Source organism: Sebastes fasciatus, chromosome 19 (assembly GCF_043250625.1).
Source record: "Sebastes fasciatus isolate fSebFas1 chromosome 19, fSebFas1.pri, whole genome shotgun sequence".
Lineage (NCBI taxonomy): Eukaryota > Metazoa > Chordata > Actinopteri > Perciformes > Sebastidae > Sebastes > Sebastes fasciatus.
This window is the reverse complement of record NC_133813.1, coordinates 25,263,449-25,551,806: the sequence shown is the minus strand read 5'-3', so window position 1 is coordinate 25,551,806 and position 288,358 is coordinate 25,263,449. Positions and strand designations below refer to the sequence as shown.

General features: G+C 41.3%; 6 protein-coding genes across 24 annotated transcripts; 1 reads left to right on the top strand and 5 right to left on the bottom strand.

Moving 5' to 3' along the window:
• Nucleotides 1-38,723: 38,723 nt before the first annotated feature.
• On the bottom strand, nt 38,724-57,959 carry smad7 (SMAD family member 7). Its single transcript, XM_074617190.1, has 4 exons — nt 56,474-57,959; nt 55,430-55,483; nt 51,593-51,664; nt 38,724-39,640 (listed from the first exon to the last, which is right to left on the bottom strand). Exons 1-4 carry the CDS (start codon nt 56,937-56,939, stop codon nt 39,102-39,104), a joined length of 1,131 nt encoding a protein of 376 aa, XP_074473291.1. The 5' UTR covers nt 56,940-57,959; the 3' UTR covers nt 38,724-39,101.
• An 11,411-nt stretch (nt 57,960-69,370) lies between these two features.
• dym (dymeclin) lies at nt 69,371-148,039 on the bottom strand. Of its 2 annotated transcripts, none has more exons than XM_074618515.1 (17): nt 147,788-148,039; nt 144,342-144,572; nt 140,950-141,002; nt 140,130-140,223; nt 137,824-137,960; nt 135,145-135,217; nt 131,831-131,956; nt 130,214-130,353; nt 116,907-117,092; nt 116,271-116,449; nt 114,091-114,216; nt 113,833-113,946; nt 113,413-113,507; nt 107,919-108,018; nt 89,627-89,809; nt 84,122-84,235; nt 69,371-70,771 (listed from the first exon to the last, which is right to left on the bottom strand). In XM_074618515.1, the coding sequence occupies exons 2-17, from the start codon at nt 144,479-144,481 to the stop codon at nt 70,622-70,624; spliced, it is 2,010 nt and encodes a 669-aa protein (XP_074474616.1). In that variant the 5' UTR covers nt 144,482-144,572; nt 147,788-148,039; the 3' UTR covers nt 69,371-70,621. The 2 variants fall into 2 exon arrangements, with proteins under 2 accessions (XP_074474616.1, XP_074474617.1); XM_074618516.1 differs by having other exon boundaries at nt 135,145-135,211; nt 147,788-148,010.
• A 10,066-nt stretch (nt 148,040-158,105) lies between these two features.
• prrc2b (proline-rich coiled-coil 2B) lies at nt 158,106-189,973 on the bottom strand. 11 transcript variants are annotated; one of them, XM_074618497.1, is made up of 31 exons: nt 189,815-189,973; nt 185,306-185,483; nt 185,001-185,178; nt 184,679-184,781; nt 183,746-183,809; nt 183,411-183,554; nt 182,623-182,936; nt 182,341-182,468; nt 182,091-182,254; nt 181,010-181,094; nt 180,745-180,913; nt 178,814-179,153; nt 178,496-178,689; nt 176,785-176,986; nt 176,469-176,676; nt 173,091-175,136; nt 171,590-171,753; nt 170,593-170,708; nt 170,363-170,504; nt 169,326-169,402; nt 168,852-169,139; nt 168,264-168,365; nt 166,267-166,459; nt 166,082-166,179; nt 165,846-165,991; nt 163,612-163,852; nt 163,295-163,462; nt 163,044-163,120; nt 162,170-162,251; nt 160,150-160,350; nt 158,106-158,548 (listed from the first exon to the last, which is right to left on the bottom strand). In XM_074618497.1, exons 2-31 carry the CDS (start codon nt 185,418-185,420, stop codon nt 158,381-158,383), a joined length of 6,717 nt encoding a protein of 2,238 aa, XP_074474598.1. In that variant the 5' UTR covers nt 185,421-185,483; nt 189,815-189,973; the 3' UTR covers nt 158,106-158,380. The 11 variants fall into 11 exon arrangements, with proteins under 11 accessions (XP_074474598.1, XP_074474601.1, XP_074474602.1 ...); XM_074618500.1 differs by having other exon boundaries at nt 163,044-163,111; XM_074618501.1 differs by having other exon boundaries at nt 165,846-165,973.
• An 8,721-nt stretch (nt 189,974-198,694) lies between these two features.
• Nucleotides 198,695-209,844, bottom strand: LOC141757754 (inactive phospholipid phosphatase 7). The gene is made up of 3 exons (XM_074618526.1): nt 209,676-209,844; nt 208,656-209,483; nt 198,695-200,282 (listed from the first exon to the last, which is right to left on the bottom strand). The coding sequence occupies exons 2-3, from the start codon at nt 209,215-209,217 to the stop codon at nt 199,894-199,896; spliced, it is 951 nt and encodes a 316-aa protein (XP_074474627.1). The 5' UTR covers nt 209,218-209,483; nt 209,676-209,844; the 3' UTR covers nt 198,695-199,893.
• A 1,611-nt stretch (nt 209,845-211,455) lies between these two features.
• Nucleotides 211,456-226,840, top strand: fam78ab (family with sequence similarity 78 member Ab). Of its 3 annotated transcripts, none has more exons than XM_074618529.1 (3): nt 211,457-211,982; nt 212,714-213,017; nt 220,880-223,754. In XM_074618529.1, exons 2-3 carry the CDS (start codon nt 212,755-212,757, stop codon nt 221,403-221,405), a joined length of 789 nt encoding a protein of 262 aa, XP_074474630.1. In that variant the 5' UTR covers nt 211,457-211,982; nt 212,714-212,754; the 3' UTR covers nt 221,406-223,754. The 3 variants fall into 3 exon arrangements, with proteins under 3 accessions (XP_074474629.1, XP_074474630.1, XP_074474631.1); XM_074618530.1 differs by lacking the exon at nt 211,457-211,982 and adding an exon at nt 212,485-212,617; XM_074618528.1 differs by having other exon boundaries at nt 211,456-213,017; nt 220,880-226,840.
• Nucleotides 226,841-242,594: 15,754 nt separating this feature from the next.
• On the bottom strand, nt 242,595-282,120 carry nup214 (nucleoporin 214). 6 transcript variants are annotated; one of them, XM_074618509.1, is made up of 36 exons: nt 281,930-282,120; nt 280,339-280,534; nt 280,064-280,218; nt 278,115-278,313; nt 277,954-278,024; nt 277,778-277,841; nt 277,482-277,585; nt 276,818-276,924; nt 276,588-276,657; nt 275,947-276,070; nt 272,285-272,443; nt 270,040-270,481; nt 269,800-269,936; nt 269,577-269,665; nt 268,552-268,635; nt 265,836-265,985; nt 263,780-263,938; nt 263,581-263,684; nt 263,309-263,488; nt 262,775-262,863; nt 262,606-262,692; nt 260,953-261,261; nt 260,627-260,797; nt 260,143-260,254; nt 259,138-259,201; nt 257,611-257,680; nt 257,328-257,412; nt 256,385-256,437; nt 254,708-256,282; nt 252,425-252,492; nt 252,123-252,303; nt 251,782-251,934; nt 248,964-249,135; nt 246,980-247,200; nt 245,621-245,654; nt 242,595-243,403 (listed from the first exon to the last, which is right to left on the bottom strand). In XM_074618509.1, the coding sequence occupies exons 1-36, from the start codon at nt 281,969-281,971 to the stop codon at nt 243,367-243,369; spliced, it is 6,117 nt and encodes a 2,038-aa protein (XP_074474610.1). In that variant the 5' UTR covers nt 281,972-282,120; the 3' UTR covers nt 242,595-243,366. The 6 variants fall into 6 exon arrangements, with proteins under 6 accessions (XP_074474610.1, XP_074474611.1, XP_074474613.1 ...); XM_074618510.1 differs by having other exon boundaries at nt 252,123-252,300; XM_074618512.1 differs by having other exon boundaries at nt 254,714-256,282.
• Between the last annotated feature and the right edge of the window lie 6,238 nt (nt 282,121-288,358).

Below are 288,358 nucleotides of genomic sequence, written 5' to 3'. Positions count from 1 at the left end.
GGTGTTAACCTGAAGAAAATATCAGCATGTTTTCAACAAACAAGAATTTCATTATCAACCTTCTAAAGTGTTAAGCTTTGAAGCGTTGAATTTCCATTACAGCATCTTTACGAGTCCCAGAGGTAACGATGTATATTACTGCGCCTTTATGACAATAATAATATGCTTAATGAGATCAGATATGATACACTCTATATGGCCTGGTGCTCCTCTTCTAAGAGTCACGCTTTTCATTAAATATGTACCTTTTTTTTTTTTTTACATTGAGCCATGAGTGAAATGCCAATACAATATATATGATAATTACAATGTGTGGGCTGGAGCATCTCTCACCTCTTTAAAGTCATTCATTATCCGTCTCCCCAGGTCTCCTATCTGTGCATCTCTGTACGTGTGTGTGAGGAGATGTGTGTGTATATGCTGGTAAATGCTTCACTTAATGTAATCTGTATGAAACACAGACATAATATTTCAGTCTGGCCTCTACCCTACCAAGAGTATCCAGTAGATGAGTGGGTGTTACAATAGTGTGTGTGTGTGTGTGTGTGTGTGTCAGAGCCTCCATGGCTGCACTTCAGACACGAGGCCCGCAGACAAAGGGCCATTCATCAACCCATTCAGCCGATCGCGAGGCCTCTCTTGGAGACACTGTGGGGCTGACGCCGAGATTGGTGGCACCGGGCGCTACAATAGTGACATTATTTGGCGTCAGCACAACTACGCCACGCTTCTTGGAAGAATGACTCAAAGCTCCAAATGCTGGAGACATGCACACACACACAAAAAAAGACGTGCACGAGTGTAGGATGGGTTTGTGAATCGATGTTGTGTGTGTGTGGAACTAGTCGAAACAAAGTAGGACATTGCTATTCGGAAAGCAGTCGTGATGGTGATGCCTGCTTCGTCTTCCCAGGAGCAGTAGGTGTTTAGAGGCAAGTTGTCTTGGTAACGGCATATTTCCCGTCTCACTCAAGGTGATCGACTCAGTTCTCACCTCTTCGCACATTCTCACAAACACTCTGTTATTTTATGGCGCGTCAGTGAGGAGCACATGGTACGACTCCCCAGCCTTTCACAGCCTCTGTGTGATTGTCATTCCGGCTCGCAAATCTCTGCTGCCTCCCAAGTTTGTTTTCCGTCACAAAGTGATGATTTTAAAATAGCCGTGGTAGAAAAGGTAACCCCTTTACAATAAGGTGAACAAAATCCCAGGAAACTAATGAGAAAGGATCACAAGGGGGACAAAAACTCCAAACATTTGGTGGTTTGCTAACGATTAGACGATTAATCTGTTGATTATTTTCTCGATTTATCGATTAAAATGTCAGAAAATGGTTAATAAGTGTTTCCCAAAGCCCGAGATGACGTCCTCAAGTATCTTGTTTTATCCAAAACTCAAAGACAATCAGTTTACTGTCACAGGTGAGTAAAGAAACCAGAAAATATTTACATTTAAGAGGCTGGAATCAGAGAATTTTAACTTGTTTTTCTTAAAAACATTCCTCAAATCATTTAATACATTATTAAAATAGTTGGCGATTAATTTAATAGTTGACAACTGATGGATTAATCGTTGACGACATCCAAAAATACAACAACCTATGCACAAAATGGCCGTGTAGAAGTGTTGCAGACAGCACTGGAGGTGTAACGATTCATCTACTACATCAATATATCGATTTATATTCCTACGATCCAACTACATCGATAGATACTCCACAAGTTGTCCTTCACGGGGGACGTGTATATATCGATCTAAAATTGATTTGCAAGGTAAATAATCGATTGTATCATTAATAAGAATTTGCACCTTGTATTTAAGCACGACAAACGTTATATGGATGTATTTTTTTTAGCACTTTTAATAGTAAAGCAATGTTAAACATTACTCCGGTTCATTTTCCCTGTGTTTCACGTCATCAACATGCGCCAGCAGCGCCAATCTCAGAAAAACGACAACAGAAACGAAGTAGGCGGGGTTGAGCCAGACGAGAGAGACATTTTCAATCCATGTTTGTGGTCCAGCGTGTGGAAACATTTTGGCTTTTACAAAAAGGGAGATGTCTTTGACAAGTGGCTCGCTGTTTGCAGAATATGCAAAGGCCAGATAAAATACAACGGCAACACAACCAATCTTACCAAGCACCTACTGAGACGCCATGGGACTCCTAATACCGAATGCCCAGGTAACTATTTGCCATTAATCGTTGTTTACTTGTTTACATCCATAATTAATTTATCCCTGATTACCTTACAAGAAAAACTTGGAGGAATCCTGACCTGCTCTGTTCAGTATCCAGCTATTTATTTCAAAATCACACTGACTGAAGTTTTGGCAAAAAAAAGTTACTGTATCAATTTCAAGTCATTGAGTCGTATCATATCGTATCGCGCTAGATGAGCCAAACATCGTCCTTGAATCGTATCGGAACCATGGAAAGTGATACGTATTGTAGTAAAAACGTATCGTTACACCCCTAGACAGCACAACTAATTGGTTTGTAATTGCTTTGGAAAACTGTCAATTACTTTTGTTTTTTATCGACCAATCTGAAAACTCATATTTGGTCATTGACAAACCCTTTAGACAATCAGATAGTCCTGATTGATTTTTTTAAATCTGATTTGTGTATTATTGACACATTCGTGCTGCGCTAGTTAAGGTGACACATTATTGGCCTTGATTGCTCATCATCCATACCTCTCCCAGACAGATTGATTAAGTTATTGATTGGTCACTATAAGAACACACTATAAAATGTCCTCCGGCATGTGTTTTGTCTTCTTACAAAGGCCCGATGCTATTGATCTTAATTATTAATAAAGCACACATCTTACACATGTGCATTTTAACACCGAGATCTAGGCATGTGGCGAGATAGGGGGATGGTAAAGGAGGTTGAAAGATGAGGAATGAGGGGATATTGATGAATGGAGGGTGAAAGAAGAAATGGAAAACAAAGAAGATCAGACATAAATTATTTCCCTCCTGATCTCCTTGAGTCAGAGAAGGAGAGACAGTGTGGTACTTTAATCCACCTTTTCCTCCTGTGTGTATTTACAGTGCAGTCTAACGTGTGTGGGGAGTGACTGCCTGGCCTGTAATTAAACTCTAGTTTGTCTTAACACTCACCTCAGAGCCAAGGGAAACACCAACGTGTCAGAATTAACATACAGGTGCAAGAACTTGTTCTGCCCTTTGAGCCACATGGGGCTCGGCTGATATATCCATGTCAACACACATATCTTAAACTGCAGGCTCACTAACAGAGGCTGAGGTGTATTTGAGTTTGCATTTAGAAACCTTTTAAAAATAAGCTGACAGAGGTGACCTTAAATCAAAAGACGTGCACTTGAATACCAGATGCCGAAGCAAGTAAATCAAGTGCCACTATTTTTTTTTCTTGGTAAATAGGACCATACTGGTTCACTATAAAATGTGTTTACTTTACATCGCTGCCGACCATTTTTGAAAGAATCTCTTGATTTGTTCATTTGGGCTGTTAAAGTTAACGCGATAACGCAAATTCGTTTTAACGCCACTAATTTCTTTAACGCATTAACGCAACTTGCGTTATTTCAGAGGTTGTAGTGGGCTCAGTTTTAAAGCTAGAGTGAAGATACTGGCATCATATGAAACTGGGTAACCAAAGGAATCATGTCATACTAGCTTGTCGCGAAGGAGGCTAAATAACGCTCCAAACTTACGCTAAATTTTGGTGAGGAAAAACTGTCATGGCCATTTTCAGAGGGGTCCCTTGACCTCTGACCTCAAGATATGTGAATGAAAATTGATTCTCTGGGTACCCACGAGTGTCTCCTTTACAGACATGCCCACTTATGATAATCACATGCAGTTTGGGGCAAATCATAGTCAAGTCAGCACACTTGGGCTTGAGTTTGCCATGTTATGATTTGAGTACATTTTTTATGCTAAATGCAGTACCTGTGATAGTTTCTGGATATTCGTCATTGTTTTGTGTTGTTAATCGATTTAAAATAATAAATGTATACATACATTTTGCATGTCTGTATTAAATACTTGACAAATCTCCCTTTAAGGTCCATTTTTAAAGATCAAAAATGTGTGATTAATTTGCGATTAATCATGGACAATCATGCGATTAATCGCGATTCAATATTTCAATCAATTGACAGCCCTAGTTTTTACTGATTTTCTACCTTTCAGGCAGCCTCTGGTTTGCATTTTTAAATAATGTAATTTTCTATTTTCTACTTTCTTGAGATAAGAAACCAATCCTTTAGTTTTTTGTAAAAGTTACAATAACCATTTCACACAGGAAAATAATGGCCAATGGTAGACCTAGCTAATAGAGTGGATTTTCATTGTGTTTTGAACACAATAGTAACCTGTGGCTGTCTGGAAAGTAGGAAATTAACCTTAAAGTGGAACTGAAATGTTTCTACTTCTCCGCCGCAGGCCGCTGCAAAACGCACTACCCCATTCAAAATGACTTGCGTTTTTGCTGCACCGCCTGAGCCCGTGTGAATGCAGCCTTAAAGTGGAAATGAAACGTTCAACCAAGTTAAGCTGGTTTACTAAAGGGATTTCCACTCTAATGAACCAGTTTCTAACAAACATGACAAATGTCAGCATTGAAGAGAAAAAAGAAGATCTGTGTCATCTTTCGTGACAACAGCGTCGCCCTGTTGCAGTACTCTAGCCTGTGACGTCACTCGGTTGGTTAGCTCAGCTAAGTTACACAGATACAACGGTAGAGACCGTGAAAGACGGAGACTGAGGAGACACGGGACAGAAGAAAACAAAAGGGGGGAAACTTTAGTATTGCTCCTGGATGTAAAGATGAGTTTTACAATGTTAAAATCAAGGACAAAACAGCCCATTTCATAAACTGATGCTGAAACAGAGATCAGTAATGTTACTGCAGCAGTGCTGCCTATAGTGACACTGGGAGAGCCCATCGACAGGCACCGAGTCCAGCTGACTGTCTCCCCATCTGCAGTCCTCTGACCTCACTGATCACCCGTTCTCCTCCTCTGCTGTCTCATTCAGACCGTTCAAAGACAGGGTCGCTAAGAAAATAAACACCGAAAGCACTACTTTATTCTGAAGCCCACGTTGTAGCGCTTGTTTATGTAACTTGCCGGTAGCTTCTGCTAGCTAGCTACCGGCTCAACATTAGCATCCGAAAACTCCCGTCGCAAAGTAAAACTCATCACCAAAGCAAATACTAGAGACATTATCTGCCTAATATTACCCGTGTTCTCCTTCAACTAACCAACTAACTACCTAACACGGTTAATACTCCCAAGCCGACGAGCACACAGACCAACCGCCCCAGTCTTGGCTCCGTGTGCGCATCGGCTTGAGAGTATTAACCGAGTTAAATAGTTATTTAGTTGGCTAGTTGAAGGAGAACACGGGTAATATTAGGCAGATAATGTCTCTATTGTTTGCTTTGGTGATAAGTTTTCCTTTGTGATGGGAGTTTTGGTCAAACGCTATAACATGGGCTTCTGAATAAAGCAGTGCTTTCTGTGTTTATTTAGCAGAGGAGTAGAGACAGGTGATCAGTGAGGGGAGGGAACGGGAGATGAGGAGACAGTCAGCTGGACTCAGTGCCTGTCAATGGGCTCTTTCAGTGTCACTATAGGCAGCACTGCTGCAGTAACGTTACTGATCTCCGTTTCAGCGTCAGTTTATGAAATGGGCTGTTATGTACTTGATTTTAACGTTGTAAAACTCATCTTTACATCCAGGAGCAATACAATAGTGGCCCCCTTTTGTTTTCTTCTGTCCTGTGTCTCCTCAGTTCTCGTCTTTCATGGTCTCTACTGTTGTATCTGTGTAACTTAGCCGAGCTAACCAACCGAGTGACGTCACAGGGTGGAGTACTGCAACATGGCGGCACTCTTGTCACGAAAGATGCAGGAAAGATGACACAGATCTTCTTTTTTCTCTTAAATGCTGACATTTGTCATGTTTGATAGAAAATGGTTCATTAGAGTGGAAATCCATTAGGTAAAGCAGCTTAACTTGGTTGAACGTTTCATTTCCGCTTTAAGGCGGCATTCACACGGGCTCAGGAGGTGCAGCGAAAACGCAAGTCCTTTTGAATGGGGGTACGGGTGCGTTTGGGCTGCGGCTGCGGCTGCCACAGGGGATGACAAAAAAAAATGCAGCGTCCTGCGGCGGAGATGTAGAAACCAAATCAACTTTTGTAGAAACGCAACCCGACGTCACGCTGCGGTGGCCAATCACGTAGCCATCCATCCAGAGTTGTACAACCCAGCCACGAGGGAACAAAAGACGTTAATCGTTGCAGTTAATGTGCCATTAAAGTGACTCACCCAAACCTCTGCACAACCCTGCGGAGAATCACCGCAACGCCTGATCTTGTGTGAATGCAGCCTGAGACTTATAGTATGCTTTGTAAAAATGTTGGCAGAAATGCAAAGCCTGCTTGATTTGTGGTTAACAGGCTAAAACTGGTCCATTAAATAAATCAATAAGAATTTTAACTGAAAATTGAATTTCAGATTTTTTAATCTGACACACAAGTCTAATTCTTGAACATGATGCATACAGTCAAAGATTTTAAAGTTTTTTGCCAGGCATCAACTTTCCTATTAGATGTATCAGACTTCTAAACTTTTGGTAGGAGCTTGTATCAAATACACCCCAAATGTAATCATAGAGAGCAAAGCTGGAGCCCAGGCCTCACCCATCAGGTGAGAATTGGGGAGAAAGAAAGTCAGACTAATGGTGGGGAGGGGATCTGTTTACGACGTTGGTGATGAGTTTAGAAATGCTGCCTTTTGGAGGTTAGGTTTCAGGTAGTTATGAGGTTAAGAGGAGAACACATGAGGGGAGGAGCGGGGTGAGAGAGAAGATTGAATTTAAGAGAAGTAAAGTGTGCAACGTTAGATTGATATGAGGGAGAACTTTTTCCCTTAATGACAGAGACAGACATGATGGAGAAAGAAATATATACACCTCAGACACCTCTTCTTCACACTCTGTCTATCACCCTCACAAACACGCAAGACAGATTGCAGACCAAATCAAAACGCTAGCCCTACATATGCACAAAGTCACGGGCGCCTTCCCTGCAATATGAGCTTTCAAGCATATACTGTGAGTGTGTGTTGGTGTCTGTCTCCTTGCATTATCACCTCGCTTCTGCCCTGCGGCTTCCTGTTGACGAGCAATGCAAGAAAAGCAAAAAAAATAAATAAGTGTGAAGCAGAATGCGAGAGACACACTGGATGAACTGTTAACTTCCTCAACCCACCCCCATTCGTCTCACACACACACTCCTGCACTCTGCTCTTTGTCCCTGCTCTTTGTCCCAGCTCTTTTTCCCCTATCTTTTTCTCTACTCCCCCCCTCTATTCAGCCTCTTTCCTCTCAGTCACTGCCTGTGACCTCGGCAGCAGTATAAAAGCCAACCTTACACGTCAGAGGAAGGTCACTTGCACACAGGGAGGTCAAGGAGAGGTTGCGTTCGTGCCCCGGGGCACTGCTTCTGTCCCAAAGGACTGTGGGCAATGTGACGAGAACGAGGTGGGGGTTGGGGGTTCCCACTTGACCTCATGGGGGTGTTCAGCTAACACACATACAGCTGTATGCTTCCAAGAGTTTTATATAGTCACTATTAGGGCTGCACGATCAATCCAAATGTTATCAAAATCGCAATATGGCCGCAATTTTCAAATCGCAGGGAGCGCATTATTTGTTAAAGGCAAAATGGGTGTCGAAATACTATTTTAAATTAAATATTGTGGTGCTGCAGAAACGTCCTGGCCTGCACGTCATATTCTACCGACTTAAGGAAACATCTTTGTTTGGTACAGATCTCTGCAACAATCACACCACAATCATTTTAATATGGTTTTCAATGAAAATGAGAATAATTGTGTAAAAATGATCATTCCCTCTAATATCACAAATCATATTGTTATTGCAATATCAGACAAAATATTATTTAGAAATTATATTTAGATTGATTATTTAGATATTTATTTATAGGATATAACGCAAAGGCCGCACTACTGTACACACACACGCACCTCTACACACAACACAACAGCAATATCTGTTTGAGAATAACTAATAATAATTCATGTTTAATATGACTAATGAATAATGTTGTGAGATTATTCCTTATTTCATGGGCTATTTTGGGATTTATACATTATTATTACATACTTATACATTAGAAAATACAAAAAAACAAAGCATTTGAATACTGATTTGGAGGTCGATTTCCACGGCAATGGTCGAAGCATTTGGGTCAGCCCTACTATATATATATAATATATACACAGTATATATATACACATGTATAACTATGCTGAATATGGATCTACAAGTCACTTGATTTTTTTGTTCAGTTTGAAGGCATGAATGGCAAAAAATAAAGCTTCAGATTGACATTTAGAGAGGACATGTTCACTGTTTATTGTGATTCACAGCGTCTATATCCAAATAAAAACGCCAGCAGTCTTTCCTGCTCACAGGGAGGGGATATTTCCTCCTATATCTACATATTATACCGCAGCCTGTCATGAGCGTTTTATATTTTGCATAGAAAAATCGTCCTTACTTATACTTCATTTTATGAATTATTCTCATTGTCTTTTTCTTTCCTCCTGTCTCTAGGGTGTGTGTGTGTCCATTGATTGTCTGCCTCCTACAAACTGATCTGTCTTCCTCAGCAGTGTGACAGGTCCCTCTGTGTCTCACAATAGACAGACAACCCCCTCTCTCGCTCTCTCTCTCACACACACACGCGCACACACAGAGAGTCACACTTACCATACAGCCAGATGGGCTTGTGTCCCCCATCGCCAGACAAATTAAGTTTGGGCCCCCAGATTAATATTCAGGCAAAGCACTGGCTCTATATAATTGAATCACGGTGCCATGAGTGTACAACAGGGGCTACTTTAGATGCAGCCACCATGTGCACACACGCACACACACTAACACTTGGCTGCCAGCTGCGCTCGGTATCCTGTCTGCTGGTTGGGGGCAGGTCATGAATACAGAATCGCAGCTCTCTGTGCACCACACAATGTTTTGTGGTGGATTTTACCTTTAAGACTCCACTGATATTCCACCACTAATATTCTGAAGAAAAAGGGTACAAACATGCACAACGTTTCTTAAAATGAAAACAAACAAAAAGATCTAAATCAAGAACAAGCCAAGTTGGTGCATCTCATTATAGCTAGACTGATAAACCTTAATGCAGGTATATCTGTATATTTGTATCAACCCTGTTTCTTCACAAAATTACGTTTCCCTACAACTAAACTGCATTCTCAATAACATTTCGAGGGAAACATATTTTCTCCCAGATTACGTTCGCAGTTTTAAATGAATTAGATTGAAACAAAACAAAGCAAAACATGCTACAAAACTATTAGGTTTAAAAACATCATGGTTTGGCTTAAAATGAATATGTTTGTTAAGTTAATAAGCTACGGAAGTAAATTAAAATAAGTGAACGTTGACTTTTGCATACACGTGGGACACAAACGGCAGTCTCCTGGGTGAAAGCCCTGTGTTTGTTGGACCTATCCACCACCCAGACTTCCGTAGACTATCAATATAAGCATATTTGTGATACATCAAAAACAAATAAACATAATCAGCGACAAAAAAAAATTAATGAAACGTAAACTGTTTCGTAAACTGAAATTCACAATGCAGTTTTGTTGAATGGGAACCAGGCTGCTTTGTATAAGTCGGCTGATAAGTTACAATAAATTATTGTGCAGAAACGCCAAAGATGCATTATATTTTAGGTATATGTACAGGGTCGCTGTTACATCTTTTGTCCACCAAAAAACAGTGACAAGTCTATTTTTCAACTATTTTTCCCAATTCTTAAAATGAACAAATTTAACGGATCATTATCAAAAGTTAATGTTCTTAAAAAGCATTGAATAAAAAGTCTTGAATTTAATTTACAAAAGTCTTCAATAATTTCTCATGCCTGCCTTAGGCAGTAATGTTAATTATAAAAGGTGGGCCGTTAAGGTGGACCAGCTTTTCTCCTTAAACTGACGAGCCGCTACTGAGTTTTGCTCAGCTTTTTAATTAATTATTAATATTTCTTTTAACTGCTTAACCAATCAGTTAAAATGCTTGATGTCGGTTAACGGTTAAACGGTTAATTATTAACATTCCTAATAATAATATATAATTGTGGGCCATATCGTCTCTTCTGGCTTTCCATCATACTTTTTGCATACTAATTGCATTCTATGCGAGATTAAAAAAGTTGATTAAAGTTAATTAGGTTAATTAACTTGGTAAAGTCGCAGAAATCTTGGCTTATATTATGTGTTTATGTAAAAAAAAAAAAGGCTACCAGTTGATAACAGATTTTTTTTTAACTCATTTATCAATATCGGTGTCCCAAAAATCAAATATGGGTTGGGCTATACTGCTATTCTCTTCCGGCAGGTCACTGCTGGTATAGACATTTTAGCAGCAGACACCAGCATTATCTTATAGTCAATAATCTTGGCTCTACTGGAGAGGGAGGTCTCCTGTGGTGTATGGTTAAAACTTATTTCTTTGTTGTGGCTTAAAATGTTGAGCTCACTCAGCCCTGATTGCTGCAGTTCATCTTAATTAGACAAAGAACCAGTTGGCTGGGGGAACTCCAATTATAGGGCTTGCAGCTTCAGTTAATGTACCTGCATCAATACTGCAATTGTGCCACCTTAATGTAAAAAAAAATCCAAGCTTAAGAATTCCCTTGAACCTGCGATGCTGATCACGTATGCTGTGTATAGCGAGCATATGCTGTAGGTAAGAGGGATCAAATATTGAAGTTCCCTTTTGATAAGGATTTCTTTTTGATTAGGTATGCTTTTTGAATGAAAGTTCCATATTGGTTGTTTTTTGTCTTACACTTTTAACAAAAGTGATTTGCAGTAATATTCTTAGTGCTGTAAACAACCTTTATCTCCAGGACTTTACTTGAAATAATGCAGCTTTTTAATCAGTAGAAACAATAGTATGGAGGCTCAACAATGGTTCAGTGGTGCACTTTCTTCAAAGGCACATGTTTGGTTTTAATATTTAACTGGGAGGGTTAGTTTGGCCCCTCTGTGAAAAGCAATTTGGTCCCATAGGGAGCAACCAGGTGCTTCAGGGAATTATTATTGGATTTTTCAAATACAGCATGTACTGTACCTGTCACCCATCGATCTGGTCCGTCATGTTAGTCATGTTTTAAAGAAAAGACACTCGGAAAAAAAGATGAAAGAAAAATGGCATCTTTATGTAAACAATATACTCTTGATAATCCCACTTAAAATTATACTTTTACTACATAATTACTGTTAATTTTGAAGACAAATGCCTTAATGTAGTTTTTATTTCCCCAAAAGGTGACGTCTGGAGATACAAAATATTGGGCCTGTGCAAGAACATTTCTGTATTCTTACCCTAACTCTCTTACTTTTTTTCGTACCGTGGGCTCATATGAACATGCCACGTCAGATTCGGCAAACGCTCCTAACTTCAGGTAACGGTGTAAATGACCTGCGTAAACACGACGACCGCCACCTGTGCGTAAACGAGCATGTGTTCATGAGAATTGTAAATTAGCATAATTAATGCCCCAAAGATACTACATAAGGCTGTACGTCCTGCCCTATTCATCTGTCTCTGCCGACATATCAGCATGGTGACACGCTCCTGACACACACACCAACCCGACAGAGAACTAGCGGCCGCCTGCTGCGTCGTCTCACGTCGCCTTTGTTTTGGCCAACTAGTTACACCTGAACACACCGCAAAGACTACAGCCGACGCACATTTTGCGCCTGCATGAGAGGAAATAACTCCACACCAGCAGGCCGCGGTAGTCTATATTCCTCATTCAAAAAAGGGAAACGGGAAGACCGAGGACTGCGGATATACAAGCTGTTATGATACGTACATGAACCCAAGCGGCGTTTGCCGAACCATTTTCACACCACACTCACTCACCACTTAGCTTCATTCAAGATGGCCATGTTGTTGTGAAACTATCCGTGTGTTGGAATGATCAGATGAGATGAAGATGAAAACTGAGAAGAGTCTTTTGTGTTTTTCATCTTGACTTTACTCGTTGGCTTGCTTATCTCACTTCCGTTTCTCTTCTCGTGTACTGATTTGTTTAAGCGGAACCGCCAATCAGACTGATTTCTTTCACTGCTGGGCGCCGCCGGCGATTTAACATGTTGAATCTGCCGAAAAACCTCCAACACGAGCAGACTGGAGCCGACGGTGCGGGACACACCGACGGCCCTAAACTGTCCGACGGCCGACAGTCGGATGGGTGTGTCGGGGCCTTAAGGATTCCAAAAGAAGTAGGTCAGCCATGACGCGCCTGGTTACACTTCCTGTTGGCCTTATTATATACAGAGACAGATTAGTGCGTAATTGAAGTTGTTTTACAATTTGAGATGTTCATATTGATATTATAGTGTATATATACAGTGGCTATATGAATACATTTAGTATTATATTATTATTCGAATTGTGGAGTGAAACAGGATAATGTCAACATCAAACTCAAAATTCAAAGTAATGAAATGTTCAATTCATTAGTGAAAAACTTATACTTATGATAACAGCAGACTAATTTTGTGTATATACGACAGATCTGGACCGCTCGTAAATTGTGTTCGTACCTAAGAGAAAATTCAAAATACGAGAAAATTGGTGAATGCAACAAGTTCTCCTAAATCACTCAAGCCACTTAAGGACGAATCTGTTCGGACGAGTGGTTCTTGCAATGATCCTAATAATAGAACAGAGTGCTAGTCTGCTCAGCTAGCTGCTAGCCTGCACACTCATCTTTCACCCTCACACACACACTCACACCTCCACAGTCTCCTCTGCTTCCTGTTCTCTCACAGGCTGTCGCCCTCACAAGTTGTGGTGCAGAGAGGAGGAGGTGACATGGACACACCCGCACACACACACACACACACCACTTCATTTCTCACCAGGCTTTTTCTGTTGCTCCCCCCACCTCCTCCTCTCTTGTCTCTCACACTCTCAGTCTCACTCAGGGTTCAGTCGTGGGTTAGCTGGCACAGTCGCCACATATTGGATTTCATGTTGACTATTCGTCTACGTTTGTTTTTCATCAGTGTTGGCATATTTCGTTAGGGTTTCACACGACATAAGAGGCAAACACTTTCATTTTTAAATGCTCTTCATGTACAGATAAGATGGCAATAAATGCAATTCTTGTCTGAGTGAAAAGTCCTTGCATCAATGAAGTGGTAATGATTTCCCATCTGCACCTTTTTGGTAATTTATTGGCTCCTCTTGACATCACTTGTGCCAAAATGAGCAGGGAGGACACGAGACGAGTGAAGGTACCAATCAGTGTCTCCAGCTCTCCCACTATTCAAAGCCAGTCTCAGCACAGACAGTGCTAACCAAAGCTGTGAAAACAGCGTTACTTAGCAAAGACGCTCCCACATACAGCTCTCCAAAATCACATCAATGCTCCCCTTTGTCAGTTGGATATAAATTCTTCAACCACTAGACACGACTACGCACACATCAGTGGGTGATTAAGGCCATAATGCCAGCGAGGCTGAGGCTGTTCTATGGTAGAGGGGTATCTGTCGTCCACAGCTGTTTGTATGCTCGACTCATCACTTCCAGGTGATTAAATCCCCACAGTCATCTTATCTGAAGGCAGCAGGACAGGTAAGTGCACTCCACTGGCAACCGTTTATTTGAGGGATGTGCTGCACATTTTCAAAGAGCCGTCCCAATTATACACACCACTTCCTGTGTGGGTGTCTTGGTTAAGGCTTGCTACAATCAGAACCAGACTGAACTTCCCCTATACTAAATTGGTTGTGTCTGCACAGCTTAGTTTATAGAAGTTATAAGGGGTACATGAGCACAAAATATGATTTTTTTAGGGGGACACAAATTCACATGAAAGCCAAAAGGAGTATGGGTGTGTCCCAATACCCATACTTGCGATATTGAGCACTTAAACTTAATAACAATAACTGATTTTTTTATTGGGGGGAGGGACTCAGGGGGCTAGAAGAAACAACATTGACATATCACCTTTTAAAGGGATAGTTTGGGTGTTTTGAAGTGGTATAGTATGAGGTACTTATCCATAGTCAACATTACCGACAGTAGATGACGGTCAGCACGCCCACAGTTTGGGGAAGCAGACAGGAGTACCGACATGGGAGCAAAGCAATGTACTGCTGTAGACGGGGCCTGCAGCAAAACATATTTTAGACACCTAAAAGAAAGGTCCACCTAAAAAAATAATAAAAAACAATCGATATCCATTTAAGTGTACGCTATATTTAGAATATTTTCGTTGGTTTACCTTACCATGAGACAGCCCTTTCCTACAGGGAACTTATGCCATTGAATGCATCTATGCTCTCGCCAAAGCCACCAGACTCCACTGAAAAAGAAACCTGTAATTTTACCTCACAGAACACAGGTGGTTGCTAATCTACCGCCGCCTCGATCGGTTAGTTTGTTTGTGCCATTATGCGGCTTTGGTGAATCCTAACTTACCAAATTCACACAATAACTCAAATACATGAAATGATCGAGGCAACGGTAGACCAGCAGCTCCCGTGTTCAGCGAGGTAAAATTACCGTTTTTTGTCAATGGAGTCTGGTGGCTTTGGCGAGAGCATAGATAACGGCTCCAGCTCCCCATCAGACACAGACTGTATAGCTGATTCACAACAGGGTAAAACAGCAAAAATATTCTAAATATAGCGTACACTTGCATGGATATTGATTTTTTTCTTTTAGGTGGTTAAAATACGTTGTCCTGCCGTACCCGTCCACAGCAGTACATTGCTTTGGTTACGTGCAGTAAGTCCTGTCTGCTTCTCCAAACTGGGGGCGTGCCGACCGTCATCCACTGTAGGTAATACACTGACTATGGATAAGTACCACATAGAACCCTACTTCAAAACACCCAAACTATCCCATAAAGAAATTGTTAGGAAAGAAGTTGCTCATTTACACATTCAGCAGTTATGGAGCAACATTATCATTTGTTTGGAGTCTTATTTCTGGCCACCTGGCGAATTTGAGTCCAATATTCTCTCTCTTTTATCGCAGTTTTTGGTCTTTACCAACTCCTGAGGAAGATATCTACATTCACCAACTATCTGCTGTTTACCTTCTGGTGCTGAGCAGGTTGTGTTCAGTGGGTTTTTAGAGCTTTTTCACTGAAAACAGCTGCCTTCTGCGGCCTCAAAAAATGACATGAGAGCTGTGAACCATAACAGTCAAGTTGCGTCCGGACAGCTAACGTGACAAGTCTTCACAGGTATTTTGATGACATTTTGCCGCCATGAGTAATTGTCGCCATTGGAATCCATTGTAACCAACATATATTTATACTGGCCACCGTCGCCGTTTGCCTAAGGTGCGTCCAACAGACACAGACACTGAAAAAGAGCAAGCCCAAATCAACATTAACACACCACAAAAAACAAAAGAGCAGACTATGCTAGTTGCTCCATTTCCATTATTGATGCCACACACACACACCCATATACACAAACATATGATCACAACAGCAGAACCACTAATGACATGCTTTAGTTCACAATGGCACACCTTTATTAACTCACAACATAGCTAGCCTGAAAAGAGAAACAGAGGCCTTCGAGCTGGAGTGCACTGGTCAACTCAGACGCTCCCCAAGGCACAGAGCTTTGCCTCTGTAATCTACCAGATGAGGGTATTAGCAGCATGAATAATTAGGTCAGATGTCCTGTTCTGGGCCAGCAATACCCAGCTACTTCCCTAGAGTTCATCACAGAATGAGTCCTCATGAGAGGCAAGAACAGGACGCTCAAATGCAAAGCAAAGAGAGGTGCAGATGTGATGTCGTCATGGCCACACAAACCACAAATGGTTAAACATCATCAAAGAGAAGACCTAGATATCACTGCAAGCCCCTGCAGTCCTGTTTTTCAATGTCTGAACCACTTAGCGAATGAGAGAGAGACAGAGACAGAAAGAGGGAGAGAGAGCGACATCTTTCCAACGCTAATGCAGCAGGCACGGCGGGCCGTTCTGTTGAAAAGCACATGAAGCCCCAAGGCAGCTTTCTGGTCCTTAGTAATCTTCTTCAAATCTCATCCCTTAATGCTCACTCACACCCAAACACCCATCTGAAATGATCCAAAAAAGGCCAGACCAGCCGCCTGGATGACTGGATGACTGACTGGCCGGCTAATTGACTGGGTGAGTGAAATCAATGTTGTGAACTGGATGTGCTTTTCAGCTCCACTAACAGTACACTGGTTCAGTAAGAGTTCAGCATGCCACAGAAAAATGGTGGGGGATTTGTGTGTGGCTCAGCTGGTAGGACAGGAGGCAACACAAGCCCCAGATGAACAAAAAGGAAATTCCAGCCCTGTTTGCCCATTATCAATCAGATCAACGTACAAACAGTTAAAAAGCTAAACCAACCGGAGAGTCATGTGAGAAGCTGGTTTTAATGAAGGTGCAACAGCAAGTCTTCTGTTTTCCATTCACCTCCACGCCAACTGGAGAGTCGTATAGTGGTAACAAGGCCGCTAGTCTTTATACAGCTCACACACACAGACTCAAACACATGGCCTCACTGCGTTTGGCATCCTCTTCCTCACGTTTCAGGGCTGCAGTGAGACTTTCTGTCCCCTAAATGCAACCTACATGCACACACACACAATGACATTTCAGACGGGTTTCCGCTCTTACAGTACGTCCAGGGCAACTCCGAGATGGGCGCGACGTTGAAATCTGTCCCAAGGAAAATTGGATCCCTTCCACTGTTTAAATTCCACGGACTTTGAGGCATGCAGTTGCTTAGCAACAGCAGAGCTGTATCCCCCCTCTTTAGTGTCTGCATATTCAAGCTTTGACTTAGACCCAAGTTAAGGATCTGAAATAATTCTGGTTTATGTAAATACACTTTAGAAGCATCAGACAAGCAAATAAACAACTTCAAATTAAACAATATCTTGTTATGATTGGTCATGTTTTTATTTATGCTACGCTTGGGAGAACATTTACACCGACTAGGCTAGTTTGAATTGGAGATGGAAATGAAGGTTATAAACAACATCTTAGAATAAATGTCAAGTAGAGTTGTTCCAATACCGATGCCAGTATCGGAAATGCGTCCGATACTATCAACTTGTGTAACTGGAAATCAATTCTTCTTTGCCGCTCCAAAACAGTAGCCTTGGATGTATCATAGCTGCCACTGGCAACTATTGTTTTAGAGCAGAGAAGAAGAACTGATTGCAGGTATTTTTCACATGACGATAGCAAACAACAACAGTGCGGTGCTAGTGGAGAGTGTAAAGCTGGGGACACAACAAGCTGACATCAAAGAACTGGAGGCAACGAAGGCCACCAGTTGCGTCCCCTCTTTGTTTTGGCCGACAAGTTGCACTCGAACACACCGCAAAGACCACAGCCGACAGCCAGTTGGCACGTACGTTCTGCGCCTGCGTGACAGGAAATAACTCTACCTACCAGTAGGTGGCGGTAAATGGTAAAGGGACTTGCTTTTATACAGCGCTTTTCTAGTCTTCCGACCACTCAAAGCGTTTTACACTACATGTCAGCATTCCCCCATTCACACACACATTCATACACTGATGGCAGAGGCTGCTAAGGTGCCAACTTTGCCCATCAGAAATTCACACATGCCTTCGGAAGCAATTTGGGGTTAAGTGTCTTGCTCAAGGACACATCGACATGTGACCCGGAGCAGCCGGGGATCGAACCACCGATCTTCCGATTGGTGGACGACCTGTTCTACCCTCTGAGCCACAGCCGCCCACAGTAGTCTGTATTCGTCATTCAAAAAGGGAAACCGGAAGTCCGAGAACTGCAGATAAACAAGCCGTTGTTATGATTCGTACATTAAACCAAGCGGCTGTTTGACGAACATTTTCACACCACTCTCACCACTTAGCTTCATTCCAGATAGCCATGTTGTTGTGAAAATATCCGTGTATTGGAATGATCAGATGAGATGAAGATGAAAAATTAGAAGAGCCTTCTGTGTTTTTCCTATTGACTTTACTCATTGGCTTGCTTTCCTCCCGTCTGTTTCTCTTCCTAGATTGGTTTAAGAACCACCAATCAGAGTGATTTCTCTCACCAACATGCTGAATTGGATGAAAAACTAGAGCCGATTGTGCAGGACACACTGTAAAAACTAGGCCAACGGACGCTCACCGACGGCCCCATACTGTCCGCAGTCAGATGGCTGACGGTTTGATTTGTCAGGGCCTTTATGGTAAGAGCGAGCGAGGGGCGAGGAAGCGAGGAAAATGTCAGCCATCCGGCAATAGTAAAACGGCAATATGTACAGTATGTAGGCTTCCATTTCGAGGGGTGGCATTAGTGTTGTCAATTTCATCACCAGCAATCTTATAAAACATTTGAAGACGCATCACACAAAAGAGCACGACAACTTCACCAAGGCAACGGGGGGGGGGGGGAGAAAGGACAAACCGCAGCAGCAAACTTTGGAAATTCGCATTCCAACAACGAGATAAATTCCACAAAGATAGCCCAAAAGCCACAAAGATATCATATTTATCATGCTGGTATCAGATCGGTACCCGGTATCAGCCGAAACCGCAAGCTCAGTTGTCGTAATCGGTAAGGAAAAAATGGTATGGGAACATCGCTAATGTCAAGTGTTTACAGCACTTATATCTCTTTAACTCATTATAATTAATCAATATTTTAGTGCCTTTATTTCCTTCCATAGTCTAACTATACACAAGGGCACAGCTGATTAAAGTGTGTTTCTGCTCTGATGGAAGTCAGTGCATGTTTTGATTTAATGTCTGATGGAACTGTAAAGCTTAAAGAAACTGTGTGTGTGTGTGTGCGCTTTCTGTGTCTACTGCTCTAATCACTATAATAACTTCTGCTGAACATCACAGTCCCCAAGGGTGTTGTGTTTGTGCATGAGAGACTAGTGGGGGCTGAGAATGACGGGACTGCGAGTCTCCGTTTGTTTTTTTTGTTCTGGATTCTCTGTTTGGAGGTCCCTGCACGTCCCCCACGATTCATCCAACTGGTTTTTCTTTCCTTCATCTCTCCATCATGGCCACAGGAATCAAAGCAGCTCTGTTTGGTGTGTTGCCAAATATTTGATAAGGCTCCACATTGCCCAGATAGACCCTGGACCCGTGGACAAATTCCTCGGCTAACAAAGGGGATTTCATTACATGAGCAGGATTTGCTGGGTGTGTGTGCGCCGCGTGGAGCGAAGGACTGACTCAAGCCGAGTGGTCCAGTAAATTCACTATATTCTCATCAACGCATGCTCAATATTCTCACCATGTGTGCCTCTGCTGTTTAAATTTTCATGCTCTGTGTTTGAGATGTCATCGGTTTCAGAGGTTTGTTCACTACTAGCGTCGTAGTGTGCTCTTACTATCTCTGTGTTTGTTATAAATAGATTTCATCTACACAGGCCTTTCTGTTCCCGGTCTACAATCTTCTCCTTCTCCATTTTCCCTCTCCACCGGATTATAGATAGTTGTAATTATGAAGGCAGTCACATACTTTATTGGACTGCGTCTCTATGGCCAAGGCTTTAAGTGTCTGTCGTGGCTTTGGAACCTTTGAGAGAGGAACTCGTAACCCCAAACATACAGACTCAAACACCGGAGACACTACAGTATGTCATTCATTGTGGAGTGAACCACAAAAAACATGTTGGCGACACTCACCACTGCTCAAAGACTCAAAAATCGTCCGGTGTCACGATGTAGGGAAGTTAAGAAAGGTTCAACTTTATGCAACCTGGAGACAACCAATCATGCTCATTTCGGGAAACGGAAGCAAATTGTTGTTATCCAATCCAATCAACAATGTAAAAGTACTTCAAACTAAATAGAAGAAAACCTCGTCATCACCAAGTCAATGGCTTGCTGATTGTCTAAGATATAACTTTAATGAGCCACCGTGACTGAAATGCCAGCAAACCTACGAGTCTACAGCCATGCTTGTGGCTCTCTGATGCTGTACTTAGCATAGACTGTATGTAAGAAGTGGACGTAGTCACCGTGATGTCACCCGTTGGTTTGTGTACTGCAGTTTTGAAGCCTCGAGTTCGGAATTTTCGCCCTCGCCAACAAAGAATCGCCATCAGGTCAACAAGGAAACAACATTTTCAGAGAGAAAACCAATCTCTGAATATGTGATGTGGACACAAATGATGTAAAAATTACATTCCTCTATCACAAACGGCACAATGCAATTGAACTCATCATTTTTACCTATTTGTCAAGTGAGTAATTAAGCTATCGATTTACGTCAGTAAAACAACTTTTCTCTGCTCTGCTTGTTTGCCGTCGTGCTGGGACTCGGACCAGAACATCAAGATCAATTTCATATCTCAGTTTAGAAACGGGTCTTAGACATGTTTAGCTTAGCTCAAACAGTCAAAGCTTCCTTCCAAAGCTCTGTGGTTTTTCTACTCAATGAAAGGGATTTAAATGAAATATATTTAATTGGAAACTGTACCTAAATGGATCTTTTTATGATAGGAAGTTTCTAAAAACATCTTCAAAGATCCAGCCAGTCCGAGTCTTGATTCCTCTATACAACGCTCTTCTAGGATAGATATTTGATGAAATACAATTTTATTTCGTTAAGGTTTTGCTTTTTACAGTAGACCTATGTATTTATCTTATTTGGCTTTCCAATAAAATGTCTACTTTCCTGTAATGTGAGAGCTTTCAGTAAGTAACAGTGGCAGAAAGCTGGAATGAAAAACATTTTCTCAGGCTCTTTGCAGAAGGAGAGCTACACATCATCACGCATATAAAGCTTGTCAGCACACTTCTCTCTCCGTCTGTGATTGTTCTCAATAACCCCTGTTGCCCAGATGAATGATGGCAGCTACTGGATGGAAGCCAGCATCTGCTTCACTTCAGCTGAAAGTCTCTCCCCAACGTTTCATTCAGTACCATATCAGGCGTCAATATCAGGCGTCGCTACACAAAACCAAAGAGCAACGTGTAATAGAGAGAGAAAATGGTTTAAGATGAAAGAGCAGCCGGTTGCTCACGCACATTAGCCCCGTCAAGTGTGACCGAGGCAATCTAAAGGGAGGCGTTTGTCAATATGCTGTTCAAACCAGACAAAAAGACTTTGACAGGGAGGCAACTTTTTATGCAAGCTTACTTATCTTCAAAAAGAATAATGATTTTTAAATTTTAACTAAATCTATCAATGCAAAACTTATTCAAGGCCCTGACACATCAAGTCGACTATCGACTGTCGGACAGTTTGGGGCTGTCGGTGAGCGTCCGTCGGCTTAGTTTTTTTTCGATGTGTCCCGCACTGTCAGCTCTAGTCTGCCCGTGTCAGACGTTTTTCAGCCGATTCAGCATCGGCGGCCGCGTGAATCGGTGAGAGAAATCCCTCTGATTGGCGGTTCAGCTTAAACGAATCAGTGCACAAGAAGAGAAACAGGCGTGAGGAAAGCAAGTCAAGAGGAAAAACACAGAAGGCTCTTCTCATTTTTCATCTCATCTGATCATTCCAATACAGATATTTTCACAACGACATGGCCATCTGGAATGAAGCTAAGTGGTGAGTGAGATTGCTGTGAAAATGGTCAACAAACAGCAATTTGTTTCATGTACGTATCATAACAACGGCTTGTATATCCGCCATCCTCGGTCTTCCAGTTTCCCTTTTTGAATGACAAATATAGTCTACCGCAACCTGCTGCTGTAGAGATATTTTATCTCACGTAGGCGCAGAACATCCGTGCAAACTGGCCTGTAGTCTTTGCGGTGTGTTCGGGTGCAACTTGTCCGCCAAAACAAAGGCGACGTGGGACGACGCAACCCTCGGGTGTGTCCCCAGCTACAGTACAGTTTTGCAGTAGCACAACCTTTCTCAGGAATGAAAATCAGGTTATTCTCCTGTGATTTAATGTAAGAAACTTTGTGGGAACATATCTATTTATTCTGCTGATACCGTAGCTTAATATCCACCACAGTATCTCTCTCTACTGTCTGTGTATAGCACAGTGCATACAGCAGAACTAAATCAAACTGTCTTTTTCTTCCTCTGGTATCTCATTTTAACAAACAGTCTCTGCGTGGTGCTAATTTTTTTCCCTTCGCTATCTTGATCTTCTTTCTGCCAGTGTGTCTCCGTCGGCCAGTGTGTTTGGAGAGCACAGCTCGCCCAGGATGACGTGGAAGTACGTCAGCGTTGTTGGCTCGTGCTTAGAAAAAGGCAACAGGAAGAGACCACTCAGAGAGAAAGGAGACAGGAGAGGGGGTGAAGGAGGAGGAAGGGAGACTGAGAGTTGATGCACAGCAGGACATTGATAACTTATTACATCTTAAAGATTTTAGTTTTGAGTCTATTGAGTGCTCCTTTAGGCCTGTCTTGAACAGATTCATTTGCTCTGAACTCTCTTTATAAACAACCCAAACAGTGGATCTGTTTGACTGAATGTCTTAAAAGGGTCGGATCACACAAATATGTACAGTTCTGGCCCGAACAAAAGATGAAACTCCCTTTCCAAATAACTTTTGAAGATACAAAACATTTTCAGAGTTGGGAACGTTTCCCTGAGATACTATTAGTCCAAGGAAAGTGACACATGATATAGGCCTACTTCCATGCTGACTAAAGGCCTTTACACACTGGGGGCGTGATGAATAAACAACACAAAAATGTAAAATACTCGCCTGCAAATATTTCTCATCAAAAACAGGTAAATACTGGCAGCGATGCAAATTTGCGACAGTTGCAAGACTTTTTCAATAAAAGATTCAAATAGATTTGAGCAAGCAGAGGACCAACTACCGGGATTGTATTGACCCAAAAAGTCTGGCAGTCTGATGGCCTGGCCCATAATGCAACACTCTCTGTAGGAGCTGGGGTACATCGGTGCTCGCTCCGTTCAAGAATTATATCTGTTGTTGTGACTGCGTAAATATCTAGTCCTCTAATATGACACGACCCCGACTTTTTCAAAAGAAATTTCCTGAAAAACCTATCATCTCGGGGAAGATATGGCATTTAATCAGTAGTGTGTAGCCATGCAGATAGTTCTGGTTTTCAGAAATCTGTCTCGGAGATTTCTGTCATCACCCCCAATACAATGGCGCTGAATAGAAAGTCAGTGTGGCGCTCCAAGCATTGAAGAGTTTAAATACTTAATTTAAAAATCAAACCGCTTTTTCCATGAACTGTGTTCTGATCTACAGAAATCACTCATTTCCTAAGGAACTTTTTTTTTTTATGTTTTGTTCCAATGAAAACTGTTCACATCAAGGTCTGTGGGTTATCTTACGTATCAAGGACACCATCTCTGGAAAGAGATGTTTTCGAAATTTCTTAAATGTTAAGTGTCAAACAATGTGAGCGCCTCAAAAGAAAATCCATTCAACTCCACTGTATTGAGACGGGGGCATAAAGCTTAAAACCGAAACTGTCTTCATGCCTAGAAACCATAGAGGTAAGTCTGTATTGTACGTATAATGACAACTAAGTCAGCAGCACTGGAGTCAGTGAAACTGGATCTTTACCAAGCTCTCAGTCGAGTGTTACCGATGAATAGACAGCAGTTTCTGTGCTGCTCGTGTTCTCCTGGCACTGAGCGAGGAGATAATTAGAGTAAAAGCAGAAGTTATAGTCGTCTCTGCATTAATCCCAGGATGTTCATTCTCTCTCTCTCTCTCTCTCTCTCTCTCTCTCTGTATCTCCTTCTCTTTATCTCTCTCTCCTGCCTGGATCAGCACTCCTGCTTTGATCTTGCTCTTCACATAACAAGGCCCCAGGGTCTACTGTACAAGACAGTAGAAAAAGTCCAAACTACAGTGTGTGTGCGTCCGTGCGCGCACCCATGCACATATGTGTATTAGTACACATACTTAAAAGTATGTGTTGAATATCTTCTTGCTTGTGTCAGACACTCACCAAATTTTCCCTCAGGGATTAATTCTTCGAGGTTTTTTTCTTTTTCTTAAACGCTTACTCCACTTTTATCATCGCAGTCTATTAAGCTGAGCATGAACTGTACAATTTTAGAAGAGTTGTTGTGAAATTCCTTCTCCTATACTGTACGAGTATAGCCAAAGCTCGCGATTTATGTGCTCACACTGTCCGAACCGACTGTCCGCCACAACCTGAGTAATCACACTGTACATGTATAAAAAAAAAAAAATTTAAAAAAAACACGCCCCGGCCGTTCTGGCTGTTGACAGTTGTCAATAAAGATTTGTTTGAAAGCTCCGAGGCAGGTAAAGTTTGTTTGCTAGCAGAGGCAGGACTCCTAACTTTTTTCAACATCTAGAAATGAATGTGGACTGTCCCGAATTTAAATCTTTTTTTTCTGCATTATCATTAGTTAATCATTCAAAGTGACCTTTAATATAAATTGAACATCAAAAGTGGTTTATTTTTGTTCATAAATTCATAATTTTTCTTTCATTATTTTAAAAATAATTGAATTATAGTTTTTTTTATCTATAATTTGTTTTTGATGTTAAGACAGCCACGTTAAATCTAAGTTGGTTTTTTTATGTGTAAAAACTAGCATTTGGTCAAAAAATGCTCCGCTTTGCTAAGGGGCCCTTTGCTAAGGGGCCCTATGCTAAGGGACCTAAATGCTTTAATTTGCTAAGGGGCCCTATGTTAAGATTTTGCATAAGGCCCCCAAAAAGCTAGAACCGGCCCTGTTAGCTGGTGCATCTTAAAAGGTTGAGGAGCTGCAGGACAAGATGCTCATGTCATGGGGAGAGGAGCAGCATGTTGCCACGGACAACATGAGATGGACAGATCACATTGCAGCCTTATTACCCAGAGGGGATGAAGAGGAGTAAGTAAGTAAGTGGTTAACATTAGTAACATGATTTGAGCTGTTGTGGAGTTTTGACTCAACGTAACATCAACAGCTCACTCACTGTAAATGCAAACGTCGGCTGCTGACTCATTGGTGAGCAAAAAGGACAGGATGTCCTTAAGAGAGGTCTGTACGGGTCACAATGCTAACAAGGCAGAAACGTACTAACTTGATCATCTGTGCCATCCTGTCTGCTGAAACCTCAAAAATATATATTTCTATATCTATTGTACATTGTTATCTTGATAGTTACACTCTGATTACTGTAAAAAGAGGAGAAAAAAGGCACTGATGTTGGGGAACCGGCTCGTGGCTCTGCTTCAACTGTGTGAGAGCTTGTGGACGGCCGACCAAAATTTCTGACATGTCAGAAATTCATGCGACTGTCCGACGGCCGGTCGGGAGGAGTTAATCGGTCCCCCCATACACTGCACGGCAAACGACGCCCGACGAAGCTGAAATTCGGTCCGACTCTAAAATGAGTCCTGCAGCTCAAAATTCGGGCCACAACGGGCGAAAAATTGTACAGTGTATGCCCAGCTTTAGTGATGTTGCTTGGATGAATTTCTAAATCACCATTGCAGAAGGTGATAAATTTAGTGTCATTATGTTTCCTTACATTAACTGTAGAAAAGTAATCATAATATTGGGGCAGAATTGATCATAAAAAGTGTTCATTCTTTGTTTTTGCTAATTTTCACTCCTTTGTTGCCATAATCAGCATATTTTACACAACTGTGCAAAGACTATTATCTGCAAAATAAATGCCATTTCAGGATTTTGGGAGACTTTGGGGAATGTCAATTTAAGGCACAACAACAGTTTTTTTAATGAATAATGAGGAGATGCGTAGAAAAGTGGAAAGTTGCAAAACAAGGACAGTATGTTCTCCCGTAATTAGAGCCAGTACTATTTCTGGTCAGATGCGTTTCTATTTGCTCGTGTAAATAACATCATCTACCCCATCTTGTTTGTATCTCTCTCTCTTTCTGGTCAGACAGGATGTTTTGAGGAGGAAGACAGCAGGGTCACAGTCTGATTCAGAAAGTATGATAAAGATCAACCATTTCCTTTGCATCATGTGTGTGTGTGTGTGTGTGTGTGTGTGTTCCTGTGTGTATATCCTCCTCCATCATAACCCAAATGTTTTTCATGCAAAAGGCTGATTACTGATCTATAAAAGCATTCATATTTTATATATTAACTTATTAGTTACAAACCCCTTATGAGTGCCTTAATAGGAAGTGGTATTGTCTTATCTAAATGTGATTTTTCAATTTACAAACAAGTAAAAATGCCACATGCAGTTCATGCTCTTATCACATAAGGTAATTTGTGATTTAGGAAAGCAGTACAGATTGTTACAAACATTTTTCTGCCCAAGCCTGAGCATGTAATACATGAGTAGTAACGTGTAGGGCTGCGACTAACAGTTATTTTCATTATCAATTAATCTGCTGAATATTTCCTAGATTAACTGATTATCATGTCACCTAAAAAAAATGTTGTTGAAAACTACCGTCACAACTTCCTTAAGATGAAATCTTTAAATGTCTTGCTTTGTCTATCTGAGGCCCTGTTGAAACCTGGTATTAGAATGCGTCTCCACGTGAGTCTTGAATGACCACTTGTGATCCGATCTCACTTCCCCACTTTACATGCAAATAAACACGTAGTAAACACACGGCTAATACAGCAGATGTTGTGACGTAATATTACAAGAATGTCAGTAGTAATATCCTACATATTTGTGAACTCAGGTACATTTTATCAACATCCTAATAGAAGGTTATTGTACCGGCGGTCCCCGGGGACCTGGGGTACAGAGCCTCAGAGTCCCGTGGATGAGTGAGAGTGTGCGGGTGAGTGAGCGAGCGGGCAAGCAACCGGGCAGGCAGGCGGGTGTCAGCTCCATGCAAAGCATCGGAATAAAAAACACAGACACATCTCCGACAGTATGATAATAATGAACTTCGCATGCCTAGTCTGATAGTCTGTAGATATGTAGCCTATATTGTATATAAGATATATTTTAATATAATATAGTGTATGTGGCCCAGACCACCTCCGAATGTGATCTGAGCGATCGGATGTCAATGCGTCTTGAGTGCGTTGACACCTGTACTTAGAACTGTCCACTTGTGATCCGATCACTGAGGACGCATGTTAATACCAAGTCTGAACAGGGCCTGAAAATTGAGAAATTGAGAGGATGGAATTAGGGACTGTTAGTTATTTTTGCTTGAAAAATTAACTTAACAACGAACCGTTTTTTTAAAAAGTTGCAAATTGATTTTCTTTCAAGTTCCTAATCGATTAATTCACTAACTGTTTCAGCTTGAGAGTAATATAAATGCAACCATTTTACATGCTACATTTTAGGGCTTTCACAAGTCAACATTTAGTCCATTTTAAACAAACTCGGGTGCAGTTGTGTTTAGGCAGTTGTGAACGCAGTAATAATACTCCGATCCAAGAGTACGAGGACCAAGACCGCTTGTGAGAGGCGGTCTCGGACGGGTTGTTTCCAAGCTAACTCTAATGCAGTTCGATTGCAGTGAGGACATAATCTTAACCAATTTCCAGGAAGTGAACCAAAACGCAGGCTGCCTATGCAGGCATTTTTGTTGACATGGATACAGGTAAACGACAGGTTAACATGAGTAGGAGAGGACGGACCTAGACTTCTGCAGATGTCCCATGTTTGCTTGACATCTGGGCTGAAGAGAACATAAAGAATATGATAAATAAAGTCCACAAAAATAGTGACGCTTATAAAGTCTGGAGGTGAAGGGATTCATGGGCACAGCGGATCAGTGCCGAGTCAGAGTGAAAAAAACTTTGTACACGCCCTCAGCAAATCATTTTTTTTTTTTTCATTTTATTTGGTCCGCTTTAATTTGTGCACTGTGAAACTGAACCAGACTAAATACAAAAACAAACCAAAAGTATCAAATTCACTCTGATTTGGACTAGCCAAACGGCTTGGGAAAGCGCCCTTAGGGGCAGTAAACACACTACACAAACTAAAATGAGATTTTTGGAGAGAGGGCGGGAGGCTGGACACTAAGGGCCAGGTTTGGGTTAAAGGAGGGGGGGAGGTTTTAAGGTCCCAGCCAAAGTGTCTCCTGCAGGAGGTGGTGTGTCGGCATGGACGGATTCCCGCTCCTCTGAAGTCTGGCAGTCGGTATCTGGTTACTCCTGTAGGTCTGCCATGATTACCCTCCACTCACATTCCTCAGCCCTCATTTACTCCAATCCACACAGGAATCCTACAAAAGTCTGCACTACACACAGACGGACACATAAACACAGGGACCAACAAACCCAACAGATCTCCAGTCCAACGTTGAAACCGACTTTTAACTCAAAACATACATCTCAAATTACCACATTTGTCAACCCCACTTCTTCAAATTTCCTCTTCCTTTTCTCCCCGTCACAAACTCTCTGTCAATCGAAAAATGCAACACAACGACTTGGACTGTGGCTGAGGTTTGTGTTGCCGCTGTAGTGCTAACCTGGTTGTAAAATGCTAGAAATGCTGTAATCCACATGGAGGCGTTTGTCACCTCACACCAAATTGTGAGGGGAGCAGCGGTACCGTCGTGGTTTAGCCCTCGACCTCGTCTGTCACCCTCCTGCTGGAAGGAATGCCGTTAGAGACGGCCGACTAGGCGCCCAATCAGCTGCTCATATGGCCACGTGTTCCAAAGTTCTTCTGTGGTACTGCAAACAGGACGTTATGTGCTTTCCAATTTCATGACATCAGTGTTTGTACACATATCTGTGTGCTCAAATACTCGGTCGCATCCTGCCTGGTGTGCATAACCGTGCCCACAGCCTCGTATTGGAGAGTCTTGTTGTCTCCACACGCTGCTTCCTTCCTTTAAAAATGAATTTCCCATTCCTTTATTAAAGTCAGCTCTCTGTCAGAGAGTCTGACATCCACATTGTTCCTCTGTGGGGGGTTTTTGGGGGCCTCTGGGAGGAAGGCCCAATAAGACAGAGGACAGTGCAACTCATAATCAAGAGGAAGGAAAGGAAACGGCTCTTCTTGTGTAACTAAATTGAAAAAGAAAAGGATATTGTAGTCATCTCGAGCTTGTCTCGTACCGATATTGCGCCTATCAATCATATTTCATAGGGTGTGTTCACTGACATTTCTCTTGATTTATCATGGTAATAATACGCACATACTGTGTGTATAAATACACAGAAAGAGAAGAGGGAGATGTATGTGATGATTTAATGTGATGTGATGTGTGTGGGAGGCGGTGTCTATACACTAAGAATATGGACATCCAAACATCATCTTTTTATCAAAATGCATCTAAAGAAAACGTTCCTACAGAGGGACGTATTCCATATTTGGGTGGAGTATTCCTTAACAAAATATTCACTGAAATAAATTAAATTCTCTTTCATCCATAAAAGAAAAAGCCAGCTTCTGATAAAACTTAGATTAGTTAAATAAATCACTAATTTCTGAGCCAGATGGGGTTGTTTACATATGGAGTTCACATATTAGCAGCTCTACAGACTTCAAAGTCAATATTGTGAACGCTGCAGCTGCTTCAATTAACAATGAAATATAGATATTGTATGAGGTCTCATCCTCGGGGCGATATGTCTGATAAACATTCAACATTTGATGCAGACAGAGAGAGAACGTCTGGTTTCTTTCAGCAGAGACACATATATATATATATATATATATATATATATATATATGCTTTTCTTTGACTTTAGTGAGATATATATATATAAAAAGGTTTGTGAAAAGATTGAGATAATCAACATTACTGTCTGCTGTCCAGACCAAAACAAACTACTTTATGATGTAATCTAGCAGTTCTGTCAAATGTATGTCAGTTTTTTTAAACTGAAAACGATCTCTGTCCAGACGAGCGTTTTAGGGCCGTTTCAAAATTAATCTCCGTCCATACCACAACGCCTGAAAACCCATATCACATGACCATTCACATACACTGTGCATGCGCCTGCCGGTGTAAGCAGAAAGCAGTGCTGGGCTCAAGAATTGATGCTTGTATAATAGCTCGCCTCCTGCACATGTAGGCAGTAGTAGCATTTTAAAATGGTGAACTCAACTGCACAACAGCTGCTGCTGTAGACAACAAGGTCAGCAACGCTTGTATTCCGTTATCCATGTTGAAATCAACCACTGGTGGTTGATGCTGATGTCGTTAAAACCCAGAGTTTTAAAACTAAAACGGGGTCAGCGGTGTTTTCAGACGACTCCGTTTTAGAGGCTTGAAAGTGCCGGAGTAGTGTGGACGCTAGGCATAAACGTAGCAAAAGTTATGCTTTCTAAAACGAAAACATATTAGTGTGGATGTAGCCTAAGTAATTTTTTAAGCAGCACTCTCTAGTAGCAGCTTCTCAGTTTGGAAGATTTCCTGCTTTTCTTTGACTTCAGTGATAATAAACTAAATATTTGTGGCTGGGGTTTGGACTGGTGATCAGATAAAGGAAAAAAAATATGATCAGGAGATTAATCGATAGTGAAAGCAATCGTTAGTTGCAGCTCTATCTGAGCTATTGACCTGTTGACAATGATGTCAACAATGTTTGTGCTAATCTCAACGTTTTTTATGCCTCTGCGCCGGCGACAGCCGTGACCAGAGGCATTATGTTTTTGGGATGTCTATTCTCGTGAACGTGACAACTCAGGAACGCCTGGAGGGAATTTATTTGAATTTGGCACAAACGTACACTTGGACTCTAGAGCCCCGTTTCCACCACAGGAACTTTCCCCCGGAACTAAGAACCTTTTGAGGAACTCATTGCTCATTCAACTGCAGGGACTACAGTCTAAATTAAGTTTAGCTGCTTCAACTCCTGTACGGAAACGGATGGACACACTGAACTTGCAGGCAGCAGAGTGTGTTTACCCCTGCGACCAGCAGCAGCCCTCGTCCCGTGTCATGTCAGCCAACTAATTTGCCTAATCTTCGCAGGTCTTTAGACCACGGTGGAAACGCAGACAACAATGGGCTGTAGGAACCTTTAGTTACTTGACAAGTAGTCCCTGGGGCTAAAAGTCACGGGAACTTTCGGTGGAAACCCGGATAAGGATGAACTGATTCGATTTTGGTGGTCAAAAGACAACACATTTTTCGCCATAACTCAAGAATTCATATGCTAATTATGACAATTTTTAACAAATGACTAACAGCATAAAATGATGTGAAAGTGATGACATTTTGGACAGACATGGATGGAAACTGGAACTTGACTTGTTGGCGGAGGCAAGGCGGTATTTCTTAAGCGAACTATTGCACTAAGAGCACAGTGGTCACACAACGGTAAAGAAAGAACATCACCACTTCTTCCTGAACCCAACAATTCACGGAATTCTACTCACATCAGTCAAAATCAAAAGGTTTGGGTGCATCGACATCACCTCGGAATAGGGGTATCACATTTCTCCAAATCCCTGATTCAATTTGACTCTTGATTTTAAGATCACAATTCGATTTTCGATTTAAAGATCGTTACAACATTGTTAGACTATGTAGTCTTGATTCGTAAAGCTCAACAGATCATTGGTTTTATGAACTGACAACTGTTATTTACACTTTCAAATTCTTATTTAAAAAGAGAACTGAACTCCTTTTTTATTTAGAAAGTGTTTCAAAAATTAGACTACAACAGTCTACAATATGAAAAACTGCATCTTTTCAATATCAGTATCTGTGTGACCCACCTCAGTACATAATCATTACAAAAACATAAATCCTTCTACAGTGCATTATAGAGTGCTGTAATCTACAAAAATACAGTTTTGTAGTCATTTACTGTCGCGCTTGTTTCTCTCCTTTCTTTTTTTCCTCTCGCCTCTAAGTAAGCGGGGCCGGAGAGAGACAAAATGCTCGTCGATCCTGCTTTTGATTTCAATGGTCGAGATCGGAAACTAATTTCGATGTAGAATTGAAATCGTGACCCCCCTACCTCGGAAGTCTTCGCCATTGTAGTGATGTGATTTCTGTCGTTTCAATAATCTCATTCTGGCTCTAATAACTAACAACAAGATGGTGGAGTGCTGCAAAACAAACTTTGAGGCTTCAAAACATTCCTTCTGAAACATATCAAAGATGCTGCATCCATGTTTTTCTATGTGCAAACACGTATGGTGTGGTGGCACAGTAGCAGTTGGCACGGAGATGAATAAGTACTGGCATCTAAACTCACAAACTCTAATTACAACTGCAAACAGTGCACAGAGAAGCAGTCTTGTGCGTGACTGTTCCAAGCAACAGATCAATATTGGCTCAAAAATCATCACATGGAAAACGCAGGACTTGAAACATTTTTCTAATGACGACCGGCGAGCTGTTTTTCTTGCTGCTGTCAGCGAATTCTGATGACAGTGGACGATATAGCATCAGAATCTTTTCATCAACCGCAATGCAGTACTACTTCTAAAAACTTTGAAATAAGAGAGTATATTAGTTGTATTGGGAGATCAAAGACAGTCTAACATACCTACGTTGTGCATGCACATACGTTTCAGCCACTGTGTGTGTTGGGTTTGCTTTTTTTCTGGGGTTAGGGAGAACATGCCTGCAGGCCATGCTGGAGCTAAATAAGCATAAGAATGCCAGAAGTGACTGTCCTCTTCTTTAAACCCCCAACCGACACATCCAGCCAGTAAATCGGCTAGACTGTCCCCACCCCACCACCTCCATAACCTCCCATCCTGGGCCCCAGCCCCCCCTCCTGCTGGGAGCAGGCAGATAGACAGACTGTCTTATCTCCCCCCCTCCAGGGAAGAGGAAGAGGGGGATGTCTGGCTTTGTGTCTACCGCCACGGACGAGGACTTTGTGTTGCATCCCTACATGCATGCATGCATGTATGCATGCATGTATGCAGGCACGTGTGCAGGAATACATGCCCATAATATACACATGAGCACACACAAACAGGCGGGCAAAGAATATATGACACACAGCACGCAAATGCAAGGACAAAGCATTATATAGGATGTCTCAAACAATAATGTGGTTTAAGATGACTCACATTCCAGGCAAGACTACAGCACATTATTTAAACAATCACGAGGATGTTTATATCAGATTCAATGTCAGATGACATTGTAATTAGAAAAAAATATATAATAATTCCTGAAGTGAAAAGGTCAGGGCGCATTCACACACAAAGAGCAGGCCAGAGCAACCCCCCACTAACCCCACCTAGACGGGCTTCTAAGGCCCCACCTACACACCACAACGCTGTTCATCCTCCCCCCATCTGCACACACACACTTATATAAATATACATAAAAACACACACGCGTAGTGGCTAACCTGCTGCGTAGACTGCATGGGTGTGTTAACCACAGACAAACCGCATGTTGGTTTGATTCCAACATGCAGAGGCCGGTAGTATTTCATTACATTGTGGAATAAGATGGTGGTACAAACGTGGCATTTTTGTCAACGTGATATGGAGAAAGTGGAATGTAAAAGCATGCGTTAGAAAATATTCAGGTCTATTTTAATACAATAGTCATATGCCCATATGTGCATTGTCTGTTTTGTACAGAAAAAACACCGCACAGTACATCAGGGCAGGGCCAGCTTAGGCCATATATGGGAGTGGCTGTGGCTCAGAAGTAGAGCCATTGTGATATCTGATGGGGGGGCTCCAAATCCGAATTTCGCCTAGTGCACCAAAAGGGCTAGAGCCAGCCCTGCATCAGGGCCTTAACTTTGGTTTGTCTAACTCAGACTGCTGAAGCCTCCTATTAGCTTTTTCTGTTCTTTAAAATAAAATGAAATGTGGATTTTGTCCTCCATCTCCTAAAATCGAGTTATTTCATCGCATAGAAGGAATGATTACAGCATCCAATAACTCTATAAGTGTATATGTATGGTCTTGTGTAGGGCTGAAGCTATTTCTTTGTTCCATCGAAAAATAATCTCCAACAATTTGAATAATTATTTAATTGAGTCATTTGTAAGCAAAGCATGCCAAAAAAATCACTGGACCCAGCTTCTCAAATTTGATTATCTGTTGGTTTTCTTAGTCATTTCTGAATATCTTTGGAATTGTGGACTGTTTGTTGGACAAAACAAGCAGTTTGAATATATCAGCGAGGGCATTTCTCACTATTTTCTGACATTTAATAAAGCAAATCTCCAGTTAACTGCAGCCATGGCCATCATGTGAGTATTGTATTAAGATAGACCTGAATAAATCTAAACCCTTCAAGGATGATCAAACACTGTAGCTAGACATTCCACAAACATATCACAAAATGACTTATTCAAGCTACTTATGCAATATAAAAAGGACAAGGATGGGAAAAAATGTCACAAGCATCCACCAGCCACAGCCAATAAATGCAAACTAGAATGGTGTCTGTCTGTCTAGACAGCCCAGACAGTAGACAAACAAGGCCACATTAAACCAAGCAACCGCCATAACATCGACAGTCACACACCAGCAAGTAGTCACTTATTTAAGCATCAGTAAAACCAGCAGCAAGCAAAGACGGATGGAAATTAGCTAGTAGCTATATCTGGTACAAAGCATCTTTTAGCTACATGGTCCCACATATAAATACATTTTATAAACTAAGACAAACACAAACAGTCAGGGAGGGTGTATTTGACTTACCTTACTTGACGCCAAGGCCCATTCTGCTGTCTGTCATGAACGTGAAGTGGTCAATATCCAGGTGATAGTTGTTATGGCAATGTGTAGAGCTGAAACCATTTCTTTGTTCCCCCGAAAATTGATCTGTAACAATTTCAATAGTTAATTATTTATACAAGTCATTTTTTAAGCAAAACATGCCAAAAATATACTAGACCTGCTTCTCAAATTTGAATATTTATTGGTTTTCCCGAGTCATTTCTGGATATCTTTGGATTTTTGTTGGACAAAAAAAGCAGTTTGAATACATCATAATGGGAAATTGTGATGGGCATTTTTCACTATTTTCTGACATTTAATAGATAAAAAACACCAGTTTATGCAACCATGGCCATCATGGGAGTATTGTATTAAGATAGACCTGAATAAATAAACCAGCCCTTCAAGGATGAACACACACTGTAACTAGGCATTCCACAAAAATGACTTATTCAGGCTACTTATGCAATATAAAACACCACCAAATATGTCACAAGCATCAACCAGGCCATCTGCACTGGTTACAAACAACCACACACAGCCAACAGGTGAATGAACAGCCAATAAATGCAAACTAGAATGGTGTCTGTCTAGACAGCACAGACAGTAGACAAACAAGGCCACATTAAAAAAAAAAAGCAACCGCCATAACATGAACAGGCACACACTAGTAAGTCGTCACTCATTAAGGCATCAGTCACACCAGCAAAGACAGACAGAAATTAGCTAGTAACGTTGGCTAAATCTGGCACAAAGCATTTTCTTTGTACATGGTTCCTAATATGAATACATTTAATAAACTAAACTAAACAAGACAAACACAAACAGGCAGGGAGGGTGTATCAGTGGTCAATATCCAGGTGATAGCTGTGTCCCACTGAACAAAAGCATAAAATTAGTTTGGTGAGGCCTGAGAGTGTTGTTGTTTCAACATGTATGCTATTTTACAGTTTATTTACCAGAGACGTGTCCGTTTCAAAATGGCAACTTAATTTGTTAATCAAGGGATGGCAACTTCACCTGCTGCTTCCACCTGGTCGGTGGTGTCTAGACGGAAACCCGCAGGTTGGGGAAACTCTCGCGAGAGGGTTACGGTTACACATGGATAGGTCGTTTGGCAGCGAGTCTCGCGAGAGTTTTTGCAAGTTTTTGCAGACCTCAATACTCCAGACCAGACCAATAAATGGTCCTCGGCTGCTTCACATCGTCAGAGTGTAATACCCCCTTTTCACCACACACAATGAATAACATGGGTCAGCCGTTACAATCCAGAGGGGCGCTGTTTCCCCACATTGAGGAAACTCAATTAAAAGAAGAATATTATTATATCTATATTTGAATAATAAAAGAGTTTTAGCTACTGCGAGAAAATAATACTGTATTTAAGGGTTGCACAGGAGGGACTTTAGCCAGGATTTCAGAAATAAAACCCTGTTTTTTCATTACTTTTCACATTTCATTTATTCAGTTTGTGTTAAATTATACTTTCTTTACATCTTTACATAACCAGAAAAGCTAGAAAATGTGTTTATTTATTTATTATATTTTATTCTTTTTTTTTTGTTGGCCTTGTCAAATTTAAAGTCTAATAACACACACACATTATAAAATACTCAACTATTTTCTTCTAACTACTAAAACAGCTTTCATTTGTAGGCCTAATACACATGTCCGTGCTGACTAGAGAAGCTGGTGAAATATCTGTAATAGTTTTAATGGAATTATTGCAGGGCAGAATAAGGGTCACCCTGTCTGAGGGAAGTCATGGATATTACGTAATTCCTCTCTCACGCGCGCACGCACACGCACACACACACACACACACACACAAAGCTTGGAGCTGCTTTACTTGTATTAGCAGGGTTAGGGATTATTGTTGCTAGGGCATAGGCAACCATGAGTTTAAAGTGCATGATGTCAAGGAACAGGATCCCACCATGTGGGTCCACCCCCCTAGTGGGTTATATTCTAATGTTTTTTTCTATATTCGTTGTCGTTTTAAAGTAAATACAATGATACATGCAGTAATCTATGCATTGACTGGGCGCAGTCATTAATAAAACAGAAGGGAAAGAATATAAATATGTATCCTTGGACAAGCGTTTACTCAGGGAGACTATAAATATTGGCTGCCATATTCATCAATGTGGATTTATGTTTATTATTATCAGCCTGTATCACGTGTCAGCTTATACCATACAAATATTTAAGAGTTACGTATTGTCTTTTTTGATATATACAAACAAACAAAAAATTGTTTTTAAATTGCTGTTCGACTCTTTCATAAGAAGGGTTAAAGGGGACACGGAGGAAGTACACATACTGTACATGCTCCATTTCATGCCTCCACTGAGTCACAGCCACTAAATATGTTGTTTTGTTTCCCATATTCTAAATAAAATTCAAGGTTTTTCAAAGCGCCGCTGAACAGAGCGGAGGATGGGGGTTGGATGGCGTGGAAAGTGGGTCTTGTGAATGTAGGTCTTTGAGACAGTGTGTGTGGGTAAAGCAGGCTTACAGTAGTAATCCTCTTCACAGACACCCATCTGACTAGCAACAGGACGCAGCCCAGACAGACACAAGCACGCACACACACACACACACACACAGAAAGGTTTTGTTAGAAGGAAATCTATTTTGTTTTGTCTTGTTTTTTTAGAAATACAATAGGTCATAAATAGGCCATCGTGTCTAATGGCACAGTCAGGCCATTCATGTGATATCTAAGATGTCTAAATGAAGTTGTAATCTTTCCATTATGTACTCATTTCCTCAGGTGTGGCACCACAATCTTTGTGTGATTGTTTGATGCGTTACATTCCTTTTGTTTTAAGCCATTAAAAGAAAGAAGGCTCCTCCAGGAAGCTGGACCCTCTGTTGACTTTATTGGTTCCTGAAATTTGTCATTACTACTTCCTGACTGTGATGTCATCGGCCAGCTAATGACAGAGAGGAAGAGGGACATTCGTCCGAGAATAACTCAGAAAAAACAGACAATTTTAAAAGGCGTAATGAGCCAGTAAGGACATAGACAATGAGTTATGACTCTGTCATAGTCTGACTCATTTTCTCTCAGAGGGAAATGCTTTTTACGAACCACAACGTGACATCAAAGTCCTTCAGTGACACAAATGTTGACTTTGGTAACAATGAAGAGACAATATTCTGCACCAAAGCTAAATTAGAAGGGTTTTTAGAGAAATAATCCAATTTGGATTATAGGGCTGGGACGATACACCTATCTCCCGATTCGATACTATCACGATACTTGGGTGCCGATTCAATATGTATTGTTATTTTGAGTATTGCAAGCCGACATTACGATTTATTGCCATTTCAAATATATCAGTAACCCAGAAATCTAAGAATAAAGACATTTCCCTCACAAATTAGTGGTATTTACTTTGTAATGTTAATGTTTCTGGTGAATACAATCTAATCAATCTTATTTCCATATACAGTTCCCTTTGTTAACATCTTATTTTGAAAACAGGACGTAGTCACACATTTATACTTCCTCTAACTTCTCCATGTCCGTCGCTAGCTCTGCCATCAGCTCCGTTCTCTTTAAATACCGGTGTGAATGCATTTAACAGAAATGTCAGTATATGGGTGCTCTACAGTTGTAGCGTCGGCCCATTTGACCACGGAGATGAGAGCGACGGCCGGCTTGACCGCCCGTTACCATGATACGATAACGTTTCCTGTCCGTGACAGAGTTAGCATGCAGCTTTAGCCGTGATGTCTAGCTCTGCTTTTCCTGTCAATGTGTGAAACCCAAAGTGTTTCCATCCTTTACTGTATAGGAAAGATGTTTAGTGTTTACCACGCTGGATTTAACACGTGAGAGTGCAGGTCGTATCCATGTGGACCCTCCAACATTTTCTACTTTCTAGTTTTGGTTCGCTGCTGCTCGCTGCGGTTTGTTTGGTTGACGGATACGGAACGGATATGATCTCACGTTACTTTGACTACAACAATAAAAGTAGTAACTTCCTTCTACCTCCGGAGAGACTCAAATGAAGCAAATATATCGATTCTGACATAAAAAATAGATTTCAAAATCATAAAAAACAAATATTGAAAAACTGATTGAAACCACCACAAGATAAAACATAGAGACCTGACAAGAAATATTATTTGTATTTTTTTTTTTATTTTGGCATTTCTTTGTTTTGCATTTATATTAAGCAAAGTGCATCTTATTTTCTTTTTCTCATCAACACATTGCACAATACATAAATAATGATGCATATAAAACGTCTTCATATTTACAATTAATAATATATTTATATATAACATAAAATACATTTTTCGCTTCTTATTTCATTTAATTAAATCTTAGTCATTTATTAAACAAAGTCCGTCAGAATTTTGTACTTTCTTCTTCTTCTTCTTCTTCTTTTAAAACTTTTTTTTCTCTGTTTGAACCTCTGGAACAACAACAAAAAAAGGAAAAGTGGGTGTAGTCTGTTTGTGAGGGGCGAGGAGGGTGAAGAAGAGGAAAGCTGCTGCTATCGGGTGTTGAAGATGACTTCCAACCAGCACGGGCAGCTACTGATGAACTGTCTCGTGTAGCACTGTCCCCAACCTTTCACAAAGCTTATCTGCACCGTGAAGCCCGTGCGAGGCTGCTGCGTGAACTCGTGGTCGTTCGGCCTCTGCAGGCTGCCGGCTTTGTCATAGTCAAAAGCTTTGATGGAGAAACCGGGGAACACCTTGTGCACCAGCAGCGTGCGCGAGTCCGGGTTGTCCAGTGTGGCCGACTTAATGAAGATGGGGTAGCAGCTGCGGTTGTAGACCCACACCCCGTCCGGCTCACGCGTCAGCTGGATGCCATAGCCAATCTTGGCCCGCACCATCTGCACCAGCTGGGACTTGTTGTCGGAGCAGAGCTGGCCCAGGCAGAAGCCGTTCCCCTGAGGTAGATCGTAGAAGATGTCCAGAGAGGGCTCCTGGACTGAGTAGAGGCGCCCGACACGTGTCTTCTCCTCCCAGTATGCCACCACGCACCAATGGGCCCTATCGCCAGACTCCTGCAATGCCAGGGAATCTGAAGGGAACACAGAGAAGAGGAGATGGTCAGTTAACATGATGACACTGAAACATTAGACAGTAAAATACAAAGATCATAAAGAAAATGAGAAGAGAGGAGGGAAAGATGGGGCTACACCAAACATTGCTACTTCTGCACAACTTCTTCCTCATCCCTGTTTTGGGAACCAGCTTTAAGGCCCTGACACACCAAGAGTGTGTGGTGAGTAAGTGGTGGGTGAGAGCGGTGTGAAAATGGTCGGCAAACAGCCGCTTTGTTTCATGTACGTATCATAACAACGGCTTGTATATCAGCAGTCCTCGGTCTTCTGTTTTCTCTTTTTGAATGACAAATACAGACTACCGCCACCTGCTGGTGTGGAGAGTTATTTCATCTCCCGCAGGCGCAGACTGTACGTGCTAACTGGCCGTCGGCTGTAGTCTTTGCGGTGTGTTCGAGTGCAATTGCAAAGGCGACGTGAGGCGACTCAACGGGTGGCCTTCGTCAGCGCTGGTTCTTTGATGTCGGCTTGGCGTGTCCCCAGCTTCAGTCAAGAGCCAAAACTAAACTCAATCCTCAAACTCATCCTCAATTTCTGCCACGCAGTAAAACCATGTTGGAATTCCTGGACTTCAGACAAGAGAAGCAACTCGGAGACATTGGCAGGCAAGTGTCCACACGCAGCACAATATTTGTCTAAGCATTAAATGCTTATCTTCTGTCTGGCTCGCTGTATTTTTGTAGCGGCGTGGCCAACAATGTAGTGACGTCAACTGTCTCTACACGGCAACATGCTTCACCCTGCTGGAGGACATTATAAACGCAATCTTTGAATTCATGTTGAAAGATACAACAAGACATGTGACTTTTCACATAAACACATAAACCATTCCCTGTCCACGGCGGAGCACACAGCGTTTAGCTGGCGAGCGAGCCAGGCCGTTAACTCTCAAACCCTGGTGTCTGAATCGTTGACAAGCCAGGCCTCTCCAGTCTAAAGTTTCCCCTGAGCGTAAAAGAAGTGTAGCATTGGCCATGCTCCAGTTTCCAAACCCCCTCCTCCTCCTCCTCCGCCCTCTCCCGTCTCCCTTTAGTGCGCCTCCTGCGCCGTCCCGCTCCCCCCCTCATATCTCTATTCCACAGAAATCTGGCTCCCAGCTACTCCCAGCTAGAAAAGTGGGAGCCAGTCAGGCGCGAGGGAAATAGAGGGAGACGGAGAGAGCGCGAGAGGAAAGAAAGAGGGGGCGGGGTGGGGAAGAGAAGGAATGCTTTTCACATATTTCGACTGTTACTTTTGCAACTTTGCTTCCTCTCTTGTGCTTTTAGGGTCGTCACCTAATTGCTGCGACTCCTATCAGCCGCTCGACAATCTCTTCCTCTCGTCTCACACACAAATACAGCCGCGATGAAAGACACATTCAAGGGTTAAGAAAAGCTGAAGGAGGGGAAATGTATGTGAGGGAAAAAATTAACAGAGCCCCCTCTCAGAGCCATTTCAGTCGCCCCCGTCCTCCCCCCCTTCCTCGTTTCATCTGGCGGTGGCTGTGAATGTAACCGGTAATTTGGAAGGTCCCGTCTGAGACAAACTGCAACGTTAATGCGGCAGGATCTCTGCCGGGCCTGAGCGGACTCACCGCGGCCTGTCATTAGCCTTCATTAGACGCAGGGGAAAAAAAGGAAAGAAAAAGACAACACTGGGAGAAGATAGACAGAAACAGAGAGGAGGGGGTTGGGGGGGGGAAGAAAAACTGAAAGCATGCCTTCCATAAAACAAGAGGGGCTGTGTTCTTTGAAGTTGGTCAGAGCCGAGCCTCGGGGAGTTTATCGTAAATCCGTCCTCATGGGGTGCAGGGGGAAACTAAGTACCCGGCTATCTACCTTGGACTAAATGGAGGGAAAAAGGCATTTATCTTTGAGATAAGAGACAGAAAGTGTCTTTTGTGATGTCAGACAGAGTCTCCGATCTCGGGTCTGCTTTGCATGTACGTGCAGGAACAGCCGGGGTTGATAAGAAAAGTCCAAAGCATCCTTCTCCTTAACAGCTGACAGAGGGCCTGCTGGTGGAGCTCACCTGTGGGGCCCTGTGTGTGTGTGTGTGTGTGTGTTTCTGTGCGTGTGTGTTTCTGTGTGTGTTTGTTATTGCTGGGAGAGACAGGGCCTGGCGTCAGAGGTCATTAGAGCGGCTGCCTGTCTGAGCCTGTCATTGCAGCCTGAAAACACCCTGCTATTCAGGACTGCACTAACTGCCCCGCTCCCCCTCCCTCTCCTCCTCTCAGAAACTCTGACTGGAAGCAAAGAGAGAACCACAGAGGAGAGAAAAGCGAGGGAAGGATGAAAGCAAAGGGGTTGAAGAGAGACGGAAAAACAACAGAGGAAAACATGAAGGGGTCAGCTAGTAAAGCAGCGGTGCAAGACGTATTCTTCTGCAATACCACAATGTAGAAATAAAACATTACAAGGCCTTTCTTGCCGAGAAGAGAGATTAAAAAAAGAACGGTTAAAGTCAATAATCCGCGGAGATATCCCCCCTCTAGAATGGGTCAAGCCCCCAAAAACACTACACTTCCCACAATGCAACTCCATAACCTCTTTCGTTAGACCTTCTGTTATAGTTTCGAAGTCCAAACTGAGATAACCATGATGACATCAATATGACATAATTGCTCAGACTTCCTCCAGAGCCACAAATGTCATTATTCGACTGTTTTCACCGGCTGAGTAGTAGAAAGAAAGAGTTAAAAACTATGGCTGTCAAAGTTAACGTGATAATGACACGTTAATGCAAATTCGTTTGACGCTACTTATTTGTTTAACGCATTTCAGGTTGTGGCGGGCTCCGTTTTAAAGCTAGAAGGAAGATACTGGTGTCATGAAAACTAGAAAAACCTAATGACTCCAACGGTACCAACCATGTCAGGTTAAATAATGCTCCAAACTAAATTTTGGTGAGGAAAAACTATCATGGCCTCTGTCCTATTTCCCTCTGAGATGTAGTGGAGTAGAAGTATAAAATAGCACAGCAGCGGTTAGATAAGAGACCATCTGAAAGCTAATTTGAGAGACGGACAAATGACACCAAAATAAATATTAGTCCAGCTCAAACTGTGACTTTACAGGTAAACAAAACCACACTTTTTTTTTTTTTTCCTGTTCAGTCTATCAGCAGAGAGAACGCCAGACAGACAGACTCCTCCATCTGTGGGGCGCAGCCTTGTGAAGAATATGTTCACAGCTTGTCCTGACAGCAGATGAGCTTACACCTCATGAGTAATGCTGCTGAAGACAGAACCCCACACATACTGTATATAAACACACACACACACTAATGTGAGTGGCACCGTATCCACACACCTTGTTCCAAGCGCAAGGCTCATTTAACTGAATTTGAATTTTTAACACATTTGCCGGTCGTGCTCCTCGCGTTACGCTCCGACACGATTTCAGGTGCTTCTCGCATAGGTGTGTGTGTCAGACGGTGTCGTCAGAGTCGTCTGTCCTTGGCGTGTTTCCGTCTGCTGCGGGCCCCCCGAGCGTTCGCGGAGCTCGTCTGTACATCTGTCTGCACTGTCTCTGGACGTCTGCCTATCGGAGCATTAGTCCGTCTATCTGTCTGCCGCCCTCACCTGCTCGTCTGCTCCGCGGCCTTTCAGCCTGTGTGTGTCTCGGGCTTCTCCTCGCCGGAGATAAGCGGGGCTAGCTGGCAGCCTGAGGCCATCTGTCACCCCCCGGCCCTTTCTGCTCCGCTCCAGTCTGCTGCCAGTCTGTCCCAGTCTGGTTTGTCCCATGGGGCCCACACATAAACCCCCATCCAAATAAAAGACTTTCCCTGCTGCTGCCGCACTATGACGCAAGAGCTCAAATGTAGCTGAGAGATGGAGCAGATTGGTGTGCGCCATGTGATCACGGATGATAAAAATGATAACAGGCCTTGTTAAAAGCAATTTTTTTTGTAAGAAAAAGCAGCTGGTGAGGTCTAATGTGGATGTTGGCCATTAGCACCACTGTGCAAACAAAAACAGCATATTGCTTCCATGTTTTCTAGGTATTTAATGGATGATCAGCTTATGGTCTGCGAGGTAGGAGGGGGGGAGAGGGGGGGTGAATATCTGTGATTAAATAAACCCCCCGTGCAATGCAAAATATTTAAACCACAGCACACAGCAAATAGACACACACTGCTAGCTCCCCTGTGGATTTTAATGGTCCAAGGTCTTAAAGAGTGGACGCCATGCTAGCTGAGACAACTGGTTGAGGGGAGGAGGGACGGCTGAGAGGACGGGGGGGGGGGGGCGACGACAGACTGGGTGCTTCTCTCAGGGCCAGTCTGGAAAGGTTAATCATTACCTCCGTCTGACTCCACACACACACACACACACACACACACACACACACACACACACACACACACACACACACACACACACACAGCAGGTCACTACTATACTTAGGAGTCAACACGCCTACACCCTCATGCACACACACACAATGTTCAACCTTCACTCCTGGACACAACACTATCAACATGGGTAAATAGTGAGGAGGCTCCTGAGAACGAGTCTCGTATCGATCCCTCAGAGCCCTATATATATGTGTGTGTGTGTGTGTGTTTGAGTGTGTGTGTGTGTGTTCGCCTCAGACATGTAATGACCCTGTCGTCATCAGACACACACTCACAGCGGCTGAGGAGAGGAATCGGGAAGACATGAAGGAAACAGCTCCGGGGGGAAGGAAGGACTCTTCATGGTGCCTTATTTTCTAAGTCAACACCCTCTCTCGAGCCGGGGAAAGTCTATTCCAAAGGTCAAGGGTCACCCTGGAGGCATTCCTTTTGTTCTCCCTGCCACGCCGTATATGTTCAGCCCTGAGTGTGTGCCTCTAATGAAAGCATTTCTCTCTCTCTGTGTTCACCAGAACATTATGGTCTCGCTGATTTTTTCGAGTTACTACAAGTAAATATAGTAGTAGTAGTATAGTAAGAGTCCTCAACGGCGGGCTTGTTGCCTGTTGATCATTCTACTTCTTACTCAATGACAGACGAGCCCTTCGGAAAAAGAAAGGTCAGGTCCGTTCTGTGCGGTGGAGACAGAGGAGTGGCCTTGTCTCACATCCATACACTGCAGCTTTGTAGGTTTAAGCCATCGGCTGCACGCGGTCTAATTTTTTTTTTTGTACTGTTGAAAGATAGATGAGTCAATCTGCTCTTAGAATGATTGTGGTTGGTTACTGGTCGTTGCACAAGAGCATGAAACCTGTAACCAAAATGTCATTAAATCAGGCTAAATCATGTTGTTTATCAGCTTGACTGCACTGTAGTACTCCTCAGTAGGGGTATCATTTAAAACATTAAGATGCCAGAGATACTGATACCAATAGAGTACTTCATTCTTGTGTGTGATTCACTGGCTAGCTTATCGGCACCGCACTGCACAGCGCTCATACAGCGGTTAACGCTGATAACACCGGCCCCCGACCCACGGCAGCAGGGCCATGTTATCGTGGAACCGTAATCGAAGAACAATAATATATTGCCAAGAAGTGAAAGTCAATCGTTCGTTCCATTGTAACATCAGCGCCCAGCAACAAAGCTACGCTTCCGCCATTTTGGACTGAAAGCGAAACTACTGGACACCAGTAAAACGTCCGGCCTACAAAGTGCCGTGCAAAAGAAAAAACAAGTTATTTCTATTCTATTGTCATATTCTACCAAAATTGCCTGTGTTGAACAATAAAATATTATAAATACAATAAGCGTTTTCGATCCGTGGCTGTCAAAAAAATATACTCTTTGCCCCGTAATGCCCCCAAAATGACGAAAAAAATGAGGCATTGTTCAGCCCCAGCAGGTAGACAAGTAGAGGCAGAGAGATGGTAGTAGCTGACAGAGGAAGTGCCTCTTTAGGGTGGTTACGTAAGAAGATGTAAAGTCCCCCCACACCTCCCCACTTCAGGAAACCTAAATAAGCCCTGATGGCAGGAAAACCACACAGGGGAGTGGCACAGTTTCGCTATCTACAAATCTGACTCCTCGCAGAAACACAGATAGAGAGAATGAGTTGCAGACACGCCATCTCTAACATGAACCATCCGGCCACGGCCCGGGAGAAGATAAGGAAGAAGAAAATGTTTTCCTAAAGCCTTCGTCTACGGTATAATTTTCTCTGAGTGGAAGTTCCTGCTATAATTACATGATGTACATGATCTTGATACTGCTCGGGCACGGCGTTTATCTCAGTTTGAGATCAAATATAGGATGGATTCATAATTAATTGGGGCAGCATCTTCCATTTGGATTATCATAAAACTACAGCATGGTACATTTAAAAAAACAAAAAAAAAAAACATTTTATCACCCTTTAACATCTCTTTCCTGCGGAGTTATTATTCCAACACTTCATCACGCTGACCCTCACACACACACAACCATCCCCTGCAGCCCAGCTTTCCCAGGGTGACAGGACAAATAAACACTAGCTAGTTGGGACACGCGGTGCCAGGCAGGCTGCGATGATGTCATCAGCTCACTTTTGCAAACAAGTCAGAGAGGATCACTTGCTACGGACAGATGGACAGACAAGCCCAACAATCGCCCACATTGTTGTGGAGCTAAAACACCGTGGGAACTAAATAACAGACACGGAGAGGGGAGACGACCAGCGGAACCAGTTGTGTGTGCACTCTGAGCTTTTGTTGTGTTGTTATTAGGGCTGTCAATCGATTAAAGTATTTAATCACATGATTGTCCATGATTAATCATGAGAAATCGCACATTTTTTATCTTTTCAAACTGTGCTCAGTGTGCTGACTTGACTATGACTTGCCCCAAACTGTATGTGATTATCATAAAGTGGGCATGTCTGTAAAGGGGAGACTCGTGGGTACCCATAGAACCCATTTACATTCACATATCTTGAGGTCAGAGGGCAAAGGGACCCCTTTGAAAATGGCCATGACAGTTTTTCATCGCCAAAATGTAGCGTAAGTTTGCAGCGTTATTTAGCCTCCTTCCCAACAAGCTAGTATGACAACATGGGTACATGACGCGGTGCCAATGGATCACTTATGTTTTCTAGTTTAATACGATGCCAGTATCTTCACTCTTGCTTTAAAACTGAGCCCACTACAACCCCTGAAAGACCGATTGCATTGATGCGTTAAAGAAATTAGTGGCGTTAAAGCGATTTTGCGTTAATGAGTTATTAACGCGTTGACTTTGACAGCCCTAGCTGTTATTAAAATGTATGCAACTCTGTGTGTGTGGGGTCTGTGATAGAGATGTGGCTACTGAGATAAAGACCTCCAGTCCAGACCTTCAGAGACAAACTGACTACATGAATGAGCAGGCGGGAGGGTGTCACACTAGAAATCTGACACACACACACACACACACACACACAGGTTTACAGGAATGTGTCTCCACTTATTTCCATTTCCGTCTTCATCCCGCTAAAGGGGACGTTCTCCCTCCCTTCCTCCTTTATCCTCCTTCACACACTCAGTCTCTCTTTCATATCTTCGTACATTGAGGTAATGTCAAAATCCACTTCCACAGAGTGACTGCGAAACCAAAACAATGTTCATCTGGTTCTGGGCTTCCCTCCAGCTCTGGCTCGGAGCCACATCTGCATAGCCCACCTTTCAATACACCGGCTGATGCTAAAGGTGGGCTAACTGTAAATGATGCTACGCTAAGAAACAACACAGGATCTCATCGGAGAAAATCTTCAGCACCAAAACAAGCTAGGCACACTCTTTTTTTCCCCTCTCTCTCTCTCTCTCTCTCTCTCAACCTCTCTCCATCCTCCGCGTGCTGTTTTTTCGATTTGTGCAGCATAATGACACAGGGTGGGGAAGAGAGGACGGCCAAAACCAAAATTAAGTCCCTTGCCAAGAGGCGGCTTGGCTGCCGCGCAAGGAGAGGAAGTGGGGAGTAATGAGAGATCCTGGCCGCGGCTCGGAGCGGCCCGGCTCTGCTCCGCTCAACTCGCTGGCTGAACACACGGCCTCCAAATTACAGAGAACAGAGCAGAGCTGCCGGCCATCTCTCCCTCCACCCAAAGCCGCCATCTTCTCTCCCTACTTCACTCCTTCCTCTTACGGTTGGAGAAAAAACATTCAACCAAAGCAGAAACTGTTCTATGGAGTTCATTTTCTCTTATTGAGGACCTACGCTTATTTTCAGGTTCATATTTGTATTTTGGGTTTCTACTCGAACATGTTAACATGCTTTAATGTTCAAAAAACGCTTCATTTTTCTCATATTCTGCTGCACCACCTCAGCTTTGCTCTAACTTGCTTTGTTTGGGGACATGTTACTTGGTGACATCACCACGTTACAGAAGAAAATGCGGGACTTCAAGCGAGGCGTTTCAGGCAGTTCGGGAGCGGTGTTTCTGAGTAACTCCCTTTGGCGTGGACTTTGGGCTTTGTAACTTTACAGACCTTTTACATGCACTAAAAACTTTACAAAGAAAGGGAAAATCACAAAAGCATAATAGGTCCTCTTTAAACTCGTTTCCATAGCAACTCTACCAGGCTACATATACATTTCTATCTTTCTAGAATTTTTTTTTTCTGTTTTACTGCCTCCTTCTTTCTGGTTGGTGCACTCCAGTGTTTGTTTTCTGTCAAGAAGAGGCCTCGGCTGCCTCCCTGTCCGCTCCCCTTTTCCTCAAAGACATGAGGTCATATCCTGCGCAGCCCTTTCCTCTTTCTGCTAACCCAAACAAGGCAGGAATGCCGAGAGAGAGAGAGAGAGAGAGAGAGAGAGAGAGAGAGGAGGGAGACTGAGGGCGCTCTGTCTCTGACTTGATTGCTGGAAATTAGCCTCCCGTAAAGATTGTGTCTTAGCATCGGTGATGTATAACATAAAGCTCACTTCCTGTAAAAAAAACTTGCACCAAAAATGGGCCGTTTCTTCTGTATGACAGCGGCAGAACTAGTTTTGATTTAATGAGCCGAGGTGCCAGGACTAAATTTAATCTCTGTCAGAGCCCCTGATGAAGGTTATACCTCCAGCCGATTCACCGGATGACTAATTGACTGACTGAAGCGCTGCTGGCCGACTGTCTGTCGAGCGAGGTGACTGGCTGCTGGTGGTATAAGAATACAACTGGGGCCTAAATTTAACCTGCAGTGGGAGGAAGCGCCTGTGTGACAGTCGGCCGTGCGCCAGGGCTCGCACCAGGTCATTCTATCTGCCCCGTCTGTGTGTATGTGTGAAAACGCGCCGGTGTGTGTGCGTACATGTCACCGCAGCCCGACTGGATCCTCTTACACACAGACACTCCGGGTCAGTCCCCGATGGCACCATCAGGCACGCCACCGACACACATACACACACACACCGATGCTACACAGCCAATACGAGCTGGGCACAAACACACGTCTATAACTCGCCTTTAAAGAAGATGAAATGTACACACTACAGCCGGGATGCTCATGAGTACTTCTTTAGACTATTGCTGAACCTGAATACCATTTTTTGGGCTCTGAAGCTTCGGTGACAAATATTCAAAGGTATTCGAAGCTTCGCAATGCAGCCCTACTTTGGACCAACTGAAATGTGTCCATATCACTGATTATAAAATACCATCAATCAGATTCATAATCCAGATTACTTCATCTTTAATCAGATTGTGCCAGATTTAAGACAAATCTATTCAGGCAAAGTTCTTGATCGGCTGCTTGTGATAAGACAACTTTTAACACGCGAGAACATTTGGATTCTCCGTCTTAATTGGTCAAAGTATTGTTTCCGTATGTGGTACCAAAACTCAGACACCGTAGCGTCACTAGCATAGAAACATTTTAAAATGATACCCAGCCGTCGAGCACACACATCCACACAGGGGTATTTCCTATAAGACAACTTGTTCCAGACCTCTTTGACAAGATGGACGTCTGGGTGTACGTTGGTGCCACTAGAGCTGCTCGCAAACAATCTCGTCTCTAACAAGTTTAAATATTACTTAACACTCCACAGATTCATAACCAACAATCCAGCGCCCTCTTAACCCCGACCCGGTCTCCCATTTCTAAATCTCCCTCTTGATCTCTCTCCTCAGTTCCTGGGCGAACCTAAACCTCAGAGCTAAGCCCTCACGCCAGCTCAAACCACGATCAGCACCCTGACTCCCAGCTCCAGGCCTCCAGCCATCGACGCCCCCCCCCCTCCCCCCACCACCCTCCTCTTCCCTCCTCTCTTCCCTCCTCTCTGCTCTGTTCCAGGCTGATGACGTGAGCCAGCGAGAGGAGCTTTGGAGCTGGTAGCCTGGCAGGCAGCCTAGTTTGCATTTGCGCTTGTCGCTGTCGCAGCTCACTTAACTCCTTCCAGCCTGGACGCTCTTGGCTTTTTTCAAGATGGATAAACAGGGAGAATAAAAAAAAAAGGAAAGACGGGAGAGGAGGATGTTATCTCTAACCTCATCAGCTCTGTCTGAACTAGGGTTTGTAGATGAACAAGGGTCTTTTTGGGGTATTTTTTCTGAAGTATAACTGCTAAATGTCTTACTTTTTCTACTACAATGCAAAAAAGTAACAGAACAACTCCTTCAAATCTTTGCCACCCTCCTTCCATCGTCTCCCTTCCTTCTTCCTCTCTGTAAATACGTCTGGAGAAGAACATAAAAAGGGCAGAGTGAGTGAATTAGAAGGTCAGCAGCGGGCCTCTGGGAGAGCCATGTTTCTTTTGTCAGGGCCCCAGAGGGAGGGAGCGAAGGAGGGAAGCAGGGAGGGAGGGAGTATGAGGGGAGGAGGAATGGACTGGAGCAGCCTTTTTTTTTTCTTGGCCTGCCAGGGAAATCATGAGGGCAGAGACCTTCAGCCATCCCGCCCCAGCCTTTTCTACCTCTACTGCTTTTACTGAGGAGGCCCATTCACTGGAGCGCTCGCTGCCATGTCATCCTCGCCAGGAAGGAAAACAGGAGAGGTGGAGGAGGAGGACGGTACGCCTCGATGAGGGAGGGAAGGAGGGAGCATGGGGGCGCCTGTTAAGACTCCACTTCTAGGGTTTCATAGTTTGAACTGGGTCTGAAATGTGTCTTTAGTTAATGCACACTTTGGTGTCCATCTGAAGGTGTGGAGGACAGGAGAAGAGAGATATTTTACTTCCTCTGTTCTTGTAAGCACTGCTCCAATCTCTTCCCCCATCTAGGGACACACAGACACATGCAGGCAGTCAAGCTAACCCCCCTAGCACCAAACAAAGGAGGGGGGGGGGGTGGAATGGGCAGCGAACACCAACTGACATAAAACAGGCTTTAAAGGCCCGGTAATGAGAACCATCTGAGGCAAAAGGAAAGCAGAGAACAGCAGAGCAATCTCCCTCCCTCTCTCTCTCTCTCTCTCTCTCTCTCTCTCTCTCTGTCCTGAACACCATCTTATTCTGTAGCCTGCGGACAGGGCGCCGGGCGAGGAAGGCAACGCTGCCAAAGGGGATTATGGGAGAAAAGCTGAGGAAGCCCGAAACACGTCCTGCATGAGAGACGGAAGAAAGAAAGGCGCCTGTGTCCCGCTCTTATCCACACACAGAGAGCCCGGAGGAGAGTCCACAAAGACATCCCCTGTACGCACAAACACACCCAAACAAACATGTCAGTCGGAGGAGCCTCTTTTCGCTGCTATTTTCTCCCCACAATGCCGCACGCACGGAGCATATTCTTCTCCAAACAACGGTTCGGCATGTTTGTCTTCCATTACAACATAACACGGAGAGGAAGAGGAGAAGAAGAGGAGCGTTGTTCAAAGAGCCAGGAGGGAGGGAATGGATGTGAATGTGGGAGAAATACACCACCCTCCTTTTTTTTATTACAGAGGGGAAGCAAGGGGCCCCCCCACAATCACTGCTTCATCATCACAAGTATGGAGGGGAGATGTGTGTTGAGAGGTATGCACAGGAGACGGAAAAGAAAACAGAGGAGGAAAATAACTTTCAAAAAGAGAGGGACGGTAGAAAAAGATGAGAGTATTTACCTGAAAGCCCCACAGGGGCTGAGTATGTCGTTCCCCCAGTATCACTGGATGAAGGTCCAGAGTCTGGAGAATCTACCGGAGAGAGAGAGAGAAAGACTTTGAATTAGCACTGTGTGTGTTCCTGTGTGTGTGTGTGTGTGTGAGGGGAGAAGGCAAAGCAGCAGCTGTGAGATCGTCAATCACTCGGGTGAAATCAATGCCTAATGAAGACGCTGACGACGAAGCTCACACTCTCACACACACAGGGAAGACTTGCAGAGGAGAGTTTCTTACACCCTCGATAATCCCCCATAATCCACTGCTTCAGGAGGAACGTAAGAGCCGCATCTCTGCGTAGACGAGCTGCTGATCTGGAAGGAGCTGTATTGGTTTCTGCTAATGACCGAGGCGAGGGTTCGGGGCTGGAGATCCCTGCTCAATAATCAAGTGTGCTCTTCTGGGTCTCCTCTTTTTTAATAGAGATCCAAACTGGTTGTCTGATGTCTTAATACGATTCCCGTTCCGGCTTTTAACACAACAACCGCAAAGGTGTATCAGAAATGTTTCTACATCAAGTTCGTGGCTGCCTCGGCAGACGGATCTCAGAGAGAGGCCTTGAAAGCCGCTCGCCGTGAATGCACGCCGCATCTAGCAGGCAGACAAGAAAAGAAAAAAACGACTCATTCTCTCTCTCTACCCTCTCTTTGCATCTGAATGCTTAACTCCCACTAAGACTTGTAATGTAGACTAGTTCCAACATGACACCTGAATGGAGGCTTTAACAAAAAACTGCTGTGTGTGTGTTGAGCGGAGCAGCACGCCGCTGGGAGCGGGCTAGCTCTGCTGCAGAGCTGCTGCTGCTGCCGGTAGCTCGGTATTCGCTAATGATACATTCCTCTCGCTGCACGTCAATGCTGCGCTACACGTTCTATCCATTGAGCCACAGTGTGTGGTGGTGATCGCCCGCCTTCACTCCAATGCAAGCCATGCACGCTACTGTCGTATTAAAGCGCGCTGCTAAAAAAGCAGGGCTGTCAATCGATTAAAATAGTTTATCGCGAGTACAATTTTATCTGTTCAAAATGTACCTTAAAAGGGAGATTTGTCAAGTTTTTAATACTCTTATCAACATGAGAGAGGGCAAATATGCTTGCTTCATGCAAATGTATGTATATATCTATTATTGGAAATCAATTAACAACACAAAACAATGACAAATATTGTCCAGAAACCCTCACAGGTACTGCATTTAGCATAAAGAATATGCACAACAGGCAACAACAGCTGTCAGTGTGTCAGTGTGCTGACTTGACTATGACGTGCCCCAAACTGCATGTGATTATCATAAAGTGGGCATGTCTGTAAAGGGGACACTCGTGGGTACCCATAGAACCCATTTTCATTAACATATCTGGAGGTCAGAGGTCAAGGGACCCCTTTGAAAATGTCCATGCCAGTTTTTCTTCGCCAAAATTTAGCTTACGATTGGAGCGTTATTTAGCCTCCTTCCCAACAAGCCAGTATGACATGGTTGGTACCGATGGATGGTGTTTTGCAACAACTACAAAGGATGCAAACTGAAGAAATATAGCAAGTAGGGAGTCAGCATGCATTTAATCCACAAACAGCGAGGAGGAGGAGGATGTCAGATACTTCCACTCTCCAGCTAACAGTGCGTCTCATTGGCCTCCTGTTTGAGCTGCAGTAGCTAAGAAGTAATAAAGAAACGGCGACCAGAGCCCTCATCCCACCATCCTGCCACCCTTCCCCGTTCAGACGCGGCCCGTGCTGCTTGTGGTCACCGTAACGAGATGGCCCAAGCCTGCCTCGCTTTCATTGGCCAGCCAGCACCGTTTTGCCCCGGTCTCCCGGGCAACAGTTCACAGCTGACCACAGGGCTGATGGGGGCATCGGAGAGAAAGCGCTAAACAGTGTGTGATTTATATTCCCCAGAGCTGAGACATGGTAGCGTTTTTTAACGTTTAACTCGGCTGCTTTCACAGCGCTGCTGCTGCTGCTGGAGCGGACGGACACATATTACCCCACTTCCTGCTCACTGGAATCATAAAACCATTATCATAAAATCCATCCGCTCTTCCGCTTCATGCAGATTTCTTTTTTTTTTTTTTTTACTGCCTTCTAAAAGTTATCAATGCAGATTTTCTGAATGTCATGATGATTTAACACAGCCTAATATAAAGCAAATACAGAGAGGAGGATAGTAATAGCCTCCAGTAATGAGAAGGGACTGATGATTGACAGCTCCCCGAGGCCACTGGGGAAAAACCCCCCGTCTTTCTGCATGATAAGCTCATCTCTCTGTGTGTGTGTGTGTGTCTGTACCCTCCAGCCTGCTCCATTGTCCTATTAATATATGTTGTCTTTCACCCTCTTTCACCAATACAGACAGACAGACCGACAGACAGACAGAGTCTCCTTTGATTAACCACAACTGCAGCTGCACTGACTGAATGAGGAAATAGCATGACAGGTGATCCAGAGCACTTTTTCCACTTAAATACTGACAAAAATATGGCTTTAAAGAAACTTTTTTTTAAAGTATAAAAGCTCTACTAAGTTGGGAATCAACCTGATGATATTTCCCTCGCCTCGTTCTGCAAAATTTAATTCCCACACAGTCAAAGCAATTCAAGTTTCTGCAGTTTTGCTCTGAGAGGGGAAACCGGGTGGTAACACGGGTTGTATAATCATTTCCTTTGTCTGCATCCAGCTTGCATTTCCTATTTACCTCCTCGTTTCCTTTCATCGCTGGAAAGTTTCCAACATCTCATCAGGAGGAAGAGGATGATCATTTTCGATTAATTCTGCTTGTATTTTATAAGGTTTTGTAAATGCTTTTCAGGTACAACAATATCGCGAAAGCCTGGTAAATAAAGACAGAGAGACAGAGAAGGGGGGGGGGGAACTGCTTTGAAGAACCACAGCTGCAGCTGCAATGACTTCCTATTGTTTCCACTCACTGAAAGCCACTTTCTCCTTCTCCTGACTAACTGGCTGGCCGACCGGCTGGTCAGCTGAGCGCTCATTGTTCAACTCTGAGCTTTTCCTGCACTGACAGACGGAGGTAAACGAGCAAAGAAGCAGGAAAAACTGTGACACGGAGAGCATCATCTCCTTCACTTCTTCACTGGTCTTGCACTATTCTGATTATAGCCTGAATTCTAACACACTTCAAAAAACGACTTAACAGGCGATGACATAACCCGATGCCATTTTCCGGCACTGGGGGAGTAAGATGACAACCACAGCAGCGTGTGGAGTCTGGCACAGGTGGGGGGGGGAGAAAACTATTAAGCAAGATCAAAGCTTGTTAAGAGGAGAGGGGAAAAAACAGTGAAAACAAAACACATCCAGACAGAGATGTGGGACGGTGACACACAACCTGATGATTAATTCAGCTGATAAAGGCACCGGAGACGTTACTGTCTGTGTCGCCATTCACAACACACCAATACAACCCCCCCCAGAAGACACACACACTACGCCCCTGGTGACATGCCAGTCAGTCTATAGCTGGTATCTCAACTTTGTGCTGCTCTGCCCTGGCTGCCAGCCATGCTAGAACTGCCCAGCCAGACAGCCAGCCAGCCAGCCAGCCAGGCGTGCCACTCCACTGCTATCATAAATCACAACATAACATGGAGCTGTTTCCTACACACACACACACACACACACACAGCAGGGGAAGTGTGTATGTAATGTAAAACAACTACGAGATGGCCTTTAAGGTGTGTGTGGTGTGTGTGTGTGTGTGTGTGTGTGTGTGTGTGTGTGTGTGTGTGTGTGTTTTGCAGGAAATCAAATAATAATAATGTGTGTGTGCGTGCAGCAGCTCACCTGGTGGTTTAAGATAGTCCATGGGATAGCGCGAATATGGAGGAGGAGGAGACTCTGCATGGGAAAAAAGAAGCAGAGCATGAGCAAAAAAAAACACAAGGGAGAGATCTACAGTTTATGATAAGAGTTGTCATTCTGGTGGGAAAAAGGTTTTGTGTCTGTCAGCTCAGCTTGGAGAGGAGAGGAGAGGAGAGGCGAGGAGAGGAGAGGAGAGGAGAGGAGAGGAGAGGAGAACAGAGGAGAACAGAGGAGAACAGAGGAGAGAGGAGAGGAGAAGAGAGGAGAGGAGAAGAGAGGAGAAGAGAGGAGAGCAGAGCAGAGGCAGTGAGGCCGGCTGGCCGGGCGGCTATTGCCTTTCATTGGCAGGCAGATAAACAGGGGGCCGCCTGGCGCCAGGAGGGCCACTATCAGCGTCTAGGACAAACTGAGATACGGGCCTCTTTTGGCCCGGGACGCCAAGCAAGCACACACATACACACACACATACACACACACACACACAGGCCCTGGAAACTTCACCGTGGAAAGAGCGTAAAGCTCTGGATGAGTCGCTTTTTGCACTTTGGAAATGCCAATTGTGAAATGTTGAAATACCAGATGGGTTGTTTGTTTAAAAAGAAAAGGAATATCCTGATTGACCGAATAATAAACAGCTCTAAAACACATGTTAAAGTCAGGATGCAGCCTAATTAAGAAATCCACATTATGTAGCATTTAAAAGATAAATGATCATCATAATAATAATTGGAGGGGGAAAGAAGATAATGTGATGCGCAATTTGATGGCACCATATTGAATAAGAGGACCTCTTGGCACGGTCCAGTTTGACCTTATGGAAAGTCAAGACAACAGTGCCAAGAGAGATGATGTCATCTGAATTAGGCTAATTATCCCCTTTAAGAGTCTGCTAATTCTCTGACACAATGACACAATGGTGTCTCAATCTGTCCTAAGCCCCCCATGCACCAGAGAATAATAAAAACACATTTTCACAACTTTTTTGTTATTATTGGAGGTTATATTATAATGAATATCCATTCTCACCGAGTTCACACAGTCTGCTCATGTGGTGCGGGTTGCAGCAGACGAGCTCCGGGTTGGTTTTCCCGTAGGATTCACAGCAAGACAGCCTCTTGAGCTCCGAGGAATGCCTGAGGTCCGGCCACCGGAACACCTTGTAGAGCAGCATGGGCAGAGAGTAAGACTGTTGACCCACCAAGGCGTCCAGTCTGCCGGGCAGGAGCAAGCAGGGGCTCCGGGCGCCCCCCTTGGACTCCACCGCCTGCAGAAGCACCTCTAATTGTTTTTCTTTGACCTTCTTCAGTATGTTGTGGGTCAACGCCTTCAGTTCCGCCTCGGACCCGGCGCTGGACTTGGCCACCTTCGTGGTTTTGCCCATGCAGCAGCCCCCGGAGCCATGCGACCCTCTATCCGCCTCCCCGTCGCCCTCCGCGGGCGCACGGCTCCTCCAGAGTCGCCGGACGAGCCCCGATCGTTTGGTCCTAAACATGCGGGACGAAAAGAGGGTTCCCCGGCTAAAAAACGAGCATGGTGTCCGCAAATCATGAAGATTCCGGGGTCCGAATCCAGGCAGTGACGAGCAGCCTGAAGAGAAACACAGAAGACGGTGGAGAAACTGGGATCCGGAGGAGAAGCAGAGGAGATCTGGAGCATCCGCCAGTCTCTGTCGCCTTCTGCCGCACACTGGAGCACCGGAGAGATCACCGGAGAGCAGCAGCCGAGGATCCCGGGACAGTCAGCTCTTCCTCCGAGGAGAAACAACCATCACCTCCTCCAGGCGGTTAACACCAGCCTATAGAGATGAATCTAGCAGTATAATACAGCTCTGCTCGAACACGGAGGCATGAATGTGCTTCACTTTAAAAACACTCTGCGATCCGATTCTTTCAGCATCAAAATAATGTCAGAACATCTTTCTGTTTGTGCGCATTGGCTGTGGATTGAAATGAGACAAACTGGGGCCTAATTGAGCCCAAACGGTGTCACAATTATCCCATGAAAAACCGACCGTGTCTTCAAGAGCATTAATCCACAAAATCCTTGATCCGACTGCGCAGAGTAGAGGAGAGTAGAGTAGAGTAGTCTCTCCAGCGGGCTTCTTCTTCTTTTATCCGTTATCGTCTAAATATGCGTCTGGTCTGCAGAGGATGTGGTCTGCTGAGAGCCGGGGATCAGATCCAGGTCTGGTTCTCTCTCAGCCGGGTTGAAAGCTCTGGGAGAAAAGCTATAGAGAGACCCTCGGGTTGGTGATCCGTCCTCGCACCGACGAGCCTCGGAGACGAATCCTTTAAAAAGATTCAATAATCCAAAACCTCGTATCTCACACGAAGTTTCTGTGTCTGTAGAAGCAAGAAAAGCGAGCCGTCGACGTGCTGTGTAGGTTGGTCAGCAGCAGGCTCTCTCTCTATGTCTGTAAACGAGGCGGATGGTTTTGGTTGTGGGTGCCCTTGCTCTCTCCGTCTCCGTCTCCAGTCTCTCTAGTCTCAGTCTCTCCAGTGCGCATTGACGCGCCCGGTCACGTGTGTGTCTAGACACCCTGTCGCTTAAAAGAAATGTGATTGTGTTGCGCAAACAACAGATCAAGTAGAGCCCACAGCGCACACACACACACACACACACACACACACACGCACACACAATAAAATAGGAGCAGGAAAGTGAACATTTTCCCAGAAGAAGAAGTTGACAAATTGAGAATATACGAGGAAGAGGTTGGGACACTGAAGCAGTTAGGAGGACACAAGTCATTTCTGTTAGACTTCTACATATTGTGGTAAAATAAGAAGGCCCCTCAACTTATTAAAGCTTCTTCTTCTTAAAGATTTGTAGCTTTTGGACATTTTAGTGCTTTATTATATTCATAGAGCCTATTAAAGAAGGCATGTATGCTGAAAGTGTGTATTAATGGAGCTGGAATCAATACAGTTTTAATATGGACGACAATACTCTGTATAATCTCATAATAAACATTTTATCAGCTATCAGGATAGTTTTATCTGTTTTTTAATGTGGGTTTTTCCCCCCTGATTTTCGCTTCTCAGGCATTTCTGGCGCCACCATTAAGCACTATAGCTGTCCAGGCAGTATAGTTGGAGCTTGTTCAGGTTTTAAGAATTTGGGGTCTTTTACTACAAACGAAGGGGGCCATGAGAGAGTGTGTGTGCCTGCGAGGCTCTACTTAGGGCTTAATAACACAGCTCCGGATGGTGATTCGCTGCTGCCGCCCTCTGGACGGTGATTCCTTCAGATGGGACAAACACAAGAGTCCTTTGAGTTTTTTGTCTGTGAGAACAATCAACACAAACAGTTTCCACCCTTCTTTATTTATCCAGTGAAACGGTCCATCAGCTGAGAGGATCAGTTTCCCCCCATCATGATCAGACAGCAGATCTGTAACAGGACACTTTATTTACTGTCTTTATCACATGAATCCATATTTATTATGACAGGCGCCGTGGTTTGATTTGATCAATTGATGGTGTTATGTGAAGTGTGAGAGACAAAGACATACACTAACAAACAGTGTGGCAGTTTAGTTTTTATATGCTTGCATAAAACTATAAAACAAATGGCTATGGTTTGACAAATGACTACACTAGAGCTGCAACAATTAATCGATTAGTTGTCAACTATTAAATTAATCGTCAAATATTTTGATAATCAATTAATCGATTTGAGTTTGTTTTTGGCTACATTTTGTTTAATTACTTTTTTATTTTTACTCATTATCATTCTTTGTCATGTATTATGATAAATGTATTTTTGTATGTGTGTATATGTATTTATGTGTAAATATATGTGTATGTATATGTATGTGTGTATGTGTATATGAAACTATTTTTCTGTCGGTAAGGCAATACACTCTTCTGTGAACTATAAAATGTGTAATATATGAGAGATTGTTTATTACAATTGTATAATTATAATTCTTATACTTTGTATGACCTCTCATGTGGAGATTTGTGTTTTACAAGTTTTAGTTGTTAAAAGCACAATAAAAACAGTGTTGAAAAAAAAGAAGAAGAAAAAATATTTTATTGATCCTCAGGAGGAAATTGTGACTTTACCGTTGCTCTTAGCCTATATATATATATAATCATAAAGTAATGTAAGAAAATAGAAATAAAGCAGTAAGTAACATGTAGATTACGTAGGCTAAATAATGCAACACTATGCTATAATACAATATATTAAGAGAAATATAAGTAAATAATACAAATGAGAAATAAGGGATTATGTACAAATATGTGCATTAAATGCATACAATATATAACAGTACAAATAAGTAAATAAAAAAATGCTGAGAAGTGGGATAAGTGTGTTAAATATAAATGCAATTATAGTATAAATACGAATTGTACAGTTGAGTTAGGCCTACACTTATTAACAATGATGATACTGAATTGTATGAACCACAAACACACCAGACTCCGTTGAGATAATCTCATTTAAAACACCAGATGAGACCTCCAACATCTCAGACATTATTACTTCACACTGAGCTGCATTAGCATGAATGCCTCTTTTTTCTGAGGTGCATGCGTGCGTGTGTCTCCTCGTAGCCTAATTGTGTTCCCTAGACAGACAGACAGACAGACAGTAGTCCGGGAAGCAGTATGTTAATGTGTCACTGAGTCGCTGCAGGGCAGGGGGGAGGGGGGGATCATAATGATGAGATGAGATGTGTGTGTGTGTGGGTGTGTGCGTGTGTGTGGGTGTGAGTGTGTGTATGCGTGTGTATGCGTGTGTGTGTGTCTGTGTCATTGTCCCATGCAGGATCCCCCACTGGCGCCGCGTAAAGAGCGCAACAGCAAAGCGCAAACGGTTCAGAGGACTGCGCCACTTCTTTAAGGCAGTCTGGAAGCAATCAGTCAGTCAGGGGAAAAGGTCTGTCACAGGGTTTGTGGAAGTGGCTGCTGCAGACACACATTGTCCCCTCCCCTCTCTTTCTCTCTCTTTCTCTCTACATCTCCCTGCCCTTCCTTTTGTGTGTGTGTGTGTGTGTGTGACTGTTCTCCAGACTCCAGGAAGTAGCCAATTTTATCTAACCGTTCTCCATTTCAGTCTGGCTGGAAGAGTCTGTCTGCTTTCTGGCCTGAATAAAAAAAAAGGTGCAGGACGGAGTTTTATTTAACATGTTTTAGCCACAACACTTTACTTATTTCAAACCCTAATCTAGTTTCTTAAACGATGGGTCCCTTTGGGTTTAGGGCTGGGCAATAATTCAATATGATAATTTATCATCTTTCAATGGAATCATGATGAAAGCATATATCGAGATATCATGATGCACAATTACGTTGTCTAAATTGATAATAAACACATACTAACTCAAATTTCCGATCAAGCTCAAAATCAACACAAAATGAAAGTTCCTCATAGTAACTGTGACTATATACAATGTAATGTGTCTGTGTGATACCAATGTAATGTGACTTACATAAGTAACTTTGAACAGACAAAGTGTATCTAAGCATAACCCCGGTATAACCCAACAGGAAATAGGAAAGGGGAAAGTTGACCGAGGTTCGGCCGGGTTCCAAGCTTGCTCAACTGCTATTGGAGCACAGAGCGAAAAGGGGCAGGATTTAGGATCGGTCAATTTGAACTGTAATATTAATGAAACTTCTAATTGTGCACAATAATAAAACCATGATGCAGGATGACAGAAGTGTTGTTCTGTGCAGAGCCGTTCTCCCCTACTAATAATTTACAACAGTCCCTTAAAGCCGGACCATATCATGTCACACTGTTTATATCACAATATCTTTAATATCTCTAGTTGTAGTAGGACATTATGGGCAATGTTGCAAATCAATGAGCAGCACTTCTTCATGGATTAATGGTTTAATAGGCTTTTTATATGATTTCTGCATCAATTTGATGAAGTACCTTGACTTAAATTGGCATTCCTGTCTAATTGTAATATGTGTTACTGGGATTTTTTCCCCATTAAATAAATAATCTCACAAGGTTTGATATGTGAGATGATCAACTTTCTATGAATTTGATTATTTTGAGTGAAAAATTTAATTTTGGGCTCCTGCATAAAATGTTGAATGGTCCCAGCTATAGTGTACCATGAAGCCCACCGAGCTGACTCAGAAGAGGGTAGTAAAACAGCCTTATAGCGGCAGAAGGATGATTAATATTCGAGATAGCAGTCCTGGCCTTTACTATAATTTATTGACACAGTCACTGCCTCCAGACAAGGGGTCATGCATATGCAATTAAAGGGGCTTATTCTGTCTGAACCACAGTGCTCAGAATAGGCTAAAGATGGCACACAAAGAGCTCGTCATGGCTAAGATAAGAACAATAAAAATAAGTTTAATTAAAAAGATAGAGGAGATTGTTTTGTTTTTTTCACCACTTGCACATCTGATATCATGTCAGGAAAGCGCAAAAACACCTACATTGGCAAATGTCACTGCATAATTAAAATATAAAAAAGCCAGAAGCTGAATGTGTTTAATTTTTATTGTGTTGAAAAAAGTCTACCGATGTCTCAGCGGTGGTTCCATCATAATGAAAGAGAAAGGGGATGGTGTGATGTCCAAGAACCCAGAATTACAATATTAGTTGTACATTTACACTCTTTTTAGCTGACCTTTCAGTGAATGGTTAGAGATCAAAGGTCAAGTCACATTTTTCTCTGCTCTATCTGTTTAATAGGAAGTTAATGAGTTTTATTTCTAAGTCAGAAAATGTCATCTTATTGAACAGTTTCCCCCTGAAATAATGAGCTGCCTCTAACAAAAAAGCTCATCTCCGGAGTCCACAAAGTGAAACATTACGTTGTCAAGTGAACAGAAAACATTGGTCAATGATATTACACCTCAGGGTGCAGGCAGAGATAGATAGCTACAAATCACAGACATTATCTCAACAGCAGGGGAGGGTGTCAAAAGAAAAGCAGAAGGGTAAAAAGATTTCTTTCATCATCGATTAATCGTTTGGTCTATAAAGTGTCAGAAAATAGCCTAAGGGGATGTCATCAAATTCCTTTTTTTTGTGAGATGAACACTCCAAGACCCCAATATGTTATTTTTATTATCACACAAGACAATAAAAGAAGAAAATCTTCGCAATTGAGAAGCTGGAAATAAGGAATGTTTGGTTACTTTTTCTGGTCATCGGCTAATCGTTTTTTGAGATGATTGTTTCAGCTTTTAACCCCTCATTGTTTGAATGTTCCTGTTTAAATCAATCTAAAATAAAAACCATAATAGCCAGAACATTCACTCTTTTTGCAGCAGAAAGCTAAGGCTTCTGTCATCTCATCACGTTGTACGCTCACGATGACGTCATTACTATTATCAACAAAACTATCAAAATGCTTTGGCACCAGATCTGCTCATAAAAATGATCATATATCAAAAACAATTTTTTTTTTTTAATATTTGTTCACATTTCTACTTTTAGAACATTTTTGGATCAATATGTTTTGTGTGTTTATTTAATAACATTTTATGAAAAAGCATGTCAGATTTTTTTGTATTTTTTGTATTTATGCCACAATTTCAGTACTTTTATCAAATATTATTAGGGCTGTCAAAGTTAACGCAAATTTGTTTTAACGCCACTAATTTCTTTAACGCATTAACAAAACTTGCGATTTTTAACTTTTAGTGGGCTCAGAGTGAAGATACTGGCATCATATGAAACTAGAAAACCTAAAGAATCCATTGGTACCAACCATGTCATCACAAAGGAGGTTAAATAATGCTCCAAACTGGCGCAAAATTTTGGCGAGGAAAAACTGCCATGGCCATTTTCAAAGGGGTCCCTTGACCTCTGACCTCAAGATATGTGAATGTAAATGGGTTCTATGGGTACCCACGAGTCTCCCCTTTACAGACATGCCCACTTTATGATAATCACATGCAGTTTGGGGCAAGTTATAGTCAAGTCAGCACACTGACACACTGACAGCTGTTGTTGCCTGTTGGGCTGCAGTTTGCCTTGTTATGATTTGAGCATATTTTTTATGTTAAATGCAGTACCTGTGAGGGCTTCTGGATAATATCTGTCATTGTTTTGTGTTGTTAATTGATTTCCAATAATAAATATATACATACATTTGCATAAAGCAGCATATTTCCCCACTCCCATGTTGATAAGAGTATTAAATACGTGACTAATCTCCCTTTAAGGTACATTTTGAACAGATAAAAAATGTGCGATTAATTTGTGATTAATCGTGATTAACTATGGACAATCATGCAATTCAATATTTGAATCGATTGACAATTATTATTGTTTATTGACTGACATAACCTTGTAGCTTAGGTTGTACAGATTTTAGAGATATGAAGCATTTGAAGATACTTCAAGAAATGACATCACAATAAGCAAAAATACCAATGTAGGCACTGAAGGACCATTTCTATTGCAGAGTTCAAAGGGTTAAACAAAACAGCAGTAACATGTAGCATGAAAATTAAATATATTGTAGTACCCCTATAATATAAAAACCTGGAGGAAAATAAAACATATTTAGATTATAGCAGATATTGCAATTGAAAGATTTTGATTAGTCTTTTAGATTCTTTCAGTATAATTTTTTATTTATCAGTTTTGATCATTTCAAAATGTATTGTATTTAAAAAACTAACTAAACCGAATAAGTCAATAATAAAATAATAAACACATATAAACCTTCCAGTTCAAAACTTCCGTTTCATACAACAACAGCTCAGTTAGGTGAGAGATGGAAACTGGAACAGAAACACATCGCCGCCTGCAGACAGCAGTCAATCAATAGAAAGAAACACCGTAATACAATATTAATCACTTTCAATCGATCCAAACTTTTCAAATGGATCAAACTCAGACTGATGCATTGTGATGCATCAATGCTTTTTTTACACCCCTACATACCCTATCATACATTTATGTACTTGTTAAAAATTAATATGTAGCAAACCATCGCAAGCAATTATAAAGTGCATTGAAGTGGCTGGCTAAGAGAGACATGAGTATAAGCTTTGCTGCTATACACTAAAATGTATTTTATTCATGTCTCCTTCTCTGCAAGAACATTTCTTTACCTCTTGTTTGTATATGTGGTTTTCTCTAATTTGACGGGGTTTGTTAAAACATCTTTTCAATGTGGGATTCATGTCTATGTCTAACTTTTTACCCAGTGAAGGACTCGGTATAGAACAGGTCATTTTACATTCAATTACTTTAGTCTGTTTTTTTGTTCAGGGATTCAATTTGTGACATTTTATGAAAGTAGCTGGAGGCCTCAGTGACCCAGTTCTCTTTATAGGCCATTAATGTGAAACAATTTTGAAAAGATCTGCATACGTGTCTACATATAAGAATGCCGAGGCCAAACGGATGGAATGAGATATCTCAGACTGAATGTTGAGATTGATTTTAAATGTGGTCTGGATGTTCATGGATTCCATTAAGAATGATATCTGTGTATTTGGTCACCTCTTAAATATTCCCCAGGCTTCACCATCATGCCAAAATATCTACTTGTACACAAGAAACATCAAAATGTACTTGGTAGATTGCCATGAAATGTAACAAGCACATTCATGCTCCCCAGGGGATGAACCTTTTCCATTTTTGATATCCCTCTTTATCTCCCTCTGGCAAAAATGTCAACTTTGTAAAAATGACACAGTAGGCTATAGCCCCATTACTGTTTAAGCTTTACAAATAAAAACAGTTTTTTTAACATGTTGTTGGTTCAGTTTTTGGGAATAGGCTACTTGTGGGGCTTTTGTATTTTCACCATGTTACATTCAGGGTTTTAAACCTTTGAGCTAGATGCTAACATCAGCATGCTAACATGCTCACAATGACAATGTTAACATGCTCATATGTAACAGGTAGAATGTTAACCATGTTCTCCAGCTTAGCTTAGTCTCAAAGTCAATGTTTTTTTTGAATGGGTTTTTAGTTCGATGCCAGAAATAAGTTCTGTGGTTAACACAAGTGTAATAGATTTTAACGTTTTGTTCTACAACATGTTTTTCAAGAAATATCCCACTTGTGAAATTTGAAGCTTTTACGTGTCTTAAAAAAGGCGGTTGCGAACAAGTGGCTAAATGAGACTACCAAACATCATCACGCCGAACACTAGTCCGCCTTCAGCTTAGTGGGGGTGACGTTAAAGTCACGCAACCATGGTGTAGTTTGTTTATAGCCTAACGTTAGCTTTTTACTTCGGGCAATTGAATTTATGCTTCAAAAACCATAAAAGTGGTGTTCATTCGTGATTCGTGAAAAGTATCACAAACGTTTGTTTGCCAAAGAGCTTATTTTTCTGCAGTAATCCAAAATCCAATGCAAAAATCCCATTGGCTTTTTTTTGAGGGAACCAGGCAATGCTAACTTCCTGGTTGGCCTGCAAAAATACACCATCCCAGCAGCCCACTATAGTTTGACGGATAGCCTATTGGACAAATATAATTTTATGTTAGCACTAGATTGAAAGTTAGAGGGTCACCAAATTACAGCTCATCCTAATGGAAACATGAATGTTGATCCAATAGTTGTTGGGATATCTCACTCAAAACCACAAATGTCAACCTAATGATGGCGCTAAGAAAAGCATAGGATATCTCTTCTGGGAACCATGAATGTCCGTACAAAAAATAGTTTCATAGTTAATAATGCCAATCCATCCAGTAGATGATGATTTCACAAGATAAGTGAAAACTCTGACCTGCTGGTGGTGCTACATGTAAAGTCAGGGGGTCACCAAAGTCAGTAGGATTCATGCTCTGTGGACAATGAACAAAATTTAATGGCAAGCTATCCAATAGTTGTTGAGATATTTCAGTTAGTCACTTTAAGCAGCTTCACGGAAAAAGGTCAACGACTGGTGACATAAAGTATTTGAGCAAAGTAACTCAACAACTAAAAAATAGAAAATAGTGTAAAATATAAAAATGAGAACAGCTTCAGTAAAAGTATGTGACTGTTTATTGTTCACTTTCTGTAACCTGTGACTACTAAACTTAGGTTCTTAGATATCTTACAGACATCAAGAGCACAATACAGCCTGTCTGTCTCTTCTTTCTATCTATTTTCCATTGAAGGCCCAGCCCATTGAAACTCTGTTTTCATTCCACTGAAGATTTGTAGGAAGGAATGACGTTATCTGTGTTTATTTTTATATTTCTATCTAACTCTCGGTGCTGTTCTCATGCTTTGAACGAGCTTCCCCCTTGCTGTGACCTAATCCTAAAACCATTGAGCCTAACGACCTTCCATCGTTACCATGGTAATCTGTCATATTAATGAGCTCCGTGTCACTAGGGGCTACCAGTACTTAGTACAGAGCCACTTCAGCAAACTGGTCTCCAGTGCCCTACTTTTTACATCACTCAATAGACGCTGATCTGGGTGTGACCTCTGCATCTGGACCCACGCTGCAACACAACCTCACCTAGACCTTGAGGAAAATGTACCAGCCTGTAAAAAAAAACATGAACTACCCATCCCAGAATCCCCTGCCCCATCCATCTTCCTGCTGTCACCTGAAACGGGAGCCCATGGTAAGGTGACCCCCACACCATGATGGAACAAGGAGGGCCATGTCACTTTGTGAAAACCTCCCCTCAACCATCTGGCACTGCGATAATAGAGCTGGAAGCAGGTGAGCGTCGGTGCAGAGAGTCTGGATAATTTGTCCTCGAGCGCGCTGCCTCACTGTAACCTACCGACGACCCCGCGTTGAAAATGGGCCATTCTTTGCATCAAATTGCATCCATTATATTGTCCTTGAGAATGAGAGAATTTCAGGCATGAAAATCAATACAATAGAGACGAAAGGCATGAAATTCTCTCGGGAAGTGGGAGCTCCGGCGACACAGTGGGTGCCATTGTGCCATCAACTTTTCCCCCCCAAATTGGTTTCATGCCTCTGTTTCTGCTGCCTCTGCAGCTATGACCACAACAGGCAACAATGAGACATGAGAGACACAAGCAACGCCAACGTTTATCGATATTCTGTGACGCAGATAGAAACAGAATATGATTTTTCTTTTGTGTTGTTTGCTGTGCAGAAGTAAGAAAGCAATGAAGCTGAAATGTGCCAAGGATGAAGTCTGGTTACTCTACCTGAGTCAGTCAACATGTCAATATCTTCCAGATGACTTCAACATTAAACAGAACGAAGCTGTCTACAGTAGTGTGTAACCAGTACGTGTTATCAGTAAGATCAGTGTGAGAAATAAGCTTTATAAGCTTTAGTAACTTTAAGGATTGGACCAGCTTCAGAAGAATTTAGGATCGTCGGGAGCCAAGAGGCCCCGACTCTCCAAGTCGACAGTCTGGGGACGTCGGTGTGCGTCTGTCGGCCTAGGGTTGAAGTCTGGAGATTGACTTGGCCAGTCTAAAACCTTCCACTTCTTTCCCCTGATGAACTCCTTGGTTGTTTTGGCAGTGTCTTTTGGGTTGTCTCCCTAACAGTTTGGTTGCATCTCTCTTTAAATTGGCAGACAAAATGTTTCTGTAGACTTCTGAGTTCATTTTGCTGCTGCCATCATGTGTTACATCATCAGTGAAGATCAATGAGCCCGTCCCAGAAGAAGCCATGCAAGCCCAAGCCATGACATTACCTCCACCGTGTTTCACAGATGAGCTTGTGTGTTTGGGATCATGAGCAGATCCTTTCTTTCTCCACAAGTTAGCCTTTCCATCACTTTGGTAAAGGTTCATCTTTGTCTCATCAGTCCATAAAACTTTGTCCCACAACTTCTGAGCCTCTGTCTCTGTACTTTTTTGCATCTTCTGGTGTAGCCTCTGTACTTTTGTTCCCGAAGTCTTCTGCGAACGGTGGATTGTTATACCTTCACTCTTGCCCTCTGGAGGTTGTTGGTGATGTCACTGAAAGTTGTTTTAGGGTTTTTCTTTACAGCTCTCACAATGTTTCTGTCATCAACTGCTGATGTTTTCCTTGGTCTACCAGTTCGACGTCTGTTGCTCAGTACACCAGTGGTTTCTTTCTTCTTCAGGACATTCCAAATGGTTGTACTGGCTATGGCCAATGTTTGTGCAATGGCTCCGATTGATTTTCCATTTCCTCTCAGCTTCAAAATTGCTGGCTTTTCTCCCATAAACTATAAATGCAGTCTGCACAGGCAAAACCCAAAGCTGAAACTGAGAGTAGACATTGTTTGAATAATCAATGTAATAGAAAAAAATGGGTGGGTTCAAACAAACGATGCTATCTTCTAAGTTGTGTAACAGATCTAGATGTAAAGACCGGTAAATAGAAGCTGAAATCCTGATCTCTTGTCTGATATTCATCTTTTGATGTCAAACCCAAATGTTTTCAGTGTACAGCAAAAATAAAGGAATTGGCCTCGCTGTTCCAATAGTTTGAGGGGTCTGTATCTTACGAAAAGCTATTCCTAATTTTTTGTGCATTTCTGTACAAATGTCTAACAACACGTGTCAGTTTCCGCTCATGACACGCATAATGTATTTTCAATATAAACTTCTGTCTTAACAGAAAACAACTTGTTTAGGCAACAAAACTACTTAGTTAGGTTTAGGAAAAGATCGTGGTTTGGGTTAAAGCAACTCCTAAAGTGGCGTAGTAGGTTGTGAGCCTGGTAGATGGCTCAGGGCGTTTGACCTTTTCTCTATCCAGAAGCAGTCATCGATGGAGGGAGGAGAGAGGAGATGGAGGAGGAGCCCACTCGGTAGGGAGGCAGCATGTCCCGTGTCTGGACTGTTGAGTAGGTTTTTTTTTTTGCTTTTTTTTTTTTTTAAAACAAATGAAATAAAATAAAATATGAATAAAACAGAATAAAATAAAACTGGATAAAATAGAAGTGGCGTAACCAAAGTACTGAAGTTATGTGACAACAAACAGCGGTCTCCTGGGTGATCACCCGTCCACACCGACCTTTTGACTTTGCTGAATAACCATGTGACACTTGCTTTGATTTCATATTTTTATTTAAACTCCTATTTCCAAAGTAATATTCGCCACAAAATGACAGCTGTTGTCATATTATAATGTAATAATATAAAGCCAGTTTCCCACCTTGGAAGAATCAAAGTATAGTACCACCGTTTGTCTTTCAGAAGAAGTAGTCATTTCAGTACTACCACCATTTACATTTTGGGGGGGGGCTGAATGTGTAAAAAAAACAATATACATGAAAATAAATAATTTAATACAAAGTCTCGAGTTAAACATGCAAATAAAGTGACAAATCAAAGAGACAAGTGTAATTATGCACAATAGGACAAGGAGGTTTAATGCCTTGTCCTAGTTGATGCACTTAAAGACTGGGTAAAGTCAAATAAACGGGCTGGAAGCAACAATGAAATCACATGAATAAGAGCGATGTAGGGCGCTAATACTACCCAGGGACTTAAATGAAGCATTAATTATACCGTAATTCAATGTGGGTTATTGGAGGTGGCCACCAAGCAACTGTGGTGGACTCAAATCTGAAAACCATGCATGTTACAACAAAACAGAGGACTTTCTGTTGGAGATCACTCTCTCTCTTTCTCTGACCTTTTTTTTTTATTTCACAAACACAAATCTTTTATACAAACCCATTGTATCCACAGAACAATGTTGGTCAAAATAAAACGCTAATTATGAGATACTTAAAACTCAATATCATATAAGTTATTCCTAAATGTATGTTTTCCAAGTCTTTGAATATGGAGTTGGTATTATTTCTTAGCATTCGGTGCAGCGGTAGATGAACCAGAGCGGTGTAACACTTACACGTGTTTCAATTGACCTTTTCTTTGTAAGCAAGAAAAAAACAAAACAACATAGGATTATCCATCGCCAGCGTCCTGAGCTCCTCACAATAACGGGACGTTTTACAGAACTCGGCATGTGATGTGGAACCAAGTGAAGTTGCTCAGGTGTCGAGTCGGTGCTCCCTACAGGACTGAGTGTACGTGAGCGAGCGCTACTGTGTGAACTGTTAACCAGCACGGATGAAGCTTCACGGTGTCAAAGCAGAGGAACTATTATCATATAAGGAAAGAAAAGAGGTTGTGCTGCATAAAAAGAAAGTCTGTACAAGGTCGAGGCACTTTCAAAGCAGCGTGCACATAGCGTACCCACCCAAACACACACACACACGCGCACACACACACACACACCGTCAGTCTTGAACGGGGATGAAGACACACGTAGGTCCGCTGCAGCAGGTTGTTTCAGCCAGAGTCCATGCTGAACAGCTCGATGCCGTGCGGGCTCCAGTGGAGGCCGACTCCAGAGTTGAAGACCAGGGACCAGACGTAGGGGATGAAGAAGTCCTCCGGCTGGTCCTCCTCCACGTACTTAAACTTGAGCTCCGGAAACTTCTATTCACACAAAAAGAGGAGCAAGAGATGGAAAAGAAAATTGGTAGGATTCACAAGCGAGTAATGTGGTAACATTGATGACATTTTATGAAGAAAATTTCTAAATGGGAATATACAAAATCTCTTCTGGAAACACCGGCTCCACTTTGAGAAAATGAACATGGTGACACTCATTTAATACTCGTAGTTACAATTGCCAACGGTAAAATTAACCCTCCCTAAGTCCCGCCCCTTTTCGCTCTGTGCTCCTGTAACAGCCAAGCAAGCTTAGAACCCGGCAGAACCTCGGTTCACTTTTCTCTATCCTGATACATTGTTCCAATCTTCACGGACACATTAAGCCTGGTTTATGGTCGCTGTAGTGAAGCCGGCCCGAGGTGCACATGCCAGAAAATTACGTCATTGCGGTTTTCGGAAGGTGCACGACGGTACCGCAAATTGTCGCGGCGCTTGGTCGAGCACCTCTGAATTTTTTTGTAACTACGTGCCCACTGCGGGCGTCTTTCATTTCAACATGGACGCCTTTGAGGGAAGACTGGCCGAGCAGGTTGGCCTGTACAGACATCTCTACGACTGTTCACTGAGAGACCACAGGGACAGTCACATGACATTAAATACTTGGAAAGAAATAGGCAACACACTGGAGAAAGAACAGGCTTTTTGCCGCAGGCTGTGAAAGAATAATGGAGATCGTTTTGTAAAAGCTAAAAAATAAAAAGGTCTCATGGAAAGAGTGGAGACCCGAGGGGAAGCACCGAGAGACGGAAAGTCATTTTGACTTGGAGGTAAGCGACAGGAATGACTACACTACACAAATGCAATGTTGGGCGGTATGTTGGAGTTTAGTATTTACTACTGTTGCCAGGTAGCCTACTTTCCTTTCCGGTACCCCTCGTTGACTTCTTGCTTATCCACAGAATATTTTGTTTGTATGCCTCCTGGCGTTTCGGAGCATATTGCAACGAACAACGTGCTGAGCATAAACGCCTCTGTGCGCGCTGGTGCGCCATCTATGGAGGCCCACGCCACGGGTTCTCCCCGTGCCTCCCTTCCCTCCAGCGGGCCCAGCAATACGGCCTGGCTCTCCAGCAGAGTGGTGTCAGTGTTGGCTCCCAGTGGGGACCGGAGGAGCAGCGAGGTGAAACTCTGCTCCTGGTCGGAGGAGGACCTGCTGCTGCTGCTGGGCGCAGAGCTCTCCACCTCTGGTGATGTTTCTGGTGAACCTGCATGATTTTGTTCATATTATCTCTGCTTCGTGCCGAAGTATGTTTTGTTTTTGTCAAGCCTGTCCGACCTAGCAACAGTAACGAAGGGGGGCGGGACTTCGGATCGGTGACTACAGTGCCTGTTGATGTTGCATTGTTGTGACAGAAGTTGAGCAGGATGTTGTTTTTATGTAATGTCTGCAGCGTCTCATTGAAATTAATGAGGGGGTTGTGCTATTCTCAGTCTGAGACGACAACACCAGCAAGACACTGCCTTCAACCAACATTGGATATTTATAAGGTGATGTGAAGAGCGCAGTGACATCTCTGCTGCTATACAGGTAGGTTAACCTGTTCAGGCCTCTCAGTAATCACTCTTCATCAGGTACAGTAGCTCGCTGCCTGGCAGATGTAATTCCATCTGTCTGTGAGGTGAAATTGCTTACAGCGGCCTGCGGGAGGACAGGTATCGCTCTGCGGTCCGACCGCCGACCTCTTAAAGCGACGGCTAATGTGCCAACGTCACCTCAAGACCCCGGCAGGCGACGGGATATCGACAGCTATAGTCCGACTGTCGCTCTGGGCTTGTTCAGAAACTACCCAGAGGTAAATGAGAAAATAGACCTGAATACACAACGAGGAAATACATAAAGAACTAACAAAAGGCGATCTAATAAACGGGAACCAAACATAGGGGGTGTAACTTTACAGAGCAGTCTGTCAGCCATCGTGACCTTATTGTTTAGACCCGTGGAGAAGTGCTGAGTAACCTGATTACTTGGTAATAGCCACTCAGCCCTTCAAGCTTCAGCTTGTCATGACACGGCCTGTTAATGGACAAAACACTCACTGAGCTGGACCGGGAGAGGTTATCAAGTTCATACTGGAGGGCCTCAGTGTTGATTATGTCCCCGCAGCTAATCCACCGGGACAAAAGAGACAACAAACATGTGGACTGTACTATCTTCTGCATACTTATTATGTTGTGTTAGAGCTGGGCGAAACGGAGAAAACTCAATGAATTGAATTTCCCTTCATGGATCAATAAACTATGTCTTCTTCTTCTTCAATGAGATGTTTGATAAATAATCATCAGTAATGTGGATATAATGACTAAGTGGGTAAAGGCTGGTAAGTTCAGAAAACGACATCACTTTACTGTAATGCAGCCTTTAAAACCAGGAATATAACTCTTGCCACATTACGATATTACAATATCCAAAATATAAGACAATATCTAGTCTCATATAACTACATTGATATATTGCCCAACCCTATGTTATATATATATGAATTTTACAGCTGAAACAATTGATCGATTAGGCAATTTGTCAATCAACTGGACATTAGTCTGCAACTACTTTGATAATCGATGAATCATTTTAATATTTTAAGCAAAAAGTTCCAGCCTCTAAAACTGGGAAGACTTAAAGCTGCAGTGGGTAGAAATTGGAAGAAAACGGTCACTATATCCTGACAGTAGTGCATGAGACAGGTAATCTGAAAAAAATCATGTGTCCTCTGTGTCCTCCGTGTCCTCCGGTGCTCCTAACGACATCTGCAGGATTTTACAGACCGGAGGAAAACCATCAGTCAGAGCTGATCTGGAGTCTGCCGTTCATCTGCCGTCTATGAGAGCCGGCTGTCAATCCCTCACAAACTCTGATCAAACGGTCAAACTAGGCAGCGCTGATCAAAAATGAATTAATATTCTGTTACTGTAATGTCTATTTCTCTCCTCAAATGTTTTCAGAATCATCTTGCAGTGTACGGTTTAGCTGTAAAATGAGAAAGTTTGTGACCCGGCAGCCATGTTGAGATCTGTTGAGGATATATCAAGCACCGCCCACCAGCCGGAGCAAAGCCAATAGGAACGCTCTCTCTCTGACATGACCTGTGATTGTCTTCCGTCACGGGCTAGATTTTCTAAAGCCTGAAAACAGAGCCATGAGGAGGTGCAGAAGTCTAGTTTTCTCTCAGAAAACTTATATAATATGCTGAAAGGTTATTATGGAATTTTTGCCAAAACATTCTGCCTACTGCAGGTTTAAGTGTTTTCTGTCTTCTATGATAATGAATTCAATATTTTTTGAACAAAACAAGCGATCTGAATAAGACTTGGGCTCTGGGGAACTGTGATATTTTATTTTCTGATATTTTATGGAACAAATGAATTGGTAAATTAATCGTTATGTCTATATAATGTATCAGAAGAACAGGGCTGCAACTAACGATTATTTTTATTGTCGATTAATCTGTAGATTATTTTCTCGATTAATCGATTAGTTGTTTGGTCTATAAAATGTCAGAGAATGGTGAAAAAATGTCTTGTTTTGTCCACAACTCAATGAAATTCAGTTTACTGTCATGGAGGAGGAAAGAAACCAGAAAACATTCACATTTAAGAAGCTGGAATCAGAGAATTTAGCATTTTCTTCTTAAAAAATGACTAAAACCAATTAATCAATTATTAAAATAGATGCCAATTAATTGACAACTAATTGATTAATCGTTGCAGCTCTAAATATAGTGAAAAATGCACACTATAATTTCCGACAGACAAAAGTTACTTCTTCAAAAATCCAAAATGTTCACTTTACAATGATGTAAAACAGAAAGAAGCAGAAAATCCTCACATTTGAGAAGAAAGAATTAAATAATGGTCGTCATTTTTGCTTGAAAAAATGACTAAAACGATAGATCGCCTAATCGTAAAAGTTCTATTTAACACAATCTCCTTTTATTAGCAGATGTAGCGCTCCTCTCTGAAGTGTCTACATAAAGAAATGTTTTTTCCTAGCCTACTTGAAGCCAACACAAACCCACTCAACAGCAGGTAGGCAGCAAAAGCAAGAACATCAATAATACAAGGGTACCTCATTATATCCTCCTGTCTACACACGCATGTATATGCACACACGCAGCCAGTAATCAGTCTGCGGTGAAAGACAGACGCTGAGGGCCTTTATGCGACGGCCCCAGTCCGCTCTATTGAGTCCTGGCTGGCTCCTATTCACAGCCACACTATCGGTATCATAATGACACAGACAGAGGGGCTACGGGGTCACAGGCCATATGCCAGGCTACTGAGGCCAGACCACACACACCACCGCCATTGTGATGGCGAGACACAATGCAGAAGCTGTATTATCTGGCTGGTATTTGTGTGTGTAGGTGACTGTCTCGTAGGCAAGCTTACCAACTCATCAAATGTTCATATGACACTGATGGTTGAGAGTTACTCAACCCAGGCTCACTTTTACTTGCTATAGCACACAGAGGATGTAATATAGCACAGCTTTTAATGTTAAGACGGAAACTATTTAGTTTTTCTTTAGCAGATCTGTTGACTCATACGCACAAACAAACTAAAACAGGACGTAGCTGATTAATGTCCTGCCATCATCATCATCATCTTGATAAATGAAACACAACTAGTTCTGCTAATTATGTTAAGATAATTAAACATTAATCAGCAAACACTGCTGTCCACAAACACACGTGTGGTATTAACATTTTTCCGCTCTTACAGCATCAAAAGTTTCTCTCATTAATTTGCAAATATATGGAAGCTATATGAAGAACATGCGGTGTAAGCAGCAACTGTCATGTTCTTAAGTGATTGTTTTCATATCTACAGACAGACATAAAGCCACTGAGGCAATATAACGTTGCACATTGCAGCTTTTCCATAGTAGCAGGACATTAAAAGAACAATATTTCCATTTATGTTCTTTCAACCCACGACTGGATTGCGACTGAATATGAGAAGCTCTTTATCATGACCTCTGAATGCAGCATTCACAGTTTACAGGAACGAGCGAAACAAATCAGAGCTCGACTATAAGCGCACAAATGGTCTTTTCTCAGCCACTATATTTGAATGCTTTGTGCCTTTGTGAATACATTTGCAATTGGCGTCAACAGTAAAAGCAGAGCGTTCCTCTCCGCTCCTGCATTATGTATTTTCTCTTAAAAACAAGTATGTTCTTCTCTCAGGCATCTCTGGTGTATTGTGTCATGGAAAGGTTATTGTTGAGGGATAAAGAAAGATTAAGAATCACAAGGTGCCCATGGAACACCAATGGTATTTTGCTAAGCTCAATAAAACTACTAGCGAAGGAACAAAATGCGCCTAAAACTGGACCATTGACGCAAAGAAAATCCAACTTAATTAAAGTCAAAATTTGCTTTCTTGCTGAGAGTTAGAGGAGAATTCATACCACTCTCTACCTTAAATATGAACAGCCAGCAGCCAGTTAGCTTAGCTTAGCATAAAGACTGGAGATGGGGGAAATCTGCTAGCCTGGCTCTGTCCAAAGGTAACAAAATCTGACTACCAGCACCTCCAAAGCTCACTTATTAACACGTTATATCTCCCAGCTAAGAAAAAGTACCGCACATGAACCGTTGTAAAACTATAAATTATTTATACACTTCGGTTTTCACAACCAGGCTAGCTGTTTCCTCGTGTTTCCAGTCTTTATGCTAAGCTAAGCTAACCGTCTCCACCTTGATATTAATGCTGCTTTCCATTTGAACTGGGAAGTCGGAATTTCTGAGTTCCCTGTCGGAAATTTCAACCGAAACGCACCCTGAAGTCGGATTTCGGACTCAGAAAGTGGGGCGAACCTCACCAACCCCAACCTCAAAAATCCAAGATGGCTGCTCCGGGTATCAGCTGTAAAACAGCTGCAGTAATAGCTAGCACTGCTGTCTTAATTATGTCTCATTAAGTCAGTCGTACACAGAGTATTGTTCTTTCTGTGGACATGTTGCTACGGTGTTTGTATGTGTAAAATACCGGTGTAATGCATTGTTATCAACTAGTATTACTAGCAATGGCAAACCTGTGTACGGCAAACCCAATTAAGTTTTCCGACTTGTTGTACTGGAACGCGGCCAACTCGGGTGTGACGTCATTCCCACCTCTGACTTTTGATTTCCGAGGTAAATCGAACGCAGCATTACACCTCTTCCTAAAATGCAGCGACCGAGCAAACTCTGGCGAATGGAGCGCAAAAAATTGTCCAAATATACTACGAGCGATATCATTCTCTATTACATCGAGAGAGTGGTATTGATTAACTGTCAAGCGACTTTGACCAGTGAAAATAGGCTAGAGGTGCGTGAAACTTTGCATAAATAGAGCCGGGGCGAGCGATTTTTCAAATAAGCAACAAGTCGCTTTGCCTGTTCGCTGACGCATGTAGCAGGTTAGGATATCTTCATTGGGAAAACTGAAACAATCTGATGTTCGCTTGTTCGCATCACGTCCAGTTAAGGCCGGCCCACACTAAAAGATTTTTCAACCTTTTACAAGATTTGTTTTGTTCTTTTAGTGTGTAGAGAGCAACGATTTTGCCAAAACAGCACACCTCACTAACAGATTAATTCATGAACAAGAGTCTCCACTAAAAAAAAAAAAACGGAAATCTCGCGGGATCACTCGTGATCAAACGTGACTTTAGTGTAAACAAACACTATCGGGCCCAAAATCGTCTTGTTTCTCATTTAGTGTGTACCACGCATTAGAAAGAGGTGTTAGCATACAGATATGAGAGGTGTATTGATCCTCCCACTAACTCTAACCAAAAAAAGCAAATAAGCATATTTCCCAAAATGTCAAACTATTCCTTTAATGATACAAGCTGCCGGTGTGGTGCCACATCAGTAAAGCAGGCAGTACACAATCTCACAAGCTGCCAAGAGACTGAGAATAATCACAATGGCAAACATTTTTCCTCCTACTTCTACTGTATATGGGACAGAAGCACCAAGGGATTTAGTGCAACGGGAAGTCTCGGATATCACTACATGCCTCAGAGCAAAATATCTGAGCATCTATGGGACCATCCTTTAGATTATCTCTGTCCCTTATCCTGTCTATACTGAGGCTTCCTCTCTGTTCATATCTCCTCTGGCTCTCTATTGCCTTCCCTCCCTTCTCCTCCCGTCCTCCTCTGTTTTGTTCTCAGTCTGGCAGCTGTCTGGGCCCACTTGGCCCAGGCTCATATCAGTTAGTTATGGGTCCTGGCGGGTCAGGCCCTCGCCCCTGAACACAGACTGACTGGCTGGCCTCGTATCTCCACTCAGGACTCGGTGTTCCCTTCCCGCCTCTGCAGGCTGCTGTGCTGTCAGAGCTCGGTCAGACAGAGAAGAATGCGGCTAGGGAGCAAATATGAACTCACACAAACACACACACACGTAGATGCAGGTACGTACACCGGCATTGAAAGGTTCTATTTCAAAATGAAAAACATTAACAGTAGTGATTTCAGGCCGTGTTTTACATAGTGGTGATAAAAAAAAAAACATTCTAATATTTTCAAATAGATTTGTTCAAAGTCCACTCTCCTAATTTTCTGTGCACACTTGCAGTTTTATATTGAAGTGGTCACTGAAATATTTACACCGCCAATTAAATGTAGTGGTGTTTATAAATCAACAGGTTGAAGCTTCTCAAATGTGAAGATATGTTGCTTTGTAAATTGAGTTGCTAACAGTCGGTCCGCCACTTTGGTCCAGACTGAAATATCTCAACAACTATTGGATGGATCACCATCACATTTTTTTCAGACATTCATGGTCCTCAGAGGATGAATCCATAGGACTGTATATAAGAAGTGGACATAGTCATCGTGACGTCGCCCACTGGTTTTGTAGACTGCTGTATTGAAGCCTCAAATTCTGCATTTTGTCTGTCGCCATCTTGGTTATTTGCAACCAGAAGAGATACAAGAGGGTGGAGCTAAGTCCACCCGAACGCTGAATAAGACATTTTTAGGCGACCAAAATATTACAATTAACTTTTGTCAATCACAATCACAAGGTAGCAGCCTTTACTGAGCTGCTAGCTTGGTTGTAGAGTTTTAGCTTTTTATATTTTATAGACAAAGTGATTAATTGGTTTTGAATTAAAATAGTTGCAGCCCTAAGTTGTATAGATTTAGTTATTTTATGTTAATTTATTAAATGCCAACAACTCACAATCTGAACTCATGCTCAAGTACTTTCTTTCCACTACATGGTTACAATAATCTTAAAATAATTCTACAGTAGCTCTGTTACTATTGCAGAAAGCCTTGTTCACCCCTAAATCTGAGTTGTTAGATGTTTGTTAAACCTGGTACCGAAGCTCCGTTATGAAGACAGGTTTTCGGAAGTTACTCCATCGTTCTGAGAGAGACTTTAGAGTGAGAAAAAGCATATACCCTGTGTTGTCAATGTGTGGGAAAGTAGTGCTGACCAGCCATCAGATCTACAAAGGCCCAGGTAGCGAGTAACAGCTGGTAAACCCCCCTCCAGCCCCTCCACCCCGTCCTGAGGAGCCAGAGAGTCTGTAGGCTATCACTGCTTAATAAGGCAGATTTCAGTTGGTCGGGCTAAACAACACATTCCACAGGCACTGCCCATGAGAGCCGCTCAGCCTCACACACCCTGAAACAACACGCACACACACATACACAAAGACTGAGAGGGAGATGGCTGAGTGACGAGGTGCTGAGGGGTCGTCCCTGGGGTATTAACCACCTTCTTTGAACCTTTTTTTCAGTTGGGACCTAATTTACATGTCTGGGTCTTTGTGTAAATGCTTTAAAAACCTTTAAATACACAGCCTTTGTGCTGTAGATGTGTGTCTACATTGTTCCCCCTCACCTAAAACAACATGGTTAGTAAAATCTATACAATTATTTACTTTACAACTGTCAGCTCCTCCTAATAACGGGATTTCAAGGCAACAAATTGAAGTTGTGTCCACACTAAGGTGGATAAACGTGTTGTTCGTATGTGAAAATGACTTGTGTCCGACTCTCCACTAGTGCTTTCAGGTGGAAAACTTCTGTCCAATCTGAAATGCAAAAATAACAGGAAAATAGCTGAATGTGTTCTTCCTTATCTTTTTTTGACACATAACAATATTGGCCATTACAGGCATCACCTGGTGACGAGTGAGACAGACACAACCGGGTTACTCTCCTTGGCCTTTTTGTGTAGTGATGATTCTTTTGTCAGAAACCTGGAGGTTAGGTCATTTGATCAAGACCCATGAATGTTACCCGTTGACAAAAGCTAAGAGTACGTCCACCCTAAGGCGGTTTACTATCAGCCCTCTGTTCAGACTAAAATGGCGTTTTTCTCACGTCTTCAAAAAAGTCTTAAAATGCTGACTAGGTGATTAACTGTGTACAGGTGAAACAGAGCTTTTGCAAAGCGATGACGTAAGCTGCCCAGCGAGGGCAAGGGGCCGTGTAGCAGTAAAGTTCAGAAGGATTTTCTGTCACCTCTAACTCTCTCTTGCTGATTGATCATTTTAAATGCAAATCTAGCCGAGCACACGGCGCATTAACCTATATGACTTCATCATGGCAGCGCAGCAGCTTGAGAATGACTGCTGGTTAACAGGTAGTAATTTTGAGCAGCGGTCATTGTCACTATTTCATACTCCTTCCATTGTCTGACAACAGAAACAGAAAATTATTTAAATGAGTACAACTATATTGTGAATTTGGCTGTATTAAAACACAGTATATAGGTGATCACAGAGATCAGGAGGACACTGAACGGAGGTGTAACTGCCCGGTCACGGTCGGCCGTGTGGCAGTGACTTTCTTTGCGATCACTTGTTTTAAAAGTTGATATATGATACAGCAAATATGCTGTAATCAAACTGTATTTAAGTGATTTTTATCAGACAAAGTCACGACTCACAACCATAAAATAATGATTTGGTCAGCCGAGCTGTCTGTTGGATGTGATGCAGTTTTGCAGTTGCATTGTTTTCACATGAAAACAGAGTTTTAAAATCTAGACCTTTACATCCTGTTTTACAAAATGTTACACCTGTGTGTGTGTGTATATATAAATATATATATATTATTCTCCTCTATATATACATACTACATTCCTGTTTACACCTCTGCGTACATATATTACTTCTCATCATGCATTTACATACTACATCTTGTTTACATTCAGTTTTCCCATCTGAAATACTGTCATCAACTAAATTACAAATTTACATTTACATTACATTATAATTTATATTTACTTATGTTTATATTTATTTTAACTGCACTATTTTATGCCTTAGATTATCATTTTACTTTTACTTGTGTGATTTCCCCTTTTATACGTACTTTTCTTTATGAGCATTGTTGAAGGAACCTGAGACCAAAGACTTTCATGAACCTAGACGGCCTAATTTAGACGTAATCTTATGCCACATTTCCACTGCATGGCACGGCATCCATTCGCAAAAGTATTTAGTACTTTTGTGAGCTGAGCCGATACTAGAAGGTGGAGTTAAAACACTGCAGACCAGTGATTGGTCAGAGAGAATTGTCACCAGCGCGACACGGGACATCCCATACAAACCTGCCATTTTTAAATAGTCAAGCTACCATCAATAGCGACCACAGTTTATTATTCACTCGGCCCAGATTGTAAAAAAATGGCAGTTGGTTTGTTTAATGTTTTGTTTTGTTAGTTATGTCTACTTTTTGTTGTTGTTGGTTTGTTGTTTGTTTCGTTTCTAGTTATGTATTTTTTTTATTGCATTGTTAATGTACGTGTTTTATGGTATAATTGACTCCATATTGATACTTGAAAAGTAACTGGACATTTGTGTGTTGTTGAAAACAAATTTGAGAAATAAAGGCAGCCTGCAAAACTACGCCGTACATTACGTATACTGCGCCTAAAAATTGCAGTGTGCAGACGTTCCTCTGTTTGGTTGCTGATGAAAGGATTCAGCGAGTGTCATGTTGAAGATGATGTCACAACAGTTTAATGCAACGGCGGCGCTACGGCGATCAGCAGAGAATCCTACCTACACTGACGGGGTACTATCCGGAGTGAAAAACAAAATAGAGAAAAGCTCCCAGTACAAAAAGTTAGTAGAGCCGAGCCGAGCCGTACCATACAGTGTAAACACGGCATTAGTTATGTTTAGTGCCGTCCCGAATACCATTTTTGGGCTTTGAAGCTTCTTGAGAAATGTTCGAAGGTATTTGAAGCTTCGCAGCGCCTGACATGTTCTCTGTGTCTGTCTCCATCTCCTGTTTCAGTGCCGCTGCTGCACTACTGTACACACACGCACCTCTACACACAACAAACAACGACATCTGTCTGAGAATGACTAATAATAATTAATGTTCAATATGAATAATGTTGTAAATTAGTCTGTATTTCATGTGCTTTTTTGGGATTTATACTTTTTTATTACATAAAAAAAAAACCTGAAGCATTCAAATACTGATTTGGAGGTCGATCACCACGGCAATGGTCGAAGCTTCAAAGCATTCGGGTCAGCCCTAGTTATGTTGCATTCTTATGTTGCTGGCTAATTCTATTATTTATGCAGAATTTTGTTGCGTATGGACCTCATGTTTTTATTTGATCATACTAAGTCTTATTATATATTTGTTTATAAGTATAATTATGTATGCTTCAATTAACTGTCCGTCTTTGCCATCCAAGTTACAACGCCACACCGGCATGTTCAGACGTCTCTACTCTGAAGAGTGTTCTCAGAAAGCTCTGGTTCGGGCTGTGAAGGACAGAAAGCCGAAACAGAGAGAACGTTTCTTTAGCCGGCTTAGTGTCGACATGGCTACAACTTCAGGAATTCAAATTTCTAACACAGCAGATTAACCATTTATTAACTTTAACAGCATTCACTGACGTGCACTGTGCTACTATTAAATGTGAAAGTGACTATGGGATAGAATAACTTCCCAATAAATAAAAAACCCCAGCGGAATAACATGCTCAGTTTGAGAGGAACATCTCTTTCTCGTCAGCTGATTGAGACACCAATTCTCCTTCGAAGAGCTTTTACAGGAGTAATTACCAACTTATTGATGATTCCACACAACATTAATTCAACCTATGGATTTTCGCGTTGGGAGCTGTACAGCAGATTGAGCTCATGAGACGGAGGGAGGCGGGGAGGTAGAGAGACGGCTGTTTGTTTGAGCGATGGTACCATGAAGCGACAGGGACTTCTCCCCGAGGAGACATCGCCCACATGTACTCTTCGCTTCATGTCACCCTATAGAGCTGGAAAGCACTCAGGTGGTGGAGACCACAACTCTCTTTTTTTGCACAGAAACAGAGACTGACGCACATGGCTGCACACTCATCGAGATCCAAATGTAGAGGATGACACACACTCATACACCACACACACACACACACACACACACACACACATATATATATTCCAGCTCCAGCTGACTGCGTGAGTGTGTGCTACAGGTACAGCCCCCTCGCTGAAGGACATGGCAGGGTTATCCACACGGCTCCATGTGTAATTCTATGGCTCTTTGGTCGATCGCTACATTAGCGCTCCAAGGTGCCGAGACACAGAGAGAGAGAGAGAGAGAGCACACGGACTCGTGGCCACGCACCATCCCTCTTCCACATCGGCCAGCGAGACAAATGCCTCGCAGCCAGCCGCCAAGTATAGAACATGAAACACATGATGAAACATGCAATTAAGAGCTTCTGTGCTGGTGAGCAGCAGAGTGGGGAGACCGCTGGTTACATATTTCCTCACTGATTAATAGAGGAGCACTGGGAAGGGCGGGGGTTAGCGAACCCACCAGGAGTGGTGGGAGTGTTGGGTAACGAGGCGCGGTGGCAGATTTATGTCCCCACCGCCCCCCCCCCCCCCCCCCCCCGCTCCCCACCCCCAATCTTACGTGCCCATGACAAAGTGCCCCCTATCCCCCCATCCCATCTCCTTGAAATGCCATTACATGTTCGCATGCAGCAGGCCAGTGGAGATAGAATGAAGATGGACATTAATGCTAATGAGAATTGGGGCTTTAGCCTTTTGTCTCGTGTCCCAATGGCTCTTTCCATCTTTCCCTCGCCTCAGTCCATTTCCCGATCCCATACCTCTCCCTCTCTCACCTGTCCAGACAAGCTAATTCCCTTCTCCTCACCTCCCCAGCACCAAATCAACCAGAACTCGCAGCCCTTGACAACACATTGCACCCTCTACACATGTACCTTGATGTCCAATATGTCCCACTTCTTTTTTTTTTTCTTCAGCCAGTCTCATATTTCATTGTTCTTCGTCTCCAGGCTCTGTCTCCGTGCTGTGTATCTGTGTGTGTGTGTGAAAGAGATTTACCTTCAGTCTGTCTGTGGGCAGGGCCTGGGCTCCTTTCATGATGACTTCCTGAACCCTCTCAACAGACAGGTCACTCCCAGCCTGCTCCAGACGCTGACTGAAGAAGCCGATCACCTAAAAAGTCACACGAGAGGAAATAAATATATTAGGTCTAATAGAGATGACTTGTATATACAGTTACAACATTTATGGAAATACACGTACTCGCTTTCTTGCCAAGAGTTCGATGAGAAGATCAATATCCCTGTTAGTTAAATATGAAGCTACAGCCAGGAGACAATTAGCTTAGCTTAGCATAAAGACTGGAAACACCTAGCTTGGCAAAATCTGCCAACCAGAACCCTAAAAATGTTTACAAATCCTCAATTTGAAAAAGCCGATTCAGTTTATTAAATGAGTTAGTCATTTTTTTTTATTAAATCTACTTTCTTTAATCAATAGAACTCATCAGTTTCGTCAACATAAATAAAGTGATGACGTCTTGACGGATTCGCCAAGTTGTAACGACTTAATTAACAAAGTGACCAAAACAGCTTTCTTTCACCTCAGGAACATAGCGAAGGTACGATCATTCATAAAACAAAATGATGCTGAGAAGCTAATTCATGCTTTCATATCCAGCCGGTTGGACTACTGTAATGCACTCTTCGCTGGTCTTCCCAAGAAAACCACTAGAAGACTCCAGCTCATTCAAAACTCTGCAGCTAGATTATTAACAAAAACTAAAAGGAGAGAACAGTCCTAGTCCAGTCCTAGCTACTTTACACTGGCTGCCTGTTACTTTCAGAATTGACTTCAAGGTCCTCCTCCTCACATACAAAGCACTAAATGGACAAGGACCTAGCTACATTGCTAACTCCCTTACAAACTACACACCAGCGAGAACACTGCGATCATCACATGCAGGTCTATTAGAGGTCACCAGAAGCAGTCGTAAGAAGATTGGTGATGCGGCCTTTGTCAACTATGCCCCAAAATTATGGAACGCACTACCCATAAATATTAGGGAAGCAAACACGCTAGACATTTTCAAAAGACATCTTAAAACCTATCTTTTTACCAGCGCATTTTCTCTGTAACTTGCACTACGAATTTTATCCTGCACTATTTATATTTTACTATTTCTACTGTTCTAAAATGTTTTATTATTTTTATCATGATTTTGTTGACTCCATGCACTGCTCTTGCTGCTTGTTTTTAATTTATTTTATGTAAAGCACTTTGAACTGCAACTCCTGTATGAAATGTGCTATATAAATAAAGTCTTACTTACTTAATTAATTTACTTTAATAGTGTTAGAGATAGTTTGTTTTGTTATTGTGGTTACATTTATTTAATTTATGGTGGTGTTAGATTGCTGCTAGACCGGCCACTTAATACAGGTGCGTCACGCAGGACAGCAAATACGTTTTTGACCGTTTTGAAAATGTTTTTTTTGAAAGGCTAAACACCAGCAAGTATGGATTGGAGCAGAATATTCTGTTAGATTTGATAGAAGTAGCAAACAAATACATGTTTTTAAATAGTTCTATATATACGGACTTTTGTATAAATTATCCAGTAAGTGTTTTATTATGATTTTGGTTATACATGAGCAAGTTTAATTTTGACAACCTCAGAGCAGACAAATCCTGGCGCACCCCCTGTGATCTTTGGCGACCCCAAAGGGAGGCCCGGACCCCAGGTTGAGAACCACTGCTCTAAAGCTCACTATTTAACACTTTAACCAACTTAAAGCTACAACTTGTTGTACACTTTGGTTTTTGGACACCTAATGTTATCGACCAATATTGGGTTGTCATGGATACACCGGTATTAGCATGTGTGTTATATGTAAAAAATTAAATGCAGAGTAGTTAACTGCAGTACTACAATAAATGTTTATGTATAGCCGAGTTACATTTTCCTCAATTCAAGTTTTACTTTTTTGTTCTAATAATTTAGTTTGGTATGTTTTAATTTGTAGATACAGTATTTAAAATAATTCAATGTTAATGACATTTTCTTTTCAAAATGAACCAGAGCTGCAACGATTAATCGATTAGTTGTCAACTACTAAATTAATCGGCAACTATTTTGATAATCAATTAATCGCTTTGAGTAATTTTAAAGAAAAAAAGTCTAAATTCTCTTATTTCAGCTTCTTAAATGTGAATATTTCGTCAAGTGTCAAATATCTTTATCACAAAATGCTTGTATAGTTCCGTGTTTATGTAAGAAAACAAAGCATATTAGGTGATATATTGTTATAATATTGCTGTAAGTACTAGTGTTGGCCTCAGTCGGGCTCGAGTCTATAGTCTTTCTTTAATCCTGTTCATGTTTCTTAACTCACAGTATCTCAGTTCAACTTGATCTCATGGAGGTTTAACATCAACTCTCAGTTCTGTCATGAAGCTCTTTGACTCTTCTAATCCCGCTGTTTGGAGCTGTCACATTGATGTTGCAGCAGCCACGCCCTATATGATGACACTGGGTGCAATATGGAGATCTGTGGCATCCTGCTACATGTAGAGGGTTTCACGCTGTAAACAGTAGCACTGGTGAATGTTCTAACATTACATGTTAGAACAGTACATGTTGACGGGAAAACAAACTGTTTGATTTGAGACTATATTTTGCTGCTTTTGCATCAACAGCCAACAAGACGTACCCATGGGTTGTCATGTTTCCTAGCAACAGTAAGTTGCTCCGAAAATGTGTCTATACTGTGCAGGGATACCGAGCTTCATATAGTATAACATACATATTGCAATTATATGCCAATACTAGGGCTGTCAAAGTTAATGCCATAATAACATGTTAACGCAAATTCGTTTTAACGCCACGAATTTCTGTAATGCATTGACGCAACTTGTGATTTTTAGGTTGTCGTTTTTAAAGCTAGAGTGAAGATACTGGTATCATATGAAACCATAAAAAATTAAAGAATCCATCGGTACCAACCATGTCATACTAGTTTGTTACGCTCCAAACTTGTGCTAAATTTTAGCGAGGAAAAACTTGCATGGTCATTTTCAAAGGGATCCCTTGACCTCTGACCTCAAGATATGTCAATGAAAATGGGTTCAATGGGTACCCACGAGTCTCCCCTTTACTGACATGCCCACTTTATGATAATCACATGCAGTTTGGGGCAAGTCATAGTCACGTCAGCACACTGACACACTGTCAGCTGTTGTTGCCTGTTGGGCTGCAGTTTGCCATGTTATGAATTCAGCATATTTTTTTATGCTAAATGCAGCACCTGTGAGGGTTTCTGGACAATATTTGTCATTATTTTGTGTTAATTGACTTCCGATATGTTCATACATTTGCATAAAGCAAGCAGGTTGATAAGAGTATTTAATACTTGACAAATCTCACTTTAAAGGCCTTGTAAATGGTAAATGGACTTGCATTTATACAGCGCTTTTCTAGTCTTCCGACCACTCAAAGTTCTTTACACTACATGTCAGCATTCACCCATTCACACACACATTCATACACTGATGGCAGAGGCTGCTAAGGTAAAGCAATAATACATATGCATTCTGGGTTTGTCACACCACAGCCACATTTGAATTGAACTAGGTATATAAAATTAGCTTTCAAAATCATGGAACAATAAGCAGTATTCTCTGCTCTGAAACGCTGGGGGCGTGTCCGCTGAAGGCGCTGAAACCACGCGGGGAAGGTGCATTCCCTCAGTAGCGTCGAGCGAAGAGGGAAGAGCCCAGCGCCGAATCCCCATCCGACGGGCGGTTTGGGGAAATGTGGCGTACGAAAGACCACTTGCCCGGTGTCGCTCGAGGGTCTGAGTCCTTCTGATCGAGGCTCAGCCCGTGGACAGTGTGAGGCCGGTCTCCTCGGAGTCGGGTTGTCTGGGAATGCAGCTCAAAGCGGGTGGTAAACTCCATCTAAGGCTAAATACTGGCACGAGACCGATAGTCGACAAGTACCTTAAGGGAAAGTTGAAAAGAACTTTGAAGAGAGAGTTCAAGAGGGCGTGAAACCATTGAGAGGTAAACGGGTGGGGTCTGCGCAGTCTACCCGGGGGATTCAACTCGGCGGGTTAGGGACGGCCGCTCGGTGTGCGAGGATTTCCTCGCGGGACCTCTCCCCGGCGCTGGCTGGCCCCCGCCGGGCACATTTCCTCTGAGGCGGTGCGCCGCGACCGGCTCTAGGTCGGCTTGGAAAGGCTCGGGCGAAGGATGCTGAATTTCCTTTACACGGCCTTTAAGGTACATTTTGAAGAATTAAAAGGTGTGATTAAATTGCGATTAATCATGGACCATTATGCGATTAATCGCGATTAAATATTTTAGACAGCCCTAGACAATACTGATTGAGAATCTTTGCTAATGAGTGGATACAAGTCGAGGCTATAAAACTGCATGGATTCTGCTTTTAGAGAGTGAAAAACTTCTAAACCAAATTCAACATGCTATACGAACATATGCTTGGCTAATATGCCTGTAGGCTACATACTCAGAAAGGATATACATACAGTATTTCAGATTACAAATGCACCATAGGGTTTGAGCGTGTTTCATCCCACTTAAAATGAACACTTCACTGGTGCTCAAATTATCTGATGCCTTCTGGGTTTAAGCCCAAACAAGAGATCAAGGAAACTGTATTTTGCGTTTCCACTGCTGTGCTGGCTTCTTTCCCCTGGAGAAATGTTTGATATTTGATCATTAAAATAACTCTAGGTATTACTGATTCCTTTTAATGCTCTTTTTTGTCAAACCAACAGTGAAAAACGCATCTACAGGCAATGTTTTCTCTGCTCACGCTCTGTGGTTGCTTTAGAGAATTCAAACACACCACACGAGCACTGTGTGTGTATGTGTGTGTGTCTATCTAATACTAATCTCTTCATTAACTCTGAAGGCCTCCCATATGGGGTTAATTTAGAGGAGCAAAAAAGCAGCCCCTCATCCTGAATCTCATGCTCGCACACACGGATTTGCAAGCACGGGGAAGGCTTCGGAGAATAGCCTTAGGGAGGCTGACTTAACTGAGGGATTCGAGATAGCATGCTTCCCTCATACTTATGGATAACAGCGAAACCCGTGGCTATGTATGCAGCTACCCCCCATCCCTCACACATACATATACACCAAAGCTTCCTTTCCTCTTCTATATGACAAGCTATGAATGACAGCTTTCTCTCACACTGTTCCTTCCTCCCCCAACACTCGATGAATATTTGACACGCAGCCTCTCGACACAAGGGGACTGATTAATTCATCAATACTACTTAAGCTCGGCAGGGCTCAGCGTGACGTACGGTCCAACTGCACACCGTGTTAACGATGCAGTTCGCATATGTTCCAGCGCTGCCTGGCTTTTTGAAACTTTCCCTGCAGACCGAGAGGACATTCAGGGAAAGATCTGTATGACCTTGATCTATGGAATAATTACCACAAATCAGCCATGAGACGAAAGCGCTCCCAGGCTCAAGCTTCTCAGCGTCTTATATTTGAGTGACTAGCGGGAAACAACTTCCGACTGACCGTGTCCAGGTTCTGCATGATGTCCTGGAAGGAAGGGTGCGTCCTGAACTGCTCAAAGAGCTCCCTCTTGTAGAGCAGCGCGTACACCAGGTTGGGGTTGTGGTGTAGAGAGTTGCACAAGCAAGAGTTGATGATTTCCAGCATCATGCGGATCACCTCCTCAATCACATTCAGGTCCTGGGCCTGCGGGGAGAAAGGATGTAAAGGTTAATTGGTTTCCCACTACACTGGTTTCACTTATAATGCTGTTTTTTAAATCATTGCTTCCTGATAGATTGATCAGCAGGGGGGAACAGAGAGGTGGAAGAAATGGCAGAAGGAGGGAGAGACGGATGAAAGTTGACAGCCAAGGTCTTAGTGAGGGACAGATGGGTGACCTTGTGAGCCACAGATCAGGTCATGTCACTGTAGGTTTCCTCTGGGGGCAAAGACAACTGGTGATAGGTGACAGTATGGGAAGAGAAAGGATGTGGGAACGATGGAGAGAAAGACGAAAGAGATTGAGTGGCTGACATGACGAGCTATTTACGTCGCACAAGGTAGGTCACAAATGTCACAAATCAAAATACAAAGCAGTTACATCAGAAACACAGATATTAAGCAGAGAAGACATCACAAAGCTGTAAAAGGAAGGAACTTGTACTGTATGCATGAGTGTGTTGTAGATATGGTAGTTCAAATCTCAAAAGGTACTTCAAAAGGAATAGTTTTTAAATGAGAGGATTGATATCACTCTCATGTCTGTACGGTAAATATGAAGCTAACATCAGCAGGCTGGTTAGCTTAGCTTAGCATAAAGACTGGAAACAGGGGGAAATGGCTCGCCTGGCTCTGTCCAAAGGTAACAAAATCTGTCTACCGTTCCATCTAGCCACGGAGTCACTGAGGGACTATAAGTAAAAGAAATGCTGAGTTTTAAATGAAACTTAAGATGCTATAACAGGAACGGTTTGGGGACTTTGGGATTGTGTGTGTCTGTCCAAATATGTATATTAAAGGGCGGGTCCATCTGCGCTCTGTTCTTTTTTTTTGTTTTTTTTCTAATGGAAACGCCCACTCAGCCGTTACAAAAAGCAGCAACGTAGATTACCAAAGTAAGCTGATCAAAGCTGATCAATGAGGTTATGAATAATGTGAATGCTAGCATTAGCTGAGTCAAAGTTAGCTGTGCTAAGTTTGGAAATATCTGAAAGGGTTAGTTTGGATTTTTTTAAGTGGGGTTGTATGTATACTCCCGCATTCTGCGAGGTAAAATTACTGCTTTTGTGAATGCAGTCTGGTGTCTTTGAAGAGAGCGATACGACGGCTTCAGTCGGAAAGGGCTGGCTGACGCCGAGGTGAAGCGGCTGTGGACCGGAGCAGCAGAAAAACGTATTTTAGCCACTTAAAAAAAAGAATATCTAAATCAGTTCAAGTGTACGCTATATTTAGAATATTGTCACCACTTTACCTTGCCATCAGACAGCCCTTTACGATGGGGAACTGAAGCCATTATACCGCTATCTTCAAAGCCAGTAGACCAGACTCTATTCACAAAAACAGTAATTTGACCTTGGAGAACCACGGGACTTGCTGGTCTACCGCTGCATCGATCGGTTCGTTTGTTTGTGTTATTGTGTGACTTTCGGATCTGAACTAACGTGGCGTCCACACAGCAGTACATTGCTTAGCTTCCATGATGGTACTCTTGTCTGCTTTTCCGAACAGGGAGCGTGCCGACCGCCATCTAAGTTACTGTATGTAACGTTAACACACTGACCATAAGGATGTATATATATACTGTACATGTAGCAGCGTCATCATGCAGAAAACTACGTGAGGTCACGTGGGGAAACGTTTTTAGAAGGGCTTGGGAAAATAGCATTTTGACGTTAAAACTATAGAATGATATAAAAAACCTCAACCAATGGACCGGCCCTTTAATACACATACTCTAAACCTGCAGCAATATAACGGAACCCTACAGAACCCGATTAGAATGAATATAATTTAGAACCTGGCCTGATTTGGGTCCCCGGTTGAGTCTTGGTTATTGGGAACTAAGAGGCCCCGTGATGACCTCTAGATAGACAGATGTCCTCTTCTAAGAAGTCTATATGTAGCTCAACTGAAAAGAATAGTCAGAAGAAGACAGAGTTACCAGTTCATTAGGTACACCTGAACTAAAGCAATCCAATAGAGCCATTCAATAAATCCTTCATTTGTTCAGTTTTCTGGTGCTATGAAACCTTTAACCTTTCTACCACTAGTTGTAGCTCTTAAACAGTTAGTCTACAGCCCTATATCACTACTTTAGGGAGTTTGGTAGTTTCACGGAAATAGGTCTTCTCATTAATGTGGAAATCTAAGCAGCAAGGTAAAATCTAATCAGACCATCTGATCTACTTGGGGAACCAGCGGTTTAAGAACAGAGATTCTATCACGCATTGTTCTTTGGCTACTGTGCTCACAATAATGCGTCTGCACAGACAGACAGACAGATAGACGCCGCCACGACAAGATAACGTCCCACATGTTTTTGTCCATTGTGGCACAGAACGGAAACGGCAGAGAGGACTGTGGGAAAATGAACAATCTCTGAAGAGATAAAAACCACGAAGGCAGCAATGAATTGGGGAATACAGTTCAAGAGATGATGTATGATTTCCCGTGGTGTGACAACTGCGGGCAGAGCTCTGCAAAATCCATCATGTACTGATGGTATTACAGATTATATCCCTCGATGATGCCGCCAGTTTCCAAACCAATCTAAAAATACAAAACAATGAATAGTAACGCGCTTCATCTCGATGCAAACAAACACTGTTAGCAAAATGAGGCACGGCGAGCTGGTTTTCATTTGCCAAAAAGCTAAAAAAATATATATATATATTATGACTGCCTTATAAGAATTTATAGCAAGTGTATTTGAAGAAGTATACCATTAGCTGCTTAGAAGCTCATTCGCCCTGAGATGTATTGACTCTATAAACAGTACATCTATGTTAAGAAGAACAGAGCGAAAAGACAACAGCTAAGAAGAAGCTGAGACAAAAATGCAGAGTCAAGAACATCGAAAGTGGCTTAGCTTAATGCGATGATGGTGCACTAATGAAATAAGTCCAATGGTAGAATGACCAACACTGTAACACACATTGGCAAAGAATCATTAACCCTTATCCTGGGTCTGTATGATTAGCAGGAATAGCACGATCGAGTCACACTGAGAAGCTGTATGCTTTTGAGTAAATCGGAAAAAGATCTATAGATCAAATTCCCATTTTTTTACATACAGAATGCCTTAGAGACATGTACTGAGCGGGACACTTTTAATGGCTTCATTGTTTCTAAATGACCTTGAACATAGATTGGGCATTTCTGTGCATACGCCCTGATATTGATATATCTTTAATAAGCTAATATTGGTATATATTAAGGCTGTCAATAATAATAATACTTGATTATAACACGTTAATGCAAATTTGTTTTAACAACACTCATTTATTTAACACATTAATGCAACTTGCGACTTTTAGGTTGTAGCGGGCTCAATTGTAAAGCTAGAGTGAAGATAGTGGTATTATGTGAAACTAAAAAAACTGATGAATCCGTCGGTACCAACCATGTCCAACTAGCTTGTCATGAAGGAGGCTAAATAACGCTCCAAACTTACACAAAATTTTGGCGAGGAAAAACTGTCACGGCCATTTTCAAAGGGGTACCTTGACCTCCGACCTCCAGATATGTGAATGAAAATGGGTTCTATGGGTACCAACGAGTGTCCCCTTTACAGACATGCCCACTTTATGATAATCACATGCAGTTTGGGGCAAGTCATAGTCAAGTCAGCACACTGACACACTGACAGCTGTTGTTGCCTGTTGGGCTGCAGTTTGCCATGTTATGATTTGAGCATATTTTTTATGCTAAATGCAGTACCTGTGAGGGTTTCTGGACAATATCTGTCATTGTTTTGTGTTGTTAATTTCCAATAATAAATAAATACATACATTTTCATAAAGAATGCATATTTGTCCACTCCCATGTTGATAAGAGTATTAAATACTTGACAAATCTCCCTTTAAGGTGCATTTTGAACAGATAAAAACATTTGTGAGTAATCGTGATTAAATATTTTAATCGTAGACAGCCCTAGTATAGACATCTAATCACCTGATTCGACGCTGCACCTGATTTGACGTGTTATCAGGCCATTGAATAGGTGTTATCGGTCGCTATAAGCACCATTGATGTGGGTCATGAGGGGACTACTGTGCCTACTATACTAAAAAAAAAACATGTTCTAACACGTAAAACTGAATGAAACTTTACGTTTTGAACACAAACAGAGTGGCTTCTTTAGGTTTAGGCAACAAAAACAGTTAAGTTCAGGGAAAAAACATTGTGTTTTGGCTTAAAACAACTATGTTTGAAAATTGGATGTGAAACTTAACACTTGTGAACACGAAGACAACTACAAATTGTTGGTTTCACACGGGATGCGAACCCCTGCCTCCTGGGTGAAAGCCCTGTGTTTTGTGTAAAATCTAATATTGGGTGTAGCAGGGCCCTACTGACCCACATCTATGGGGCTTATAACCACCGATAACGCCCATTTAATGGCCCGATAACAGTCTAATCGGCTGATCTAATCCATACTGTAAAAATAAACTCAATAGAAGTACTTCAAATTCAAGTCACTGAACCAATTGTGGACATCAAAAATGTCTTACGGATGCACTCTGTCCATTTTAACCCTAAAATACGATAAAAAGAACTTTCTTGGAATGAATGGACCGCCATGTTTGTATTGATCATCAACAGGCTTTTCTCACAGCGGACATTTTGACTCATCATTCTAGGAAAAGCACGTGTTACTATAACATTAATGATGGCTCTGTTCCATTCAAGTGTCTTTCTTTTACCTTCCTGGCAACGTTGCGCTAGAAGTCCACTCACAGGTTGACATGATTTTTTCTACAAGACAATGTAAAACAAATATATTTAAGATTTAGTCTATATTGCTGCCTCTCTACTCTGTTAACACCTGCCTCTACGGCGACAGTTCAGCGCAGATGCATAGCTTTCCTGCAGTGTGTGGGCATCAATTGACATACAGACCACTGTTCTTCCAAATGCAGATTGTACTATCGTCTGTGATGTAGCTCCGAACAGGTCTGTGACATTAAAAGGCAACGTAGTGAAATAAATAAATAACTCCTTTAAAAACTTAATCGACCAGTTCAGCCGGTTGCTCCCAAAACATGAATAGCCATCTTTGCTTTACAGGAAGCCTCGCCTTAGACAGTGATCATCAGCAACTTCCTCTGGGGGTTTCATCCTGCCTCATTTCAGGCTTGAAATGAGAGAAGTGTATTCCCCCTGGAAGTATTGAAATTCCTGTAAAATACATTAGAATGAGGTGCTGAGCAAGCCAGTTTAATCTTTAATGTGTAGATGTATAAATCAGTAAAACTTTATGGTAAAAAAATCTTTTCCTCGGCGATATGGGACATATTTAAAACCTTTTGGGAGTGTAATAAAGAGCATACCGGCCTTTATGTTCTCTATAGTGAGACTTATCCTTCAGGATTCATGACAAATGCCATTGTTCTAATGACGACCTGTTTTGACCAAGAATTTGCTAATACCAGCTAAGACCAGAATCAAAACAGCAGCTCAGCGAGACTGATTGGAAGCTGAGATTCCCCCTCCAATCTGGGCTAACCATCTGTAACAGAACTGCATGTGGTAGCATTTTATATTCCATCTTCGGTGCCCTGCTTCGGAAACGAGTCCTTATCTTATAAATAACTTTGCTTGCTGTGTGGCCTTTTTTTTTGTTGCTGTATGCACATGAACACACACAATCACCGAATGAAAAGTGCGTAGTGGGATTAGGATTGTAAATAACTGTATTCTGTTGTGCGTTGACCATGAATCAGGCTTGCCACACAGATGCAATAATGCATTGATTTCCAGGCTGGTGGACGAAGGTGGACGAAGGTAGACGAAGGTGCACGCGGCGGCGTTGGAGCTTTAAACAGACAGACCTGAAGAGGCGAGTGGAAGGCAGGAGAGCCGGCTATAATGAGGATTGATTGTGCGTCTGGAAGCAGAGGGTGGCTCTCTGGGCTCGACTCCGCTGCCTAGCTAGACCTGCTCCACTCTGTTCTGCCGTGGCAGGCCATAATTAGACAGAAAGCAGCGACGGATACGGAAGACAACTGAGTGGGAGGAAGAGGAGGGAAGACGGCAACAGAAATGGAAGCGCAGAAGAAGAGAGTAGGGGGGGAGAAAGTGAACATGGTGAAGAGGAGACAAAAGGAGGAGAGGAAGGCAGAGTGGGAGTGAGGGATGCCTAGTGTGTTTGTTCTCCAGCTCTGCACCCAGCTTAATGAGATTAGCCTGGCAGGGAAAAAATGCCACACTGGGGAATTCAGGTCACATGAAAATAGGCTAGCTAGACGTCTGCCTGGCCCAGTGTGTATGTTTGTCAAGTGGATGAGATTAGGAGGTCCATGGTCTACTTGAAACCCAGACAGGATTTAAATATACTGGCTCCTCCTCTTCCACTCCCCGCTCTTGCACTTGTTTTCCCCAAAAAATGTACCCGCTAGACAGCCCCGAAAACGCCTGACATGTGTTTCTATGACTGCATGAAACCGTTGCGGCTCTTTCTCTCGCTCCCCTTCCTCCTTTTTTTCTCCTTCCCCCTGCCCTCCTCTTTTCTGCTCCTTCTCCTCCAGTCATGTGCTATTTTCCAGCCTGCTGCATTGTCATTTAGTCACAGCCACTCATGCCGCTATTTAATGTCTTCTCTCCACCCAGGAAAACACAGGCCTCAGACGCGAGCTATGTCATTAGTCTCAATGATCCTGCCCCCGTTTTACTCGTTTCACACAAGGCTGTGAGTGTGCGTCTGTGATTCTGCTGCTAATACTTCAACACGCTGAGCGCAAATGTGTTATGTCTGCAGGTATGTTTGACCTTTGCTATCTGTCTGACAAGGAAAATTATAGAGTTTGCGGATGCAATCAGTGACTGGGAAGGACATTTTGTGTGTTTGTGTGTGTGTGTGTGTGTGTGTGTGTGTGTGTGTGTGTGTGTCTAGCCATCCTATCATACCAATGCATGTTTTTATGCGTGTTTGTGTGTGCGGACAGGGTGTTTAGAAACACAGACATGTAAATCCCTGTAAAGTAGGGGCTGGCATCATTAAACCAATAGCTTAGTGATTCCCTGGCTGGCCCCGCTGCTCACTGCAGGCTGTTGCAGGGCAGACAAACCAGACATATTAAGAAAGAGTACTGACACAGACAAGGGCATGGAGATAAACACGGACGGATACACAGAGAGCGTCAACAGCCACACCTACGAGACAGATGTTTTCACAGGGTCAGAATACATCAGATATGGAAAGTAAATATTTGCATTTTGATGCAATATCAAAAAGAGGGAATGTTTGTTGAATAAGATGAAGGAAAGCATGAAGAGAAGAAAAACCCACCACGTAGACAGACAGAGAAGGTCAGACTGGCTGAGTAGTAGCAGCCTGCCCTGTCTTTTGGGAGTTTTTTTAAATAGGTCATTGTCTGACCTGCATTATGGTACCACGGCCATGTCATAATCACACCATTTGGTAGAGCACTGTGCCCAGGTCAGCCTCTTATTACCCCATAGCTTCACAAAACATCCTTTGTTGCACACAGAATGAAGCAGAACTGCAGCACTGACAATGCCTGTCTAGCATCTATTTAGGAAGGACAGTGTTGCTGCATCACCCTCTGTGTGGAGGGGGAAGTCCAGCACATTTGCAGACGGGCACCTTATTACCGGTTTAAAATAAGCACACTACCTCTCGGAGACTTGGCTGGCAGTAACAGCAGGGGGCAGTGATGTCGATGATGACGCCAGTGATAATGATAAAAAAAAAAAAAAAGAGATGACGCCAACAGCTGCAACAGCAGCACTCTGGCAGATAGGTGGGCAGTGCTAATTGATCCGCTGCTAGCTGTGCTCTGTTTTGCTGCGCCTCGACGAGGAAAAGACCAGGGCACAGCGGGGCTGCCATAATTACCATTTGGAAGCAGACAATCATTAGGACCCCAGAACACCTGCTGCCTGCAGGGGTGGCACTCGTACTGCCCGGGAATAGACACAGAGCGAGAGAGAGAGAGAGAGAGTCGGAGCGAAAGAGGAGAAGAGATAAGAGGCTGACAGATATATAGAGAGACAGGCTAACAAGTAAACTAACAACTAGGTCTAGCATTGTCTTCACTCGGCAGGTGAGGGCGAAAAAATTGTGGAGATGAGAGCGTAAAACGGGATGTCAGTGAGTAAGTCAGCTCTCAGCAGGATACGGACTTAATGAGAGGAACACAAGGGGACAGACTTATATCGAGACTGAGAGGGTAACATAATGAGCAAGTGGCATCAGTCTAAGAGGTGACTTGGACTTTGTAAAGATCGACATCATTATAGAGTATTTTATTTGGGGTTAAAAGGTGTTAAATTCCAAATTCAGAACATATCTATGACTGAGGGATTGCCTCCACATGGCTCTCAACCGGCCGGCGGCTAGCAGTGTTAACCTGGGGAGGGAACCAGAGGGTGGGCGTTGCACTTCGCCGATGCCGGTCGGGACTGCGTTATCAGTGGTTACCGCTGCAAATAGCAGTGCAGAGCTGCAGCAATTAGCTAGCCAGTGGGGCACACACACTGCACTTACTTTCCGCTTACTGTCTTTCCTAGGAATCTTTCGAGGAACCCATTGCTGATTGTTTCACAGCGATTATGTTCTAAAGCACAAATAAATAACCATCAAGCGCTCAACAGATGATTTACTGTGGAGACAGACGCTCTTAAGGCTGTCAGTGTTTTAAGCTACTTTTTTGGTGTGTCCCGCCTCGTCGGATGTGTCCCGCAACCGGCTCTAGTCTGCCTGTGTCTGAGGTTTTTCGGCCGATTCAGCATGTTGAATCCGTGCACGAGAAGAGAAACGGATGTGAAGAAAGCAAGACGACGAGTAAAGTCAAGAGGAAAAACACAGAAGGCTCTTCTCATTTTACATCTTCATCTCTTCTGATCATTCCAATACACGGATATTTTCTCAACGACATGGCCATCTGGAATGAAGCTAAGTGGTGAGTGAGAGTGGTGTTAAAATGGTCGGCAAACGCTGCTTTGTTTCATGTACGTTTCATAACAACGGCTTGTATATCTGCAGTCCTCGGTCTTCCGGTTTCCCTTTTTGAATGCCGAATACAGAATACCGCCGCATGATGGTGTGGAGAGTTATTTCATCTCACGCAGGCGCAGAACGTACGTACTGGTGCAACTTGTCGGCCAAAACATAGGCGACGCAACAGATTGCCTTCATCGCCGCTAGTTCTCTGATGTCGGGTTAGTGTGTCCCCAGCTTTAGTTTAATTTTTATCCTCTGCAATTCATTCATTACATCCAACGTGCATCAGTAAATACTATGCAACATTAAAAACTAACATTTATGTTTTTTGAACGTGTTTTAGATGAAACTGATGGGTACACTGAACAGCAGGCTGCAGAGTGTGTTTACTGCTGTTACCACCAGCAGCCCTCGTCCCACGTCATGTTGCTTTTTCATGCGTCAGCTGAGTAATTTGCCTATTCTTCACAGGTCTTTAGACCGCGGTGGAAACGCAGACAACAATGGACTGAAGAAACCTTTTTGTTCCTTGAAAAGTAGTCCCAGGACTAAAATTACCGGGAAACTTCTTGGAAACACGGTTAAACGTGCACACGTGGCTGGAGCGGCTATGTAAACAAAGCACAGAGATGTTCTGATTACAACACACACAGAGGGAGAGTGACTTCATTCTCAGCTCAGGTAGACATTCATCCTCCATATCTTCACATTGTAAATAGTTGTTTGCTGCTATACTAATGCTCTGGATTTCAAATGTAGTACCTTTAACTTTTCTAAAAGGTTTTTATACCTTGAGTTTGGTTTTGTACAGGTGAAAACAATGTCTTTATTAAACCCCTTTTACTGGGGCTTGTTACTCACAACACATCAGTGGGCATTCAGACTCAAAACATCCCTGTGTTTGTTAAAAAAATGCAAGGGGCTGCAGCATTAACGGGGGTGTGTTGCTTCAGTTCCTGGTGAGGCAATGAGATATGATTCAGGAAGTCTAGTTTGATCCCTGAGTTTGAAGGCCTAGCAGACACCAAATGAGGACGAGGAAGTAATTTTTGCTTCTCTGGAAAGTTATCACGGCAGCAATCATTTTATCTTTCATCGCAGTAATCCTGAGGTAAACAGTAGAAATACGGAGCAGCAAAATAATCTACCAGGAATGTGCGCTCGCATGTATTTGATTAATAGCCAACACAGGCAAACAGAGAGTAGAGCACGCAAATCCACAAAACATCTGCAGGTGCTAGATCCTAAAAGCAAACTGAAGGCAGAAGTCAGACAAAAGATCCACACATTGTACTGACAGCTCACATTGTCTACGCCTGATGAATACCTCTGCCGGTTGCAAGCTGCTTCTCACTACATCACCTACTGTAACGAGATCAATTCAGAAGTACCTGATACAGCAACCTAGTTGACAATCCTTATGTCATACTGCTAGACTCCAGACCACAAGCCAAAATCTTCAACTGTAGGCACATAACTGAAAGGTTTGAAAGGTATGAAATTGTGAAAAGTAAAACGTATAGAACCCCTTTACCTTCCTCATTTCTCTCTCCCCACTGGGTATTTTCACATGGAATGACAAGAAGCTCTCTGTGTGTGTGCACGGTAACCTCTGATCTCAGGGAAAGCGGTATGATAATGTACATCAGTCTTGAGGGGGCGAATTGGTTCTACATCAAAAAGACTATAAGAAATGTGACAGCATAATTCACACTTCAATCAATCAATTCCTACTTTCAGGTAAACCATGTATGAAGGGAGACACTGAGCTCTGCCCTTGCACATAATGCTGTCCCAGAGTCTCCATCAGCACCGTGGAATTAGACGAAATGGACATGGAGGAAAGTCGGCGTAAGGCCCGGGCGATGAAACTGCAATATTTAACAATCTCAGAGACTGAGAAGTAGAAAATACATGAGATTCCCATTTGTGATTGAGCCGTGTGGAGGCTACACTGAACATAGTCATTTCATACAAAATATGCAGAGGTGGGGAAAGATCAGGAGAGGACGAAAAAGGAGACTGGAAGCGAGGAATACTGTCTGAGATACATTAACATACATACATTAATACATTTCCCGTAACTTTCCATACTTTACTTTAAGTCCATTTATTCAGCATTTATGAGCAGTATATAAACATTTAAAAATGGTTTAAAACTATAGACTGTATGAGAAGTGGACATCGTCACCATGACGTCTCCCATTGGACTGCCATTTAGAAGCCTTGAGTTCTGCATTTTGGCCGTTGCCATTTTGTTTTTTTGCAACCAGAAGTGACACGTCTTTGACTCTAAATGGGACCATAATTTACTAAATAAACATCAAGCGATTGAGGCCATAAACTCATGTTTACAATGTTTACTGAGGGAATAAATGAAGTGAGAAGTAGGCTCATTTTCTCATAGACTTCTATACAATCAGACTTCTTTTTGCAACCAGAGGAGTCGCTGGCTGCTAGTTTAAGACACGTCTGCATTGGCTTCACTTTTCAGACCCAGAGGTAGCCCACTGTTCAAAAACTCAATTTAATGTAGTCGTAATCAGTGTTTATTAATGTATTTGTCAACAACTATAACTCCTCCTCAATAAGTGGAGGTCGTTGTGTAAACAGATAATGAATGACGCTATGGTAAAATACAGTTGTAATAATATAAAACATGTCTACATAGGAGAAGTTCTCATTAAAAAATACTGTACATTAATAAACAGTTATTACACGGCTTTGTTGAATACTCGATTCTGATTGGTCAATCATGGCGTTCTATGGTCTGTTATTTCTTTATAGCAGACCATTGCTATGTATAACAGACCGTTGCTATGGACGCAGTACTGAACTCAGATTTCTGGCGGACCATTTCTGTGTCAAATTATTGATTTCTTAAGTAAGTAGCCGTGTAATAAGCGGGATAATGTCCAGCGAGCCGGTCATTGTTGTGAAACCGCTTCGTGTCGGGTGCCGCATCACCCTGTCGGGGTTTATTTCACAACAATGACCGGCTCGCTGTACATTATCCCTTACATATACTGCATAAAAATGCTAAATAGGGGAACTTACAGGAAAGATAGTTGGGTATATATTTAATTTTGTTTTCACCACTGGTGTGAGAGCATATCAGCATATTAGGTCTCAAAATCTTGTTCCATGTACAAGTGACTACAGCCTGACAGATACAATTAAAGAAAAACAGATTATATATATATATATATACACATTTAAATATTAAAGGTTAAATAATATTAACATATAAATATTTTACATAAACCAAAACAAAATCTTGATACGGATTCTTTTGATTTAAAAAAAACAATTATGACCATACTGCGCGTCCTGGACTATTTATTGGTCTAGCTCTATATGGGACATTAAAGGCTGCATTAGGCTAGTGAGTACGAGTATGTTTGAGTCATCGACTGACAATGTAAAACACACTCAAGGCAATTAAAAATTGCAATCAAGTAAAGAAGAAAAAAAAAAGATAATTTCTTGATGGTTATCTGTTCACCTACAAATACTTCAGAGACTGCACACTAATCGACTTTAAAAACACAATTTCTACGAGGTATTGAAGCATTAATGGGAAAAATTTTACGAAACAATTTTGTAGCTTAATAAGAAATGTGGCAAATTCCTGGAAGGCCTGATAATAAACAGAAGACATAATGTTTATTATCTGTTGATGTATCCTCGGGCTCTGCTTTTTCCCTAAACAAAAAGAATGGTGCTACAAAGCTAATGCATGTGTCTACTCTGGCTATTAAAAAGAGATCACAGATTGTGACTCAACCAGCGCAAATAAACACATAGACAGGGTGGTCCAACATGCTTCTGGCTCTCTCTCTCTGTGTGTGTGTGTGTGTGTGTGTGCGTGTACTTGTAGTCTCTTCCCAGAAATGTGCAACAGTAAACAGACGAAGAGGCACAGAAGTAACATTACCACTACCACTGGCTGGGAGCATCAACAGTGACACACAACGCAATGCAATGCAACACAGCTCATACTTCCTTTCTTTTTATGTTTGCTTGCGAGTGTACCAGCACATACTGCATGTCACTGCACATATCTCAAAGGGCGAAAAGAAAAAAGACAAACATGTGCGATCAGAGGTGCAGAGGCTGCAGAGAGCAAGCGTCGGGGCCCCGAGAGAGCTGCCCTGCTTGGACTGGGAGCCTCTGGCTGTCCCCCGGGGGCTCAAGGGGCCCTTACCCTTCACTCTTTCTTCCCTGACACTAACCAGACACAGCAGCACAAACACATACAAGGATGGGGGGTGTGCTCTGTGTGTGTGTGTATGAGAGAGAGGCAGACATCAAGAGGGAGGGAAATGGAGGGGGAGACAGAGAAAAAAAGAGAGAGACATTAACACAATGCGCCCGGCTTTAACCCACAGCTTAGAGCATTTGACGACATTTTTTTTTTTTTTATATCCTCCTCTCAGTCTCTCTCTCGTAAAAGAGAGCAATTACATGTCCAGGACAATCCCACATTAAACAAACATTAGTTCTCTCTCCAGAGCCAGACTCAGCCAAATTACATTGTTTCCAGATGCCCATCACAAGCCCACCCTCTCTCTCTCTCTCTCTCTCTCTCTCTCTCCATAAACCCCCTCATCTCCTCTCCTCCAACTCCTTTCTCCTCTTTCTATTGTTCCTCATGTTCGGCTCCTCTTTATCTCTCCCCATAGTTCCCTAAACTTCCAGAGTTAAGATGAGAGTTTGTGAATGACACCAGAGCAAGCTGCTTTCAATTACACTGCCACATCCACTACTACTGGAAGAGGAGAGGAGGGCCAGCGATGGAGAAAACGACACCATGTCTTCTACTATAGATGTCTCATCTTCAAAACCAGAGAGGAACCCACAGTTTGCTGTTTACCAGCTTGTTTAGGTCACTAATTTTATCTTATATAATTTTTTTCCCCCGGTTTTGTCTTCCATCTAATATGATTTTATATTCATTTTCATGTGAAGCGCTCAGTGCATCTTCATTGTTAAGCACTTTGAGCTGCTTTTCTTGTATGAAAGGTGTTACACAAATAAAGTTTATTATTATTAAGTGTATTATTACCTTAACCAGTGTGCGAGGTCATTATAACTGGCCTGACAAACAAGCTTAAGCGTGCATAAGGTTTTATGTAAATTTCAGTTCAAGATTCATACTGATGACAGAGGGTAGAAAGGAATGGCTGGTTAGCTAATGTTTAGCTGGTAGATAACATTTAGCTTGTATGGAGTAACCTTCCTTTTCTTTTTGCGGTTGTATTAAACATTTAACTCGCTGTTTATTTTTTCATCTATGATCTCATTCCTCCATTGTGAACAAATGAGCCAGATAGCTACTTCAAATGTAGTCTATATGCAAAGACAGTTTAAGTAAAACACACAGCGTTAACATCCATGACAGAATTTGACAGAATTGAACAATCCTATGTCAAATTCACTGCTGCATAACGGGTCAGTTCTGTTGTTTCTTTTAGTCTTTTATGAAATGATCTGATCAGTTGAGCAGAATACACACAAGTAACTTCCTGGTCACACAAATCAGACGCATTAAATATCAAAATCAGATTCAGTCCGTGGCCTGTTTTTTCATTTCCTGTTTTTGACTTGATCTATGATCAAAGTACGAAAAACAAGCTGTTATTTTTTTTGTTTGGGATTGTGTTGGATTCATAAATGAATAACGACATAACATTTTTTTTTTTCATTTTCCGATTTTGGATTCCCAACTGAATATGAAAAGAACAAATGATACACAGATTCAGAATCAAGAGTCAGATATTTTTTTGTAATTGATTAATTGTTAAAGTCCTTTTCAAAATAAGTAAACATGCCAACAATTCTTTAGTTTCCAGCTTCTCAATTGTAAGGATTAACTGATTCCCTTTGTTTGTGTGATAGTAAACTGAATAACTCTAAGTTTGTGGAGTGTTGCTTTGATGTCACGTTAGTCTCTGGGAAATGGTAGTGGCAATTTTTCACCATTTTCTGACATTTTACAGAACAAACAATGAATAAATGAGTTATGAAAACACAGATCAACTGATGATGAAAATGAATTCTTAGTCGCAGCCCTGCTGATCAGGCCTACATTTGAAACCCTCTGTACATATGCCATACTCCAATACTTTGGGACAGCGGTGGTAAGAACAAAATGTTAATGTTAGCATCCTAATATGCTCAAAACTACACATCGGGGCTGTAGTCAAGACCAACTTAATCAAGTCTAAGACCAGGTCCAGTCGAGTCTGAGTCAAGACCGAGTCCAGAGCAAATTGAGTCTTGTTCAACACCATAAGAGGCAATAGTGTCTTTCACCCATTCACACACACATTTATACACTGATGGCAGAGACTGCCAACCTGCCTATCAGGATCTAATCTAAATACTAGAATAATCTTAATTCATGGCCAGGAACAACTTGACCAGTTCTCAATAGCCAAGAATTTCAAATCCAACAAGACACGAGATCCAAGACAAGCGCCAAGATCTCAAAAAAAGTTGCCTCGAGACCGGACTTGAGGCCGAGACCGGAATTGAATACTATAGCCACGGGACAAATTAAAATATGTACAATATTACAATGAATTCATCCTGAGGTCCCCCAACCTTCTGAACCTTCCAGACTTTACCAAACATCAGAAACACCACTGACTATGACCACGATGTTTACTACCAAATACGTGTGAAAAGCTGATTGTGCACTCTTGCACTCTGTTTTCCAAGACACAATTAGGGTGAATCTATATCTGGAGGGTGTGTGGGTGTGTGTGTGTGTGTGTGTGTGTGTGTGTGTGTGTGTGTGTGGGGGCATTGTTCAGAAGGCAAACAATACAATATGTTCCTTTTAATCAAGAATCAAGCAATGAAGCTAAAAGTTGACTTCTAGCTGTGAACAGGAAGCCACGGGAACTCTTGTAGACATGGGAACCAATGTCACATTGAGTTAGTATAGTCTAAGCTCAAGGATAAACAGCGGTATCAGAAAAAGTGACCAGTTCGGTCTTAAAAGTCTATGACCCAGACTGGATGTCAGACGCTTTTCTAGGAAAAAAAACCCTCGTAAAAAATTCCCATGAAATAATCCGACTGGAAATGTGCCTCGTGCCCTTGAGCAACACGCTGGAACTGTTGTGTGGTCGACGTCACACTTTGACCTCTAGCTGTGTATGCGTGTATTTGTCTTATTAATGTTGTCACTATTATTTTATTCACTCTGACTGCACTCTCTGTATGGAAAGCAGCTGGCTGGACTGATATCTTTAACAGAGGAGATTTAATCAAGGCAAAGTAATCTGTCTTTATGTTTTTCTTTTCCATTTTCAGTCACATGTAGTGGGCGTTTATGCATGCGTGTAAATAAAACAGAGCATTAAAACAAGCCCTGGAGGAAGGAAGCATCAAAACAAAGCTGGATAATTGCACTGTATATGTTTTCATGTGTGTTTATGTGTGTGCATAGACGTCTGTTTGTGAGGGGGCCTCATCAGACAGGCGCTACATGGTTGAAGGAGCACTCAAAAACACTCACGTTTCCACAACACCTAAGGGCATCTATGGGGACCTCCTAATATATCTCCAACCCCCAAACACACAAATATGTTTACGCACACACACACTTATCTAGGACCAAGCTAATCTAATAAGACAGCCAGACTGAGCCGTGTACAGACGGACCTGAAGGCAGAAGTGCCTGAACACAAATACAGTGAATAGTCAACAGAGTGTACTCAGGTGTGGTGTACTAACAAGATCCATAGATACTTGATTGCATTGGGACAACATCATTTTAAATGTATTGGTTTAAGCTGTGCCACTTAGTCAACTGCTGTGATGCTGTTAAAGATTTCAATTTCAGAAAAACACTGATGTTTCAGAGAAATTTCAGTATCACTTTGGCGCCACTGCGAATGACAGATTTTAACATCCAATTTTTATAAACGCTCAATACTTTCATCTAATATTATTCTACAAGTGGAGACTCCTTTTGGGTGTGTGTGTGGGATGTGAGCTGGAAAAGTAATGAGAAGAAGACAAAAGGGTTGGAGCAGACTGTGACTCGATGCCGGACCTGCAGCAACAGGCCTTACATTTAAATTGAGAATGTAGAAACAGAATCAAACTGTGCACCCCGCATCCTCAAATGAATCCCAGTGAGAACCTAAACTGGTTGATATTAACTGGTGCCGGGAGCAAAATGTGGAGTTGTCTCAGTCTTTTACAGCAGACTAAGACAGACATACAAAAACATTTGAAAATCCATCACAGAGGAGATGCTACAAAGCGGCAGAAGATATTGTGTTTGTCTACTTTAACAATATCAAATGATGCTGACAGCAACAGCTGAGAAATACATGGGCTATCTGATGAACTGAACATGTTGATGGTGACAATTTTGAATTTAAATACTACGATGATTGCTTGTTTTTATAAAATGTTAGGGTAAAAATAGTAAGAGGGTTACTTTGCATGAGAACATCAGTACCACTGTCACATCTGTATGCTAAATGCTCATGTGTATGCTCACCCGGTAGCCGCATGGAGGGAGACCTGCACCGGTGTGCATGTGCTGCCGGAAGTTTCACTTTGGGTGCATTACGACGAGGCGTTATCAATCCACTCGACGAGGGCGGCTTCAACCACAGGTGCTTTCACCGTGCACATTCATTTTTCATTCAGAGACAATTACTTTCTTTTTCCCGTTATGATTTCAATGTGTATGCAACCTCAGGTATCCAGCCAGAAAGCAGATGGTCCGCGAGGCAAAGTATCAAGGGAATAAAGTAAAGTTCAAAACAAAAATTAAACTAACGTTAGTGTAACGTAGTTTTAAAATGTTTTTACATATGTCGTCATGTATGAAAAGACCCATGAAGGCGAATAAGCGCATTTCCCAAAATCGTGAACTATTTCTTTAAGACAAATTTGGGGCTACTACCGATTTATCCAGCCCGGTCGCACGAAATGACGTGACACGAATATGACACGATAATGCACGAGGCAAAAGCATGTAATGAGAACGCACTTCGTGCTTTAGGCGTGTCAGAGCGAGAGAGCGAGAGAGAGCGAGAGCGAGAGCGAGAGCGAGAGCGAGAGCGAGAGAGAGAGAGAGAGAGTGTTACTCACATAGTCGGGCAAGGCTGTGTTGTCTCCCTCTCTGCCTCTCAGAGACTGTGTTGCCTGCTCCAAAACCTTGTTGTGCTTTTTGGAAAGCAAAGCAAACAAACTGCAGGAGAGAGAGAAATGGAGATAGAGAGGGGGGGAAAGGAGTGAGAGCATTAACGACAGATGAATGATACACCAAATACACAGTCGTCATTTGGCACATGTTGACCAGTAATTCATGTCTTTACTCAGCTTAACTGAAGAGAGAGGCCTTTCTTTAAGATGGATTATTATTAGAGACGGGCCTGTTTTGCTTTCTAAATGAGGCCTTTAAAATAATGAATAATAATTAGTTTTGGAAAAACAAAATAATCATGAAATTGGCAGGAGACAGCTTTAGAAATTATGTGTCAAAATATGAAACATTACGCTTCATTTACAATCAGAACTCCAGTATTTATACATGTGTGTGTTTGTTGCCCTTGTAGTTGACAGTCTGCCATTTGACCCACAAGTTAGCTGATTTGCTTGCCCTTATTGTGTGTGTGTACAGTTGTCTGGATGGGACTGCATGATTGAATGTGATGGCTGGACGCGGACATACAGCACATCAAGAGTCCTAAAGTATGCTTGACCGACCTTGGGTAGCCATAGGGTGGGTCAATACATACACGTCATTAATGGCACAGTGTTGACGCCACAGTAAACTTTCTTTAAAGTAACTTTTTGAGTAGCGCCTGAGCAAAGAACAATTCGCTGTCACTTTGAGTTATTTTTAACTTTAAAACCCCCCCCCATTAAAAATAAATTTAAAAAACATGTTCTACTATATTGGTTGTCTAAAAATTCTATATTTTTCTCTTGTTAACATCTTATCTATAACATGGTCTTAATTCTCAAAGACTCATATTGTATTCATTGAGGTGTTTATCATCATAACCTGACCTTCTGCTTTAATTACAACTTTTTAATAGTCTTCCCAAGACCCCCAAGGCTGTTGAATGTTTAATTCTTGTGTCAATCAAGGAAAAAAATGCAGAATAAATTAAATTCAATGACAGGAAAGGGCTAGGGGAAACTCTGATGCAGAGCTCAGCTAAGCCCCTTAGAGCTACACCTGTCCGTCTGTCAGCACTGGAAAACACACACACACACACACAACATCTCTCAGCATTCTTTCTGCAGGCTAATTGGCTAAATGATAGCTGGATAGAGACATCTGAGCAGCTATCAGGAGGTCTACTTGTTATCTACAGACCTTATGTCAAAGGCCCTGTTAGACATGACTACTTAATGGGACCTGTTGTACTATCTAGTCGAGACCACCGACCAAGTTCCACCTGGGACGTTTGCTCACAATAAAGCACTTTGACTAGTTGCTCCGCCACGTCCCTCATCTGGGCCGAGGCAGTGACGGACACGGCCCGGGAAACGGCAACACAGAATGATTTCCACATTTGGCCTGATCCCAAAATCAGTTATGAGGCCAAAGTAACGACAGACGAGGTCCCCCCCCCCCCCCCCCACGACTCACTAAAGATGTAAAGGTGCTCTGTCTCTACCAGTTCAAAGGATCCTTTTTTTTATGTGGACACACACAGTGTGTGGTCTGGTGCTGTTCATATAAATCTGTATATGGACATTTGTATATATGTTTACACATTCATTTTAAGGTTTGACTATTCAAAATTTGAAAAGTTTCCATTAAAATGCTGCTCAAGCTTTGATACAATCAATCACATTTATCCAAGAAAACATAAGATGAAGATTACATAATCTCTCGTGGAAAAAGTAACTGAAATTTCATGCCGTTTCATTGCTGCTGCTCACCACAAATTGCATTTGTGTTCTTTAAATTAACTACTGTAATATGTCTCCTCTTTTCCATGTGTACTTTGTTGTGTTTTATCAGCTCCTATGGTGACAGAGAGGGGGGGTGTCAAGGGCCCTCGTCTGGACTCAAACAAGGGGGGGTTGCAGTTATGTGTGTCCTCAACACCCTAGTTGTATTTGTTCTTTATTTGTTGAGCCTTCCGGTGCAGTGGAGGCATGCAATTTCCTACGAATGTCTAGCAACAGGTGTCAATTTCCGCATGTTACATGCATAAAGTCTTTTCAAAATAAACTTCTTTCACAGGAAACTACTTAGTTAGGTTTAGGAAAAGATCGTAGTTTGGGTTGAAATAACTACGGAAGTGGCGTTACTTAAATACGTAAGTTACGTGACAAAATAAATCAATGTTAACTTCTGGATTCACACCGGATACAAACAGTGACCTCCTGGGCGAAAGTCCGGAGCTTTTGGACTCACCCATCCACCCCGACCTCCTCCCTACTCAGCGTTTGTCGCTCCTTGTCTACATTGACTACAGCTGAAACGGTCAAATAGTAGATTATTCGATCGATAGGAAATTAACAGGTCAGTATTTTGATATTTAATTCGTAATTCTAGTCATTTTTAAGCAACAATTAAGGCTCCAACTTCTCAAACGTGAATATTTTCATCAGAGTGTCGGTCAGACATTGATCAACCAAACAATGGAGAGAGTAACTGGTGGTTTAATGGGATACGTGTGTGGTGACAGAGGAGACTGTAGATATGGAGGACAGAAGAACAATGCTCCAAAACGGAAATATTGATTGTGAGAGAAGATGAAAATAATAAGGAAAGATGCAGGGTGGTGGTGGTGGAGACAATTCAAAGCCACTGCTGCCTGTAAACAAACAGCAGAGTTCAGCACCGCCTGGCAGACATTTGGAAATTCCTGGCAGGAAATCCCCTTTATCTAGCCAGCAAGTTTAGCCCAACCCTGGCCATCATAGTCATCATCATTATCATTATCATCAGACATGGAGTCACTTGCTCTACATCACTCCAGGACGGACGTGTGCACATTCACAGACAAGTGTTCCTCTCTGACTCAAAGCACCAGAGAATCACAGATACGGAGAGAGAGCCAGGCAGCCGGATAAGAGGATCCTTGAGTGTGCGTACATTTGCACGTCTTCAGGGAAAGGAAACACTCCTTCCTGTGTGTCTTGAGTTCATGAATGACTTGATGTGTGTGCGCGGTTTGGCCCTTGTCCTCTCACGTCATCTGTCTCCTCATAGGCCAAATTCTTTCACTCAGTCACCTCGTGTTATATAATGTTTCTTCTCTACAACATTCTCTCAATATTTCATGTCTTAGTCTCCACTATCAAGTTACTATAAGAATCATTCAAATGAATGAGTGTGCTTGTGTGTGAATTAGAACTTCTACCCTTCCGCCCCACTCTTTGGGCAATTGCTGTCTCTCTTGTGCCGTCTTTGCTTGCCTCACACAGATGAAAATTGTGTCCAAGCCTGACACTTAAAGCTTCAGTAGGCAACAATTTTTTGACATCATTTGGCAAAAATTCCATAATAAGCTTTCAGCATATTGTAATTCAAGTGTTCTGAGAGATAACTAGACTTCTGCTCCTCCTCATGGCTCTGTTTTCAGGCTTTAAAAAAATCTACGCAGCCGTATTTGATCGTTTGGTCGGAGTTCGCGAGTGATTGACAGCCGGCTCTCATAGACGGAAGCTGGACGGCAGACTCCAGACTCTGATTGGTTGGTTTCCAGTCTGTGAAATCTTGCAGACGCCATTAGGAGCACCAGAGGACACAAAGGCACATGATTTTTTAAATCATATTTGCTCCATTTCTACCCACTGCAGCTTTAACTTGAAGCAGCAATTGAAACAGTTGAAATACACGCCAGCTAAGTGTGATATATTATACACTACTTGTGCTGTTATGAAACTACACAAATGTCAGAAAGCACGTTGTCTGCTGTGCAATAGCTCTAGTTTGGGCAGACTTTACCCACATGCACGCTCTGAGGAAGGCCTCTGGCTGAAGCACATTTACTGCTTTGATGGTGTGCCACCCGTTTCTACTCTACTAACTGATTTATATTGTGGAGCACCAAGTTTCTCTCTCTGGGATGCACACTGTGTCTTTTTTATTCAAATTGTCCGCCAGAAAGGAAGCACATTCAGCACAGTTTAGAGTTAGTAGGGGTCGGAGATATGACGATGCTACGAGACAATGTTGTCTACGGTCAAACATGTTGCCGTACCATTTAAACGGGGGTAGTATTTTTTTTATCATACATTGTTGGAAATGTTGCAAGTCAAAGAGCAGGACTTGTTTTGTATGCATTTTGGATAATTGTGATGGAATGACTTATTTCTATTTTGATTTTGTGTTATTTAAAGGAACAATGTGTAACATTTCAGGGGATCTATTAGCAGAAATGGAATACAATATTCAAAAATATGTTTTCATTTGTGTATAATCACCTGAAACTAAGTGTGTTTTCGTTATAATGAGCCCTTCATATCTACATAGGGAGGGGGTCCTCTACATGGAGCCATGTTGCTCTGCCATGTTTCTACAGAACGGACAAACCAAACTCTGTGCTCTAGAGAGAGCATTTTGTGTTTTTACGTTAACTGAAGGCCACCGTAGTTCTACGACACGCTTGTGAAACTGTGGTAATTTGAGCCGCAGAGTGTAAAACCGTGGTACCGCCAGCTGCCGTCTGACTTACGTTGCTCATAAAGTGGTATTATTATGGTAAGGATGACCTCTGAGCGAGGCGTTACCACGGTTTTGCACTCAGCGGCTCACGTTACCGCAGTCTTGGTAAGGGAGGAGTGAGCGTAGGGGTACTCAGTTGGTTGCAATCTGGAACCACACCACTAGATGTCACCAAATCCTTCACACTGTACCTTTAATTCACTGAATTAGCCAAAAACAGGCATCCCTGTCTGGTTATTTTATCTGGTAACAGTTCCTCAATTTATCATATCAAAATATGGCATCAATTGTGATATAAAATTCGATATACTGAGGAATTCATCCATATCAACCATCCCTAGTTGGAGGATATAAAGACTGTCAAATATATAAGTCAAAATCCAGATTCTACTTTAAAAGTAATAATCTTGAAGATTTTCATTTAAATAAATGTCTGTTAAGTCACTATCTATCTATCTATCTATCTATCTATCTATCTATCTATCTATCGATCGATCGATCGATCGAAGCCCTTGCATTTGCAGTATTACAAATTGGGTGTCTGTGGTGATATTCCCAGGAAAAATCACAAGCGGCGCCCACTGTTTGGATCTCTGGGAAGTGAGATCCAAAAACACACCTGCAGTTACCGCTTATCGTCAAGGGTGCCGCAAAGAGAACGAAATGTAGATCTTCCGAATTCTAATTTAAACCGCTAAAGATAACACATTCAATGTCAAACAGGGAAAATAAGAACATAATAAAAATAGACTTGGTCACTTATATACTCTTACTTTTTGTCTCAAGCCAATTTTAATATTCTCCCAAAGTAGAAATTTGCTAGAACAAGACGAGAGCTGGAATAGGTCGTATAGAAAATGGATGGATCTATCAATTAACATATTCTATCATCCTCTCTTCTGCTTTGTCTGCTATGTCATTCATACACCTACAGTATGTCCTCACCTGATGATGCGCTGGGCAGCGTACTGGTGGAGACAACGAAACTGGGCGGACATGTTGGCAAGTGCAGCGAGACAGTTGGTGTGGAGGTACTTATCCTGGAGAGGATGCACACACAAACATACACGTTACCTGATGTTACTGCTAAACTGTAAATTACTTAGTACTGTTTGCTTTTCAAATGCATAAACTTCCAACCGTTTAAAACAAGTTGGGAAGAAAGCAACGTTATGTAATGTCATAGATAGCCTAGTAGTTCATTCTCAGCTACAGGAAAATAGGAGAATGTTGACACAAGACACAAGATTTTCCAGGATATTTTACTTTTCTATGTATTTTCAATGACTGGAAAATTGTTTTCCAGGTTTTCCAGGATGCGTGGGAACCTGTGTGTGTGTGTGTGTGAATACGTGTTAAACCTACCCTTGTCCGTGTCATGTTGAATTGGATGGTGCGGATGACCACCAAGATGAACAAACTGCCAAGTGAGATCTCTGTCAGTGTTCTCTCTGTGTACCATGTGACGTTCTTCAATACCTGCGAGAGGCAGAGAGACACACAGAAATGAGACATAACTGTTGAAAACATCAGGAATTATTTACAAGTATTTCAGCTATTGCGAGAAAAGCAAGGTTGCGGTGGCAAAATGCCTGAACAACACGCATTAAACTGTCTACCCACCACCTCGTGGATGGAGCGGTTGAAGGCGTCGTCCTCTGTGAGGATGAGGAGGATAATGAGGGCCATGTAGACGTGATGAGAATTTCTGTCTTCCACGTGGTAAAGAATCTCGAGGATGGGCAACACCTGAGAGGGAGAGTGGGAGAGCGAGGAGGAAGTGTGTAGGGGTAGTCGCAGAAATGACATTCATTAAATCCTCGTTACAAGATTTCACAATCAAACAGCCTGAGGGGACAAAAATGGAAATATCAACCTTGCAACAGATGCAACTGAAAAGCTGAATACCTGTACTACAAAGCATAAGGTATGCCCAAACAAAAATGTATTCTTTGTATTATTCTATTCAGGGAAAGGAAGCGGTTGTTGTTGTTGTTGTTGTTGTTAAAGCTTAAACTACCAACGAGCCCAATACAATCATATTATTACTACATAAAGCCATGTTACTATAGCAGTGTTACCACCTGTGGTGCACATCCTCCCGATCTTCCTGGGAGACTCCTGTTTTTCATTGCCCTCTCCCGCATTTCTCCCAATTTATGACGAATTTTCACACTTTTTTCCCCTTTTCGATATCACAACCCGTTTCTGGCACTGTACAGCCTGTATAAGCCATAAGCACCTACTGTTCCCCCCCCCCCCGGACGGCAATAGAGCTACTCCAAATGTCGTTTCCTGGTAGAAGAGAGCTGCTCGCGACACAACGCAGTTTGAGCTGCGCTCGCCGCTGGGTTCAGTGCGAGTCACAACATGCAAAGTTGGGCTTTGTTCGACACAGTGAAAAGACGTCCTGGCGCAAGCCATTGGAAATAATGAGTTTCAGAGTGCAGTGGTGTCGTTGTCTGAAAAGGCCTTCAGTGAGTGAGAGGCGGAGAGAGAAATGGAGAGTAAGCTACTTAGAGAAAGACATACTGAAGCAGTGGCAAAAAATGAACGAAGGAATGAATGAATACTGACGAATATTAGTTTTTGCCAGAGATTCACGCCAGAGGGGTGAATTATTCTATATTCTTTCCTGAATTAAAAGTAAAATTAAAAGTATTTAAGATAGAAATGCTCTTGTAGTCTACTTATTATTTTCATTCTTTAAAAAGACACCAGAATGCAGGAAACAAAGTCTCTGAAACTCAAATTCTTCAGGGGGGATGCTTTGGTTCACTATTTTTGAGGTCTCAGGTTGGCGAGTACGGTGGTGCAAACTGAGTACCACATAAAAGAGACAACATAACAGTAAAAGCAGCACTGCGGATGCTAGTTGAGAAGACATTTACATCATTTACTAATCCATGGCTGCCAACCTATAGGTGGAGGCAGATGTTCTATTCAGGAGTATGCAAAACAGATGGTAAAAGTGATCCGCTAATGACAACAGTGTTGCAAAAGATTTAATTCACACAATCATACTGTCGGATTGAAAGCAGTTAGTTGCTAGCATGGTGAGCGATGAACCCACACAGATGCAGCGTTAGCTCATTATGCTGTCGTGCCGCGGTGTTTTATTGTGGCTAGACTCATTAGGAGCCCCCCTACATAATACTCTCAGTCTAGATCTGCTAATGATGATGTTTTATAATAGCTGATATAACACAGAAAGGTCACACTGATAGACGGAAAAGAATTTAATTAACCTGTAGTTTAAAAAATATGATTGGAATTTAAAGTCATTTTCCTGCACTTTATGATTGCCGTGAATTTGCAATTAGTTTAGATGCCGAGTCTTTTTAAACTCCTACTTCCACTCCTATCCGATAAAACCAAATTATTTAGCGTTGCGCTGTGTGACAGAGCCTCATATGTGATAGCCTGCCATGCTCATATGTGATACCATCTGACATGCTGAGCTTAAGATTGATTTTCATTCACTAAATGCCTCAGTACATTCACTCTGCTGTAAGGAATAACTGGCAACTGTCCCACATGGACAGAATAGCACCAGCTGCCACTGCATACATCCTCACTGTTTACTGAGCCGTAGCTTTGGTCCTACATGAAACAGTTTCATGGCCATACCCATGTGTCTAAGAAGGGACTGCATAATGTGTTTTTGTTGAGGATTACCCAATCACACAGTGTTCTTTGCTTTAGCCTTGACAATAAACTAGACACAAAACGTCAGATTGAGACAGGACTAATGATGCATGCGTGTAAATTAACAACTGTCTTCATTGCCGTCCTATACCCACCAGATTGTCCATGTCGGTTCTGGAGAGCATGTACGTCCTCATGTTGGTGTTCTGGTGGAGGAGGGTGTACAGTAGAAGTGTGGCCTGGTCAGAGCGCTGCTGCTCACACAGCGCCGTGTACAGACTGTTGAAATTGATCTGGAAAGTGTGAGGTTGCTCCATGGACAGCGACGACGTGTCTACATGGGCAGAAGTGAATATTGTCAGGATTATCACATTATTATCAGGACTTTCGAGAAATATTCTCATTTAATTGTTATTTATACAACGCTTGCATTTAATAGATCACACTTAATAGATCCTACTTTTCAGCATTTTGTATTTACGTATTTACACTGTGGTATATATTATATGTGTCTGATACACATAATTGTACATATTTCTTATATTTCTAAATTCTTATTTTTATTATTTAATTATATTTCTCAACATATTGTACGTAATATGTACATAATTCACATGTTACATACTCCTTTATTTCTATTTTCTTACATTTCTGTGCTTTTATATAAGAGCGGGATCAATAAAGTATTTCTGATTCTGATTATTATTTTATCACATTACTTCATCACCCTCTGGTACATGTCATACACATGAGCAATTCTCAAACATGTACAATGGATTAAAAATAAACACCTTGTGTGTTTCTGAAACACGTGATAGCCTGGCGGTATGGGTTGGGCCAGTCGGGCCCGTCCGTCAGATTGGCCAGGACCAGCAGTAACAGAAGGCTCTGATTGGACAAAGGTAAGGGGTTGTGCTCCTGCTCTATCCCGGCTTTGCTGCCAGCTCCACCTAACGTGAAGACACTCCACAGCCCACCTGGAGACACACAAAGAGTACACAGATAAAAATAGATACACACAAACACGTACATATACACAAAACATGTCTTGTGTTTCTTTCCATTACTTTTTTTTTTTTTGCTGTATCATTATACATGAATTATATTTCTGGTGGGTTCATGCATTTTTGCTAATGTTGGCCATTTTTTTCCAGTGTATGTTACATTCAAAGCAAAAACTCAGTTCTGTTAAGTTATTTTAATTAATTACATTTTTATATCGACTACAGTTGTTTTAAAGGTGCAGTGTGTAGGATCTGGTGGCATCTAGCGGTGAGGTAGCAGATTGCAACCAACTGAAACTTCTCCCGTGTGCCAAGCGTGTTGGAGAGCGACGATGGCCGACGCAAAACCATGAAAACGCGAATGGCCCTATCTAGAGCAAGTGTTTATTTTGTCCGTTCTGGGCTACTGTAGAAACATGGCGGCCGGCTCCGTGGGTCGTGTCTAGAAGGTAACCCGCGAGTTGGGGAAATTCTCACGAGGTGGTTAAGGTTAGGCATTGATCATGAATAGTTAAGGTTAGGATATGTCGTCGGGCAGCGAGTCTCACGAGAGTTTTTGCAGATTTCAGATCAGATTTTCACAATTTGCAGGTTACCTTCTAGACACGACCATCTCCGTGAAGAGGACCAGCTTTGTAGGTATTAACGGCTCATTCTGAGGTAACAAAAACACAATGATTCCTAGTTTCAAGTGATTTATACATTAAAGAAAACATACTTATTAATATTGTATTCCATTTCTACCAATAGATCCCCCTAAATGTTACACACTGGTGCTTTAAGTACAGAAACAATATTTCCTGCCCATCTTCTCTAACACACCTGTTTTAAAAGTTTTTAATGGATTAGCTCCACAATACATTACCGACCTGCTAACTCCATATTCTGCCCCTATAGGTCAGTCACGTCATCCTCACAACAACTCCTCTCAATCCCTCACTCATGCCTCGTAACCAGAGAGCTTTTTTCTGTTGCTGCTCCGAGGCTCTGGAATCGCCTCCCCGTCCCACATTAAGTCCTGTTCCACCATTTACAATTTAAAAATCTAAATTAAATTTAGTAAAAAAAAAAAAATGATTGGCACAAAAGGTATAGTACATCAGTACAAAGGGATATATTTTCGCAACATTGTCATCCTAGATTCATATTCCTCAAACCAAGGCACCTCTTTGATGTGATTGAGATAGCGTGGTACACATGGAAGATTTGGTAAATTAAACATGGAATTAAATTAAGTAATCACTGTGACAGTGAAGAAGAAAAACAGATAAATAAATAGAAAACATAGAATAAAAGATAAATATAAATAAATAAAAATAAAATTGTTGCTTGAGGCTTCCCCATGGCAGTCCCCTCTTAACTTATTTCTAACATCCTCTTACTGCTTTTTAATCTGTTGTTGGTTTTATCCTATTTCTCTTAACTTCCCATTTTATTTCATCTCTCTATTATTGATTTATTGTATACCAATATGCATTATTGTCTTTTATTTCTTTAATTATGTATACCTGTACTGAGACAGATCCTAACCCATCTGCCTCAACTGGAGAGAACTCCTGTTGTTTCTAAATGTGCTGTATAAATAAACTGACTTTACTTGACTTGGTGTTCTCCAGGTTGGGTGGATGGGATCTGTGCTGGACCCAGTAATGAAGAGCAGTCAGGTTGTGTATATCAACCTTTTTATAGAAAGCACGAAAGTATTCTCCCAACTTGCAGCTCTTTAACCGCTTTACGCTTTCACTGGGAAGTGAATGCAAAAGAGTATGTGCAGTCAGACTGATGTAATCAAGGCCAAAACGAGCACAATGGAGTCACGCACGATGGTTTGCAGCACCTGAAATTTGAAACAACATAGACGGCGCCACAGAACAAAGAGAAACTGGAACGACTGGCCAACTGGAGTGGGGCTCGTTTTTCTTGCTGGGGGATGAGAGGGAGCTGAATTTCCTACAGAGCCGCAGAAGTGCTGGTGCTTTCAGGCGTCACGAGAAGCACGGGAAGCATGAGCACCAAGGTACACAGATGTCAGTCTCTGGCTCCTGCACGTCTAGCCACACTGAATGCACGAACCAAGCACTAGTGAGCGACAGTGGGAGTGTGTCGCAGGTCCAAGTTACTGAATTTGAGGAGCAGCCCAGGGGATTTGTTGCCATCTAGTGGCGAAGGGTGGAAGAGAACAGTGTTGCCAGATCAGATTGACAGATTCCAGCCCAATCACAACTTAAAACCTGCCCAACTCAATGACAAACAGAACAGCCCAAATCATAACTTTGCCAGAAACCTGTGTAAAACCATAAAAACATTATATGCTCGATAGAAAACATCACAAGCATACAAAGCTTCATATCTGCATCAAATAACCAAAGATACAATGTTAGATAAATAAGCTATCGCAAACCCACAAAGAGTGCAACCAAATATACAAATTACCATGTCAAGGTAAGTAAGTCCTCCGTTATCCCTAACCACGACTGAATACAACTCATGTCAATCAAGTATTTCTCAATTAAATGAGTCACTAATATGAGTAAGTGGACACAACGAAGTTTATTGAATTTTGTAGCTGTATTTTTGACCATAAAATTATTTTTGTGAATGCTTGTTTGGTAATATTTAGGGCTATCAATCGATTAAAATATTTAATCGTGATTAATTGCATGATTGTCCATAGTTAATCACGATTATTTATCTGTTCAAAATGTACCTTAAAAGGGAGATTTGTCAAGTATTTAATACTCTTATCAACATGGGAGTGGGCAAATATGCTGCTTTATGCAAATGTATGTATATATTTATTATTGGAAATCAATTAACAACACAAAACAATGACACATATTGTCCAGAAACCCTCACAGGTACTGCATTTAGCATAAAACTATTCTCAAATCATAACATGGCAAACTGCAGCCCAACAGACAACAACAGCTGTCAGTGTGTCAGTTTGATGACTTGACTATGACTTGCCCCAAACTGCATGTGATTATCATAAAGTGAGCATGTCTGTAAAGGGGAGACTCGTGGGTACCCATAGAACCCATTTATCATTCACATATCTTGAGGTCAGAGGTCAAGGGACCCCTTTGAAAATGGTCATGCCAGTTTTTCCTCGCCAAGATTTAGCGTAAGTTTGGAACGTTATTTAGCTTCCTTCTTGACTAGCTAGTATGACATGGTTGGTACCGATGGATTTATTAGGTTTTTTCTAGTTTCAAATGATGCCAGTATCCTAAAAATCTGAATTTGCGTTAATGCGTTAAAGAAATTAGTGGCGTTAAAACAAATTACTGTAAAAGCGTTATTATGGCGTTAACTTTGACAGCCATAGTGATATTGTTTTCACAGTATTTTCAAAACCATATGTTGACAAAAGCAGCTCAAATTTCATCTACCAGCCCGACACTATTTTTCCCAGCCCAACTGAATGAAAAGTAGCCCAATTGGGCGGAAACCAGCCCACTCTGGCAACACTGGAAGAGCAGATCAATTCATCTGACCGATCCATCCAACTATGACACGCTAACATCCTCAGTCCACTCGGTTACTGAACCAAAGAAGATCAAGTCAAGCGAACAAGGAGACATTAGTTCAAAACATTACAGGGGTGACATGCTTCATGTGCGCTGACATCCCGCTGCATTAAAAGATTAACTCGAGGAGAAAATGGGAGGTCACATCCCAGTGGCCTCTTCTTGTACTGTTTAGAAAGGAAGGAGGCAGAACAAAGGAACAACTTGTGACTGTTTAAAAAACTTTGACCGGTTTCAACCTCACAGGGACTTCATCAATTAGGCATGACAAACTCCCCTGCCTAAGGGTTGCATTGGAACAACTTGTGACTGTAAAATTCTCAGGAACATGCATGGTTTATAAGTTGGTTTGCCCTTAATGGCTAGTAAAGAGCTACACCGACACTGAGTCTGACTTTGTGTGTTTACACGTGTTCGCAATTCCGGTGAGGAGGGTAATGGATTTGCTTATATTTGAGCAAAAGGACATCAACAAACTGCGTCCACAACAAAAAGAAATCCCCCGGAGAGAAATGACATCATTTCTCTCCACACACGATACTCTTCTGTGCTTCTCCAGCTCAGAACGAGGAGTGAGTGTGAGAGAAAACAAGATCTTGAGAGAGAGAGAGAGAGAGAGAGAGAGAGAGAGCGAGAGAGCGAGAGAGCGAGAGAGCGAGAGAGCGAGAGAGCGAGAGAGCGAGAGAGCGAGAGAGAGAGAGAGAGAGAGAGAGAGAGAGAGAGAGAGAGAGAGAGAGAGAGAGAGAGAGAGAGAGGGCCAAGTTGTGACGAAGCCCTGTTCATCTCATCACTGGCACCACAGTGACTAGCCGAACAGTGTCAGAGAGCCCGGTCTGGCAGCCACATTTCCTGCACTCTCGCACACACACTTTATTACTCTCTCACACACACACTCACAGAGCTCTATTTTACCTTAGTGGGTGCTGTTTGTTATCCGTCTGGCTCGGTTCCCTCGGCCTGTCTGCCTGCCCACCACATAAACCCAATAATGCTACACTGCTTAGGCCCGCTCCGGCCCTGGCCGGCCGCCCAGTGGAAAAAGAGGAGGAGGACGTGAAGAGGAGGAAAGGGAAGGAGAAAGTTAGGAAAAGAGAAGGTCACACACGGACACGGAGGCTGGCACGCTGAGATCAGAATCTGGGCTTCAGGACTCGGGGGCAGTGAAGGCATCCTACTGTGAGACACGCAACACAACTACACCCCACAAAGTCTGACTTTACTTCAGCCTGTATCCACAACATCTCTGAGAACTCTTCATGACCTACGATCCATTAAAACAGGCTCAATAACAGACTATAATACAAGATTCTGGAGCAAAAGATGAGCTTTTAATGTCTGACTAAGCCTTGGTTTTAGGACAGAAGGCTGTCTTACATAACGACCACCACCAACAGACACGACTGCTGGCACAAAGTCAACTTCTATATTCAAATATCATCACACAGTCAAATATCTGCAGTCTTTCCAAATATTCGGACGCAGGCTGTAAACCATCCCTTCTAAATCCACATGTCCCCCCTGACATGACCCAGCACCAAATCCAGATTCATACCAGGGGTATCATCAAACACACACCCCCCAGTGAGGCACTTAATGGTGCCGCTGTTATTACACTGTTGATTGGGGGAATATCATTACCTTACTTTCCTTAAAAAATGCTGCAGGGCTTCTTATTTTCAGTCTGAATTAAAGCTTCACTAGTTTTTGGCGTCATTGGGCAAAAATTCCATAACAACATTTAAGCATATTGTAATTCAAGTGTTCTGAGAGAAAACTAAACTTCTGCACCTCCTCATGGCTCTGTTTTCAGGCTTTAAAAAAAAAAAGAAATCTAGCCCGTGACGGTAGACATTGACCAATCACAGGTCATTTCAGAGAGAGAGAGAGAGCGTTCCTATTGGCTGTGCTCCGGCTGGTGGGCGGTGCTTGGTATTTCCTCAACTTGATCTCAACATGGCTGCCGGGTCACAAATTTCCCATTTTACAGCTAAACAGTACACTACAAGATGATTCTGAAAACATTTAAGGAGAGAAATAGGCATTACAGTAACAGAATATTGATTCATATTTGATCAGCGCTGCCTAATTTGACCGTTTGGTCGGAGTTTGTGAGTGATTGACAGCCGGCTCTCATAGATGGAAGCTGGACGGCAGACTCCAGATCAGCTCTTACTGGTTAACTTAAAATCAAATTTATTAAATCTTAATACAGCTCAGTTATCTAATAAGTAAACACCTAAATGCCTTTCTTTTTTGGGGAATTTAAATCCATACCTACAAAGCTTCTCCTAGCCTACCAAGAGTAAAAAAAAAAACAAGACCATGTGGCTAAATGCTAACAAAAACATGCTCCCAATGACAAAGCTCACATTCTGATGTTTAGCAGGAATTATGTTTACCATGATCACCATCTTAGTTAGGTTGATAATTAGCAATAAACACAAAGTACAACTGAGGCTGACGGGAATGTCATTAGTTTGATTTACGACTAAAACGCCTGTAAATAATTGGATGAATTCAATTTTTGACCTGATGATGGTGTTAGATGAAAAGTCTGAGGATCACCAAAGTCATTAAGATACATCATCTGGGAGACATTAATGTCTGGACAAATGAGTGAAAGCCTCGACTTACTGGTGGCACTGAAGGAAAAGTCAGGGGTTCAAAATTTAATCGTTTTTTTTCAAAATGGTATTTGAGATATTTCAGTCTGGACCAAAGTTGTGGACCGACAGACTAACATTACCATCTATCATGGCTAAAATACTCTATATACATCACCAGTACATATAAATCACCAAAAGAGACTCATCTCTGTGGAACAGGATAAAAAAACCTGCATTTCCAAGTTCACTTGTGCCACATGGAGCATACGCTTGAACATCATCAGTGGCCTATGGAAACACTAACGCAGGAAGAGCTGAGAACAAACCTTTCAGTGCAGACAGAGATGTGAACGCCTGGCGAACAGAGACGGACAGAATGTGCTACTTACATATTTACTTGCATAGCAGCAGTGAATGAAATATGACATCAGGGCTTCAGGCCAATGCCTCGGCCAAGCACGCAGATACACACACAAGTACGCCAAACTCGTGATGATTATCCAAAAAATGTACTTGGGGAAACATGCTGTACAGACAATAAACAAACACACTATTCTGATAATCTCACACAAATGAAAAAATATGCTCAAAGCACTTTCATCCAATCCAAACTCCTTCTGACAAAAACATATAAAACATATGAAAACATTCCACAGACTCCGAATCATAATAAAGAGCTTGGGCTAAAATGTTAAATGAATCTCTTTAATACCCTTTCCCAGTGTGACCAGCATATTTTCTGTTAAGTGTGCTATACTAATGAGGACCTGACCCACATACATGTAGATATAACAAGGTGTCTGTGTTTGTTGGGCTGTTAGCAGTTAACAATAGAGCAGACTGGGACCACCGCCCTTGGACTATAAGAGGAGCAGAGGTGCTTTAAACCTCTCTACGGAAGCAATGTGAAACATGAGGATTGCACAGGAAATATTGTCATGTGTATCTGCTTGTAGTCAGACTGATGGCTCAAATAGTATTGCGTGTGTTTGAGAGAGAGCATTAAAAGTTACAGGAAATAGCACATGGGAGAGGAGAGGAGCGTAGAATAGAGCAGAATAGAGGAGGGGGAAGGGGAGGGGAGTCATGGAGCGAAATTGGTCTCAAAATATGTATTAAATGATCTACAAATGAAAAATGTAATTTACAAATGTGTCCAACGATTTGTGTTTTAATTTTGGGTACTTCGCAAATGCGTGTTCCAATCTACACACAAATACCAATAATTTTGAACACATGTGAAACAGATTTACAACACACACGCACACATCACAGCCTGAAGAAATATTTCGATTTTACGTACAGATTTTTAGCTTCAACTTCACAGATCAAGTCAATTTTATTTTTTATAGCCCAAAATCACAAATCACAAATTTGCCTCAGGGGGCTTAGACTAGATCTGATCATTGTCACTTTTGAAAAGCTTCCTGCGTGTGCACGGGTCGCCTGATATGCACGGATCAGGTTACATCGTCTCCTTGCTGTTACATCACGATTTTTTTATTTTTTTTTAAATTAGACATTATAGCTCGTCACCTCTTGATTAGAACATATAATTTACCGACTATATACTCAATATAGTAGCCTATAAATGTAAATATATGGTTTAAATAAGCTACTGCCGGTGGACTTGTTCTTCTACTGGGAAAACAGCATACAGAATACAATAAGTAGTAAGTAAGAGTCGAGTAGAGTCAAAGCAAGTTAAATAGAGAAGAGGAGAGTGGAGAGTAGAGTATAGTAGAATAAAGGAGACTGGATGAGAGGAGAGGGAAAAAGAGGAGAACAAAGTAGAGTATAGTAGAGTATAGTAGAGCAGTGGAGAATAGAGGAGAGCAGAGGAACGTAAGAGACCAAGAAATAAATATATATATATATATATATATATATATATATATATATACACACACACAGCGGGTAAAATAAGTATTGAACACGTCACCATTTTTCTCAGTAAATATATTTCCAAAGGTGCTAGTGACATGCCATTTTCACCAGATGTTGGTAACAACCCAAGTAATCTATACATACAAAGAAACCAAAACAAATAAGTTCAGAAATTAAGTTATGTGTAATAATATGAAATGACACAGCGAAAAAGTATTGAACACATGAAGAAAAGGAGGTGCAAAAAGGCATGGAAAGCCGAGACAACTGTTGAAATCTATCAGTAATTAGAAAGCAATCCGGCCCCTTGTCAGTGCAAATTAATATCAGCTGGTTCAGTCCCAACTGATGGCCTATAAAAAGGTGTCTCATTACCAAGGTGTCACACAAGAAACATCTCATGATGGGTAAAAGCAAAGAGCTCTCTCAAGACCTTCGCAACCTTGTTGTTGCACACATACTGATGGCATTGGCTACAGACGCATTTCTAAACTTCTGAATGTTCCAGTGAGCACTGTTGGGGCCATAATTCGGAAGTGGGAAGAACATCATTTCACCATAAACTGGCCACAACCAAGTGCTCCTCGCAAGATTTCTGACAGAGGAGTGAAAGAATTATCAGAAGAGTTGTCCAAGAGCCAAGGACCACTTGTGGAGAGCTTCAGAAAGACCTGGAATTAGCAGGTACAATTGTTTCAAAGAAATCAATAAGTAATGCACTCAACCGCCATGGACTGTATGCACGCTCACCACGCAAGACTCCATTGCTGAAGAAAAAGCATGTTGAAGCTCCTTTAAAGTTTGCTGCACAACATTTGGACAAGCCTGTGAAATACTGGGAGAATATAGTCTGGTCAGATGAGAGCAAAATTGAACTCTTTGGATGCCATAATACACACCATGTTTGGAGAACAAATGGTACTGCACATCACCCTAAATACACCATACCAACAGTGAAGTTTGGAGATGGGAACATCATGGTGTGGGGCTGCTTTTCAGCATACAGTACTGGCAAACTTCACATAATTGAAGGCAGGATGAATGGAAAAATGTACCGGGACATTCTTGATAAAAATCTGCTGCCATCTACCAGGATGATGAAGATGAAACGAGGGTGGACATTTCAGCAAGACAATGATCCCAAACACACAGCCAAGGAAACTCTCAATTGGTTTCAGAGAAAGAAAATAAAGCTGCTAAAATGGCCCAGCCAATCACCTGACTTGAATCCAATTGAAAATCTATGGAAAGAACTGAAGATCAGAGTTCATAGAAGAGGCCCACGGAACCTTCAAGATCTGAAGACTGTTTGTTTGGAAGAATGGGCCAAAATCACACCTGAGCAATGCATACGACTAGTTTCTCCATACAGGAGGCGTCTTGAAGCTGTCATTACCAACAAAGGCTTTTGTACAAAGTATTAAATAAATATCAGTAAGCGTGTTCAATACTTTTTCCCTGTGTCATTTCACACTATTACACATAACTTTATTTCTGAACTTATTTGTTTTGGTTTCTTTGTATGTATAGATTACTTGGGTTGTTACCAACATCTGGTGAAAATTTCATGTCAACAGCACCTTTGGAAATATATTTACTGAGAAAAATGTGTTTTATCAAGTCCAAAGTCAACGCAGCCGTCTACCAGGAAATTTTAGAGCACTTCATGGTTCCGTCTGCTGACAAGCTTTATGGAGATGCCGATTTCCTATTCCAGCAGGACTTAGCACCTGCCCATAGTGCCAAAACTACTACTAACTGGTTTGCTGACCATGATATTACTCTGCTTGATTGGCCAGCCAACTCGCCTAACCTGAAGCCCATAGAGAACCTACGGGGTATTGTCAAGAGGAAGATGAGGAACATCCAACCCAACAATACAGATGAGCTGAAGACCGCTATCAAAGCAAACTGGGCTTCAATAACGCCTCAGAAGTGCCACAGGCTGATTGCCTTCATGCCACGCCGCATTGATGCAGTAATTCATGCATTAATTCACTCAATACTAAGTATTGAGTGAATAAATGCACATACTTTTCAGAAGTTGGACATTTCTGTATTGTAAATCCCTTTTTTGATTGATCTTATGAAATATTCTAATATTTTGAGATACCTTTTTCTTTCTTTTTTGAGCTGTAGGCTGTAATTATCGAAATTAAAATGAAAAAATGCCTGAAACATTTTAGTTTATGTGTAATGAGTCTATAATATATTATATTTTCACTTTCTTAAATAACTGACGAAGAATATTGAACTTTTTCGTGATATTCTAATTTTTTGAGCTGCACCTGTATATATAGCAGGAAAAAAAATATTGCAATGTCAGTTTTTTTTTTTTAATTTGTAGATTAACAGGGATGTAGCACAGCCTAGAAGTGAAAACAGTGCTCTGTTTATTGTAATGTGAAAGTGCAATAAAATATATGTTGTCGCTAAAATCAATAAATAATCGTGATAATTGATAAATAATCGTGATCTCAATATTGATCAAAATAAACGTGATTATCATTTTGGCCGTAATCGTGCAAACCCTGGAGGAGAGGAGAGTAGAGAAGAGTAGAGTACAGAGAAGAGGAGAATGGATGAGAGGAGAGGGAAGGAGAGGAGAATAAAGTAAAGTAGAGTGGAGTAGAGTAGAGGAGAATAGACCACGTAAGAGTCTAGTCAAGTCGAACAGAGGAGAAGAGAATAGTGGAGAGGAGAGGAATGTAGAGTGGAGTAGAGTAAGTAAAAATCGAGGAGAGTTAAGTTGAATAGAGAAGGTGAGAGAGTAGAGTAGAATAGAGGAGAATATATGAGACGAGAGTAGAGGAAGAGGAAAAGGAGAGGAGAGGAGAGGAGAGGAGTTGTGCGTTGCCAGTCTGGGTGATAATCCCCCTGCAGACTCCCGTTCAGACTCAGACAGCAGAGTGTGTAAAAGCAAGAGAGGAAGAGACATCCTATCCACCCACACATTAACATGGCGACGGAAATGAAGCACTGCCTTGCTTTGCCAATGACCAGTGCTTATTTCTGGGGGAAAGTCCAGACCGTCTATGAATGGAAGCGTGGAAGCATGAATGATTTTACATGCTACTGACATGAGGATGGGTTCTATAAAAAGCGAGGTCATGTAAAGGAAGTTGTGGTGGTGTAGTGTAGACCAGAGCACTGTATGTGGATTCACAGACTTCATATAGTGTGTGTTAAAGGTTTAGGTCCTCCTGTTAGACCTTCACTGCTTGGTAAATGCATGCTAAAGAAATTCAAACTGATATTTACTGTTACTACAAAACAACACCGGTGCACACACCCATCGTCAACATCCAAATTAAAATGTGCACTCTGCCTATCCCCGATGACTGTGTGCATGTACGAGACAGAGCGACGGAGAAAGAAAACAAGTGTTGTTTCTGAGCTCTGAGTATAAGAGCGCTTGTGTCTTTGTTGGTCTGTGCGTGTGTGTATAAGGGAGGCGGCTGCAGACAGACAGGCTCTAGGGGATTACAGAACAGGACAGGGCACCATAACTCATCGGGCCGATCACTGGCCACAGACAGACAGGCTGGGTTGAATGCTGATGGCTCACTGATAGGAATCTGCCACCAACAACCGACAAAGAGCATTTATCTGTGGGGGGAAACCCGGCCCTATTCTCACACTCAAACAAACATGCATTCAATACACACTCTCTCGCACACACACACACTCGCACGCACACACACACACACACACACACACACACACACACACACTCAGAGAGCACATTACCAGTCTGATACACACACACTCTGTTCATTTTTGACTCATTACTTTCATCCTCTCTCTGTCAGCATGGCTCGCACTTTCACTTCTCAGATTAATCATATTTCTCAGGAAAAAACTGACATTCAGTTCTCTTTTTTTAAACTGTCTGGCTCCTATTTTTGTAATTTCACCATCCTTCCTATAATTTCTGAGGATGTTTCTGCTGAATTTTGATGTAGGGGATGTAGCAACATCACTACAAAAAAAGTGCAAAAGGGGCAAGCAACAGTGACCAATCAATGAGAAAGATGTTAAGTTTGCACTTAACTAACTGATAATAATTAATGTTGAATATGAATAATGAATAATGATGTGGAATTATTTCTTATTTCATGGGCTATTTGGGGATTTATACATTGTTATTACATACTTGTATATATAAAAACCAAAGTATTCGATAACTGATTTGGAGGTCAATTACCATGGCAACAGTCGAAGCTTCGACGCATTCGGGTCAGCCCTAAATATTAGGTTGATTTATCAGTTAAATGAAACAATCTCAAAAGGAAAAAAATCACTTTCTGATGAAACAGCTCACCAATCGTTGTCCACACCAAGGCCATAACCTGGAACTAGCGGTCCTAACATTGCTTCATTATAGGGGTTCACAAGCCAAAAAGGTTGGGAACCACTGATGTAAGCCATAGTTTGGAAGAAAACACACATTGACTGCATCCAAAATGTTCAGTAATTCAATGCAATAAAAAAAAAAGAAAACTGATGCTGGGTCTATGTTAAACCAGGATGTGGCTTTGCAAACTTTAATACAAAGTTTAGGTAACCATTTACAATATTTAATTTAATATTTGCCTTCAGAAAATAACGGCAAAAAAAACAAAACCACAAACTAGAATAACCCCCTTGTGGTTGTATGCCTCCGCCAACCAGTCAAGTTTCAGTTTACATCCTTGTCGGTCCAAAATTCAAATCAATTCATCTTTTTATCCTATTAGATAAGTGTGTGATATTGTCATAATTTGCATATCAATTCATGACTTATAGCCAACAACATGTTTTGTGAGGTCACAGTGACCTTTGACCACCAAAATCCAATCAGTTCATCCTTGAGTCTAGGTGGATGTTTGTGTCAAATTTGATGAAATTCCCTCCAGGCCTTCCTGAGATATCGCATTTATGAGAATGGTACTGATGTGATACGTACTGTACGTACGTATGTACAGACGGACAGACAGACAACCCGAAAACATTATGCCTCAGGCCACGGCTGTCGCCGGCACGGAGGCATATTTTTTATTCGTGTGTGGATGTGTGTGTGGACTCTTACTTGCCACCCCTGACGCCAGGCCGTAAAGCAGGCCTCCTTCGGCTTTGGGCTCAAAGATGTGGGTCGCTGGAGGTGGACATTTCTCCTGCCTGATGAAGTTATAGAGCAGGGTCTTCACCATTCGACTAGTTAAAGACAGACTGGGGAAAAAGAAAGACAAATGGAAAGAGAGGTTTAAAACCAGGAAACCTTAGAGCACGCTTTCTTCGGAGGAGATATAATATGTGAGGTCTTCAACATTTTAGGAATTATAAGAGTGTTTATAGATCACTGAAAAAAAGGTTTCAACTAGGGCTGGGCGATATGGCCTGAATCTTCTATCCTGATACAGGTCATTTCATATCTCGATCTTGTTTACTGATTACAAATCCTACTCATTCTGCCTTTATAAGCTGTTCCTCACCTGCTCAACAGAAACATCAATTCTATCCGACTTCATACAACTGAATTAAGAATATGAACAGAATCATTTGAATTATTTTATCAAACCTAGAGAAGAAAAATAAAGTTCTTAATGTCAACTCATTATCATTGCCTCATTATCTGCCACTAATGCGAGTAGTTAACAATCCAGTCACAGTGTAATAAAAAGCACAGCCCAGACACAGGACTTGTTCTTACATGTGCAAGCAGGTGTGTGTGTGTGTGTGAGTGTGTGTGTGTGTGTGTGTGTGTGTGTACACCCGGACAGACTGAGCTCCTATTCTCCGTCCACAGGTGTCCGTATCAGGTGTCAATTTGAGACTGGACTCTTCCCTCATCACATCAGCTCTCTCCCAACGAGTGACATGCATGTAATTGGTGGTGTCCAATATCCAATATCACTGTTTTTCTAGTTACACGCAGTTTTGCTTTTTCAACTGACCAAATGGTGAAACCATTTTTAGATGTTTTGCCACTATCAGCTACTTGGAAGCCTTTCTTCAGCTCAGTGGCAATTAATCCAAAGTGCTCTCGTTTGGCGCTTATGCTGCGAGAGCCCTAAAAGAAAATTACTTCCATCCTCTGTCCACCCATCTAAACTGCACTACTAGACATTTATCTGCATTTATTACTATTCAAGATAATAATGAACTAAGGAAAATTGTGTTCAAAACATTTAAAAGTAGTTTATGGTTATCATCATTTAAAAAAAAAAAAAAAACGACGACAAGGTCACAGTGGAGATAAGTGTCATGGTTTACTAAATATGTTTCCCTTTAGAATCAGTTGAATGACACATGAAGACATTGTTTGGAACATGATGAGATTGTCTGGAAGCACAGAGAGTATCAGAGTCTGGATAGATAGAACAGTAGGCTGGATCAGATGGTGACACATTGGATTGGAGAAGATCTAAAATGATCTGGGCCTGCGTTCAAAGACGTCGTTGACAGATTGTGGATGACCCAGTTACAGAGGCAAAAGAGAGTAAACGCGTAGAGCATTCGAAATGTTTGGAAATTATTCCACCTTTCTGTGTTTGGTCTTCTATTTTTATGCAACCTTGGTTTTGGGGTTAATGTTAGCGCTAAGGTCTTGGTTAAGTTTCGCAAATGTAGTTTTAATAGTTACTGTTTGGTGTATTAAGTTAATGGTGGTCTTCAGACGAGTATAAACTTGTGTGTGTTTTCTCACCATCGTCCCTTCATGATGTGCTGGTAGATCAATCCATCTCGGAGGATGTCTTTGTGGAAGAGTTGGTAGGAGAAGAATACCAGCAGCGTGGTCACCGCTTCAAACAGGATGCTATAGGTGATGTCACTACAGGAAAACACAGACACATGTAGAGTTAATGCAAATAAATCATAATCTCTTATAACAACTTCAAAAGGTATAAATTAGGGCTGTAAATCGATTCAAATATTGAATCGCATGATTGTTAATATATATTATTAACATAGTTAGTCACGTAAATTAATTAACCACATTTTTTATCCGTTTAAAGTGTACCTTAAAGGGAGATTTATTCACATATCTAGAGGTCAGAGGTCAAGGGACCCCTGTGAAATTGGCTATGCCAGTTTTTCCTTGCCAAAATTTTGCGTAAGTTTGGAGCGTTATTCAGCCTCCTTCGCGTTATGAGCCTACTTCTCACTTGATTTATTACCTCAGTGAACATTGTAAACATGAGTTTATGGTCTCAATCGCCAGTTTCAAGTCTTCTTCAACACGACATGATGTTCATTTAGTAAATTATGGTCCCATTTAGAGTCAAATAGACCATAAAGCAGGGGATGCTTAAGGGCGGGGCTACCTTGTGATTGACAGGTCGCTACCACGGCGTTGTCCGGTCTGGACTTTAACCCTTTCAGTGTGTTTTCTGTTCATATAAGCTAATTATAACCCTTTTGGGCACCTAAAAAATGTCTTACTCAGCGTTCGGTTGTACTTGGCTCCAACCTCTTGTGTCACTTCTGGTTGCACAAAGAAAGGTTGTATGTGTGGACAAATAGGGACCAACTCTGATTTAAGAGTCACTATGCATCGTCTGCATACCTGGAAAAGTGATATAACAAACTACTGACATCTATCTTTCTTGTGAAATGATTCAAAGCCACAAAAGGTGCAGAAGTCTGTTTAAGATTCCCATCCAAACCAGGCGCACGTACAGAGGAAATGGGCCGACAGCCACAGAGTGGTGGAGGGAAGAAAAACAGGTAGAAGTCTTGAAGCTTGGAACAATGAATAATGTTGGAATGCTGAATGCATTTACACAAGAGCCAGAGTTTGATGTCCGGAGACAACAGAAGAGAAGGAGAGAGAGAGAGAGAGAAAGTAGGCTGGCTGACAGAGAGAGGAGGATCAAGAATGACACAATACAGACAAGATGCTGCGTCAAGGAAACAGCAATTGTCAGTCATGTTTCTGTGAACTTGTTTTGACACTGCAGAGGAGGATTTTGTCCACAGAGACGTACATACTGTATCTTTGTCTCTCTGCGACAGACTGAGTGGCAGGCGGAGATAATTCCAGCACTGATGAGTAAACACACTGAAATAATCACTCATTAAAGCAGAGAGTGTTAGCGTGCACGCCGCCCACGGGGAGTAAAGGATGATACCGTTTTCCAATCATTATGTTCCCTCCTCTCCCACTCGTTGGCAACGCTCCTGATAAAAACTTTCAGTCCTCTTCTTCCTAAACAACAAACATCTTTTAGTCATATCCTCTTCCTTTTTAAGTTGTCCCTTTGCTCATCACGCCGCCAGCTCAGCGGTCCAGCACGTCAGTCTGGCTGACGACTCTGGGAGTGAAACACATGGACATACGAGCCTAACCTTGTTCCTTAATGGATTTCAGCTCCTCTTGGTTAGTGAATCAAGGAGCGAATGAGCAAGTGGAGCACGCAAAAAAGAGTCACCCATACAAACTGTTTCTCATTAACTGCTCAGTGACGAACATCCTAGACACATTAACAACCAACAAACAAGGAATAAAAACAAGGAATGAAAACTGAAAGATGGGCTGGGCTGAGAAACGGCACAAAAGTCACTAAGACTCAATGTTTTCGTGTGAATATTTTGCTGTAGGGCTGGGCGATATGACAATATATTACATCAAAACAATAGAAAAATGTCTCAGGGCTGTCAAAGTTAACGCCATAATAATGCGTTAACGCAAATGTGTTTTAACCCCACTAATTTCTTTAACACATTAACGCAACTTGCAAATTTTAGGTCTCAGTTTTAAAACTTGATTGAATAGTGAGGAGTGATATTAGTATCGTATGAAACTAGAAATCATAAGGTTTAGTCATACTAGCTTGTCGTGAAGAATGCTAAATAACGCTCCAAACTAACGCTACATTTTAGCAAGGAAAAACGGGCATGGCCATTTTCAAAGGGGTCCCTTGACCTCTGACCTCCAGATATGTGAATGAAAATGGGTTCTATGGGTACCCACAAGTATCCCCTTTACAGACATGCCCACTTTATGATAATCACATGCAGTTTGGGGCAAGCCATAGTCAAGTCAGCACACTGACACACTGACAGCTGTTGTTGTCTGTTGGGCTGCAGTTTGCCATGTTATGATTTGAGCATATTTTCGATGCTAAATGCAGTACCTGTGAGGGTTTCTGGACAATATCTGTCATTGTTTTGTGTTGTTAACTGATTTCCAATAATAAATATATACATATATTTGCATAAAGCAGCATATTTGTCCAGTCCCATGTTGATAAGAGTATTAAATACTTCACAAATCTCCCTTTAAGGTATGTTTTGAACAGATAAATAATCGTAATATAATATACGATATATACTGTACTTGAAGCTGTTTCATGTTTACTTTTATTTTCCATTTTCATATTGTAGGCTAAGCCTACATTTTATTTATTTTTTCTCTATAATTTCACTAGGAACCGTTATGTGGATTTTGCACTAAACTTCTTAAATGAGAAAATACTCCCAGTACTTTTCATTTGTCAAGTATACAAAAATAGGCTTTACCATGTGGTTATTATTATTTTTTTATACGTTGTTTTTTAATTTTTATTTACTTATTATATCTTTATTGTTTACTTGCTTATTTAGTATATCTTGTTTTGTTTTTCGCTGATGCCTCTTGTTGTTATTCACTGTCCCCCTTTGCTGCTGTAATCCTGCAAATGTATCCGATCCGGGACTAATAAAGGATTATCTTATTTTATCTTATCTTATTTCATATAGACTATTCATTTATTGAATTACCATAAAACATGCTATAATCACCATCGCCATATCGCCCAGCCCGATTATGCTGATAATATAATGTCAAACAAGTGATCTTGAACAATTAGCACTGGGACATTAAAAAAAAGAAATCCCTGTGTGGGGAGTGTAAAATGTCACTTTACATTGTTGTATCCGAATCAGACTTGCATGTGTGACCTTTTTAGTGTGTGTAAGACACAATGGGGTGTTTAATTCAACCTTCCTCTCACACGTAGAAACGAGGGAGATACTTACAGCAGGGGCACTTCCACGATCAGGTGGATGAGGTTGGACAACAGCTCCTCCAGGAGGTCCTCGCTGCCTGTTTCTACACAAGAGGGAGTTATTATAGGAGACATATATGGCAGCTCCCTGTTGATCGTCGTCTCTCTTTGCTCTGCTCCTTCCAACTCCCACTATACCAATCCCCCTCTCTATCCTCCCCGTCATCCATATTTCATGCTCGCTGTTCAGAGGAACGGCATTGAGAGAAATTAACTAATTGGGATAACAGGATTTCTGCAGGGTTCGCAGAGTTAAATTTAAGACATTTTTAATACCACATAGAATGCAATTTAAGACCTGTTTCACGATCATATACCGGCCAAAGCATTACGACCAGGAGAGACGATATGGCCTGTAGAATTATTTATTATTAAATCATAGTTTCAGTGCTTCCCAGCAGTATAGAGCAATAATTCCTAATGATAGAATTAATCAAATTAACGCGACCTGGACATGGATAAGCGGCAGAAAATTAATGGATGGATTAACCAAATTAATATGATTAATTCATGTTAATGTTATTGCTAAAAATTCACACTTCCCATTATGGGATGATGAGTTTCCTAGCTACTGTAGTGAGCGGTGGTGACGGTGCTTCCTACAGGTCTGATGGTGCTGAGTGAAGCTACAAAAATAAGGGTTGAACAGCCTCGTGCGAGCACGATCAACTGTCGCAACAACTCCCCTTTTTTTGTTAACCCATTTGTGCCGGCAACTGAAATTTAAAATTTCCTTTGTTTGGAAGTGTTCTCTGGGCTTGCTTAAGCACTAATGTTAAGACATTTTCAAAATTGTTTGGCTGAAAAGTGAGTTTTTCTTATCATGCCACTGTATATCTAGTCTTTGGGCACATTTTTGTAATAGATTCCCTCATATTTTAGGAAAAGAACAGTAGTCCCATGTACTCAAACACTAGATATAGTATGATAAGAAAAACGGCTGTATCTCAGAAACTACAAGGAGCACAATCAAGTATTTGGTATCTATGAACTCATAACAAGTTGAATATCAAAGATATGCACACATGTGCAGTTTAAAAAATATTGGTAACACTTTAGAATAACCAGCATTTATAAGTGGTAAATTGATAATTAATTAAACTTAGTTAATAGTTATTTTACTGTTAACAAACAATGAAATGATAATAATAAATATGTATTAATTATTAATAATGTTATAATTGATGTTATTTTTGCACACATTATAACAATTTATATTTGATATATATGTATTTGATAATGATTAAGATAATATTTGTAAACCTTAAAAGAAATTGTTTGTTAATGGTTAATAACTGGTTTGTAAACCGTCTATAAACATTATTTAGATGGCTATAATAAAGTTGCAACAGATGATTATACCTTTTTAAATTATTAAGAAATATAGTTAAAACAAAATATGCTTTGTAAAGCATCTATAAACATGATTTAGATAGTTAATACTCAGTTAAATATTGGTTTCTGGTCCATCTATCTATGTAATGTTTATAGATGTTTACAAACAATTTCTTAAAGGTTTACAAATCCTTTGGTAATCATTAACAAATACTTATCATAGTATATAAAATGTTATAATGTGTTAATAAATAGCCTACCATTGTAATCAGAATATCATTAACATCTCTTATCAGTTATGATACAATATATGATTTATAAACTAATTATTTCATATTTCACAAACTACTGATAAAATAACAGAAATTATAGCATGACAACAAATTAGTAAACATTATTAATTATCATTTCATTGTTTGTTAACAGTAAAATAACTATTAACTAAGTTTAATTAACTATCAATTTACCAATTATAAACGATGGTTATTATAAAGTGTTACTTATAGTCTTTGGCACAAACGGATTAATAGGTGTATATTATGTCTCTCGACAGCCAAACAATCGGACACAAGAACATTTTATAACTAACATTACTGTCTAGTACAGACAGTAAGACTTCTGCAAATTACAGTTTAGACTTTTCTGTACTGTGCTCAACACTTTTTAAAACTTTTCACGACCTGCAGATACCCTGGATTATCTTCTCTTTACCACTGTCAACAAGCTGTAATTAGCTCTGTATCATTTTGCAGGCGAGACCACAGAAAGATATTTTTATAACAATCAGCCAACACAGCAGATTTAACCCTGTAAGATCTGTGGGGAGCTGCAAGTGAGTGAGTGAGTTTTGTTTCTGTCTTTGTGAAAATGTCTCAGTTCATGATACAAATGTGTTAAACCAAAAAAGTGTTATTTACATTTATGGAGGTCGTCAAAGAGGGCTTATTTAGAGACTTGCCTCAAACAAGGCTAATGTTTGAGGAAGATGTGCAGTCAGACGCAGATACAGCCTTTCATTAACAGAGTCTCTCAGAGACAGCTGATCCAGGTCAGTAGCCAGGGGTATCTGTGCTAAATTAAAAAAAAACAATTTCTTATCTCTCTTTAGGTATGAAGGGAAGCATTACACATTTGACCCTTGTGGCTATATTCTAATTTCTATTTTGTCTCAGACAACACAGCTGCTAGTCACTCCATAGTACAAAACGAGGTGTTCACTGTGAAGTTGATTTCTTTATCTAATTTGTGGCCCCACTTCAATCTCCCTGTGACTTCCTTTTTCAAGAATCATCAACGTGTGATGGATGGAGCTCACCTCCGCAGGAGCCTGGCGCCCTCTCCTGGTAGGAGAACTGTAGGTGCAGCTCTTCTTCACTCATCTCCCTGATGAACACCTTGAGCAGGCAGCGAATCATGAACAGTGCGTTGTGGGCCTGCCAGATAAACAGCTGACTGCGGAAGAGAAACAAAACAAAAAAGGACATCATGTTCAAGGTCAAAGGGAGTGACGGAAATAGATGTTATGAAGCGACTGGGTATGTGCATCTGGGATATGTCGTACATTTACAGAGGAAAGCTTGGCTGATGACGTATGTTCCTGGTAATATGTTGCTTCAAATGTTAACAGTTACACATATTCATTCAAGAGTTTCTCGACATACACACTTGGGATTAAAGCCCTTGTGTGTTTTTCCTACTGAAACTAGAACACTAACACTAAAGTTAAAGGGGAACTTCAATATTTTTCAACCTGGACCCTATTTTTCCATGTTTTTGAGTTTACCTGACAACAATTTCTGAAACTGGTCCAGTATTGAGGTAGAGGCTGTAGACAGCAGCTGCTCACAGGCTGCAATATGGAGCTATTGGGGCAAGCTGGCACCGTCATTTACGTCCACTAAAAGTGTTTGTTTTTGCCATGACAGGCTCTGATTGTTATTATAAGTGTCTGACATTATGGCCAGTGTCTCACTAAAGGAGAAAGTCTCGTTGTGAAATCTGGCGAGGTGACGTGTTGCCTGAAGACAACGGTGTGATAGTGGAATACTTCCAAGGTGGAAACGTGAGTGATGTGTTGGAGTACAGAAAGCGACGCTTAGTGTTATCTTAAAATATCTTCAATGTCACAGCTGAATATTTAGATGATTTCCAAAATGTGGATGAGGTCTTTGAATTCGATGACCGCCCGTATTTATTTGAGCCAGAGGATACGGATATTCAGATTTCACAAGACTTCTCCTTGAGCGGGATTTGGACGCAATAACAAACAGACCGGATCACGCTAAATGTAAGAAAAATGTTTAATTTCTCTGTAGGGTCCTTTCCAGAATGTTGTCAGACACTTATAACAACAACAATTCTAACAATCTGAGCCTGTCAGTGGCAAAAACAAGTGTGTTTAGTGAACTCAGCTCGTTTCACGGCTTGTCGGTTGCAGCGTTATCGCTCAATACTGGACCAATTTAAAAAATTGTCACAAAAACACGGGAAACAGGTTGAAAAATGCTGAAGTTACACTTTAATTTCCTCATGGCAAATTAATTAAGCATCACGGCCACTGACTGAGCAGAACCAGTGGATCATACTTTGAACGAGGGTCACATTCAAAGTAGTGACCCTCTAGTGCTTCTCAAATAATGACACTAGGCATGGGACGACGTGAAAATTTCATGTCACGATTATCCTGGCCAAAATACCGTAACCGTGATTCTGTTAGTTCTTACATGATATTTTTCAAATCAGGCTCTATTTTTTCACTTCTCTACACGGAAGCAAAAAAAGCTAGACAGCTTTTTCATGTCACTCGTGAGGACATTCACGATTATCGCGATAATGAAAATTCAACGCGATCAACTTTGAATTGTGAGTGTTTTTTTATCGTCCCATCCCTAAAGGACATCCCTTATGGCTTTTGAGTTACTTTACATCATTTGCATCATCCCCCGGTAATATTTAAAATGGTGATGATGAACAGTTTTCCCATAACTGCAACCTTCACTTTGTCTGTGAAAATATAAACTGTCTCCTTCCCCATAGCATGTAATGATGTTGCACAAGTTACTATACATTCACACAGAGACAAAATTGGAACAACGTTGGTGGAAAAACAAATGAGGAGGAAAACAAGAAATGATTGGAACCATCCAGTGCAAGCCACGCTGTTTCACAACCACTAAACACCAACACGGGGGAGTGTCTAATCAGGCCCGCAAATTGACAATTTGCGCATGCCAATTATGTTGTTTATGGGACAAAACCTGTTACGAAATGTGAGAAAAATAGATGGGAGTGGATGGGGAGCGATAACTCCGACCTCTAATGATGTTTAATAGAGAATGAGGAGTTCCCACCCAAAGCATTTTGGGGACTTTTTGGGCAGGGTCAATCTCTGGAGCTTGGCAGCGAATGCAGGATAATGCCACATGTGTGGATGGTTATACCTCAGCAGTTTTCTCATGGGAAACTTCAACCACTTCAGTGTTTCTCCCCCTTGTAAAAAATAAAGATTCCCTGACTGCCTGTGATCAAACAATAACTAGCCTGCACTCCCGCACAGCCAACACTGACATGCACCGGGTCTATCATTACTGACACAGTCATCCGAATAGTTCCCATACTCACTCTTGGCATTCTGTAGAGATTTTCAGCTCTTTGGTTCTTCCCAGGAAAATTCTCACAAGAGAGCCAAAGTTCCCCGATCTGGGATTGTTTTCAACTTTGGAGAAGAAAAAAAAAGGGAGGAGAGAATTTATCAGCAGCATTACACAAGATCCAGAAATGTCCTTATCTGATAGTTTGGCATGCAAACAACAAAAAGAAACAAATGTTTATCTTTAATTTAAAGGTCCCATATTGTAACAAGTGAGATTTTCATGTCTTTTATATTATAAAGCAGGTTTAAGTGCTATATAAATACTGTTAAACTATCAAAACGCTCAATATACGGAGAAATACACACAGCCTGTATTCAGAAATTGTGCGTTTGAAACAAGCCGTTAGGATTTCTGTCAATTTGTGATGTCACAAATATACAATATATAGATCATTACACGGTTTTCAACGTAAACATTCTGAATGTGTCCCAGCTTATTTCCTGTTGCGGTGTATGTAAATAACATCAGCTGACAGGAAGTAAACATGGACCCAAACTGTTGCCTAGCAACGCAATTCCATTGCTATTCCATTGAAATGCGCTAAAACGGAGCGTTTCAGACAGAGGGTAAATACAGGTATATTCAGGCAGAAAGTATGAGGAAAATTATGTGTTTTTTTAACATTAAATCATGTAAACATGTTCTACTAGAAACAAAAAATACAAGTATGAACCTGAAAATGAGCATGATATGGGACCTTTAAACTCTGGAGAAGTTGATATTCATTGGGATCAACGTATTGACCAGTACATATATCATTTATGTTTTTAATATCATAGGCAACGTACTGAGGATCTTGGCGAGGGGGATGACAGCCTCTTCCAGTAACTTGGAGTCTCCACTGGTTTAAAGGGGAAAAAAACAGCGAAGAAGAGAGTTAGAAAGAAAAGGAGAAGATACTAGAGCTGCAACGATTAACCGATTAGTTGTCAACTATTAAATTATTCTGCAACTATTTTGATAAATAATCGGTTTAAGTCATTTATTGAGAAAAAACAGTCTCTGATTCCAGCTTCTTAAATGTGAATATGTTCTGGTTTCTTTCCTCCTCTATGACAGTGAACTGAATATCTTTGAGTTGCGTGGACAAAACACAACATTTGAGGACGTCATCTCGGGTTTTGAGAAACACTGATTGACATTTATCACCATTTTCCGACATTTTATAGGCCAAACATCTAAGGGTTAATTGAGAAAATAATCAACAGATTAATCGACAATGAAAATAATCATTAGTTGCAGCCCTAGAAGATACTTAAAAGATATGCAAGTGAAAATGGATAAGAGGGGCTGATTGCTTGTAGCATCTGCCCTCTGTTCTCATGCTACAGTAGAAAACTGCAGTATAACCAAACACCAATAAGATTCAAATAGATTGTGTCTGTATTGACAGAAAATAGACATTTTAAGCTCTATAAATGCCCGTCAAAGACTGAATGAGATGTACAGTGACGTGTTAGGATGTACAGCACAACTTGTTGTCATATTCTTACGACCAGGGGTTCAAAGAAGTACTCAGATCTTTTACTTAGGTAAAAGTAGCAATACCATAGTGTACAAATACTCTGTAAGTCCTGAATTCAAAATGTTACCAAAAGTAAAAGTACTCATTATGCAGAATGGCCCATTTAAGAATAATATATATTATATTATTGAATTTTAATTATTAATGCATTAAAATGTACATCGGGTTACTTTAATGTTGAAGCTGGTAGAGTTGGAGCTTATTTTTTATACACTGCTGGGTATCTTGTGAATTTCACCAAGCGACCAATAAAGTCCTATCTTTATCCAATCTAATACATGATAATTCATTTTTTTGATGATATTTTTTGCATTATTAATCTGAATCTGCAAAGTAACTTAAGTTATAAAATAAATGTAGAGGAGTAAAAAGTACAATATTTGCCTCTGAGATGTAGTGGAGTAGAAGTATAAAGTAGCAGAAAATGGAAATACTCCAGTAAAGTACCTTAAAAATGTACTTAAGTACAGTGCTTAAGTAAATTTACTTCATTCACTGGTTATTACCAAGTATATATATTTACTGGTTTATTAGATCAATTGGAGGCATTTGTGGTTTATATTATGAACTAATGCTTTGTATACATTTTGATCAGTGTAAAGTGTAGAATCACTTTCCTTTCTGGTAGATAACTGTCAAAGTGCCGTCATGTCAATTTTGCAAGTAAAAAACATCTTTCTCTGCCCTCTGGATATTACTGTGATCATCAAGCAAAAAAAAACGTTTACATGAGCCATAACTGGGAGGACCAGCTGGGTCACATTAAGGCCTTTAAAGGAATAATTTGACATTTTGGGAAACTGATTATTCACTGTTAGTCAAAGATGACATGCTATCTGAATTAGGGCTGCTCAATTAATCAAATTTTGATTGAAACCGCAATATGTTCGAGTGCAATTTTCGTATCGCAGAAGGCGCAATCTTTGTTAAAGTTGAAATATGTGTTAAAATACAATTTTAAATTAAATATTGTCGTGCTGCAGATATGTCCTGGCCCACACATCATATTCTACAGACTTAACAGAAAACACCTTTGTTTGCTACAAATCCCCACAAAAATCACATCATAATCATTTTAATAGGTTTTTCAATGAAAATTATAATAATGATGTAAAAATGATAATTCTTTCTAATATAAAATCATAACGCAATTGCAATATCAATCAAAATAATCAAAATTAGATCTTTTTTCAAAATCTTTCAGCCCTAATCTGAATATGTCAACTTTGGCTTTTGGAACTTATGATGGGCATTTTACAGACAATTAAACAAGACAGATTAATCAATCACGAAAGTAACACTCCTGTTTTTTGTGTTGCCCCCAGTGCATATATGGTGTGTTGACTTTGTGTGTTTATGTCTTGTATTTGTGTTCAAATAAACAAGTTAAATCTTGGATTATATAAGGAAAGCATAATGCAATAAGGAGCAGGATTAGTACACAAGTGCATATGCTCTGTTAACAACTTTCCAGAGATGAATGACTGGAACTAGATGAATAATATGTAAAATCAGGCAAAGTCCAGTTGCAAGAAAGAATGCAGTGTCCTTACTTCTTAACACTATTTACAGAGGAACTATCTATTCTCAGATGAGCAGGACAATGACCGTGCTGGATCATGAGGTTGAGCTCTGCAAACATCCTGTCTACAGATTAACATTAGATCCTGGTTGGAAATCTTAGAGGACTTTCTCATTGGACAGGCTGTGTGCTGTTGGTAAGCAATACTATAACTCTTGAGTAGATGCTTGGAGAAATTTGTCAAATACAGGAATTTTTAAGAAGCTGTAAAAGGAGTCACTAATATTTTGTTGTCCTCTAAATTTTTAAACACACCAGCTATAAAACTTTGATGAGAAACACTTCCAGGAAGATCGATTTTCCACCAAGGCAACTAAGGTCTGCAATTCAACGTTGCAACTGTAACGATCAATTTCAACTCCAACTAAGCTACTAACACTTATTCTCATTACCAGTGATTTCTTTTGTTTAAATTAAGTTGAATATTCTTCTTATGATTTAGTCTATAGGCTCTTGTGAAAGTGCTTCACCTTAGTTTGGCTAAAAATCCTTAACACAAGGTTCACTTAGTAGCTTTCTCCTGAGCTTTCAACTGCATTTATTTCATCATCATCATCATCATTTTGAGATGTGGCTGAAAGCTCCGGAGAAAGCTAGCAAGTGGACCTAATCTTAGTAATTATTTGTCTAGCAAAGTATTCACTTTATAATGATGTCAAACAGAGTAATGTGCATGAAATGTTTGGTACTTCAACTTGATAAATCCCTGTGGTGCTGTCCTCGAACAAAGAAATTCTTAGTCGACTAACACTCATATGATTTTGTCGACTAATCATTTAGTTGATTTAATCGACAGATCTGTAAAGTTTCTCCACACATCACTCAAAAGCACCACTTTAAATCTTGTGTTTATTAAAAATATACTTATAGGTTTCTTGGAAATAAGTCATTCAGCAAGAAAAAACATAAAAAAAGACTAATCGACTAAAGAATTCTTCCAAAGCGACCGATCAGTCGACTAATTGACTAAGAGGGGGCAGCCCTAAATTCCTGACGTTAATATGAATCTTGCAACATTGTGGCACATAATCGGACTCGTGTCCTACAGAAGCTTTCCATGTGTGTTTATTTACCTGCTGGTGGGACTGATGAAGGTGAAGGAGATGAGCTGGTTCCAGAAAGGATCATTCTCAGATATGGAATCCGTGCCCACCAGGGTCTTGAGGCTGGGGTTATCGGACAGGTCACTCACCTGGCTGGTGTTGGCTCCCATCTCTCTCTCTCTCTCTCTCTCTCTCTTTACTGGCTCCACTCAGCCAGACTCACCACTCTTCACTGCTTCTTCACCAGGCATATGCCAAATCCTGGGGCAGAGGAAATGCTTTAATCATTGATGGCATCACAGATAATGAACAACTGTACTACAAACACACTATGGATGTCTAAGCCACTTAACAGAAAGGCTTTCAAGGCTTCATTCTGCCACAAAATTAAAATGTGTAGAAGAGGGCTCCCTGGTGGCCGAGGGGTTTAAGGCGCTGGCCATATAACCTTATGTCATTCCCCATCTCTTTCTCTCCCCTCATTTCCTGTTTGTCTGTGCGGTCTACTCTCCAATAAATGCATAAACCCGCTCCCCACAAAAAATGTTGGAATGCTGGAAAGAAACTTATGAACTTTATCTTGATTTTCCTTGATTTGAAATGTCCTGGCAAATATAAATCATCAGCTCAACACAAACAGCACATCTGCCAATTGTGTTTTTTACAAAAATAGTGCATAACATTTTTGAGGGATCTATTATCAGAAGTAGAATATAATATTCATAACTATGTTTTCATTAGTGTATTATCACCTGAAACTAAGAATTGTTGTTTTTGTTAGCTTAGAATGAGCCCTTCATATCTACATAGGGAGCGGGTCCTCTTCACGGAGTCCTCCTTGTTGCTCCACCATGTTTCTTCAGTAGCCCAGAACGGACAAACCAAACACTGGCTCATGTTTTTACGTTACCTGAAGGCCCTCGTAGTTCTCCGACACGCATGTGAAACTGCGGTAATGTGAGCCGCAGAGAGCGAAACCGTGGTACCGCCAGCCGGCGTCTCACTCCTGTTTCTCCTAAAGTATTGTAATTATGGTGAGGATGACCTATGAGCGAGGCGAACGGCGTTACCACGGTTTTGCACTCAGCATCTCACGTTACCGCAGTCTTGGAAAGGGAGGAGTGAGCGGAGGGGTACTCAGATGGTTGCAATCTGCAACCACACCACTAGATTTCACCAAATCCTACACACTGTCCCTTTAAACATACAGTCACAATATCCAAGTCAATATGAAGAGCATACTTCAGTAATTACGACCAGGCACCCAGAGTTTGACTTCTCTCTTAAATACAGGGATTTTAGGTCACTAAAATGGCTTAAAGTGGCCCTTACAAACATCCATGTACAGTAGAAAGGCCAGTGGGAGATGTAACTGCACAGAACTGAGATTCATTATATTACTTATCACTTTTAAACATAATTAAAATTCAGATTAAACATATCCTCTAAGTCAGTTTAACTAATCAATGGCAAATATGCATCCCACAGAGCAATCATGTGTGCCTTTGTTCTATGTAGACATTTAAGAAGTTAATAAACAATATATGAAGACTTGCTACAACTGGGACTGATCATGTGGATCTCTACTCATTTTTTATTTGAGTAATCCTATGCAACCATCTGTCTTTACCAAGTCCAACACATTCATTTAAAAAAAGAGGTCAAGTCTACTACAGGATGAAACATTAGGAACCAGGACGTGTGGTTGGTTTTCTTGAGATGGCACACCTTTAGCACACAGGTGTAGCCAGCCAGCCAACATCTGCCCAAGTGAAACTGGAGTACACTAGAAGCACACAGTTGTAGTAAACCACAGAGATAAGATAGTGTATACCTATATTAGTATTAATGGTAATAAAGGAAATGCACAAATCTGAGCTAAGAAGGGATAGGGATGGAGGTCCCCTCCATGGACACGATATACACCCAGCGCTGCAGGAGGAGGCCACAGAGCATCCTGAGGGACAGACACCACCCAGCTCACTCTCTGTTCAGGTGGAGGGAATCAGGACACAACCTGAGGCACCACAGGCCAGAGAGCATCTCCACTCACAGAGCACCTCTGGTTTCACAACAGCTTCTTCCCAGCTACAATCAGACTGGTGGCAAAGGACATTAAAGAGGGACACAAATCCCCCACACCTCACCTCCATACCATTATTGACACACAGTACACCTGAACTGAATGACTGTAATGCTGTGCAATATGCTGCCTTCCACTGTGGAATCCTCTGAAATATAGTAATTATTTTTGTTTTTAAATATTTAAATAAGTTCTTTTAACATGGTCATGGAGCATATATATATATACTGTATATTTGTATTGTGGGGGTATCGTTCCTATGCAGAGGGTAGTGTAGTTTATTTATTGACTACGATGAGGGAGTTTTATATTTTAATTATTTATTTATTTTTTGTGTTGAGTTGAATGTGCTACTTATTTTGTACTGTAATTACCTTATGCCTTTTCTACCTTTTTTCTTTTCTTAAAGCTGACTCGGTGTAAACTGCTCAGAATTCCCATGTACTTATAGGTGCAAAATGGCAAATAAAACTCTTGAATATTGAATCTTGAAATACAGGAATTTAGGTCGCTAAAATTGCTAAAGTGGCCCTTACAAACATCCATGTACAGTAGAAAGGCCAGTGGGAGATGTAACTGCACAGAACTGAGATTCATTATATTACTTATCACTTTTAAACATAATTACAATTCAGATTAAACATCACCTCTAAGATAGTTTAACTAATCAATGGCAAATATGCATCCCAAGTAGCAGATCAATCATGTGTTCCTTCGTTCTTTGTAGACATTTAAGAAGTTAATAAACAATATATGAAGACATGCTACAACTGGGACTGATCATGTGGATCTCTACTCATTTTGGATTTGAGTAATCCTTTGGAACCATCTGTCTTTACCAAGTCCAACACATTCATTTAAAAGAGAGGTGAAGTCTACTACAGGATGAAACATTAGGAACCAGGACGTGTGGTTTGTTTTCTTGAGATGGCACACCTTCAGCACACAGGTGTAGCCAGACAGCCAACATCTGAAGCACTAGAAACTACACTAGAAAAACACAGTTGTGGCAAACCACAGAGATGGATAGTGTATACATATATTAGTATTAATGGTAATAAAGGAAATGCACTAATCTGAGCTAAGAAGGGATGTACATGCCACCAAAACATGCTATGCTATGAGGACATGCTGATCATGTTCTTGTTGTTGTCAGACTCACAGTGCTATCTCTTTAGCTCTACCTGCTAGCTCATTTTCAAGTCTCAGAAACTCGTCAGTTTAGACTGTAAACACGGTGTCCTCGCTGACACTCACACATCAGCATGAAGTCGTAGCTAACACTAGGTAAATGACTGATTGATGAGCGTGTCCGGTTAACCGGCGGTTACTGACTGTCTGTCCAGAGAGCAGCTACCGTTCACGGCTCGGATGCTATCAGCTGACCGCTCACCTGTCAGTATCGGTGCTCGCTGTCTCCTCGGCTCTCTCTCCTCTCACAGGACGGTTAACAGACGACTGTTCTTACACCAATAAATAGTTGAGTCTATTGTTTTTTATCGGGTATAATTTCAGAAGGTAAACTCTTGAGACTGTGGGTAATATGAGACAATTAACTTTACTACTCTACCTACTGCTTTCCTCCATGTTTTCCACGTCGCCACCCCTTGCGTGATGACGACACATGGGCGTTGATTACGTCTGTGACGTTGCAGATAGAAATGGGGCCGATAGAACGTGCAGTGGTCCGGGTAGATGGTCCGGGTCTATTATGGTCTAGGTCTAGGTCTGTACGGTCTGGGTCTGGGTATGACCCGAGACCTAAAACGAAAAACAAATTCATAAAACGATTAAATTTTGTTTTTTGCAAGTTTCTTTCTGTCATCTTCTCTTTTGAATCAAAGAGCGAAGAACTGCAGTCACCTGACCCGGAAGTAAAAGCAAACATGTCAAAATAAAAGCCAAGAAGACAGGTTTATCATTCTATAAAAGTGTTACATTATTTAAAGGCCCCATATTATAAAAAAATAGATTTTCACGTTTTTTGATTATAAAGCAGGCTTAAGTCCTTTATAAATACTGTGAAAGTATCGAAACGCTCAATCCACAGGGATATATACACAGCTCGTATTCAGAAGCTCTGCATTTGAAACAAGCTGTCAGGATTTCTATCCATTTGTGATGTCACAAATATACAATATTTAGACCCTTGACATAATTTTAAACGTAAACATTCTAAATGTGTCCCAGTGGTTGCAGTGTATGTGAATGACATCAGCTGACAGGAAGCACACATGGACCCAAGCTGTTGCCTAGCAACGCAATTCAGTTGCAATTCCGTCAAAATGCGCTAAAACGGAGCATTTCAGATAGGCAAATACAGGCATATTCCGGCTGACAGTACGAGGAAAATAAAGGGTTTTTTTTTCAGACTACTGAACAGTAGCACTAAATGAATGCAGAGCTGTGGATTTTTTTTATGTTTTAGGTTGTTTTATAATTTTATTCTTAGGTATTGTCTTATTTATTGTAGTATTTATCAACTGTACTATTTATAGATTTTAAGGGCTGAGCCAGGGTAAAATGCATTTCATTGCATTTCACTGTACACTGTACTTTTAAATGCATATGACAAATAAACTTGAAACTTGAAACTTGTACCATAGGACCAGTAGCCTATTTCATGCTCCCATGCTCCAGACAGGAGTCCATTTACAGCCAGATACATAGAAAAGGATGATAAAAGGCTACTGGCTACTGTAGCTTATTTGAATAAGATTATTTCACAGTTAATAAGCAGTGAATATGTTCACAATGCTCTATGATATAGCTCTGAAAAGACACAAAGGTACACAATCCTTTTTGTTATTTATCCAGGCATGGGCAATGCAGAGCCTGGCAAATTCCCATTAAGATAATGAATGGTATTTTTTTTAAATTATTTTTTGTGATGTACTATTTAGTTGTGCAGTGTGAATTAAAAGCCTAATTAATTATATGTGGTAATCGCCTTTGTGGTCCTTTCCAGCAGAAGTCCCCACCTAATGTTATCAAATTAAATAACTTCACATTCTACAACATCATCAAGCTAATGTTCAGTTTCATAGCTGTTGTTCATTGTTGACTACATTACGTAGTCCTCTGGTTCACTCTACTGGGTGAGAACAGAACTACAACTACCAGGCTACAGCCTTCCTAGAGGAGTGCAAGGGATCAGGTGGAAGTGTCAGGTGTGTTGAAAGGAGTAGCCACATAGTGCTGCTCACCTGCCGACATAAAGAAACAACCCATAGTAAGGGTGTGAGAGAGAAAAGTGTCCATTACGTGAGAGTTCTGTATAACATCTGTAGAGACCCTCCCTTAATTTATCACACACTTCTAGGATAAAGACATTCGTGTATTAATGAAAAGAACAAAACAAAAAATCTATTTATGTAGCTATGTATGTATTTATTTATATAATTATAATGTCTATTTTTCAAACATTTGTCAAATTTGTACTTTCTTTTTGTTAAATAAGTATATGATTTCACCACTCATTGCCTCTAGAGATTACAACTCAAATGGAAAGTCTGAAAAGGGAAAATCCCTCTTTGATTCAGTTTATAACTCGTGCATGATGCACCCTGTGACAACTGGTCACAAGAAAAAAAAATTGTAGCTCTTAAAAGCTAGAGTGAAGAAACTGGTATCATATGAAACTAGACGACTTCAGGAATCTATTGGTTAACTTGTCAGGAGGGGGGATAAATAACGCGCCAAATCACAGCCTCATGAAACTTTACAACCACAAACTAGAGACCTAGAGCATTCAGAGGATGGATGGATCAAACTAGAGACCTAGAGCATTCAGAGGATGGATGGATCAAACTAGAGACCTAGAGCATTCAGAGGATGGATGGATCAAACTAGAGACCTAGAGCATTCAATCGCCGAAAAATGCAACTCTTGCAGAAATCTCCAAAAGTCAAAAGCTTACAGCATTACAGCCTCAAAGAGCCGCTAACAGAAGACTCAGTAGGCCCGGTGGTCATGGTAATCACACCAGGTCCTGAAAAAAAGGTCAAATAAATAATAGTATTAGTATATCAAATAGTCTGAATTATGTATTACTGAGTGCATCAATTTTAATGTACTGTTTTTTTGTTTTGTTTTTAATTTAAAAATAACATTGTTTATACAATTTCACAAACTTTACACAAAGGAAGCATGGAGATGAAATACACAAACTGAAAAGATAGGATTAGCCAGGATTTTATTCAAAATCTAGCACGTTCAACAACACAACAATGCAGGACATCAACAATGTAAAGTATTACACTACATGTAAAACATCATAATTGGTGAAATGTACCAATAAAAAAATATGCAAAGAGTTTTCAGTCGTCAATTTGTTGGAAGTGAGCTGCACAATATTTTGCACTAATTGCAACCTCAGTGGACCGATAGGCCACAGTCTACCAGGTCACCAGTTACAGGACATTTCAGAGGCGGCATCACTGTTTCGTCGTGTGCGGATCGGGGACCAGCCAAACTCCGACTGGGCGTCCCCCCCCTGGTGGAGACGTCCCATGCGGTAGCCGTGTTTGGCCTGTTTCCCTGCCCATGCGCGAGGCTTGGGATTCATCTGGAAATAGATGATGCAGAAATGAGTTAAAAAGCACCGTACACTGTCTGATGTTCCCACGTCTCACAAATAGTCCCAAGTAAAATATGTGAATACATTCATTTTCAAAAATGATGATGATCCAAACTAGACAGCGAGCTAAATCAACTGTAATGTAAATGTACAGGTCGTTCTCAACTGGGATTCTATCTCTGTGGATTTAAGGAATTTGTTTAATCAAACTTTTAATAAAGCTCCCTGAAATAAAGTGTTTTCCTGTGTCACAACCCATAAACAAGGCGGGATTACCAACAAGGCAAAGTGGGCAACTGCCAGAGGAGGAAGACGTACTCGGATCTTTTACTTAAAGGGACTGTTTGTAACTTTTTAAGCGTATAAATGTTCCGGGTCGGGACACATGCGCGCGCATCTGCTGTTTGTGTGGCAATTGATTTGTGATAATTAAACAAATTTGTTTGGTAATATGCACAACTAAATCACAATAACTCTAATGGCAAAGACTCTGAGGTGGCTACTGTATTTTTGCCCAATGTTGAGAACCTGTCCGGAGAGCCTGTATCAAAATCAACTTTTAATACCATTCATATTTCAGTTGGTATTATGATTCCATGGTGCATATTTTTACATAAAATCTATCCGTTTCTCACCTGAACAAAAACAGTCGTGTTCATGTGAAGAGTCTCCACTCGCTCTGACAAGTGATTCAACCAGTCCAGGTGGTCAGCGATAGACTGGGTGAGATCACCGTTGCTCTGTATTAGAAGAAAATGAACGTCAAATTAGGTGAGATCTCAAGAAAAGTGAGTTTTGATTAAACCGGTTTTTATTCTAGATGAGGGATTTATAGCATGCTGATGTACTGTACCCCGGACAAGTTGTCCTTCAGGTCAACGGCAGCGAGGCGAACATGCTCCAGTTTGTCAATCTGCTCTTTCAGCCGGTCGTCCAGCTCCTGCATCATCATCAGGCCTTCATCGGGCCTGACGCCGCCCTTATTCGCCATCCTGGGTCACAGAAACACACCTGTTGACTGAAACAGGCTTGTGGCATGAGGCCTCTTTGAATGAGAATCACAAATTGAAATGTCTTTTTAAACAATATCCTGATGCTTTCAAATATATACATATATATATAGTTTAGTAAGTGGGCAGTTTTAGTTTGTTTCATTTTTTCCCCCCAACACAGCTAAGATACAAGTAGGCTTCATCATTATCATAACACATAATGGAGATATGTGAAATGGGACACCCTGATAAGCCATCTAAAGCTTGAAAATAGGGGTCCAGACACTAAGCAGATAGTAAACATACATTTTAAATACTAACACATTGGCTGGATTTGAAAAAGTGCATTTACAACCTACAAAACACCTAAGACTAACCAAAGATCCTAAAAACTAACTCATCTAACCCTAACTACCCAGAACATGTCAGACCAATCAAAACTATTGTTACATGTCAACTAATGTTGTAGCAGCAATGCAAGATCAGTTATTGTGATTGGCTGTAAACATTTTTAAGGGCTATGATGCTCCAACCGTATCTGGTCCATTTGACCTGACTCCATCCTATTCCATCAGTCTGAACACTGATTAAATCAGTAAGATTCAATAAATAGAGACATATGCCAAGTGGAAATAACAGTACAATTTGAATGGATTTCAGAGTGGAGTAACTAGTTTAGAAGTCCCCAGCCGTTGAGGGTGTTCAAGCTTTAACATATTTTTGTATGTTAAAGCTTGAACACATTTTAGAGATGGAATTCGTTGAGCTGTTTACTTGCAGAGAATTCAGCATTTCTTCACTGACTTCTAGGTGCAACCACCACCAGAGGGAGACACAGCTTTCATTCCACATCCATTAGATTTCGGTGCTGCTGCAGGAATAATCCTGCTGCTGATGTTTTCAGACACATTTTTACGATTGCCAGCATTAAAAACAATCTGATCACGACGTCACTGATATGATCATGAGAAACACATAACACAAATCTAAATATGAGGCTACTTGAATGAGAACAAAAAACCCTGAACTTCACACACGTTTAGCTTAAATGTGATTTAGAGAAACATTGCAGACTATATAAATGGGTGATATATTGGGCACACGTTATAATCACAGCTTCTCTGCATCACTGTTCATCTTCATCAACATCAGATGGCTGCACACTGGAGGCATAGAAAAACTAGTGTTAGCCCAACAAGGGCGACCTTTTTAGCCAGGCCTTCACCATGTTTTAGTAACAAACACAGAATACTAGTGAGACAAACATCTTCAGAGAGCCTCTTTAACAGTTTACGGTTACGGTAAACGGTAGAACTGAACATATAGAAACAGGACGGAGCAACACGTCTGTCTCAGACTAACTATCGTTACCAGCGGGGACAACGAAAAAGTGAAAAGGTTAGAAGAAGTTGAGTTACCTCGTTTATCTGGACGTAGAAACAGCCCAAATGCACCCAGAGAGGTAAAACACCTAGTTCCTTCCTCACTCCGCCGCTACGGAGAGAATCCTTCCTCCGTCCAGACCAGACAAGACTCTCTGTTCTCTAAACTATCTCAGGAATGTGACGCTCACACGCAGCCGGATTTTCACAGGTGCATTGTTGAGGTATTACGGTAATTGTTATTTCTGAAATAGTGACCGAACAACGGAGCATCTCTTTATCCCTCTGAGACCTCCACGTCTGAGACCCACAATAGAGACGTTTTAGTGTTTTTTAGGGGGGGAAAGGGGGTCTTTAGGGGGAGATAGCAGATCAATAGTAGATGTCACGTAGAAGTGGTGGACATCATCTGAAAGCTGGGAACCTGAAGATTAATTTGAGATGCTGCTCAGCACTGTGTGTCAAGTTCTTCTAGTCATTATCAGAAATAAACATGAATTGATTCATTATTTTAAATTAATTGTAAAGTGTATAAGGGTTTGGAACATTATGATAGAAGTATATATGATGGCCATCCCCATGCTTTATTATGTCTCATAAGTTGTTGTAGCAATTTTTGGGTTGATACAATTTGTTACACAGATTTGGTGCTAAATTTAACCTTTTTTTTCCAACCAATCGAGAATCTATCAAAATGATCAATAATCCCTCCAAAATACCACATTAAGACACCAAGACCTTGAGGAACACTATAGAAAAAAGCATGTTGTGATTTGGTATCAAGAACGTTTGACATCTGGAGATTTCTGCAGGAATTGCATTTTTCGATAATCGGATGGCGAGCACTTGTGTTGTGTAAACTGCTCAGAAACCCCCTTATTGTCAGTCTACCTAAGAAAGCCATCCATCCTCTGAATGCTCTAGGTCTCTAGTTTGTGGCTGTAAAGTTTCATGAGGCTGTGATTATCCTAGAGGTCACCACTGGTTATTTTATACAGCAGGTTTAAAAAATGGTCTCACTACAATGAAATGGCTCATCACAATCTCAATCACACATGAATACAGTTGGGCTCATTGGATCCACAAGAGTCTCAGCTTTACAGTGACACACAATTTATGTAATTCAACACTGTTTAGGGACCCCAGTATGCAGAAATATTCAGATACACCATTTTTGGAATAGGCAAAAATAACACATATATACTGCATGAAAAAAACTGCATGGTTTTTGCCCAAAACATGTCTGTAAAGGGGAGACTCGTTGGTACCCATAGAACCCATTTTCATTCACATATCTGGAGGTCAGAGGTCAAGGGAGCCCTTTGAAAATGGCCATGTCAGGATTCCTTTTTTCATAGGATATCTGTAGCTTCATTCTCGCCCTATAAGTGAACCTACTAGAGCCTCTGAAAGACAGTAAAGTCAGTTGGGACCGCGTGTCTCAGGGGGAAAAGTGATAAGAAACAAACTTTATTATAATGTCACTCAGATGTTGCAGTGGATTTAAAAGATGTCTAGAACAAATCATGTGCCTCTGTGTCCTCTCGTGTCCTCTGGTGCTCCTAACAGACCGGAGGAAAACAACCAATTAGAGCCGAGCTGGAGCCTTGCCATCTCTGAGCAGCTGTCAATCACTCGCAAACTCCGACCAAACGGTCAAACTAGGCAGCGCTGATCAAATATAAATCAATATTCTGTTACTGTAATAACTATTTCTCTCCTCAAATGTTTTAAGAAATATCTTGTAGTGTACATCTTAGTGTTTAGCTGTAAAATGAGAACGTTTGTGACCTGGCAGCCATGCAGAGGACATACCAAGCACCGCCCACCAGCCGGAGCACAGCCAATAGGAACGCTCTCTCTCTGAAATGACCTGTGATTGGTCAAAGTCTCCCGTCCCGGGCTAGACTTTTTAAATTCTGAAAACAGAGCAATGAGATTTAGATTAGATTCAACTTTATTGTCATTGCACGTAGTACAAGTACAAGAAAATGCAGTGGAGGAGCAGAAGTCTAGTTTTTCTCTCAGAACACTTGAATTACAATTTGTTGAAAGATTATTATGGAATTTTTGCCCAATGATGCAAAAATATACCACCTACCGCCACTTTAAACCAAAGGATGATTTTACCCTTCCTCGTCTCATCTGGGGGATTTTAGAGGATGAAAGAAAAACAAGAAAAAAGCAAAACAGAGAGGAAAAAACAGACAGATTGTCATCATTTTCTCTCATATCCCTTTAATCTTCTTGGGACCCCTTAGATTCATCTTGGGACTCCTTGAGGGGTCCTTGCTCTGATTTAACATGAGGACAATTCCCGACTAGACTACCCCGAAGGGACAGCTTGCTGGACAAGGACGGTCAGTCAAGCCAGATCTAAAAGGCCCTTTAAACTGCACAAACAGGAATTGTCTTGGCTTTAGAGTATTGTTTTTGTTTATTTGATGCCTTGAATAAATGGCTAATAAAATAAATGAATAAATGAGAAGGGGCATCTTTATTTTGTAACCAAGCACTTCCACAAACCATGTTCTGCATGGATTGCATGGTGTACGGGATAGGCTAAGAAACAGGACAATGCTTGTTCCAGTTCTATGGTTTTATGGCATTACCATGCAGACCAAATGTTTTTGTGTAAACTTATTTTAAATTCGAAATCGTTGAGCGGTACTCACGTGCCTGGAAGAAATGCTGGTCTTCAAGCTGAACACTTCTGCGTGAAATTCTAAAAACACGACATTCGAACGGTCGGTGGTTTTCCAGAAATTGTGCCGGACACGCAAGCCTAAAATCATTCCCCCATAATTTCTGCTTTCACAAGAATTTGATGCATGATTTTAATATGACAAAGTGAGAATACAGAATCAACAGTACATTTAAGAAATCACAACTGCTTTATTTCTTTTCTTTCAATAAGCTCTTTTTTTTTTTTTTTTTTAACAAGGGAGAGTAATGACCAAATATCTGAAAGGATAAAGATCAGGTAGGATAAATAGAATGCTGGATCAGCTGTAGAAAGCACTGGTCCTTTGACAAAAATGAAATATGCATCTTAAAAGTACAAAAAAAAAGAGTCAGGGCAACATTTTGGTGCAGGTACAATGATGAGAAGCATCGAGATCTTTTGCAGGAAGGGATGAGAGGCATAAACACTCCAAGCCCAATAAACCTATCAACAAGTGAAAGCAGTCCATTCTGAGAACACGGTGACCTTTTAAATCCTTTATAGTGCCACAATATCTAAAATGAAATGTGGGTTTAGAGCCTCCCCTCGCTGGCGAGGCTTGACTGTACAGTTAAGTATGCATATACATATATACCAGTGAAACACTGTCAAAGAGAAATCGCAACATTTTGTAGTGTCATGGAGCGTAATGGTAAGCAGTAACATTTAACCAGTTATGGCATTGTGAGTTTCAAAATGAGTGTCCATAACCAAAAATAAAATAAAATAAATGATTCCAACAGCTTCACATTTTCAAATAGAACACTTTTTAAAAGTCCTTCGTAGTCCTCTGGAACTGCAGTGCTCACAAAAAAAGCTTAAGCAAATATCGTATTTTAATTCAACAAGCGATGCTATACGCCCCTCGTTTATGATCGTTAGCGTCTAACAGAAAAAAAAAGAAGTTATTTGGACCCCGATTGTGATTATAGTTAGGCTGCATTTATTGCTAGTGCCACCTCAGAGACCAGATGCTGAATAACCAAATGAGTCCGTTTCTTCACAAGTCCTCCCACAGTACTGTTTTAACGGAATTAGAAGAGAAAAGAAGAAAAAGCTAAACGCCCCAGACTGAGGGATGTAAAAATCATCACTTACATCACATGTTCATTAACAGACAAGTTTGATTAATTACAACCCAAACAAAGCGATAGGAAAGCAAACATTTCAATCAGCTATTTTGGGGGGTCCTTTACAGCAATTACGAATGCAGCCCCTCCCGCCCCCCCCCCAAACCCCACACACACAAAAAAAACTTCACAATGAGCCCAAAGAAATCGTTGCCAGCTTGGTTGATCGAAATCCACAGTCGATGGCATTACTATGAATGCTGAGTTCAGTTTAGTTTTGTGAAATGTTGCTCCGTTCTACGTGGGAGTCCCCGCGAGTTTACGCACGTTCAGCACGTCACATGCACACGCTGCATCACTGCCGGCGAAGATCCCATGGAAGCAACATGATTTTGGTAAAAGTGTCCACCTTTTTAGTTTCAATTTACATACAGAAGAGAGAGAGAGAGAGCGCGACACAATGTAAAAGCAAAGAACGGAGTTTTAAGAAAAGAAATGAATTTCTACCAATCTAAGCAGTTTTCGCCACAGTTCATGGGCTGGGTGAAGTGCCCCCAGAAGATGCATTTGACTTTGACTTTTTGCCATGTTGACATGCAATGTCCACAATTTTTTTTGGAGTTAATAAAAGAAGTCCTTTACCAATAGCAGGAATGAGTGATGACTTATATTTACCAGCAAAAATGCCAATGAAAAATGCCAAAAAGAAAAAGTGCCCCACTGCATTTTCAAATTTAAAAAAATTTCAACAAGACTTTGCTTCTCATAGCGAGTTGTATCAAGTGTCTGCCGGGTCTAAACGGCTACAGACCATAAAGAGGGAGTAAATGCAGTTTGGCAAAATGGTATGAAAAATGCACCATCTGTCTGAGTTGGCCACTTTCCTTTTCCCCCACCTCGGAGAGAAAACAAAAAAAAACAAATATCTTTTCTCTTTACCAATCTCCCCTTAAAAGTGACTAATAATAAATTAAAGAGGACCTTGAAGAGATCTGCTTAAAAGACTGTGTGTCTATGTATATATTTATATATATTTATATATCTCTATACGTGGTTGTGAAATAATAGTGTCCAGTTCTGACAGTTCAAGAGGGGGTAGGTAATTCATTATGATGTCTGCAGGTATGCCCCTTGCCACGGTGCCTTGGGTTACGGTGGGTCTTAGAAGGCTCACACGTTGGTCAAGGGGGCTTGTGGTTGGCAGGCTGAGTGGTGATGGAGGATTTTAAGGTCCATTGTTATGCCTTGCCCTCCTCTACTTTGACAGCCTGGGGTTTGATGGCTCCAGTGCGTGCTGGTTTGGCGTGCCCCGGGGAGGGCAGGGGCTCCTGGAGTTTGCTGGTCATGCCCCCGGATGGTGACTTGCCCTCACCCGCTGCCTTGCGCACTTCTCGCATGGTTTTATTCTGCACCAATAAAAAGGCAGAGTTACTTCCAAAAGCAGCGCCTGGAAAACCACACAGTCATGCACTGACAGTCGTTTGTATAGCCCGAGGCTGAGGCTCAGCTATCGGGTACAAAAAACAAAATACATGCTAAACTTTTGACAATTTTCTCCGTCTGCAACAGTTTCTGTCAATGTTAGCGGTTGCTTTGCCAATTTATTCTTTGTCAGTGAAAAAAAGGGTTGGGTTGTTTATTACATTGGATCAGTTTTACATTGTCATGAGGCAGGAAAGATCCTTAGCTATCCATTACACCACAAACTCTACAGAGATTTAGTCTCAAGTGCTACTCTGACCTGACCATTTCTAAACAGAACCGTTATGCTGATTACCTGACGGTTTTCACATGCAAAGTTTTACTGACATTCTTGTCACTTCAAATTAAACGATCAGTTTTAGACAACCCAAAAATGTGCAAACATTTATTTGGTAACACTTTATACTGGTGCCTTCAAATGAAACTTGTGAGCTCGTGTTTACAACTTGGGAAGTCGTGTACACGACATGCTTGGCGTTCAAGTGGTTAAGTCGTGAGAACGCCGCTGCTAAGCAACGGCAATATTAACGTTACTATCGACGTCTAGAAGAGGCTAACAATTTAGCACGGTAGCAAGTGGGTAACATAATGCAGTAAATGCAAAGGCATAACGACAGAGGAGAACGATGAGGCTGTGGGGAAGATCAACATTTTCCTCAGACCTACAGACTTTTAAAATTACAATATATTAACTTATTATTAATTAACTTCCAAGGCCTCCGCCATTTCTGACATCAACAAACACGTCACAACTCGTGAACTCTGATCTTTCAGAAACTTTCCACTTATGAGGTTGTTAACTAACAACGAAATGAAAATGTTTGCTAATTATTAGTAATGCTATAATTTATGTTATTTTAACAGTTTATTGTTGCACACATAACAATTTATAATATATATGTGTTAATGATTATGATATTATATGTAAACCGTAAAGAAATTGTTTGTAAAACATATATACACATTGCATAGATAGATATTTGTAACACTTTGTTAAGTTAAGGATAATGTACAGCGAGCCGGTCATTGTTGTGAAATAAACCCCGACAGGGCGATGCGGAGGAGTCTTGCATCGCCATTATCCCGCTTATTACACGGCTACGCACTTAAGAAGTCAATAAATTGACACAAAAACGATCCGTACATTTTTAATCAATTCATCATTTATAAATGATGGTTATTATAAAGTGTTACCATTTGTTCATATTTGATTATATTCAGGATTACAAGTCATTACTGTTACCACATGGAAAAAATGCTCCAATTAATATTTTTGATAACCATTTGTGAAACATTTTCATAGTACAGTTTAGCTTATAATCACATCAATATTATTATTACAGTATAGAATTATACTAACCCAGATAAGTCTTACAAAGACCTTTCTATCTGATCTATAACTAGCTATAACTTTACAATTGCAGTCAAAGGCACACACTCACAAATACACAACACAGGAAATACAAATAGAGTGAAAGAAAATGGATAAAAATGAAATTACCTATATTTATAGTGGGTGGCTCACCTTCATGCCATCCTCTGGCCCTTTAACAGGGAGATCGGGGGCCGAGGGAGGGGTGGAGTGGGAAAGGCCGGGATTGGGGTAAGGGGGGGGGCGGATGATGACAGGCTTGTTGACCTGCATGACTGGTCTCTGGATGGGGTTGGGGAAAGGGCCAGAGGTGGGAGGCCGCATGTGCATCACCATGCTGCCCTGTGTTGGAACCTATTGGTCCCGGGAGGAGGGGGGGCGGGGGGGATGAGGGGGAAGGAAATAAAAGAAAACACAAATAATTAGCTCTTATCTATTTCTCAGGGGAAATTTTCACACTTTGTCCAAGTACTTGAATTCAGTCGCAGGTTTGTTTCTTCAATCGCATCCTATCAGTGTGTTTAAAAACACAGGCCCTGTTCAGACCTGCTATTAACATGCGTCCTGGATGATCCCATCACAAGAGGACAGCTCTTGACTAGTCCCCAGACGCATTGAGGACGCATTGCGATCCGATTGCTCAGACCACATTCGGAGTAAGCTAGTCACGGTAGTCGGTGTTACCGATGTTACGCAGTGGTCGGGCACACAGCGATTACATTACGTACCCACCGGCCCCATCGTCGTTTTGCTTTTTTTACGGAAATGAAACCCATTTAGTTCATTTTGGCGTATCAGCTGGACGACGGACGCTACAAACTGAAAGTGAAAGGGTCTGGTCCATGTGGAGTCTCAGCTCAGGGTAGCAGGTGTCGTATTTCCCACACACGGGACGAGAGAGATTTGACAGACCGAGAGATGGCGGAGGATTTGGTGTGGACGCGAAGAGCAAACGCGCCTATTTGGCAATATCTCAGATTTAAACCAGGTACACCCCTGTGGTCCTGCAGCAAAAGCTCTACCGGAGAGGCCAGACACACCGCCACCCGACGGTAAAGATCAAAGCGCGCTACACATGTTGACCGTCATCTTTTCTTGTAAAATGTCCGGTGTAATCGGTAACATCAGGTGAAGTCACAAGTTTATTAACCAGTGGGGAATTTTCCTCACCGCCACATCCCTAATTCAGAGGTGGTCTGGGCCACATACAGTAGGGCCACATTATTTTAGCAGTATGTACACGAATGTGTCCTGGGCCACATTAAGGACCGCCTACTTAACTGACGTCCCGCTTGGATCTGCGGGTTCTCTGTGCTCCTCAGGTGAATGGACAGGCAGATGCGAGCACTGCGAGCATGGAAACGGCCTCTGTGCTCTACTGTAGGTTACATATCTACAGACTAGACATGCAAAGTGCATTATTATCATACTGTTGGAGATGTGTCAGTGTTTTTGTTCCAGTGCGCTGCACGGAGCTGACGCCTGCCCGCCCCCTCACTCGCTCTCATTTCAGACTCTGAAGCTCTGTAACCCGCTGTTGCCTGGCAAAAGTGGCAATGTCGGCGGCACGGAGGTCCCCGGGGACCACCGGTAGACAATAACCTTATATTTCAATGTTATTAAATTGTACCCAAATTCACGATTATGTAGGATATTACTGCTGAGATTTCTGCAGACGTTGTAACGTCTGCTGTATTAGCTGTGTGTTTACTACATGTTTATTTGCAAATTGAGCGGGGAAGTGAGATCGGATCACAAGTGGTCACTCAAGACGCACGTGGAGACGCGTTCTAATGCCAGGTGTGAACAGACGTACTTAGAGCTGTCCACTTGTGATCGGATCACCCGAGACACGTGTTAACGCCAGATCTAAACAGGGCCATAGTTTTGTATACTGTGTTCCAACTGTACATAATGACGGGTGATGCAAACGTGGATGCATCTAACCAATCATGTTATTAAATTCTAATTCTTATAAGCAATCTTTTTGAGATGGACTTGAGAGTGCTTTTTGACAGCAGCTTTCAGACTTTAGCAAATGTATCAAACTCAACCGCTTTAGGCGTTGATAAAGCTCTCCCTATGGCCCAAGAATAAAATGCCCTGATTAACCTATAAAGTAAACACATCTCAGTATATAACTTTAGAAATATCATTTTGAAAAAATAAATACCTGTTGGGCAAAATGTGTAGGCAGAGGGCCTACAGGCCCCCCAGGACCAGAGGGCTTCCCACTGGGGCTGGCAGACCCAGGCCTGATGAGGAGAAAATAAAAGACAGCTTTACAATCCAAGTCTCCAACACGTCGCTCGCGACCCGATTCTGAGTCGCTCGCCAAAGCTTCAAAGAATATGTAAACAAATGTGATAAGACAAAGTCACTTGGTAAACCTAAATTTCTATCCAATCCAAGTCACAGACATCCCGCCCCCTTCTGACACAAACTCATTATTTGCCAATCATCTGTCAATTAAACGAGTTACGCTGCTGCCAAGTTTGATTACATCAGTGACGCCGTAACATTAGGCGATGTTAGCAGGCCAGCAGGCACACACCAGATTTGACAATGACTGCGGATAATAGCCAGCCCAAGAAAAGGCAGAAAACATACTATTTTCATGAGGAATGGGAAAAAAAGTTTTTTTTTCACGAATGTGAATGACAAGTGTGTGTTTCTCATTTGCGGTGTGAGCGTGTCGGTCGGTAGAAGATGTAACGTCGAGCGCCACTTCACCAAAGTCCACGGCAACTTTTCACGGGACTTTCCGGCTGGTAGCGGTCTATGAACGGAGAAGGTAAAGGAGCTGAAAGCAACGCTTAAAAGACGACGGTCTTTGTTTACCGAACCGACGAAGAAGACCAACGCAGCGACGGGGGCTTCGTTCAAAGTGGCGAACATCCTAACGAAGCACAAAAAAACCTTCGCCGATGGTTGTAAAAGAGGCGATGACTGCGGTGGCTGAATGTTATTAAAGGACCATAAAAGTAGGACAGAGATCCGAAGAAAACCGTTAACTTTTATTATTTGCACAAGTCATTTCCACTCACCTGTAGGACCCTCCAGACATGCCTGGGGAATGATTCTTCTCAGAGAACTGGAAGCCTTTCATTTCCATCTGTGAACCCTGAGAACAGGGCAAGAGAATTAGGCATTGTCCATGCATAGATATGCAGCATTATACAGATTTGTCTACATGGTTCTTTTTTGTGGGATAAAATAGAGTTTGCCTTCCATCATTGCACTAATGACTGAACAGAACAGTTTAGGGTTCGGCAACATTAGGATCAGTAAGTCGCACCTCACGGCCGCCGGTCATGACTTGAGCCTGGGAGCCAGGTGGCAGCATTCGCCGCGGGCCACCGACCGACAGGTTCTGTCCCTGCTGCAGCTGGATGGACTGCGGGAGGATGAGATGCTGCTGAGCTGAGCCATAGCGCAGCTGAGAGCCAGGTAGGGGCATGGTCACCTGGTGAAAACAAGGATTTTATTACAAATGTTGTTATTAACAGTCCAACGATGGTCTGATTATGCTATGAAGGCTTATACTTGCTGGACTAACGAGAATGTTATTTAGCAGCATCAAGAAGAAAACATTATCTTCAGCAGTCCTCTAACCTGGATGAGCTGAGAGTCCATTAGCTGGGAGGAACCCATCCCAGGCCCTTGGTTCATCTGGCTGTCGTAGACAAGCTGCTGGCTGCCGTTCATTGGCTGGTAGTGTGAGCCTGACTGTTGCTTGACCATGTCTGAGGGCTGCATGCCAGGGAAAGCCGAGTAGGGCCCCTTGAGTTGGCCTCCGCCGGACAGCACCATGGGGCTGGGCTGTGACAGGTTGGGGTGCATGTAAACCTGGGACCTGAAAAGAGGAAGAGACAGCAGGGCAGCAGAATGAGTGGACATATTAAAATACATGGTGGTGCCACACAAATAGGGCTGTGGCTCAGAGGGTAGAGCAGGTCGTCCACCAATGGGAAGGTCGGTGGTTCGATCCCCGGCTGCACTTAACCTCAAATTTGGGTTAATTGTGTGAATGAGTATTTAGATTGGATCCTGATGGGTAAAGTTGGCACCTTAGCAGCCTCTGTCATGAATGTGTGTGTGAATGGGTGACTGCTGACATGTAGTGTAAAGAACTTTGAGTGGTCGGAAGACTAGAAAAGCGCTATATAAATGCAAGTCCATTTACCACATACATGACACAGATAATATGTAGGGCTGTAATCGATTAAAATATTTAATAGCGTAGTTTATCGTGATTAATCACAAATCTTGTTTTTTTTATCTGTTCAGAATGTACCTTAAAGGGAGATTTGTCAAGTATTTAATACTCTTATCAACATGGGAGTGGGTAAATATGCTGCTTTATGCAAATGTATGTATATATTTATTATTGGAAATCAATTAACACAAAACAATGACAGATATTGTCCAGAAACCCTCACAGGTACTGCATTTAGTATAAAATATATGCTCAAATCATAACATGGCAAACTGCAGCCCAACAGGCAACAACAGCTGTCAGTGTGCTGACTTGACTATGACTTGCCCCAAACTGCATGGGATTTTCATAAAGTGGGCAAGAAGGCTTCGAAGCTTCAGTGCGAAATATTCGAAGGTATTCGAAGCTTCGGTAAAGTGTCGCACTACTGTACACACACACGCACCTCTACATACAACAAAAAAAACAGCGATGTCCGTTTGAGAATAACTAATAATCAATGTTGAATATGAATAATGTTGTGGGATCATTACTTATTTCATGGGTTATTTGGGGATTTATACTTTATTATTAGATACTTGTATATATAAAAACAAAACAAAAAACAAAGCATTCAAATACTGATCTTGAAGGTCGATTACCATGGCAACGGTTCAAGCTTCGAAACATTCAGGTCAGCCCTACGTGTCTGTAAAAGGGAGACTCTGGGTACCCACAGAACCTATTTTTAAGGTCAAGGGCCCTTTTGAAACTGTCCGACAGGTTTTCCTTGCCAAAAGTTTGCGTAAGTTTGGGGCGTTATTTAGCCTCCTTCACGACAAGCTAGTCTCATGGTTGGTACCAATGGATTCTTTAGGTTTTTTTAGTTTCATATGATGCCAGTATCTTCACTCTAGCTATAAAACTGAGCCCGCTACAACCTAAAATCCGCAAGTTGCATTAATGCGTTAAAGAAATTAGTGGCGTTTAAACAAATTTGCGTTAACACGTTAACTTTGACAGCCCTAGACCAAAGTGAAGCAAATTAATGGGTGTGAAAATGTGGAAATTTCATAATAATAATAATAATAATATATTAGATTTATATAGCGCTTTATAGTTTTCTCAAAGACGCTTTAACATAGTCGGGGGGGAAAACGGTGTGAGACAGACAGACAGGAGACGAACGACAAAAAGCGACATACACAGGCACAATCACATCCAGACACACGGACTGATGGGTAGGGGGAAGGAGGGGGCTACGGGTAAGCAGATGAAAAAAGATGTGTTTTGAGGCGGGACTGGAATGTGGTGAGGGAATCAGAGTCTCTGATGAGATTGGGGAGTGAGTTCCAGAGCTTGGGAGCTGCCCTGGAGAATGCTCTGTCCCCAAAGCTGCGGAGTTTGGACGTGGGGGTGGAGAGTAAACCAGCTGAGGTGGATCTGAGGCACCGTTGAGGTTGGTAGGGGGAGAGGAGTTCAGAGAGATAGGGGGGTGCAAGTTGGTGGAGGGCTTTGTAGGTGAGGGTCAGGATTTTGTAGGAGATCCGGTGGGAGACGGGGAGCCAGTGAAGGTCTTTCAGGACTGGGGTGATATGATGCCATGATTTGGTGTGGGTGAGGAGTTCATGACAAATTGAGGCGGCAGTACCTGAAGGGGGGGATAGAGTTGAACATCTCTTGGGACTGAGAGACGGGCAGACCTCCCCGGAGCCCCAACTGAGCCTGAGCCTGAAGAGACGTGTGTAAAGAGATGGGAATCTGCTGGGCAGCAGCCGCCTGTATGGATGAACAAAACTAACATAATGACAATTCTGCTGATACACAAACAAGCCTGTCAGTGTGCGAGATTGTGTGTGTGTGTGTGTGGTGTTTTTCTGTCTCTACCTGTTGGTAGCTCTGCTGCTGGGTCATGGTGGGAGGTACAAGGCGGGGCTGGCTAGGAAACACATGACCATCCAGGTATAATGGGGGAATATGACTACCTACAGAAGGGACAAAACAGGCTTTTAGTTTAGTTCCCCTCAAAGATTAAGCCCTCATTAAACAGAGGAAATTAAATGCTGTTTTACCTTGCATGGACATGGAAGGTGCTACTGATGCCACAGGCATCGGAGGCATTGAAACCCCTCCAAAGGAACTGTAGCTGACACCGCTGGATGAGCCAACGCTGCAGGGAGGCTGAACGCCTGAAGCACCGCCGCCAGGAGAGCCCTGCTCGGGGAGGGACTGGGAGTTCTCCCACGCCTTGCGTGCTGATTCCATCTGAAGGAAAAGAAACATTTACGGTTGATGCCCATGTTTGAATAACACAGTCAGTTTTGCCTTCATTCTTTTTACCATACAAGAAAGGGTTGCTTAAATAGATAATCCTCATCCCTTATTTGTTATATGTAAGGATGTAACGGTTACTGGTTTCACGATAAACCACGGTAAAATTTGAGTTATCATTAAAACTGTATCGTAGTATCCTGGTCTTAATGAGGATATAGACTTTACATGGTTCAACTCTGGTTGAGTCCTCGGTGTGAAAGGGGTATAGAAATGTTAAAGTGTTCTTGGGGTGACAAGACAAGACAGGTTTCCGGTGGCCCGTGATCTTAGCGAGCGTGCGTTTTAGAGAGAGAGATGATGGTGGCGGTTGTTTGTCTCGGGGGGTTCCTCCCTTCAGTCTCCTCTTTAGCAGGTAAAATGCATGCCCATTAGGGTTGAAGTCTGGAGATTGACTTGGCCAGTCTAAAACCTTCCACTTCTTTCCCCTGATGAACTCCCTGGTTGTTTTGGCAGTGTGTTTTGGGTCGTTGTCTTGCTGCATGATGAAGGATCTCCAGATCAGTTTGGTTGCATCTCTCTTTAAATTGGCAGACAAAATGTTTCTGTAGACTTCTGAGTACATTTTGCTGCTGCCGTCATGTGTTACATCATCAGTGAAGATCAAAGAGCCCGTCCCAGAAGAAGCCAAGCGAGCCCAAGCCATGACATTACCTCCACCGTGTTTCACAGATGAGCTTGTGTTTTTGGCATCATGAGCAGATCCTTTCTTTCTCCACAAGTTAGCCTTTCCATCCCTTTGGTAAAGGTTCATCTTTGTTTCATCAGTCCATACAACTTTGTCCCACAACTTCTGAGCCTCTGTCTCTGTACTTTTTAGCAAATTCCAATCTGGCCTTCCTATTCTTATTGCATCTTCTGGTGTAGCCTCTGTACTTTTGTTCCTGATGTCGTCTATGAACGGTGGATTGTGATACCTACACTCCTGCCCTCTGGAGGTTGTTGGTGATGTCACTGAGAGTTGTTTTAGGGTTTTTCTTACAGCTCTCACAATGTTATCCTTGGTCTACCGGTTTGACGACTGTTGCTCAGTACACCAGTGGTTTCTTTCTTTTTCAGGACATTCCAAATGGTTGTACTGGCTATGACCAATGTTTGTGCAACGGCTCTGACAGATTTTCCATTTTCTCTCAGCTTCAAAATTGCTGGCTTTTCTCCCATAAACTATAAATGCAGTCTGCACAGGCAAAACCCCAAGTGGAACTGAAAGTAGACATTCAGCGCTATTTATTGTTTGAATAATCAATGTTATAGGACACACCTGGGCAACAAAAAACACCTGTCAGTCACATGTTCCACAAATCTTGAAAAATGGGTGGGTTCAAACAAAAGGTGCCATCTTCTAAGTTTTGTAACAGATCTAAATGTAAAGACCTGGAAATAGAAGCTGAAATCCTGATCTCTTGTCTCATGTTTATCTTTCTTTTTTTTTTTTTTAGGGGGCATTTTCCATTTTTTTTTTATGACAGGACAGTGGATAGAGTCTTGAAAGGGGGGAGAGAGAGAGTGGATGCGGAAAGGGCCACAGGCCGGATTCGAACCCGGGCCGCTGCGGTCAGGACCAAGCCTTAATACATGGACGCCCGCTCTACCAACTGAGCTAACCCAGGCGCCCTCATGTTTATCTTTTGATGTCAAACCCAAATGTTTTCAGTGTACAGCAGAAATAAAGGAATTGGCCTCGCTGTTCCAATAGTTTTCGAGGGAACTGTGTACATTGGATTGTAATTCAAATTACCTTGAGAGTGAGGTCAGCACTGGGGAAGGAGAGGGGGTTGAGGTTCATGCCAGGCTGCAGGTGGTTGGAACGCAGCATGGGGATACTCTGATTGAGAGCCGTCTGTTTAAAAACAAATGGAAAAGTTCAGGATCAATCAGTTGCAAGTCAACATCTTGTTTTTAAGCAACAAAAAGACACTTCCATTATCAAACAAGGCAAAAGTGAGCATGGATCACATACCCCCGCTCACTGCTTGACCCCTATTAAAGTAAGGCCAAAGGTTTTGCCCTTTTTGAAGTAATGGAATTAATTATAATTTTAGAAATGTTGGTCACCCTGGATTTGTAACCCCCAAAAGGCACAACTAAACCACACTGTTAACCATCATACCAAATTTGAAGTTCCTGAGTGAAATAGTTTTCGAGTAGTGCTCCGGAAACTAAAGTGTGACACGCGGAGCGCTATATACCCCCGACTACGTTGTCGTGGGGGTATAAAAAACGTTCTGCCTATTCCTGTGGTGTCACATCAATCTTTAATGCGTTTGGATTACCACTAGTTATTTTATTTACAAGAAACCACTAAAGTACAGATATAATCACTCACATTGGTGGTAAGTGCGTCCTGAAGCTTGTTGACAGGATTGGACACGGTCACTGGGGTGGAGCCCGGTTGCAGGCTGAAATCAGAGTCTTTGGCACTGACACCAAACTCAATAGGAGGCACAGGCAGCACGGTGTCCACATGGAGGTCCACGCCATTGACTGCCGTGATCGGGCCACCTTCCAGCCGATCGACACCTTCTGATCCCTTACGGTGCTTTAGGGAGCGTTCATTTCCGATGGGCCCTGGTTTGTGCGGTTCTTTGCTCTGCTCTGGGCCAGCATCAGAGTCCTGGCCAAGAAGAAGAAAAGGCAATAATTGGTTTAGGTTTCTCAATGTAATCCGATACCATTGTAGCCAATTTGTTATTTGTCAATAATGAGGCAAAACAAATTCATATTCAGAAATATTTTTTGACCGCAGACAAATAATGCAGACACAGAATATATGCAATGTAGGGTCCATGCATTGTACTACCTCAGAGTTGGGCTCGCTCCCAGTGTAAGACACCTGTTTAGTCCACGAGTCTCCCCCTGAAGACTGTACTGAAAGAGCTAAGAAAGAGAAATGAATGCCTTTAGTGAAGAACGCAATCAATTTGTCTCTTTTCAGAAAATGTTCCTTCACAAAAAAGCCTTAAACCATCTATAAAATTGATAAATGTTGATAAACAAAAACTGACATTTTAAAGGGATAGTTCAGGTGTTCTGAAGTGGGGTTGTATGAGGTACTTTTCCATAGCAGGTGTATGACTTCCAGTAGATGACAGTCGGTGTGCCCCCAGCTTGGGGAAACAGACAGGAGTACTGACACCAGGGCAAAGCAAAATAGTGCTGTGGATGGGGACGGCAGAAAAACTAGCCACCTAAAATACGGCTCTAATTAAAAAAATTTATATTCATTTAGATATACGCTATATTTAGAATATTTTCAGCGCTTTATCTTACCGTCAGACAGCCCTTTCCTTCTCCTTTCTGACAGGGAACATGAGAGTGAAACTTATCTATGCTCTCTCCAAAGCCACAGGCTCAGATGACAAAAAAACAGTATAGATGCATTTCACTTTCAGTTCGCCGTTGGAAAATATTCTAAATATAGCGTACACTTAAACGGATATCATTCTTTTAGGCAAGCCTTTCTTTTAGGTGGCTAAAATAAGTTTTTCTGCCGTCCCCGTCCACAGCACTGTATTGCTTTGCTCCGGTGCTCCTGTATGTTTCTCGATGCTGGGGGCACGCCGACCGTCATCTACTGTAAATAATACACAACCCCACTTCATAACACCCAAACTAACACAGCAAACACACTAACTAACAGACAAAATAAGGCAGCTTGCACATCAGCATAAAGGACTACGTTTTTAACTTAACTAAGTTAAAAAAAACAACAACAAAAAAACACCCAAACTGCTCTACAAACAATTTCAAGTTACTGTAATGTGTCTTAGGCTACTGGTTAACACCGACAAAAGCATCAAGAACAAGCATTGACACAAAGTTGGGTCATCTACGAACCTGAGCTGTTGGTCTCCCAGATTTCAGTTCCCAGGTTGTTGGAAGAAAGTGCTTCCTCGGGTTGTTCAATGCTCATGCTTCCCTGCTTTTTGGCAAAGCGTGGCGGTATCTTGGATGTGATAGTCCTGTTCTTCACTGGCACCTAACACAGGCAACAATGAGAAGAAGTTTAACAAACTACACACTATTTGTTCATCCCTGGCATGATTACGGAGCATATGTTGACTTACAGCAGCTCCCTGTTCCTTCCTCCTTCTATCATCTTCCTGTGGGCGTCTTTGCTTTTTGGACAAGGCATCCTGGTATACATCTGGATTGGAAACTGGTCCCCCTGCGTCCCCCTCAACTGCAAAACAGGCATGTGGTCAATGCACAATTATCTGGGATACGTAGGAACTGCAGTACTGAACATTATCGGGATTTCTGTTTAAAAATGTGTGAGTCAGCACCGCAACATCACCACATCATGAGGTTTTTTTAGCTTAAATGAGATCAGTAATCAGTATCTTTCCTAAAAATGTAGCAGCGCCAATTGTCCAGAGATTTTTTTGTCAATGTAGATGGGCAACAACTCACCTTTAGACACTTAACATTTAACGTGGCAGTAGGCAGAATGTTTTTGGCATCATTGGGCAAAAATTCCATAATAACCTTTCAGCATATTGTAATTCAAGTGTTCTGAGAGAAAACTAGACTTCTGCACCTCCTCATGGCTGTTTTCAGGCTTTAAAAAAATCTAGCCTGTGACAGGACACTTTGACCAATCACAAGCCATTTCATTGAGAGAGCGTTCCTATTGGCTGTGCTCCGGTCATGTGACTGGAACTTGACGTTCCTTCACCAGATTTCACAATGGCGGCGGCGTCACAAACTTTCTCATTTTACAGCTAAACCGTGCACTACAAGATGATTCTGAAAACATTTGAGGCGAGAAATAGACATTACAGTAACAGAATATGATTCATATTTGATCAGCACTGCCTAGTTTGACCGTTCGGTCGGAGCTCGCGAGTGATTGACAGGTCAGCTCTTATTGCTTTTTTTCTTATGTGAAATCTTGCAGACGCCGTTAGGAGCACCGGAGGACACAGAGGCACACTATTTTTTTCAGGTTACCTGTTTCATGTACTACTGTCACGACCGTTTTATAAAAATAACTTTTTATGCTCCAATCTCGCCTACTTTATCTTTAATTTCGAAAAGATAAATTCAAAAAATTGGACTCACTTGGGTAGCTGCTGAGCTCATACTGGGACAGAGGTTCGGTCATGTCTGTCTTGACAGATCCTTGCTTCAGCTCCTTATCTAATTTCTTCCCGGAGGGCTCACTGGGCTCCCTCTCGTCCGGCTGCTCGATGCTGTAGACTTGGCCAGACTCGTCTGGGCTCCTGCTGAAAAGCAGGAAAAGGAGACAAAAAGGTTTTAATTGGGGATTGTGACATCAAAAAAAATAATAACAGTGGCAAAATAACCAAATAACATATCCTCCTGTCAGACACAGGTACCTTTCCCAAATACATCTAGCCAATGAAACTGAGCTACATTCTCATCTGGGACAGACTGCATGGTGAGAAGTGCCCAGTACCTCAGACTTTGTTCTAGGGCTGTGCAATTAATCAAATTTCAATTACGATTTTGGCTTCCAACGACTATCAAAACAAGATAATCGACATAAAACAATTATTGGCCGCATTAGGTTTCGCAATGGTCTTGTTTTGTCTTGTGTTATAAATCCAGCGCACCCCTTTCCTTTACAGCGGCGCCCTAATCGGTGGGTGAGGGACAGCCACTCGGTGTGGGAGGATCCCTTTGTAGGAACTCTCCCCGGCGCCGGATGGCCTTCGCCGGCCATATTTCCTCTGTGGGTGGTGTGCCGCGACCGGCTCTATGTCAGCTTGGAAGGTGTGACTTATGTTTGCCGTGTCAAAGCCATTCATATCTTTACAACGAATGGTTTATCATTAAATTGTTTACTAGAGCACAACATTTTTATAAGAGTACAACATTCTTCCTCTATCTAGCCTCTTATTGTTGCTCTCAAAGAGCACCAGATTGATGCATTTGACTTTAAAATGTAGGCGACAAAATGTTTCTTTCTAAATGCATGATGTTTCCAAAGTCAATGAGTAATCGTGTTAAATAATTGTGATTTTAATATTGACCAAAATAATTGTGATTATGATTTTTGCCATAATCAAGCACTACTTTGTTCAATAACAGGGGAAACAGTAGCAAAACTATAAATAACATTTTTATTTCCTTAAACAATGGAGAAGAATGGAGACGAGTCGAACATCCAAAGAAGAAACTACAGTATCTAAAGGCTAATGACGGATCAATTTCAATCAAGAGACAAACTGACAACAAAAGCTAACTGTTGGTGCAAGTTAACAACAGACGCGTTCACCAAGCAGTCCAGAAATTAAATCACTAAAATGAAAGCTAGGTATCTGACTGGACTCTATGGAGAGTAAGCACTCACTTTCATATATTTGTACTACCCAAAAATAAAGGTGAGCAAAAGATTTGTGTTCAGTCTCCTCCCTGTTAGTGTAAGTGGGAGTATATCAAGGTCAAAAACAATATAGGAAACACCCTGTGCTGTTGGTTTCCAAGCAACTATAAAACAACCAGACCTGAGACAACACACTAGAGCATTAATATAATTCCCCAGCACACTATAAGGACAATTACTTCAACTTGAAGTTTGTTCTATTATTCAGCTCACCTCTTACAAGAAGTCCCTCCATTCTGCCAACTGTCACTCCTGTTGGAGGAGGAGGTGGGGGGATTATCAGGGGTACGCGCCATCTTGCCCGCTTCCAGCAGTGATGGCTCTCCTTTCCTGTTCTGCCGTTCCACCAGTGGTCTCTGGCTGGAGAAGCTTCTCTTGCAAAGTTCCCTCTTCTCACCAGAGCCTGGTTCACCATGGCCAGAGTCTGAGGGAATATCGCCATGACCTTGTGTAGCCGTGCCTCCACTTCCACCTCGCTTCTCTCTCCAGTCACCAAAGTCGCTGTTCTCTGATCCCGTCTCCCATTCCTCTGCCTGACCGTGCTGACTGGGGCGTGCACCAGTGTAGTGGCCGCTGGGCCAGTTCTCTTCCCCGCTGCCTTTGGGGCGACCAGGCCAGGGGTTTGCAATGTCTCCATTTATGTACTCATCACTTGTCCACTGGTTTGAGCCGGGTTCACGTTCTTGTTGTAGACGACGGAAGCGTGGAGGCTTGTCTTGACGGGGTGGACGCCGTCTCCTCAACATCTGCCTGTCAGGGTTGTCATTGTCGAAGTAGTATTCTCCTTCACCTCTGTCCTCTGTGCCATTTTCCATGAAGGAGCCAGTGAATTTAGGGGGGTACTTGAGAGTCTCACGTTCAACAGGGGGTCTGCGGGAATAAGTAGCCTCAGCTCCAAGACCATAACCATTTTCTTGCATGGAGCCACCAGTGCTACTAAACTGGGGCCCACGGCCCCTCCATGTAGCGATGTCCCTCGAGCCTCCAAAGCCTCGACTGTAACTTCCAGTGGTGTTCATTCTGGGAGGCAGAATGCGACCTCCAAAGCCCCTGCTGCTGGCCTTGGCCTTTTCTCTGGAATCTATGGCCGCCTGGTCATCTGTGTAGACCTTGTTGGATCTCCAAGAGTCTCTATCAGCCTTACGGACTTCTCCAGACTCTGTGTAACCTTCTCCATTTTCAGATCCCTTCTGGCGACGCCTCTTGGGCAGTTCCTCATACTCAGACGTTTCACTCAAGGTCTCACTAACATTTCGCCTGCGGGGCTTGCCCCTCTGGAACTCCTCCACCTTGACGAGGTCCCTAGGTGGCGGTCTGCCTCTGCCTGTCCGCTGAACGCCACTGCTGTTGTTATTGTTGTTATAAGCCCCCCTGAGATTGTCTCCACCTCGGCCACCACGGGTTCCACCTCTTGAGCTAAATTCCCGAAAGCCTCGACTGCGGCCTCTACCGGTTCCCCTGACAGCACCGAAGGCCTGTTCTTCATCGATGAAGATCCAGTTATTACGCCGTGGTGCCTGGGGCTCCCGAATTTCCTGGCTATCTCTAGGTGACTGGTTCTTGCTGGTGTCCCAGGCGCTCTCCTTAGGAGAGTCATCACTGTGGCTGCTCAGAGGCCTGTCTGTTTTGGGGGGAGCTGGTGACTGACGCTGCCTCTCTTCAGGCTGTTTCTCAACAACAACAGGCGAGGCTGAACGCCTGTTGCTGGCAGGCTGGTTGTCTTTCTTCAAGTCGTAAACATTAGTAAGGACTTCTTTCTCCAGGCGGTAAGGGACAGGCTTCTCCTCAGGCTCAGGTTTAGGCTTCTCGTTCTCCTTGTCTTCTACCTTGAGAGCCTTGAGTACTGGTTTCTTGATGGGCCCAGTTCTGCGAGTCAAGGTGCGCCCACTGGTCTCAGACGGCTGGCTAACACTACTACTGGAACTGGAACTGGGTTCGGACCACTGGCTTTGAGCATTGTTGAGTCCGCTGTCTTGTTTCTGGCCTCCATCTCTTTTCCAATTGTCCATGGAGCCATCTAAGGTCTCATCGTGAGATTCAGAGGCGTCTTTCAGGTGCTTGTCTCTAGAGTCTTGCTTCGAGTAATCACTATCTGGATGATTCAAGGAGTGGCTCTGAGCAGTGGTCAGTAAGCCTTGGTGTTCTCTGTCTGTGCCTCGGCTCTGGTAAGCATGATGGGGGATATCATCTTGGGGGTGGGTCAAGCACTCATTGGCTCTTTCTTCATAGGAGTCCTGTTGGGAGCTGGCCATTTCACTTCTGTGGAATAAAGAAGATACAAGAAAGATGAAAAATGACAAAAACAGACAGAGGCCCACCAAGAGGGGCTTATGATCCTGTTCAGACCTGGTATTAACATGCGTCGTGAGTGAGCCGATCACAAGTGGACAGCTCTGAGTACAGGTGTAAACGCACTCAAGACGCATTGAGATCTGATCGCTCAGACCACATTCAGAGGTGTCTGGGCCGCATATGGCCACATTCTTTTAGCAGTGTGTACACTAAAGTGTCCTGGGCCACATTGAGGACTGCCTACTCAACTGACGTTCTGCTTTGATCCGTGAGGTCTCTGCGCTCCTTTTGTGAATAGACCGGGCAGACGCGAGGACTTGTCTGCCTCGCGGCATGAAAACAGCTTCTGTGCTCTACTGTATCCTGTCGGTACAACTGTATTTTATTAAAATATATCTTATCTATAGGCTACATATCTACAGACTATCAGACTAGACATGCAAAGTGCATTATTATCATACTGTTGGAGATGTGTCAGTATAATTGTTCTGGTGCTCTGCATGGCGCTGACGCCCGCCCACCTGCTGGGTCTCATCACCGGCTCTCTGTAACTCTGCACCCCGCTGTTGCCTGGCAAAGGCAACGGTGTTGGTAGCACGGAGGTCCCCGGGGACCGCCGGCACATCCACCCACCGTCTGTAACTGCTTATCCTATTCAGGGTTGCGGGAGGGGGTAGAGGGGGGGGGCTGGAGCTGATCCCAAATGACATTGGGCAAAGGCGGGATACACCCTGGACAGGTTGCCAGACTATCGCAGGGCTGACACATACAGACAGACAACCATTCACGCTCACATTCACACCTATGGGCAATTTAGAGTCAACAATTAACCTAACCTGCATGTCTTTGGACTGTGGGAAGAAACCGGAGAACCTGGAGAAAGCCCACGCTAACCACCGTTACCGCTGGTACAATAATCTTTTATTTTGATGTTCACTAAATGCACCCAAGATCAGGAATATGTACGATATTACTACTGACATTCCTGTAATATTACGTCACAGCGTCTGCTGTATTAGCCGTGTGTTTACTATGTGTTAATTTGCATATAGAGCGGGGAGTGAGATCCTATCGCAAGTGGTCGCTCAAGACGCATCGGGAGACGCATTCTAATGCCAGGTGAGAACAGACGTACTTAGTGCTGTCCACTTGTGATCCGATCACTCGGGATGCATTTTATTGCCAGGTCTGAACAGGGCCTGTGCCACTAAGCAGAGTTTTAAGCGGTGATATTGCTTTGCCTTAATTAAAGAACTGCGAAATTCACAGGATCTACTATTTTAAACACAAATAACTGACCTCTCCTCTGGCTGGCCACTGTCTGAGCTTCCATGCTGTCTCTGATAAGGTGGAGTGAAGCTGCGCAAGGGGTAGCCATCTTGGTTCCACATAGGGTAAGGCTCAGTTGAAGGGGCTCTTCTCTCCTGGTGCAGGTTGGGATGGCATCCCTCATCGGAACCAGGGCTGTTCAGGTGGTCTTGATGCATCATAGGTTTCATCATTCCTGCTGAAAACAATCAGTGTTCAAATTGGAGAGTTTTCCTTGATAAAAAAACAGCTGGGAAAACGGTCTGATTTCAGATGCAAAGTTACGTGCTCATTTTATTGAGTTCACCTGTAGAGTGGACAGCACCGGGGTAGTAGTCCACAGGAGATCGTCCTTGGGTCATGCGGGGATCCATGAAAGGTGGCATCATCATCCAGCGGGGATCAAATCCGAGAACATGTGGGGGGTAGTAGCCCCGCTGGGCGTGGCTTGAGCCAGATGGGGCAGGGTGAGCAGACTGTTGCCAGTGCTGCATCTTGTATACTTGTTCCTGTAGAATATTACAATGAATACACTTTAAATCCACAGTCCTTGCTCTGTGTATAAATGACATCTAACATTCAGCTGAATCTAATATGAGACTTCAGAGTTAGCCAAGTCAAGGGGATATCTTCCAATGTTACAGTCTTCTTAGTATAAAATCCCCTTCGTTTCAACCCTTTTCATTGTACATGTGAACTATTTTGAATTCCACATTCACGATTGAACACAGAAGACATTAAAGCCGCTCTCAGCGTGGAATAAACTTACATGATTGATTGACTAAAAATCCAAAATTAATATCAAGGAAATTTGACACGTCTGTGTTTCACTCCTCATACACTATGGTCATCATCACAGCAGGTCTTCTCCGGGAAAGAGAAAATGACCAAATCAATCTATCAATCAGCCTTTTTCACAGCAGACATTTTGTGTAGTCATTTTGGCGCTGCGGCTTAGTGGTTAAAGCGCCTGTCTCGTAAACAGGAGATCCTGGCCTCACTCAGATAAAACACTCTGTAGCTCAGTGGGTAGAGCGGATCGTCATTTAACACGGTTAGCGGTTAGAAAGGTTGGCTGTTCGATCCTGCTCTCTGCATGTCAAAGTGTCCTTGAGCCAGACACTAAATTAGGGCTGGGCGATATGGCCTAAAAATAATATCGCAATATTTTTTTTGTGTCTGAGAGGGAGCCATAGAAGAGAGGGAAAGAAGGAAATGCCAAAGCGAGTCTCATGCCGGCGGGGAGGCTTAAAAACATTACTTGACAATTTGTAGTCGATGTTCGCGATATAGTCATTTTATACACCGCACGTGGGACAAGCCGCGATACATTGACAGACCGTATGTACGTGACAACGGCGGGCAAGAAGCCACCAGCAACGCTACATCTCCGAACGCAGCACAAACCAAACCGACACGCTCTGTCGGACACTCGCTAACGTTACGCCAGGCAGACAGTCACGTTACACCGGGCAGACACACTGCTGACAACTTCACAGCTAAACTAAATGGTGTGGTGCAGACTTACTGGGAAAGCGGCTGCATGTGTCCACGACACTACACGCAGCACCGTGGCTGCTACAGTAACTCTCCCGAACGGATGAACTGGGGACTCTGTTTTTGTCTGTTGTGCTCATACACTGCAGCTGGCGCACTGCTGCATGCGAGGCACTAATCTTGTCAGTTAACGGTTAATAATCGGTTAACGAGGGTCGGTTATCGGTAAAAAAAATTATTCTAAATTGGCATCTCTACTTTGCACCCTTACTTCTCTTCTTGCGTGAGAAAACCAAACAACATTAGCTCCCAAAACCCCTGACAAGAATTAACAATGGACAATCCAATCAAAGACAAATAGGTTAACACGCTTCACAAGGCTGTTTACATGTTGATGACATAAAAAAAAAAAATCCCTGCTTCCATGAACTGTCTTCTCACAAAGCAGCCACTAATACATTGACGCATTAGTCTGGGATTAAGACTTTATGGGTTAGAAGGGGGCATCAGCTGGCGCTCACCTGCTGCTGCGGATGGTGCTGTGGCTGCTTTTGAAAGCGGGGTGGGACGGGTTTGGAGGGATGACGTCCACTGTAGTCTCCCGAGGGAGAGGAGGGCTCCTGACCATCATCCTCGCTGGCACGGTAGCTGGAGAAGGCAGGTTCCTCACGGTAACTATGACCAGGAGAGCTGTCTGGGGGACACTCGCTTCCATCTGGAAATCATTTGACCACAACCCATGCTTAGAATCTGCAATAATCTTTATATTTTATAGATAATATATAGGCCTAAATATACAAGTCTACTTGTAGTTTTTTAAAGCTTTTAAGTTTGTTTACCTTTTGTGCTGTACTGCCAGCTCTCATGGTGGCTTTTACTCTGTTCCCGGTCTGGGGAAAGTGGAACCTCTTTGCCCTCTCCCTCTTTCAGGCCCTCGTCCGTCCTTGATGTCTGCCTTTCAGTCTTCCCAAACTTCTCATCCAGCTTTTTAAGTTTTTCAGCGCAGGCAGCCAGCCGTTCCTCACGGGCACGCCTCTCTTCCTCCTCCCGACGTCTGCGGGCCCGCTCAACAGCCTCCGACAGCTCAGGTGACACATACTTCGCCCTAGCTGGAGCCTGAGACTGGCGAAGGTGATCTTCCTGGTCAGCCAGTGGCTCACCTTGGATTTTCTGCTGGGCCTAGAGACGGAACAGAGGTAATTCAAGGGGAGGTATATATTACAGTATATTAAGTATATAAAAATATATGTACAATGTGAACTTTGAGAAAAGCTTATAACTACGAAATATTTGATATTTTACTCTGAGACCAAAAGGATTTGCTGATTTTAAAAGTGTTTCCTTTAGGGGGAGATAGCAGGTCAACAGCAGATGTCACACAGAAGTAGTGTACATCATCGGAAAAGCTGGGAAACTGAAAATTAATTTGAGATGCAGCTCAGTACTGTGTGTCAAATTGTTCTAGTCATAAATCTGAAATAAACATGAATTAATTAATTAAAATAAATTGTGTATAAGGGCTTTGAACATTCTGATAGAAGTATATGATGGCCATTCCCATGCTCACTTATATCTCATAAGTTTTTGCAGCAATTTTTGGGTTGATACCATCTGTTACACAGATTTGGTGCCAAATTTGACCATTTTATTAAACAATCGAGAATTGATAAAAACGATCAATAATCCCTCCTAAATACCACATTAAGACACCAAGACCTTGAGGAACACCACAGAAATAGATAAGATGTTGCATTCCTCTAAATGATTGAAACGTGTGAAAAGAGGGAGGAATGATGACAAGCAACTAAGGTCCCAGGCCACATTCAAACTCTGTAATTAAAATAATTATCTCTGTAAAATAATTGTTACATAGGATGCACCTTAGACCACAAGGCCTTAAAGATACTAGAGCTGCAACAATTAATGGATTAATCAATTAGTTGTCAACTAATAAATCAATCACTGACTATTTTCATAATTGATTAAATCGGTTCGAGTCATTTTTTAAGAAAAGAAAAAAAAAGGCAAAATTTCTGATTCCAGCTTCTTAAATGTGAATATTTTCTGGTTACACTTCTATGACAGTAAACTGAAAATCTTTGAGTTGTGGACTAAACAAGTCATTCGAGGATGTCCTCTTGGGTTTTGGGAAACACTGATTGACATTTTTCACCGTTTTGACCAAACCACTAATCAAGAAAATAATTGACAGATTAATCGACATTGAAAATAATTGGTAGTTGCAGGCCTAAAGGGTACCCTAAATGACATCGTCTGCTAAACCCATCCGCTCACATTGACAACTTAAGCCTCAAAGACTTGTTTAGTGAAAGAAAATATTAAATATGTAGGCTTAAATGTGTAACTCTACTTGTAGTTTATTTTAAGGGAATTCATCCTTCAGATTTTTCACACTGAAACTGGCCAAAAAAACAGAAGCGTAGTCTGTATCTCCATTATGTCAGTCACATCGTTTTCAGTTGCCAGGAAAAAAGCACGGCGAGTGAAAAGCAGTCAGACACATATCTCTATGGTTACTGCAAGGTCATCTCTACCGATTCACAATGACAGTCTCACTCGAGGGTGTGTGAAGGCACACTGCTATTCATATGCCCTGTGGTGTTGGCTTATCCTCCACAGTCACAGAGGGATTAAAAAACAAGATGTGTTATTACTGTGGATAACATCATAATGAGTTAATCTTAGATAAGTCATCTCAGAGGAGGAGGAGGATGAAAGTGGAAAAACACAGCATTGGTGTGTTTGTTACCAGAGTGTCTGTAGAGAGATATCTGCCATTGGTCTTCCTGGGCAGCTCGTGGTGATGATGTTGGTAGGAATAGCTCTCCTCAGTGCCCTCCTGGGGGTAAGGCACCTCACCTGAACTAAGGGAGGATTGGCAGTCACGCAGGATCTCTCTCTCCCTCTCCCATTCAGTCCTAAAAAGTAAAGTAAAGTAACAGATCAAATATTTAAACCAGGATCCCTTTAAATGATGACAAAAACATACATTTAAATAAAAAAAGAGATCTCACCACATCCTGCTTTTTTCACCGGAGTGGTCCTCTTCGTCATCACTGAACTTAAGCTTCTCACTATAATCAACTTCCTCATGGAGTCCTGGAAAAACAAAAACAAACTAACAGTCAGTGGCAAAACCATACACTCGAGGAATGATATTATCTGGCTGAATGAAAACCATAAGAGAGCAAATCAACTTGCTATGTCCTGAGCAGACCATGTGAGTGGAGCGGAGCCTGAGTGGAAGGACTTTGGATGGAGCGCAGAGCGTCTTTAAAAAAAAAAGTTGGAGCGTCGCCTTACCTCCCGCTCCATCCCGCTTCAACTTTGCTCCAGTACCGATCACACCATGAGTTCGAAACATGCCCGAGCAAGCCCGACCCAGAATGTATCTATGTATTGCGCACGACGGCTGCATAGGATTGTTTTTGACTCATGTAATCCAAACATTTCCAATAACTCCAGAGTGATGTAAAGTTAAAAAAAATAAGCAATTATTGAAAAAAGACAGATGTAATCATTTCCGAAATTCACAACATGTTTTTTTTAACGTAACAGAATATCCTGCTTCAATCCATATTTGTTGGCATTTAGCCTTTCAAAAACAACATATTCACTGCGGTCAAAAAAACTGTTGGCTCTCCCGCTCACCACACACAAAGAATGCACGTGTATTAACAGGGCGGTCTAGCAGCAATCATACAAAACTGGCGAGTTATAGGCTATTCACTAAAGGAAGTAGGGATGTGCATTCCAAGCAAAAATACTATTTGAAAATCACTGGGAATTAGTCGATTATTATTTGAAAATCGCTGTATAAAAATCCAGCGTACTCTTGCTCGTTTCTCTAGATCACCAACCCTGCCTTTAAAGAAGATGAACTCTTATTAGTGGAATCAGCACAGTGAAGGCTGTAACATGCTGGCATACGATTAATAATTCAGCAATACTTCATCATCAAGTATGGTGACGGTGAATATTCAGAAGCTGAAGAAGAAACTTAATGTAGCACAAACTGACTTCACACTCAATCTTGTATTTGGCCTCCTATAAGAGGGGGATGGAGGGAGTTAAACAAGTGTAAGAATTACTGACCGGCCCATCCATCCTCGCAGTCATTGTCAAGCTCATCCAGATCCTTCAGGTCGTCTGGATTAATGATGGCTGGGCGTGTCGGTCTTTCACCCGGCCTGCGGATGGGCTGAGAAGAGGGTCGAGGTGGAGCACGGACAAAGCGGTTCTCTCTTCTCACATCACCACTGCAATGAGATGGTAGAAAGAAAAATTAGCAATTACCAACTACTTAATGAATGGATAAATGCTCTCACATTGTGAATGTACTTACTTGACAAGTTCAGGTTTGGCGGCGTAGCCCTGTCTAAAAGCGGGTTTGCTTTCAAATCGGGCTGGTGCTGCTACGGTGGTAGGAACATGGTCTGTACCTGGAGCTTCACGTGTATCTTTAGAGCACATCTGAAAACAGCAGGATTATAGTAAAAAAAACAATGAGCCACCATAAGGTTTTGAGTTGTTTCTGGTTATATCCAACAGCTAACAGTAAATCCACTAGACTGCAGCTTTTTTTTTTTTAACAGACAATGGCCTAAAGTAGTCATAAAGTACTTACAAATGCAGGCAACATGTCGTGGTAGACAGCAGTCGAAGTGTGGTGAAGCTGGTACTGCAGGGCAGTAGGGACGGTTGTTCTGCGGAGAGGCTGGGCGGGTCGCAGGGAAGGCTCCTTGGGGTCAAGGACTGGTGACTGAACCGTCACTACACTAGAAGAGGTTGTGACGGTGGCAGACGGGGGGTGAGATGAGGCGGGAGGGGTGCCAGTCTCACCCAGGGCAGTGAGCTTACCCTCAGGATCTGCTGGCAGGCCGAGGCTCAGGGACGAGGGCTGAAGGTTCCTGCCACCACCTTCCCTCCAGCTCGTCACATCTTGAAGTGGGGAGAGAGAGATTTCAGAAACACCGATGAACAAATTGTATATGGAATGATTTGCACTGACAAAATATGAAATTAAAAGTAATACCACACAGTTTTGAACCTCATCTTAATGTTTTTAATGACATAAGTTAATTGGTGCCAAGTCCAATCAACGCTCTCTGTGTCACTGAAACAGCTAATCCAGAACATCCCAAATTGTCCGTAAAAACTTCAAAAATGACATCTATTCTCTATGTGAACACGTCTGTTGAGGAGTTCTACCTGCTTGGAAAATACTCAAGTATATGACATTGACAGACACATAGCGTTGGGTTCGAGAAACACTGAGTAAAGTGCTCTCTACCTCCCATTGTAAGTTTCAACAGTATCATTAGATTCCAGAAAGACCAAATTAATAATTTGCTTTCCAGCAGACGTTATCTTATCTTTGAGACTGCCAGCCAATTCTTGAGAGTTAAGACTTACTCTGGGGGCGGAGGCTTGGTCCTGGCCCATACGACGGATCGAAGCCGCTTCTTTCCTTGCCAGCCCTGTCCTGTTCTCCAGCTGCCTTCAACGTGGGAAATTCCTCGTGAGAGAAGGGCTGAAGTCGGTTTGAGGCCCTTGAACCTGATGTTGTCATTGAGAGAAGTGGCATAAAGAAAAACGTTTGTCTGACTTGTGCACGCAGAAGAAAGCTGTACTAATTCCCAAAGACGTATGGGGGTCAAAATCTGGACAGCGTATCATTCATCATTAGCATGTAATTTGATTTGAAACACACCTCACTCTCAATTATAGATCAATCTGAGATGACTCACCATCTTGCTCTACTGCCTTTCCATTTAGCTGGGCCCATTGCTTTGGTCCACCTGTGTTTGTGTTCTGTGGAAATGAAGAAAAACCATGGTCACTGTCTAATATCTGCATTATATCTCTTTGACCTTTAAGACACAGGCTGCATTCACACCATATCAGGTGTTGCAGTGATTGGCCACAGGGTTGTGCGGCGGTGTGGGAGAGTCACAACGATTAACGTCTTGTTTCCTCATGGCTGGGTTGTACTTGTGGCTCTGCAGTTACGTGATTGGCCACCATTTCTTCAAAAGTTGATTGCACCCCCTGAGGGGGGTCGCAGCCCAAACGCACTATCCCCATTCAAAATGAATGGGAGGACTCGGGTATTCACCGTACCGCCAAATCTGGTGTGAATGTAGCCTTAAAATTAGTCTTTTTTTTCCTGACAAAATGTGGTTAAAAGCTACCAACTCCATCTTGACCTGCTCTCTGTGTTAACTACACTGGAACAGAACAGACACACTGTAACAGAAAAGAGGACTGGGTATCACCCTCTCTATATCTTGTAAGAAAAAAATATATGTCCACCTAGCAGAATAATTTGCTCTCAAACTGAGATAGTTAATACAGCCGAGAGTATTTAATACACACTGGTACACAGAGAATCTATGATACTTGCCAAAAATTACCAAATGGATTATTAAAGCTAGGATTGTACAGCAATTGTTCAGTCACATGTATTTTAAGACTGCAGTGAGTTTTCTTACACAAAAAGGGGCATTTTTTTCTTGACTTTTAAAAAAATATATATATTTAACAAAATCTGCACTAAGCTCACAGTTGTGTGTTAGGGAGTGCTTCTCTAAGATCAAACAAGAGACAGAAGTTTAAACATAATCTTCATGACCGTAAAAATCTGTAAAAAAACATCCCAGGTTGAACATAACCATACACACCTCTTGGTTGGCTACCGGTAAGGGCTTCTGAAGATTGGAGACAGATTTCTGTAAAGCCAGCTGTGGCTGCAACTCCGGCAGCTGTGGTATTGATGCAATAGAACTACAAATAAGCAGAGAGGAAAAAAAGAAAGTTAGTTTTGTGAAATTTTGGGTACAATGACTTGATAAAAGGCAAGAGTCGAGAAACAACAGTCTAGACTGACTTGCACTGATAGACTGGACCTCCGGGAAGGTTTAAATACAACAACTATCTCTTATCATAAGATAAAAGCTTTAGATGAGAGGGTAGTTTGCAGTGTTTTAACCTTTCTCCCCTTACCTCTTTTGATCGGGTTGTTCCTGCTTGTTCGCCCATCCTGTACCGTCTTTCGGTACAATAATCACGTTGGGATCGTTTCCTTTGTTTTCGGACTTCAAGCTCGGCAGGTGAGCAGGTGGGGGCATGCGCCGGGCTGCGGCCACTTTGCCAAGACTCTGCAAGCCATGTCGCGGAACTACTGGAAGAAAAACACAGGTAGATAAAGCAAGGGGAGTGAGATTAACAAAAGGGACTGAAACATAGTAACAGATATGTAAAGAAAGTAATTAGGTATTGAGGAGAGAAACTAAATAAATCAAGCTTACCTGCGTTTTTCTGAGTTTCTATTGATTTTCCCTTGTACTTGTCAAATAGGCTGAGTGAGGAATACTTGCTTTTCCCATCCTTGGACTTGGTTATTTGCCCCAAACGATCGGACATTGCGATGTAATGTCATCGAGTATGGAAATTTTTATTTGCGCCTTTTCCCAGTTTCTTCTGATTCTACAAAGAGGAGAAGAAATGTCAACCTTAAGTGCAAACCTCACTGTAGGAAAAAAAACATTAACCTAAAGGGAGGAGGATGTTTATCCATCCTGTTTTTTTATTTATTAGAAACAGACTATTTTCTCAGACAGGTGCAGAATGCACATTGGCGGTAGGGATGTGACATGATTCTCAATTTTTCAAATTATAAAAAATCGACTAGTTTATGCGACTATTGTCCTGTCTTAAAAAATATTTTTTCCCTTGTTTTAACCGTCGCAGACGCTGGTATTACCAGTAAAAACGTGTGTGGCATGGTCAGTTCTTCTCATATTCTGTCAGCGCAGGTGTGTGTGCGCATGCGCACAAGCAGCGCCTCACCCCTCATAGTTTCAGCAGGTAGATCAGCTGTTGTGGCTGGGGGGTATGCGGCAATTTTCGAAAAATAATCGACTAGCTCCCAGTTATTATCAAATAGTATTTTTGCTTGGAATGCACAACCCTAGTTGGCGGTCAGATGGGTGATGTCTATCATCACTGCAATGTGTTTATGTGCAACTTTCAACAAATGATGTGAGCCAATCGAGGTGACGCATCAGTCGCCCTTTGTCAGCTCTAGTACATTTGACACAACATGGCTTGGAACAGGTGTCATAATCAAATAAAAAAATACCTTGGGTGTTCAATGTGAAACGTGATTATTTTAAAGCAGGCACTGTCCTGTCCTCTACATTAGATTTTAAATGGGAAAATGTGATTTGCTCCACGTCTCCATCTGCTGTGGAACGTCGACTTCAGTTTTTGTTTGTTCCACATCCTGACTCGAGGGTAGAGACGCAAACAAGTCAACTTGTCTATGACATGCAGGTGTCACAGAGTTCCTCGTGTAGGATTACTGGTATTTTGTATAAACATGCTACCTTACAAACAGCACTGAGTTGTTGTTATCAATCATAGGAAAGGTATTTGAGTGAGTTTGAAGAAGATAAAATGACTGTTCACTGTTTTACTAAAACCAGACACCAAATAATCAGAGCATCACCATATTTTGTGTTTGATATAGTTCAGGTACGTGGATTATCATGAGTAAACAGAAACACTGTTTCTAATTTTTTCAAATATATTTTTTCTATGCTTTGATCAGAGCAAAATAAATTGAGCCTCCGTCACTGCAAAAATCTGTATGGCTTGATACCTCTAGCCTTAAGGACACAGCAAGCTGACGGTCGGCCATAGGACAGTTTGGGGCCATCAGTGAGCGTCCGTCGGCCTAGTTTTTTTGGTGTGTCTCGCACCGTTGACTCTAGTCTGTCTGTGTTGGAGGTTTTTCAGCCGATTCAGCATGTTGAATCGGCGGCGAAGCGCATCAGTGAGAGAAATCACCCTGATTGGCGGTTCAGCTTAAACAAATCAGTGCACGAGAAGAGAAACGGAAGTGAGGAAAGCCAGCAAACCAATAAAGTCAAGATGGTAAACACAGACTGGTCTTATCATTTTTCATCTTCATCTCATCTGATCATTCCAACACACGGTTATTTTCACAACGACACGGCCATCTGGAATGACGCTAAGTGGTGAGTGAGAGTGGTGTGAAAATGGTCGTCAAACGCTGCTTTGTTTCATGTACGTATCATAACGACGACTTATATATCTGCAGTCCTCGGTCTTCTGGTTTCCTTTTTTGAATGACGAATACAGACTACCGCGGCCTGCTGGTGCGGAGAGTAATTTCGTCTCATGCAGGCGCAGTCTGTGCTAACTGTCCGTCGGCTGTAGTCTTTGTGGTGTGTTCGGGTGCAACTTGTCGGCCAAAACAAAGGCGACGTGAGGCAGCCTTCGTCGCCGCTAGTTCTCTGATGTCGGTTGTTGTGTCCCCAGCTTTAAGGATAAGGGGAAAATGTGTTTATGCTATTTAACAAAACTGTCCTCTTTAAATGAATAATTATCTGACTTAAACTCCATTTCCATCTATTTTTTCTCTTACTGCTGAGCTACTTCGTAAAACTGATGCGATGTTTGCAGAAATGGCTTTGACTTGAACGTGAAATTCTATTGTGAAATAGCTCCAACACTCATTGTTACCAAACTGAAATATACTAACATACACCTGATGTAATGCAATATACAGTAAATACTACTGTAACTTCAACCAACACACAGAAGTACACAAAAACATGTGGATTACCACAATTATGCAGACACTGTAAACAGAAACTTGAAATATAACAGCAATTCATTGAGGTATACCAGTTGAGCTCTTATTTAAAGTTACAGGAAACCTAAATTGTTTTATGTACACTTAAATCTACCACAATAGTCAAGTGGTGGCAAACGTTTACTAGCAGTAGCAGTAACACAAGATCTACCAACTTCTTATCATTGAGAAATCGGAATTATTTGTATTAATTGATTTTGACAAAGACAATCAAATCACATGAAGTGCACACCCCAAAGTGTGTTTTTTTCGAGTTAAATGTGATACATGGCCAAACATGTTCTTTTAAGGTCCCATATTGTAAAAAGTAAGATTTTCATGTCTTTTATATTATAAAGCAGGTTTAAGTGCTTATTACTTGTGAAAGTATCAAAACGCTCAATATACGGAGAAATACACACAGCCCGTATTCAGAAATTGTGCTTTTGAAACAAGCCGTTAGGATTTCTGTCCATTTGTGATGTCACAAATATACAATATTTAGACCATTACACGGTTTTAAACGTAAACATTCTAAATGTGTCCCAGTTTTTTTTTTCTGTTGCAGTGTATGTAAATAACATCAGCTGATAGGAAGTAAACATGGACCCAAACTGTTGCCAGGCAACGCAATTCTGTTGCAATTCCCTTGAAATGCACTAAAACGGAGCGTTTCAGATAGAGGGTAAATACAGGTATATTCAGGCAGACAGGATGAGGAAAATAAAGTGTTTTTTGAACATTACAGCATGTAAACAAGATTTAGTAGAAACACAAAATACAAGTATGAACCTGAAAATGAGCACGATATGGGACCTTTAAAACAAGAACCAAAACAACACAGATGGAGACACAAAGCTTTAACAATGTGGGCTAAGTGATCGTGTTTTTTTTAGTATGTAACGCTAGCTACGACCTAAAGCCCACTCTGGTGTGTTGCATATTTGATACACAATATAAAATGTTAAATAAATATGATCGTTTCAACCGAACAGCGCTACCAGACAACCCGTAACGTAACGGTAGGTTACCGAAGGCCGCTCCGGTAAAGCTCCGCAGAGGCGTTTTACTGAGATTTACCGGGAAACATATCTGTCCATCAAGGTCGATCTAGCTGGTTATTTAAACACATCACGCAACACCCTTTTGCTTTGATTTCAGTAAAATCATATAACACCAATAAACGACACATTCACCGTTACGTAGTGGTCGTTATGTCAGAAATGGAAGCTAACCTGATGACAGCTAGCTAACATACATTTACTTGACGTTGTTCGCATGTTTACGGTTATTTCCACAAGACAATAAATAGAAAATAATATATGTACTACAAATTAATATACTTAAGATAAGTAAAAACATAATTTTGACAAGCACAGAATACGGTTTGACCTCTCTACCGGTATCTGGAGGTGTCGTTAGCTCACTGGAAGCTAATGCTAATTCCAGCACATGAAATTGACACCACGAAAACAAAAACACACAATCTAAATCAACTACTGAGCTATAAGAAAAACAGCGATTTGTGTTCAATGTGGGAGATAATAAAGATGACCTAACATTACCTTGAAATGTAACGTAACAAACACAAACGTCACATAGGACCACATCTGCTAGCCATCACTAGTCACAGATGCTAGCTGCTGGCTAAAGAAAGATGGCTATGTAAACAGTTAACAGCGGCCAAGCTCCCGGAGAGCTGGAGATCAGATTCTACCACATATTACACTGTAGATATGGATACATTACATTTATTTCTGTTTGTACAAGCTATAAGTGAAATAACACCCAGCTAATTGTTCTTACTGAGCTTCGACAGTCAAACACTAGCGAAGCGGCGGTCCAGTGTAACTTCCAGTCTAGTGTTCAACAACAACCTGACAGGCCGGAGGTGTTCACAGCATTTACATTAGTGCTTGACATGATTAAACACACTGACTTTGGGGGGAAATATGTGTAAAACACTCAGACCCATGCACATATTTTCAACCTTTCGCTGTTTTTCCAGAACGACAGCGATGGTGGGGATGTATAGGGCAAGGCGATTAAAAATGGCTGCTGCTGCCCAGAACAAAGCAACAATAAAAACTGGGCAGAGGAAGAGGACGAGCGAAATACTGCATATTTCACACAACCACCCGCATCCATAACTCACCGATTCAACGTCTTAGTGTATCTTGTGATCAGTGACGGTGATATATTTCCACAAAGTGTAGTCTACTGAAAGGATGGATGGCGATTGAGGAGCCCAATCTTCTTCGTAGGTTGAACCGGTCGCAGCGTTGTTGCTGGGGTTCTTACCCGGCCTGGAAGTGAACAGCGCTGTGAGTGTGGAGGCTGGATGGGCTCGGCTGACAACGTCATGACGTCAATAGACGTCGTTGGACACAACACAACACACTAGCGCCCCTACTGGTTGGTTTCAGCAACTACAGAAACACCCTGTTCATTTTTTGAGCAGTGTTAATTAGTATTTTATGAATAAATATTAGATTACAAACTGCAGGAAATGTCACTGCAGTAAAACTAAAAAATATACTCTGACATTGCAGGCATATTCACATTTAATTTAATTAACATTAAAGGGACTGTTTGTAACTTTTTAAGCGTATAAATGTACCGGGTCGGGACACATGCGCGCTGCGCGTGTGGCTGAAGTCTCTGCTCTTCTGCCTGCCTTCACTCACACCACGAGCGTTCTCGCTCCACCTCTAGAGGTGAACGCGCGCTCACTACACACTGCAGAAGAGTTAATTTAGCTCTGAGAATATCTAGTGAATGTACAGTGGACGTTTGTGCAGAAATAACTGCTGCAGGTCCTCCAGACCAACAGAGGTTTCCCGTGTCTTGTGAAGTGACGGGGCTCCGCAGAGAGAAACGTTATCACCGGCACACGGTCGGAGACGGTAACGTTTTTCTTCCTACAGCGGGGCTGAAGCAGTAAGAGAAACGTTACCGTCTCCGCCTGGATGCCGGTGTCTCTCTCCGGCTGTGGTCGGAGGCGATAACGTTTCTCTTCCTGCTTCAGCCTCAAAGCCAACGCTAGGATCAGCATTGATTAATGGAGAGACCTTCGTCTGGTCAGCTAACATTACTGTCAAGCAGGTGAAATATAGAGGGATATTGTGGTTTTAGCTGATGTGTGTTGCCTCACTGTTTTGAGCGATGTTCGTTCAGGTATATTTAGAGCGAGCAAGCGCGAGCAAGCGCGAGCAAGCGCGAGCAAGCGCGAGCAAGCGCGAGCAAGCGCGAGCAAGCGCGAGCCCGACGCTGACTTTCGTTGACTTAACGGCCACAGGTGTCGCTGTTAACAAGCATTTCTGAAAGTTACAAATAGTCCCTTTAATTAGTATTTTATGAATAAATATATATTACAAACTGCAGCAAATGTCACTGCAGTAAAACTAAAAATATACTCTGACATTGCAGGCATATTCACATTTAATTTAATTAACATTAATTTACACTTTACACTATACATCCTATATACCACTTTATAGACTGCACATATGTACATATTACATTTATTTACTGTACATACTACATTTATTTATTGACGGACTGTACACACTATGTTCACCCATTCACTCTGTATCTTTTATATCTCTATTATTGTTTTACATTTTTTTATTCTCAATTTTTTATTCTTATTTTATTCTAACGTTTTTATCTATTCTTTTGTTATTATACTGTTTGACTTGCACCAACATAACCAAAGCAAATTCCTAGTGTATACCTCTTACACCTGGCAATAAACACGAATCTGATTCTGATTCTGATTCTGATTTTTATAATTTTTGTATACCTTTACCTCTCCTGTGTTTCCCTCTGTTTGCTGATGTTTGCTGATGTTGCTGCTTTGACACCTGAATTTCCCTCCGGGGATTAATAAAGGTTCATCTTATCTTATCTTATCTTATCTTATCTTATCTTATCTTAATTAAAACAATAATACTATCTGGACTATCTGGACTATCTGCATCTATCTGCACTACCTACAACCACGTCTCCTAACCACTGGTGCACTACATCCCGTATACCATTTTATAGACTGTACATATTACATTTATTTATTGTACACTACATTTTTTATTGACGGACGGTACACACTATCTCCATTCACTATGTACATTCACTATTTATATTCTGTATTTCTATTTATTGTTTTATGATCTTTTTGTACACCTGTACCTCTGTACCTGCGCTTTGCTGCTTTGACACCTGAATTTCCCCCTGGGATTAATAAACGTTCATTTTATCTAATCTTATCTTATCTTATAATATGAGCTCAAATAGGGAGCTCCCAGTGATTAGCTGATGAATTTTGGGTAGACTATTGCACGGTAGTCAACTTCTCTAGTGTTAACTTCTATCTATCTACACATGAGTGTAGGAAACTTCAGAGATAATTTGTCTGTTGCACCCACAAAGTAACTGTAATCAAAAATAATTTCTCCTGTTGAAAATAGGGCTGTCAATAGATTAAAATAGTTAATCGCAATTAATCGAAAATTAATCGCACATTTTTATTTGTTCAAAATGTACCTTAAAGGGAGAATTATCAAGTATCTAATACTCCAATCAACATGGGAGTTGACCAACTATGCTTGCTTTATACAAATGTATGTATTTAATTATTATTGGAAATCAATTAACAACACAAAACAATGACAAATATTGTCCAGAAACCCTCACAGGTACTGCATTTAGCATAAAAAATAAAATCATAACATGGCAAACTGCAGCCCAACAGGCAACAACAGCTGTCAGTGTGTCAGTGTGCTGACTTGCCTATGACTTGCTCCAAACTGCATGTGATTAACATAAAGTGGGCATGTCTGTAAAGGGGAGACTCGTGGGTACCCATAGAACCCATTTTCATTCACATGACTTGGGGTCAGAGGTCAAGGGACCCCTTTGAAAATGGCCATGCCAGTTTTTCCTCGCTACAACCTAAAGAATTAAGTAGCGTTAAAACAAATTTGCGTTAATGCGTTATTATCGCGTTAACTTTGACAGCCCTAGTTGAAATACATTCACTGTTCTTTGAACAGTATATCTAGATGGGAATGGCTTGATAAATGGACTGCATTTATATATCTCTTTAGTCCAAAGGGCTGTATAATTTGCCTGTCATTCATCCCAACTAAATCTCTGTGGCCATGTACAGCAATACTGTAAATAATGTTTTACCACCGGGCCATCAGGCTTCTCAACTCATAAACCTATATCACATACCTGCTTACCTGCTGTATGCACTTTTTTATTTTTACTGTTACATAAGAATGCATTAAATCATCATACTGCCGTTACTGAGCCACTTTATGAACTGTATATGGTCTAATATTCTTTTTATTTATTTATCTATCAACTCATGACACACTCCATTCTTATAACCTACTGTATATCTCATTCCTCTATCTCATTACATTTGTGCAATACTGCCGGAGATACTGTCACTTACTTTCACACACAATCCTCATTTTCATATGTGTATAGTACTATATTTAATTTGATTTATGTCATCACTTTTTTTTCTTACACTTATCGTCATTTTATATTATCATTTTCTTACTTTCTTATGAATGTTATTCTGTGTTATTATTGTCATTTCTTATCTTATATATTGCTTTTAGTGCTCAGCTGACCCGTTCTCTCATCCTATACATTTCATTGTACCGTTGACCCTGTTGTGTTAACCTGCACATGACAAAGAAAACTGAAACTTGAAACTAAATTAAAAGATGTGTGAGGAATACATGAAAAGACATGTTAGGAATACATTTCAAATGTAGACAAATTAACCTTGAACTGTAAGACTTTCTCCTCTCATGATGAAACTAAATGTTTACATTCATATGAGTGTCCCAATTTTGAGTCATGTCCTGGCTTTGATACTGGCTTTTCTTATACTGGGTGTGACTGATTCTTACTGGTATGACTGAAAATTAGTTTTTATTCAATTGAAATATTTCCACCAAAAGATTTCTTTTCAATTATCTACTTATTTACTCATATTCACTGATTTACTCAAGATTCTCCAAGCCGAGACCAAAGTCCGCATCCCGTGTGAAACCAACAATGTGCAGTTGTTTTTGTGTTCATAGTTATTTTAACCCAAAACACGATGTTTTCCCTTAAACTTAACGTGTTTTTTTTTTTGCCTGAACCTAAAGAAGTTGTAGTTTTATTGCCTGAACCTAAACAAACCCTTTTGTTTGTGTGACGTTTCATTCAGTTTCAAACATGTTAGAACGTGTTGCTTTTCAGTTTCAGTTTCACTTTTACAACATAGTAGGCCCCTACTGACCCACATCTATGGTACTTACAGCGACTGATAACGCCTGTTTCATGGCCTGATAACAGTTGAATTGAGTGCAGCTGCATGTGCAAAACATTACATCCGCTTCACTTCACAAGAAAATTGTCTGTAAAAGGAACATAGTATGAACATACTAACTTCCGCTGAAGGAGCTCTTTGATGTGATGTGACTCAACTTGTCTCAGACAGTCGGACAAAATGAAATAAGATGAATTAAAGGGATGAAATTAGGCAATGAGCAAGAAACAGAGATGCAGAACAATCAGATTTAATGATTTTTCTCTTTGCATTTTGCATTTTCTTTTTATTGATTGGCTGATTTTCACAGGTCACAGTCTGATATATCAAATAAGTTTACAGTATAAGGTTTTTGCCGCTTTGAAACCTTAAGGCAATAAAAAACAATATCTTTCCAGAACATAGCCAGTGTTCATAATAGTTAAGACAAGCAGAACCCTCTAGAGGGAGCACTTACTCTTCTTCAACTATTCATTTCAAATGGATGCACTGATCCCCCAGCTACTGTATGTTTATTTTGTTAAGTAAAAAAAAGTTTATTAAAAATGTGTTTATTTATTAGCTTTATACAGCTATTTTGCAGACTAGTGACAAATACTTTTATTTTCCTGCAATGCTTTCAAGGGTTATCTATTGGACAGTAGTTTTTTATCCTAATGAAGGAACATTTCTGAATTAGGAAAAGGAAAATTGTCACTGACAATCATCAGAATACCTGTTCGGTATTATAACATGCTCAGAGCTACATACCTACAGCTTACACAAAGGTCAGTGGCACCTGGACAGTTGTGGTGTCTAATGTTTCCTCAGAGCATGACACAAACAGAGCATCAAGACACAACAGCAGGATGTGTGGTGTCTGTTGACAGGCCTGCAAGCACTAGCACTCACTCACAGCAGGGATATTTTGGGTACGTGCAGTGCAGAGGCCTTGATTCTGGTGCAAAATCAAACAAAACTGTACTGGGACAAGCTCTAATTTGGAGATATTTTTTTTCTTTTGGACAGGTAATCTCCTTGAGACAGGGGTCCCATTCTCGAAAGAGATCTTGTTAAAGCACAACAGTAATATGACACAAAGTTACAAACAGACAGGACATTCATACAAAGACAAAATAGAACACCCATTATACAGGTGATAAGTACAAAAGTGACAGTTTAAAAACAAGAGAAAAGAGGGGATTCTGGCTGGACAGCTTCAGTTCCTGCTGTTGCAGCGTATTCCAGGTCGGGAGGGCAGAGTAGGAGAAGGCCTTTTTTTGCCAGATTCTGTTCAGACTGAGGGGATGGAGAGAGTGATGGAGCTCTGAGAGCATGGCAGCACTGTTTACGTGACATGTAAGTGGATAAATAAGTGGGCAGCAGCTCAAGGATGGATTTATAAATGAAGTAGAGCTGTCAAAGATAATAACATGTTAATGCATATTTGTTTTAATGCCACTAATTTCTTTAACGCATTAACACAATTTGCGTGAAGATAGTGGTATCATATGAAACTAGAAAACCTAATCCATTGGTACCAACCATGTCATATTAGGTTGTCGTGAAAGAGGTTAAATAACACTCTGAACTTGCGCAAAATTTTGGCGAGGAAAAACTGGCATGGCCATTTTCAAAGGGGTCCCTTGACCTCTGACCTCAAGATATGTGAATGAAAATGGGTTCTATGGGTACCCACGAGTCTCCCCTTTACAGACATGCCCACTTTATGATAATCACATGCAGTTTGGGGCAAGTCATAGTCAAGTCAGCTCACTGACACACTGACAGCTGTTGTTGCCTGTTGGGCTGCTGTTTGCCATGTTATGATTTGAGCATATTTTTTATGCTAAATGCAGTACCTGTGAGGGTTTCTGTACAATATTTGTCATTGTTTTGTGTTGTTAATTGATTTCCAATAATAAATAAATACATTTGCATAAAGCAGCATATTTGTCCACTCCCATGTTGATAAGAGTATTAAATACTTGACAAATCTCCCTTTAAGGAACATTTTGAACAGATTAATCACAATTAACTATGGACAATCATGCGATTAATCGCAATTAAACATTTTAATCAATTGACAGCCCTAAAATTAAGAGATACCGGTGCAAAGTTCTGTGCATGGATAATGAATACCAGTTGACTAAAGAATATAGAGTTAATGGTGTGTAGGGATTTAAAACGGGTTATAAATCTATGGAGCTCTGTGATAGACAGCATCCAACAGATGAAGAGAGTGAGCTGAAGTGTTCATGTACAAAACATCCCCGTAGTCCAGAAGAGGCAAGAATGTGGCAGCAACAAGCCCTTTCCTGGCATCAAAGAAGAAACAGGATTTGCTCCTAAAAAAGACGGACAATGTTAATCTGAATTTCCTTAAAAGATGATAAATAAGAAATTTAAAAGAAAGGCTTCCATCAATTGTGATGCCTAAATATTTGTCACAATAATAGGGGTACCTTGTGAAGACATGATGCAGGGAAGAACAGCTGGCACCTTCTTTTTGCTAGAAAAGAACATAGCCTTGGGTTTGTCTGCATTTAACACTAGTCTGAGGTGGAACAGGTGTGACTGAATAGTGTAAAAAAGATGTCAAACCTTTCTGCTGAATGTGGATGTGGTTTAGTTCAGAAATGGTGGGGAGTACAATTATTTTTGAAGTTGTGCGCACGACTCTGTCCGTCAGTTTTTTTCTTGTGGGCTTTAGAATTGCAATAGTTATTGAGAAGGTGAGCACACTCTCTATTACCTCTCTGTAGAACAGTAACATTGCAACCTTTGACACACCACATTTCCTAAGCTGTCTTAAAAAGAATAGTCTTTGGGTAATTGTGTTTATGTGGAAACTTTGCCTCGACGGAGGCACTAATAATAAACATGTGAACAATCATCCTCTGGGACCCAAGTATGTCCACAGCAAATCTATTGGAAATCTGTCTGTCATTTCTCAAAGCTGCAATTCCTCAGATTGTGTTGTAGGACATTGCATCATGCTGTGTACCAACCAGACGACTAACTTCGATTGAACTTTATCTGAACCCGATTTTTTAGGTTGCAGTCTATGTTTGCAGCAGCGATATTTAATGTCAAAGTCTCACAGATGTATAGAGTTGAGAGGACAAAAGACCTTCTGCTCCACACATTCTCAAACTTTGAGCCTGTAAATGCTCCATATTAAGGACATGTGTCTTTGCTACTCTACACTGCTTGATCAAAACATTTTTTTAAAAATGAAACATTTGCTTTAAATGTGCTTTGACTGCTGCAACTCTTTCCGATCTGACTCCCTCTCTCTGCCAGAGAGTTTTTTAAAAGCAGTTTCTGTTCCTGCTATTGAGGGTACCGAACTGTTTCAGAGCACACACCATTGCATTGGTGTTGCTTCCTGTCAGATTTTTCTGTGGTAAGAGTCGTGTGACAGGAAACTTGTGCCGAAGGCTGTGAAGACACAGAAATATTGTTGCATCAATACATTGTTTGCTTTCTCAGTCAAATAAACTAACTGGTCTAAAATTATATGTTATTCATTCTATGCAGTTAAAGCTTCAGTAGGCAACAGTTTTTGGCATCATTGGGCAAAATAATAACCTTTCAGCATATTGTAATTCAAGTGTTCCGAGAGAAAACTAGACTTCTACACCTCCTCATGGCTCTGTTTTCAGGCTTTAAAAATATCTAGCTGGTGACCGAAGACTTTGACCAATCACAAGCCATTTCAGAGAGAGTGAGCGTTCCTATTGGCTGTGCTACGGCTGGTGGGCGGTGCTTGGTATTTCTTCAACTGTTCTCAACATGGCTGCCAGGTCACAGACTTTCGCATTTTACAGCTAAACAGTACACTACAAGATGAGAGAGAGTTTGTGAGTGACTGACAGCCAGCCCTAAGAGACGGAAGCTGGACGGCAGACTCCAGATCAGCTCTGACTGCTTGTTTTCCTCCGGTCTGTGAAATCTTGCAGATGCCATTATGAGCACCGGAGGACACTGGAGGACACAGAGGCACATGATTTTTTTCAGATTACCTGTCTCATGCACTACTTTCAGGATATAGTGACCATTTTATAAAAATAACTTTTTAAAATAATATTTGCTCCATTTCTACCCACTGCAGCTTTAATAGGAAACCGTAAGACTAAGACTGAAACACTATATGTTGATAAAAGCGCTCAAGCTTCATGTCAGGTGAACCCCTACTTTGCACGGAAATGTTTTTTTTTAGTTTAGATATCATTTTTCTTCATGTGAGGTACATTCTTCTTCTGAGCAATACGTAAGATACATTTATTTCATTTTCCCTTTAAGTTTACCACTGCCAGAAAGACTATGACCACATCAGAACTGTCTCACCATTTAGGGTTTCACACTTCTTCTTTATTCTTTTGCTGACCAAGTTGTGCACCATGTGATGTCTAATGTCCATGTGATTATTGAAGCAATCTAAATTTGTCGCAGAAAGCCAACTTATAAATAGCTAAGCTTCCTAAAGGATTCAGCTGATACATAAACATTCGTCGAATAACGTTTAATGGGGATTTCCTCATTCTAGTTTGCACACAGATTTAAATTTAAGATAAGGTATTGCACATGAACAAACGCACGGCCACACTATTCACCCTGAACATTATTATAAAAACAAGCTATATTGATTATTATTGGCTTTTTTTCATGTTCACATGTAAAAATAATAAAAAAAACACAAAGGCCTCCACGTTTTACTGACAGCCCACCTCGCTTTATTAATGATGGGGAAAAAAAACAAAATAAAAACATGACATACAAGTCCCTGTACAGAACTAAAGCAAACTAATGTACACAAAACTGTATTTACACACCAAACCACAAAAAAAAGTTTGCCACAAAAACCCAGCAGGTTTCATTCAAAGGTCCATAAAAATGCATTTGGAAGAGAATGATAATTTCAAACAGATATTTTTACTTAGTATACCAACATTCACACACACACACGCACACACACGCTTCAGTTGTTTAGTGGGGCACAGAATCAGCATCACTGACCGTATACATAAGCATCTGTTAGGCTGCAGACTGAAGCAGCCTGAAATGAAAGAGCTGCCATAAAAAAAAGAGATTTAAACTCATTAAAGCATAAATGGCACGTTGAAAGGAAATCATATTTGACCCTGTAAGAAAAATATTAAATTCTGTGCAAGTGTGACATTTGTTTTACACAAACGCAGCTAAATTCAGTGGCATCCAAATAAGTTCATGTTTCATAAGCATTCATTAAGCAGAACAGAATCCCATCGGTAATATACAAACATAATAGTCATGCCAATGTGGAATATCCAAACAACAATCACTTTATACTGTATATTTTAGTGTTACATCCAATATTACAGCCTTACACCAAACCATTCAGTGTCCAACGTGGTTCGCTATTCCAAAATAAAAGCAGCGATATTAAAAACAAATGTGAAAAGAGGAAGAGGTAGCAGGGAAGGAGGAAGTAAAAGGAAGCAAGTTGGCAAAGAGGAAGAGGCACACACCCTCAAGAGAGAGTTTGTTGGATAGAAAGAAGTTCAAATCTAAAATCTAAAAACTTCAAAAATCCTACATATACATTTTCACCAAATCATTGTCAGTTTGCAGTTGTCTTGATTTTGCCTTTATTAGTAGTATTTAATTGAAGTAAAGGAGCAGTAGAGATGTGTTTTAGTAGGTTTGACTGAAGATACTAGGATTTGTGAAGCATTATGAAGGCCTTGGATGTCTTGGTCGTTACATGCAAGCCAGCATCTGGTTCCAAATATGAATGCTTCTGTTTTCACACCCTGCGATGAGAACTTATGACCCTTGCAAAAATAACTTCATCAGACCTTAGTCCTCGACATTGCGAGCTTAGTGTATCAAATAAGCCTTGTGTGCTAGCATAGCCTTATATCAAAAGCTCAGAAAAAGGGGCTCCAGCTGAGCGTGCTGATGGAAATAAGAGTCTGACAGGTGCTCGACGAGAGCCACACCGACTCCATCAAGCTGAAGTGAAGCATGCCCAGCGCGAAGCCACACACCATATCGGTTAGGTGGTGTCTCCCCAGCAGCACCCGTGACATGCCCACTAGGAGGGCCCACAGTACCAACAGGATGCGAAGCGGCACGGCCAGGACCAGGTGGGACAGCAGGAACTTGGAGACCATGGCGGCCCGGCTGGCGTGAGCAGCGGGGAAGGAGTAGATGTCCATGGCGACGCAGTCCATGAAGCCCGGCATCATCTCCCAGGGTCCTCTGCGCTTCACCAGTCTCTGGAGTCCAGCCACAGTCAGGACGTCAACAATGAGGGCTGTCACAAAAAAAGGACAAAAAAAGAATTGTGTTGACATGCAATAACCTAGACAATTCCAGTGGTGAAAGATTAAAGAGGACCTATTATGCTTATTTTCAGGTGCATACTTGTATTTTGGGTTTCTACTAGAACATGATTACATGCTTTAATGTTCAAAAAACGCTTTATTTTTCTCATACCGGCTATGCTGCAGCACCTCTTTACACCCTCTGTCTGAAACGTTCTGTTTGAGCTCCTGCCCAGCGATGTCAGTGATTGGTCAACCGAACCAAAACTCTTCAGACTCTGCTCCAGCTCCGCTCTAACTAGCCTTGTTTGAGGGACATGCCAAACTACCCGCTACGCAGGTATAGAGGGCTACAGGAATGAGTCCTAAAACCCGGAAACAAGTTAGCATTTTAGCACATCCGGTTCCCTCGTCTGGAAGACGATGGGTTTTCTGAATGGGTTTTTACTAGTTAGATGCCCGAAATAAGGACTGTAGTTAACACAAGCTGAAGAGATTTTAACGAATTGTTCTACAACATAAACTACAGAAAAAAAAACCCAACTTGTGAATTTTGAAGCCTTTATGTGTCTTAAAAAAGGCGGTTGCTAACAAGCGGCTAAATGAGATTACTAATCACGCAGACTCATCCGCCTTTTTGCTTCTAGTGATTGCATTCACGCTTCAAAAGTGAAGATTATCTTGCTGAACAAAACGTGTAAGTATCATAAACGTGTGTTCGCCACAGAGTGTATTTTCTGCAATAATCCAAAACCCAACGGAAAAATCCCTTTGGCTCTTTGTCGAGGGAACCGGGGCGATGCTAACTTCCTGGTTGAAAATCAGGAAGTTCCTACAGAAAAACGTCATCCCTGGAGCATTTTATTATGCAAATGTGTTACTTTGTGACATCACCACGTTACGGAAGAAAAGGCAGGACTTCAAGCGAGGTGTTTCAGGCAGTTCAGAAGCAGTGTTTCTGTGGGGGAGAGTAACTCCCTTTGGAGTGGACTTTGGGTTTGTAACTTTTCAGACCTTTTACATGCAAAAAAAACTATATAACACACTAAAGGAAATAGGTAAGCACAAAAACATAATAGGTCCCCTTTAAGATCCTCTAAAAGTAGTAAAAACGGTTGACTTTCCCTGTAGCGCCACCATGAGGTACACAATTGTGGTTTTGAGTGAACTGTCTCGACAGCTATTAGATGGATAGTCATGACATTTGGTACAGACATTCATGTCGCCCTCAGTATGAAATGTAATAACTTTGCAATCCTTTCCACCACACCATCATCAGGTCAACATTTTAATTTGTGACTAAATACTTGCAAAAACATTCCTATCAGCCTCAGTTGTAATTTGTATTTACTGCTAATTAGCAAATGTTAAAATGCTAACACACTAAACTAAGATCAAAGAACGCATATTGCCATGAAGTGAAAGTCAACTGTTCACTCCATTGCCATTGTTCATTCAGCGCCCAGCTACGCCAAATGCCGTACAAAATTAAAACAAAAAAATTATTTCTATTCTATTGTCTACCGAAATGGCCTATGTTGAACAATAAAATATTATAAATATAATTACAGTTTTCAGTCCAAAATGGCGTCAGCGGCTGTCGTCAAAAACACAGGAGTTTCGTCTCTTTGCTTCTTTGATAAGATGATGGAACATGGTAAACATTATACATTCTAAACATCGACATGTTGGCATGTTAAAGTTAGCATTTAGCTCAAAGCAACTTTGTACAGCCTCACAAAGCTGCTAGCATGGCTGTGGACTCTTATTCTCGATAAATCTGTAAACAATACCGGACAAAACGATAGTGATAAGGCTAATACAGATAATTAACATCTTTAACAAACTGCCTCAGCGCACAGTGTTTTATAGAACGTAGTGAGTCTTAAATAAAGCAGAAAACAACTATAATACATATGTAAACCGATATCTTGGTGACCAAGAATAACCGATAAGATACAATTCCGAGAAGCATTTGCTTTGAGTCCACATACCAGACATTTGCAGAGGCCTTTTATAGCACAATAATAGCCCTCCCAAAAATACCCCTTACAATTGCCATCTTTAACTTCTGTTGAAGTCTGCCATCGTTACACACACTCAACCAGCCACGCGCTAAATAACTGTCAGTTGTGTGACATATTGGTCATGCTGCCCTACTTCTCATTCCAGTCGCCTGCTCGCTGTCCTAACAGGGCTATTATTTCAAACTTCTATTCCAGCTCCTTAAAAGCAGGCTGGTGAGGTGGAAGAGAAACCTTAATGCCAAAGGAAGAGATGAAGGGACAAAAGAGAGCTGGGCAGGCTAGTAAAACAAGTCAAAACTGTTCAGGGCATAAGCTAAAACTTATGAAACTGGTGAGATCTGAGTGAGGGGTCCCAGGCATAGACTGTATAGAAGAAGTGGACGTAGTCACCGTTATGTCACCCGTTCATTAGTGGATTGCCATTTTGAAGCCTTCAGTTCAGCATTTCGACCGTTACCATCTGTCAAACACAAGGTAGCCACGCCCTAAAGCATCCTGAGCTAAATGGTATGCATTGCTCCTGGGTTGTGACCCAGGTCGTATCTGAATTGTCCTGACCAGGGTTCAACCCGGGTTGACTGGCTTGGTTTGAATTGACAAAAGGAGGGTTGGACCAGGGTAGGTTAACCCTGGTCCAACCCTGGTCATTGGTGTGAAAAGGGTATTAGTAGGTACGTGACAATAATTGTGCAAAATTCTGGTTTTACTTCATGATGTTTTTTTCCCCCTGATAAATCTTGGTTGTGTTCTCTAAAACCTTGCTTTCAGATTGTTTGACTTCTTCGTCCCCAACAGGATTTCTGTTGCTCAGTGTTCTTTGCTGCAGTCACAGCACAGTGTAACAACATGTTTGAAGTTACCCCCCAGTCAGTCAGCACACTGTTATTGATCACACAAAAACTGTTCTGAGTAGCCAAACCTCCACCTCTCCATCACCATCAGTGAGTCAGATCCTGAGCTCAGATCTGCTGTTCAAGGGGAAACTGCCATATTGAGAATGGAAACTCTTATCTCCAGGAAGTGCAACAGGTGTGGGCAGATAATTGGTCGGGCTGCCACAGTTCAGTTTGCATTGTGAGGGAAATCCCATAATAGTCAGTGTTTCTCAGTACTGAGCAATGACGTAGGAGTACTAGAACAACACTTTATGCTGTGCTTCCCCTGATTCTAATTGACTCATTGTAGTCAGAAAGTAATTTACAAATATGCCAGGGCAGGGCCTCAGACCCTTTCAAAGGGGTGTTTTTTCCTGCTCTTCCAATTTACTTTGACAAAAAGTGCAAGTTCATCTCTAAGAAGATGATTCAAAATATTTGAAATTCCCCTGTCAGGACCAGTGATTCCCCATGTTTTAGTTCCAAATAGGCATTTCCCGCCCCAAATTGAGATACTGCACACCTGTCTTGTTTCAATGCAATGCAAAGGTTGTGCATTTAATAGAAAATACCTACTACAACAGTCCAAAACGGCAATACATTATTTTAATGCCACTTGGGGGCAACAAAAACAAGCTGTAAACACAAGACTGACATATTACTATCTTTACAGTTCATATGGCGAACAGTTGTGTATTTACCATAGACTCTATATAAAAAGTGGACGTAGTCACCATGACGTCACCCATTGGGTTGTGGACTGATGTTTTGAATCTTTGAGTTCGGCATTTTGGCCGTCACCATCCTGTTTTTTTGCAACCAGAAGTGACACGTGAGGGTGAGGCTAAGTACAACCGAACGCTGAATAAGACATTTTCAGGGGCCCAAAATGATATAATTAATTTTCATGGACTGAAAACATACTGTGAAAGGGTTAAAGTTGTAAGACGAAAACGCCCCACACCGAGCAACGCCGTGGTAGCGACCTGTAAATCACAAGGTAGCCACGCCTTAAAGCATCCCATGCTTTATGGTCTATTTGACTCTAAATGGGACCATCATTTACTAAATGAACATCATGCTGTATTGAAGAAGATTTGAAACTAGTGATTGAGACCATAAACTCATGTTTACAATGTTTACTGAGGTAATAAATCAAGTGAGAAGTAGGCTCATTTTCTCATAAATTTCTATATAATCAGACTTCTTTTTGCAACCAGAGGAGTCGCCCCCTGCTGGCTGTCAGATATAATGCAAGTTTAAGGCACTTCAGCATTGGCTTCACTTTTCAGACCTGGAGGTAGCCCACTGGGGCCAGATAACAAAAAGGAGTAAAAAGCCGCTACAAGTAAGGGATAATGTACAGCGAGCTGGTCATTGTTGAGAAAGAAACCCCAATGCAAAGCAACGGTCTGCTATACATAGCAACGGTCTGCTATACATAGCAACGGTCTGCTATAAAGAAATAACATACAGCAGAACGCTGTGATTAACCGATCCGAATCGAGTATTCAACAACGCCGTGTAGTAATGCTGAATGCTGACCTATCTGTTCCATCAAGCATAATGAAAAATTAATGAAAGCCAACAGCTGCGTCAGTACAGCCTCATCATGTCTGTTTGTTACTGTCATCATCCATTCAGGCCTCTACTACAGTACAGGGAGTTGGGCATTTAGAGGACACCAGACTCTGCCTCATTTATCTCATCTTATCTGGAGAAGCGGTGACAGCGATGTTATCGATATTGTTGCAATCACATCTGCGTATCTGAGACATCTACCAGTTGTCTACATGTTTTGTTTTTTAATTAATGTTAAAGAGAAATTGCGCATGATATGAGGTAAACATGTTTTTTTTGAGAAACGGAGTAACTAAGTTACACAGAAGAAGAAACCAGAAAACACCGAAGCAGAGCACCTCAGCTGATAAGGATGGGAACATCCTCTGCACTGTCAAGGTCTGCTTTGGGAGTCTCCGACATGCTCAGTAGTCTCGTAGACAGTCCCACTCATTTCAAAACACTGTATTGAAAATATCTCAGCACTGCACAATTCATACGCTCATGGCGGTGGGCTGAATTAAACCAAACCTGACAGGCCAGTCTTGGCTGATTACTTTCCTGTTAGGTGAAAACAAAACAGAATTTCAGTCAGCGTTAAATATTAATTCACCCACCCACTGTTCAGCATGTGCGTAGATTTTTCTCCAGACAGACCAAAATTATCCTGGACCGACAAATAATGAACACGCATTTGAGGCTGAACAATGTCCCAAACACAAAACAACTATGTCCTAAATCCAGAGATTTACTGGCTTCCAATCAGAGCTCAACATAGCCACAGACAGGAGATTTATATGGTCAATAATCTGTGTTTGGGTCTAGACTGTGCATGTGTGTGTGAGTATGTGTGCGCACACACATACACACTGGTCCCCCAACTCATTCTGAAAAATTTGATCTCATCTAAAAGCGTGTAGAGCATAGAGAGGGTCAATATCATATCATGAACCACTGTGCGATCTGATGCAACTCAGCACTGCAGAAAAACACTACCTCTGCATATATTTGTCATTTTGAGTCAGTACTTTTTGCATGACTGTATTAGATTGTATTCTATTGTTACATAATGGTAAGGTGTAACTCATAATATAATATAATGATATATATTATATATAATAAAGAAGTTGCAATAGTAAAACCCTCCCTTTTAATACATAATATTATCATTTATTGCACGTCTATCCATCCTGGAAGAGTGATCTTTCCTCAGTTGCTCTTCCTGAGGTTTCTTCCATTTTTCCCTATTACAATTTTTTTTCAAGTTAAGTTTTTCCCATCCGAAGCGAGGGTCGTACTGCTAAGGACAGAGTGTTTCATATTCTGTACAGATTGTAAAGTCCCCCGAGGCAAATTTGTGATTTGTGATATACAAATAAAATTGACTTGACTTGACTCTACTGTACAAAAGTGATACACGCTCTACTCTAACTACAAGTAATACTTCACGCTGAAGGGATTTTACTTATTCATTTAATATATTTTGTTAAATGATCTATGAACCATATAGATATAGAAAAAAGGTATACTACTATGATGTATAAGTTGCTTAAAACGGAAATAAAAACTGAGAAATCAAAGTGACGCATGTTGACATTCTGTCTTTTTCTTCTTGCAATGTCTGAATGTGCTGCTTTTCTTCTTTTCTCTGTTGCTGAGGGACAATTGGCACAATATTCATAGTCATAATCAATCATGTAATGATTAACAAGGGCCATTTTGTATCATGGTGTAAAAGTTTGAAAACACAATCTGGTTCCACTTTCTAATGAGCCATACCTTATAAAGTAGTTATACGTTTTAGCTAATGACTTTATAACAGGGCTGGTACGATTCACCTATCTACTGACTCGATACTGTCACAATACTTGGGTGCCAATTTGATATGTATTGCGATTCTACAAGTATTGTGATTCGATTTTACAATTTATTGCGATTTTTGTTAACTTTTTTAACACTATCCATGGGGAAAACGTTAAATCATACACTTCTAGGGACTTTTACTTTGGACAGTAACATTTTTAGATTTTCAGCATGTATGTAATCAGAGATGTCCTGAAGTCAAATATATCAGTCATAGTCAGGCATTATTACCTCCGCCAAGGCTGAAGTCTAGGAAGGAGGTTATGTTCTCACCGGCGTTGGTTTGTTGGTTTGTTTGTTTGTATGTTGGTTTGTTGGTTTGTTTGTTTGTATGTTGGTTTGTTGGTTTGTTGGTTTGTTTGTTTGTTGGTTTGTATGTTTGTCTGTTGGTTTGTTGGTTTGTTGGTTTGTTTGTTTGTATGTTCGTTTGTTGGTTTGTTGGTTTGTTGGTTTGTTGGTTTGTCCGTTTGGAGGATTACTCCAAAAGAAATTTCGAAATTTTTTGGAGGGGTGGGGTGTGGCACAATGAACAATCCATTCGATTTTGGTGGCGATCTGGATCATGATCCGGCTTCGGGAATTTTTTTTAATAACTCCGCTCAGCCTGTGCATTAACACCACAGGCTTTAAGACATGCGCAGTGTAACTGATGACGCATTCATGACGCTTCAACATGCATCTTTCCTTCTGCCTGCAGAGAGAGAGACATTGAGAGAGCGGGGGATGGGGGTAGGGGGGACACCTGTAGATTCTGCATTTGTTCACATTAAACTGGGTGAAATTACAGTTGAGTTGGACCAAAGCACAGTTTATTGATTGTTGGAAAGAGTAACTACGACGGTTTAGGTGAGTTTTACTTTGTTTCTCGCCAGTTTGAATGAAGTGTTTTACGATGCTCCGCTACGTACAGCTGATCTCAACAGAAACAAAAATACATGTGGATGATGGCGCAAGCTGAACGGAGAGGGGGGGGCAATCGTACTCGGGCAACCTGGCGGAGGTCTGCGCTCTCCGAGTGACATTCTAGTTTTACCCAATGATGCCAAAAACGTTCTGCCTACTGAAGCTTTAAGTAACTTTTTGAATTCAAGACTTTTACTTGAAATGTAGTGTTTATTTTTTAGGCTATGGTATTTCTACTTTTACTTACTACTTACTATGTAGGATACTTCTTCCACCACTGTACTTTATAGAGCAGCAAAAAGTCAGTCATAAGTAAAATTTTTAGGTTGCCATTTTTTGAATATCCCTTTCCCATTCCATGATCTATGAAGTATTAAAGGTCCCATATCGTGCTCATTTTCAGGTTCATACTTGTATTTTGTGTTTCTACTAGACCATGTTTACATGCTGTAATGTTCAAAAAAACTTTATTATCCTCATACTGTCTGTCTGAATATACCTGTACTTACCCTCTGTCTGAAACGCTCTGTTTTAGTGCATTGCTACGGAATTGCAATGGAATCGCGTTGCTAGGCAACAGTTTGGGTCCATATTTACTTCCTGTCAGCTGATGTTATTTATATACACTGCAACAGGAAATAAACTGGGACACATTTAGAATGTTTATGTTTAAAACCGTGTAATGGTCTAAATATTGTATATTTGTGACATCAAAATGGACGGCTTGTTTCAAATGCACAATTTCTGAATACGGGCTGTGTGTAATTCATATTGAACGATTTGATAGTTTAACAGTATTTTAGCACTTAAACTTGCTTTATGATATAAAAGACATGAAAATCTCACTTTTTACAATATGGGACCTTTAACACGTTCTGTATTAATCATTTGAATTACAACTTATAAATCCCTTGTAAAATATGAATATGGCAGTATGGCTGAATTTCACAGGTGGGAAGAAAACTGGGTACAGTCACCCTTGACAAGTTTTGGCAAAGACAGAATGTGAATCAAGTTTCACCCAGAGAAGTGAAACTAAGATTGTAAGTCCTTCTGGGTATACTGGTCTGGAGTGGTGCTGAAGTTCTGGAGAGGTTGGTTGGTGAGAGTGTGTTGAGGTGAGGCATTTATTTACCCAGCAGCAGGTTGACCAGGACCTCCTGCCCAGCCAGAGTGTTGCTCCTCGTGAGACACACGATCGTGCCAATGATCCACGTGATGCCGTGCCCGGTGAGAGCCAGCAGGCCGACCATGGAGCGGCAGCCTCCCCACGAGGACGACGTGTACGCGCACACCCCCATGCGCTTGGACAGACAGATGTCGATGGCGAGCAGGGAGTTAATCGCTATCCCCTTGAAGGAAGGGTTCAGCTGCATGCAGTCCTCCTCCGGCATCTTAGCGGGCTCTCTCCGGTCCTTGCTGCCGCTGTCGGTAGCTTCTTCGCTCGGCTGGCTAGTTTGGTGCTTGATCTGACCCGGTCGTCTTGCGCCACCGCCGCCGCTGCCGCCGCCGCCGCCGCTGCCGCCGCCACTTGCGCCTCCTCCTCGGCTCTCAGCGGGGCCACCACCGCCACCACCACCGCTACTGCCGCTACCTCCACCGCGGAGTGGAGGCTGGTTGAGGGAGATGAACTCCGGTCTGCTCAGGACGCTGTTTCTCTCCCTCGCCCTGGACCTCACATTGTAACCGGAGGGCATGTTTTTGGATCTCCTCTGTGGGGTTCAACAACCGATTGTCAATCTTCGGATAATAATTCAAGTGGACCACGACAGTGAAGTGAAGCGTCCCAGGATAAACCCCCCTGTCCTCCACCAGTCCTCCTCCTCCCCCTCCTCCTGTGGCCTTAATAGATATATTTAGACCGGACTGGAATGTGCGCTGGCCATGCTGTTTATACCCGCGGACGCAGGCTGGGACAGTCCGTTGAATGGCATGTGCCTCGACCAATCCGGTGAAACCTGATCTACAGCATGGAGATAAAATAACAACATGAGCATCTCGTTACGCTCACAAGCACACACACACACACACACACACACACACACACACAACTAACAGGTGCTTTACTGCTGCTGCTGCTGCTGCTGCTGCTCTTGACAACAACAGGCTAGGAGGAAATGTGTGCAAGAAATGCGCAACGGTGTTGTCATCTTACCAAGCGAAGGATGGATGTGAAGCTAAATGTGCCTCCATAACACCTCTGATGTCCTGGCAGCAGCGAGGTCGAGCATTTGAAGAGGAAACCTGAAACAGTTAACCGTCAGCCAGTATCGTCAACAAAGAGGTGAAGACGAGGCAGCCCAGCAGTCAGTGCAGCATCTGGTACTTCCTTGCGGATTTGACGTAGTTTACGCACAAATCCCGGATTCAGTTCCTCCGCAGTGCGCTGAGCTGCGGAGCGGAGTTCTCCAAGGTGCTTAAAGCATGAATGTATGGCTCCTTAAACAGACAGCAGCACAGTTGGCATGATGTCAGAGACACAGAGAGACACAGGATGGACTGTCAAAGTGCTGCCATGCTGCTAAACACACAGCTACTGGAAATAAAAGTAGAGTCAATAAATATATTAACATGTGCAATCTTACTTATTTTTCTGTTTGTTAGCTTACATTACCTTTTTTATTTTACTTATCTTATTTACTCATTTTACTAAATGTATCTTACTTAATTGTTATTCTATTAGGCACTGGTGCTAGAAATAGTACTTTTTTATATTATACACTTGTATTTTATACGCTTGAAATTGTTGCAATTTTGTTGTTACAATCTCTGGTACAAGAATTTCCTTCAGGATTAATAAAGTTCTATCTTATCTTATCTTATCTTATATAAATTTTTGGTTGTTTTTTTGTAGAATAGCCTATACGGTACTTGATTGATCCCTGAAAAGAAAAGCTACTTTTCACATGACATGGCAGCTATAGGAAGAAACAAACACCATGTTAATAAAAATGTGATTGTCAGACCACAGACAATATTGATTATTGATTACATAAAAGTTACTGATTTCAGTAATATCCAGCCTGCCCCGAAAGCTCTTTATAAAGTCAAATAAAGAATTAAATTCATTGGCATGAGTGTTGATGTTACCTTGTTTTGCCAAATCTAAATTACAGTTCAATATCACATTTTAATACGTAGGCTATAAACAAAATAAAATAGATCAATAATCACAAGTTAATAACGTTATTATTAATTTATCTCCAAGTTAATTATGGAAAGGAATGTGATCAGGGCAGTAAAAAATAGCACTGTTACACTACGACCATAGCCTTTAATAATTAGAATAAATAATGATAATCTTAATAATCTTAATAGTTATTATTAATTTATCTCAAAATCATATAGTGAAGGGGATGTGCTCAAGACAGTAAAAATGCCACTGCTACACTATGACTATAACCTTTAATAATTTTAATAATTATTATAATTAATAATAATAATAATTATAATAATTATAATAATCAAGTTATTATTAATTTATCTCCAAGTTAATTAGTGAAATGAATGTGATCAAGACAGTAAAAATAAATAAATAATAAGCTATATTTGTAGGCCTATAGTACTTGTCTTAACAACGTTACAAAGTGCTTCACAGCAAGGAAAAAAAAATACATTAAAACAATAAAACTAAAATACAATAAAATAGAATACAGATAAATAAATTGCAATGAAATAAAATCATCATTATTATTATTCGCCTGTTTGAATGCGCATGCGTAAAGCAATAGGTCAACGGTCAACATGCCACAACATCACATCCTTTTCATCCTCTTCATCACAGACAGAGAGGTCGCAGCCTGCTGATTCATCTCATCTCTCTGTGGGGCTGAAATCCTCTACATTACGCCTACATTTCCCAGCATGCCCGCAGCTCAGAGCGGAAGTGTCGTCTCAGAGAGACTTATAAAGCTGCTTTCTCACAGGCAGGCAGCTGAAATAGAGCAATGCGTAGCGGGGTGAACCTGCCGAGGCAGCAGCGATGATGGGACGAGACCGGAGACCAAATGACAGCTTGAGCTGGAATCTAGGCTGAACCGCATCCAGACACACACACCGGACCGGACACTGTCGGGCTGCTTCACACTATGTGACAGCTGCAGCTCTCCCTTCAGAGGCGCAATATATTATTTTTAATTTATTTCTTTTTTAAATGTGAGAATGGATCCGGTGGAATGGGTGCTAAAGTTGACCCGGTGGTGTCCTTTGGAGGTTGCGGCGCTCCGTCTCCAACTGGACTAGAATTGTGGAAATGCTGCCTCTCTCTGTCTCTGTGGGACGGTGAGATCATTTACATCTGTATAGGGCAGAAATAACGGGAGCCGGTTGTGAAGGAGATAACGGAATTACCTCTCGGACCGAAGAACTGTGTGAGCGCACTGGATCTCTCCAGGATCTCACCCAAATGAAGACACTGGAGACACCGAAGACACTGGACACCTTCCAGTCAATTGTTTTATAGGTAGACTTCTTTTTGCATGTTGTTTTTTGTCCCCTAGAAATAAACCACAATTCATGCAATTGCACTGCATGAGCCGTTAATCCGCACATGTATGAAAAACGTTCAGTTAAATTGTACTTTTTATTGTGTGGATTAAATGCACAAGGCTGTTCCACATAGTGTGAGCATTGTGAGTGTGCAATGTGCATTCTTTTTGATTATGATTCTTGTCACCAGCTGGACATAAAGAGCATTATTAGCCTTTAGATATAGCCGGTAATGACATAAAGAATCACACAAGAGAGAGAATATGACGCCAAGGTGTAACATTAGTAGTTTTTGTTAATTATTAATCTCATGAACCTTTTACGCGCACCTCTCCAATGGATGCATGTTGCCAAAAGGTCAAGTCATTTTGCGTAAAAAAGCGCATTTAGGAGGCAATGACTTGGAAACATCAGTGCACGGATGAAAGGAAACTTATTGCACCTGCACTTGTTTGATGGAGTTGCGTTTTACGCACCGGAAAGCATGCGCCCTACAAATATGGAGATCTTCTAGGTCTGTCTTCTTCTTCTTTTCTAAAAAGTTTTGCATCAAAGATGCATGGCTTTTTTTATGAGACAGTCTGCTACAAATAGACATTTTTTAATCTGGTGAGTTTTTTTTTTTTTTTGGTTGGAAATCATGATGTGGATCCCCCTGATGTGGTGATTTTCTTGCTGTTTCCATGCGCCTTTCTTCTCCTCCAGACCTCTGGACGTTGTTGTGGATTGTGTTGCTCTTTAATGCGATGGGCTGCATCCAGAGTATCAGGTGTAAGCCCAAGAGTTTCCGAGACAGTGTCGTCGTCCAGGAGGTGAACACGTCCATCGACCCAAACCCCACCAGCATCGACGAGTCCTCCAGTGTGGTCCTGCGCTACCGGACGCCGCACTTCAGAGCTCACGCCCGGGTCCTGGTGCCGCCAGTAGCCGGTAAAGAGACGTGGACCATCGGCTGGATTCAAGCCTGTAACCACATGGAGTTCTACAATATGTATGGAAGCAAAGGGATGTAAGTATCATGGGCGCTTTTTTTTTTTTTTTTTTTTTCTACTGTGTTGTCAGGCTTTGACGATCATCATGATGAGCATGTGTTGCCGGAATTTGGTTGAGACTCATGTACCGGGAATGATGAGGAACATTCATTCTTTAAATGAACAAGAGAAGTGCAATGCTTTATCTTTGGCATATTGAACCTTAAAACTGATAAATAAAGCCCTTGGGGCTCTGTTAGGTTCATAACTTATGCCACAAATCAGATAATATAATTTAAATCAAAGTTGGTTACTTGGAAAATGTTTTTTTTTTTTTTTATCCTTTACCTCCTCAAGACTATGGTCATGTGTTACAGAAACAAGTTAACATTAGAGCTGCAATTACACTTCAATATCGATTAATTTGCCAATTATTTTTTCTATTAATAAATTTTTTGGTTTATGAAATGTCAAAAAAAGTGTGAAGAAATGCCAGTCACGACTTCTCAGAGCCCAAGGTGACGTCTTCAAATGTCCTGTTTTGTCCAAAACCCCAAAGTTATTCAGTTTACTATCATATATGACAAATCTGGCCATTTGAGAAGCTGGAACCTGAGAATGTGTAGCATGAATCTATTATCAAAAATAGTTTCCAATAAATTTTCTGTTGATCGACTAATCAATTAACATTTTAATCTATAGTTCACATAAGTAGTTATGTAGTACTTTGGAACATGTAAACGTGTTAACATATATTTTGTTTATACCATCCGACTCCGATTGAAACATGAGACACTTTTGGAGAAATGCTTTCACCCAAAATAGAGAACTTCAAGTTAGTTTGAACTCAAGCATGTTAGGCACTCATCTCGCCAGTGTTGGCATTCCTGTTTTTGTATTAGACATAATGCTAAAATTATTGTTCAGTGAACATATTCGTAAAGGTTGCAACCAAGTGAAACTTCTCATGTGTGAAAGCGAGTAGGCGAAAACGGGAAAACACGAATGTCTCTCTCTAGAGCCAGTGTTTAGTTTGTCCGTTCTGGGCTACTGTAGAAACACTCGAGCTCCATGAAGAGGACCCGCTCCGTATGCAGATATAAACGGCTCATTCTGAGGTAACTAAAACACAACGATTCATATTTTCAGGTGATTTATAGACTAAAGAAAACCTACTTATTAATATTATATTCAATTTCTGTCAATAGATCCCCCTAAATGTTACACACTGTTCCTTTAAGTAGTGAAACTTGTCTATGGTTGCATCTGGGATGCCCAGTTGAACGCCAGCATCAGTCTGTGTCGTGCAATGAAAATATTAACATCTGTATTCAGGAAGATAAGTAGAGTAAGTAAATTGACTTGTCTGTAAGTGAACTTTAATGTTGCTCGGTTATCTACAGTATGTGGGCTTGTGGCTGCGTGCCTGCAGGCTACAAAGTACTTCAAAACCTGACAGATATGAGAGAAGGACATTGTGATGGAAAATAATTGCTTTGACCTTTCAGACCCCCCCCCCCCCCGCTTGTCTATACAGTTATTTTGCGTTATAAACAAGAGCAAATTCAGCTTTAAGGAAATCAGTGGGAGTGTCTATGTGTGCTATAAGTACAAATGTTAGAAAAGTAGCGTTCTTATATCCTGTAGTGGGCAACCACACGCTGACCCAGAATATGCTTTATCTGTAGACATTGAAAGGATGTTTGAGTGCTGCATGTCTAAGATTAGAGACATAGTCCCCTCCCCAACACCCCAACCCAGTATGGTGCTACATGTGTGTGTGTGTGAGAGAGAGAGAGACAGTGAGAAAGTCCTCAGTTACTTTCTAAAAATCCACTATGATCAATGCCTTTTGTAGACTGCATTTTTAGTTACAGTAATTGCTTCTTTCATCCGAGCTTGAACATTCACTTTTTGTATCCTGCTGAAGATGAGTTGTCGTGCTATTTTGTCAAGTTTTTTGTTAGTGATGTACCGTTCATATAAAAGGAACATAGACACATTCAAAAAACGTCCAATTTTGAAACACAATAGACAAAAAGTAGAAGAGCTCCTGACTTTGAAGGTCAAAGGTCAACTTTATTGTCCTGCCAGGGGAAATTCATGTGGTCATACACGTCTCATAAAAAGCCCAAAACATAACATTGGAGACTAATTCCCAGTGTTGTGTACTTGACTGGGCTCACAGAGGTAGTTTTTTCCTATCTTTCAAGGTGTAAAAGATTGCATTAATTACCAAACGGGATGCAAAATATCGCGAACGGACGTTGAAACAGACTTAAATTACAAACGCTGGCACAAAAGTGGGACATTTTAGGTTAAATGTCACTTGGCAGCATTTTTCAGCTATTAAAGAACAACGGCAATCAGCACCTTCACATATGATATGTGCTTAAGAACATAACTCATAACTCTTTGTGATTATTTTTTGTGAAATGTAATTATTCATTAATATGTAATTTAGCTTTGGCAATAATGTAACCTGAACATTTATGCCAATAAAGCTTATTTATATTTGAATTTGAACTCTAAAGGCAGGAAAACAACAAACATGCAATTAATATAATTAATCTCCAAAATCATGTCAGCATATGGTAAATACAGACAAACCACATTGACAAAGAAGAAGAGTGATCACACATATACATGTATATATATATAGCACTAGGGGTGTTTGAATGCTCCCACCCACAAATCCCCCCTTTGTGCAGCGTCTACATTACATTCTACCCCACGTAGCTCACACACTTAAAAAAAAATGTTCTCTATATATCATCGTATACGCCATTATTAAAGTCGTTAAACTTCACAACCACATTGAGGCCACTTATTCTTGATGTTCATTTTTGAAGCCGCTCTTTAAGATGCGAGAGATGAGTCTGCTCTCACTGCTGAGGCTCTCATACTAAGTAGTTTCTTTGATGGCAATAAAGCTTCAGCGTGCTGTAATTGGACAGAACAGCTGAGGACGGTAATGTGGAGGATTTCTCTGTTGGCTTTGGATGACGTGCTCTGGATTCTGGACACATTCATCGTCTCTCCTCCTCCCTGTTTGTTGTATAGCCGTCTTTTTAGAATGGCTTTACTTCTAGGGTTGAGCAGTGTGTGTGTGTGTGTGTGTGTGTGTATTTATCAACAGGCAGGCAGTCACACATACCGATGTGTGATTACATGAGGCCTCTTGTGTTACCCTAAAAATTTGAAGGCGCTAAAAATAGGAAGTGTGGCAGAAGTGAAACTAAAAAAGATCTGTTGTAAGAGTTTGATGCAATTTGCTTTGGCTATGTTTCTTAAAATGAAGTTTAACCCTAGTCATTAACATTAAAGGGGACATATCATGCTCATTTTCAGGTTCATACTTGTATTTAGGGTTTCTACTAGAACATTTAATGTTCAAAAAACACATTATTTTTCTCATACTGTCTGTCTGAATATACATGTGTTCACCCTCTGTCTGAAACGCTCCGTTTTAGCGTCTGTCTCTTTAAAACCCAATCCCGAAAAAGCCCTGTCTGCTCTGATTAGCTCGCAAGAAAAATATGGTGCACCTTTACAAAGGTAGTTTGGCGATATATAGTATTCTAATGAGGCTGCATGTGACATAGGAAGGGGTGTCAAATCTGATCACGTTTTCTGGGCAGCCCACAAAAACTGATTGATTATTTCAGTTTGTGGGTTGGTAGACACTCCAGATACACAAATGTACTGTATGTGCACAAGCACTGAAAAAGGGAGTTTTTCATGATATGTCCACTTTAATTTTGCGCACAGAACTTGCTGCCAATATTCTTGATAGAGCAGTGTGGTAGTCTACACACGACACATACAGGTGGTGAGGCTTAAGCATGCTGTAATTGATTAGTTAATTGCATTGGCACCGTCTTTCTTCACTTCTACTCCTACAAAGTTGATCCAGTCTTCGCCATCTGCTACTGCATCTTATCAACAGAATTCTGATACTCTAAACCAATTTGCCCACAACATGCAAATGAAAAATTAATGTTGCAGAAACAGGATATGAGCTGTGTTTCTGTGTGGCTCAGTAGAAACACGATTTCTCAATGAAGGAAGTTTTTAATAATCCTCGTGTTGTCATCAGACCTAAAGCTTTGGAACCTTTTACACATCGTCTGCTCAATTTCAGCCCGTGAAATCAACTTACATTAAGATTTCTGTCCAAAACACATGCAATCTTCACAATATGTTGAAAGACAGCAGATATCTTTTGGATGCATTTTTCAAGAGGGTTGTTATACTCTAACATGTGGTGGTGAATTTGGCTTAAGATGATATTGGTTCAGTCAAACCTTTGCTAAAGAGCTTTCAGTTCTGATTTATAGAACACAGGGCCTATAACAATCACTGAAGGTTTAATAATAATAGGTGAACAGGAAATTGAACCGTGTACTACAGCAGTGGTTCCCAAATTTTTGACATCCCTGTCAGATAAACTCAAGTACCCGCTTCATCAACACCACCAGTCATGATCCAAAATGTTCCAAATGTTCATTTGAACTGACTTTAAACTGGATGTTATTTTACACGATTAAAGGGACAGTGTGTAAAATTTAGGGGGATCTATTTGCAGAAATGGAATATAATAAGTATATTTTATTTAGTGTACAATAACCTGAAAATAAGAATCGAGTTTGCGTTACTTTAGAATGAGCCGTTTATATCTACTACATAGGAAGCGGGTCCTCTTCACGGAGACGGCTGCCATGTTTCTACAGTAGCCCAGACTGGACAAACCAATCGCGTTTTCACGTTTGCCACTGTAGTTCTCCTACACGCTGGGCACACGGGAGAAGTTTCAGTCGGTTGCAATCTGCAACCTCACCACTAGGTGCCGCCAAATCCTACACATTGCACTTTTAACACTATAAAAGTGGATATTGTTAAAAATATTCTTCAAACAATATCCACTTTTATAGTATAGTACAATACAATTAAACCATCAGCGTTCTGTCTGTGTTGTAGTCTGGTCAAGTTTGCATTTGTACTACCAGTGGCAGAAACTTGACGTATCATCCCTTTATCCATTATTTAGCTATCTCAACCCCTTATCCAGTCAGTGCAAACTGGCTAACTGTGTGAACTGTTAATATTCCTTTTAATGTTAGCTGTCTTTTTCAGCCATTTATCCATTATTTAGCTAATTATTTCAACCACTTATCTAGTAAGTGTAGCTAACCGTTTGAACTGTTTATATTGCTTTTGATGTTAGCTATCTATTTCAGCCGTTAATACATCATTAAGCTAACTAAATTTATTTCAACCACTTATCCAGAAAGTGTAGCTAACCGTTTGAACTATTTACAGTATATTCCTTTTATTGTTAGCTATCTATTTCAGCCATTTATCCATTTAGCTAATTATTTCAACCACTTCTCCAATAGGCTAAGTGTAGCTAACTGTTTGAACTGTCTATATTCCTTTTAATGTTAGCTATCCACTGTATATCAGCCATTTATTCATTACTTTTAGCTAACTATTTAGACATCTCTGCTCACTTGCTAACTTTATAGCTCACTCAATATGTGTACATATGTTTATTCTTTAGTCAAATCATAATCCCGTGGCAGCTACAGTAGTTCCCCTGAGCTAAAAGTAGCCCTGGTTGGGAGTCACTGTGCTAGAGTGCATGCACCATTTGCACTAACTGACATGCTCAGTCACAATGCGAGGCAGTTGAGTATTTTTTTTTGAGTGAATGGTTGTTAACCTCCCTGCGGTTCTGTCGCAAACACTCACACCACTTATGTCAGACCATTTGGCTGTGACAAAGCCGGCAGTGAAGACACAAACAGGAAGTGAGCCATATCTCTGCAATGCTTTCACCACTCATGATCAAAGTTCCTCAGCGGGTAGACGCCTTCACATCGTACCTGTCTGTCTGCAGTCAACAGTCTGCTGTTGAAATATTGTCTGAGTTCCTGACAAAGTGGAGAATTGCTGCAAATTGTTTTGGATGCATCAGTTGAGAGGATTAAGTGATTTTCCGGAACAGAAATGTATACACGCACACACAAGGGCCAGCTATTATCATGCATGACATGCTAATCTCACCCCCCGGGTGAATACATAAATCAGAATGCGCGGCCAGGCCGAGCAGGCAGTAAGTCATGGGGATGGTGATCAAACTGTTATCTCCTCTGTCCTACTGATCCTTAGCCTCAGAGAGTGAAAGGTAATCTTAGTCCTGCTGCGGGTGGAAAATCCATAGGTGGACAGACCAGAGGTGCCAGCAGGTCACTCCAGCCATTCAGTGTCGCCCGCCGTGTGTGTCACAATATTTTATTGTTGTATTGTACTTTTCCTCTGCAGAAAATTGTCGGAAAGCTCCAACTGTGAGGCTTTGAGTCAACTCCTTGTGTCTGTCATGTGTGCTGGATATGATATCAAGAAGGAGACTTGTCACCCTATTGAGATGCAAATTCTCAGCTATTTATACAGAAAGGATTAGACGGGAGAGCTTTTTACACGAGGAATCCTTTGGTTTGGTTTAGTGTGCCAGAGATGAATTTAAAGGATAATTCTTACAACGGGTTATATTTTTGTAGTTTTTGGCCATGATTTATATCAGTAATAGAAATGATGACATCTCTATAAAGACAGTTGATTAGACTGTTGTCAGGCCATTAAATGTGCGTTATCGGTCGCTATAAGCACCATAGATTTGGGCCAATAGGGGCCTACTACACCCAATAGTAGGTTTTATCATCTATTGACATGGCAGATAACCGAAAGAAAGTATAAAACAGCACGACAGCCAACTCCAGCGACTGTAGGACATTAGTCAGGCGTTGTAGTATAGACAGCATGAGGCCAGGGTTTTCCTGTGTGAAACCAACAACGTGTAGTTGTCTTTGTGTTCAGAAGCGTTAAGTTTCACTTTCACTTTTGAAACCAAAAACATGATGTTTTTGTTGTCTAAATCTAAAAAAAGTTGTAGTTTTGTTGCCTAAACCTAAAGAAGCCTTTCTGTTTGTGTTCAAAACGTAACAGTTCATTCATTCAGTTTTATGTGTTACAACGTACCTGGAAGAGAAAACAAAGGCAATATGGTCCAAACTGCCAATTGTAAACATACATCTCAGTTTACAGACAACTTCCTGGTTCAACTTTGGGTCACTGTACTTGTACGTGCATACAGTTCTCTTGTGCAACTATGCATTATTACACAACATTTCACTCCAAAGGAAGTGGTTTAAATAAAAACTGGCTTGATTGTTGTTGTTCGATCATGTTTCTTGCCCCGTCAGTTATCATAACCGATAAAATGATGACCAAAGCTATGATCAAAACACCAAATTTGTATTAAAGTGCAATTATCCTTTAATCTCAACAGCCACTTAAAGGTACAGTGTGAAGGATTTGTTTGCATCTAGTGGTATGGTTGCAGATTGCAACCAACTGAGTACCCCTCCGCTCACTCCACCCTTACCAAGACCGGGGTAACGTGAGCCGCCGAGTGCAAAACTGTGGCAACGTCGTTTGCCTCGCTCAGAGGCCATCCTTACTATAATAACACAAATTTAGGAGCAATGGAAGTCAGATGACGGCTGGTGGTACCACGGTTTTGCACTCTGCGGCTCACGTTACCGCTTGTCGAAGAACTACGGTGGCCTTCAGGTAACATAAAAGTCTCTCTCTAGAGCCAGTGTTTGGTTTGTCCGTTCTGGGCTACTGTAGAAACATGGCAGAGCAACATGGCAGACTCCGTGAAGAGGACCCGCTCCTATGTAGATATGAAGGGCTCATTCTAAGCTAGCGAGAACAGAACGATTCTTTTCAGGTACACTAATGAAAAGATCCCCTGAAATGTTACGCACTATTTCTTTAATGACTATGAGCTCCATTTCTGGGTAAATACTCATCTGTGACTCTCAACCTCCAGGTCGAGTTGGGAGCTCCCCGACCTGCGTGAGGGCAAAATCCAGGCCATCAGCGACTCGGATGGGGTGAACTACCCGTGGTACGGCAACACCACGGAGACATGCACTGTGGTAGGCCCCACCAAGAAGGACAGCAAGTTCACTGTTAGTATGAATGACAATTTCTACCCCAGCGTGACCTGGGGTGTGCCCGTCAGCGACAGCAACGTGCCTCAGCTTAGCAGCATCCGCCGAGACCAGAGCTTTACGACCTGGCTTGTGGCCATCAACCAGGCCACCTCAGAGACACTCGTCCTGCAGACAATCCGCTGGAGGATGCGGCTTCACATCCACGTGGACCCGGAAAAACCTCTGGGTCACAGGGCCGTTCTGAACGAGCCCGTGTCACAGGATCAGCCCCAGATCCTGGGCAAGAACGAGTCCATCCCCTCTAACGCCACGGTCAAGCCCAACGCCAACGATGCCCAGGTGCTGATGTGGCGGCCAAAGAACGGTGACCCGGTGGTGGTCATCCCACCCAAATACTGACCTGTTTCACTGACCAGACTGGCCTTGGATACCTTAACAGTATCATCTCTTATTTCTTTTGTTCCTGCTCATCACCAGCTCTCACCGCTTTAACCCTTTCCCCTCTTTTTTTTGCCTCTATATTCTTCTCTCTTATGTTTAAAAAAAAAAAAGACAGAGAGAAAAACAGGCAACAGGCTCTGAGAAAAAGACCAGCTGTTGCTCTGAGGTGGGGGCTTGAGCACACTTTTTGAAACTGGAGCGAACAAACTGCAACCATTCTACCTTCAAACCGGGTCGGGTCGCACTGTGCTAAACGAAGTCATTGCAAAAATGAAGAGAATTTCTTTGTTTTTATATTTCAGTTTTATATTTTGGCTGTTTGGGCCAAGTGATATGGGGTTTGTGAGTGTGGGTGCATTTTAAGTATTTACATGACCATGTCTGCGCACCTGCTGCATACATGGATATGCACAAACCTTGAATACCAGTTGTGTTTTTATTTATGGGCTGGGAGAAGAGTGCATTTCATTTTGTTTGTTGTTGCATTTGGGTGACATACTAGATTTTAGTACTTTTTTTAAGAACATGCAAGACATTCAATCCATGCTGCCTTAAGTTTACATCGCTTTTCCACTGCAAACGTTTTAGCCTTAAACAAAGTGCAATGCAGTATTTTGCTTATTCGTCCCGTCTCTTCCAGATTGTTGGTGCTGGCGTGTGTGGGTTTAGGACAGGAACAATACCACAGAAGAAGACCGCGGTCTGAAGGCTTTTGCATGTACCTGACAAATGTAATGTCTCACGAGTACAACCAGCGTTACGCATAGACACAGTGACACAACGAGCTAACTAGTTGTGTTTTCAAGTGTATTATGCAACAGAAGAGATGCTCTGTACTGATACAGAGAACAGCTGTAACAGCTGTTCCCTTGTCAATAGCACTCGACACAATAATGTGCAATAACAGCTTGAGCAAAAAGCACTCCTCAGCTAACCTCATTTCATTCACTTCCTATTCTGTTTATAGGCAGTTGTAGCATTCAACATCGGAAGTTTTCCTTTCTCTGTTTCACTCCATCTCAGGGCCCCTTTTTCACTTCCTTCCTGTCTGGCCTACTCTTTCTTGCCACAGCACAGCGAGAAACTAAGTGTTTGTATTGCTCACATTGAACAATCAATACTTTGATTAATAAGCAGACACAGACAGGGGAAATAACTGGAGACTTACAGTAATAAGAACAGCAGGATATCTGCTGTGTTGTCACTCTTGACAATCTTACACACGTTTTATTTAGCCTATTATTATTGCCTTCCTTTAAATCAATAACAGCCCTTTTCACAACGCGTCTCTCGTGTTAACAGTGCATTTTATCCCTCGCCCTCAATCATCTGTAATTTTTATCTACACCAGTGTTCCTCCTCTCACTTCCTCTTTCTCGTTTTCTATCTGTTGTCGAGGCTGAAAAGCAGAGCAGGAGGTATGCAAGTTTGATCCTGACTGCTCGGTTGGCATATAGATGACCCACTTCTCTGCCCTGCCAGTTGTAGCTCTCGCTTGCAGAAATGTGGGGGTTTGTCTCCCTTTATTTCACCGCCGCTAAGACACAAACACGCGCATACACAAACAGCTCTGGTCAGCTAAATACCAACATTAAATGAGATGATGCCCGTTAAGCTGTTAATCTTTGAGACGGGGCTTCAGCTGCAGACTCTTAAAAGCAGAGAGAAAGGCTGTGTTTATCACAGGAAGCCCAAATAGGGATAAAAAGTGATTTATGTACACATACTATTTTAAAATCTGTTAATGAGCTCTGTAAGTTGGCCAGTTTTTAATGGCCAGTTTTTCACTTTCAGATGTTACAAACAAGCTCACTGTGCTCACCAGGTTCCCATGTTATGCCTCCAACCAAAGGAATAATTTGCATGCAAATCTGATCTGCACCGTGTATCTCAGAAAGATCAGTAAGCCGCTGCTATTTCAGTGTATTAGCGTCTTCTTACTATCGTACTATCGTACAAAGCATTCATCCATCAGACTTTGTGTTTTTTAGGATATTCTCTCCATATAACCGTTACACGACAGAATTATTCAGTAGAACTTTGGCTGATATTTCTACCAAGAATAGTTTGAAATTTGGGGAAATACGTTTATTCGCTTTATTCTTTCGATAATTAGATGAGAAGATCGATACCACCAAAGAGTATAGAAGCAAACAGATGAAACTCCAGTGTTTTTTTGACAACATCCGATGCCACCATTTTGGACTGAAAATGCTTTATATAAATATTTATAATAATAATAAACATTTTACTGGCGTCCAGCAGTTTCCGACATTCCTGCAAAAAATCACACCATAATCATTTCAATATTTTTTTCAATGAAAATGAGATTAATGATGTACAAATGATCATTCCCTCTTATATCACAAATCACGTTGCAATATCAGTCAAAATAATCGCAATTAGATATTTTTTCAAAATCGTGCAGCCCTGTACTGTAATGCCTATTTCTCTCCTCAAATGTTTTCAAAAACATATTTTAGTGTACTGTTTAGTTGTAAAATGAGAAAGTGTCCCGGCCGCCATGTTGAGAACAGTCGAGCCAAAACCAGCCACAGATCATCTGTCTCATGTACTACTGTCAGGATATAGTGACAGTCTGAGCAATTATGACAAAAAGTTACCAAGTGTAGCTTTAATGTAGTATTATTTAGCTGAACCAGAGCTCAAACATCCATTTGATCAATTTGATGCCACCAGCGATTCTAATTACATTTTAAGCCCACGCATGACTGAATATAGCCGCTCCTGCTCGGCTCGGTTCATGTGTAACTAGGATAGCCTCTGCTCAGGCTGGGTCGCAGGGCTCTTGCTGTGCTGAGGGGAGAAGGGAAGTAAAAGGCTGGTGGGGGGACTGCTGTCATAATTAGATCTGCTGTGACACACTTGCATGCCCTAGATGGACTGAACTGTGCCGAGTCGGTGCCGTGCAACGCCAGGGCCAGCTGGACTCATGGGTGAGGGTTTAAGTGAGGTCAAACAGCAAAGGTCAGGGTCAAAGTGTTTGTGTGAAGGGAGCCGTCAAAGTCCTAAAAATGAACCAAGTGGCGGTGAGGGAGTATTCTGAATACAAAGGTGAAAACTAATTTAGACATTAAAGCCAGATTAAAATAACGGTGACATTTACCGAGCACAACTTGGACGTTAACCACAGTTTATTTCAGTTTGTGGTTTGTTCTGAAGGCGGCAGAGAAAGCTGCAGCTCATGTTATGATAGTACTCTGGAGCTGGACAACATGTAATGTAGTTCAACCTGAACACGCAGAGTGTCCCGCACTCACAACATGTGTGTGTGTAGTCATGTGAGCGTGTGTGTTTAAATCCCATTTGAGGGATTTAGGAAGGATGAGGAGTTTCACTGATGTGCTTCTGCTGTTGTTGAGTCATGATTCTTTCTCTCACACACACACACACACACAAACAAAGTGCAGGGGAGGTTACGTCCTTGTCATAAAACAGGGACAGAGCTTGCCCTCACACACACACATAAAAACACACACATAAACACCCTGAGGGGACGGAGCAGGCCTGGTGTGGTATCGGATTGTCACAGCAGTGTCACATTGGCAGTGAGGACTCATTTATTAGCCCTGCACGTGGACCGTCTGAACACATGCACATGCTACAAAGCCATATGCACAAACACACCTGTTTACTAATAAACAGGAAGTGATACGTGCATTTATTTCTGCTGTTAAACTAGAGTGAGTAGGTTTTAACTGAGCTCATTGGGTGGGTGCCTGTCAACTATCAGTAGCATCTCGTGTTATTTTCTAGGATAAGGGCACTTAATTATCTTCTTTGTGTGTGTCTGAATTTGTTAAAGATGTGTTAATGTTGTGTATTTTGTGTTCACACAACAGAAGAACTTCATAAATTCTTTATGTGCTTCCTTAACTAAGCCACAGAAAAACAAAATCGCACAGTTTGTTTGCTGTACGGAGGACAAAAGCTGCCAAAATTGGACAAAGCCAAAACTATGCAGTAGGTTATTGTTAGTAACTCGTGAACTCTAAAACCTCTTGGCACTTAATAACAGGCCTGTTTTCGGTTGTTTTTGATCATTACATGTATTTAGCATGTCCTGAGAAACATCACAAATGCAAAATGTAGCCATGTGAAAGATTTTTCTTTTTTTTTTTCTGCTTGTACAGCTGGGCCAAGTGGATGAAAGCCTCCTCTCTTAAACCCACACCATTACAGTTCTTCTGAGGGCTGCTACCTTTGCTTCAGATTTAATTGCTGTTTAACTCCCATGAAGCATTAGTAAATCATCATCCCCCCCAATAGAGAGGTGAAGTCCCTCCTCTTCCAGCGGACTCCATGGGACCTATTTCGGAAGAAATATGTACGGTAGTCAACAGAGACAAATATTTTTTTGATCCCGTTTGAATTGCGCCATGAATCACACATGTTGGTCAATTTAAAAGATAATTTTGCAGGTCAAGAAAGTCAGTTAGTCGTAGGTTTGTCGTAGGTTTGTCGTAGTATCATTTAGTTTTGTGTGAAACCGCTCAGTGAACTACATCTCTCGTCTCGCACAACATATTTCACTAACACTAGCTAGCTAGAGCTAGCTAACTTAGCTATGTTCAATGCACAAATGAAACGTTATCTTACCTGATGTGTTTTCTCCAGCGACTCCTGGTGTCTTTAGCAGCCGGGAAGAGAAAGAACGATCAGACCCGTTGCTGGTGTGAGTTCATCCCAGTAGGAAACACACAGGCATCGTAGCTTCAGCAAGACGCGACGTCACTTTCACAACTTTTGGGTGTGTCGTCTTCCTTCATTACGTATTTTCAGTCTGATACTTCAACAGTTTTACAACAAACTGAGACTTTCGTGACTTGCAAAATTAAGTTTTTCAATTCAAACGGGATCAAAAAATTATTTGTCTATCTCCGTTGATTATGTTCATATTTTTTCCAAAATATGGTCCCATGGTGTTCCACCGGAAGGGGCGGGACTTGGCCTCTCTATAAAACATCCCCAGTTCACACTCAGGACCACCTGCCTTCATTTCCTGGCTTTGCCTTTTGGTTCTTTCCCATTAAAAAAGAAAAGTTCAGTTCATCTTGCTGTTCTCCTTACTATAAATCAACATAGTCCCCATGGTTTAAACACAACCATAAATGTAGCACAGAAGATAATATGAGCGACTATGTGTACGTTTCTCATCTTGTTTGGTTTGTTTCCTGGAAATACAGCACTGAAGTAGTTAAAGCAGTTTGTGTTCTTTGTGTTCAGCTTTGACTTTTACACCAATACTTGAAAATGGGTCAGTTCTGGCAAATATTTAAAACTGTGAAAATGCACAACACTGGGGAAACAAACCCTGAAAGAAAATATATAAAAAGGTCTTTTTCATGAATGAATAAAATGTGCAAATATTATCTGTTGTCTTTCCTTCTTTTCTTTTTAGCTCATATGTTTCCCATTGTGATATTCAAACAGTGAGTTTCCTTCGCTGTCTGGTAAATGTACACTCTACATTGACTTCCTTAATGACTGATTATACTGTGTGAATCTACTAGTTTCATCCATACATGTGCCACCTCAGGGTGCTTTTCTTTCCAAACATGTTGTTCTGTGGGTTTATTCACTGCACAAATCAAAGAACCAGATAGCCTCTGAGCCACGACAGAAAGAAAGAAATGCAGTCTCCGATGCCGAATTGAAAAATCTTGAAAGCCTGCATTCATACGAAGAAACCCCGAGGCTACACATACATGGCTGAGCACATGATGTACTGTATGCCAACTCGGGCAGTCAAGAGATCCCTACAGCACCGGAGAGGATGTTTCTGCTCTATATATGTCTCTTTTTGTTGATTAAAAGCAATGAAAGAAGATAAAGAGAGGACATAGTAGAGTGAAAGACTGGGTTAAATCAAGAGATGATAAAAAATAGACAGATTAATACAGTATAGATCCTTTAGACTCGTATGGTTAGGGACTATGTGGATTTGACATACATACAGTCGGGAAAACCTGAATCAATGAGACAAGAACTTTAATTTTCAACTACTGTATATTGCTAAAGATTAGAAAGAAAGGAAATTCTACATATAAACCTCAAAACTGTGACGATTTTAGAATTTATCTGTAGTACAAATGAATTCAGTGGCGTTGTGCGTTATGTCAACCTTTTGGTTCAAAGATATACCACTCATGTATTTACACACTATTGCCTTTATAGCAGTGTGAAAGCTGGTAAAAATAAATACTCCATTGTGTCTGTTGATGTGTGGAGAATGGCGACTCCTCTACCAGTCATGAAGTGACTCTATAGTGCACTGCAGGGATGACGTATTTCTGTAGGCCAACCAGGAAGTTAGAATCCCCCTGGTTCCCTCAACAAAAAGCCAATGGGAGTTTTCCATTGAGTGTTGGATTATTGCAGAAAATGACTTACACGTTTTGTTAAGCAAGACAATCTTCATAATCGGCAGAGGTAAAAAGCTGACGTTAGGGTATAAACGAACTACAACACTGTCACATGAGCGTGAGTATACACAACGAGGCTGTAACGGCGGAGGAGTCGGCGTGATGATGTCTAGTAGTCTCATTTAGCCACTTGTTCGCAACCGCCTTTTTTAACACACGTAAAACATTCAAAATTCACGAGTGGGATATTTACTGATGGATTTTATATCGTAGAACAAACCGTTCAAATTTCTTCAGCTTTTGTTATCCACAGACCTTATTTCAGCCATCTAACTAAAAACACATTGACTTCCAGACGAGGGAACCGGAAGTGCTAAAATGCTAACTCATTTCCGGATTTTAGGACTCATTCCTGCACCTCTCTATTAGCTCTTCTCAATCTCTAATTATTGAGTCCTTCACAGTTCTTTTCAATCTTATTACCTCCGCCAAGGCCAAAGGCCTAGGAAGGAGGTTATGTTTTCACCAGCGTTTGTTTGTTGGTTTGTCCGGTAGCAGGATTGCTCCAAAAGTCTGCGATGGATTTTAATGACATTTTTTGGAGGGGTGGGGTGTGGTACAATGAACGATCATGATCCGGCTTCAGAAATTCTTTTAAGGATTACAATCAGCCAGAATATTAAGACCACAGGGTATAACACATGCGCAGTGTAACTGATGACGCGTTGATGACGCATGACCTCGCCTTCTTCCTTCAGAGAGAGAGACAGAGAGAGTGGGGGGTGGAAGGAGGGAGGAACAACTGTAGAATCAGCGTTTTTTCACATTAAACTCACTGAAATTACAGTTGAGTTGGACCAAAGCACACTTTCTGATTGTTGGAAAGAGTAACGATGACGGTTTAGGTGAGTTTTACTTTGTTTCTGTCCAGTTTGAATGAAGTGTTTTACGATACTCCGCTACATACAGCTGATCTCAACATAAACAAAAATACACATGGATGATGGCGCAAGCTGAACGGAGAGGGGGGCGGAGGTCTGAGCTCTACGAATGCCATTCTAGTTCTTATATATTATTATTTTCTGGATTTTCATTTGTACTTTTCTTTAATTTACACTTGTAGCTATATTGCTGTTTAAAAGATAAAACTGGCAATATTATATTGTTCTTATTGTTAATAAATTAAAGGTGCAGTGTGTTGGATTTTGCGGCATCTAGTGGTGAGGTTGCAGATTGCAACCAACTGAAACTTCTCCCGTGTGCCAAGTGTGTAGGAGATTTACGGTGGCCGATGCAAAAAAAGCAAAAACGCGAATGGCCCTCTCTAGAGCCAGTATTTGGTTTGTTCGTTCTGGGCTACTGTAGAAACATGGTGGCTGGCTACGTGAAGAGGTTGTGTCTAGAATGGAACCAGCAAATTGGGGAAACCTTTGCGAGATGGATAAGGTTAGGCATTGATATGGAATAATTAAGGTTAAGCATTGGCCTCTAATAGTTAAGATTTGGATAGGTCGTCGGGCAGCAAGAGGTTTTGCAAGTTTTTGCAGATCTCAGATCAGATTTTGCAATTTGCTGGTTACCTTCTAGTAGACATGTCCCCATGAAGAGGACCTGCTCCCTATGTAGATATAAACGGCTCATTCTAAGGTAAAGAAACAGGTTTCTTATTTTCAGGTGATTATACAATACAGAAAACACACTTATTAATATTCCATTTCTCCCAATAGATCCCCCTAAATGCCACACATCAATACTTTTTGACTCCCCTACCCCATCTGTGGCAAGAAACCTTTTCAAACTGCTCACTAATATTTATTCTGAGCATCAGAGCTCCATTATAGAAGATGAGGCACAATAGGACAATAACTAACTCTCAGTGGCTTTGGAAACTCTTTGTATCCCACCAACATTTAATCATTGGGTCAAATGAATTTATGAATTTTGAATTAAGTCATTGAAATGGAAGAGGGTACACAGCTATGCTGGACAGCAATAATAGCAGTTCTTCTACACCCATTCTGCACTGCACCTCCATTATAACTCGTTCTCAAAGGATTGCAAAGTGCTCTACCGTGTTGCTTCATTTTCAGTTCATCACCAGGTATATAATATTATCACATTAAGCACGTAGGTAAGGGATTCAAATTAATCTTTAGTCTACAGCGTAAGCAGGAGGATGATATTGTCCCTTTCGGTACAGGCTCAGAGAATCACTGCAGATATATGGAGGAGAGTGACTCACAAGTCTTAAGACGAGTTTGGGATTTAACCACCGGTGGCTTTAATGAGAACTGTGGAAAGTCGGGATAATGGTGAAGTAGAGAAGACAGAGGGGCTGATAAGGTAAAGCGATACTATACTGGGATCTAATCATTGATCCTATGACGTGTCTCCACAAATGAAACGCTTCAGCATTAGCTTCTGGATGTCTTGTTGGACTGCCGCCTCTAGTGTCTGTGCTATCCTCGTCACATTCCTGAGCTCTCCGATCACAGCTATATTTACTTGACTCAGAGTCTGTGAGCATGTTGCTGTGTCTCCCTACATGCATCCACCTGTCCCTATTTGTAATACCAGATAATCACTGTGCCACCAGATGTTACTATTAATACTCCCGTGGTGCCAATGTTAGAGTTGTGATAGCTCTCCGTCATTCTTTGTGATCTCTGGGACAATACTAAGGTTTATTAGCCACTGATCCACAGAAATATACTAAAGACATCTGTCTTTACCAGGATTGACTTCTATATAACTTTGTTGTTTGGAGCAGGACTTAGTTTATACTTTATATCACTACTTTCCACCTCCTTGATTTTCAAAGTTACAGTACTTGCAACAGTGTCTGAAATTAGCACCCGCAACCCGCCAAATGCGGGTAAGTTGTTGGCAGTGGCGGGTCAAATCGTCAGGCCATCCGCCACTTTGGCAGGCAGGGAAAACGCTATGGGAATAGAGAACCGTAGATGTTCGATTCCTTGGCATCTCATGCCCCCGTGACTACGATTCCTTTGTAACGATTCTTTCCGGTACGCATGCACAATGACGCATTCTCACGCTGTATCATGTTTCAGTTTGTTTGGGCCCGGAGTGCTCAAAAGCACGGGACTACTACTAAACCTGAAGGGGACGCACCCTATTTTTTCTCCTGATAATGCGACACTGTGAACAACAAATCTGTGTTGAAGTGAGGAGAGTTAGTAACGTTACCCGTTACATTATGAGACGTTCAAGTAAAAGTTACGTTATCGTTATGTGTTCAAATGTTCTTTTGTAAAATTCAGTTTTTGGCGACAATCTTCCACCCTCCCAGCCCCGAAAAACAAGGCTCCCCCGGAAGCCATGGTGTAATTCCAACAATGTAATTTACCGTGCAAATAATGTTTTTCATGAAAAATATATTGAACATTGAATGACACATCTAAAATGTTATTCCTTCATTTAGCGCAGAGATTTCAAAGGTGGCAGATAAAATTTCTGAGTGGCAGACAAAAAAAAAACTTGCCTGCCAGACAGTGACAGGAAGTGAAAAAAGTAAACATGGGAGTTTAATTCTTTTCAGTCACCTTTAATTTTACTGGGGCTTTCCTCGACCAAAGAAATTCTTTGTCGACTAATCAATAAGTTGATTTAATCGACAGAAAAAGCACCACTTTAAATCTGGTGTTTATCAGAGATGTGCTCAGAAGTTTTCTTGGTAATAAATCATTCAGCGTGAAAAAAGCATAAAAATCGACTAATGGACTAAAGAAATCTTAGTCAACTGAGACCAAAACGACCGATTAGTCGACTAAGAGGGGGCAGCAATACATTTTAGTGGAATAAATGACAGAATTCAAAAACATTTGTGATTGCAAATCTTTAACCTATCAATGAAAAATGGGAGAGTCTGACGTAAAGTACGGCTTCTGACCATTATCTGAAATGTTTTATGCGTTGTCGACAAAGACCAGCACTGAATACTTTCTGAAGGCACTGACTGTGCTGCATATGTCTGTTATGAAATGACCAGAGACTGATGAGGCCACAAACTGCCCCGTGTTTGGATCCCCGTGTGCTTTCAACGATGTAATATCCTGTTTGGCCCGTTGGATTCTCAGTCAACACAAACAGGACAAATGAACGGAGGGAGAAACAATGAAAGATTTCTACTAAGCGACTCTTTCCTCCGGTCACAAGATACGATGTCCCTGTTGATCGTATCAGTCACAGGGTCTCTGCAGGCGTCTCCAAGTTACACTTAAGACTTGTTAGGAGCTTTTTAATACCACATTAAATGCTATTTAATATCCATTTTATGATCATATCAACCACAGCAAGTAAAAGTATGATGTTTTTAGTACTTCCCAGCAGTATATAACAACTATTAAATAATGCAACCTGATATAAGTGGCAGAAAATGAGTGGACTCAATAATAATAATAATAATAATAATTCTAAATAAAGATATCACCATGAAACGTCCCCAGTTGATTACTTACATTATGACAATTATTTTTTTGTATTACATGTTTTCTGAAATTTTATATTTAATTATGCAAATGAGGCATTATCTTATTAAATATGGGGTAATTTGCATACATTTCCAGAACAGAAATCTGAACATTGGATAAAGCCAGGTTCAAAATTGTTGACATGTTGGAGTCAAAGGTTTTTACAGTGGGAATTCAGGATATCTCTTTTTATCGCTTCATAAATCAGAATGTACTGACATCCATAAAAAATCAATTTTCGCCATGTTTTTAAGGAATAAAATGTTCTATAAATCAGGCTATTAATGATTTATGAACAAACCCCTCGATGAAAACCTTCTGAATATTAACAGGAATGAAACTGGGATGTTTGGTGGATGCAAGTGCTACTGAAGAGGAGATTTCTGGCTAAGAGTCTCTGATTTTGAAAAAACAGCCTTTATTGATATGTATTGTAAAATCCCGTACATTATGCAAGACAGGTGCAATGGGGAGTGTGAAGGAGAGTCATTACATTCACAGAGGAAGCAAGGGAGGGTCTCCTTTTGAACTCTGTGCATTTATTTTGAAGTTTGCTTCCAATTATCATGACTAAGTCACTTCCTCGGGGGGAACATTTGGTATTTAATGTGAACATGTCACACACACTTTCAAAGCTGGTGCTCGTTTGTTCTGGACTGCACTGGACTCTAACTATTTTGTCTGTTTTTTTTGTGAGTGTGTGCTTCAAGTACTGTAAATCACATTAGAACACATTTCTATACAGTGATATACACGGTACCTCAAATGAAAATGTTCGAACAAGGATATTCTTTCATGCTGTAGTTAGACAGATTTTCCCGTGACCGATTGCACACGTGTCACTTCTGCGTGATGGGTGTTAACTGTGAAGTCAAATTCTCTCATCACTAATAAAACTGCACTGCATGTCTTCTGCCTTGAGTTGGCGCACAGCTGAATCCACAGTCTTTATGGGCTGTGCTTGCTTCACCGTTAAACACCGCTCACGTGTGCTCTGTGCATGTATGTTTGTTGAGATAATTATTTTGCTGTTAATAAACACTACATTCTCCATGTTCGCAGCTTGGAAAATCCTGTTTTTGTTCAATTTTGTTCTGCCTACGTGCTGGCATTTTCTGATTTATTAGCACATAGAGGATGCAGAACAGAGGGTCAAATGGTTTCAGAGAAAAGTGTGTGTGTGGGTGTGTGTGTGCGCGTGGGTGTGTGTGTGGGTGTGTGTGTGTGTGTGCGTGTGTGTGTGTGTGTGTTTTAGTGCTCACTTCTTCAACAGGATGCTTGCAAAGAAAAGGATTTGTTGTTTAAGTTGACTTTAAATTTAAGTGAGGTACAAAATACAGTAAGGAATTGTGGACATACATTACATCAGTATGCTCCCTGTGAAGACCTCACAATGATACAAACGTGTGCATGTCACCGGCTCTGTGTGTCAGTGTGCACATCTATGTTTGCACCGCAGCCTGTCTGTGCAGTCATGGAGCCGTACTGAGCTTTTCTGTGGGTGTTTTGCTGGCTGTCACTCCAGCGATCCATCTTGTCTCCTCACCCAGCTGCTGATTCGCCACAAGCTACGCAGGGAATCTGCTCAAGTGCTTAAGCCGGAAACTGACATAAGGAAAATGCCATATTTCATTTGAGCAACACAGTGACCATCCACTATTTTTGTCACTTGAGTACACTTTCATGAAGTGCTGCATCTTTTTGGTGGGAAAACAATATAATAATAATTGTACGGTTAATCAACTGAAAAGAAGAGCTGTATGTTGTGTATCAAAATCTGAAATTTGAATTGTGATTTTCTGGTCAAAACAACTTCCTTGAGGCTTGCTTAGTACATTGCTTACAGGTGCATAGGGTAAAAAATGTAACTAAAAGATTTGACCATGAAAATTCCCCAGTTGATTACTTAGATTAGGACAAATATTTTTTGTATTACACGTTTTCTGATATGTTATGTTTAAATATGCAAATGAGGCATTATGTAATGCTAATTTTGGGTGAATTTAGGAGAAATCTACAGACGCAAATAGACAAAGTAGTAAAATAAACACCTAAATGTGTATTTTGGATGTTTTCTTTCCGCTAGTCTGAAAGAAGACATGTTACAGAAGCAAAAAAAAATCTCAAAATTGACCATAAAGAAATGTCTTGGGTGTCTCACCTTAGACTTTTCAAGACCTGCAGTCAATATTATGTCATTAATTTAAACGTAATGCTTCACATATATCAAGATAAATCAATGTTGCGCTTAACCAGGCACTCACATCGAAACCCCTACAGTTATGTAAGAGATTAGTGTTAAAACAACATCAGGACGACATCTGGACTGTCAGACTAAAAGCCTTAAATAAGGACAACAACTACTTACAGTACACAGTATATAATAGTGTATTCTTCCATTTAAATTAATGATAGCAATTAAACACTGAACATCCCACAAGCGGGAACAAGGGCACTTATAGGAAAACTTTAATTGCCATCAGCGTAATTACGGCGTGTGATGTCGTTGGAAGCTACACCTCCCACACTCTGCCAAGGCTTTTGTAATGAACGCAGACATCACAAGAGGCTCCTGAGGGGAAAAGCATTTACATCTCTACACACAATTATAAAGTGAACTACTTTATGAGAAGTTAAACTCAACACCTCATGTGACCTGTGCCTGCATTGTCCATAATTCATTTCTGTGAATATTAATACCTTCACCCACATTAATAAAACATAAGACTTAGTCCCCTTTCATTACTTTAATTTCTCTCTCTCTCTGTGCAGTTGCACAATTTAAAGCAGCTTACAAAAGGTTGAGTAAGGGCAGGTCTAAAATAGGTGGAAAAGACATTTTTTGAATAATTTCAATTGCAGACTCATTTTTCTAAAGACAAATTGATCTTTACACCACCAGGGTGCTATTGTCCCGGGTGAAGATGTGCTGCCACGTAGGTGATATATGCTCATGGCTGATGAATCCCCTCCCCTTCTAATCTCTCATGTGGTTTTCTGACTGTTGAGAAATGTCAAAAACATCAAAACATTTCATGAAGATTGATAGCAGTGAGGACAACATGTGAAACATTCTTCAACGCCACTTTGCTTAAACAAAATTCATGTGTGTAGACTGACATGTCACACCGCTGTGTCATGTGTAGCACCTCCATATATATCAACAACAAGCCATTCAGTGGCTTCCTCGAACAAAAAATGCACTTGGAACCACTTTCTAGCTCCTTTAATAAAGGGTTCATTAGTTGTGACTTTATTAATAGTCAATCAATCATTTGTTATGTTTTACAGATGAGTTACAAAGTATTAATGACAACACATTTTGGGCTGCCAAAATCCTAATGGCTGGCATTAACCTCTCTTTTTTGTAATAATGTATTTGTGATAAATGTAGGTTATCTATGAGTAAATTCTCATAGGTTTTCACTTTCCTAATAATCATCACTTATATATATATATATATATATACACACACACACGTGGACAAAATTGTTGGTACCCTTCCGTTAAAGAAAGAAATCAATGACTACCATCATTTTTGTCCAGGCCAGTTTCATTAGTTTGTTTTTTAAAATGATTCTGTTGAACCACAATTCAAAAGCAATGTCTGATTTTCATTAGTTCATTTTCAGTACATTTTTATTTACTATTACTTTTGTCAGTTTCAAGTTATTTCAGTGACCATTGTGGGTTTTTCTTTCTTTAACGGAAGGGTACCAACAATTTTGTCCACGTCTGTATATATATATATATATATATATATATATATATATATATATATATATATATGTTAATTAATCTTATGTGGTATAAACATCAATTCTGCAGCCCAACCACTAAAAGGATTTTTTCACAACCTGGCAACACAAAAGGTGTTCTTATTAACGTTAAAGGTGCAGTGTGTTGGATTTGGCGGCATCTAGCAGTGAGGTTGCAGTTTGCAACCAACTGAAACTTCTCCCTAATGCCAAGCATGTAGTAGAACTACGGTGGGTACGACGGAGTATTAGAAACTACAACAACTGAGATTTCGAGAATAAAGTCATAACTTTATGAGAAAAGTCGTAAACTTACAAGAATAAAGTCAGAACTGAAATACACACAGCCCTTATTCAGAAATTGTGCGTTTGAAACAAGCCGTTAGGATTTCTGTCCATTTGTGATGTCACAAATATACAATATTTAGACAATTACACGGCTTTAAACGTAAACATTCTAAATGTGTCCCAGTTTATTTCCTGTTGCAGTGGATGTAAATAACATCAGCTGACAGGAAGTACACATGGACCCAAACTGTTACCTAGCAATGCAATTTCGTTCCATCTATCCATCTATGTAATGTTCATAGATGTTTTACAAACAAGGCTAATGTTACACAGTGTGAATCATTTTGAAACATTTTCTAACTGAGATAAAGCCAAGAAACTAGAACAGACTGGATCCTTAGTACCTACGTCGGCTGTCATACTCTGCACATGGCCTACGATTCCTATGCTTATCCTCTTTGACCAATCAGAAAGAAAGCCATTGGTTACGGGTAGTTTGGCCACATGCCTGTTAAAACAAACATAGTATACTAATCTAATGACAACGACCTGTCAGAGCAGACCAGAGAGCTGTATGACAAACATGCCACATGGCTAAAAAAAAGGTAAAATCTCATATTGTTTATGGTATGAGATTGAATCATTTGCAATGTCTCATCAGCAGACCTTTAGATTTTATTGATGACCGAAAACAGGAGGGGAAAAGGGATCATTTTTGGGGCAGATATGGATTTAGTTAATTTATAAACCCTAAATTTGGGCAGTACAACACATCTGCTGACACCAGCGTGTTTTAATATGCATTCAAATGCAAGACGCTTGCTTAGTGAAAAGGGGGAAAGTCCTAGATTCAGCAAATAAGAGAATTAAATACCTTAAGTGTTGAGATTCAAGAGCTCAAACTGAAATACTCTCAGAGGGATATTGATGAAATAATTAAAGTCGTCTGCTGCAAAACAGATTCCAAGAATGATATCAAAACCACTGCAATCAAATTATACTTCAAGAGGTCGGATAAGATAACAACTTAGTTACTTTTGGGATCAGTTCTGATAAGGTTGATGAAACCTGATGACTGAGACCTTAAAGCGGCAGTGGGTAGAAACAGAGCAAATATGATTACAAAAAGTTATTTTTATAACTATATCCTGACAATAGTGTATGAGACAGGTAATCTGGAGAAAAAAAAACATGTGTCTGTGTCCTCCGGTGCTCCTAACGTCATCTGCAAGATTTCACAGACCGAAGGAAGACAACCAATCAGAGCTGATCTGGAGCCTTACCGTCTCTGAGCAGCTGTCAATCACTCACAAACTCCGATCAAACAGTCAAACTAGGCAACGCTGATCAAATATGAATCAATATTCTGTTACTGTAATGTCTATTTCTCTCCTCAAATGTTGTCAGAAACATCCTGTAGTGTACTGTTTAGCTGGAAAATGAGAAAGTTTGTGTCCCGGCCGCCATGTTGAGATCAGTTACAATATAAAATACCAAGCACCGCCCACCAGCCGGAGCAAACTTTCTAATTTTACAGCTAAACAGTACACTACAAGATGATTCTGAAACATTTGAGACGAGAAATAAGCATTACGGTTTCAGAATATTGATTAATATTTGATCAGCGCTGCCTAGTTTGACTGTTTGATTGGAGTTCGTGAGTGATTGACAGCTGCCTCCATTGAATGAACAGCCAATAGGAACGCTCTCTCTCTCTCTGAAATGGCCTGTGATTGGTCAAAGTCTCTTGTCACGGGCTAGATTTTTTTAAAGCCTGAAAACAGAGCCATGAGGAGGTGCAGAAGTCTAGTTATCTCTCAGATCACTTGAATTACAATATGCTGAAAGGTTATTTTTGCCCAATGATGCCAAAAAGACTTGGCCTACTGCAGGTTTTAAAGGGATAGTTTGTGGAGTTTTGAAGTGGGGTTGTATGAGGTTTTGTATGTGTTCTGCGAGCTAAAATTACAGTTTTTTTTCAATGTGTACACTCAAACAGATATTGATTTTTTTCCTTTTTTACTTGGTCTTTTCTTTTAGGTGGTTAATAAATGTTTTTCTGCCAGCCCCGTCCACAGCAGCACATTGCTTTGCTCCCGTGTGGTAACTCCTGTCTGCTTCTCCAAACTGGGGGCGTGCCGACTTTCATTTACTGTGGTTGAGACACTGACTATGGAAAAGTACCTCATACAACCCCTACTTCAAAACACCAAAACTATCCTTTGAAGCTCAAGCTCAAACTGGATACCAGTGCTATAGAAACAGGGAATGCTCACCTGAGTGGGACATTTCAAGGTGATGCTGGGAAGCCAGCTGTGGCTCAGCTTAGAAAAACATTGTGGCCAAAGCAAGGGGCTAACATCAAGTGCAAGCCATGCACTTCAATACGGCATCTGTCTTCCTTCTTCTGGTGGAGTTTATTGGTTTATTGTCTCATTTGAGATGTTCCCTAATGTTTACAACGATAATTGGAAAGGAAACAGCGTGATGATGCTCAAAGCCCCCCCACCCCCTTCCCTGACATCCATGATCAAGTCTATTAGATAAGACTTTAAGCACATTCTCAGTAATCCATTCACATGCAGAGGAAGTGTTGAAATTGCTGCTGCATGCACCTGTTTGTGTTGTGTCACGGAGAGGGACTTCCTCTGCAGAGGTAGGGCTCTTTTTCTGGACATTTTGCGTATACTCGGAAGACTAAATGGAGTTTGATTTATAATAGTATAAAGCTCCTTTGAAGTATCAGGATAAGTAATGACACTGAACTGTGTAATCCCTGAGTCAGTTAAAGACGGAGAGGGAAAGACAGGGAAAAGAGGAGGAACCGAGGCAGGCAGGTAATTAAAGGTTGGGAGGATGGGAGGTTGGGATGGACTTACGGGTAGAGCTGCACGGCTGTTATTCATCATGCATGATGCTTGTGTCAGTGCTGTTATAATGCTCAAAGCTGTGCTTAGCATTTAAGCATGAATACTGGCATACAAAGTGATCACGTCCTTACATTCTACAGGACTGTGTGACAGCAATTATAGAATGGACAAACACCAAGCTGGAAGTGATGAGATGCACACAATGAAAAGAAAACCTACCATAACATCTGAAATATTGATAGCAAATATGACGATGTGAGATTATGGAAAAGTTTAAAGCAAATATTGTCACTTGCTTTGGATTTTTAGCAGTGGGTTGTTTTTGGAAAGGGACACTTTTATTACTACTTTTGCTACCTTTTTGCTCGGTAAAAGTATTTAACATGCCAAACATGGTTTATTATCTGTGCGCTAAGAGAAGTCCAGTATCGATATGCAGATTTATGGAAAAACTGTCCACAGAAAAAGATGTTGAACATGACCAAGAGTCTACAGTCATGCTAGTAGCTCTGCAAGGCGGAACCATAGACTGTATATAAAGATGGACGACATGACAGCTCCCCAAAAGTGAAGCCAAGACATCTGGATCTCCCCCTGGTGGCTGGCTCCAGTATACAGTAGGTCATAAAGGCCGCCTCCTCCATGTTAGCGGATGGGACATGGGCCAAACTAAAAAGTCACGTCACATATATTTATCCCAAAGACGGTTTCTGTCATTTTAGGTAGTTCTTATCACGCTCATGTATGTTCAAGTGTTCATTTCTCTGATCAGTTGTGTTTTAATGAGTTATTTGATGCTATAAAAAGGGGGTGATGTCATGATGTCATTTCCACTGGCAATGCATAGGTGCTGTTCCCCCAAATAGGAGGAGGCCTTAAGACCCGCAGTGCACCACCATGACAGCAGTGTGCAGAGAGAAGAGGAAAAAGGGTGGAAAAAGGGTGGGGCGAGGTCTTCCTCGTCTGTTAGTGGATTATTGGATTTGGATTATCTGTGCAGACAAAATTACCCATTAGGGAAAATTGTAGCATGCTCTCTCAGACGAGCTCACAAATGCTCTGGATAACACTCACCTCACCTCACACAACAGTGTGTGACCTGAACAGCATGTGGGAGACATCTGAGGGACCAGAATCAGTAAAGGCCCAAAACATGCAGCCACTGGGGAGGGAAGTGGCAGAGATGATGAATATGTCAGCAAAGCGAGGCAGGATGTGCTCAAGAGCTGCTAATCATCACTCACTTGTGGGGGTGGGAGGGGGGGAGAGGGAAGCTGGGAAAACACAGAGAATGGAGGTGGAGTTGGGGGAGGGGTGAGAGATGGTTTTGACTAAAGCTATTTATATCTGGATTCCATGAAGACAGCTGTCATCCTCCTGAGTGCTTGTTGTGAGACTTTCCATCACCAGGAACAGTGAGACAAGAAAGAAGAAGCACTGTCACTATGTCTGTTATATTTGTGATACAATAATAATAATAATAAAAACCACTCCGTCTTTAATGCTTTCATAAAGGCCAGTTGTGGAGTGGGTGCGGAAAATCCTCATAAGCTCATCCGCTTTAGCTGAAAGCATTACAGACTTTGGGCTCTGTAACTGCCCGTGTGCCTCTGTAATCTGCTACTGTGTCCAACTGTAATTCTTTACCTGAGCCATCAAATAGAGCTGCTGCTGATCAAACATCACTGTGAGCTTGTATAACCTTGCTTATTATGTGTCTTCAAACTAAAATACATAAAAAAAACCCACTTATAATTTATTTATAGCCAATTATTTTTCACATCTACAAAGCCAATGGCTTTCTGAAGGCCGTCTACTGTTTATATTAGAGCGGTCAATAGATTCAAATATTTAGTCGCGATTAATTGATTGTCCATAGTTAATCGTGATTAATCACAAATTAATCACACATTTTTTGTCTGTTCTTCAATGAACCTTAAGGGGAGATTTGTCGAGTATTTAATACTCTTATCAACATGGGAGTGGACAAATATGCTGCTTTATGCAAATGTATGTATATATTTATTATTGGAAATCAATTAACAACACTAAACAATGACAACTATTGTCTAGAAACCCTCACAGGTATTGCATTTAGCATTAAAAAATATGCTCAAATCATAACATGGCAAACTGCAGCCCAACAGGCAACAACAGCTGTCAGTGTGTCAGTGTGCTGACTTGACTATTACTTCACCCCAAACTGCATGTGATTATCATAACGTGGGCATGTCTGTAAAGGGGAGACTCGTGGGTACCCATACAACACATTTTCATTCACATATATTGAGGTCAGAGGTCAAGGGACCCTTTTGAAAATGGCCATGACAGTTTTTCCTCGCCAAAATTTAGCGCAAGTTTGGAGCGTTATTTAGCCTCCTTCATGCCTTCGCAACAAACTAGTATGACATGGTTGGGTTTTTGAGTTTTCTATGCCGCCAGTATCTTCACTCTATAGCTTTAAAAGTGCAAGTTGCGTTAATGCCTTAACTTTGACAGCCCTGATTTACATTTTCTATTAAAGACTATTGTGGAATGTGAATTCAAACATTTCAGCATGTGGGTGGGTTCAGTTCACATTTCATGACCCTGACATTCCCGTGCCACTTCAGAGCCACCAGGACCTTCTGCCACCCGGTTGGTGAGACTGCGAGATAAGGACGGACAGAGTGACAGTGACATGCTCCACAGCCATAAGTCGGGAACGTAATTCCGCCGATGGTGGCCGAATGCCACAACGCCGAGTCTCTGATACAGAGCCACAGATCCCCACCAGCATCCCCCCCCACAGCCCAATTTAGCAGCGTGTGCGAGTCAATGAATTCCTTACTGAAGACGGAGGAATGAGCTGCAGATCAAGGATTTAGCATTAATTAGTGAACCGTGTGCACGTGGCCTCAGGGCTCGCTGCCATGCTATTCTTCATGCCACCTCGAATTAAACTTTATGTGGTTTTATACGGCTAATATTTTGATTTGATTTTCCTCTGTATTAAGGAAACACTGAGCACAGTGACGCCCTGGTTTTCAGTGATGTTGTGATGTTACGATGTATTATCAAGTTGTTTTAGTAAAGGTTTTGCAAAATATTAAATTCAATAAAATGGTAAAAAAAAATAAAAAAGAATCATCTCCCCACTTTGCAAGATAACTTGTCAGTTATCTAAGGAGCATGATGAAGGTTTAACACTTAGCTTCTACTATTGCCTTCACTGCAGAAGCACTACGTTAGTGAATAGGTCACATAAAAAAAAATAATAATTACTTCTGTTCTGCTTCATAATCACTAGAGAGAATAAACAATCAATGAGCCATTGACATGACTGCATTAAGGATTACACTTTTGAATAGGCATGTAATTTGAGAAATTTCATTTATTTCCACTTTTTCATGTAAAAATATACATCAAGCAGCAATTTACTGCAAAAAGGAAAATATAACTTTTTTTTTTTTTACCTCAGTTCAAAACGTTGGGTTTGTTTAATTTTGGTAAATTCTACATGGGAGTACATTTGACATTTATTTACGACTGTACTGACAGATACACCTGGACTGAAATTATTTAATTTGTATCGCCATGCAGAGAACACCATTTCACATAATTCAATGAAAGAGTGAAGAGTTCAGAAGTTTGGAAGTTTTTGTGCATTTTTATGTTCAAAAAGTGCAGAAACAAAAACTTACAAATGCTGGAACACAAAATGAACACAGAAGCTACAATCACCATAGAGTATGAAGTCTGTAAACTGCATCAATGTGGAACTATGTACTACATTTTCTGAAGGTGGTCATGGACCTGTTTACAAAAAGATTATTGACTTTTGTATGATTTTCAACAACACATCTGCTTGTATGGATGTCAATAATAGATTTTTCTGTGTCCTAAGAAAACACTCTCAGGCATAAATGACCAAAATGCATATATATGTAGAGAATGAATTGCACTCTGAAAGCTGCTTAAAAAAGATTTTTTTCTAGAAAAGAAAATGCATGTATATCTTCTTCCATTTTATTTAACCCAAATGCAACACAATCTCCGTCCCTTTTCCCTTCCCCGCATTACTGAATGTGGCACAAAGAGCTTGATTGCAGAAAGTACTGTAGCAGTGACGTGGAGCTTTAATAAAACTAGCTTCTCCAACTGGCAAATGTTTGAGGACTTGATCTGGAAGAAGAAATGACAGACAAAGCAGAGAGGGAGAGATTATTGAAAAAGAGTTCCAATGCTTGAAACAGCACCAGTATTATATTATTATTATTATTATTATTATTATAAGGATTACCACAAGACCTACATTATCCATTTGATGCTGGTATTAACATGTTGCATATTATTATTTCTGTCAGCATAAGAATGATAAAGCTTCAAATAAAGTGTTGGAACAACCAGACAGATCATTTAAGTGAGGCTGAGGAGCTTTGTGTTTCTTTTAAAGAGGAAGAGGAGCAGAAATTGGGAATTTTAAGGGGTTCAAGAGGACAAACAAACAAACAAACAAACAGTAGAGCTGGACAGACAGCTTTGTATTCAAAATAAACACAAACACACACAAACACCTTGCGTCTCATGTAATTTCTCAAATATCTGTAAATTGAATGGCAATACAATACTAATTTCTTCTTTCTTTCTATCTCTGGCTTTATTTTCCATCTTAAAGGGACTATTTGTAACTTTCAGAAATGCTTGTTAACAGCGACACCTGTGGCCGTTAAGTCAACGAAAGTCAGCGTCGGGCTCGCGCTTGCTCGCTCTAAATAGACATGAACGAGCATCGCTCAACACAGTGAGGCGACACACGTCAGCTAAAACCACAATATCACTCTATATTTCAGCTGCTTGGCAGTAATGTTAGCTGACCAGACGAAGGTCTCTCCATGAATCAATGCAGATCCTAGTGTCGGCTTTTCCTGCCTCAGCGCAGGCTGAGGCAGCGGGGCTCCGCAGCGGGGCTCCGCAGCGGGGCTCCGCAGCGGGGCTCCGCAGCGGGGCTCCGCAGCGGGGCTCCGCAGCGGGGCTCCGCAGCGAGTAACTCGTCTCCCGACCGCAGCCGGAGAGAACAGAGGAGACACCGGCTCCTGGTCGGAGACGATAACGTTTCTCTCTGCGGAGCCCCGTCACTTCACAAGACACGGGAAACCTCTGTTGGTCTGGAGGAGCTGCAGCAGTTATTTCTGCACAAACGTACGCTAAACTAACTCTTCTGCAGTGTGGAGTGAGCGCGCGTTCACGTCTAGAGGTGGAGTGAGTACGTGAGAACGAGCGCGATGTCTGAGTGAAGGCAAGTAGGCAGAGGAGGAGAGTACAGCGGCAACACGCGAGCGCGCATGTGTCCTGACCCAGTACATTTATACGCTTAAAAAGTTACAAACAGTCCCTTTAATGTTTTTAATATTTTTTTTGTTCATTTCCATGTGAAGCACTCAGTGCATGTAATGCACTTTGAGCTGCATTTCTTGTATGAAAGGTGCTATATAAATAAAGTTTATTATTATTATTTTGATGTTTTTGTGGTCTGGTTGTGGTGGGCTGTTTTTTGAAAATGTTGATTTTGAGTTTTATTCAAAGATGATCGAGGCTCGTTTTGCATATTTGCAAGAAAATAATAGTAATGCGATCCAATAAATGTGTACAGCTCAGCAAAGACACACAGTAAGCATTGAGCTGGATGTACTATGTTGAGGAAGTCACAAAAGAGCAACTGAAAAAGACGGAGAGAGAGAAGGATTATTAACAGTATGTGAACGCGTCCAATAGGCTGAGCCTCGTCTCGACACACTCCTGCACACTCCAGAGTGCATTCCACTGGAACACACCCCGGGGAACGCTGTGCTGCCATGTGACACACAGCAGCAGCAAATGGAGGGAGAAGCAGCATGAGAGACGGAGAGGTAGGAAGTGGGATGGAGGGATGAGAGACCGAAAAGGAGAGGCAGTGGGATGGGAATGAAAATCTAATCACAAGCGGGCAATTAGTAAGGAAGTGCTAGAAGAGCATTCAATCATGCACCTTCCATCTCAGGGACAGCGACTTTCCACAGGGGGTCACAATGATGTGCAGCACTGTACAGTATTTATTGTTTTATTTAATCCACATTAAGATTTATCATTCATTTATTTTCTGTGTTTCAATACAGTGAAATAGCAATAAAGCTGAGTCTGAGTCTAAACGAATAAAGAGAAGAGAAAAGGCAAAAAAAAAAGGAAATAAATGAGGATAGATGAGGCGGTATTAAATCTGAAAGCTTCTATGGGGAACCGCGTTGTGGAAGAAAGATGTGAGCTTCAGCAGAGTTCCAGCACCACAGGCACAACAGGGAGGAACAGACAAATGTGGGTTTGTCCGTTCATTAGTTCACACACAAATGTGTTGACCACACTTACTGGTTTGTAGAACCAAAGGTGTTTCCAGAAAATCCTACGAGATGGAGAAGAGAAGTGATTAATTGGGTGATTGTAGAGGTTTCAGATGTTTCTACTGCGAAGCATAACTTTTCCCAGTATTCCTGGTATTGTTATTGCTTCTTTTCCATATAAACAAACACAATGTCAAAAGACACAAGACGAACACTTTTCAAAATTAAGAAAATAAATAAATACATAATTAAAAAAAGGAAAATAAATGAACTATTGTAAAATAATACAACAATACATATCAAGGATAATTGGGTGATTGTAGTAATAAAACTTGATTGTGAAATGAGAATGCATTAGGATGTTTGACTTTTCATCTTTTGGCACAAATTTCACTGAGTTATCTATGCTAAACAGATCTTTGTGCTGCGTACGTAACATGACCTGACACAGGCAAAGCATCGCTACCCAGGGCTATCAAAGATAGAAACAGAGAAGGTACAGAAAGATAAAGGTGTGGAGGAGCAGTTGGATGGTCTGATGTACAATGTGTTTAATTTATGATTAATGACATTAAAGGCTGCAGAGAAGCAAAGGTGACCAAACACGTTGAGGAGACAAGAGTGAAAAACAAATCACATAGAAATAACTGGGAGGCAGACAACAAGAGATCTCCGATCTTCTACCAAATTTGGGTCTTGCCAGAAAACTCAGAGACATGCATGTTTGACTGTGAGAGACGTAGCTATTTCTACTGTTTGCTGTTCTGAATATTAATTTTTGAATAATAAATAATGTACGTCTGCATTTCAAAGCTTCCTATAATCACCAACTAAAATGAAGTGCACAGGCGTGAGATAAACCACTACATAGTGGATGGGAAATGAATAGGGCTGCCCCCTCTTAGACTAATCATTTCATTAATAACTAATCGAATAAGTCTTTTGGTCTTAGTCGACGAAGATTTCTTTAATTGATTAGTTGTTTTTTATGCTTTCTTCACGCCAAATGACTTATTACAAAGAAACTAATGAGCCCATTTCTGGCAAACACAAGATGTAAAGTGGTGCTTTTGTGTGATTCTTTGGGGAGAAACTCAGTTTTACGGATCTGTCGATTAAATCAACTCAAAATCGTGTGTTAGTCGACAGCCCTAGAAATTACAATTGTGATTTGCACTGCTTGTCTAACTTTATAGGATATAAAGAGGTAAATACTGGACTGATCTCAAAACCTAAAAGATGCTTTGTCATCATTACTATTCACCTGTACTGATGTTGGAAGAATTGCATACAGACTATACCTGAGCCACTGACCGTTGCTGCTGGTAGGACATTTAAAGATGATGAGGGAAGAAAAAAAAGAGGGCAACTAAAGTAGTGGTCTCACCTCCCGCCTGTTGCTGTTGTTGCTGTTGTTGTTGTTGTTGTTGCTGTTGTTGTTGTTGCTGTTGTTGTTGCTGTTGTTGTTGTTGTTGTCCAAAGCCTGAGAAACTGCTGGGCTGCTGACTTCCAAACCCAGGGCCCTGCTGGGCCAGGCCCCCGAATGACGGAGCGCTCTGCTGATTGGCTAGAGCGCCAAAGGACGGGCCGCTGGGAGGTGAGGCAAACCTGAAAACGTAAGCAGATACAGACAACATGATGCGGTGAACAGTAACAAGAAAGTACAGCTACTACAATGATTTAAATTTAAATAAATATCGGATAGTGAACGGAGCTGATGTGACAAAATACTTAGCGACCGGGCTGGATGTCATTTAACAGCTCTGCTTTCAACCAGCAATTTATTTGTACAAAGAGAAGAAAAGGGGAATAAGAAAGAAAAATAATGTATATATTTCTTGTTTTGCTCCTTCCAAGTAAACATGCTACAAGGCAGAAGGTGTCAGATGGTGTCAGATGGTGTGTGTGTGTGTGTGTGTGAGGATTGAGAGGCGGGAGTTTAAACCATAATCCCACTCCTATTGACTCCCAAGGGAGAGAACAGGGAGAATAAGCAAAACAGGAGGGGAGAGAGAGGGAGAGAGGGAGAGAGAGAGAGCAGGCCAGTTTAATCTGCAGGCAGCATGACCCCGGAGTGAGATTATCTGAGGGGAATAATCTAGTCCTGCACAGGGCTCCATAGTTTTGGGCTCACAGCCATGCTCACTGTAACAAAACACATGCACATGGTGCACACACAATGTTGATCAAACTGGAGAAATCATTAAAGTGGAAATCATATAAAGGAGGAAAAGATTTAAAAAAAAAAAAATCTCTAAATTCAAATTAAAAACTTTAATTTTAAATTTTGGTTTGGAAGAAAAGTATACGCATTTCAGTGTGAAAGCAGCCTCGCTCAGTAAATGGATAAGGTTTCCAAAACTTGCTCCATTTGGTTAATTATATTGCTATAATGTTAATAGAGGGTTTAACAATGTGGTGAATGTTGCTCTTCATTTGCTTTATGTGATATGCTTAGTGATGGCGCGTGGAGCGAGAGAGAACACAGATGTTCAGAGTCCCAAAAAAGCAGATCTGACCCTGCGGGCGAAATCAGCCGCTCCGTAGTGTCTGCTAACCGTGTTAACTGGTGACTTTCAGACAAAAGCGTCCGTGGTCGCTCGTAGTAACTTACACAAATGGTCGCTGTTTCTAATAAACACAGAAGAGTATTTAAAATGGATTAAAGTGAAATTGAAGGCTTTTACGAGGACACCCAATGTTCTGTTCATGTTTTCAAAAGCTGCGGTCACTACGAGCAACCACGGCCCATTCGGCTGAGAGTCAGTTAACGCGGTTAGCAGACACTTTGTACGTGTTCTGTTTGTGATGCCGACCGAATGAGGTTTACTTTGTGGTCATTATCGTCCTAGTTAGAGCGACTAATGATACATTTCATGATAACGCCACAGTGAGTTGATTGAGTTCATTTATTCTGTGGCCCCTAACAGTGTCTCAGCCGACTAACGTTAGCTACGTCAGCTAAGCAGTGTTAAAGACGCAGTGGGTAGAAATGGAGCAAATATGATTAAAAAAAAGTTATTTTTATAAAAAGGTCATTATATCCAGACAGTAGTGCATGAGACGCGTAATCTGAAAAGAAATCATATGCCTGTGTGTCCTCCGGAGAACCACGAGTCAATCACTCGCAAACCCCGACCAAACGGTCAAACTAGGCAGCGCTGATCAAATATTAACACTATCGGTTAAAAGAAATATTAATAATTAATTAAAAAGCTGAGCAAAACTCAGAGGAGCAAGGGCTTTTCAGTTTAAGGAGAAAAGCTGGTCCATCTTAACAGCCCACCGTAAGAGGGTCTGAGCCGGCGTTGCAAGATACAGGAAGTTGGCTTTTTTTTCAAAGCGTTCACAGAGCATAGTACGTTTCTTACCCAAATCCTCCCATGCTGGAAGCCGCTGTTCCCTCTCCAAACACTTTACCAGCGGAGGGAACCATGTTGTTGGGGAAGGAAGGGCTTGAGCCGAATGTTGCTCCAGTACCAAATGCTTGGGAACTACCAAAGGAAGGGGGACTCCCGAACACTGGAGCGCTGCCAAAACCACCTGTAGTGGGAGAAAGAGATAAACGCTTAAAAAGGTGTTGTAGCAGAAAACAGTAGAACATATCCAGAGAGTTACATGGTCCTCTGCACTGTTTCTGTGGCTTTTACATGCAGCATGGTGTGACTATAGCTTCATAAGATATACATCCTTGGTGTGGTCTGAACCGGGGCTGACACTACCTAAAGGGTAATAACGGTACACAAGTATAAAAATGAGTATTGTTTTTGTTCATAGTTCCAATAAAAGTGAATATTTGTCCCTGTCTGAACATGGTGAATACAGTTACAACAATGTGTCTTGTTGTGTACAGTGTATTATTGTTTTGGAACAACACTCTGTGACAGCTTAAAGACGGGATGAATACCTCACACCAACTGAATGCCTCAGAGGTAGGATTGGCAGGGGAGAAAGGGTGCGCTGAAATTACAGCCTGGCTACCAGCATGCCCCAGTAAATAATTGATTGAGCTAATGTAACAAGATTACATTCCCTGTGCGTTGGCCAGTGATAGGGCATTACTATGCCGAGTGGTGCCAATATCCCAGCGCAGCTAAGCGATAGCTTGGATGGCTACTACAATGATCAAGACTGTTTTTTTTTTTTTTTTTTTAAAATCAAGAATTGCAAAAAAAAATTAAAAAGACACATGCTCAATTTACATCTTTAAAACCAAGTTATCTATTTGGGAAGAATTAAGTTAATTCTTCACACTTAAGCTTGCTTTTCAGCTAATTTAATTTAATTTAATCCACTCTAAATTGTTAATCTGCTAAATAGTCTTGGTGCCCTGGCATATGGGAGCATAGCAGGCAGATTAGACCATGTGAGATATCTAAATAAGCTAAATGTCTTTTTTTATTTTTTTTACAAATTTATTAAGGACAGAATCAGCAAAGCACTTTTAAAGCTGTGAGACCATAAACCAAACAGACCACATGACTTGACACTTGATATTAACTCCAGCATACATGCCGTTTTTTGCATGCATTATAAATGTGTTATTTTTGTACCTATTCTAAAATGGTTTATTTCTGGTGTGTTCTTTATACTATGGCAGTTTTCCTAAAAATTAATTAAAAAAAAGTTGCTATATATCGCAAATATATCACAACATATTGAATCGTAACCCCTGTATCATGATACACATCGTATCGCCAGATTCTTGTCAATACACATCCCTAATAATGACTATTTTAACTGTATGGTATAGTTAACATACAGCACGCTGCTGTAAAAGGTAATGAAAGTGCACTTAAATCTACACTTTTTAACCCATAACATTGCAGCTCTGTTGAATAGTGATGATTTTTCAACATATACATCACTTGCATAAAATGTCAATGTTTAAATAATGTAGCTTAAAATAGATAATTTAAAGTTTTTGTGTAGATGCCTATGTACTGTGACTTATAGTGTTGAGAAGTAACATTGCATCAGCAGTGTTCTGGCAGGTAATGACAAAGCATGACTATCTTACTTTCTGCTCTGCTGGGGCGAGGAGATAATGGCACTAGCTGTAGCTCAGGTGATAAAGGAGAAAGCAATGTCAAGAGTCAGCTGATGTCTAAAATGTGATTATGTATTGGAGCCCAGGGTTTCTATTACAGCCATCCCACTATCACTGAACCTCACACATCACTAAGTCAGACCCCCAAAAATGACAACGGAGAATATCAAACATCACTAGTACAAGCCTATCAGGTGACTGTGTGGAAGTGTGGAATTATGACATTATCTAATAACACCACTACTTACACCAATCAGCCATAACATTAGGACAGCATGGGCACACTGACCGGTCTGCGGCTACGCAGCCCCGTACGCCACAAAACTGCGATACACTGTGTGTTCTGACACCTTTCTATCGGAACCAGCATTAACTTTTTCAGCAATTTGAGCTCCAGTAGCTCTTCTGTTGGATCGGACAACCCGTGTCAGTCTTCGCATCAATGAGCCTGGGGTCTGACCCTGTCGCCGGTTCTCCTTACTTGGACCACTTTTCGGTATGTCCTGACCACTGCAGACCGGGAACATCCCACAAGAGCTGCAGTTCTGGAGATGCTCTGACCCAGTCGTCTAGCCAGCACTATTTGGCCCTTGTCAAAGTCGCTCACATCCTTACGCTTGTCCATTTTTTCTGCTTCCAACACATCAACCTCAAGGACTAAATGTTACCATAACATGCTTCATAGAAAATGCGACCATATTGTAACTATTCTACACAGACCTGCACACTTGGAACAATAACGAACCGGTCTTCAGTGCATAGAGTTGAGTGTGGGTTTATTATAGTAAAAACAACTTGTGAATCGATCGATGATTGTTGAATTGATGGAATTTTCAGTGGAATGCACGGAACGCAAATACTCGTGTCGACCTTGGTGTGAAAGGTTTGAACGCGAAAAAACCCAAAACAAATTTTTGGCATTTCCGTTTTGTTTTCATCTCTGTTGTGAAAAGGCCTTAAGGATGTATGAACACCACATGGAAACAAGTCTGGTCTAAAAATGTCAGCACTATAAATCATCTGGTAAAATGTTAACTGCAAAGTACAAGCAAGCATCATTTTCATAGAGTGGATGAAACAGTAAGGACTGAGGAACCAAAGTACTATTAGAATAAAAGGCAATATGAGGAAAGCTGTACCTGATTTTGTCGGGCTAGAGTAGGAGCCAAATCCCTGGGCTGCGACACTCCCTGCACCAGTGCTGAAGGTCCCTGAAGGTTTCTGCTCACCAAAGGAGGACTGTCCAAAACCAAAGGTCTTGGCACCGCTATCCCCAAACAGACTGTTGGCACCTAGAGGAGAAACAGGCAAATAAATGTAGCTTTCAAAGACAGTAAAATGGGGGTTTGCTTCTGGTACAGTTCCCATTTGGCTTCCAGTATGGTAAAGGTGTAACACTCACTACACAGCATGTAAACAGAAGTTAGAATAAAAAATAAATCAGCAATCTTAATTCTTCTTACAAATTGCATTAGCCTACCTGTCTGACCAGGCTGCCCAAACCCTCCGGGGGCGCCGCCGGCGCCGAATGGGTTCTTGTTGGCAGCGTCTTCGCTCGGTTTACCTCCAAGGCCAGAGAAGAACCCTCCACCAGCAGGTGAGCCCGCTGGGTTGGCTGGATTTGAGCCAAACAGAGTCCCACCAGATGAGGGCTGCTGCTGCTGGGAGAGAAATGTTCGTCATACAATGTGTCCAAAAGAATGGGATTTTTCATTTTAATTTAAGACAATACTATTCATAGGTTGCTCTATCAATCAATCAAAAAGAAACAATGGATGATACCTGTCCAAATACACTTCCATTGCCAGCTTGTTGGCCAAACACAGGGGGGGCAGTAGAGCAGCCAAAAGCTGGAATAAATGGGAAAAGAAGAATACAGTCAAGACTGATGCTGTGTTCACAGTATGAGCGACACAGCACAGGCTATGAGTCATTTTCAATGGGAGCCGGGGACATGAAGCTACAAACTGATGCCCGACACTTGTCACTGCGTGACACACTACAATTAAAGCTGAGCTGGTCTCAACCTATTTTCAGCGTTTCAATGAAGTGAAGCATCAACAAATCATATGTTTTTGTTTTACCCTGTTCCATTCCATCTAAAAAAAATAGCTAGTTCCCAGTGTTATTTAACGACGTAACTACGTCAACGAGCGCTTGAGCACTTCAACAGCGACTTACCGACAATGTAGCTGGCCACGCTTGGCTGTTTTGTTGCTTTTGTCACTCGTAGTGTGAACATAGCTTGAGACATTCTTTGCACTACTAGATGTCATGTAGCCGATGATGCCATATAAATGTCCTAGTCACTATTATGTGTCTTTTAGCTATCTTCCTTTTCTTCCCCTAGTATCATAAAACAGAATGAGCTATCTCTGGAAACTCAGAACCCCTCCTTTAAAATCTGTGGACAGGAGTGACAAGCTGCATCTGACAGATGAGCTGATACATTAACATCAGCTGCCCACGGGGACACAGACATTCCCACACTGTGTTGGGAATTTAGAGAATCTTTGGGAATGGGACAATTCCCCTCATGCCCCCCTCTTTACTCAGACTGCCTCACCACCCCAAATCTCACAGCCAGTCCCACACCTCCAATCCACTCAGGCAGGCAGTATACTACAGACACAATTGGGTGTCTTCTCTCCTGCAAGATGATTCAACCAAAAGAAATGTCACATTTGACTTGAATCACCACAAAATGTGCAGGATGTTCAGCTGAATGAGTTGATATTTTCATACACACAACCTCCTTTACTGTTCACTATCCTTAACAAACCTAATACAATTAAGTTGTGTCTGACATTGTTAGCTTAAACATTGTCAGACACAACTTTAAGGGTAACTTTGGTATTTTTCAACCTGGACCTATTTTCCCATGTTTTTAACTGACTAATAGCGACAACAATTTCTAAAACTGGTCCAGTACTGAGGGAAAGTGCTGTAGATGGCAGCTACTCTCAGGCTGCAATATGGTGCTATTGGGGCAAGCTGGCACCGTCATTTACGTCCTCTAAAAGTGCTTGTTTTTGCCATGACAGGCTCTGATTGGTATTATTAGTGTCTGACATTATGGAAAGAGTCCGGATCAAGTGTAAGAAAAACATTTTATTTCTCTGTAAGGTCCTTTCCATTATGTTGTCAAACACTTACCAACAATCTGAGCCTGTCAGTGGCAAAAACAAGCACTGTTAGTGAACGTAACGTTACATTGACGCTGCTCACTTGCCCTCGAAGCTCGTTTTGCGGCTGCCGGTTACAGCGCTCTCCCTTAATACTGGACAAATTTCCAAAATTGTCCCCATTAGTCACTTAGACACAAAAACATGGGAAAATAGGGTCCAAGTGGAAAAATACCGAAGTTACCCTTTAACTATTTGTAGCTGTGTAGTTCTGATTAGTAAATATAACACCAATTTGAGTGACAACAACGTCTCTGGCTGACTTGTTTTTACAGCTGACTGATTTGAAATTGAGAACCTTGTATACCCAATTATTTTGAGAGCCTGAAGGTGTCATTTTCCCAATTTATAAATAGCCACAGGATTCCAATATGAATTTGGTGAACTGAAGATACTGTGTTCAGGTGCAATAATATAATGACGTGAGTCAGTCAGGTTCAGTGTAGCACTAGCTATTGAAACTACTTGTGTCATTGAAACTATAATTTGCATATGCCATAGCACATGGAAGAAAAATGAGAATGAGAATCACTTGACGAAAGAACATTTTGGCAATAGTTTAAATCTAGCCTAAAAACAACCGCTCACATGCAAGAACATGTACTAAAAGAGACACACGGCCGGCCGGCTATGTCAACAAAGCACAGAAAAGTTTGGATTATAACACACACGGAGGGACAGCGACTTCATGGCTAAATAAACTTGATCGGGAGTCAGGACATCTCTTGCTATAGAAGTGAGTGTTTTGTAAAGATTATACTGCTATTACATCCCACAGAAATATTAGGTTTCATTACTCAGCTGACAGATATTAAACCGTTAGCCACAAACTCATACCATATTTTACCAATGAGCAGTAAGAAATCAAGTGCAGACTCACACTCACCTGAGGGCTGTCCAAAGCTGAACCCTGTAGATGAGGATGTGGTGGTGTTACTTCCAAACACAGACCCTTGCCCAAACCCAGTGCTCTGGCCAAATGCTGGTGCTGTGGTTTGTCCAAACAGCCCTGTGCCAGTGCTGCTGGCTGTGATGGCACCGCTTGTGCCAAAGGAGAAGGAACTGGCGTTGGTAGCAGTAGCGGCACCAAACAGACTTCCTCCAGTAGTCGCGCTGTTAGAACTTGCTCCAAATGCTGCTTGGCCGAAAGAAAAGCCACCGGATGTTTCGGTGTTGCTGGCCGGCTGGCCAAAGCCAGTCGCCTGGCCAAACACAGAATTGCCAAAAACAGTTCCAGTCGATGCACCAAAGGCAGTTGAGCCAAATCCTGTGGCTGCTGGGACTGAGGGGGCTGCTGGGACTGCTGGGGCTGCTGGGGCTGCTGGGGCTGCTGGGGCTGCTGGGGCTGCTGGAGGTGCAGCAGGTTGCCCAAACACAGTGCTAGCAGCAGTGGTTGTTGTACTGTTAACAACTGTAGGGGTGGGAGTGGTGGCTGCAGCAGCAACTGTGCTGATAACTGGTGTAAGTCCAAGGGAACTGCTGTCTGTTATTGCAGGTGCAGGTTGAGTAAAAATGGAGCCTGGTTTGTCAGAGCTGGGCACCTGAAACGCTGTTGGAGCTACCTGGGAGACGGGTGCTACAGCAGTGGGCACATGAGCAGTGGTGGTGGTGGTGGTGGTGCTGTCTGGGGTGGCTTCTATTGTGGGAGCCGCAGTGGCTGGTGTTGGAGGGGTTGCTTCAGTTACTGCAGTGAAGTAGGAGGGAGGGTCTGGGGTAGGGGCGGTTGTGGGATAAGGAGGTGCGGGTGTTGGTGCTGGAACGGCGGCTGCTGTGGTTTCCGTGACAACTGCGTCCGCTGCGGGCTCAGGTACTGCAACGGGACTAGCGCTCTCTACAGCTGCTGCAGTAGCAGGTTCTTTTTCAGGGGGCGGTGTGGGTTCTGAGGGTTGTGGGGAAACTTTTGGTTCCTCTGAGGGGTCTGAAGAAGCTGTGAGAAGACTACCGAAAGACGTGGGTGAAGCTGAGGCAGCTGAGCTAGACTGGGGAACAGAGAAGGCCTGCTTGGCGTTTGGTTCAGGAGGCTTGAACAAACTGCCTGACACTGCCCCCTTGGACAAGTCTGCTCCTGTAGAATCTTCTGTAGACTTTTGGAGACCTGCAGCATAGCCAAACTGTGCTGCTCCCTTGCCTATACCAATTCCAGTTTCCCCGAAGGTAAATGAGCCAGCGGCGGGTTTGGTGGCTGAATCTTTAGCTTCTTCTCCGTGGCCCACACGTAGTCCAGAGAAACTGCCCAGAGTCTCTCCTCCAACTATCTTTAGGGGCTGTTGCCCTGTCCTGGGGGCAGTTGTGGTAGAGGCGGGTTTGTCTCCTGAGATGTTTGGAGGCAGGGTGGGAGATGCAGTGCCGAGAGCAGGGGAGGTGGAGTTTGGGGTGAGGGAGAACGGCTCCTCTCCAGGCTGGCCAAACATCATTTTGCCGTTTGCAGCAAAGGAGAATTTACTTACATCCTTCGCTGGAAAAACATAAGTGAAAAAATAAACACAAAATGATAAAGGCGTATATATTTGACATCATCCTACGACTATCTGGTACCAAGTTGCTATATTGTTTTTACCTTGTGACATTCCAGCTCCCTGTGCAACAGAGGCGAAACTGAAGGCTGCGGGCCTGCAAGAGAATATTTAAGTCACAATGAACCAACAGTGAGAATATTATTTCGATTTTGATCAAAGCGATAGAGAGCGGTAGGTGAATGTTCACCTCCACCCACACCTCCCTCACATGTATGTCAGATTAGGAGTCATTAGAAACTAATAAATTAGACCATAATAACACTCTTTTAGAAAAGTACATGACCCATGATATTGGTTTAATAGCTACTTCCACCCACAAGCTGACAGTAAAGTGCAGTTTTATATATGATGGAAGGTATTAGTTGGTAGCCCTAAATCACATTTGATGAGTCAGGATGAGTCATCAAAATTTCAACCCATTACCGGAAGAGGAAAGGGAGAGGTTTTTATATATATGCATACTCAAAAATAAAAAAAAATAATTATAATAAAAAATTTAAATAAACTAAATCATGAACATATAACTAGGGCGGACCCAAATGCTTCGAAGCTTCAACCGTTGCCATGGTAATCGACCTCCAAATCAGTATTCGAATGCTTCGTTTTTTGTGTTAATATAAGTATGTTATAATAAACTATAAAAAACAAAAAAGCTCATGAAATAAGGAATAATCCCACGACATTATTCATATTCAACATTAATTATTATTAGTTATTCAGCATTGTCCCCGGGGGACTGAAATGGGGTTGATCTCAGCGCTGCCTAGTTTGACCGTTTGATCAGAGTTTGCGAGTGATCGACAGCTGCTCAGAGACGGCAAGGCTCCAGCTCGGCTCTGATTGGTTGTTTTCCTCCCGTCTGTGAAATCTTGCAGATGCCATTAGGAGCACCGACGGACAGAGACACATGATTTTTTTTCAGATTACCTGTCTCATACACTACTGTCAGGATACTGCTGTTTTAATTTTCATAAGCTGACTCACCCTGATGCGAAGGAGAAACCTTTGCTGGAGCTTTGCTCTGCTGAGATAGCAGGAGTCGCTGAAACGTCGGTTTTGGGCGGTTGACCTGAAAAGACATATAAGGTTATGAAGTCAATAAAATCTATATAAGGTGTCACCCTTGCAAACTAAAATGTTGGGATTTTGCACAACCACAGTCCAGAATCAAAAGCAATGTTCTTGACAGCAATTTTGTTTATGTGTAACCAAATCTGGGCAACAGGTAAGAGGAAACTATGTATGCACGTATCTAACCAGCGCTTACCAAACACGAAGCTCGACTGTGGGGCGGTTGTACTTTCAGCGGACAGCTTCTGGATACCTTGGGAAGGATTCTGCACAGATCGTTGTAAACAGGCATTGGCTATTAGAGCTTAATTCTGCAAAAACTTAATACAGAGAGACTATACACCCATTATGTGTATAATATTAAAAATCATTACGCAGCTTCCTTTGAACACACTGCTACGTGTTACAGTGCAGGCTGCAATCTTAAGTCAGATGTAGAGGAAAAGCAAGTCTGTATGTGCTCACATGTAGCGAGAGAGATCAGTATGTTTGGGTCATTCCCATTAAATTGAACAGTGACGAAGATTTGCGCGAGGAGTTCCCCTGTCACCCAACTGCAATATGTAACATCGGCATGGGAGGGAGCTGGGACATTTCTCCCCCATACAGTTAATGGTCTGTCTTCATGTCTGTCTTCACATTCAAAACTGTCAGCAATCTGTGAATTCTTGCAAGTTGAATGTTCTTTAAAGTTGCAGGGAGAGGGGAAACGAACACTGAATTTGCTTGATTTTGAGTATTTAAGCTACAGCATGTAAATGGCTGTTCAACTTGGAAATCTCAACCACTACAGGTTGTCAAGTTAATGTCTTCATATTTCTTTTAACCAATTATTCTGTTTATCAGAGAAGCAGATATGTGGTAGGGGTGGCTGATATGGGCAAAAAATTATATCCTCATATCGTTTCCGGTATTTTGACAATGCAGACATTAGAGCTGCAACGATTAATCGATAAAACATAACGACTAGAAGCAGGGGAAAATAGCTATCCTGGATCTGGCTAAGGGTAACAAAATCTGCTTAACAGCCACTCCAAAGCTCCTTAATCAATATGTTATCTTGTTTGTTTAATTTGTAAAAATAACGAGTTGAGGTTTTAAATGAGGGATTATGTGCTGGACTATTTCTTGTCAGGTGAACAGCGGATATTCCAGGGAGTGACTGAAATAGTCCAGCACATAACTAGAACTGCAACGATTAATCGATTAGTTGTCAACTATTAAATGAATCGTCAACTATTTTGATAGTTGATTAATTAGTTTGAGTAATTTTTTCAAGAAAAACAAGTCAAAATTCGCTGATTCCAGATTCTTAAATGGGAATATTTTCTGGTTTCTTTCCTCCTCTTTGACAGTAAACTGAATATCTTTGAGTTGTGGACAAAATAAGACATTTGAGGACGTCGTCTTGGGCTTTGGGAAACACTGATCGACACTTTTCACCATTTTATAAACCAAACGACTCATCGATTAAATCGAGAAAATAATCAACAGAAATCGATAATGAAAATAATCGTTAGTTGCAGCCCTAGCTGAAAATATTTTCATATGCTTCGTCATGGTTTGATCAATTCTGTAAAAATATTTGACTTGTGCGCCATTCAAGATGTATTTTGCAGACTATTTAAATAATAATGTGACACATAAATCCATAGCTGTGTACGTGTACAAACATGACAAAATGAATGGCTCAGTGCAGTGATGGATAAGATACAGTACTCACTCGTTTGGCCTGGTTGGAAGAAACTGCTGCAAAGACCGCAGCTGCTGGATCTGGTACTGATGAGCTGGGAAAGAGAACAGAAGGAGGAGAGAGTGTTCAGGTATTTAATTTATGGAACAAATACAACACACACCTTCAAATTTAGTAAAATGAGGTACCCAAAACCAAAAACCTTGTCTCTGCTACCAAATATTTCCTTTGTGTAGGGCTGGACAAAAATGTAATTTTATAATATTATATATATATATAATATCTATTATAATATTGTAGGACAATTTTTATACTGATCGTTTAGTTCACAGTTCAGGTCTAAATTAAATTTCAAAACCAAATCTGTCACTATGTGGAATTTTAAATTTTACAGAGCTTGAAGATTTTGTTCTGGTAAAACTAAATATATTGAGATGGGTGTGAAGCAGTGTGAACCATTACTGTACTGTGTGAGATAAAGAGTATGTTAGTGTGGAATCGGGGAAAAGCCCCTCTTTCATAATCGTCTTACTCTCACAATGCCTTGCTTTGCTTGTTTGTTATTGTGAGCAGGCTTTATTTGGTGAAAAGCCCCGAGGAGGGATGGGCTGCCGAAATATCAAGCACAAAAGTGGAGCACAGCCCAGTGAGGCGGAAAGAGTAAGGTGCAGACTGGAAGGGGCAAAACAAGAGTGTGAACCATGGAGGGAAAAAAGAGTCAAATGAAAGATGTGAAGAGGATAATGATATGAAAAGAGACAATTAGACGGTGTGCATACAGTGCAGTGTAAGTATTGTTTTGGCTCCAATCTCCAGCATATTGTTTTTTTTAATGAAAACAACCCCCTCAGTAATCCAGTTTCAGTAACCTGTAGATTTAACTCCATCCTGATACAATATACAGTACAGTCCGTCTTTACTACTTTTATTCTTGAGCAAAATCCTCCCTGACCTTTACACTAGAAACTGACTGTCACTTACTTAACATTTCATTACATAACTCAAAAGAAATCTATATCATTTTGAAATTTTTACCTGATGTTACTGGAAACCGGTATAGGAGGCCCTTTGTCCTTGAGCTCCTGGACATTGACTACCTGAGGAACTGTCTTCAAAGTGGACTCAGTCAAGGAAGTATTGACGACAGCTGGAACACACAGAGATGAACATAAATGCACAAACAATGTTTGTGTTTAAAACAGAACATACAGACAGGTTATTTAAATGGATTTCATGTCCTGGTGATTTTAGCCTGGTTTGAATTACACTGAAACAGGTTACTAAGTGGTTCTCAGATATGATGGGACATTGTGCTGGGACACAAAGCTACCAGGTTCACATTATTTGGTCTGGAAGTCTGTGTCTCCCCCTGGTGAATTACAGTGGGCATAGCAATTCAATATTATACAAACAGCTTGTTATACACACAGTGCTGCCCATGGCAACTTAATAAGTCTTCCATTACCATTTAAAAATAAACAAAATACTTTATTATTTTCAAAAGTCATTCTTTTCCTACCCGGCTTCTGATTGGCCATATGCCTGCGTAGAGCAGCAGTGGCTGCAGCCAGCTGGGCAGGGTTTGTGGTGACAGGGATGGTCCTCTCGCTTGGTGGGGCTCCATGTTTTACTGTCTTGGTGGCAAGAGCAGTGCTGTCAGCTCCGCTGAGGTTGATCTTATTAGTTGGAACTGAAAGATCGATACAGTGAGCAGCAGTTATGAAACAAAGCATGTCTACTAATATTTAGTAGCCACACTTGTGACATTTAAAAGCTCATCTTATGGCTTTAAATGCCAAACTGGCAATGACAACTCTGTAGCAACAGTGGGTGTGATTTACTCACCGGGGCTGGCAATAGGGCTGAGTCCAAAGCCCATACCCGGTACTGAGTGAAGTTTTGTTAAAGGGGTGGACTGGATAGCCCCAAAGCCTGGCAGGATAGAGGGGGTCCTCACGACTGTGGGGTGGCGGGGGGTTGACAATGCTGGAGGAAGGACAGTGAGGGGAAGGAGTTCTGGCTGTAGTTCCTCCTCCTCCAGCTCCAAGTCAGCTGGGTGAGGCTCCAGGGACTGGGACAGGGAGGACGTAGAGCTCACATCATCCAAATCCTCGTAGTATTTAGGTGAAAGGAAGGCTGAGCGAGACAGGTTGGCTGGAAGAGAATAGATGAAGAACATCTAGATCAGCTGTTCTCAACCTCTGGGCCGAGGCCTCAGAGCGCCATCAAATGGGCCGCGGAGGTAGAGAGGTAGAGAGGTAGAGGATAGATTACATTTAAAAACATATATATTTTTTGGTAATTTACAAAGCTAGTCATATTTATATCTAAATATACTCAAGAATTCACATAAATAAAAAAAACATTGAAATGATGCTTTGATTAAATTACTGTGACCAGTTCCGTTTGAATATCACCACGCCAATCACAACACATCACAGGTAGAGACAAACGTGTTTTGCCACTGTTGGCGAGCTAACGTTCCCTCAGATGCAGTGACACAAAATGAGTAGTTTTTTTTAAACAAAAAAATGATACGGGAGACCTAGAGCTGCAAAGATTAATCGATTAGTTGTCAACTATTATATTAATCGGCAACTATTTTGATGGTTGATTAATCAGTTTGAGTAATTTTTCAAGAAAAACAAGTCAAAATTCTCTGATTCCAGATTCTTAAATGTGAATATTTTCTGGTTTCTTTCCTCCTCTATGACAGTAAACTGATTATCTTTGAGTTGTGGACAAACAAGATATTTTCTGACGTCATCTTGAGCTTTGGGAAACACAGATCGTCACTTTTCACTATTTTCTGACATCTTAACATTTTATATAGACCAAACAACTAATTGATTAATCGAGAAACTAATTGTCAGATTAATCAAAAACGAAAATAATCATTAGTTGCAGCCCTATTGACAACCTGCGCCAGTAAAAGCTGTGTGGTAAGGAATGACCCTAAATACATTAAATTTGGATTCATAATGGCAGACAGTGACACATATTTACAGCCCAGTTTATTTTTTTCTCTTTTGTCATGTTGTTTTTTTCTCATTTATTTGGGTTGAAATGGTCCTCTGACATTTTTTAACAACCAGAACTGGGCTTTAAGTTACAAAAGGTTGAGAACCCCTGAGCTAGATCACCAATAACTGTGGTATAGCTGCATTATGGTAATATTAAAACACTGTTATCAACATAAAAATGGCAACATGAATCTCACTGACATCATGGAGCTCCACAAATGCTGAATTTTGACAAGCTATTTGCAGTTCTGATAAAATTACTGTGAACTTAAAATCAAGTCTCAGATTTTAATTTTTTTTATTTTATTTTAAAGTATCCTCTTAAATGCACTGTAGAGTTTTTGGTAAAGATAAGCTACATTCGTAAACTTTAATGCAACCAAAAATTTCTCGGGCAGTAAATCAAATTTACAACAAAAATCACCGGATATTAGTGTAACCCTTGTTGAAATGATTTTGAGCAGGATATGTGTACCTGGTGCAGTTGAGCGGACAGGAGGCATCTGCCCCTTTGAGAGGAAGTTACGCAGCTGGGACTGTTTCACTGGTGATATCTTGACTGCTGGAGAAACATTAGGAGTTAGTATATGTTGAAATTAAGAAACATGATCATTCTTATATTAAAAACATAAAAAGACTGATACCTGGAGATTTGGATTTGATCTGAGGAGGGATGCTGTCCAGCCTGGCTTTCAGGAGTGCATCCCTTAAACTCTCAAGCTCGCTTTCCAAACTGTCATAAAACACAGACACAAGTTGTTTAAGTTGCAAACAACACCCTATTTGCAATGTACTAATGCACATAATTAGAAATGAATGTTAATATCCTGTCAAGGCTTGCACACTGAAAGAAATGAATGCAATCTTTATGTTATTCATGAGCTATGGTCATTATATTGTTAGCTAATATGCCATTCATCTATGAAAACAAAAACAAAAAACCTCTAAGTTGAATTTATTTTGAGGTTTTAATTATTTTAAAAAACTGTTCCAATATTCAAACTGCAGCCCATTTAAGTCAAGGTTAATTTGAAATATGAAGTCTCGGATTCCCAAACCTACTATGCAGTCTCTTCTCTCACAACAAACTCAAAATTTACAACATGTAATACTCATTTAATCCCTGAGATTTTTTAACATTCCTCCACCCCTACTCCTTGTTCTTTGCCAGCTCCTACCCAGCAGCTGTTGCTGTAGCAGCACTGCGGTTTATAGTTGGCGCAGTAGTCTTGTTGTAGAGGCGCAGTGAGGTGAGTTGCTTAATCAGCTGGTCCAATCTGTTCTTCTGCTGGTTGATAATGTACAGGTTGTTGGCCAGTGTAGTGAACAGACCCTCACGCCCCGGCACGACCATATGTCTGCGAAGGAGAGAATTATTTCATAACAAATGATACTTAACCCCAAATCTTTTCAATATAAAATACTCAAATAGCTGGTCTTTTGTGTTTACTTCTGCTTTTTCTTCTTCTCTAGGTGTTTCTCCCATTCCACATCCAACACGTCGTTAACATCTTCCACAGCGAACATCACATACTGGTACAGCCTGCGAATCTCCTGAATAAGTCAAATAAAATAGACAAAACACTATGAATATGTAGGTGATTCATTTAAGGCTTTACAAAAAGTATCCATTGATGCAAACATTTCACCTTGAGCTGTTCCTCGCTGCGGGGGTCCAGAGGTTTTTTGTACAGCAGCTGTCTGTAATTTCTGTCTCTGCTCAGCTCACTCTGGGCCTTGGCTTCTTCTGCTCCGGCAAAGCCCTCCAGCAAGGTGGTCTTCAATGTACCAATGTCCCCATGGAGAGACTGTGAATCAGAAAAAAACAAGGATAAGGTTAATTTATTGTCACTGTATAACACAGGGTCGTGCATTGAAAAGCAGTAGTAGTCCCTTTATGCTACATAAGAAAAAACAAAAAAACGTTTTGTTATGGTGGAGTGTGGAGGATGAGTTGATGAGTCTCGCAGCCTGAGGAAAGAAGCTGCTCTCTAGTCTGGTGGTACGGCAGCGGATACAGCAGGGTGAACAGGCTATGGCCGGGGTGACTACTGTATTTTAATATCCTTTGGGTTCTTCACAGGCACCTCATCTCACCAATATTATGCTCAGTAGATGGGTACCAGTGATGTTCTGGGCGGTTTAAATCACCCGCTGCAGAGCCCTCCTGTCCCGGGGCCGTGCACATCCCATGCCAGTTTGTAATGTAAAGAACTTGGCAGGGGAATTTTGCCTTCTTATGTTTCCTTAAAAAATACAGCCAAATTTGAGTTTTTTTCCACCAGGGTGGAGGTTGTGGAGGAGTTTTTTAGAGCAATTAATTAAAGACTGAAAAAGTGGACCGGAGACAAGGAATGACTTACACTGGAGGTTTATTTATGTCTTGAATTCAAGGAGAATCGAGTCAGCAAATACTTACTTAAAACTGTTAATTTGCTCCACCTCAGCTCCATTGATGTAGACAGGGGTGTGTCTTTGCCTCCTTTTTTTCTAAAATCAATGATCAGTTCCTTGGTTTTGAGGCAGCTGAGCAGCAGGTTGTTCTCTGAGCACCAGTCTGTCTCATAGTTGTAATCCAACAACTACAAAAGTATAACAATGTAGTTGTTGTAGTTTAGTGGAAGTGCTTATTTTGCTGTTTTTGTCCTCTGGAGTACTTTGTTTTTATAAAGGTCTTTTCACACAACAATATGGATATTGATTTTGCAAAATAGTGTCCTTCTATTGAGGCTTTCGAAATTAAGTTTTGAATGTCGGTTGTCTTATTTTATGATGAAAATGTGATTTTATGTTATTGTGGTTATATAAATGGAATTTATGGTGCTGTTAGATTGCTGCTAGACCGCCCAATTAATACTTAAAAATACAAAATATGGATTGAAGCCAACAAATATGGATTGAAGAAAAATATTTTATCATGAATGATGAAAACCCGGTGCAATAAGCTCAGCATTTACACTTGTTACAATAACATGCTTCATAGGAAATGCGACCACATTGTAACTTTTCACACAGACCTGCACACTTGGAATAACGAGCCTGTCTCCAGTGCGTAGAGTTGAGTGTGGGTTTATTATAATAAAAACAAGTTATACATCAATGATTGTGTGACGTGAGAAAATTAAATTTTTGGTGGAATGCACGGAATGCAAATATTCGTGTCGGCCTTGGTATGAAAGTTATTGACGTGAAAAATCGCCAATGAATATTTTGCATTTTTGTTTACTTTTGTCAGTTTCGTCCGCGGTGTGAAAATGTCTTGAGACTACAAAAAGCTTGTTTGTATATGATATATACTATAGACAAGTTATACAAGTCAATATATACTTCGAAAAATAGAATATTTAGGGCTGTCCAAATATTTGTAGTGCTCTTTTCAAAATCAAAAGTTAAAAAGGGAAAGGAGCAGAAAATAGCTGCATACTTTCAAAATGTTCTTGTTAATGCGCTTGCCCAAAGGTCCGAAAGGTCATGCATCGTCTCCCCCAGCCACAAGAGGGGAAGCTGGTACACATGCTGCTGTTTATATTTATCATACCACTGCAACCTTATAACAGTGCTCGTTATTCTAAGACCATTGCATCCTGAGTAGGAGGCAGCTGTTGGGGGTAGGATTTAGCTGGTAGGTGTGATTTAACTGACAAGGATTTGGGTTAACCCAAGTGATATCTAAACGTGTTTTTGATTTTCTAAATGTGGTCTTACCTCTGTAGTTTCCTTGATCTCCAGGGTGAAAATATGGAGGTCCTCTGACTCCTTCCTCAACTCCTTCATCTCCTCATTGGTGCCAACCTTGAAGTCAGCTCTGGCGCTTCGTGCCTTAAGGTCATCTAACTCCTTCTGGAAGTGTGCAATCTGATGACAAGTCAAAGACGCAAAGATGCTTAGTTACAAAACTATTTGAGGAATCATTTGGACACTGGGTGTACATGACATGTTATCTTAACCAGGACTGAGTTGCACCAGCTGTTTTTCACTAAGTTCTTTGTAACTACTAAAGTGGCAAGTTTACTAAATTAAAGAAATGGGTTGCACCATTAAAAGTTAATAAATGTCTTAGCTAATAATATATTAGCTAAGACATATATATTATACATCATACTCTTGCTGTATGTATGTGTAATATGTATGTTTATTACAGTATGCATAAATGTGTAAATTTAGCTGCTAAAAACAGCTGTTGCACAGTCAGTCAACTACTGTATGTAAACAGGAAGTAACTGTAGGATCACTTACTGTAACAGAACCTCCAAAAATAAAGTAGGAGGCCAAATTATATATTTAACTTTACTGGCACTCCTTTGTAAATGCAGGCGTGGCTTTGCGTGTTTCAGAGTATTTATGCATTTAAGACGGGGTGGCATAATTAATCAATTTTATGGACGTCGCAATATGGTCAATATTCAAATTGACGGAGGGGCAATATTTGTTAAAGACGAAATATGTGTCAAAATACCATTTTAAATTAAATCTTGTTTAGATGTCCTGGCCTACACATCATATTCTACAGACTTAAGAAAACATCTTTGTTAGGTACAGACACCTGCAGAAATCACACCATAGGTTTTTCAATGAAAATGAGAATAATGATGTAGAAATGATCATTCCCTCTAATAACACAAATCATATCGCAATTGCAATATCAGTCAAAATAATCGCAATTAGATATTTTTTCAAAATCTTTCAGCCCTAATTTAAGAGTGAGGGGGTCATTTAGTCTGATGCTGTTAGCAGAATGCTTTATGACTTGAGGTACAGCTAGTATCTTTGTGAAATGTAGTCTATCCAGGTTACATCATTATTAAACAGCATTTTGATCAAGTGTCAGGCCAGATACGTCGACCATATTCTATTATCTCTCTCACTCTACAATCTAAACCAGTCTTATATTAAACTAGCAAGCCAACATCAGTTATGTCAGTTAACTAACAGGATGTAGTTAGTTAACAGGATGTAGTTAACTAACAGGATGTAGTTAACTAACAGGATGTAGTTAGTTAACAGTATGTAGTTAACTAACAGGATGTAGTTAGTTAACAGTATGTAGTTAACTAACAGGATGTAGTTAGTTAACAGGATGTAGTTAGTTAACAGGATGTAGTTAGTTAACAGGATGTAGTTAGTTAACAGGATGTAGTTAGTTAACAGTATGTAGTTAGTTAACAGTATGTAGTTAGTTAACAGTATGTAGTTAGTTAACAGGATGTAGTTAGTTAACAGGATGTAGTTAGTTAACAGGATGTAGTTAACTAACAGGATGTAGTTAGTTAACAGTATGTAGTTAACTAACAGGATGTAGTTAGTTAACAGTATGTAGTTAACTAACAGGATGTAGTTAGTTAACAGTATGTAGTTAACTAACAGGATGTAGTTAGTTAACAGGATGTAGTTAGTTAACAGGATGTAGTTAGTTAACAGGATGTAGTTAGTTAACAGGATGTAGTTAGTTAACAGGATGTAGTTAGTTAACAGTATGTAGTTAGTTAACAGTATGTAGTTAGTTAACAGGATGTAGTTAGTTAACAGGATGTAGTTAGTTAACAGTATGTAGTTAGTTAACAGGATGTAGTTAGTTAACAGTATGTAGTTAACTAACAGGATGTAGTTAGTTAACAGGATGTAGTTAACTAACAGGATGTAGTTAGTTAACAGGATGTAGTTAGTTAACAGGATGTAGTTAGTTAACAGGATGTAGTTAACTAACAGGATGTAGTTAACTAACAGGATGTAGTTAGTTAACAGGATGTAGTTAGTTAACAGGATGTAGTTAACTAACAGGATGTAGTTAGTTAACAGGATGTAGTTAGTTAACAGTATGTAGTTAACTAACAGGATGTAGTTAGTTAACAGGATGTAGTTAGTTAACAGTATGTAGTTAACTAACAGGATGTAGTTAGTTAACAGTATGTAGTTAACTAACAGGATGTAGTTAGTTAACAGGATGTAGTTAGTTAACAGGATGTAGTTAGTTAACAGTATGTAGTTAACTAACAGGATGTAGTTAGTTAACAGGATGTAGTTAGTTAACAGGATGTAGTTAGTTAACAGTATGTAGTTAACTAACAGGATGTAGTTAGTTAACAGTATGTAGTTAACTAACAGGATGTAGTTAGTTAACAGGATGTAGTTAGTTAACAGGATGTAGTTAGTTAACAGTATGTAGTTAACTAACAGGATGTAGTTAACTAACAGGATGTAGTTAGTTAACAGGATGTAGTTAGTTAACAGGATGTAGTTAGTTAACAGTATGTAGTTAACTAACAGGATGTAGTTAACTAACAGGATGTAGTTTGCTGGCATTATGCTACTATTTTCCTCCCATATGGTTTGGGCCATGAGGCTCTCACTTTTTCCTTTTTACAAGTTGACCAGTGAGAAGTGGTGCATGGTACTCTAGTATGTACTGGATGATGTGTCTCACCTCCTCCAATATACCGGCCATAATGGGATCAGAGTCTCTCTTTTGCTGGAGCTGCTTCTCCAAGGCCTTCACACTAACAGCTGCCTGTATCAAGAAGTAACAAAATACATCAAAACCTGCAGTTAAGTCAGTAGGAAACACACACACAAACAAACACAAACTACCAATGTAAGTTTGAGCAAAAAAGAAGAGCAAAGATTTCTGTAATCTCATTCACTTTTCTTCTGCCACTGACAGTTAGTTTCAGTTGAACATGCAGTTGCTAGTAGCAACTGCTACCAGCAGAGTTCCACAGCAGTTGCAAGATAAAGGCACTGGCTGCGTCCAAAATCACATTCTATGCACTACAGTACATACCCAATAAGTGTACGATAGTTCAGCATACTTGCAACATGCGTGTGCTTAGCGGCAGCGCTGCTAGCCATTGGTGGTTTGAGGCTAATGTGTTGCTAAAATAACAGTCTAAGATACTGTTGAGATAACTGTTGATATTACGTACTTTACTTTTACTCTAGTGTACTTAATGTTTCTAGATTCATTACTGTGGTGTATTTCCTATAGCGACCGTATGTTGTTCTTTCACTGGTGATACACTGTTTCTTAATGCAGTGAGGTACATTTGTTGCTAATTCAACAGTTCTCGTTACTGTACTGATACAACTGGTCTAACTCTTATCCAATAACAATTGAACAATTGCTTCCTTTTAAAACTTAAAGGACGACTGCTGTCTTCAACCTTCACTCTCCATATCAAATATTTTACTGTGAAGCAGTAACGTGAAAAAGGTTAAGATGATGAAAATAGAGAGTAGAGGAATAATACCTATACTATCTTACTGAATATTTCTATGTTCTTTTTAAAAACTGGTGGAAGTTGAGTGTAGTAATGGAGGCTCTGTGCCTTCAGTGTGTCCCTATGGTAGATACGTTTTATCTTTTGATATATCTTTTGAGCAAAATATCAACAATTATTAAAAGTTAATATATGAACAGAAAAACATCCTTCATAATAAAACAGACAGGACCTGTGGAGTTTGGACACGGCCCTGGGCAGCAGGAGCAGGTTTCTGGACGACTGTGGGTGGGGTGCTGGTTTGAACTGGACGCACCGGGGCTGAGACACAAGCAACAATATTAGAATCACAACCCAAGACATGTACACTTAAGATTTAAAGAATTCTTTGATTAAAAAAATCAAATAAGAATGATACACAAAGTATGTAAGTGAAGGAACTGAGGCAGGCTTACCCAATACAGCTGGTGGCTTAGTGGCTGAGATTGGAGGGGCGGTCATGATACTGGAATTGGAGGCAACTGTTTTGGGCAATGAGGAATTAAAGGAGAAAGACTGTGGGGATGGTGCTGGGGTCTCCAGTGCTGAAAACCTTGGGAAAGAGCAGACAGATGTTCTAAGTCTTTGTATGTCTGTATACAAACCTCAATGTCTCTTTTGGAATACCATAATAAATGTCAAAAATAATGATTTACCTCTCATTAAGATTAAGTTTCACTGTTGGTGGGGAGGCGGCAGCAATACTCTGGGGTGTTGGAGCTGGAACTGGAGCTGCCATTGCTGGTGCTTTGATGGAAGGGGTGAAGGAAAACGCTGAGGTCGCTGAGGGAGTGTCAGAGGGAGGTTTGGAGGCAAAGGAGAAGCCTGAGGATCCTGAGCCAAAAGGTGTGGTTGCCCCCAAGGAGAAGGCTGGAGCAGCAGAAGGGGCGCATGTAGTCGGGACCGAGAAGACAAAGCCCGATGATGATGCCGACGACACTGGAACTGTGGGAACCATGCTGAATGGGGCAGCGGAGGAAGATGCAGCAGGAGCTGGAGGAGTGGAAGCAGCTGCTAAAGTAAGACCGAGGTTTGGGAATGTTGCTGGGGCAGATGGGAAGGAGGCAGCCATTTTGGGAGGTTGGGCTGCCAAAGAACCTGCGAACAGAAAATAAATTTGCTCATTCGATCTCATCACATGTTGGCCGTGTTGTGACTAAAAGCAAAGGTTGCCAGCTCTAGAGGCAACTGGATTAACCTCAGAGAGAAGAACAAGTCCACATTTTTCATGGTTCTTTCCGTCAGCTTTTGTAAATAAGTTGTTTTGGGTCGAGGAGTTTGGCTGGGTCAAAATGCTGTCTTCCTAGCTTCATAGAAAAGTAAGCATTTTACAGTCTAGTCAAAGATCCCTGTGTGACCAAAACAACTGGTGTCATTCAATAAATGTTAGTGAATATAAAGTGACAGAAAACAAGAAATTATTAGATTAAAAAAACCTTCATAACATTCCAGCAACAGAAAAAAATACATAAAACGATTGTCAGCATTTATAAATAACATTTTGCTTTCAAAAATGTGTGATAAATGACAATACTGCAATTAACACAAATGTTTTCTACTTCCTTTCTGCTCTCATCACCACTACACTCAAACACAACTCAGAACTTTCTAGGCCCTCCAAAGATCCTTTGTGACCTCGAAACTTAGGAACAATAATATGTAGCACTGACAGATAGCGTTTAAAATGAGTAACAGCAGTCCAAATTCAAAACACTGGAGCCGTGACCCGTCTGCTCCTCTGGTGTGACTGAAGGCAGTGAGGGTTACCTTCTAGACACGAACGCGTTAGCCTCTGGCTAGCAGTAGTTGAAATCACTTCACCGGCTGTGTGACTCAAATACTGGCTGCCTTGATAACCCAGCTGCACGCCAGACCACAGAGAGATGTGATGAAGCTTTTCAGGTCGGGTAGAATCATGTTATATCAATGATGTTATGATATCTCTGTTGATCCAGTTTGTTTGCTTGCTTGCCTCTGTGGCTACAGAAGGCTGTGTTTGCGTGCCAATTTCTTTCATATGTGGCAACGGGGTGTCGAAATGGGCAGAGGACGGGATCACAGCGATCCAAAACAAAAAACTGATATTCTGGACCGGGATGGAAATTCCAAAGGAGAACACACTGGCTGTAGCATTGTTGTCAGAGAAGCCAGTATTTCAATTTAGCATGTTTCCTTAACCTCCGATGACAAAGCATGGTCATTTTATGATTTATTACATTAAATATATTATACATATATTGGTCCTTTAAATTGTTGATTTGTAATTAAAGCTGGAGTGCAGAAATTTTGTCTCCCCCCTCTGGCTGTGAGAGTAATTGCCATAAGAGAGACCTAGAAATGGAGGATAGAAATAGGCATTAACGTAACAGAATATTGATTCATATTTATTCAGCGCTGCCTAGTTTGACCTTTTGGTCAGAGTTCGGGAGTGATTGACAGCCGGCTCCCATAGCAGATGGACAGCAGACCTCAGATCAGCTCTTGCTGCTTGTTTTCCCTCCGGTCTGTGAAATCTTGCAGATGCCATTAGGAGCACCGGAGGACACCGGAGGACACAGAGGCACTTGATTTTTTTCAGGTTACCTGTGTCATGTACTACTGTCAAGATATAGCGACCTTTTTATAAAAATAACTTTTTAAAATCATATTTGCTCCAATCTCGCCTACTTCAGCTTTAAAAATGCCCATTTAAGAACTAACGGGTCACATGTCAGATGATATGTCCCTGTATGTCAACAGCCTATGATGGCATCACACCAGGAAATGGAAAATCTTGGAAACACTTTGGTAACACTGACTGCATTACACGATTATCACTTGAGGGAATGTATCATAGAAATGTGTGATTATGAATAATTGTGCAGCCCTCTCAACAACATTTTAGTTCACTGGCTCTCTTACCTGGCTTGGGCAGTCTCTCCCCGTCCAAGGCGAGGACGGCGGGGGCTGAGACCAGTTGCTTAACCCCAGGATTGAGGTTGAGCAGAGCGAACGGGCAGAGTAATCCCTCCGTGGATAGCATCAGCAGAATGGGCGCTGGGGGCAAGGTCTTCTCATCACCTTTGAGAGGGTGGAAAGATGGGAACACAGACATTTAGACAGGGAAAATACTGTAATCTACATGATGTGCAGTAAAAGACTCAAACATATAACATATAATTTCACAAAACATACCAAACACACATTTTGTAAAACCTTCCACAGAATAGAGAGCCAGGAAGAATCTGTAGCTCTCTTGGAGTTTTGTATAGTCTATTAACTGAGAGACACATGCATGTGCAATCTACATTGCACAGTAGCAGACTTTTGTGAAAAGATATTTAGCGTTCTTCACAGCTTTGTGCTTCCAACTCACACCACTGCACGAGGGAAATGATTAACAGTAAGTGTTTTATGCTCACTATGCTTGCTATGTTCAAAATGCTGTTGAAAGTGTTGACAGCGTTTGAGCACAAAGGCTGTATGTTAGTGCTGTACTGATCTCAGTGACCTTGGCTCACTCTGCCCCCCAGTGGTTGAAATAAGTACCCAGCGTTCAGTTCAAAAAGGACACACTGTAGTCGTGTACAGAGACAACTGTCTTAAGATGCCTCATTTGGTAAAATAGTCATTCCTTTCTCTTGCCAAACCCCCGAACTCTTCACACCCACTTCCCTGCACTCTCCAAAATCATGCTGTGGGCTGCAGACACAAATGGCAAAACCAACATTTAAAATTATGAAACCGAGTATTCACACCCCAAATTAAAGATGCATTAGTCAGAGTTGATACGAGTCATTTTCAGATACGTCAAAAAAACACAGTGAACACTTTGTCCTCTTTGTTCTCTCTACAGCCGCCTCATGTCTCAAACTATTCCTCAAGTATAACTTCCACTGTCATCAGCCGATGACAGCAGTAGCTGCTCTTACTAAGTACATTTCAGTGTTTGATTAATTACCACTTACTCACCTCTCTGACTATTAGTCTACATTATTCATCTACTGTATATTCATTCCACGCACTGCACGTATGCTCCACGCAATATGAAAGGACATTATGTCTATAAAGCTATATCTTCTACAGACACCCACACACAAAAATACACTTACATATTCAATATACAAATAAATATTCAAGCAAACACAGAAAACAAATATTATGTTACAAGAAATAAAGTGATTCCAAGTTCTCCACAAAATAAGCACACAATGCAGAGAGCAAAAATAAAAATACAGCACCCTAATGTTTAGTTTTATCTCAGTTCTGGAACTACAGTTGAAAGATAACGAGAGGTAAAACGGGTGAAAGAGTGAACAGAAGGGAGAGGCACACGGTAAACCTCATCAGCATTCTGCAACAGGATTGTCTGGGCTTTGTTGTTTGTTGTGGTCCTCTAGCTTGTCTGAGCCATTTTAATGAGTGCATTTTTTTCTGCACAGATAACTCCTGTTACTCTCCCCTCGCCTTCCCTATCTAATGCCTCACTTCGGATAAAGGTTTTGATCAGACTACAATCATGTCAAAATGTTGCTCCGATTGCGCGTTTTTTTCTTGCTTGGGGAGGGAGTTCTTGGAGTGAGCGGGGAGAGATGTGACTAGACAGCAACAGCAGCTCTACGTGAATGTCTGGCAGACTGGGCCATTTAAGATAAAACAGTGTACAGAGACGGCAGCTTATCACTATTCTTTACACACGCCGCAATAGAGCACTGCAGTGGATGCCGTATGCACAAAGAAACCTGACTGATTCAGCTTCATTTCATCATTATGGGAGTGTTGAACTGAAAATGTTTTGGAGCTTAAACAAAGACAATGGAATGCAGTTCAAGAGAAAACACCGACTATTAGGAAATTAAAGTTAACTTTGATATGACAGAAATCCCCTCGATTCCTAAATATGCCTACAAACAACTTAATACCACAGAAATCAGTAGTTTGTAGGAATCTGAGACAAACGGGTAAAGCTGCAGTGCTTTGAAGTTAAAAAAAAAAACAGTAAAAACATATATCTTACCGGCTACAGCATGAAATACTCTAAGCACGCATGTTCATTAAAACAGGCTTATCGGGGTGGGCGGTATCGCTGGTGGCAGATGGTGTACAAATCTGCCTAAACTGGTTTAATTCTCTCCGCACCGTTCATACTGTCATTTAACTACTTCTGAAAAAAAAAAAAAATTGTGCATACCGTGAGCTTCACCGCAGACGTGCAATACCATTTATAAAAATAAAAATTGTGAAAATAAAAGTGATATACAAAAACAAATAAATGGCAATTGCAAGTGGGAGAATCTAATTAACATATTTTGACTACAAAAGTGGGAGATGTTGTGATTTCAAATATTGGGATATAGTACATTTTTCTGAAAATTAAATTCAGAAATTGGTCACAAATAAAATCACCAGACAGTAGTGCCCGTTGTGGCTTAAGGCCCTGACAAACCGGGCCGATGGTCCGAAATTGGATGTTGGCCGACCGAAGCGTCTGTCGGCTTGGTTTTTGCAGTGTGTCTCGAACCGTCGGATCTAGTCTGCCCGTGTTGAAGGCTTTTTGGGCGATTCAGCATGTTGAATCAGCGGTGGGGCTTGGCTGTTCAGCTTAAGCGAATCAGTGCACGAGAAAAAGAAACGGAAGTGAGGAAAGCAAGCTAACCAGTAACGTCAAGCGGGCATACAGAGAAGGCTCTTTTCATTTTTTATCTTAACAAACAGATATTTTCACAACGACACGGCCATCTGGAATGAAGCCAAGAGGTGAGTGAGAGTGGTGTGAAAATGGTCAGCAAATTACGCTTTATTTCATGTACGTATCATAAAAACGGCTTGTATATCGGATTCGGCAGTCCAAGGCCTTCCGGTTTCCTTTTTTGAATGCTGGTTTCATCTCACGCAGAACGTACGTGGTAGTCTTTGCGGTGTGTTCGAGTGCAACTTTTTGGCCAAGACACAGGCGACGTGAGGCGCCGCAACAGTCGGCCTTCATTGTCACTCATACTTTGATGTCGGTTTGGTGTGTCTGGGCCTTTATAACATGAACTAAATACATGCCAAATCAAGGTTCACCTCACTGATGCATAAATCCTGTAAATCAAACATCACCATAAACCAGTCCTGCTCATTCATTTGAAACACTGTCCTACCGGAGTAGAAATTGTACAGCAAAAAGTCTACCTCACATAAAACAATAAAAGTCAACTGCACCAGAGTAACTATACACTGAGGTTAGCATTGAGCCAACTTCTCTTTTTACTGGAGTTCTGGAAGAACTTACCGCAACAAGACTAATTAAAATAATTGTGATAAACGGCATTTACCCGTCGATAAAATTCTTCTGGAACTGGTAAAATCCCATAAAAATGCCCAAGATTCTTTAACAAGAAAGTATAGCCTGACTTCTTTCTTTTTTTTAAAGTCTCCAAAATTAGTGTTAATTGGCCAACTGACAACAATCTTAGAGTGCCGGCTTTGCTGAAGAGAAATGAACAACAAACACTGGGGTAAGTGTAATCGTATGGTGTAGATGTGCAAATCTGGTCTGACAGGTGGAGAGAGGAAGTACACAGGAAGCCAAATTCACTTACTGATGTGGATCTCCTGCTGGCTGGTGTAGTCTATGGCTAAGCCCAGGGGCATAGTGTCTTCATTTGTCTCCGTCACTGGGAGCTCAGCCCTACTCGCATCTTCCAGGATCCAAAGCTCCCAGTTCTAAGCGGACAACAATCAGTCATGGTCATCACAATATGTACAATAATATCAATGTTTTTTTTTTATGTTAAACAAGACTGAGAATCAGAACTTCATGTAGTCAGTTGTAGCTTTGATCAAATCAAGTCTAATTCAACACTAACGACCCAAGATAACATGATTTGTTTTGCAGTGGAAACCCAATACAGTAATTGAAAAACTGTCTTTAAGAGGGCCAGTTCAGTATTTGGCATTGGGCTTGTTGCCTGTAGATGAGAGAAGCTCTGTTAGCATAAATGATTTAAAAAGGAAAGTGTTTTGAGAGAGAAGAACTTCGCAGAACAGTTATGTAACTCTCCTTGATGCTTTGGAGCATCTCATAATGTTTTTCTTTCCAAACTATACTCATAGTTTACTTCTTGCCTTGAATTCAAATGGAAATCCATCACAATGAGAGACACCTTTCATATCGGTCTATATTCAAAACAGTAAACTCATGATTTCTATAACACCTTCAGCTTTTCACTTAATTAGGTACCTTGTCCTCTTGTCTGGCGGCTATGACGCTGACTTCAATGGAAGCCGCCGATGCCGCAAACACAAGGTCCCTGGATGAAATAAACAACGAGGCAAAGCAAAACATCACACCAATTTAACAAGACAATGAAGTAAAGAAAAGGGAAGAGTATGGAATAATAAACAACGTAGTTATCGTGCTTTTGGGTGCCTCCTATACCATTCATGCCTGTAAATCGTGATCACTCTTACCAGTCCTCTACGTGGCTAAGAAAGTAGTGGTGTTGTCGCTCCGTGCAGCTGCCGTACACCGTGTCACTAAAGTTCAGATACTTTGTCTCCACCTTCTCTTCTTTCTTCTACAAAAAAACATACAAAAAAAAATCAACACATTAGCTTAAGGTACATTTACAAGATGGAAGCTTATTTTAGCTGCTTAATAATTTATAATTTCACCAAAGAATGCTGTGACACAGTTGATATGAACAAGGAGATGTGTGATCTGTTGTGACCTCAGGAGCTTTATGAAGCCAACAACAAAAGCCTTAAACTGTATGGCTTGGTGGTAAAATAATAATACATAAGGAAGCGCATGGGAGCTGCAGTAGAAGCCTCTATGTAACTACAGAGCCACGACATCAAAATATGGTCACACCACAAAGCATGTGGCCTTCAAAGCTACAATATCTAATCTGGCAGAGCATCTAATGATGCATTAGTGTCTTCACCTTGTTGTTGTGGCCATTTGAAGAAAATATCTTCAACCAAACGCGTAAACATTCATGTGAATTTCAAAAGAAATACATGGTCAAATGGATCGACTGAGGAGGTGAGTAAGACAGCATTTAAGACTGGAACAATAATCCAAATGTGGTTAGGTGAATGCAGAGGACTAATGGATGTAGGGCGTACTCACAGGGAGGGAGATTAACACTAGCTCAGGAGGGGTCTCAAGGGATCCATCTGCAGCAGCGTACACCACTGCAAACACAAAGGTTCTCAGCCACAGCACATCCAGAACTGTGAGAGACAACGGGAAAGAGACGCATTAGCCGCAGATGGGATTTAAACACAGTAATGAAAAGAAATTAGAATATGTAATACACCGGTGACAGATAAAGTCTGTCTTATATGTCCTTAATAATCCAGCTGAGTATGTGGGCGTACAACACAAATCCCATTTCATTTCTATCGGTACGGGATTCGCCTTACCTTTGACGGGTTCGTCAGAGGTGTAGAAGTGTGGACATTGGATAACTTTCTTTTCTTCTAACGCCTTTACAACAGAGGAGAAAATCAGTTATTCATCTTGTCAGTCATTGGATGCTGCAATTCTGAGGGAGCGATACGTGTTTTATTTTCAATTACGATGAATTATGTTCACTTACTGGTGTATACTGACTGACTGTGGAATTCATTTTTCCTGCAGCGACTTGTTTTCCTTTTGGACTCCAGCAAACTGTGTGAAACAAAGTACATTAGCTAAAATTGAGCCATAATAGAGATACGGGGGACACGTAAACTCTATTATGCGCAAAGTCTCACTCACTGCATGTGATGCCACATAAAGCAGGCAGCTCAGCCTGCACTCTGACACCGTCAGCAACATCCAAAATCATCATACGGCCGTCAGACAGACAGGCGGCCAACATGGATGCCTGGACAGGATTCCACTTCAGGTCTTGCACTGAAGTGCGAGGTGGTACTGCTGGCAGCAATGATGCAAAAGGTAGCTTCTGTTGTCTTGCCTGGAAAAAGAAAAAGTTCAATTACTGCATATCTGGGCAAGAAAAGTAATGACATTTAAACTGAAATTTGTGAATCTGGAAATCTATTTAATTCCCATGAAATTATTTCATCATGTTCTGCCTTCTAATAATTTAACTATTTGTTGCATGCAGACTATGCAATCTGCAGTAGGGGTTTACAAACTGTGTACTTAAAGAAGGTCAATTTAAAAAAGGTTGAAGAATTATTTGAAGACTTTGTGAATTTAATTACAAATGACGATTCAATTCAAAATAACTGCTGCATGTCAGGGTTTTCTTCATAATTAAGGGCATCTGTGAGTCTGCTGCTGCTGCTCATAGTGGATGGCTCTGAATAACAATGTCAGCTTAAAAAAGCTTAAAATGTGCAAAACATTTCTATTAGAACATATCAGTAATTTCCCTGTAGACTTTGTTCATTTCAGTAAGTCATCTGCATTGAAATTATTTACTGGAGGACAGTGGTGATCCCGAAACCTGCAGTAAAACACAACTAGCAAATCTTCAACTGTCTCTAGCGTTTGTTATGTAAACATCCATCCATCCATCCGTTTTCTTCCACTTATTCAGGCCCGGGTCTCGGGGGCAGCAGGCTAAGCAGGGAATTCCAGACGTCCCTCTCCCCAGCAACGTTTCCAGCTCTTCCTGGGGGACCCCGAGGCGTTCCCATGCCAGACGAGATATGTAATCTCTCCAGCGTGTTCTGGGTCTACCCCGGGGCCCGGATAACCTCCAAAGGGAGGTGTCCAGGAGGCATCCTGATCAGATGCCCGAACCACCTCAGCTGACCCATTTCAACGCGAAGGAGCAGCGGCTCTACTCCGAGCTCCCTTTGGATGTCTGAGCTCCTCAACCTATTTCTAAGGCTGAGCCCAGCCACCCTACGGAGGAAGCTCATTTCGGCCGCTTGTATCCGCGATCTCATTCTTTTGGTCATTACCCAAAGCTCATGACCATAGGTGAGGGTTAGAACGTAGATGGACTGGTAAATCGAGAGCTCTGCCTTGCGGCTCAGCTCCCTTTTCACCACGATGGTCCGTTACGGCGTCCGCAGTTAGCACCGAACCACCGGTCCATCTCCCGCTCCATTTTTCCCTCACTCGAGAACGAGACCCCGAGATACTTTAACTCCCTCGCTTGGGGCAAAGACTCACTCCCCAACCGGAGGGTGCAATCCACCGGTTACCGGCAGAGAACCATGGCCTTAGACTTGGAGGTACTGACTCTCATCCCGACCGCAAACCGCCCTAGTGCACGCTGCAGGTCACAGTTCGATGAAGCTAACAGAACCACATCATCTGCAAAGAGCAGAGATGCAATTTTGAGGTCCCCAAACTGGACACTCTCCTCCCCCCGGCTGCGCCTTGAGATCCTGTCCATGAAAATCACAAACAGGATCGGCAACAAGGGACAACCCTAGCGGAGGCCAACACCCACTGGAAACGTGTTTGATTTTGTGCCGAGTATACCGACACAACTCTCACTTTGGTTATGCAAGGACCAGATGGCTCGTGAAAGCAACCCCGGTACCCCATATTCCCGCAGTACCCCCGACAGGACTCCCCGGGGAACACGGTCGTAAGCCTTCTCCAAGTCCACAAACACATGTAGACTGGATGGGCCAACTCCCATGCCCCCTCCAACAGCCCCGCGAGGGTAAAGAGCCTCCAATAAGCATGATACATTTCTAACACACTGGCACATTAATTACACCGACTGAAGTAGTCACCTTGTTCATGAAGGTGCGGACATCATAGAAAGTGAGGGACAAACCCGCCTCCTCAGACATGCCACATACTGACAGAGTAAGTTCATCACAACTGAGAGCCAAGTGGTGCAGAGACAGTTCCCCAGTCACCTCCGCCAATGGACCTATCCCGTCGACTAGAACAAAGAGGAAAATTTGAGTGAATTGTGAGTTAAGATAAAAATGGATTGTTAGTAGTAGCAGTAGATCACATGACAATGTAGTGCAAAACTGACCGACTGAACTCATATTCATACCTATTTCGTTGGCGTTGCCGTCAAAACTATCAACAGACAGAATGTCTTGAGTTAGGTAAACTTTGAATGTTCTGTCGAGCCCGACAAAAGTTAAACCAAATTTATTTGAGATGGTGAGCAGATTAGTTCTTTCTTTTGACAGATCTTCAGCAGGGTCAAAGACTCTCGCTTTCTTCATCTGACGAAACTGAAAATCCTGAAAAAGAAAAACAAACAAGCATTGTTTGTTACTTTAGGGCAGGAGTCAGCAACCTTTACTATCATAAGAGCCATTTTAGGCAAAATAATTTTAAAAAAATCTGTCTGGAGCCGCAAAACATTTGAGCATTGTGATAAAGGTAACACAGTTTATAGTCTAAGTATATAGTATATAAGTCTAATGCAGTGGGGGCCAAAGGGCAAATGTCCTATGGAGTATTAGGGCCACATTGAGGGGGAAAAAACATCTGAGATTTCCAGAATAAAGTCATAATATTACGAGAAAAAAATCATATTACGAGAAAAAAGTCGTAATATTAAGAGAATAAAGTCATAACTTTACAAGAAAAAAAGTCTTAAATTACAAGAATAAAGTCATAGCTTTACGAGAAAATAAATCTTAATATTACGAGAAAAAAGTCATAACTTTACTAGAAAAAAAGAAAATAAAACGTAAAATTACTACTTTATAATATTGACTTTATTCTCATAATATTTTGACTTTATTCTCGAAATCTCATTTATTTATTTTCTCCTCGATGTGGCCCTAATACTCCGTCGTACCGTCGTACCACAGCCCTACAACAATGATAAATACAAATGAAAATGTAAACAAAAAACAGTTATTCATTTCCATTTGTATAAATCCACAGGGAGCCACTGGAGAGGAGCTACAGAGCCGCAGGTTGCTGACCCCTGGTCTAGGGTGAGCAGTTCTGGGTGGTAAACGTGTGGTATCCAGTTCAATAACTGCAAAAACCTCTTTCTACGAAGAAAAACAATAAGATATAAACAAACAATATGTAAACATGCTGAACATCATGGAGTCTGCGCCAACAATGTGACAGTAACATTTCTTTAACTGAGAGAAACATGAAGCAGCATACTTGCCTTTTAAACAAGTGTATGGCTACTTTCAACTTGACTAACTTTATGTGAAGTGGAAATGAAAGTTAAAGTCTCGGTTGATCGCCAGCCGCCTCTCGTTAACTAATAATGCCAAGCTTGGTGAAGTTATAGCAAAATGTATAGAAGGTGACAAGTATTTAATGGCTTTATTTCACATAAAGGAGGTTGTAAATTCACCAAACGTAACCTCAAATAACACTCAACTCCAAATAAGCAGATCGTTGTGTAGCTAATGTGCTATTAGCTGTCGTGCTAGCAGAAGTAGCTACAAACTGAGCAGATCAAAGCTGCTGTAAGGTTAATAGCTTGTTTCTTGTATCTGTCTAAGTGATCAACGTGGCTCTGTAAAGGCTTATCTAAAGAGAAGAACCTAAACCCAACCAGCTACGCTAACCAGAAGCACTGCAGATGAACGCACACTGTGTTAGCAAACATTAGCTTAGCCTCACATGCTAACGTGTCAACACAACTTCAACCAGCTTACCTTCATCTCCCTCTCGGGAGGAGAGTCTGTGTCCTCGCTCATTGTGAAGGACTGAGGCTGTTGCTTCTCCAGACGACCTGTTTTATTAGTTTATTCCGCCTCTGTCTGTAACTGAGACTAATGTCTGGTGAGCCACATCAGTCTGTCAGGACAGCTAAACAGCTAAACGTACGCCGCGCGGTTTTCCTATGGAAGAACGTCATAGCCACGTAGGATGACAAATCGATACCAGAGCACTCTACAGCCATGCCTGAGACCTCCTTTGCAAAATGGGGACAATAAACATATATATATATATATATTTATATATATGTGGCATATTGGAATAAACTAGGATTACGTTTAAAGAAAAACGCAAAAAATACACATTTACGAAGCAATACTATTTACCAATTCCCCAAAATAACCTGATATTTTCAGGTGGAATTTCATTTCATTCTCACTGTGCAATATCATTTTCCACTTGTGCAATTTTGTTAATAGTCTGTTTATTGTCAATACTGTATATACTGCTCCTATTTTTTTGTTTTTTGCACTATCCCCTTTGCTGCTGTTAACTGCAAATTTACCCACTGCGGGACTAATAAAAGAATATCTAATCTTATTTTATCTTAAAAACACTATCACCCATAGACTGTAGCCTATAAAATAAGATATACTACTCCACGTCTCTGTCCTGCTGGGATTAATATCAATGGATTAATATCAAGGACTTGAATAGTATTTAAAGGTCCTATTGATTAAATTTGTATGTAGATGAATATTAAAAAAATGAATGAATATATCCACAAGGCCTTTAAAGTGTTACTGTGTCAAAGGCAGCAGTCAAGTCTAAAAGCACTAGAATAACAGAGTTCCCCGAGTCAACAGTTAAAAGAAGGTCATTAAAAACTCTTAAAGAGCTGTTTCGGTGCTATGGCGTGTTTTAAAGCCCAGACTGAAACTTCTCATAAATGTCATGGTTATCTAAAAATGTTTGCAACTGGTTAAAAAACTATTTTTTCGAAAACTTTAGATTAAAAAAAGGTATAGCTTTGAAATAGGTCTGAAATTTGAGAGAACAGACCGGTCCAGACTTTTGTTTTTGATACGAGGCTGCACTATAGCATGTTTAAAAGCAGCTGGAACACACCCTGATAACAGGGAGGTGTAATCAATGTCAGAATACTTGACACAACAGTGTTAAAAACTTATTTTTGCAGCCGAGAAGGGATACTGTCTAAGGGGCACTTTGTAGGCCGCAGATGATGCACTACCTCTGCTAATGAGGAGAATGATACAGACTCATACCGATCAAAGACCGCCAGGCACAGAGGAGAAACAGAAGGGTCTGAAGTGATAGCACATGGGCCTCATAGCCTATTAGAATGTTCAAAACGTTATATAAAAGACTGTTTGCTAATGGGTTTTAGTAAAATTAGCAAATAAATATATCCAACATTGTAGAAGTTGGCAATCATTATGCCTTCAGTAAAAATTATATGTTAAGGATGATCAGGATGAGGAGCGATTGCCATGCTTCTTTACGATGTCCTACTCTATTTGATGTGAATCTGATGGTAATGCATTTCTACAATACATCACAACTTGAAAAGAAACTTCTCATTTGGGGGTCAGCACCGGGCAAATCCCTGAAGGTACACAGCTACCTGAAAGAAACAACCTCAAAGCATACAAACAGAGACAAAAGAAAGAGGAGGTGCAGTATATGGTGAAGTAAGGACTTTTATTAGAAAGCAGAGTTTTCTGTATTGCATTTAAAGAAATCAGGTACTCTTGGACTACACAACTGAAACTGGTGATGGCAAATACCATGATGGGAATGAAAGGTAGATTCTTATGCAACATCAAAAGTGGCAACTTGCATTTCCGTCGTATATATTATTGATGCTCGAGTCAGAAGGCGCATAAACATTTTAACATTTTTTCATTTGAAACATAAAGCGGTATCAACACTGAAATTGTCCCATCCCAGTTTGCCTGGTCCAAGCCCTGTTGATAGTGAGGAACGTTACCACGATCAAAGTGTAGGGGTTGCATGATAAGATCCTCTTTTGGCTGTTGTCCATTGAGAGGTCACCAATAGGCCCAGACTTACAGAACCGAGTTCGGCCCATGCTTACCAGAGCATTACAGATATGGTCCATGTCAACATGGGACAGCTCTGTTCACGAAGCACCAAGGTATCAGTCAAATATATCAGTCAGTCCTTGTTGCAGAGACACACACACTTAGAACCAAGAAGGCTGGAGTTAACATTATCCCTCCACTCTGGAAAGTAAGCTAGCACAGACCAAAGCAAGCCGGAGAAAGGCAAAGCAAATAGCAAGAGCACAGCAAGTCATGTCAGATCTCCCATAATGCACTTTGGGTCTCATCCCTATTCTGATTGTCAGCGCTCTGAACACATGGCTTTAAAAGTTGCGTTATCGTCTCACTCGCCAAACCCCCTCTGTGACTGTTTCTCTCATTTCTCTAACTAAAGTGCTGGCATTATGTTCAAGGACACACACATACACATACAAACTTTTAGTGCATTTTTTTCTGAGTCTGCTGAAGGTTCAAATGCACACTCAACTGGGTAGTTAGTCTATGTATTCCACTCTTCATCACCACTTTGCCGTCATTATTATAATAGGTTAAACGTGACGCAAACATTCAATAAAAGGCCAGGGTGTGCGTGATAAAAATACACCCCCACTCTTTGCAAGACTCCACAGTCTTTGTTTGCTAACAGTGACAACAGTTATTCAGCATAAATTACATGGTGCATAAAGATCAGAGGTTTCATCGGGTTAGAGTGAGTGTCTGAATGACATGCATTTTATGATACAAGTGTCTCTTTGCATATAAATGTATTGTTTTCAGGATAAACCACTCCATGGAACAAAAACGACTGTGACCATCACTTTTTACAGTAATGGGAGGATGAACGGAGCACTATGTAAGGTTTTTTAGAAAGTACGTAACAATTTATTTGCAATCCCATCCTATCTCTTTTCATTTTCAATGAGCATCCAGGTGAATGGCAGATATTGCAAAAGACACATCAAATTAAAAAAATAATAATTCTTTACTATAAAGTTTGCCGTGAAGGAGACTTAATCAAGGATATATGTAAAATACATAACATTACATACATCTTACAGGACTCTTTTGTGTCTTTCAGCCACCTCAAAAATCTCATCCTCCCCCAAGGGTTAGCCACGACATTCTCTGAGAATATCTCAGTTTATAGTGCAACATCATTCATGTTCAAATTCACCCTGCACAAGGAAAAAAAAAAGACTGAGTAGAAGAGAAGTTTTTCCTAAAAAGGTTGGTATGGTTTTTGTTGGCCGGGACAGTCGGACATAATTTGCAGTAAGGCAGACAGACAGTGAACGAGCTGAAATGTGATCATGGGAAATGAATGTAAAATATTTGTGTGTGGGATTGTTCTGTGAGGAAGACTATTCCGAGGTGAAGTCTCTCAAAAGCGTCATCTTAAATGTGAACAAGGGAATACAATAGATGTATTATATTAGGGCTGTCAAAGCAAAATCGTTTTAACGCCACTACTTTCTTTAATGCATTAACGCAACTTGTGATTTTTAGGTAGTAGCAGGCTCAGTTTTAAAGCTAGAGTGTAGATACTGGTATAATATGAAACTAGAAACCCTAAGGAATCCATCTGTACCAACCATGATTTACTTACTGTCACGAAATAGCCTAAATAATGTTCCAAATTTACACTAAATTTTGGCGAGGAATAACTGGCATGGCCATTTTCAAAGGGGTCCCTTGACCTCTGACCTCCAGATATGTGAATGAAAATGGGTTCTATGGGTACCCACGAGTCTCCCCTTTACATGCCCACTTTATGATAATCACATTCAGTTTGGGGCAAGGCATAGTCAAGTCAGCACACTGACACACTGACAGCTGTTGTTGTCTGTTGGGCTGCAGTTTGCCATGTTATGATTGGAGCATATTTTTATGCTAAATGCAGTACCTGTGAGGGTTTCTGGACAATATTTGTCATTGCTTTGTGTTGTTAATTGATTTCCAATAATAAATATATACATACATTTGCATAAAGGAAACATATTTGCCCACTCTCATGATGATAAGAGTATTAAATACTTGACAAATCTCCCTTTAAGGTACATTTTGAACAGATAAAAAATGTGTGATTAATTTGCGATTAATCACAATTAACTACGGACAATCATGCGATTAATCACGATTACATTTTCCAATTTGATTGACAGCCCTAATTTATATATGGGAGATCATTAATCGTATAAATGTGAGGATGCCAGTCTAATGAGTTGTGGACTGGTGCACGCAATCTCCTTAAAGAATAAGATGATGGCAAACATAGAGTAAGAAGACGGGTGAATAAAATATTAAATATACTGAGCAAAGGTTTTTGGAGGCCAATTATAGTAAAGGAAAAAAAATCAATGTGTGCATCCTACCCCTACAGCTACTTTGTCTCGTTCGTCTCTGATCATAAAGGTTCACATCACAACATCCACACAGTCACAGTCTAAGGCACTGCTCCACACCCCCTTTATCACTTCAGTGGAGTATATCAATATTTCCCACCCTATAGGCTATTATTTACCGATTCGTTTTAATTGGAGTTAATTCCTCGAAGTTAAAGTCGTGGCCATGCAAAACAAAAAAAAAACCTGCAGAACCAAAAGCATAGATTCACCATGCATGAAAATACAGAGAGAGGAAATAGAACAAATATCATACTTACTGCACAGTTTAACAGTGGAGAACACAGATTTAAATTTTTTGGGCGGCAGTTGCGAGCTATTTTGTGATCTAAAGTAATAACTGTGAATTTGGTTTACTTCCAAAACGACTGATACCTCGGTTGACAAAATCAGAAGTGCAGATGATCCTCTCGTAAAGTCATAAAGTAACTAAGATAGTGGGTCCAATAAACCACTGAATATCTTTATTATGTTTTTCTTACTTTCGAAGCTTAAAAATTTGATTTTCTATACAGAAAATGTCATAATCTCTCAGTTTGGTGAACACATTCATTTCAACATTAGTGACACACATTACTCAGATTATCTAAAAAAAATAAAAGCTTGTTGGGACAAAATAAAAACAATAGAGTAATAAAAGTCTGTACTCGTGCAGTTTTCTATATTATCAGGGAAATACTCCCCGGTGTTCACCACTTCGGAAGACCAGTCTCAAAATCACTAAAGCTTTAGGTTTGAACATCATCATCACAGTCAGATTAATGTTATATTATGGCCTATTTTTTACATACAATTGAGGGAATACTGAGTCATATAAAAAATTAAAAATAATACAAAGAGTATTTGACCATATTCAATCAAGGCTCAGACCCCTCGCCAAAGCAGTGCTGCAGTTTACATTCATTCATCATCTCAGCCATTCGATCACAGCCCTGTTAAATCTATGGTAGATCACAAAAGAAAAGAAAAATACTAGATACTGTAAACATCATTATTATTATCATTATCATTATTATTATTACCTAGTGCAATTATAACCCTGTGTTTCTTGTGCAGGGCCATCTTAAAGCGTCTCCTAAAGAATCCGAAACAAGACACGTAAACACAACCTTTGAGGTGGCACAGCGCTGAAGCACAAACAAACAAATACATCAAGGGCGTATACTGCTTGGTTGTTAGCTTATGCTATTCATTTTTTGCAGTGGAAAAGTCTGATTCATTTTTTGAGCTGACTAAATTTGATGGTCTGACCTTGTGATTAAATGTGATTTGACACAGAAAAACATAGAACAGTGTATCTCTTAAAATCAATGCACAAAACAACAAAGGAAGGCTGTTTGGACTGCGTCCCTACGCGTGGCAGAAAGCATGAACAGATATCAAAAAAAGAAAATTAATATGACAAATACAGGTATTTTTTGTCCCCGTTAGACATTGCTTCACTCCGCCCGCTTCAAAAAAAAGAAATATAGAAACAGGTATCTTCAGAAAGACCTCTTTCCAAACCCACAATCTGCTCATCAAATAAACAATCAGGGTGATGTGGAGGACATATTCAGTCTTTAGTACAGTCACATTTTGCCTTAGTTTCCCACCCTTAAACCTTTTTTTGAGTGCAAATGCAATAAGCCAGCAAAAAGTTTTATTCAATAATTTACCCCCCCAACCCACCAGGAAAAAAAAATAAACAGGATGGAAGCAGGACTATGTAGTCTTGGTGCCGATCACACCGCCACATCAAAGGTAAAACAGTGCTTCTCTCTTCTACCACTCGGTGTAGTGCACTTCCTCTTCCTACTCCATATGTTCAGTCTCGTCTACACGTGGTGAGCACGCTCCAAAGTTTAAAAAAAGGAAATCCAAACAGAGCCGATCCTGCGTCACACCCGGGTCAGTTCTAACACGTGTCAGACTGAGGTCAGATCCCAGTGAGAAA

Coding starts and splice junctions, on each gene's coding strand:
- smad7 (XM_074617190.1), bottom strand. CDS start 56,939: ATGTTTAGGACCAAACGATCGGGGCTCGTCCGGCGACTCTGGAGGAGC. Junction 55,484..56,473: donor GAGCAGACTGTGTGAACTCG/GTGAGAATGGAT, acceptor TTTCCCATGCAG/AGTCTCCTCCTCCTCCATAT. Junction 51,665..55,429: donor GGACTATCTTAAACCACCAG/GTGAGCTGCTGC, acceptor TCTCTCCGGTAG/ATTCTCCAGACTCTGGACCT.
- dym (XM_074618515.1), bottom strand. CDS start 144,481: ATGGGAGCCAACACCAGCCAGGTGAGTGACCTGTCCGATAACCCCAGC. Junction 131,957..135,144: donor ATCGTGGAAGTGCCCCTGCT/GTAAGTATCTCC, acceptor GTTTTCCTGTAG/TGACATCACCTATAGCATCC. Junction 108,019..113,412: donor GCTGCCCAGCGCATCATCAG/GTGAGGACATAC, acceptor TCTCTCCTGCAG/TTTGTTTGCTTTGCTTTCCA.
- prrc2b (XM_074618497.1), bottom strand. CDS start 185,420: ATGTCCGATCGTTTGGGGCAAATAACCAAGTCCAAGGATGGGAAAAGC. Junction 185,179..185,305: donor AGAAACTCAGAAAAACGCAG/GTAAGCTTGATT, acceptor TTTTTCTTCCAG/TAGTTCCGCGACATGGCTTG. Junction 176,677..176,784: donor CGGTGCTGTCCACTCTACAG/GTGAACTCAATA, acceptor GATTGTTTTCAG/CAGGAATGATGAAACCTATG.
- LOC141757754 (XM_074618526.1), bottom strand. CDS start 209,217: ATGCCCTCCGGTTACAATGTGAGGTCCAGGGCGAGGGAGAGAAACAGC. Junction 200,283..208,655: donor CCTGGTCAACCTGCTGCTGG/GTAAATAAATGC, acceptor TTTTTGTGACAG/CCCTCATTGTTGACGTCCTG.
- fam78ab (XM_074618528.1), top strand. CDS start 212,692: ATGCGCCTTTCTTCTCCTCCAGACCTCTGGACGTTGTTGTGGATTGTG. Junction 213,018..220,879: donor ATGTATGGAAGCAAAGGGAT/GTAAGTATCATG, acceptor CTCAACCTCCAG/GTCGAGTTGGGAGCTCCCCG.
- nup214 (XM_074618509.1), bottom strand. CDS start 281,971: ATGAGCGAGGACACAGACTCTCCTCCCGAGAGGGAGATGAAG. Junction 269,666..269,799: donor TAAGCCACCAGCTGTATTGG/GTAAGCCTGCCT, acceptor CTTGTGTCTCAG/CCCCGGTGCGTCCAGTTCAA. Junction 257,413..257,610: donor ACAGTCGAGCTTCGTGTTTG/GTAAGCGCTGGT, acceptor ATGTCTTTTCAG/GTCAACCGCCCAAAACCGAC.